Here is a 287787-nt window from a genome sequence, read left to right as displayed (position 1 = left end):
GAACCAAGACAGCCCTGGGCAAAGTCACAAACAACATCCTGTGTGACTGTAAAAATCAAAATACTGCGGATGCTGGAAATCTGAAATGAAATCAGAAAATGCTGGAAATACTCAGCAAGTCAGGCAGCATCTGTGGAGAAAGAAACAGAGTTAATGTTTCAGGTCGATGACCTTTCGTCAGAACTGGAAGAAGTTGAAGATTAAACCGTTTTTAAGCAAGTACAGAGCAAGGGAAGCGGGGGGAGGAAGGGGAGGGGAGGAAGAAACAAAAAGGAAGGTCTCTGATAGGGTGGGGGGCAGGAGTGATTAAACGACAAAAGGGAAGATGGTGCAAGGCAAGGAGGGTGGTAATTTGGACAAGTAAAGAAACAAAAGATGAGCTGTAAATGGCAACATCAGAACCATTACCTACTTGACAGCGTCCTCGACCTTGTCTGTCCCATTTCCTGCACTTCTGCTCTCACCCCTTCCCTTCCCTCCCAGAACCATGATAGGGTCCCCCTTGTCCTCACCTTCCACCCCACCAGTGGGGTGGAAGGTGAGGACAAGGGGGACCCTATCATTCAGTGTATCATCCTCCGCCATTTCCGCCACCTCCATCACGATCCCACCACCAAACACATCTTCCCCTCCCCTCCCCTTTCAGCATTCCGAAGGGACCACTCCCTCTGCGACACCCTGGTCCACTCTTCCATCACCCCCAACACCCGCTCTCCTCCCCAGGGCACCTTCCCATGCGAGCGCAGGAGATGCAATTCCTGCCCCTTTCACCTCCTCCCTTCCCACCGTCCAGCGCCCTAAACACTCCTTCCAGGTGAAGCAGCGGTTTACTTGTACTTCTTTCAATTTAGTATACTGTATCCGCTGCTCATGATGCGGTCTCCTCTACATTGGCGAGACCAAACGCAGATTGGGAGATCGCTTTGCTCAGTCTGCAAGCATGACCCTGACCTTCCGATCGCTTGCCATTTTAATTCCCACTCCCACTCTGACCCCTCAGTCCTCAGCCTCTTACACTGCTCCAATGAAGCTCGAGGAACAGCATCTTTCAGTTAGACAATTTACGACCTTCTGGACTCATCACTGATTTCAATCATTTCAGATCATAACCACTGCTTCCATTTTTTAGGACGGCAGGTGCTGGTAATGGTTCTGCTGTTGCCATTTACAGCTCCTCTCGACCCATCTTTTGTTTCTTTACTTGTCCCATTACCACCCTTCTTCCCTTGCAGCATCATCCCTTTTGTCATTTAATCACTCCTGTCCTCCACCCTATCAGAGACCTTCCCTTTTGTTCTTTCCTCCCCTCCCCTTGCTCTGTACTTGCTTAAAAATGGTTTAATCTTCAACTTCCTCCAGTTCTGACGAAAGGTCATCGACCTGAAACGTTAGCTCTGATTCTTCCTCCACAGATGCTCCCTGACTTGCTGAGTGTTTCCAGCATTTTCTGTTTTTATTCCTGTGTGTCTGTGACTGTGGTGCGTTATCCCTCCTTGTTGTCTTCAACTTCTCTGCAGGATTTGATACAATTGACTATGCCATCATCCTCCATCTCCTCTCTTCTACTAATCCTGAGCAGGGAATAATGACATACGTTCTCCAAATCAGTTAATTCTTTACCAAAATCACCAAAAAAACACTCAGCCTTTATCCCTGTGTGTTAAAAAGGGTTAATTAGATACGCAGACAAATCGATTCTATACTTTGTTAATTTGTACAGTCAATGACCAGGAGATGGCACTCCTGGTAAGTCAATTCAAATTGTGAGCAGACCAGTGAAATGAAACTACCAATAAAGGCAAATATAGTTTTAAAAAAACACATGTGAAACCCAACATTAAATTTCAATTTACTGTAAGACGACCCTAATGAAAGTAGCAGAGTAATACTAGAAAAATGGGTTATTGAGAATCTAGAGACTGAATTGCAATTTGCTTAAATGTAGTATTTCAGATGTAACAATGGATGTTGAAGGATGAGGTAAAGGTTATATATGATATATGAGTTATATGTGATCCCAAGTACAAGTGCACTTACATGCATAAAACCTGCTAGGGACCCCACACACACTGCAATGAGTGGATAATTGGCTAGCTTCAAGCAAGAGCAGAGATTAAATGTATTTTTTTCCCTACAGTGTAGTAGATATGTTTAATAGATTCCTATCAAAAGCGGCTAATGCAATGTAATTTAATTCCTCTGTAAAGGACGGTATTGGTTAACAACAGAATCAAAAGTTACAAAGATTAGTATAGATATGGGTGATCAAATAATCTTTGGAACACCAGGGGTCGATCCTCCTGTCACAGAAATCTGTGGAATGCAAGTAGTCAGCACTGAATAATGTAGACCACGCTGTAATACCCAATTCTACAGCAATTTTGCTAAGTGAACATCTTTCTTTGTTCTCCCCGTGCTATTTCAGGTGCTTAATTGCCTCCTATTTGCAGTTCACAGCTGATTATGAGGATGGCTCTTTTCATTTCGCCTCATGTGTGGGGGAATATTTTTAACCCCCAGACTAAACACAGCAAAATCAAATGTAAACCGTTGTTACTTCCAACTACTTTTAATAACCCACAGTTAGCACCGAATAGCACACCACCAGCAATTTCTAGGCTTATATTTTAAATAGCGCTCCTCGGTTGTCTACAGAGTGTTCTATTTATACTACAAGCTTAACATACAGAAATGAAGCCAATAATAAATACACTTTGAGTTATTTTCTGTGCTCCTCGAGATGAGACATTTTAGCACTGGAGAATGGAGCATTAACCCTAACACCCTCAACCCCCACCCCAGACCCTTGCATCAGGGGTGCCAAAAGCCAGCTCTGGAAAATGAGGTCAAGGAAAATCAAAGGGAGTGGGGGAAATTCATTTCACTGCAACATTCCTCCCACAACCCAACCCGACCACCACCAATAACAGGGTACAGGAGCTGTTGGCAGAATCTGGAAGCATGTCACTACTTGGCCTTTCAGTTAGAGGAGACCATGGGGAAACGTAATAGAGGAAATAAAATAAACATGTTTACCAAAATGTTCCCCTGAAACTGTTTGTTCCTGCTATCTGACTTGTTAACCTAAAGTGACAAGCATACGACTGTTCATTGTATTGATGAAAATGTTGATAACAGTCGGCTTCATTCATAAGAGAGGTGCTTAATAAATCAACCCTCACTGAAATAGAAACCCTCAAACAATTAGGAAATGGTTGGAAGTGGCAATATTGGTGATAACAATAAGTAAGGACGCCAATTATTTAAAAATACTGGAGGCGCATGAGACAACAAGTAAAAGGGAGAAAAAAAACTACAAATGCTGAAAATCTGAAACAAAAGAAAAAATGATGGAAATACAGAGCAGGTCTGTCAGCATCTGCAAAACGAAAAGACAAGGCTAACATTTCGGGTGTAAATCTTGAGTAGAATTTGTGTTATGACAAAATGGTAAAGAAAACCCAAATTGTTAACCTGTCTTTTACAGATGCTGACGGATCAACCAGGTATTACCAGGAGTTTCTGTTTTATGGCATAAGTGCACAGTCAAGCCTACTTAAATGAATAACTGATAAAATGTTTAAGAGAATAAAATCTCGATGCACTGTAGAATCATAGAATCATAGACGTTTACAACATGGAAACAGGCCCTTCGGCCCAATATGTCCATGTCGCCCAGTTTATACCACTAAGCTAGTCCCAATTGCCTGCATTTGGCCCATATCCCTCTATACCCATCTTACCCATGTAACTGTCCAAATACTTCTTAAAAGACAAAATTGTACCCGCCTCTACTACTGCCTCTGGCAGCTCGTTCCAGACACTCATCACCCTGTGAGTGAAAAAATTGCCCCTCTGGACCCTTTTGTATCTCTCCCCTCTCACCTTAAATCTATGCCCCCTCGTTATAGACTCCCCTACCTTTGGGAAAAGATTTTGACTATCTACCTTATCTATGCCCCTCATTATTTTACAGACTTCTATAAGATCACCCCTAAACCTCCTACTCTCCAGGGAAAAAAGTCTCAGTCTATCCAACCTCTCCCTATAAGTCGAACCATCACGTCCCGGTAGCATCCTAGTAAATCTTTTCTGCACTCTTTCTAGTTTAATAATATCCTTTCTATAATAGGGTGACCAGAACTGTACACAGTATTCCAAGTGTGGCCTTACTAATGTCTTGTACAACTTCAACAAGACATCCCAACTCCTGTATTCAATGTTCTGACCAATGAAACCAAGCATGCTGAATGCATTCTTCACCACCCTATCCACCTGTGACTCCACTTTCAAGGAGCTATGAACCTGTACTCCTAGATCTCTTTGTTCTATAACTCTCCCCAACGCCCTACCATTAACGGAGTAGGTCCTGGCCCGATTCGATCGACCAAAATGCATCACCTCACATTTATCTAAATTAAACTCCATCTGCCATTCATCGGCCCACTGACCCAATTTATCAACATCCCGTTGCAATCCTAGATAACCTTCTTCACTGTCCACAATGCCACCAATCTTGGTGTCATCTGCAAACTTACTAACCATGCCTCCTAAATTCTCATCCAAATCATTAATATAAATAACAAATAACAGCGGACCCAGCACCGATCCCTGAGGCACACCGCTGGTCACAGGCCTCCAGTTTGAAAAACCACCCTCTACAACCACCCTCTGTCTTCTGTCGTCAATCCAATTTTGTATCCAATTGGCTACCTCACCTTGGATCCCGTGAGATTTAACCTTATGTAACAACCTATCTTTTTCAACGATAGCTGTCCCTGTTAAATGAATAACTGTTAAAAAAATAAAATGTTTAAATGAACTCTGGATTTACTTATTTAAGTGTTGTACTGCCTTGCTAAAACCGATGTGTTAAGCCCTTTTTCACAATCAGCATCTTTTTACAAGTGCTTTTGTCTCAGTGTGAAAATTGCCTAACAACCATTTCAGTGATGTTTCCGAGTCTTTTTCACCTCATCAGGTGCTAGGGCTCAAGCACTTTTGGTAATCAATGTGACGAGCATTTTTGTTCAGGTGTGAAAACCGCCTCATCAGGTGCTAATGCTGAAGGTTTGTGATGCTTATAACTTCCTCGTGTTTTAGCGGCACACAAACCCTTTGGCAACAAACTGTGGCAGAAATTCTGGGGGGCATTTTAATGTAACTCGCCGGGCGGGTAACCCACAGGATCGGGTGGAACGTTGGTTTTACACCCCACTCAATATCTCTCTCCATTGACTTTAATGGAGAGTAAAATGGGGCGGGATATAAAACCAGCATTGCACCCAATCCCGTCAGTTTCCCAACAGGCGTGTTAGGTTAAAATTGCCCCCTCTGTCTATGTGAATAATAGAAATGCCGCCTCTAAACAAGATGGTTCTTTCTCTTGCTGATGAGGTGAAAGTAATTGCGATGCTGATTGGACCGAATGTTTCCCAGATTCCCAGAGTGAAATCGTTAAACAGTTTGGTGTATCACAGCCTTTTTTTTATAGATTTGTTATGCTGCACTATAATGTGTATATTGTAATGAAGCAAATGTCATAAGTACACTTTCAGTTATCCATAACTACCACGTGACCATTTTTACAGCACTGTAATTGCAATCCAATTTTGCATTCCATTGTTAGCTTCTTGCCAAAATTGATACAATAGTTAAAACTGATAAAAAGAAAATTATTATTCATTTGATAGTTTTCCTCTATAGCATCGAAAGGTGAGAACTGAAATGAGCAGCGGGGCAATAACCAAGATGGCCATTACTATACATCAATCGTTAAAAGGAAGCATTGGGGTAGAATTTCCACAGGCTTTCTCCCAGTCTCCTATTGTAACTTCAGTGGAAACCCCAGAAAATGACAAAACCGGTTGTTTCTGGCCATTAACACCGTTTCTCCAGAAGTTCCACTGATCTTCCTCTGGAGAACCTCTGCATAAATTCCGGGAGATTGTCTTTTTTCTTCATTCTTTGTGGTTTACTTCACAAAAGTCCAGCCATTTTTCCAGCTGAAACACTTTTCTTTCCATCTTAAGATGTAGAGGATTTGCATTTATATAGTGCCTTTCATGTCCTCAGGTTGTCCCAAAGTGCTTTACGGTCATTGAATTACTTTTGAAATGTAATCACTGATGCTATGTAGACAAACATGGCAGCCGATTTATGCACAGCAGAGTCCCACAGACAGCAATGAGTTAAATGATCCATTAATCTATTTTTGGTGGTGTTGGTTGAGGGATGAATATTGTCCAGGACGTCAGGAGGACTCCTGGAGTTAGATCACAGATCAGCCATGATCTCATTGAATGGCGGAACAGGCTCGAGGGGCTAAATGTCCTACTCCTGTTCCTATATTCCTATGTTCCTCGAAAAATGCCATGAGATAACTTACATCCATCTGAACAGGCAGATAGGGCCTCAGTTTAAAATCTTATCTGAAACACTGCACCTCCAACAGGGCAGCATTCCCTCAGCATCGCACTGGTGTCGGCCTAGATTACGTGCTCACTCCTGGAATAGGACTTGAACCTGGGATCTTCTAACTCAGAAGCAAGAGTACTAAAATTGAGCCACGGCTGACACACATTATAGCAGCATGTGGCTCTCGCAACAAAATGGAATTAATATTGGTGTTGCCTTTGTTTGCACAATCCTTCACATCAATTAAAGATGTATCATGACTGGTAAACGGATTTGATTGAACTTATTAAGGCAGAACAGTTGACTTTAAAAAAAGGAAAATTGGATGGGGTTTATAATGGTTGGCCGATCAGCAATCAACAGTTTTTCACCCGCACCTGAAGTAAAAATGACCCCCATCATATCTGCATCCTTCAATAAACCAATCATCATCATTTTTGAATTGGAAACATTTGTGAATTAAAGGCAACATTGAACAGGGCTGGCAGCTCTAATTAGCTTTGAGTAAGGTAAAAGACGGGGAACAAACTTCACACGTGATGTAACCATTGAAAGAAGGAACTTGCATTTATATAGCGCCTTTCACCACCCCAGGACGTCCCAAAGCGCTTTAGAGCCACTGGAGCACTTTTGAAGTGTAGTTACTGTTGTAATATAGGAAACACGGTAGCCAATTTGCACACAGCAATTCATTCAATTCAAGATAAGTTGTAACGTTACTTAAAATCTTACAGCTAGACAGGCTTTCAAAATCCATTGGAATGTTCAAAATCCTTGTTGTCGGCCCACTACTCCCTAGACTAGTGACCTATGGCCAGCTCCCAATTCTTTTGCCATGGCACATTATGGGTATTTATATGCACAAGAGAGTCATCATGCACTACAAAACACAATAAATTGCTGCAGAGACTTATCACAGGTTTCCTTGAAACAATATGTATTTTCCCTTCATTTGCTCAGAGGCACCAAAGTTAATTGTTATACCCATACTCCTGCCTTTGCTGGGCAGCCAACTCATCACAAACCAGGGATCAAACCTGAATGGAGCCTTCCAAGTCTGCATGGCTCAGCACCAGGTGGTACATTTAGCCGGTGATTTTGTCATCTGTGAAACAGAGTCTTCCTTACTCAAGGAATAAATTTGATGTGTTACAATTCCCCATTGAGAATTTTCTATTTATAATCACAGAATTGTAACATTCTAGGTGCTATAGATTTCCATTGAGTATTTTGTACATAAAATCACAGAAACATGGATTGGACCTTCTCAAGCAACGATTCTGACATATGTAGTGCAGTAGTCATAGTACTGGACTAGCAATCCAGAGGTCAATGGTTCCCACCATGGGAAGTTATAAAATTGACTTCAATAAATTTGGTAATTTGTGGGCTGGCACCAGAAAAATGACCGTAAAGAGCTGTTTGATTGTTGCAAAAATCCAGCTGGTTCATTAATTTCCTTCAGTAAAGGAAATCTAACCCCTCCCCCCTACCCCCTTCCCCGTACCCAGTACCCAGTCTGGCCTGCACATAACACCAATCCCACACTATGTAGATGACTGTTAATGCCCTTGGAAGTGGTATAGCAAGCTACTTAGTTGCAAAAAACAAATGCCCAAGAAGTTGGCCCTCCACCACCCTTTAAGGGCGACCAGGGATGGGCAGAAAATGTGGCTTTACCAGTGTTGCCCATATTCTGAGTACAAATAAAAGACAAGTTGCCTTTTACCAGATTTCAGAACTGAGTAAAACGGTGATGCTACTTAGAGCTTGGAGATTTTAAATGGATGCTCAATAAAGGCTGTTGATGACCAATCAGACATTCGGGCAGCAGAGCAGAATTGTCTGATCCAGAACATAATGCTGCTGCCTTCAGATTGGTGATTAATTAGTCACCATTTACTTCAGTTTTTTTCTCATGGATTGAATGGTCTGCTACTTGACCAGTCTGTCAACATTAATAACAGAATTATAGTGCTTGCCAACCTTGTTATGAAAACTATCAAAGATTATTTAAAAAGGGATACTAACAAGTTAAAGCCTTCATTAAAATAGCAGACATGGGAGTTTAATAGCAATACGTTCCCACATTTGTTACAGATACCACACCACGCAGTTTCAACCTTTCTTGTTGACTCCTTGATGGCTTAATAATAAACTCTGTGGCACAATGATGATCCATTTCAGCAGAGTACCTCACTCTTTTCCTATCATTAACACGTTTTTCATCTAAAGCTGAATTGTATTATCAAGACGTGATGCTTAAACAATTGATGAGATTAGTTGATTGGATATCTAAATTTAAACACAGAATCTCACACAAATACTCCCAACTGAAGTTGTTCCACTGTATGGACAATCTTAGCACAAGGGACACAATAATACCAAGGAGGCTGAAGGAGTCCAGAACCTTGGTTTGATTGTTGTCAATTCTAATGGAAAGTAAGATCATAGAAAGTCCATCAAGCTAATGTATTTTAATCTCTTGGCCCGACTAATAATTTATCCAAAAAGATATTACTTTTCTCATGACAGCTTCTTCAGAAATGAACAAATTAAGAATGTTTACCAACAACGCTGTCTTATTAATGCCATCCAAGGTTCAAAGTGCTCCTCCTGATGTGTACAAGTCATCGTCCAATCCATCATTGTGCAGAAAAGGTAAGGTGCAAGCCCAGAGCCTTGTTCTATATCTGTATTTTAAAAAGTCTGAACTGTTGTATCACATCTTGTAAGTGCAGAGATCACAGATCTGTTCAAGAGTGGCAGCTGAGTAGACACTCAAGTCACAAAGTATCTTTCACAAATCTTTGTCTGCCAAGAAAATCAAGGCAGTTTTTATCCATCTTCTATAAAGCCAGACAGAGAGATTTAAAAATATTTTTCCAGCATTTCTCATCTGCCTGTAAGTAAACAATCAGCTGCCTGAGTTGGGAAATGGCCAGAAACGTCAATAGTTTAAAGTGACTTGAATGTTATTCTCTTTACCTAAAATGGTTTAAACACCAACAAATGTGCTTCTAAGATTTCAAACAAGCTGAGCTATGGTCTTGAAAGGGTTCTTAGAATTCACCATAGAAAAATAACATGTTAAAATCACATTCCTGACTATACAGATTACACAGGACTCGGAGTACACGCGTACAGTTTTCAAACATCATCAGAACCTAACCTCAAAAATGAGGTGCAACAAACCATAGTTGAACCCAAATGCAATATCAGCTAATTTTTCTCCCAGAGGAGTTCCTCAGGGCAGCGTCCTAGGCCCAACCATCTTCAACTGCTTCATCAGTGACCCTCCCTCCATCATAAGGTCAGAAATGGGGATGTTCGCTGATGATTGCACAGTGTTCAGTTCCATTTGCAATCCCTCAGGTAATGAAGCAGTCCGAGCCCGCATGCAGCAAGACCTGGACAACATCCAGGCTTGGGCTGATAAGTGGCAAGTAACATTCATGCCAGACAAGTGCCAGGCAATGACCATCTCCAACAAGAGGGAGTCTAACCACCTCCCCTTGACATTCAACGGCATTACCATTGCCGAATCCCCCACCATCAATATCCTGGGGTCACCATTGACCAGAAACTTAACTGGACCAGCCACATAAATACTGTGGCTACAAGAGCAGGTCAGATCTGGATATTCTGCGGTGAGTGACTCACCTCCTGACTCCCCAAAATCTTTCCACCATCTACAAGGCACAAGTCAGGAGTGTGATGGAATACTCTCCACTTGCCTGGATGAGTGCAGTTCAAACAACACTCAAGACACCATCCAGGACAAAGCAGCCCGCTTGATTGGCACCCCATCCACCACCCTGAACATTCACTCCCTTCACCACCGGCGCACCATGGCTGCAGTGTGTACCATCTACAGGATGCATTGCAGCAACTCGCCAAGGCTTCTTCAACAGCACCTCCCAAACCCACGACATCTACCACCCTAGAAGGACAAGGGCAGCAGGCGCATGGGAACAACACCACCTGCACGTTCCCCTCCAAGTCACACACCATCTCGACTTGGAAATATATCGCCGTTCCTTCATCGTCGCTGGGTCAAAATCCTGGAACTCCCCACCTAACAGCACTGTGGGAGAACCTTCACCGCACAGACTGCAGCGGTTCAAGAAGGCGGCTCACCACCACCTTCTCAAGGGCAATTAGGGATGGGCAATAAATGCTGGCCTTGCCAGTGACACCCACATCCCATGAACGAATAAATTAAAAAAAAGAAGGCGTTGCTTGAATAAAAGAAAGGCTTGCATTTATACAGCACATTTCACGACCTCAGTACTTCCCAAAGCGCTTTACAGCCAATTAAGTACTTTTGAAGCATGGTCACTGTTGTAATATAGGAAATATGTAGTAAACACAACTTCCTTTCCGCTCCACCAGTTGTCACAACCAGAGCAACCATTCCATTAATCTGTACTTTGTTCCCCCCAACAACTTTTCAAAACTTCTATCACCATGCAAATGGGGGAGATAATAATAATGACGCTTCAACCGCTTTTAACCAATTGTGACTTTGAACTGTGACTATGACACCGTTTAGCCATGCTCACACTTTGTGGAGCCATATGGAGATCGGATCATCCTCACAACAAGGAAAGGAGAAGTAGGAAAAATAATTCCCTTGCTGATGTGCACTCTTCAATGGCTAGTTTCTGAGTGGGATTGGGTGAGGCCTGCTGAAGATGGTGTGTAGATTTTTAAGACCAAGAGAGGGAGAAAATACCTTAAAAGATAGAGGGCGCTAAATTGGGCCGAGTAGCACCCGTTGTTTCGGCGCTACACGGCGTCTCCGACATGCAAAATGGCGTCTTGGATGCGCACGCACATTTCCCGCTTGACACGCGCCAGACGCCATCTTGGTATAGGAGTTTGCGCAGGCGCAGATAACGAAAGCTGGAATCATGTAAAGTAGGGAGAAAATGGCTTCAATCAGTGTGCAATGCTGATTTAAAGTGATAGACACCATTTTGGGACTTAACGCTCAACTCAACGCACAGTCTTTACCCCAACCATCTGAACGTGCCTTAGAGTGCCTGGAGGATCCCCCACCGGCGCTATTTAAAGGGACCATGCAGGATTTACAGGTTAGTAGCTGGATTATTGCTTCTGGCTGCCGAGACATTTGTAACTCTTTTTGGAGGTCTCTTAGACTTCAATACTAGGACACGGGGCATAGCCTAACATTTAGAGCCAGAACGTGCAGGAGTGAAGTTAGGAAATGCTTCTACACGCAAAGGGTGGGAGACGTTTGGAACGCTCTTCTGCAGACGGCAGTTGATGCTAGCTCACTTGTGAATGTTAAATCTGAGATTGATAGATTTCTGTGAACCAAGGGTAGTAAGGGATATGAGGCTAAGATGGGTATATGGAGTTAGGTCACAGGTCCACCATGATCTCAATAAATGGTGGAACAGACTCGAGGGGCTAAATGCCATGGCCACTTGCTGCCTCTTGATATGCGCCACCTTCTCCTGCAAGAAAGCGGGACATGTGCCTGGGTGGTGTGCCTGTCATGGTTGGATAGCTGCCAGTGTGTGTGGCCTGTGAGTTGTGGGTGGGCGGCTTGAAACAGTGGTAATGTGTAAGGGCGGGAGGAAGCATCTGGTTGGAAGAGTTGAGTACTGATGGAAAGAGTTTATTGGTAAATGGGTGTTGGGGGTGGGTATAGTGCGTGGTGCAGTTGGTAGGAGACGCCACTTGACAATTGACCTCACTCACCTTGCCCACTCATGTCAAAGCATTGAACTGCTTCCTGCACTGCACCCAGGTTCATGATGCTGTGCACCTGGAATTGACTTCGTCCCCCGCTGCCTCCCGCCGTCTTTTGAGTATATGTCTGGAGGGCCTCATGCCACCCCTCCCCCCTCTGCGGATATAGGATGTCACTCCTTCTGTCCTCCTCTTGCACCCAAGGTCTCTAGTGTATCAGCAGAGAACCTTGGTGCATGCACTCTCACAGGCCTCGTACCAACTTAGATCGGCAGATTGGTGAAGTCTGGTGTGCAGATTGGAGAATGTGGGATTTAGTAGTGCGCAACCTTTATTCAATGCTTTAACATAACTCATCAGTGTGTAAACATAGGGATGGGATCTGCATCTGTGTTTTACGTGAGCGATGTCTGATCTCTGTTCAGACTCCGTGCGGACAGTAGACTGTTATTTTCAGCAAATAACGGGTACCTTTAAGAGATTTCTAAGAAGCATCCTCCCTTTAAGAGATTGAGCTCCCTCTGGTGGTGGAAAGTGAAAATTACATTGATTCCACGTGCAAGGCCTGGAATGGAACGCTGATTGCAGGGTCAAAACTTGCGTCCTGCCTGCGCAGGGTCCGTCGGGCGCGGGGTGGCGCGCTGCCACCGCCCAAAACGGACCCTTATCGAATTTTTCCCCCTGAGTATTATACCAGAAAACACGCAAAGAAGGAAATGCCATTCAGGCCATCAAAACCTTCCACAAAACACACAGGCCACAAATTTCAGTGGGGGTTCTGCCGGTCTCCTGTCACCCCTTACAAGGCATATGATGGCCGGGGACAGAGCCAGGGGCTCCCCAAACCAGGCCTCCCTGCTCTTCAGAGTTGAGCACCAGTTGGAGTGGTGACTGGTACGTCAAGTGCATGGAGGAGTACCGGCCTTGTATCCAGCTCCATGTGGGAGTTGCATAGTTCTATTTAAAAAAAAAAGAAAGGTCTTTTATATTGAAGAGGCAAGGTCCTGATAGACTGGTGAACTTATGCTCTTCAAGCTGTAATATTTCTTCTCCTGACTCACAATGTTTAAAGTATTTGTCTACATAATAACAGCCACTGCGCTTCAAAAATAACTCATCGTGAGAAATGCTGTGGTAGAACAAGGTGTTTGTAATGGCCATTCTGAGTGGCCAGTGAGTGAGTTCAGGAAAAGCTGACTCATGAGAATTACCTGAGTGGAGTATAGCCAGCTGGTGTGTGTGTGGCTTTTTGGAGAAATGATAACAATGCAGGAAAATGAAAGGGGAGAAGAACATAGGAAGACTGAGTGGGACGGGCGTGACACAAGCACCCACCTTTGGAAAGTACAGGAAGGGAGGGCATGATAAAAAGTGCAGGGAGGAAGGAAAAGGTAAAGGGGACAACAGGCTGAGGAGAAGTAACCAAGGAAATGCAGTAGTGAGCGCAGGGAGGTGTAACTAAGAAAGTGCAGGAGGGCGTACAGGAAATCAGCAACTGGGAGACAAAGCTAAGTGCAGTAGAGTAGGAACCAGGGAGAGAGGCCCAAAGGCTAAGTGCAGGAACTGAAGCACGAGCCTACATGTAACAGGAGTCAAAAGCCCAGACCTGAGAGGTTATCTGAGGCTGAAGGTTTTGGAGGCAGAGGTTGAGAGACAGATCGTTTAATTTTCTTTCACACTATCTGCCTCCCTGGGCCTGTCCATTCCGCACGGTCACCACCCTCTCTGTAAATTAATTAAATCTAAATCTAAACTTCCCTCTTCTAAACCTGAACCCATATGCCCAGTTCGAGAGCTTGTGACAATCTAAGACACATCGGGGTTCCATTTACTTATTCTTTAAAGGATCTTCAATGCTTGAATAGTATCTCCTGTGAGCCTTTCCTCCTCCAGAGTAATTAATCCCAGGTTCTTCAACCCCTCCTCAGAGCTCAGATGGTTAAACTAGGTTGCCCTTTCCCACACTGACTCTAATGCTTGGAATCCTTGTTGTCGTACGGTGATCAGAATCGTACACAGTACTTCAAGTGTGGCTGCACCAGAGCCTCATACAGACCCAACGTCACATCCTGGGATTTGTGCTCTTGGATTTGGTGAACTATCCACCAATACCCCCAGACCCCTCTCCTCCAGCTCAGGGCCATTTTATTTCTATTCCCTGTGTTTATTTCCCATCCCCAGTCTCATTACCTTGCATTTGGTACTTAAGGATATTAATAGCTGCAGGATAGGTAAGTGGCCCTGAAGGCTTTATGTCATATAAATATTTATTAAAGCCTTAAAACTGAAAGCATTTATTTTTGTTTAATCTCTGCAAATATTTCAAATTGTTATTCATTTAAAAGGAAATTTTGATGGTTCATTTTCTAAACCAACATAGGACAAAAATAATCAATACAAGAGGGAATGTCACCATTTTTTTGGAGGTTTTACAAGTCGGCTTAATTCCTTAATTTACCTGGGCCAAAATCTGCATCGGGCAGGGAACAATTCAAACTGCATCAGTAATCTGGAACCTGCAGTTCAAATCTCTGAGAACCATTTTAAACAAGGGGCATTTGTATTGTAAAAAATATTTTAAAATATCGTTTCTGACCACCTAATTTTCTTTTTACTGTTTCAATTGTGGGGAGGGTTCAGTTCCAATTGTCTTGTCTCCTCTCCTGAAATCCCTGACTCTTGTTGAGGTATCACTCCTCAAATACTTGCCGGCCTCTTATACTGTGCCCAAGTGACCATTCCTCATGTATGAGACGGGATAGTGAGTGTTAGCAGGCTCTTCCATCATGGGAGGCATCACAGCTGTCCTCATCCAAAGTACAAACACGCGTACTTTCCAGCAGGGCTCTCTAGATTGCAACCAGGAATGTGAACGGTGGCTGATTTCTCCCCAAACCCAATTCCGGTCCATCGCCCAGTGAAACATCTACAGGCACCTCGCTAGAGATCAGCTAACTCAGCACAGATTGTAGATTAAACCCTGCATCTTCAGAATCTGTGTGGTTTAGTTACACACTGCCTTTAATTGCTGAGCTATCGTGGAAGCCACCTCCTAATTTTTAGACACTCCCTTTGTCTCCCTGAAATGTCAGCCTAAATTATGTGTTGAAAGTCTGTAGCTTCAACCCATAACTTTTTGACTCCGAGGTGAGACATTTACCAACTGAGCCAAAGCTGACACTGGACTCATATCTAAAGAATGTCCCGTGGGTGATGTTCCAGAGCATTGCTAATGTCTGTAGAACCATATCTCAGCATGAATCACTGCCTTTAAGAAAGGAGGGGAGAAAAAGAGGGGGAGAAAATCTATACAAATAAGCACAATAAAGATAAGTGTAGTTTATGATCTTAATAGACACTTTGTCCACCTTGCTCTGTGTCTTGGATTATATAATGCAGATAAAGTAGATAGCTAGAGGTAGGTCACTTAATCCCAACAACTAACATTGTACAATTCCCCTTCAAAATGACTGATTTTGAATTTAATCTCTTGTTGTCAAAATATAACCAAATTGTTTTATTCAAGTTAAGTGAAATGGAAACACACATACAAACCCGATTAACTTCAGCCAGAGTTACCACGAATGGCGTGTCCTGCTGGCCTTAAGTACAGGCAAGGGACCTGAGGTAACTGATTCTATCTCAGTCTGTGGTGGACAGAATGGATTAATTAGAAGGGGATCTTTTCTGAATATGTTGAGTGCGTCATGCTTCTGATTCTCAATACACTGGGATAGAAAAAGTGCTTATCGTTGAGGGGAAAAAGCCAATATATTAGATCGGATTTTCTTTATTCTTACTCAACAAAATGTTAATCCTTCTTCTAGGCTCATCCTATGCAAGTGCTACCAGCAGTCCACATCACCAAATGCAACATTGCCCAATCTATCACTAAGTATAGACTGCCTCGGATCAAAACACTACAGCTGTTTTTGCAGAAATCACAAGTCTTTCCCAACACGAAAAGCAGTCAGAAACCCAGCCATCATGTCTCCCTGAGCTGACTTTCAGGAGCCCCACCTTGCCTGTGGTTGGACTGAAGGTTTATTAAATTGCAAGCAAAACAACCACTAAAGCAAACAAAACTACAAAAATATCAGGTAGGTTATTGAATTACAAACTCCCCATTTTCTTTTTCCACTTCATCATAATAACAAACCTTCAGTGCAACTGATAGCTCCTAAACAAGGGATTAGTTATCTGTTGCTTTCACCAAGTTGAGTCTGAAGGAGAATGTCTCAATCACAATTTGAAGCTTACATTATATAGTTAAAAATGTTGAACTATATCTTTCAGAAGTGATAGATTTTTATTGCTTGGAGAATTGCAGCTGGGAAAAGGGGGCTGAATGAATTCATTTATAACCCTATGACTTGGACTCCAAACATTTTGGGGCTTGCCAAATTTGATAAATAGATAAAGTAACTGGCTTACCTTAGGGTAAAAATTATTTTTTTCTAATTTGGACCAACTTGTGACAAGACCAGAAACAATCATCAGAAAAGTTTTGATAGAGTAAATAAGGATAAATTGTTTCCACTGGCAGGAGGATCGGTAACCAAAGGACGCAGATTTAAGATAATTGGCAAATGCACCAGAGGAGAGATGAGGAGAAATGTTTTTAACGCAGCGAGTTGTTATGATCTAGAATGCCTGAAGGGCTGGTGGAAGCAGATTCAATAGTAACTTTCAAAAGGTAATTGGAGAGATACTTGAAAAGGAAAAAAATTGCAGGGCTACGGGGAAAGAACGGGGAGTGGGACTAATTGGATAATTCTTTCAAAGAGCTGGCACAGGCATGATGGGCTGAATGGCCTCCTTCTGTGTTGTTTTGATTCTATGAACAGGATATATAATATTCTACTAATGTCATTGGAGTTGGAACAGAGCCATGACTTGTTGAGTTAGTTTTAAAAAAAAGTTCTAAGAACAGAAGATGCCTAAGGGAAAGCAAAATTACAAGATTAGATACTAAGGTGGAGTGCCAATGCTTGTCTTTTATTGTCCATGAAAAGTGGAGTTTGGCCATTAATATTAGAGAAGTTTCAAAACAAACTAAGTTAGAGCCCCAAGGTGGAAGGTATATCGTCTATCGTGACGTTATACGCATAGAATATATGACAGGATATTATTTTCTAGCATTGAACATGTAAAATTAGAAATATAAAACATACATCCAAAGACAAAATTAATATGAAAAATGGCCAATAAAGGTTGTTGTCCTTACCGTATCTGTGTTGGACACTTTTAGGCAGGCTAGAAGATATTGTGCTTCTCCGATGGCCTAGAAGTTTATCCAGTGAGTGAATGAGCCATACAGGGCAGGAAGTGCGCAGGTTTAAGGCCCAGGCCTATACTCAGTTAGCTAGTCTCTGCAGGGGCAGCAGTAGGAACACTATAATTGGCTGCAGTGCCCTTGGGAGGAGAAAATCAGGCAGGATTCCCACTTCTGATCATTATCTAATGATCCCTGCTGAAAGTGTGCACCCATGTGTGTGCGCGCATGTGTATTTGTGCGAGGAGATTAAATGAGGACAAGATTGGCCTCAGCTCCGATGTCCTCCGTGATTGAATACCCTGCCAACGCTCAGTGTGAAGGGTCTGACTTGTGTAAGGTACCTGAAGGCGACTGGCGCCTGTAGAACTACATTGAAGAAGCAGCCGCCAGTGTTGGAGGAGAGGGAATGTGGCTCAAGAAGTAGGCCTATGTCAGAGCAGTGGAGGGTACACTCAGAGTTAGAGAGATCATGTGTATTGGCTGCAGTGAAAGTAGGGAAGGGCATGGCGACGGACGGATTTTGAAGTTGATTCTCTGGAGCCTAGCAAGGACAGGAGGATGGCCTTATGAGACTTGGTCTGGGTAAAGACACAAGTAGCGGTATTCTGGAGGTCTTGTAGTTTATGACGTGTGAAGACAGGTACACCGGCAAGGAGAGCATTGAAGGAATCCAAAGGTGTGCATCGACGGCATGGGGGAGAGGTAAGGTTGGAGGCAAGCGATGTTTCAGAGAGTAAAGAAGTGGCCTTGGTGATTGACTGCACATGGGAGAAGAAGTTCAGCTGTGGATTGAGCAGTACACCAAGGTACCCTACCTCTGGGCTCAGCCGCAGGCCACACCATAGGTAAGTCTAGTCTAAATCAATGAAAGCTGGCCTGGGATTTACCTTTTCAGCCATTTTGCATACCACTTAAGAAATAAAAAATTAAAACCTGTATGCTGTAGCCATCCTGCTGAAATCTCCACTTCAATTGAGAATAACAGGTACTGGGGAATGAATGACAGGGCTACAAGGCGAGTTAATGGCTTCAGATGATATCATAAACCGCAAGAGTGAAGCATCAGAAATTGATGCTGTAATCTGAGACCTGAAATTAAATTACAGTCTCGAACTCAGTCCCTGCTGGGTTTTTTTTTTACAGTATAGACTGTTTCACATGTTTGTCACATTTTGAAGATCCTCTTGCTGGGTGCACTTTGTGTCTCCATGGCTAACGGATCACTTCATGACCTTGATGAGTGATGATGTTCATTAAAGGATATTAATGCCTCGCAATATTGACAGAAGAGTATTAAGAAGATTTATTGCATGAGAGCTCACCAGAGTGCAGCACACTCCATACAAGTTATACACCCTTAACGAAGCACTCTGGATAAGGCTCTGCAATGGTCTTAATATTCAATATTCATAGGGAAAAAAACTATCCCCTTCCCACTTCATTATCGAACTTAAAATGAGTCTACACATCTGGAATATCATGTATGGAGTAATAGCCACAAACTTCCCATTGATTATGGTTGTTAACATTGGTCGTGATACCACAATTAAATTAATTTCCACAATCTTGCATTGTCCTCTGCACTTTCCATTTGTCGACACAGACTGGTTGGACTGAATGACCTGTTTCGATGTTGTAACTTTTATGTCCTTAATAGAATAGTGCAACTCGACTAAAGACCCATTAAGACGATTATTAGGGGATCTATCTCATTTCATTAAAAGAGACCAATATCATTCCACTTTTTGAGAGTTAAAATGTGTTAACTAAGTTAAATTAGAAGTAGGATTTAATACCTCCATTGCGTTAATACTTGATCGCAAGTATCTCATAATTCTTTCTCCCAACTGTAACTTCAGCCATGGGTGTAGGAATATGCAAATTAAAAGCAATAAAATACAGATATCAATATTAATAAGAATTTAATAGTATTAGGTACATATTTGAATTTTTGTGATTTTTTTTTCTTCACAGAATAAATCCACATCCACTCAGGGATAACTTTAGTCATTGACTTTTTCAGAGGCGTTCCCTAATTTTGTTTCACACAGTGTTGGGTCAGGATTGAAACACATACCCAGTGTCAGCAGCAATCCGGGGCAGGATTGGACGTAAAGTAAAGCTCCCTCTATTCAGCTGCGAAAAAGGACTTCCAACAGCCAAACTTGGAAGAATGCCCCCTACTGTACAAATACACCTATTCTGTTTCCCACAACTGCCATCCTTGGGGAGAGAAAGAATGTGGGAAAGAGGGGAGAAAAGGAAGAAAGAAAAAAAGAGACCAAGGAGGAGAGAGCTAGAGACAACAGAGAAGAAAGAGTGGGAAGGGAAGGAAAGAGCAAGAGAAAGAAGAGAGCAATGGCAAGAGGGAGAGGGAGAAGGACACAGCAAGAGATAAAAGAATGCAAAACTAATAAAGGAGAAGAGGAGAGAGCTAGACAGTGGAGAAGAAAAGATGGAAAGAACCGGAGAGAGAAAGAGAAGGCAATATTAATTTGAAGGAGGAGGAAACAGCATGAGAGAGATGGAGAGAGCAAAAGGGAGAAAGAGAATTAAAAAAATGATAAGAGAAAGAGTGTAAAGGAACGAGCAATAACAAGAGTGAGAAGGAGACAGCAAGAGGGAGAAGGAGGAGAGAGCCAAAGCAAGAGGAGGAGAGCATGAGAGATGAATAGGAGAGCCAGAGAGGAGAGGAGGAGACAGAGTGGGGCGAAGAGAAAACAGCAAGAGGAGGAGAAGAAGGAGCCACCTTTCAGTCTGCATTTGATTCAAGCCTGGGTGCCAGAACATAAAGGATAATAACAACAACTTGCATTTATATAGCGTCTTTAACATAGGAAAATGTCCCAAGGCGCTTCACAAGAGCATTATCAGACAAAAATGGACACGGACCCAAAGAAGGAGATATTTGGAGGGGTGACTAAAAGCTTGGACAAAAAGGTAGATTTTAAGGAGGATTTTCAAAGAGGAGAGGTGGAAGGGCTTAGGCAGGGAACTCCAGAGCGTAGGGCCTGGGGGGCTGTAGGCTGCCAAAGGTGGGCGAAGGGAATGGGGATGCACAAGAGGCCAGAGTTGGAGGACTGCAGAGTTCTTTAGGTGGGGCTGTGTCTGGAGGAGGTTACAAAGATATGGAGGGAGGGGCATGGCCTTGAAGGGATTTAAACATGAGGACGAGAATTTTAAATCGGAGGTGCTGAGGGACTGGGAGCCAATATAGGTCAGCAAGGATCGGGATGATGGGTGAGCAGGACTTGGTGTGGGATAGGCAATGGGCAGCAGAGTTTTGCATGAGATGAACTTTATGGAGAAAAGGGAGGCCAGCCAGGAGAGCATTGGAATAGTCGAGTCTAGACGTAACAAAGGCATGGATGAGGGATTCAGCAGCAGATAGGCCGAGACAGGAGCCGAGGGGGATAATGTTAAGTGGGTGGAAGTAGGAGGGCTTTGTGATGAAGAAGATGTGGGGTCAGAAACTCAGTTCAGAGTCGAATAGGATGCCGAGGTTATGAACTGTCTTGTTCAACCTGAGACAGCAACCAGGAAGGGAGATGGAATCAGTGGCGAGGGTACAGAGTTTGGGGGGGTGGGGGTGCAAAGACGATGGCTTCAGTCTTCCCAATGTTTAACTGGAGGGTAGTGTTCAAACGCATTCAAACACCTCGTAACCCATCTCAATTTTTAAAATGTTATATGACACTATTAATAAATACATTTCAAAATATTAAAAGTCTGTCTTGTTTATCTTCTGAAACCCCAACTATGAAAAAGGGGCACCATCTTTATTATAAAGCAATTGGAAAGCTTCTTTCCAGTTGGAGGAGTTAGAGAACACCCAGAAGAGCTGTGTGTCACTTACATCATGATGAAACGATGATGCATTTTGATACAATTTTGTACCACGCATTTAGAAACCAAATTTTGTTAAATATTTTTTTTCATGAAAGTGCTACACCTTTAAAATCTAATCATCATTACTTATGTACTGAAAGAGTTCAGCAGAGAAACCCATAATCACTGTCAAGGATTCTTCCTATCTGAGTCCATTTAACGAGGTTTCAGATCCTCCACTAGCTATGAAGCAGTTTCCACCAGACCACGGACCAAATTGGTGTAAACCTTGTACCGAAAGAAAATCAGCATCGTCAGGCATAAGAAACCCCTTCGAAGCTGCAAATGGAGTACTCTGTACGCCAACGCAGAAGTCTCGGGTGTTTCACAGAAATCATGCTATAAAGATATCTCCCTGCACACAAATACTGTTTTATTTGGCAAGTCTGTACCAAAACCGTTGTACATGATCTGCACGAATTTGCGCTATGGAACAGAGACTGACTGCAATGCCTGAATGATCACTGATCTGGAAACGGGAGCCCAAATTTATTTTAATTGGAATGAATTATGCGATCATGTGCATTTATTAAATGGAAACATAAACGGTGCATGAAAAACAGCAGAAAAAGTTTGTTATAACGAGACACTGGTCGGAATAGAGTTTGTAATAACGAGGCTCCATCCTACAAAGGAAAAGGACAAGAGCAACTGTTGAAACTGAATTAAAGAAAGAGAGATATAATGCAAACTGGAAGCCGTTAATTGGGACAGAATCATTATCTTGTTGAGGTTGATTGACAGGCGATTTCCACACTAATAAAGAAGAAGCCATGTCAAGTCACTCAGAGGCAAAACTAATTAGTAGAGAAATAAAACAGAGATATGCCACTCACATTTTATCACCCTGAGGAAAGACAAGTGATAGAAGCAGCGTGTGTGACTGCCTCTCACCCAGATGTTTCCCTGGCTGTCACAGATGGTAACATTTGCCTTCATTAGGATTTGTCAATGTTTAAAGAGTTTGAATGAACCCCTTTCACCACGGGCGTTGTATGCCTGTTAACTCTGAATGTCTAAGTGCATCACTGAAGAAAAGTGGAAATAATTTGCGTCCATTCTGGAAAGTATAATAAAAAAGAGAAAATTTCTCTTTGAACCAACTATTTGCCAAACACATACTGTAGCCCTTTCACTGTAACCCTTGCTAATATATCACCACCTTACTATAACACCTGTTGTCTCATGGTTTCCCTCATTAGAAAAGAGAAGTGATATGTAAACCATCTGTAATAAGGGTACATTCAAAGCTATTGGTGTTGGTGCACAGTACGTTTCTGTTAGTTCTTCTATCCAAGCTGCACTCCTCAAATAAAAAATTGATATTTTATCCTGTACATGAATTCCTCTGAAAGCCCTCAGCTGTATCATGTCATGAATCTTCAACAACCAGTGTTAGCGAAGAAGTTCAGAGATCCTTTACCAGTCGGTCACCCAAAGCACCAAGGCAGCTATTTCATTCAGTCGGGCGTCTCAAGATCTGAACAAGGGAGTCAATGAATGCCTTCAGCATGGGAGAAGAGAACGTTTCTAAAAACTGAAATGAAAAAATTGCAATGTTGGTTTATCAATACTTCCTGTTAAAGTTATTCATCAGCAGAAGGGGACCCTCTTTAGACCTGGAACTCAGTCATGATGGAAGACGTCAGCAATGGGAATAGACAACATGTGACATGTCAGACAGAAATGAACAGCATGAGATTCATTAACATATGAACAGTGAAAGAAAGAAAGAACTTGCATTTATATAGCACCTTTCACAAGCTCAGGATGTCCCAAAGCGCTTTACAGCCAAAGAAATATTTTTGAAGTGCAGTCACTGTTGTAATATGGCATCCAATTTGCACACAGCAAGGTCCTACAATCAGCAATTGAATAAATGACCTGATCATCTGTTTTTTATGTGTTGGTTTGGAGATAAATGTTGGCCAGGACACCCGGGAGAACTTCCCTGCTCTTCTTCGAATAGTGCCATGGGATCTTTTATGTCCACGTGAGAGGGAAGACAGGGCCTCGGTTTAATGTCTCATCCGAAAGATGGCACCTCTGACAGTGCAGCACTCCCTCAGTACTGCACTGAAGTGTCAGCCTAGATTATGTGCTCAAGTCTCAGTGGGGGTTAAACCAGAGACACTGTGGTGAGATTTACTGATGCCCAGCTTGGTTTGAGCACCAAAAGTCTGTTTTTGTAAAAGTGTAACCTGTTACTTTTTTTTCCTGAGTTTTATGTGGAGTCATTACTAACTTTTCATCAGTAAAACAGAAAATATCAAGGGAGTGAAACTGGTCTTCGCAAATCAGCAGCCTGTTTTACATCGTGCCTAATTCTCTTTTGCACAACAGGCCGTTGTTTCGTCATGAACCCATTTCATGCTACAGGAGGAGACCAATTCCCCCACCCCCGCCAAAAGAACTCAAGTCATAATCCCAACACCCCGTCCCACCCCAATTCTGTCCCCTTTCTGGATTTGGCAAAAGATTGAAACCTTAGACAATTAAACAATTATGAGATGGTACTCGGCCCTAATATCCATGGAAAGAATACACTGAGTGCAGAAATTTGGATTCAGGGACATTTAATGCTTGACAACGTACTACACAATGTACAGAGACCATTACTTCCTCCCTGAGTATCCAGAGGGCATGCTTGTGAAATTGACGGAAAGTCCAGGGTGGTTAGCACTGTAGTATATTTAACAGGCTATCTGCTAAAACAGGCTATTGAATTGCATCTATTTAATTCACCAAGTGACACACAGTTGCACTATTTTGTTTCATACAATGCTAGTGGTGCAAACAGAGAAATAGGTTAGGCCAGTATGCTCAAACTTGAATGCAGGATTGCGCTGGTCAAAGGATTAAAATGCTGGTCTAGAATCATTTGAAGCCCTGCAGGAAGGCTGAGATGCTTCACACTCTCCAGGTGAAGTCCGTCTCCTTCAACACCGGAGACACCAGGTGCAGCTGTAAAATGCTTGTCCAAAGCTCTCTTGGAATCTGAATTATTCGGTCAATTGCTAAGGTTGAAGGAGGATGTTAATTGTTCACTTTACGAGAAAGGTACTCCATTTCAAGAACAAAAGACATTATTGTCTCCAAAAGGGGGTTGGTGCGGAACAGGTGAAGGTTCATCAATAAAAAGAAACCAAGTGGTTAAAAAGGCACACATTTTGAAGGCTCTTTATTAAGCAGAACATGATTTATTGGTTTTCCACTGCATGACTTCTTCCATGTTCTGTCCACAATCTAGTCACTCAATATGGTTTAACATTGATCTTTCCTCTGTTAAGGTACACATTGTACTAATGACATACACTGGTAGAACACTGATGTATAATAACTCCAGGGGGCGTGGGAGAGATAATTCTCTGACACTGTACTAGGACCTGTCGACCTTTACAGAACGGCAATGTCAGTTTGGATTCACGTATCAGCATCTCTGAAAACATGCTGATGGGGGTGCTGTTTTAGTTTTATCCTTGTCTGCAGCAAGCACCATAGTAATTGTTTGCTCAACGTAAACAGCTTATCTTAGAGATGGAGAACCTGAAAAGGCCAACATTTAGAGAAAGTACTTCAACAAGTCTAAACGGGACAAAATCAAATCAAATGTATCAGATTCTCCAATCTCTGTATTCTAGTGATATCATGCAAATAGCCTGAGAATAATCCGACTTAAAGTTCTACATGACATTATTCATCAAAGTGTTCCAAGGAGGGAAGCAAGCTGACAGAAGATTTCATCTGTTTGCTGCGGGGTAGATTTTATTTATTTACAAGCTGATTTTATTTATTTTTTCGCCTGAACATTGAGCATCAGCTGGACAGAATGGAAAATCAGACAGGGACCATTGCCCATTGGGAGCAGAGCCCGACTGATTTTCCTTCCATTTAAATGCTGTAACTAGCACGTGACTGGATTTTCCTCTCTGCGGTCCACCCAGGCAATGCTCACAGTCCGGGGGTAAAGACAAAAACTGTGTACCTGGGCAAATAGGAATTGTTGGACGAAAGAAAGACCAAACTCCATCTAGTTCGCCTTCTACCACCCTGGTAGTCGCATGATACGACGATAATAGAGTTGTTGATTAATCTTTGCAATCAATCTCTATAACAGTCTGGGGCTGTCTACAACAGCCCCAGATATGACCCAGTGGTGGAGAGCTTTGCAAACAATAGGTCCAAAATCACCTTTTCCTCCAAGCATGCTACACATACAACAACAACTACGACTACTATTACTACTACTTGCATTTATAATGGGCCTTTAATGTAGTAAAACATCCCAAGCGATTCACAAAAGCGATTATCAAACATGTCATGTCATGTCTCAAATTACTCATAACCCAAAATGTTATTTTGTACATTTGTACACAACGGAACATTAGGGAAGATTTCCCTCGTAATCCCATTAGGATTTTTGTAGATATAGCAAACACAGAAAATCTCCCCACTATGGTTATAATATTGGCAAAACATGGCGACCAGAGGAAATCCTCTCCCCATTGACTGGCCTGTAAGTTAAGGCACCGTATTTACAGCAGTTCTCAAACCGGGGCATTGAAACAGGGCATTTCTTCTCTTAGCCTCGGTTCACAGCACCGCCCGCATGGTACCACTGTAATAAAGCTCGAACGAAGGCTTGTGCTTATTTACATGGAACCTGACAAATGGGACAGTGCCTGATTTATATACCTGGATGACCCCTGTGTAAGAAATAGGCTGTCCCCACCGGACGGCGAACATCTGGTTTGTAAGGCTATCCAGATTTCATGGTTGTCAACTGGAATCATTCATCCTAATTCATACCCTGGAGCAAAAGTAACACAAAATAGTTTGGTTGCGTTGAAAACAAGAATTTCAAACACGAGGTAATTCTTGAGTTGGAGTCAAATGTCCAGCTCAAACTGCAGCGTTCCCTTTTTTTGTTTGCATGGTCAATGAGAATCTGGGCCAGGAAATTGGATCACACACGTGGCACGCACCTAATAAAGCCGGTAGCAGGACCATGGCAAATTGATCCGCTGGCCTCATTAGGATAGTATTGGCAAGCTGCGGGCACTGGTCGTGGGTAGGCAGCAAGATTGGGCAGCTGGGATGCCGAGAACCTAATGTAAACTGACAGATCTTTTATGTCCACCTGAGAGGGCAGACGGGGCTTCGGTTTAACATCTCATCTGAAAAGTGGCACCTCCGACAGTGCAGCACTCCCTCAGTACTGCATTGGAACATCAGCCTAAATTTTGTGCTCAAGTCTCTGGAGTGGGGCTCAAACCCACAACCTTCTGACTCAGAGGCAGGAAGTCCTACTGAGCTATGGCTAACATCTAAGGTAGGAAGGCGGAGGGGGTTTAAGAAGGACATTCCAGAGTGGAGTGAAGAGAGGGAATGAGGAAAAGGAAACCAGAGTTTGGAGACCATTGGGCCATTGGTACCTGCGTTACCCTCCCAAGCCCCAGAGAAATTCAGGGTCTTATTTTAAAATATTTCTGTGTTGACGTTCTATTTTTGGGAGGGGTATCTTCAAAGATCTCTGTTACTGATGCAGAGTGGCGAGGTATTGGACTGTTAAGCAGTCCGTCGTTGCCTGTGGCAGTTGGCTCACTCATTTTATGTTCACCGCTTATTAATAAATTGTGAGGCGTTTGAGCCCAATGACTTGCTTCAAATTTCCATTAAAACGCCTGCAAAAAATAAATAAATCTGAATTCTGGATATAGTACATTTTAAATTGCTGTTGATTTCAGGAATTCTTTTGGCAGCGGGGACTAATATCATGTCTCCATGCAATTTCATAGAATCAGACAGCGCAGAAGGAGGCCATTCGACCCATCGTGCCTGTGTTGGCTTTTTGAAAGAGCTGTCCAATTAGTCCCACCGCCCTGCTCTTTCCCCAAGGCCCTGCAAATTTTTCCTTTTCAAGTGTATTTCCAATTCCCTTTTGAAAGTTACTACTGAATCTGCTTCCACTAACTTTTCAGGCAGTGCATTCCAGATCATCACAACTCTCCGTAATAAAAATTCTCCTCCTCTCTCCCCTGGTTCTTTTGCCAATTATCTTAAATCTGTGTCCTCTGGTTACCGACCTTCTTTCCAGTGAAAACAGTTTCTCCCCATCTGCTCTATCAAAACCTCTCATAATTTTGGACACCTTTATTAAATCTCCCCTTAACCTTTCTGCTCTAAGGAGAACAATCCCAGCTTCTCCAGTCTCTCCACTAGAGAGTACTAGAATTTGGAATATTTATTTCGCAACTTCCTAATGGCTCAATAAGTGGCACTGAGTTGTACAGACCAGAAGGTCCCGAATTCAATCTCTGGACTGCACTAAGTTAGCTCAAGTGATAGCTTGGATGAGTTTAGTAGCCCCCTTACATCTGAGTCAGAAGGTTGTGAGGTCAAAGCCCAAATCAAGACTTGAACACACAGTCCAGGGTGACATTTCAGTGTAGTCCTGAGGGAGTGCTGCATTGTCACCCTCGCATGAGTTGTTTAACTGAGGAACTGCCTGTTCCTGGAGTGTGGGTGGATGTTAAAGATTCTGTGGCACTATTTGAAGAAGAACAGGGAGTTCTACTGCTGTTCTGGCCAACATTCTTCCTTCAACCAACATCGCTGTAACTGGTCATTCATCCCATTGCTGTTTGTGAGACCTTGCTGTGTGATTGTACTTCAAAGTAATTCATTGAATATGAAGTGCTTTGGGGCATTCCTGAGGGATGTGATAAGATGCTTTATAAATATACGTGTCTTTCTATCTTTCAGCCTTGCTAAGCTACAGAGAGAGAAATAATCAAGTATATGCTCATCAGTGTTGAGTGGAAAATGGATGGAATTGGACTTGCTCCCAATACTTAAATAATCCATCAACATTTACTGTCTAGGATAACATAGAAAGACTATTTACTTGGGCACTGGAGGGTTCCCAGGTCCTGTGGCATGGTCCTCCAGCAAGACCCCTCACTTTGGGAGGAAATTGCAAAACAAAATGTAAATTGAGACATTTTCTTTAGTAGCTGATCCAATGAAAGAAAGCTCCTGTATCCTGATTCCCAAGCATCTCATACACTATCAGGAATACACAGACAGACAAGCACACACAAGGTGAAATATAGCAATGAAAGTGTAAGGAAATGACAATTAAAGGCATCCTTTATACACAGTCAAGCCCAATGACATAAATTTTAGAATAAATTCTTGCAATTTTGTTTTTACAATTGTTAGAGGTTGCCGAAATTTTGTAACGTTGTGCTATATATTAAAAGTCAAATAAGGAGTTTCCCAATGGTTCAGTGAGTTTATCCAGTGAATAACTAGCAACCCTACTTGTGCAAGGTGGTTTAGAGAAATGATACACCTTCAGGAAGGAAGAGAGGGGAGGGAAGACAAATCAAATAGAGCTTGTCAATTTTCTAAAAGACCAAGAAACTATTAAACATAGCCAGCCGAGGGCTACACTTCAGTCCTGACGTACTGCAGTGAAGTATGGGTATAGTAGCATAGTGATTATGTTACTAGGCTAGCAATCCAGAGAATATGAATTCAAATCCCACTATGGCAGTTTGAGAATTTAAATTCACCTTTTTTTAAAAAAAATTCTGTTTCGGTAAAAGTGACCATGTTGAATTGTCATAAAAACCCAACTGGTTCACTCATGTCCTTTAGGGAAGGAACCCTGCCATCCTTATGTGGTCTGGCCTATATGTGACTCCAATCCCACGCCAACGTGATTGACTTTGAAATATATCAAAACAACTACTCAATTGTATCAAAACTGCTACAGCGGTTCAAGAAGGTGGCCCACCACCACCTTCACAGGGTGTCTGGGATGGGCAATAAATGTTGGCCTTGCTAATGATGTCCACATCCTGAGAATGATTTAATTAGTAGCCACCATCGTGTACATCCAGTTGAAACACGTAAAGATCTTAATAAGCCATTCTAGTCCTTCATCATTCCTGCTAATGTCCTTCTTTCTGAAAACACAGTTATTATTGCACAGGAAATGGTAACAGATTGCACATCTGGCCTCTTGGCTGGAGATGGTGTTTAGCACGAGGAGAACGGGTAAGGGAAGGGGAAGGGAAGAAATTATCTTAAAGAGGGAAAGTAACTCTCAAAAGAAAAAAAAAGCATCACATTTTGTAACAATATTGTTTGATACAGATTGGAGATCAATATGCTCTGGGATCTTTATGTATTGTCCAGCAACTAATGGGTTATCAACTTATAGTAATTGAGAACCACCAGTTTCAACCGGCTCTCTGGTATTCAGTGTAACAGCAGTACTGAGCTTGTTTTTTGAGAACTAGGATCCAGAATAAAGTGACATTGAAGCAGTAAGGAACCACTTGGCCTGGTGTATACAGATGAACCTCATTATAAATGGCACCTTGGTTCTCATCTGGGGATTCATAGTGCACATGATTTCTCAATAAAAATATACACAAACAAATCTAGCAAATCCCCGTACAAAAATAAAACCTCTATCACTCGCAAGAAAAAACTCCAGCCTTCTCATCACCGACTCCAGTGTCAGCTCATGTAGGTTTTGTCCAGCAGCACATCACTACCCTCTGAACTGTGCAGTTTGGAGGGAGAATAAAAGGGAAAATATTATTTTAGAAAGACCATGTAAAAATAACCGTCTAGATATATTACTCTGCAGGCATGTGCGTGTAATCGTAAACAAAAAGATGTTATAAGAAGAAATACATAGAAATGATTATTCACCTCTCATTTTTAACAAGATGTTTGATGTTCATAGAAGCTGAAGCAGTTTGTGATCGTGTTTTTTAAACTGTATAACTAGGTCTGTCCTCCCCTGGCCTGTAACACAGAACAACCATCCATGTAAACCCAGCACAGTGGAACAATGGGCACGCTCCTTGACAGAAGGACATTCAGAATCTGCTTAGATTAAGCCTCTGCTCCTCATTAATATGTGTAGTGTTAAACCAATTCTGGTATCTGGGACATCCACACAATTACTAAACGATGCCAATACATATTTTAGTGGAAAGATTACAGAAAGGCCAGAAAAAAAAAATTCTAAAGGGACGTTCCAATTCAAAGATGAATTTTACTCAAAATCTCAAACCTGTCAGTCAGGTCAGTACTTCTATTAGGGATTGTTACATTTAACACGCAGGTCTGCTTTCTTCTATGCTCATCGAACTCATACTACAATCAATTACACTTTTTTCTTTATCACAATGCAACTATTAAGCCCATTTTTCTACTGATAGATCCACAAATGAAACAGATTTTTTCTTTGCAATCTTTTACATGTTCCATAAGTAAATGTCACTGTACGAGACTTAAAGCAAATGCATCAAAAGCATTTTTGAGTCGATAGAACCGCTATTCTTCTTAATGAAATGGAAGCATATATTATCACCAATAGGTCAGAGGTCATCTTGCAAGATCTGGGCCAAGATACAGCATAACACTGAGAAGGTAATGGTGTCAGAACGCCTGCAGGCTAGAGCTGTCTGACTCTGAATGGAAGTAATTTGTTTTTTAAGCATGTGAGCACAACTTATGTTTAAAAAGATACCAATCCTTTTGTTTGATTTACAAACCAGTGCATGAAAACAATTATGGTTTTATTTTTAAAAAACAGATTTGGACGTCAAACATGCTTTACCCTTCAGGGAAAAACTGCATCGTCTCCAAAAAAAAAATTTTTTTTTGATTCAGTAATTAAAGGGACAAAATAAAATCTTTGCACTGTCATCATCTTTGAGTAATCTTTTCAAAGGTACTGGAAACTTGAGCCAAGGCTGAGGCAAGTGCCAAGAACAAGCTGTGTGGATCAAATAATTAAACACTGCCTTGGAGGCCCTTTTAACTTCTTTTACCTGAGCATTGTTGAGTATCAAAAGTAACCTAATTACAACCCAAAGCTTGTAACAAAAACAATTATATGTCTCTATTGTCAGACTCATGCAAAGATACTAACACCTAAATTTAAATACCGTTCGAGAAAGAAAGAACCTGATTTTATACAGCGCCCAAAAATGCTTCACAGCCAATAAAGTGCTTTGCAGTGTAGTCACTGTTGTTATGTAGGCACTATGTGCATAGCAAGGTCCCACAAACAGTAGTAAGATAAATGACCAGTCAATCTATTTTTTTTGGTGATGTTGGTTGAGGGATAAATGTTGACCAGGACACCAGGAAAATTCCCATGCTCTTTTACAAATAGCGCTATGGGATCTTTTACATCCACCTGAACAGGCAGAGGGGGCCTCGGTTTAACCTTTCATCCGAAAGACGTCCTCTCTGACAATGCCGCACTCCCTTAGTGCTGCACTGAAGTGTCAGCCTAGATTATGCGCTCAAATCTTGGAGTCTGGTTTGAACCCATGTCTTCTGACTCAGAACTGAGAATGCTACCACAGAGTTAAGCTACCATATAATACAAGGAAGGTCGGTTGCCATTGCAGTGGAATAGTTTGTCGATGGTTCAAAATGCTGTGCCACGCAGTGACAGGACACATGGCCAACTTAAGCCTCCTGTGAATCCTGGAGTCACATAGGTACCCTAACTCTAGAGAGGCTCAAAGTGCTGAACTGCACAAGTATATTGAATTCTCATTATTATCTCTATCTATATGTTTTCTTTCTGAATCTGAAGACAGATCACAATTTATTTATAATAATGTCAAGTACAATCTCAATGGACTGAAACTCTGAAATAAGCATTTTTTTGATATTTTATATCAAGTTTTAATGTGATAATTCAGCATGTTCAACTCATGTCCAATTTTTAACATTCAAACTGTTATTCTCTTCAAAAGTAACCCTTCATTTAATTGTCTTCACTGTCTCTACCATATGCAGCTGTAGTTGCTGCAACAAGAGATGGTGTGCAGCAGTTTTGGCTTTGCATTGATACTAAACTTTTGTTGTGAAATCCAGAGTTAAGGCCCGAAAGATCTGAACTGAAGCTGCATTTACACAATAACTGTAAGGTCGATATGAAGTGACAGTGCTTTGCAGCAACGCTATAGTGATCTTTGGGCCCCTCAGAGCTTGTTTGTCGCACGAGAAACAGGCGCTGTGCAATCGAATTTCTAGACCAATGTCACCTGATTCGAGTCATCTGTTCTTCTTGCATTCATGCAATGAATTATTTTTGCAGTTAAATGAGTGAATGAGGAAGAATCTTATTTGCCACACAATAAGCTTCATTGTATGCAAGGCTCAGCTGATTGAACAGTTGGATAAAATGGAGGAAGCATCAGGTTCAAGTTCAGTTAAAGTAAATAATCAGGTCAACTTGAAGTCGCTTCACAGATTGAAAAATAATTCAAAACTCCTTAATCTCCATCCTTTGCCTTTTCAGGTTGCGAGCCTGAGCTGAGACTGATTGAGATCATGATCCTTAGTCTGATCGTCTCCTACAGCTAAACTAGAATGAACATTTTTTTAAAAAAAGGAATTAAGATATTCCATCAGTACACAAACCGAGATTACGATTCACAATGGCTGATGACATTGATTTCTCTTGATCTGTAAGAGACATTCTGTTACTCTTTATAAACTAACCAGCAGCAGATTAGTGTTGGGATTGTCAATACAAGTGAATATTTTGTCACTGTTAATGACATTTCCCCATACAAAGCCTACCTATAGCATTACTGATGTAACACTATATTATATGACTGGAACTCTAATGCACAAAAATGAATGAGTGTGTTATGTTGCAGTTTTTAGAATATCAACTGGAAAAGAAGAACCAACAAATATTTTGTATGAAAATTAATAGGCTTTTTATCAAATATGCACACATTCGATAAAGATGAAAGAAACACAACGGACCCAAGGGGGGAATATTCCCTTCTCACGCTGTTCAGAAAATTCTACAGCTTTATCTTCTCACTGGCCTGGATTGATGCCTTGATATTTATACAGTACTTCCTTTTGTTCCAGTTTTCTGCCCTTTTCTTCCCTCCTCTCCTGAAGGCAATGATTCACACTGTGAATAATCATGTGGGTGCCAACATCCCCTGTGGTCTATCCTCCCAAGTGGTACTTATAATGGGTTAAGTAGAAGCCTGAAAATGTTGCCATCTTTAAGAATTTGCACCATTTTCCAGCACAGTAAAAGCCTCAATTTGAACTGAAGGTTATCAAGCTTCTTGTACCTATTATTTTTAATCACAGGCTGGATATCCACCCATGACATCAAATGTATGAACAGTAAAGGTAAGTAAAGTCAAGGCAACCTATGAATGTTGGCAAAACTTCTAAAACAAATCAAAACTAACTCACTCCAATTAATTTTTATTCTACTTGAGTTTTAATTCAAAATTCAAAAGCTTTCACATTAGAAGCAATGGCACATTTTGATATAAAGGCGCAGTTAATAACACACATGTAGCGTTCATCTTCTGATGTGTCTGAAAGTAGTGAACTACAAAAGCAATCACCTAATTTGTGTCTGTCTCTGCTCAGCCTATGAATTCAAATCTAAATGAAAATATAATGATATTAATTGTCAGCTCCGTGATTCAAGGAATAGAATTTTGTTAGGCAAGGGTATTGAGGGGTACGGAACCAATGTGGGTAGATGGAGATAAGATACAGATCAGTCATGATCTAAATGAATGGCAAAACAGGCTCGAGGGGCTGAATAGCCTACTCACGTTCCTATGTTCCTAAATATCAAAGCCCTGAAGGCAATGTAGGAAAGAGGCATGAGGCTAATCCCTAGTGTCAGGGAATCGAAGAAAGATTGGAGAAACAATGAGCTCTTCATCCTTGAAGAGAGCCAACTGACAGGTAAAGAGGTATATTAATTGGTATATAAAAGGTAAATCAGGTGTACCACTTCAGCTAATCCTTGACTGACATCTTAAATTTAGTGAGCTCTTCTTCATACAAAGAGTGATCAACACTTGGAATGGACTTCCAGGTACTGGAGTTAGAGGTAAAAGTCTTGGTGTTCTTTAAGAGGCAGTTTGATGTGGTGATAGGGACAATGTAGGTCTTTCTAGATGAATGAGCTAAGATAAGCCAAATAGCCTTACTCATTTGTATTTATCTTATGACTTTGTGCCGTGTAAATAGTTACATAGTTGAGGAGCTTGGACAAGATCATAATCTGTGGGCTTTTTAATCACATCTGTTCCCTGAGCTTTATATAATTGCTTTAATCTAAGAATGATCTGATAGTGATTTACTGCCATTCCTTTTATACATTAATATATAAAAATATATCAATATATATAAAAATATAAAAATAGAAATAGCAAGGGAAAGAAATCACTGGTGGGAGTAGTATATAGGGCCCCCTAACAGTAGCTACACTGTAGAGCAAAATATAAATCAGGAAATAAGGGGGGCTTGTAAAAAAGATAATGCAATAATCATGGGCGATTTTAACATGGACAAATCAAATTGGCAAAAATAGCCCTGAGGAGGAGTTCATAGAGTGTATGAGGGACTGTTTCTTAGACCAATACGTCGGGGAAGCAACCAGGGAACAGGTCATTTTGGATCCGATAATGGGTAATGAAGCAGGATTAACTAATGATCTCAAAGTAAAGGATCCCTTGGGAAGCAGTGATCATAACATGATAGAATTTCACATCTAGTTTGAAAGCAAGGATCTTGGGTCTGAAACTACTGTATTAAACTTAAATAAGGGCAATTATAAAGGAATGAGGGTGGAATTGGCTAAAGTGGACTGGGTAAACAGATTAGATGGTATGATAGGGGATAAGCAGTGGCAAACATTTAAAAAGATATTTTATGACTCGCAACACAAATATGTGAGGAGGAAAGACTCCACAAAAAGGGTGAACCAACCATGGCTAACTAGGGAAGTCAAGGATGGTATCAGATTAAAAGAAAAAGTATACAACATGACAAAGATTACTAGTAAGCCCGAAGGTTGGAAAAACTTTAAAAACCAACAAAGGATGACTAAAAGAATAATAAAGAGGGAGAAAATAAATTATCAGAGTAAACTAGCAAGAAATATAAAAACTGACAGTAAAAGCTTCTATGAGTATAGAAAAAGGAAGAGGGTAGCTAAACTAAACATTGGTCCCTTTGAGGATAAGACTGGGGAAATAGTAATGGAAAACAAGGAAATGGCAGAGGAATTGAACAGATATTTTGTATCTGTCTTCACAGTAGAAGACACTAATAACATACCAATAATAGTAGAAAATCAAGGGGCAAAGGGGAGGAAGGAACTAAAAACAATCACTATCACTAGAGAAAAAGTACGAGATAAACTAATGGGTCTAAAGGCTGACAAGTCCCCTGGACCTGATGGCTTGCAGCCGAGGGTTTTAAAGGAAGTGGCTACAGAGATAGTGGATGCATTGGTTGTAATCTTCCAGAATTCACTAGATTCTGGAAAAGTCCCAGCGGATTGGAAAACTGTAAACGTAACGCCCCTACTCAAGAAGGGAGTGAGACAGAAAGCAAGTAACTATGGACCAGTTAACCTAACATCTGTCATTAGGAAAATGCTAGAATCCATTATTAAGGAAGTAGTAGCAGGACATTTGGAGACTCATAATACAATCAAGGAGAGTCAACATGGTTTTATGAAGGGGAAATCATGTCTGACAAATTTATTAGAGTTCTTTGAGGAAGTAACAGGCAGGGTGGATAAAGGGGAACCAATGGATACAGTGTATTTGGATTTCCAAAAGGCATTCGATAAGGTGCCACATAAGAGATTACTGCGCAAGATAAGAGCTCATGGTGTTGGGGGTAATATACTGGCATGGATAGAGGATTGGCTAACTAACAGAAAACAAAGAATCGAGATAAAAGGGTCATTTTCAAAATGGCAATCTGTAACTAGTGGGGTGCAGCAGAGATCAGTGCTGGGGCCTCAACTATTTACAATATATATCAATGACTTGGATGAAGGAACAGAGTGTCTTGTGGCCAAATTTGCTGATGATACAAAAATAGGTGGAAAAGCAAGTTGTGATGAGGACACAAAGGGCTCGATTTTAGGGTCGGGTTACCTGCGGGTTTCCAGCGGGGGGGCCCCGAAAATCCCGATCTCCGATCACGTGACCGGATTCGGACGAAATCCCGGCCACTTCCGGGTACCGCGCTAACGTGCGGGGCTGCGCGCGAAAGCCCCGCTGGTGGGAATCCCGCAGGCAATTAAAGCCAGCGGGGTTCCACTTGAGAGCACTTAACTTGCTCGTTGTGGTCAGTTAATGAGCTGAAGCAGCTGTCAAAAGAGGAAGTGTGGGATTTTAGGTTCAAAGCAGTCAGTTTCCCACACTGGGGGAAACAGGACCCTTCAAACCAGGCGTGTTGCAGCCAGCAGCCTGTGGCAGGTGCCAAGGTGCGCTCCACGGGGGAGAGCCCTCACCCACGCAGGAGGCCACCGCGTCACATAGGGCAACCCCTGCCCCCCACCACCCCCCGGCCAAGCCAGAGGACAGACCGACACGAAACCGCAGCCCCAGTCCGAGGACCCACACACCTACCCTGCACAACCCCTCAGACCAACACCTGCCAGTTGGGTGGTGTGTGGACACCCTCGGAGGACGAAGAGCATGACCACCACCAGCAGCCTCGCAGTCCACGCCGTCCACCGCAGAGACGTGGATCCCCCCAACACAGTGTGGTTGCACGCCCACCTGCACAGCAGGAGGGAGGGCTACCGCAGAGAGAGACGCGTCGCAGAGGGCACTACCCTCGCCACAGGGTCCACAGACCGAGGCGCAGCTCCCCGGACCTCTCCGAGCAGCAGTGCACAGGGAGGCGCAGATTCGCTCGACATGTAGTCGTGGAGATCTGCAGCCTCTTTCATGCCGAGCTGCTCCTGGCTGGCCCCAGCACCAACTGCTTACCTGTCGCTGGCAAAGTCACCACTGCCCTCCACACCTTCTCCTCCGCATCCTTCCAGGGTGCAGCCGGCTACACCGCCGATGTCTCTCAGTCGTCTGCGCGGACGAGCCCTGCAAATACACCTGCACCTACTCTGCAGTAACACGATGGGTGGCATCAGTGGTGGGTCCTCATAGTGATACCCAGGAGCGGGCATTATTGGACACAATGGACAGGATTCGCGGAGACATGGCAGTGGTGGTGTCAATATAATGTGTGCTGTTTGTGGCTCTGAAATTCAATATGGGTAACACCCATGACAAACCCTCAGACACCCTTGTGCACCCCCTTCATGCTGACGAGACGTTTGCCTTACCCTGCCTACTGCACATATGTGATGCATGCCCTGTGGCTGCAGCACAGGTGGTGGCAGGTTGAGTGAGGCTGGCCGTGAGGGAGATGCACGAGAGGGTGAGTATGGGATGGAGCCATGAGATTGTATGAGGATTGGGTCGCGTGTTAGTGGCAGGATGAGTACTGGCGAGGTGAGTAGGTGGAGGTAAGATGAGGATGGGGTGTGAGTGGGCATGAAGGGTGATGTGACAGAATAGTGTTGGCGGTGCCGAAGGAGATTTGGGGTGGGGGCAGTGTTGTGGCAGACGGAGTGTAGGGGAAAGACTTCGTGTTCTCACTGTGGCTGACCTACTGCGGTCATTGCAGCGCCTCCTGCACTGTATGCAGGTGGGCGATATGTTGGTGGCGCAGGTGACCCCCTCTGCCACCTCGAGCCAGGCCTTCTTGGTGGCAGAGGCAGGCCGCTTCCTCCCACCCGCCGGGGGGAAGATCTGTGTCCTCCCCCTCCTCCTCACCCCATCTGATGATACCTGGGGTGAGGCATCATTAAACTGGGAGCAGCCTTCCCCCTGGGCTGCTCCATGCTGCAATTTGTCCCATTGGTTGCAGCATCTGTCAGTGGAGGACTGCCCCTTTAACTAGAGAGCCTCCAGCTGACAGATCGTACTGCGCATGCGCAGCCCGACCGACGCGCAGGCCAGCGCCGTGGACCCCGGAGGAGCAGGTAATTGGATCCTATTAGTGGATTGCCTGCTACGATCGCGTGGGCAACCCACTAATTTCGCCGTTCGCGTTTCCGACGCTCCCGGAGGACCACCCGCTGGGAACCCGCAGGCCTGCTAAATTCGAGCCCAAAGTGTCTGCAAAGGGATATTGACAGGTTAAGCGAATGGGCAAAAATTTGGCAGATGGAATATAGTGTGGGAAAATATGAAGTCATCCACTTTGGGAGGAAAAATAAAAAAGCAAAATATTATTGGAATGGAGAAATACTACAAAATGCTGTGATACAGAGGGATCTGGGTGTCCTCGTACATGAAACACAAAAAGTCAACATACAGGTGCAGCAGGTAATCCGGAAGGCAAACGGAATATTGGCCTTTATTTCTAGGGGGATGGAGTATAAAAGCAGGGAAGTCAGGCTACAACTGTACAAGGTGCTGGTGTGACCACACCTGGAGTACTGCGTACAGTTAGAGTCATAGAGTCATAGAGTTATACAGCACGGATAGAGGCCCTTCGGCCCATTGTGTCCGCGCCGGGTGCTCTTCTGGTTCTGGTGCTCTTATTTAAGGAAGGACATACTTGCATTGGAGGCAGATCAGAGAAGGTTCACTAGGTTGATTCTGGGTATGGAAGGGTTGTCTTATGAGGAAAGATGGAACAGGTTGGGTCTATACTCACTGGAGTTTAGAAGAACGAGAGGAGATTTTATTGAAACATACAAGATTCTGAGGGTACTCAATAGGGTAGATGCTGAGAGGATGTTACCCCTCATGGGGGAATCTAAAACTAGGGGGCATAGTCTCAGAATAAGGGGTCACCCGTTTAAGACAGAAAAGAGGAGGAATTTCTTCTCCCAGAGGGTCATGAATCTTTGGAATTCTTTACGCCAAAAAGCTGTGGAGGCTGAGTCATTGAATACATTCAAGGCTGAGTTGGACAAGGGAGTCAAAGGATATGGGGAAAGGGGGGGAAAGTGGAGTTGAGGTAAAAATCAGATCAGCCATAATCTAATTAAATGGCGGAGCAGGCTCAAGGGGTCGAATGGCCTACTCTTGCTCCTATCTCTTATGGTCTTATGGTCTTAAATGTGGTGATATTCCTCAATCCCCAGGAAAGAAGTTCAAATCTCATCCTCGACTGACTTGAACTTGTTTGCCTTTATGTATTGAGTTTCTTTAGCTCTTGTTCATACTCCATTTAGAGGATGGGCAACTCAAGGAACAGGTTTCTTTGCATTGGCTATCACAATACAGTGACTTAGAAGAGATTGGTCCCAAGTAAGTACAGGTTCATCACATGACTGACACGTTGTAGTAAGCTTTTTTCCTCAGGAAAGTTAGAATTATGGTATATAAGAACATAAGAACATAAGAAATAGGAGCAGGAGTAGGCCAATCGGCCCCTCGAGCCTGCTCCGCCATTCAATAAGATCATGGCTGATCTGATCCTAACCTCAAATCTAAATTCATGTCCAATTTCCTGCCCGCTCCCCGTAACCCCTAATTCCCTTTACTTCTAGGAAACTGTCTATTTCTGTTTTAAATTTATTTAATGATGTAGCTTCCACAGCTTCCTGGGGCAACAAATTCCACAGACCTACTACCCTCTGAGTGAAGAAGTTTCTCCTCATCTCAGTTTTGAAAGAGCAGCCCCTTATTCTAAGATTATGCCCCCTAGTTCTAGTTTCACCCATCCTTGGGAACATCCTTACCGCATCCACCCGATCAAGCCCCTTCACAATCTTATATGTTTCAATAAGATCGCCTCTCATTCTTCTGAACTCCAATGAGTAGAGTCCCAATCTACTCAACCTCTCCTCATATGTCCACCCCCTCATCCCCGGGATTAACCGAGTGAACCTTCTTTGTACTGCCTCGAGAGCAAGTATGTCTTTTCTTAAGTATGGAAAATACAGTGTGGAAAATATAAAACACATTAAAAGCCAGTCATAAATGTCAATAATATTACATAGTATTTACAGCACAGAAACAGGCCATTCGACCCAAAAGTCTATGCCGGCGTTTATGCTCCACACGAGCCTCCTTCCACCCTATTTCATCTCACGCTACCAACATAAACTTCTATTCCTTTCTCCCTCATATACTTATCTAGCTTTCCCTTCAATGCATCTATGCTATTTGCCTCAACTACTTCATGTGGTAACAAGTTCCACATTCTAACCACTCTATGAGTAAAGAAGTTTCTCCTGAATTCCTTATTGGATTCATTAGTGACCATCTTATATTTATGGCCCCTAGTTTTGGACTCTCCCACAAGTGGAAACATTTTCTCTACGTCTACCCTATCAAACCCCTTCATAATTTTAAAGACCTTTATCAGGTCACCCCTCGGCCTTCTCCTTTCTACAGAAAAGAACCACAGCTTGTTCAGTCTTTCCTGATAATTATAGTGTCTCAGTTCTGGTATCATTCTTGTAAATCTTTTTGGCACCTTCTCCAGTGCCTCTATATCATTTTGTAACATGGAGACAATGTATAACATGAAGTGCACATTTTCCTGTCATTTTGCATGTCTGCTATCAGATTTCTGATGATGAATTTTGATTATAGCATCTCACCTCTGATGTCACATGCCATCATTCTGTATTGTCAATGGACACCTTGCTGTCAGTGCACACACTTGCCATTTTTCACAATTATAGGCAAGTAATAAAGGCACCCCGACATCCCATAAAGCACCAGGAGGAAAGGGGTGAATTACTGTTATGTATGGCGACTCCTGCTGGTTTACAACCGCTTCTGTACACACTGACCTAAAAGCAGCTGGACATTGTGTATATATATTTATTATTCACCCCCTGGCTATCCATTACTCTGTCATCTTCATATTCTGATATTTGAATATGCACAAGAAAAAAACCTTGCGCATTTCCGTCCTGCATCAATTATTTAGAGTCCTTCATGTCTGCCTATCTGTGTAATCTGCTTATCATGACAATCAGTTCACACAGTGTGCCTCAGGAAAGTCATCAAACGACAGAGCCTATAGCGGAGAGGACTCATCACCCTTGTCTGTTTGGAAGTGACAAGAGAAATGGTTCACTGACCCCCACAGTGAAACCAGGAAATACAGGAGAGAGAATGGCAACCTCACGCCACAATTGGAGCCTGTAGGGAGAAGGGTTACCGACCTGTTGGTTTGGTGTGAGGCTCTAAGAATGTCGCCTAATTTGATGTATCTCACTTAAAAATAAACACAACTCCCTTGTGCTTAAATGAGTTTCCAGTCTGTCACACATTTTTAATCATGATTCCATCCTAGCATTTCTCCAGTGGGGGTTCTCCACATACTTTACTGAAATCTACAGGGGGGCAGGACCCTCTGAGCTCTCAGTTAAAGTGATCTTCACATTAATGGGGGACTGGGTTGAGCAGCTATACATTCTTCACCCAGCCTCAGTACTAACTTCTGCCAAATAAACAACAAGACATTTAAGACAGGCATCAAAAATTATTTATATACCACTGGTTAGAGAATTATTATAAAGCGAAGTAATTCAAATGGGACTAGAGTAGATAGCTATGAAACTAGCTGTCACCCTTGGCTCAGTGGTAGCGCTCGCACCTTTAAGCCAGAAGGTTGTGGGTTCAAGCCCCACAAGAGAGATTTTAAGCACATAACACTTCAGAGCAGTGCTGACGGAGTGCTCAGCTGTCAGAGGTGGTGCCTTTCACTTGAGACATTAAACCAAAGTCCCATCTGCTCTCTCAGGTGGATATAACAATCTCATGGAACTATTCAAAGTAGAGATGAGAAGTTCTCCTGGTGTCCTGGCCAACATTTACCCCCTCAAACCACATCACTAAAAACAGATTATCTGGTCATTTGTTCCATAGGTGTTTGTGGGATCTTGCTGCACAAATTGGCCGCCGTGTTTCCCTACATTACAATAATGACTACACTTCAGAAGTACTTGACTGGTTGTGAAGCACTTTGGGACATCCTGAGATTGTGAAAGGCGTTATATAAATTCAAGTTTGGTCGTTCTTCCTTTACAATGAGGCACAGGCAGCATGGAGAGAATGGCCTCCTTCTGTGCTGAAGTTTCTTTGATGCCAAAATTCCAATTTGAGGCCAGGGCAGAGAGCAATCATAGCCCCTGATGGGAGCTGGAATTTGGGGCAGAATCTGATTCCACCAGGATTCTGCCCCTTACAGGGTGCTACCTTAATTTCCAATGGAGGGGAAGTAAGCATTTGCCCTCCCCCCCCCAATGTCAAGGAGGAATGTCTGGCGAAGTTCCTAAGCTACCTCGGAATTCAGCTCAGTGCGGTCTTACAAAGCATCAACAGGACTCTCGCTAGCTGATAGCTGTCACATGTTCCATTGAGGCCCCTGAAAAGGCCCCAGAAGTTGAAAGGTATTCGATTCCCTCTGGGATCGATTATCTTTGCAAATTGAGCAAATTGTTCCTTTTAGAGCAAACAAAAAAGTTAGGTGCTGATAACCTTCAGCCTAGGAAGGGGCTCTGTGCCCACTCCGACATTCACTGGTGGATTGGGGCAGGTGCCTCTGAAGCTCCCTTAAAGGTGTGGGCGGCCCACCATAACTGAATAAACAACCATGTCCTTGGGATTTGGGACATTGTCTGCAGCCTTCCATTTTGGCAAATCCGCAGCCCATATGATTCCATGAAAAGATTAAAAGACAATGAACAAAAAGGTAAAACGAGATATTCCTCTGCTCTCACAAGTGGCATCAGAAGTGATACAAAAAAAAACTACTGCACTAAGCTGTTAAATAGCAGCAAATGCAGTGCTGCGAACGTAACCAGTGTAATGGATTGCAAGTTAACAGCCTTTTCCTACATAACTCCAATTACCGGCAGCCAGGCATCACTCAACATGGCTTCTGCAAAAGAAGGTCTTGTCTTACTAATTTGCTAGAATTTATTGAAGAATTTACTAGGTTAGTGGATGAGGGTATTCCACTGGACATTGTCCACTTGGATTTTTGAGAAAGCTTTTGATAACGTACCTCACAATAGGTTACTTTACAAGACAGAACCTTGTGGAAACAGTGAGAAGTTGCTATAATGGCTTAAGAATTGGCTGCATTCCCATAAGCTGAAAGTTGCTACTAATGCTTGTGGATTTGCTTGGAGGTTGGTTACCATTGGTGCCCCATCGGTTTTAGGGCCATTTCTTTTTACTATCTTCATAAATTACCTAGATATAGGTGTTGAGGGAATGGTCCACAAGTTTGCAGATGATACAACATTTTGTGCAAGTGTTAGGACTGTGGAGGAGAACAAATTTCTACAAGCAGATTTAGATGCACTGTGGGAATGGGCCAAACTCTGGCAAATGGCGTTTAACCTAGATAAATGCAGTGTCATGCATTTGGGCAGGACCCACACCAAGTATACTTACAGTTTACATGGAGCAAAACTGAAATAGGTTGAGAGAGAAAATAATCTTGGTGTTAATAGTTCATAATTCTCTAAATGTTCACGACCAATACTGAAAGCCATAGCCAAAGCAAATAGGGTATTAGGTTACTTTTACAAGACTACTCAATATAAAACAAAGCACACCATTATGGCCTGATACAAGACCTTGGTTAGTCTACATTTAGAATACTGCGTCCAATTTTGGTCTCCTCATATGGTGGGTGTATTGAAAGGACTTATGTTGAACGTGCTGAATTACGATATTATTTGCTCTTAAGTACACACACACACACACACACACACACGTAATCCGAAGTGTTCGGGGACTCAAGACTGGTGTCGGAATCAGGGAGAAAATCAATTCAGTGAGAGACAGTATAAACCGGGTCTGTGTGCCTGATACACACTCGAGTGCTCTCAGCTAATGTGAGGATAACTGCATCCTACGGCATTGAGGAGAAAATCGGTTGTTAACAATCTATTTTTGAATTCAGCTGGTGTAGCAGTGCCTCGATGTCTCTGGAACGGGAGAGAGAAAATCAGCAATAGTTTCCACTGCTGATTGTTATCCAATGACTCCTTCTGGAAAGCTTATGTGGGTGAATGTTGGATTATGATAGGATCAAATTTGGCTATGAAGTTTCCAAAGTCAAATAGCCTGCTGATACTCACTGTGTTGGCCTAGACATGAAGAAATGCAACTGTCCATGGAATTGTACCCCAATGGTAGTCACCACCTTCAGGAGAGATGGGGACAAAGGAAGAGGGGGCCAGGAACAGTCATTATCTACTCAGCTGAATTTTAAATTTAAGTTCATCCTCAGTTGGCCCACCATATTACTAAAATCATTCAGGGCAAAAGTGAATGTATCTTACCAGTGTTTGACTCCATCAAGGAGTTCATTGTTCACGTCTTACATCTGCCTCCATTCACTTTACTCCGTCAATCACATTTGGATCAATTGCCACAGACACGCAAACTGTGTTTTTTAAAGGTAACAATAAAAGGTACATCCCATCAACCTGGCTTCTGAACACTGAAATTGCAACCACATTGCACAAACAGTAGGGTGGATGGGACGAAATCGGTCTTCACCGATAGCGAATCATCAGCCCGTTCTACACTCCGCCCGATTGGAAAAGAAAATCGGGTGGGATGTAGACTGGGCTGCCAATTCGCTATCGCCCATTTTGCATTAATGGCCAAGACTATTTTCACCCACAATGTCTCTTTAAGAGCAAAACCTTATCTTACTGCACTGGAAAATAACGAAATGTAAACAACTTCCTTGCTATTGGACTATCGCCCAGCTCTCTTACCTCCCCTTCTGTTAAAGCTACATTTGGCATATTTTATTTATGACAGTTGCAGCCAACAAAGGGGATGGTGTCGCTTTACAGATGAAAACTATCTATTGTACTGCACAAGCGAGAATGCAATTCATTTCAAATTAATTCAGATTCGGTCCCATGTATCCCTGCCATAAGAAATCAGGTATTACTTTAATGCATGAGTGATCAGCTAATTTCCTCGGTACAGTCAGTTTATTGTGTAAGTGTCTAACTGGGCTCAGCGGAGGCTTCTACATACATCAGTGCAGCAAACTCGGCTTTTATTTCAGGTCTGCAACACTTAGATTTCCAAACACAATACGAGCCATTTTACACACAGTCTTACTTGATTAGAGAGTTGCAGTAAAATGATTAATTTGAACATATTTCCTTACTTTTTTTTGAATAAGTAAAAATTAAATGTAAACAGAATAACATTTAACTTAGAATATGTGCTTCGACGCTTCATTGGGCCAGATCTTGCTGGAGTGGGGCATCGTGGGGCGTCGTGGGGCATCTCGTGGCATACGCCGTTGGTTAGACATTTTCCTGCGCCCTTCAGCTTGAAAAAGTTCTGCGCTGTAACTTGCTGGAAATGCAAGCTGATAATGGCCGGCGAGGGCATCTGAGACCTTAGTGAACAGCAGGACCAACAGCCCATCTCCTTACCCAATGAGATTTAAGGACTGAGAAAGAAACAGAGGGACGATGGAGAAGGAGGGTGAATTAGAGTCACATCAGGTACAGAAAGATAAATGAAGAGAGGAAAAGAAAGATTGGATTAAGAGAGAGAGAGAAAAGAGACAGAAAGGAAAAGTAAAACTAAAAATTAAAAATTTGACATTTTAAAAATCTCTGAGAACAATTCACTACTGAGTGACGTAAATCGACCAACAAGGTCTGGAGATTTGCAACTCACGGCGAATCTCTTAATCCCCTGAACTTGCTGGCCGATTTGCACGTTAGTAACGGCATGCGTTGTTAACACACCATTATTTTTCCAGCACGATCCGGCCCATTGCAATCATGGGCGTTGCGGACATCATGAATCTTTGATTGTTAATCCAAACCAAAGACTGTGTTTCGGCTCATAACTCCCTTCAACTCAATGATGCATAAAGCTGGAAATGACATTGTGTGATATTATTGCACAAATACTTAATACGTTTGTATCAAATTCCTTTTTCTGTGATTTTAACAGAGGTGGTAGCTGGTTTAAAGTAGATAGTGGACGGAGGAATTTGATATGAAGGAGTAGATTTTCATCTTAATCACCTGGGCAGATCACCCGCCTGATTCTCATTCCATGGAAATCAGTGGAATCTGCCATATTACAGCCCGAGCAGTGAAGACCAGCATCTACCCTGAAGTCTTTAAGTGTTTGTATGATAATCTTGTACAGCATAATTCCCAGGCTATAGTGCTCGGATTATTTCTGTATTTATGAGTGGGTATAATGCCACAAAGTCTGAAGTTCACCAATCTCCGCTTGTGCCGACCACTGCTGATTGTTACGACACGTGACAGAATGAGAAGGTGCTGTGGTAATTCTAATGAAAGTCCATTTATATATTTGGAGTCAGGGGCTAACCTAATGCCTGAGCAAAGAAGGGTGAGGGTCTTTGAAGAAGAAAATTTCACTCCACTTCAAAGTCAATTTGGGCCATAACACCCCATTTGCACTACGCAAGTTTAGCATTGATGTGAAGCCAAAACTGCTTCTAGTGTAAATGCAACCAAATAAAGCTCTGTCTGCTCAACCTCAATAATATGCCTTAATCGCAATTTGAGAAGAACACCTCCAGTGTACCAATGCGACATTTTAAATTCCCAAGCCAGCCATCCCTGAGACCTCTGAGTTTAAGGCTGACCGTTTTAATAGAAATGAATGCTGTATTATGGTCAGTTTTAATTGAAATGAATGCTGTATTATGGTCAGTTTTGCGCTGTGGACTTTTTGCTCAGCAGAAGGCTGTAGAGCAGAGTGGTGATTTGGGTAAAAACAAGTAGAGTGTGTCAGGAAGGGCAGAGAGTTTAACAAAGATAATAGGGCATTAGTGACTGAGGTCACATCAGGGAAAAATAGTAAAAATTAAAGGTACTATATCTGAATGCACGAAGCATTCGTAACAAGATAGACGAATTAATGGCACAAATAGAGATAAATGGGTTTGATCTAGTAGCCAGTACTGAGACGTGGTTGCAGGGTGACCAAGGTTGGGAACTAAATATTCCAGGGTACTTGACTTTTAGAAAAGATAAGCAAAATGGAAAAGAAGTGGGGGAGGTAGCCTTGATAATAAAGGATGAGATAAAGGCAGTAGTGAGAAAAGATCTTAGCTCAGAAAATCAGGATGTAGAATCAGTATGGGTGGAGCTAAGAAATAACAAGGGGCAGAAAACACTGGTGGGAGTAGTTTAAAGGCCCCTTAACAGTATTTATAGTGTTGGACAGAGTATAAATCAGGAAATTAGAGGAGCATGTAACAGGGGTAAAGCAATAATCGTGGGGGACTTTAATCTTCATATTGACTGGGCAAACCAAATTGGCAAAAGTAGTTTGGAGGACGAGCTCATTGGACGCATTCGAGACAGTTTTCTAGAACAATATGTCAAGGAACCAACCAGGGAACTGCTTATTTTAAATCTAGTATTATGTAATGAGACAGGGTTAATTAGTAATCTTATAGTTAAGGATCATCTGGGGTAGAGTGAACATAATATGATAGAATTTCATATTAAGTTTGAGAATGACGTAGTTAAGTCCAAAACCAGGGCCTTAAATTTAAACAAAGCCAATTTCGTAGGTATGAGGGGCGAGTTGGGTAAGGTGGACTGGAAAATTAGATTAAAAGGTATGACGGTAGTTAAGCAATGGTGAACATTTAAAGGACTAATTCATAATTCTCAATGAATATACATTCCCTTGAGGAATAAAAACTCAATGGGAAAAGTGATCCAACCGTGGCTAACTAGAGAAGTTAAGGATAGTATTAGATTAAAAGAGGCTTACAATGTTGCCAAAAAGAGTGGTAAGCCTGATGGTTGGGAAGGTTTTAGAAATCAGCAAAGGATGACCAACAAATTGATAAAGAGGGAGAAAATTGAATATGAGAATAAACGAGCAAGAAATATAAAAACAGATTGTAAGAGCTTCCACAAGTGTGTAAAAAGGAAGAGATTATCGAAAATAAATGTGGGTTCCTTAGAGGCAGAGAGAGGAGAAATTATAATGGGAATAAGGAAATGGCAGAGACGTTAAACAAATATTTTGTCTTCATAGTAGAAGACACAAAAAACATATCGGAAATAGTCGGGAACCAAGGGTCTAATGAGAGTGAGGAACTTAAAGTAATTAAGATTAGTAAAAATAGTACTTGAGAAATTAATGGGACTAAAAGCCAACAAATTCCCTGTACCTGATGGCCTACATCCTAGGGTTTTAAAAGAGGTGGCTGCAGAGATAATGGATGCATTAGTTTTGATCTTCCAGAATTCCCTGGATTATAGAATGGTCCCCGTGGATTGGAAGGTAGCAAATGTAACCCTGCTATTCAAGAAAGGAGGGAGAGGGGAAAGAGGGAACTATAGGCCAGTTACAAGACCTGCCAAATAGTATGTTAGCCTTTATTGTAAGGGAGTTGGAGTATAAGAGTAAGAAGGTCTGGCTGTGATTATATAGGGCTCTGATGAGACCACACCTTGAGTACTGTGTACAGTTTTGGTCTTCTTAACTAAAGAAGGATATACTTGCCTTAGAAGAGGTGCAACAAAGGTTCACTAGATTGATTCCTGGGATTGGGGGGTTGTCCTATGAGGAGATTGAGTAGAATGGGCCTATATACTCTGGAGTTTAGAAGAATTAGAGGTGATCTCATTGAAGTGTTCAAAATTCTTAGAGGGCTTGACAGGGTAGATGCTGAGAGGCTGATTCTCCTGGCTGGAGAGTCTAGAACTAGGGGTCATAGTCTCAAGATGAGGGGTCGGCCATTTAGGACCGAAATGAGGAAAAATGTCGTCACTCAGAGGGTTGTGAATCTTTGGAATTTTCTACCCTAGAGGGCGGTGGATGCTCAGTGGATGAGTATATTCAAGATTGAGTTTGATAGATTTTTGGACATTAAGGGAATCAAGGGATATGGGGATAGGTCGGGAAAGTGGAGATGAGGTAGAAGATCAGCCATGATCTTATTGAATGGCAGAGCAGGCTTGAGGAACCGTATGGCCTACTCCTAATCCTATTTCTTATGTTTTTATGTTAGAATCTGGATCGAAATTTCTAAATTCAGTTCAGTTAGGAGTCCTGCAGCCATCATAATGAGGAGACTTTCATCCCATTGATCTGTGCAGGATTTAAACTCAAGTCCCAGAACTGAAAGGATTAATGTGCAACCAACTACATCACCTGACTTCTCCATGACCATCTATAAAATAGCGATGTATTTCTGTCCTGTCCTCCCTTCCTCTCCTGAAGATGCTGACTCTTGATGGGGTACGAACAGTGACTGCATTTCAAAAGCAATTCATTGGATGTGAAGTGCTTTGGGACAACCCGAGGCCATATTTATAAAGGACATATATATATAAACACAAGTTCTTTCTTCCCGATGGTATCTCAACCAACTAGGTATTCTGTATATATGAGTCTAGATGGCATGGAGAGCATCACAGACAAACCCAACCCAGAGTTTAATTTTTCTGAGCTATAGATGCGATACTTTGTTTGGACTCAGTGGAACTTTAATAGAATGGTAAGTGCCATGAGTGCTGTGTGTTCGTCCCAGTGTGAGGCCTTTGGTTCTGGTAAAGAGTCCCATCCTTTCTTTTTATCTCAGTTCTTTAGTGTATGGTAAGTGCAAAGAATGCTGTGGGGTTGTCACTCCATCAGGCCTTTAGGATAGGGACAAGTAGAAAGAATGGTATGAATTTACCCCCATTTTATTCTTTCAATTGGGGCCAGTACAAGAAACCCCTGTATTGTTTGTAACAAATTCCTTATTTTAATTTAAATGGGTTAACAGCCTTGTTAAAATAACAAAAAGAAGTTTCTGCTGAATATGTAGATCCCCCGATGTTGGGTCTGATGATGGTGGAAGCATGGAAAAGCAGATAGGGTCTGAATTGTACTTATTTCCTGTCACTTTTGGAGGAAGGAGGTAAATTATATACTTGAAACGGAGAAATTTGCATGGCTATGGGCAAAGAGCCGGGGAGTGGGACTAATTGGGTAGCCCTTTCAAAGAGCCAGCACAGACATAATGGGCTGAATGGCCTCCTTCTGTGCTGCATGATTCTATGAAATTTCAATATTGGTTAGATACCATCTATGAAGCAATTGATTTAGATAGATTGTGGCTAAAACGGCTGGATTTTTAAAAAATTGAGTAATGTCTTTTTGCACATTCTTTGTATACACACACACATAGACATGTCATCAACATATGCTTAAAACAGGGAGCTCTTTGCTTCAACATTTTTCTCCACTTCCCATTCTGTTCCATCTTCATTATCATGCTGTTGATTGCTTCTTTCTTTAAATGACCTAATTCAGCTCTGCAGTTTACTTTAGCCTCATAATTCTCCTCTCGATATGACATCCCTTATTAATCCTATTTACTTATATAAAGCTCTCCTTACCCTCTGCCTATAAACCATGTTCTCAGTGTAAATGTTTGAGGCAATGGAAACTTATCAGGAAGTTTATTAAAGGGGTACTGTCCTCACAAAAGTAAAGTGTTGGTTTGAATAATGTATGACTCAATTAGATTTTTTTTTAATTGAGAAAGGCTCATAATGCAGGACACAACCAAGTTTGAAAAAAGCATGGGAGAAGGAAAGGTAAATCAGGACGCAGTGAATAAGTAATGCCAAATTTGGGGTTTAAAAGCCTGTAGATTGTATGTAGGAAGGAAACACTGAGAAAGGTAAGGAGTTCCACAGTTTTGAGGCGTGGGAAATAATGAGTTCAAATAGAAGATCTTTTGATTTCAACACAGAACGGATACAATTAGGATGAAGAATGGGTAGCATGGCATTTGGAATCTTGAAGGGACAAGACAGGAAAGTCCAGATTACATTGAAACAAATCATTACATCGCTTGTGGGTGATACTATTATGATAAAAATAACCCAGCTCTTCAACCTCCTCAAGCAAAACAAGATTTGCCAAGTACCTTTAAATGAAGCTGATGAAAGGTTTGAATGTATCAGGCTTTCACTAAAACTTTTGAAGCCTAGGTTTGTAGCCAGAGCCACCAAGTTTGCACCCCTGTGAGGTTCGAATGAAACTGATGTAAACAGCCTGATTTGAATCCCACTTGTCTCTTGATAATGGGTATGGTGCATGCTATGAACTGTAGTCGATAATTGTTTAGTGCATGAAGTGATTCAGGAGCACAATGCAATGCAAACCACCAAGCGAGTCAATTTCATTTTGATTCAATGTGATCCAAATGGCATTCAATCACAAGGGTAAATTGGGTTATTACTGAATCAACTGGCTCTGCCTCCAATTTCTCTTCCAGACTCTCAAGCTTTCACATGACTTCAGTTACAGTATTTAATCCCCACTAGACCACAGGGAAATATAAATTCTTGGCTAACACTGACATTGCACAAGAATTGGCTTCAGTCTTGATCATCTTGGCACTTCACAGGAATGCAGATTGAAATATTTATTAGTGTCCTCTGAGCTGACTTTGCATTGGAAAGATTTGTAAAATAAGATGAAATCATTATATTCTGGAAATTGTAACTTTTGGCATTTTAGTGTAAAACTAAGAATTTTTTTCAAGACAGTATGGCAAAATGCATAATCTGGGTAAAAGAGTTTTTCTGGTGAAAATGGCCACTTGAAGGTATTTACTTAAAATTAACTATAATGGGGACAGGCACAGTGTGAAGTTGTTTAAGGGAACAGATAAAAAGAAAGAACTTGCATTTATATAGCGCCTTTCACGACCTCAGGATGCCCCAAAGCGCTTTAATAGTTAACTTTATAACAAGGATTGGTATAGAAAATAAATTGATTAGGATGCAATGGTATCACCCAAACTCTTTGGTTCAGTAGAAACTCTGGAGGCTTAAAGGCGCTTTTACTTAACATTGGAGCAAGTTCTGGGAGAGCAATCTTCATGTGCTGCATTCTCACTTTCACACTCACACTGACAAGGGGCGAAGAATGGGAGAAGACGTGCTGGGCTCTGTTGGTATTTCAGAGACTCACAGGGCAAACGCACTGGACCCACTCTCCACAATTACACTACTGAAACCAATGGCCCTTATCCCGGTGGCAAAATTGTAAACCCACATTTGTGATGCGATCCGTTTCTGGAACCTGGGATTGCTTACACTGTGGACAGAAGCTGACAGAGGAAGACCGTATGTCTGCAGTCGGCTGTAGTCATGCATTGTAAAAGCATTCCCCATTCTGAAAGTAGCAGATAATTAGTCTTCTCCCGTTCTTCGCCCCTTGTCAAGCCATAGTGGTGATTTGAACTCTCTCCACCCAGCAGAAAGTGGGCAGTACAGGAGTTAAAACCTTGGAGGTCCACTTGCTGCCCTCGTTCCATCTGGAGGCTATTTTACAATCGGGCAACTGAGAAGCCCATCTGACTCAAGCTGGAGCCTCATGAATTTCTGCTAATTGGTTCCTATTACATAGATAGGATCCCAAAGCCATTAGGACGGCTACTAGGCAGAGCCTGTGCTGTGGACATGCTGCTCAGTTGGACCAGAAGCAGAGGCCCTCCAAGGTAAGCAAAAAAGCTTATTTTGGGGGGGCCAGGAGGAGCAAGTGTGCTCATTCGGACCTCACAAAAATAGTTTGGGCCACTGTCACCACGGGCTGTCCCTCTACCACGTTCCCGAAACCCACCCAAATCCCCATCCCCCCCTTGCGGTTTGCTCGGTGGCCTCCGGGCTGCCTGATATTATGTTGGCGAGCATCCTCTGGACGCCCATTTAGGGTGGGCAGCTCGCTGGCTCCATTTAAATGAGGCCCGGCCGTTAAAATGGATTAAATCACTTGGTATTTTCAACTCAAGAACCCCAAGTTTGTGTAAAAAAAATGGTGTCAGCCTTGGCTCAGTTGATAGCACTCTTGCCTCTGAATTAGAAGGTTGTGGGTTTAAATCCCACTCCAGAGACTTGAGCATAAACTCTAGGCTGACATCTAGTACTGAGGGAGCACTGGACTGTTGATGTGATGTTAAACTGAGGCCCTGTCTGCCCTCTCGGGTGGGTGTGAAAGATCCCATGGCACTACCTTGAAGAAGAGCAGAGGAGTTCTCCCTGGTGTCCTAGCCAATATTTATCCCTCAACCAACACCTAATTAAACACCAGATTATCTGGTCATTATCACGTTGCTATTTGTGGGAGCTTGTTGTGTGCAATTTGGCTGCCGTGTTTCCTACATTACAACAGTGACTACACTTCAAAAAGTACTTCATTGGCTGTGGTTATGAAAGGCGCTATATAAATGTAAGTCTTTCTTTAAACGTTCACAGCACAAAATTGCCAATAATTCTACCCTGTTTGGATGGTAGCCTAACTTTCGTATGTTGTGGCTTTGACTTCAGTCGGACTGGTGTCACGCAACCAGATGCAACCCAAAAGTAAACTTGCTGGAGTTCGCTAAGGCTGGCACTGGGAAGGGCCCAGTACTTTAGGGTTGCTGTCAGCTGCATGAGACCAGTGTGTCAGAAGCAAGTGCCACCAGCATGGCCCTCACCCCAATATAAAAAAGACCAAAGGACTGACTGGTAAAGGAAATGGAAATTTTATGCTGGTGCTGTGCTCACTGAGCTCAGTGTTATTATTGCAGCAATCTTGAGAGAGTTTTGCTCTACATCCAACCCTGATACTAAAACTGCCCTGAAAGTGCCGTAAATTGACACTAAATGCAAAAAGTGGAAATTGCTTTCCGTTTCCACAAATTTCAGTGCTTGTAAAAAAAAATCAGTTACTTAGTGCATTACCTCATATTCAATAAGTGTATTAGAAAATATCGGCCTTGAAATTATACTGTGCGAATATTTGTTTACTCTTTTAATGAAGGCACTTACCTGTTTGGGTTAATACTTTGCTGAGATAGTGGACAAGGGCATTAAGTGTCCGAACTCTAATATCCGTGCAGTGTAACATCCAGGTTACAGTGTTGCCTGTACTTTCAAAGGCAGCCAATTGCAGCTGGCAACTCTTCAGTAGTCAGCAGTAATGAATAAATCTCAGCCACTTTTTGATCTCTGAGAGTTGCGAAAATCAGAACAACAAGCTAGCATTTCAAAGAAGAAACATAATAATAGAGTCCCATCTGTACTATGTCAAAGAACTGGGGATACCGAGTCAATTGAGAGACTCAGCTTGGTCTCATCCTTTGACTGATCTGCCTATCCTTAATGTCCCGGTACAGTACAGCCGGACATCTATTATAACATGAGATGCATGTGGTGGAAACATATGCCAAAAGCAGAAAAATCAAATCTGCAATAAATAGGTTAGTGACTGCCCCTTTTGTAAACTCTTCAATCTCTTGGCATTCTTTTATACTAATGCTGTTAAAGGCTACAATATTGGCTTTCACCCACAGGTCAGGTCATTCGGTTAAACTGAAAATGTTATGAATTCTAAAGGAGGAACCAGGTGGGAAACAGTTTACGACGTATGAGATTTTACTCTTAAAAAGTCATTTGTATTGGATTTTTAAAATCTGTGGCAAGAAAATATAAACAGCGAAATAAACTAAAGGGTTTCAGCTTCTTCTACAATCTAAACCAAGTAACATTGGGTTTCCAGGCTGCACCAATGAACAAGATAGATTTGAAGAATAAATAAACCTCAGGATTGGAGTCGCTGTGCATTTCTAACAGGGGAATTAACTATGTTTTTGCAACCATTGACCCTGTACATCAGGTGATTGGTACAGTCCCTCTCCAAAGGGCTGAGTATTCTCTGGGTAGCAGGGGGCTGTCAATCAAGGGTCCATCTGTTTGTTTAAAGTGGCCTCTCTGCGCCTTCTGTATATGAAGCGATATCTAACGCTGTCACTCACTGTGCTGATACCCGTGCCCAGCATCGCAAAGGAGCACGCTTGGGAATCTTGAGAATCGTTTCATTTCTTCCTCCTGAAATTCTTATCTAATGATTTCTGGGATGAAATGTTCCGCCCTTACAGTGAGATGTTTGCTGTTTAGCTGCAGAGGGCAGCTGGCTCCCGAACTGATCTGTGAGTCCTCAGGAGTTATGGCAAAAATCTTCACCCCTGCCCCATCTGTATGACATTTCATAAATGCCCACAGCTAGAGGGGCTTTATGTCTTATTGAGCATTGGATTCGGGAATCTGTGCAAGGGGGGAGATGAGGAGATTTTTTTTTATTCAGCGAGTTGTTACGATCTGGACGGCATTGCCTGAAAAGGTGGTGGAAGCAGATTCAATAGTAAGTTTCAAAAGAGAATTGGACCTGTAATAAAAAGGAAATATTTTCACGTCTATGGGGAAAGAGCAAGGGAGTGGGACTAATTGGTAGCTCTTTCAGACAGTGGGCACAGACACGATGGACCAAATGGCCTTCTAGTTGGGGGTCATGTCTTCTGTGCTGCTGGAAAACATGTTTTATTTTGTCTCTTCCCCAGATAATGTGACACATCTTAAAATTTTAGAGGAATTAGGAATCAAGGGAGAAGTAATGTGACAGATGTCACTTATCAGGTTCCTCCAAGATGTGTCGCAAATTGCTTCTTCCCCCCGTTTTCTCCTCTCCCCTCTTGAATGCAGTGAGTCTTGCTGGGGTAGAACTTCAAAGGTACTGTCAGCTTTACAGCAATTCAAGCAAGCGGTCTTCTTCATGTGTCAACCCAGACAGTGAGTTTTGGCAGGTTTTGAAACTGTGTGGTTGTGAGGGGCCATCGTAACCTAGGCTGACCCTACGCTTATCCAACATCCATGCACAATCCAGTTCTTAAAGACATAGTCCACAACACAAAACGTGCCTAAATTGCCAATCTCACTCATGAAGACTGCAGAAGGTTGATGTAGGGATTGGAAAAAAATATAGGGCTATGGGGACAAAACGAGGGATAGCTCTTTCAAGGAGCCCGTACAGGCATGATAGGCCGAACGGCCTCCTTCTATGATGCTATGATTCTTCACACAAAGGGTAGTGGAAATCTGGAACTCTCTCCCCAAAAAAGCTGATGAGGCTAGGTCAATTGAGAAATTCAAAATTGAAATTGATAGATTTTTGTTAGGCAAGGGTATTAAGGGTAATGGAACCAAAGCAGGTAGATAGAGTTAAGGTACAGCTTAGCCATGATCTAATTGAATGGCAGACCAGGCTCGAGGGGCTGAACGGCCCACTTATGTTCCCAGAAGTACAGCAGAGTGCTCATCTGAGACTGGGGTTAAGGCACATTAGGGCGAAAACTTACGATGTTAATACAAATAGTAGCCGAAGGAATTCTTGCCCCATTTTTGGAAAAGATTAGAGAGAAGTTTACTCTCCATCTAACCTATGCTGTAACTGACCTTAGGGGGCTTGATGCTGACACTGGATGTTCCAAAAGGGAAAGGATTCCATTCCCAGTGCTAGCATCTCAGATCTTGCTTTGCACAAACATTCATACAACAACAACTTGCATTTATATAGCACCTTTAATGTAGTAAAACATCCAAAGGCACATCACAGGAGCGTTATTAAACAAAATTTGACACAGAGCCCACATAAGGAGATATTAGGACAGGTGACCAAACGCTTGGTCAAAGAGGTAGATTTTAAGGAGCGTCTTAAAGAAGGAGAGGTAGAGAGGCGGAGAGGTTTAGGGAGGGAATTCCAGAGCTTAGGGCCTAGGCAGCTGAAGGCACGGCCGCCAATGGTGAAGCGATTAAAATCGGGGATGTGCAAGAGGTAAGAATGGGAGGAGCGCAGAGATCTCAGAGGGTTGTAGGGCTGGAGGAGGTTATAGAGATAGGGAGGGGTGAGGCCATGGAGGGATTTGAAAACAAGGATGAGAATTTTAAAATCAAGGCATTCCCGGACCGGGAGCCAAAAGGTAGAATGATAGCCACAGAATAACATTCTGGTACTTCTGCAGTGTTTATTTTATAATTGGGTGTACTTATATATTTGGTCAGGTGCTGATAACTCGCAAGTAAAAAAATTAGACTTAATGGCATACATTAGTTCAATCATAACCAAATAAAGTAACCAAAGTGTGCTCCTCAGCTTCATAAACACTGGGATCAAACGTTACGCCTTCTATTAGATGTTTGAATATTTATCCTCCAAACAAAAAGTGCAGGTGAAGGGATTTAATTAAAGCTGAGACTTCTTGTTTTATGACTGGAAGTGATACGCAGACCCTGGGGCCCAGATTTTTGGCAGAGTGCTGGGAGGGAAGTGCTTAACCACTTGAAATGTGGAAAATTTATTAAGGAACCCAGGCCGTTGATAGAGTGATGTTTTTTACCCTTAGGCTCCGGAGACCACAGCCCCTCTTTCTCAGTGCTAAAACGCATCACAGCACTGCATCTGCCAGCCTCGTAAACCTTGTCTTGTGTGGACACAGATAGGAAGAAGTGCAGAGCCTTGTCCTATTAATGATTTAATACCGTATTGTATCTGTAGACTGTACTACGTTTGAGCAACTGTAATCTCATTATCATCCTTCAGCAAAACATCCTCCAAAGAATCCTGTTCAAATACTATTGGATCCAATCACACCATTATGGACTGGGATGAATGGTAAATCCTTTGGGATTTTAGCCGCCTTAAAGGATTAGGCCTGTATTTATGTATCTGTGCTAAAGTGGTGCAAAGCAGTGTTGCTGGGTACAGTGAGATATAAAATCAATCAATGCTGCACTGCGTGCACTCTTTCATATGGGGGGGGGTGGTGGGGAGAGTAGCCGTGTCAGCAGAAATTCACAGCTGCCCCGCTTTACTGACATTTAGCACTTGTGTTACGAAAGCAAGCTCAATGGATGATGTGGTGAAGATTCCAGGGAGGTGGAAGAAGACTACACTCCCATCACCCCAGAATCAAACCAGCATGAGGCTCCCTCTTGTGCTCTAGAAGCACGTGTCTTCAGCATTATTCCAGGTTCAGTTTGTCCCCGTTTCATGGCCGGAGTGTCACTATCTCCACTGTCCAAAATGATTCATCCAAGTGCATATTTCAGGTATTTTTCTGTCGTGCAGTGCAGCTTCTTCCAGGGAAGGCAGCCCTAATCCAGGTGAAAGCATTATTTTTGATCACCAGTGTGCAGTTTATACAACAGTTAGATCAAATCAGGGAGAAGAATGGATGATGTAAAAACAACTGGGGGAACTCAGGGATGATTGCATACTCTGATGGGACAATATTATGGCTTCACGGACTCTAAAGGAACCCTTTACAAATCCAAGTAGAAACTCTTTACCAGCCTATGAAGGTCCCAGGTGAGATGCTCGTTTGGTGCTGAGTTAGTTGATCTCGGACTGGGCAGTAATAGAGGCGCTGCAGTTAGCTTGGGAAGGGAAAATCATCCAGGGTTCGTACTTCTGATCACTATCCAATTGGAAAAAATGTGTGTGGACATGAAGTGAGGACAGGATCGGGCTTGGCTACAATCTCTCCCCTACCCCTCTGCCTGCGTCAAGTAGTTTGCTAAAACTTATCATGCAGGCTCACACACAAAGAACGACAACTTGGGCAAGATATTTGAGGGAAGCCAGCATTCGGTGGTTGCACTCACCCAATGTCCAGTCAGATCTATGTTTCCAGAAGGGTAGCGATCAGGAACAAGAATTCTAACTGGTTTCGTCTTCCTAACTCAGGGATCATGAGGTCAATTGTGTTTTGTCCAAATAAGCACTCAAATTGGTGTGGTAATGACTAGCCACTTTTATTTCCAGACCTTCTAGAATATCTTCTCCAAAGATATAACATTCGGTATCATGAGGAGATCCTGGAGTGTAATTGCTACAACTTACTTGAAGGACCGAAAAAGGCCGCTCCCTGAGCATGTAGGAATCCACCTTTACCACTCCTCCAGGCCCAGGAATGTTAAAGAATTGAAGCTTCCAAGTCATCATGTTTTGGAGAAGGGTGAGGGTGGGAGGGAGAATTTGGGAGGGGAAGAATACGGCAAAGAGGACGGGAGAATGGGTGGTGAAGTAGGGAGGAGATTGGATGGGGAATGGGGAAGGGAGGATGGAGAGAACTTGAATTTTTTGTGTTTGAAAGCTTGAAAATTTTCTGTAAATGGTCTTGCAGTTTTGTGGACGGGGGTCTCACTTTTTATGTATATGGAGTGCGTGTTTTTTGTGTATTTTTCTGTAGGGGGTCTTGCTTTAGATCTATATTGGGTAGCACCTTTACTGACTGGACCATCGGGAAGAGGGGCTACCCCTGAATTTCAAACTTGGGTTTTATACAGTTACCTGCACTACATCCCCTATTATACTCTCGTGAAAAAAGGACACTATTCAAACATGGGCACAAAAATATGCCCCTCCGATGGTTTTTAAGCCAAGATTAAACGTTGGTCTGTGCCAATGAAGGGGTTAATGGTTGCCTTTTCTTTCAGGTTAGCAGTGAGAAACCAAATGACACCGTAATGTATTTACGATGCGGATTCCAGGTGCTTCCTCTCCTCAAGATTTATTAACTATAAATAAATAAAGAGGTGACATACAGATGTCCACCTTGAACCAACAGGCAACAAATCCTAAACGCGTAGAAAATAACCAGCGTCTTTTGTGTTATCTGATGGGAGGGCAGGGAATTATTTGCACTTTGTTAGGTTGCTCCCTCCCCACTCCGCCCCACCATAGAGCAATCATCAGCTGCCAGCCAACCCCACTGTGCTGCCAGTCGGTGAGACACATTTATATTAGGGGAGCAACTTCTCCCTGAGGCGGTTCCGCAATCCATTATTTTGGCTACCTTTCCCCTGAATTTATCCCACTTACATCATGGGGTGGTGTTCCGAGCTCCAGCAGCAACAAAGAAACAACTTTTGTGGAAAAGGCCCGTTGGCGAACCCCCTCCTCAACCAGCAAAGATGGCGGCTTGTGTAACCTGGTTACGTTTGACGTTTGCCACCAACGGCAGTTTCCCTCCGGCAGCACGAGGGAATTCCTATCTGGTGAGGTGGCACTCCGTGTCGCTGGACGCACTGGCAATGTTGTCGGGGTTAACTCGGGTGTCGTGCTGTGGCCCAGTGACAGCATTCTCGCCTCTGAGTTAGATAGGTCGTGGGTTCAAGTCCCATTCCAGAGACTTGAGCATGAAATCTAGGCTGATACTCCAGTGCAGTACTGAGGGAGTGCTACACTGTCGGAGATGCTGTCTTTCGGATGAGATGTTAAATCGAGGTCCTGTCTGCCCTCTTAGGTGGACATAAAAGATCCCATGGCACTATTTTGGAGAAGAGCAGGGAAATTGTCCCCTGGTGTCCTGGCCAATATTTATCCCCCAACCAACATCACTAAAAACAGATGATCTGGTCATTATCACATTGCTGTTTGTGGGACCTTGCTGTGCACTCATTGGCTGCCGTGTTTCCTACATTACAACAGTGACTACACTCCAAAAGTACTCCAAAAGGCGCTATATAAATGCAAGTTCTTTCTTCTTTCTTTCTATAAATGCAGTATAAGTGGTGTTTGAGAAAAGGCTGGGTGAATCCTGCTTTCAGATCCCTGCTTCCCTGCAGAAAAGTGACTAACCTCCAGCTGCTGGCCTGCCCAGAATGGAAACTTCCTACATTAGGAATTACTGGTAACAACCCTCGTCCCACCACACTATGCTGTCTGATTCCTTTTGAACAGTTTTGCTGATTAAACCCATGAAGATCTGGATCATCCTATATTTAAAATTCAGATTTTATTTTTATGAAACTCTAAAATTAGACCAGTGCTCTTCTCTTCCTGACCCTAATGCTATAAAATTACTGCATTTTTTTTTGCCCAGTCCAAATAACCTGTTATATACAAAATAATAGCGTGGCCTTCGAGGAGTTAAAAGCCCCTCCAGCAACAGCCTTTCCTCTTTCAATATGTGCTTGTTCCTCCCAGCTGATATGCTCCACTGGTATTGGCCAGCTCTGCAGAGGAGGCACTGGAGGCTGGATGTATATCACTCCTTCCTGTGCAGACAGCCTGCAATCAATTGGCTTTAACCTCAGCTCCTGGCCCAACGCCACGCTGTTCACCCTTCAGTTCGAGCCACTGAAGAGAGAGTGCAGCCCGGTTAAAAAAGAAAGCAGCTCATTGCACAAGAAAGAGAAAAAGGAAGCCCAAAGCTGGAGAAGTTGACACGCACGAAATAAAAGCTTGGTGGAGAAATTAAATTTAAACAAAGACAGAGACGAGAAGAGGAAAAATACTGAGGCTTTTAGCCTGTCAAAGAACTTGAAGCATTTCTGCACAGCATTTCAGGGTAAGTCTGTCACCATTATTTTTTAGTACTTGTTAAAAATTTTGGTTTTATTTCCATTGCAATGACTTTACAGCTTAGTTTTAAAATAACTTTAATGGGGTTTAGAATTTCTCTACAGCTCTGCTTACTTCATTCAAAAAAGATTTTTAAAACGCTGACAAGGTTCCTGGGTTTGTCCGATTGGATCCGATTCCCTCGTTTATAATCACCACAATTTCGCTCCTTTGATCTGGCGCTTTAGTTAAATCGTTCCAGTTGTGGATATTTCTATAACTGTTCCATGGCAACAATTACCAGAAACAGATTGTGGTCTTAGATCTGTCGTCAGCTTTTGGTTAAAGAACTACCAGTGGAAGCGTGTTACACGTAGTTCAGAACTGACAAAAGAAAAGTTGCTTCTAAACAGATTGCGTATAACAGGATATTGGTACTGATGCTGTACCATACAATGGTTGGGAAAAGGTGCCAATGCTTGCTGCCCTCCGCATAGGGAGGTCTTGATCTAAGTCTTGCTATTCGTGGCAGTCAGGTAGTGGAGATCAGGCACTTTCCCATGGGGACGAAGGGGGCAATTAGAGGTTGTGTAACCCCCCCTCCCCCATTCTGATGTGGTCCTCTGTGCCCCCAGTACAGAGTAGGTTTGGAAGACACCTGCGAACAAGTCATTTGCACCCCCCTTTCAGCCAGGGAATGTTACGTGCCAAACCCAAGGAGGACTTAGGATAAGACAGGGGAGGAAATATAAAACAACATACTTACTGGGAAAAAGAAGGCCAAGTGCAACTATGTGAGGAGCAAATCTGGGAGTTAATAATATTCGATATGTCGGAATATGTCCAGGATATTGATCCTGTGAGGTTTACAGATGGTGAGTTTACTGTGGAGCAGTTAAAAAATTCTGTACTTAACTGTTACTCCACAGCGTTTGTACATCATAATGAAAGTATGCAGGATGTTGAGTTATTAAATAATGTAAGGGGCTTTTCACTCTTCATGTTTACAAGTTCATGGTTTATCTGGAGTATAGCCTCAAAAGTCTGGAAATATATCGAGAACAATTCAAAAGTATTGTCACCTGTAAAAATTCCAATCTAATTGTGCAGCATTACACATGTCAGAGCTGAGATTCTTTCCCCTTAACTCTGGGATGAGGCTGAGAAAATCAACAAGTTTTCCTTGACTTAGATTTCGGAGTTTCAATCCATACATACAACCATTTATCCATATTATTAAACGTTTCAGGTCTGGAATGTATGTCTGTGTGTCTCCAGTATTGTAGCGAGCTTCTATTATCATAATGCTTTACCACAATAAGTTATATTCTAATATGTTTTGTTACAGATTGTAATAAATATTTTTACACACTAAAAATGGGGCAGAGTGGATGGAACTTTGCATCTACATCTATGATGTCTCTGATGTGGGAGGGTTTTGATAGTAAAGAGGGAATTTTACTGTACAATCTAACTAATACTATACCTAACCTCAGAACACTTAACAGGGAAGGATACTAAGAGCTTTAGCCTGCCTGTGTTAGTCTGATCTGGGGGTGCTTGATGCTGTCACGGGGTTGCAAGGTGTTGGGAAAGATTCCTCACCACTGGCAATACTCACCTTAGTGACTGCAAAATTCAAATTTTGAATAATCTCTGATAAAAGACTCATCTGTACACAGATTCGGTTTAATTCCCTCTGTTTTTATTCCTTCGGTTTGTACATTTCCTTGTGAGTGCAGGCTGCTGGTCTCACGATATTAGGAAGGTACAAGTTTCTCAAACACACAGCTGGTAGAAGGTATCACGTTATTTCTTGCAGTGGGCTGTTCGCTGCCTTGGTATTATAAAACCTTCTGATGTACCACGACCTCATTCACTGTTTATAGTTCTTTGGCTAACAAAGAAATTCTGTAAACACCCTTTGCTGTTCATGCTTTGTGTGCGATTTCCACAGAGTAACAGAAATTTCCAAATGGATTCACTTTAGTGTCTATTTTCTCCTCTTCTTCTTTCTGTCAGTTTTCTCTCCTCCTCACCTGGAGGCGATGGCTCTTGCTGGGGAGGAGCCTCAAGGGTACAAGTCTCCCTCCTGTTCTTCACCTCAAGCGCCAGTTCATCATATGTAAGTGTTGATGGCAAGTCTTGGCAGGCAACATGGCTGTTACCTGACACCCACACTTGGCACACTGTAATGGTGGGTGGGGTGGAGTAGGGGGGGGGGGGTCACTGGATAGCGATTGGAAACAGGAATCCCAGCACTTTTTCCCCCTCCATAACTCAAGATGTGCTGAGGCCAATTCTGGCACCCCTGAGATCAGCTATCACAGCACAGATGAAGAGTTGAACCTGGAGCCTTCTGCTCTGTACGACTCACTGTCTCAACCACCTGATCCATCAGGGCAGTTGCTTCCGTAATAAAGTAATTTTCTTTCTAAGTCAAGTGCAGCCGTATTAATGTTCTGATGTGTGCTGTTCGTCATTCTGTCGTAGGTATAATGAATGTTCCAGTTTTTTACATTGGAATAGAACTAGTTAAAGGCGATGGACGGCTGAGTGACTTAATCAGCTCAATAACCTATATTCCAGTATAAAACATCATGGAACATTGAGTATTAGAATAGATACAGTGGGGGGCGAAAATCGACTTAGGCAGCTCAAAATGGGCAATAGCGAATCACAGCCTGTTTTACACTCCGCTCGATATTCGTTTCCATTGGATGTCAGGCTGAGTAAAAAACTGGCTGCCGATTTGCTATCGTCCACGTTGTGTACCACTCAAGATGGATTTCACCCCCTTTGAAGATTCTCGGGCAGCTCATGGGGCAAATGAACACAACGTTCAAAGATGAGGAAAGGCCATTTGGCTCATCAAAGTCCATCTCTCTAGTGCTCTAAATCTCCCAGCCCAGCATCCAACTCTATTTCAAACACCCTGAATGTCTTTCACTCCACTACCTTGCCTTGCGCCACATTAAGCAGCCTGAACCAAACTGGTCAGGAAAGCCCCCAGTTCAATCCCTGGTCTGTGATGAACTAGCCAATCTCAGCAAGGAGAGGCACTGCAATTGGCCTCGATCTTTCTGGCTAGGGAGGGGAAAAATAAAGTGACATGTGTTTCCCGATCCCAATCCCGATCGCTCTCCACCAACCCCAGCTGGAGGGTGAGCACGTGTGGACATTGGGTGGGGATAGGTCCAGGCTCAGCTATGCCCCACCGTTGAATAGCCTGCAGACGCTCGGTTGTCTAGGTTCATGCACAAAGAACAGCACTTGGGCGTGGGAGAGAAGAAAAGGGGTGAAAAGTAGAGCTTCAGTGATGTGGCAGTTGAGCTTGTTCATGGACCAGGGTTTTACCAGCACTATTGCCCCTTACCCGCCTAATAATACTGTAGAATGGATCCCCATAAACTTGCCTACATTTCAGCTGAAAGTATTTTGATTCACGTGAGGGGCCAGAGAATGGAAATGTCTCCCTGCGTGGCAGTATCCTGTTTTACATTGCCTGCATGTGTCGGATTGGCCAGCATGAGATCAACACGCCCGAATGGAAATTTATTCTGCTGCAGGTCTGTCCATCGCCTGACACACATGAACTATCGCTTTTGTGAATGTTTCACAGTTTGTAATTGTTGGCCAGGAGTTCCGAAGGAGATTTAGAAAGTAATGGATAAAATTAGTCACACATTTCCAAAATGAAAGCCAAAGGTAATATTATGCTTCCTGTCACCTCCCTGGCTGCTTTCATGTGGTCTGTATTTTTATTACTTTGAGTCGGGCTGAATCAGAGCCAAGACCCATGTGGTTTTTTTTTATTGCAGGAATATACTTAAAGTAACAATATGGGGCATCAAAAATCAAAAGGGCTCTGCTGCGATATGTTGCTTTTGCTTCATTTCAAAAACGATGTAAAAGGATTTTGTATATAGAGGGAACCATAACTCTGCAAGAGGATTATTAATATCCGAAAGATTGGGGTGGATTTGCATTGTGACTGCTCTGATTCTACTAATCCAACGCCCAGACCTTATTGGAACACCTTAGGCCATCTTAAACCCTTACCATAATAACACTGCCTCTTCACTCTCCTCTTGGGACATTATAGGCCCTTTAATGAGATTCCTTTTTATGTCTATTTAAGGCAGTATTCCCAAACCATCAGGAAATGAATCTACACATATATTAAAGTGCGCTACGAATATCGCTATTGGCATTAGTGCCTGTATACAGGGGAAGCTCCAGCCTTGAAATGCAAAGAAAGCTTTACATGTCTAGCTGAATGACAGTGCTCCTCTCTTGTTCCCCTCCTAAGCTGCAGATGCACTCTCCATCCTCTCTGCACTCTCCATCCTCTCTGCACTCTCACTGCGTTCAAATCAAGATTCGGCACACTGTCTATTGTAGTCTATTCTAATTCTTTTCCAGGATGTTAAATCTGTGGAACTCTTCAATTCCCCCAGTCTTTCCTTTCTCCTATAATCTACCAGCTTTTAAAATACAAGCTTAATTCCTGATTCACGCCTGACTTTCCATGCTTGAGTGAGAGGATAGGCTCCCCCTACGTGCCCAGCTAGGAGTAGCAGGTGGTGGTGGTGGTGGTGGTGGGGAGATGAACCTGCAGCTCCAGGGGCAGGGAAGTGTCTGCCCCCAACAGTTGAAGGGTAACCAAATCCTGCCACCACTCCCCTGGCTGGGAGTAAAACTTGGCCTGGGGAGATTGACCTCATGAACCTGTGTTGACAATCAATTTAAGAGGGTTCCAGCCAATAACTGGGCCAAGTATCTAGTCTACAGCAGTATTGCAGGACTATCGCTTGTCATCTGCCCAGCACTGCCGGGCAGCCCTGGTACTAGGCTGTGGTCACTTTGGCCGTGAATGGGTTCAGTCGGTGGACTTTCATTGTTGTCCTCACAATGTGCTGCAACCATGTCTACCAGTCTTCGAATTGAGGCATCCTTCACCCTCAGATAATTGACTCTATGGATGATAGAGAGAGTCTGACCACCACACAGAGCCTCTCTCACTATAATCCATTCTATGTGCAGGTTTCTCAGTTAGAATCCATCTATTCCTGATTTACCTCATCTTCTTTTCTACTCTCCGGCCTCGGTGATCACCTGCATTATGAGCCTTGGCCTTTCACCCAGGTTAAAAAAAGTAACTCAAGTAGATTGTTTTGTGTCCAGTTTAATGTTTTTCATCTTTCATTACCTTATATTCCAGCCAAAAACCTCCAAGTGTCCTCTCTCATCGTCCTTGCCGCTATAAGGTGACACATATGGGGCATGGACTTCCCACAATCATCATTGCCAATGTCACGCCAGTAGATGCACGCTATCACTAATGGTGTACACATGCTGAGACTTCCCACTTCCATGAGCCGCCCTCTGTAAAACCCAAGAAAGCATCAAGTAAAAGTGAGGGGAATGGGGGTGGAGAATATTATTTCTGCATCTCATTGAAGTGAACATGAAGGACAAGCACAGTAATGGTAATTTCCCCACCTATATGGAAACCAATGCTTTGGAATCTGGGAGGAGGCACTACCACCACAATGGGAGCAGGCAAGTAGCAGGAGTCATTTTGGCAGGAAGAAGAAGATTCCTTCAAGGTACCTGCAGATAAAATATGTGCACCCCTACATTTTATGAGAATCTAACAATTAATAGTGAGAAAAATGTGGTAGACTGGACCCAGGAGTTATAGAAGATCATCATAATCAAAACTCATAAAGTACAACAGACTGTACCGTCAGGTATTACATAGTATCACATAATATTTACAGCACCAAAACAGGCCATTTGGCCCAACAGGTCTATGCCGGTGCTTATGCTCCAAACGAGCCTCCTCCCACCTTACTTCATCGCACCCTATCAACATATCCTTCTAAGGACATGTGCCAGAGCGCACTGGTGCTGTTGGGTCATGGAGTAGAAGGATACATTCTGGCTCCTGATTCTACAACCATTTACTTCCTAATCTCAGCCTGGCTTTGGAGGAGGGGAAAATCAGAATATTACTTAATCAACAATGGTAATATTTGCATTTGTCATGTCAAAGTGAATCAAAACATTTCACATGAAATGAAAATCGAGAGAGATGTATGATGGCCGGCTGAATCTATATTGGCTGTTTTACACTATTGCTCAAAGTCAAAATTATCCCTAATGAATTACCTTTGAAGTACAGTGACTGTTGTTATGTAGGCAAATGCAGCAGCCACTCTGTGCCAGCAATATCCCATGAGATAAATAAGCAGGTTGTCTGTTTTCAGTGATATTAATTGAGGGAGAAATGTTGGTATAGACACTAAGAGAACGCCACACTCTTCTTCAAATGGTGATATGGGATCTTTAACATCCCCCTGAACTCAGTTTAACATCTCATCCAAAAGACAGTGCCTCAGACAACATGGCATGCTGTCAGTACTGAAGTGCCAGCCTAGATTAAGTGCTCAAAACCTGATATAGGTTACGAACACCCAAGCTGCTGTCCAAGAAGAGGCGAGTTATCGTCTAAGCCAAGCTGACACACTGTTGCTCAGATGCACCTCCTAGTATCTCAGTACACAGTGGCAAACAAAGAGACTTGGGGGGGTATTCTTGGCACAAGAATTCCTTGGGAATGAGAAAAACCATTAACAAAATGGGGGACAAATAAAAGTAACCTAGCACTATTCCTCCCACATGTAAACCCCAAACCATTGAGGTATCTGCTGCACAATCAGTACGAATTTATATCGTCAAATTACACTATTACAAATATACGTGCTTTGCATACAGGTTCAAACCAGATGCATTAGAGCCTGATGTTTTCATCTATAATTGCATCAGTGCAGAGAATAGGGGAATGTATTTGGGGTCAATGAGGGCTCTCATTCTATAATCTCACCAGTTTACTTTCAGTGGAGCATCGTGGTTGTTTACATTGACTATTTTGTGACGCACAAATCTCATTGTTCGAAGTTCGATAGCAGTTTCATTTCAGATACCAATTCTGGGCTCTGTTAGCAGCAGCAAGCATTGAAATCCTGATGAGAGTAATTTAAGTTCAGAGCGAGTGTGTTGTTGGAAAAGAGGAATTGACGGTATCGACTGTACTGCACTGGAATCCGACCCGTGCTATCCTGGGTCACAAAGAAAAACATTGCTCTTGGTTAAACAATCCTGTTTGTTTTTCAGTATGAGACTGCAGTTGGTCAATATTAGTGAGCACACTCGTGCTGAAACACATGCAGTTAACTGCTGGCTGAAATATGAGACTGTTAAACACCTTCACTCAATACCTTTCCTTGTGATGAACTGTAAAATAATCAACAGGGAAATTTTCTTTTATCTTCGTATTACTTTAGATCATAAACATTTTACACTTCCTGAAATGACCTTGTTCCATTTCCAATTCGGCCTGTCAATTTCAGTTCAGTATCACTACATCAAAACCAACCAGCCAACCAACCAGTCAACCAGCATTCGTGCTTCAGCACACCAGCAGGTTTAACACTTTGGCAGCAAGACTACAGTTATCATAGAATGATACAGCATAGAAGGAGGCCATTCGGCCCATTGAGAGGCCAATGTGAAAGCCCATTAGTGCAGGACACCACCAAGAGCAAAAGAGATGAGGTAAAGCAGGCAGTAATAATTAGGTGACAAAGGTTCAAGACAGTAATTAGAAGAATGAGACAAAGGGGGAGAGGGAAGCCAGTAAAAATATATGGGCCTGGCAACCATCCAAGGACACTGGAACATTTTTGTGGCCCTTAGCAGTGTCTATTGGTGTTTTGCATTGCAGGAGAGCAATGTCAAACTGATCTCTATCTGCTGCTCTTCCTTATTTAGATGTACAGATGACCAGGTCGTCATTTTCTCAATTGTCTTCCAACAAATCTACAGGAGAACGGAAGCAAAAAAACAAAAGATTAGTTTTGCAATCTTGGAATTGCTCCCAAGATTTAAATGCATAGGGAGGGGTGGGAGGGGGGAATTGGATGCAGTGAGCTGGAAAATTGAAATTGACATTGAGCTGGCCCATTCATCACAACGTCCATCTCAGGTGCTATTTTGTGTCGCAACACAAGCACAATGACATAATGAACTGGCTCGGTGCATTTAGTCAGCGGGAGGTCCGGATCGTTGTTCCTTGACGAGTAAGTCTCTGCTGCTGGAGCGTGGCGTGCTATCGACTGGTGGTGATTCAAGAAAAACTATCATTGTTAATCTGTCTCCACTAATTCTGCAAATGATGCAATCTTAGATCCATCTAGTTTTGAAGCTCGATGATTTTGGCCAGCGTTGATAGTCAGGCAAAACCAAGACTTTAGTACTTCTTAAAGGTTTATATTGCAGCAATTCAGCACAGACATTGTAGTCAAGCAGAACGCAGCAAATGGTGGCAGCAAATTGATCTGGTCGTCAAGTGCAAAACAGTAATTCAACTATCCATCTATCTGTTTTTTAACTGTGTCCCAATCTTGGAAATTTTAGTTCCCCCTGATTCTATCAGATATCCCGCTTTCCCTTCCACAGATGGTCACATGTATGGGGACCACTGTAAACTGCTCCATTGAACATCCATTTTTTAAGAACCAAGCCTAACCCCATTTCCAAAGGATGCCCAATGGAGCAGTTTACAGTGGACATTAATAATGGTCTGCAAATGGTATCCAAATTCTTTACTGTCAGAATGAATCCAAATCAATTGTGATTGTGTGAAAATGGCCCCAGATTGACTCTCCATTCATTATCTGCAGGATAGCAACCTCTCTCCTGCTCCGCACCCCCCCAGGGAAAACCCAACTAAAACCAAGAACTTATTCTGTGTGAACATCATGGAAGTAAATCTACCTTCAACTGCACCATCAGACAGCACCTTGGTACATTATTTTAGTACACCAACAGACTGGCTCTGTTGAACTTTGTTTTTAACTGTTTTCCTTTTGGTGAAACTACACTACCGCATTCCTTAGAGTTAACTAAGGTTATTTGGTAGCCCCTCCAATAGTTTAGTTAGTAAATGCGCTGCTCAGTTTGGAACTGAATCACAGGAGCAGGAAAGTCCAAGATACAATATCTGGTCTTGCTGATCTCAGCTGGGGGCGAGTGAAGAGACAAGCATTGTAATTGGCCTCAGCACTCCTGGGCCAAGAAGGGGAAAACCAACTAGGGTTCCACCCCCCCGCCACTGTCCAGTAACCCCTGTTGGAAAACATGCATGCATCGAGACATTGGGTGAGGACAAGACCAGTCTTGGCTGTGATGCCCTACAGTTAAATAACCTGCTAGCACTCACTGTCTAGGCTTACACATTAAGAATGACAAGGTACCTAAGGTTGGTCGGTCCCATTGGGTATTAGAGTCAGCATCTTCAGGAAATAAATGCAGGAAAAAAAGACAAAAACTGTGTATTTGCTGAAAAATGGCTTCATCTGAGAAGCTGCACCTTAGTTTTGCCTTACTGAACATGATGGGATTCTGCTGGTGATTTGAATTAGCTGTAAATGATTACAGCTGTAGATCATTAAACTATTATGGTCCATTAATCATGATATTAATCTTCCTTGCCATAAAACTCTGTTACCTATCTGATTTTCACTAGTGTACACAGGGGAACTCTTCCTGGTACAATCAAGAAGCAGGTGGCTGCCAAACCCCAACCAGAGACACCCAATAAAATGCAGTGGAATGCAGGAGGACAAAAGCCACATAGAGATATACACACCCTATCCTTCAGTAAACACACATCGTAACAGCAGAACTGACATTTACGCTCATTAAAGTTGACACTTGAAGTTGCCACTCATTTGAGGGCAGCCTTCTGAAGAACAGGAGACTTTCAGGAATTTGGCGCTTTAACTCTGGCAGGAGGCCATTGGAACTCCTGGGAAAATAGCAGAGGGAGGGAAATACATTTTTGTTGCAGCATCTGTTAAAAGGCCACTGCAGCTTACAGGGCCCAGAAGATCAGAAATTTGTGTGAGAAAGTGAGAGCACAAGAAGAGGATTAAAATGACAGAAGAAGGAGCAACAACAGGGATGTCTGTAGTGTTTGAAGTTTTGCTGGAGGTAAAAGTGACAGAGATAAGGAAAAGAGACAAGTCCTTTAGCATCCGAGACAGGAGGTCCCAGAAAAGGGTAATGCAGGCAGTATGGAGGGAGATGGCTCAGACAGTGAGTGCCACCTCAACTGCCCCATGACCATCAATAAAGTGCCAGAAACATTTTAATTACCTTATGAGGCTGGCTAAGATAGCTGAAGGCACAAGTACCCTCGCTGATCCTGAAATAACGCTGGAAGTATGACTCACCTCCACACCATCCGCATCAGTAAATGAAGAGATGAATGAGTCAGTTAATATGAACATAAGACCTCATGAACCACAATCTCTCTCCCACCATTCTACAGGTCCCTATCCCGCATCCTGGATGTTTGAACAAAAAGTGAAGAGATTGCTGTGCAGACTGCACCTGAAAGCATGATCACAATGGAATATCTGCAAACACACGGGTTAAATTCAATTTTGAATTCATTGCTAGCCTTTCTATATCTTTATTTTCTTTGCAAAGGAAAAAGTCGCCCACAATCAGCAGCAACGAATTGCCATGGGAGGAGGACTGACAACCAGCAGACCCTTAGGTAGGCATGAAGACAGAGCTCTGCAACTCCTGAAGGGACACACACACACACAGGGGAGACGATAGGAGACGGAGAAGTTGGAGGAGAGCTATCAGCTTCGGGTTGGTAATGGAATGAATTATCACTGTACAATAATTGGTTACAGACTTCACACATTCTGAATATTGGAAAAGTGTCCTGTCAATGCTCAGTCACTTCTTCTGAATCACAAGTAAGTGGACATCCTTCTAAAATGAATGTCCTTTGTATCCCTCACAGGTGCTGGATGTTTAGAGAAAGAAGGAACTGACGAGTAGCCTGGCATTTCCACACCACCCATTCCTGCACCAGATCCACCAACTCCATCATGGCACCTTATTCATTCAAGCACCTGCCCAGATACTTGGACACATTAAATACAGAGCACCAGTGAGCAAGAGTAACTGGGAGTAGATGATCAGGGACTAACCATCTCTCCCCAAGGTTAGGAGAAATTCTTGCCCTAGGCCGAGGAGCCCATGGATCCAGATTGCAGAGGCCCAGCCTTCAAAAGGACTATGATTCAGAAGCAAATATCTCATGTGCGGGCAGTGGAGATAGTCTCCTCTCATGTGTTGCAGATCATGGATTAGTTGGAGGAGCTCACAACCAGCATCTGCAACACAATGTGGGAAGTATGTCAGGGCATACAGAATACCTTGGTGAAAGTGGCGGTCCGGGAGATTTCTGCAGCAACAAAACAACAGAAGGAGGTTCTAAGGGCTATCATTGCTTCCAAAGTGGCAGCTACAACTCAAGCATCATAGCTCAGGGCTTTCATGACTTAATTGGAACTATTTGGTTTGTTCTCACACAGACCATTAGCCCAACTGAGCTGTGCCTAGCACAAGAAGGGGAGCAAGGAGTGATTGTAGATGTCACCACATCACTGCAGCTCCTCCAATGCCAGCACAGGAGGGAGCTTCTGGCCCGGGCCTGATATGCATTGACATGTCTCTGTCCATGAATTGTCTCTGCTCCACTCCGCCCTATGACTCCATTGCCCCTCTTTGCTCCACTCTGTTCTATGGCCTGCCTGTGCTCTACCTGCTCCCCCACCCTCCTTGTGTTCTGCTGCCTGTGCCCCACTCACAGCCGGTCTGTGCTCACCCTGCCTATACTCCGCTTGCTTCTCAGCCGTGCACCTGCCAAACATCCCCATCCCTGACAGGCTTTGGCCCTTACCTGCCAATAGCTCCTTGGCCTGTCTTCACTTGCCTCTTCCAGGCTTCCCTTCCTCAGTCTGCAAGCACTGCCACAGGAACTATTAGTGTATAATAAAGCTTTTGAAGTTCTATTGGAAATAAAGATAAACAGGTATCTTGCACCAGCTGTTTCAGTAAAATAAGTGAATAAATACAAGTTTTTGTTGTATCTAGTCAGGTAGATGAGGAAGAGAACTAGTGACATGCCTTGAAGACCTGACTCATTGAGATAAAAAGCAAAACTGCAAATTTTAGAAATCTGAAGTAAAAACTGGAAATGCACAACAAATATATCAGTGTTTGATAGAGAAAAATAGGTTAACATTTTAGGTGTGACCTTATATCAGAATTCACCCAGTCCCATCCAGTTTGCAAGAGTTCCTATTTACAGTTCAGATTAAGTTTAAATTATTTTACCGCTGAAACAGTTGTTCTGAATTCATTTTCTTCCTCATCTCTAAAGCTTCCAAACACACAGAACCTGAACTGGTCAAGTGTAAGCAGTGATTTCTGTAACACACAAGGGTTAACATGGCTTCATAGAGGAGGATAGGTTATATTTTGGATTGTCCTCCAGAAAACATTGTGTTCAGAGAAATATTCCTTTCATGGATCAGTTGTTTCAATATAATTCCAATTCAGATTAATCAAAACTCATCAATCCACTGGACTCAATTCAGATCCAGTCCGCTTAAAGGAGAAAATAAGAAAAATCTAATTCCAGTAGTAACTATGCGATTGACAGTTTTATCCTTTTGCTTGGTTGGATTGATGCACATATATTACAATAAAGATCAGTTTCAATTCCAGGTCTAATGGTCTCACGCCTTTCACAAAGCCTTAATCCATTCGCACAAACGCACTTGTGTAAAAATCTAAACTGTAGTAAACCATTTGGCCCTTCTTAGCACATTCATCAAGAATTAAAAAAACTTGATTTCCCCCATCATCTAACTGTATCTGGAATGAGTCGAAGGTTTTTTTCCTCTGCTACCCTAGCAGGAAAACCATTTCAAGTCTTGATCTCTCTTAGGGCAGAATTTCTTCACACAAACATCTGTCCTAAATGTTCCTTTCACCAGTTTTAACCCATGTCCCTTTGTTCTAGTAATCTTTTAAAACTTTGAAGTAATGCTCAGGTTTAACCTTAGCTATGCCTTTTAATACCTTGTCTACTTTTATGAGATCCCCTCTTTTTCGAGCTTAAAAACAGTTTCTCTCGGCTTTTCTCGTAACTCAATCCTTTGATGCTAGGGATCAGCTTTGTGGTTCTTCTGTGCACCACCTTCATGGCTTGAAAGTTCCTCTTCTAACCAAAACTGAACCCGGTACTCAAGCTCTGGACTACCCAGAGCGTTAGTGTCACATCTACAGATTTATCAGATTCTCTTGCAGTACAATTAAGCATTTGTTTGCTTTGTTTATTATTGCTCCACAGTGATTTGCCATGTTAAGTTCTGAATCTATTATCCCTTTCGGCTTCATCTTTAACTATTATACACCATGCTACATTACAACAGTGACTACACTTCAAAAGTACTTCATTGGCTGTAAAGCAATTTGGGATGTCCTGAGGTCATGAAAGGCGCTATATAAATGCAAGTCTTTCTTTCTTACTTGTAACATCCATGTTTCCTGTAGTGTGTAGTTACACATATAAAGTATTACCCAAAGTCAGGATTAGTATGAAGTGTGGGGAAAGTAGTTTGGCTGGGAGTTAAGAAGAAAAGTGCTGTGTGATCACTGTAGTGGCAGCTGGACTTACTTGGGCTCCTCATTATGGAAAACTGTTCACTGAGGAACATCTGCAAAAGTGCTCAGGAAAGAACCATGCCATGGGAGGAAGTCTCACAAAGGTCGGCCGACATCCAGAGTATGCAGCAGAGGGAACAGACTGAAAGGGAGCAGATCTAAGGCTGAATTTGATCCTTATCTTGACGTTGTACCCCTCACCTCCCTCCCCACACCCATTTCTAAAAACCAGGACATAGAATTAGGCAAGGATTTCAACATTCAAAACTCAGGAAATTCTGCACATTGGTCATGATGTCCAATTTGTTCTTCTAGTGTCTTTGCCCCAGTAACCTGTCCCTTCCTGATGAGATAAATGCAGTGAAAGATTTGCCAGACAGCATCGCTTCTGCTCAAAAGATTCCCAACCGAGATCTGTAAATTTAGACAGCAATTACAGTTATTTGTTCTCCTGTGTGCTCATGTTCTACATCACAGCTTCTTCACTATGGAATTAGAACAATGTGGAGAAGTCTGTTTACAGAAAACCGACACCAGCAATATAAACTCAGCCAGAGGTAGTCGAGACTTCCTTCAGACTGATGAGTTTTAAATACACTCATGTCACTTTATGCTTTTATATCCTGGTTTACAAAGCAGCAAATCTCATGGAACTCAGTTCTCGTTCAACTTGTTTTTCATTTTTCAGCTGTTTTTATTGATGGAATTAACTAGCTGAAGCCAATAAAATAGATTGCTCACATACCCCCATACAGCCAGGTATAATTTATGCAACCACACACAAATTTCCATTTTGCCCCAAGACTATTTTTGCAGCTTTGACGGCCTTGATTGTTTAGAAGATATTAACCTTAAATAGCAGAAATGCAGGACATTATGAAACTACTCCGTGCCAAATATGCCTTGTTTATATTAAGCAAATTCACCAACAATGGGCAACATTTGCATCTGTGCATGCACAATTGCTGAAAAGTTGATATCGTGACTTTCTGATTCTGGCTGCAGACTACACTCTCAGCCCACCCATGCAGGCCAGTGATTTGCCAATAATTTCATGTACAGAGCTTCTTCTGCCATTGGGGAATGTTTTTTATTCATTCTAGGGATATGGGTGCCGCTAGCAAGGCCAGCATTTATTCCCCATCCCTAGTTGCCCCTGAGAAGGTGGTGATGAACCTTCTTCTTGAACAGCTGCAGTCCATCCGGTGAAGGTACCCCCATGTGGTGATGATGGGGGAGAAGTTGGAGGGAGTGAACATTTGGCTGCCATTGCATCACTGCTAAGCCCACCACTTGCTCACCCAGGTACACGTCCAACATCAACAACTTGCATTTATATAGCACCTTTAACGTAGAAAAATATCCCAAGGCACTTCACGGGAGCATTAATCAACCAAAATTTGTCACTGAGCCACATAAGGAGATATTAGGACAGGTGAAAGAGGTGGGTTTTAAGGAGTGTCTTAAAGGAGGGTGGAGAGGTTTAGGGAGGGAATTCTGGAGCTTAGGGCCCAGGCAGCTGAAGTCACAGCCACCAATGGTGGAGCGATTAAAATCAGGGATGCGCAGGAGGCAAGAATTGGAGAAAAGCAGGAATCTCGGAGGGTTGTAGGGCTGGAGGAGGTTACAGAGATAGGGAGAGGCGAGGCCATGGAGGGATTTGAAAACAAGGATGAGGATTTTAAAATTGAGACATTGTCGAACCGGACCCCAATGTAGGTCAGCGAACACAGGGGTGATGGGTGAATGGAACTTGGTGCAAGTTAAGACATGGGCAGAAGAATTTTGGATGAGCTCAAATTTATAGAGGGTGGAAGATGGGAGGCTGGCAAGGAGAGCAATGGAATAGTCAAGTCTAGAGGTAACAGAAGTTTCTGCTAGGTAATCAGGACCGGAAACCTTGGCTGATTTTTTTTTTCTCTCCATAACCATGGGGCATGACATCAACTGTAGCATCCTTACTGCTGCCCAACCTGTTGGCAGCTAACTTACCACAGACCGGAGATTGAACCTGGCACCTCCCCAGTCCGTGTGTCTCATCTACTAACCGGATAAAACTGCTGAACCATCATGGGAATCTTTTTGTGTTCTTTTCAACACAAACTCAAAAAAAGAGCATTTTCACCAATGAGGATTCTGATTATGATTCAGTAGATCGACCAACTTCTCTCTTGCCTCGGGCCCTGTGTTATTTTGCAGACTATTTTACACTCTGGGAAACCCGTGCTGGGTGTGAGACAGTTTTTTTTTCCCGATTTGCTGCATTCTGTAATTAAAAGTCTCAGATCTTGCAAAATAGAAACTCCCTGGGGCCAATCTTTGGGAGGGTCCAATATGGTGATAATCAGGGAGTCTGCCACAGTTGTTGTGACAAGAATTTTTAAACAAGAGTTTAAGATGGGACCCAACATTAGGCCCTGTCAACAGAGGACCTCACAGGCTCTTAGCACATATTGGAAATTTAATCTAATAGTCAATAAAATTACACACACGGCACACCCGAGTTTCTGACATGAGCTACCAGTAAACTAGGCTCCCCGCCTGCAGTGTAAAGTTAGAAAATCACCTCATTGTGGAAATGATTTAAAGTGGCAGCACTCTATATGAATATTAAAAAAATGTTTTCGCCCATTGTAAAGAAAGAAAGTACTTGCATTTATATAGCGCCTTTCACGACCTCAGGACATCCCAAATTGCTTTACAGCCAATTAAATACTTTTGAAATGTAGTCACTATTGTAATGTAGGAAACCAGGTGGCCAATTTGTGCAGAGCAAGGTCCCACAAACAGCAATGTGATAATGACCAGATAATCTGTTTTTAGTGATGTTGATTGAGGGATAAATATTGGCCAGAACACACCGTTCTTCTTCGAAGTATTGCCATGGGATCTTTTACATCCACCTGAGAGGGAAAATCTTACCACCACCCATTATTATATAGTCAAGTTTCAGTCCTGGTGGGGTCACTGACACCACTTCACACTTGGGTTAAGAAAGGGAAATCGGCCTGGTCCTGATGACCACACAGCAGTACTACTGGACGTACACGTGTGTGGATGCTGGACGACAAAGAATCTGGTGTCCTCTACAGTCAGGTAGTCCTCTGACAATCACTGGCTCACATGTGAATAAAGGGGACTTGGGCAAGGTTCTGGAAGGCAGGCGCTGCCAACTGTGCTCTTCCCCAGTGAGAAAATCAACACCTTCAGGGAAGGGAGAAAATTGGAGTGAAAAAAAAAACATAAGAAGGCACGAAATAGACAAGACCATTCAGCTAACCCAGTTCACAAATTGAAGTTAATCTCAGCAAGCGACATTTGCACAGGGGTGTGTGGAAATGAGCAGCTAACATCATAAACACAATGGAGCCTTTCTCTGATCACTCTTTCTAGTGAAATTGTTGACATGACCTTTTAGAAACAGCAAACATGGAAGGGTACATTTAATGAGACTCTACTCCCAGTATGGAGTCTTGCTTGACTGGAATGCTTCTTGGCCCAAGAGATACCTAACAAAAATGAGAAAACAGATAGCATGTGTTGGGTTTAAAGCTGAGGCAGACTGACTGTATATTGTTAGCATTCCCATAAATAACAACCATCTTTTTCAATAAAGGAGCAATGTGCCCACCTCTACTTTCATTGTAATGAACAACCTGCATAAGAAAAGATAAACTGTTATAATCAGTCATCCAGACAACTAGTAGTGAACAGAACTGTGCATCAGCACTGTAGTAGAAGCAGCTTTTGTTCAGTTCCTGGCCAGTTCATTTTCCTTGCTGATCTATCTCAATAGCATAGTTCATAACAGACGATGAGTATGCGTTGGAAATTAGGTCTCTGGGCATATTATTTAATGTGATTTTTCAAATACATTGAGTTTCCTTTAGATCAAAATCTGGATGACAACCAAGCTCCAGTCACCACTAGGAACTAAAGTTAACTGGCTTTACTGTGGGCTTGTTTATTATATTCCGATGCTTATGTATGGGTAAATATGTGTGCAAGTGAGGTCAGAGTTCAGGAGAGAATAAAACAAATAATCTGTGACAAAGATTTGCTGCTGATACAGTGTACATTCTCTCCCTGCAGGGAAACACTCCACTTAACTAAACCCGAATGTAGACACAGGCTAGCAAACACCAAGGTTTAGGGACCACAATCGTGTGAAAGTGTGCAGCTGGAGTTGAACCTGTGAAAAACCGTACAACTTACCAGCACAGAGCACTGGTGAGCGTCCCATTGTTTGTCCAGCTAAGACCAGCCGACACACTAGGGCTACTGGTATTGATGTACTGCAGGTGGGAACAAGCACTGTATTCCAAGGCAAGAGTGTGCCAACTGTTAATTGTATGATTTATATCAATTAGTGTTAATTGTATTCATGTGGTGGGTATCAATTGGAGACTCTCTTGTATCCTTTTTATAGGAGAGCTTAGCTAGGGTGTGGGTGTGTAAGGGGAATCTCTGTGAATAAAGATTGGAAGCAACTAAATACCAGGCTCTAGTATTCTATCCTTCCCTTCACCACGTGGCTATCCAATTTTAACAACAACCTTGCTGTGGCATTGTGCCATTTGTCAGTACAATTTAAAATAAAATATTGGATAGCAGAACAAATTGGAGAGGGTAGCCACTTACCTATTACAGTGCTCTGAGCGGCCAACCCCACTGACCGACATGGGTATAGATGCAGAGCAGGGATCCGGCAGCCACATTTACATCTCATTTACAAGCTGCTTTAGCTCTATTCTGTGCTCTGTCCAAGACATTGATGGGAATAAGTTTTTTTTTCATCTCCTTTCCCGGCACCTAAACGTGCAGGAAAAATTCTAATCAAACGTCAATCTCTAAGACTAGTTTATAAATCAAAAGTACTGTAGAAATAAATTTCAATTTAACGGGTCACTTTAAATGAACATGTTCCCTTCTGTTGCTCATTGTACCTCCAGCTAACGCGTCTGCGATTGCAGACACTGAGGTTGACTTATGGGGTCCTATGGTATGAATTCTGTCAGCAGTGATGGCCTAGTCAGGAAACGGCTTTCATACAGCTGTTGCCGGGCTTCAATAATGATATGGGCCAGTGTATGACCATAAATCATACAGTGCTTTGAGGCATGTCTAGAAATCAGCATTTACACTGACAAGCTTCCTGAATTTTACCAGAAGTGTCCATATAAAGTTGATTGATGGTCGATAAACTGCAGTGTGTGAACTGTCTCTTTAACTCAATAACCAAGCAAAGGGGAAAAGTAATTGATGTAACATTCCTTTATTTTAATTTCCACTTTGCATTACTTTCTCCATATATTCTTGATTTTAATTCAGATCTGCTTCTTTAAGTGAAAATAAATGTTACCTATTCCAAAGGGAGAATAACACATCGATTGTTCCTGTTATGGAAGAATTAAAATAAGATGTTTCAGTTGATCTTCCAGTGAGGAATTAATTCTTTGTCTTCATTTACTGATCAGTGCAAATGGTACACCCAGACTTAGATAGTGTTTCTACCAGATAACAGACCCATATTGTCTAGTATTGGGTACTAGACATTCGGTGTGTTATTATTGGTTCTGTGCTGTTCTGCAATTGAGTACTAAGTCCATCGTATCTCGGTACTAGACACTGAGCTTGTAGTGCTTCACTATTGGGCACTAAGCCTGTGCTATGTTTCTACTGGTATTGCACTGGGAGCTTGACCTGTATCTTTGGGCTATCTGAACACGGATCACTCCTGTGTTGCTATCACGTTTCTGGCCTGTACTGCTGCAGTGTCAGAGAGGAGTTGTGATGGGCTTCTAAAGATCCAATACAATAAGAGCAGTGTTTTAAAATCCTTCTCTCACACCTCTCCTCTCTTTAGGGCATTGCCTCCTTGCTCTGGTACAATTCCACAGGCACCCTTTGCTACTTCATCCAAATGGCACATCCATGTGTGAACTTTGACACTTGAGTGTTGACAGGCTCTTCAATTGCAATGGGAATTTCGCTCAAGCAAATTCTTGTTTTCACCCAACATCCATACGTAGCCAGTTCCAGCAGGGGGCACTGGATAGTGCTTGCATTGGTTACCTTAGTCAGTTCTTTCCTCTGAGTCCAACTGTCGTACTGCTACCACTGACCTAGCTGGGATCAGCTATCTCAGCACAAACTAGGAATCGAACTAGCGTCCTTTCTCGTCTTTACAGCAAAGCTGCTCACTTGATTCCATCTGGGAGGGGGAAGGGAGCTAAACCCCTTAGGTCTAAATTAAAAGTTCTTCATGGACAATTACCTTGGAAACTGTGGCTCTGAAGCAGATGTGCACATCCTTATCAAGTCGGAGATTAGAGCTCAGCAATGTTTTAGTGTCCTTGTTCAGTGTACTGGTGCCATGCCAGTACTGGTGGGCAAATCGATTGATAAATGTGCCATAACAACAGAAATTGTTGAAAGTACACTGCAGATGATCCTTCACCTGTTCTGATGAAGGGTTACATTCCTAAAACGCCATAACCTGTCTATTCACTATAGAGTTACTGAATGACTTGCTATGCTATGTTCAGATTTCCAGATTCTCCCCCCCTCCCCTTTTTTTAATGACAAACTGGCATGAAAACAGACTGGTTGATCTATTAATATGATACTTTTTGAATAAAAACCAAAAGAAATGCCCCCAAAAAAAGGAACAAGAAACAAAGAGAAATCAATGTAAACCACTTGGAGTGGAGCTGTGGCTATTATGGAATATGCCGCAGACACTGGGTTCAGTCTAACTCTTTGTTGGTTTTGGATCCCATGCAGAAGGCACTACAACTGCATATTTCAGATGATTAAAGATACAATATCCCCTTTTGTCTGCCTGTTTAAAAGGAGCTGTCAGAAAGTGCTGAGTGCGAGACTTTCACATATTGCGGTGCTGGTCAGATCAGGACTTTACAACACCTCACTTGAAAGCTGTTGCTCAGAGATCAGACCAAGCTCGAAGACCCAGTAATATGAAAGGCCAAGCTTGCTGCATGCAAAAAAAAAAGATTTTTTTATTAAAGGGGCCACATGTGTCATCTTGCAGCAGAATCCCACAAATAAAAGCAGGACCAAATTGAAGGTGGTTTGCAACGTTGAAATCAGCTTCTTTCAGGCTTTATTTTCAAACAGGTATAATAGATCAAATTGCACCGTACACTGCACTTCACTGCTGAATGCACATGTTTACTCACTTTTTTGACAGCTGCATTGCCCCATCACATCACCGGTCTCAGATGCCCCAACGTATTTTCTTTAAGAAAATATGTTAAAATAGATGTGTGTTGTAATGAAAGAAAAGAAAGATTTGCATTTATATAGCACCTTCCATGACTTCAGAAGGTCCCAAAGCACCCCACAGCCAATTAAGTACTTTTGAAGTATAGGCACTGTTGTAATGTAGGAAACGCGGCAGCCAATTTGCGCACAGTAAGCTCCCACAAACAGCAATGTGATAATGACCAGATTATCTGTTTTTAGTGATATTGGTTGAGGGATAAATATTGGCCAGGACACCAGGGAGAACTCCTTTGACGATCTTCAAAATAGTACTGTGGGATCTTTCACGTCCACCTGAGAGGGCAGACGGGACTTCGGTTTAACGTCTCATCCAAAAGACGGCATCTCCGACAGTGCAACGCTCCCTCAATACTGCACTGGGAATGTCAGCCTGGATTACATGCTCAAGTCTCTAGAGTGGGACATGAATCCACAACCTTCTGACTCAAGAGTCCTTCCACTGAGCCACAGCTAAGTGCTGCATTTACTTTTCCGTGCTGCCGGTGGTGAATGAAGTGGCCACCAGCTGCCTGGGTTGGCGTTTCAAGAGGCGTTTTTCTATTTCTCTGAGCTGCCAGAGGCACAATGCCACCAGCCACCATTTTGTTTCTGGCTGTGAATGGGTTGAGCACTCAGCTTGGTTTGTCACAGTGCTGGTTGTACAGATCTTCCCAGCCAGACTGTGACCGGAATGCTGTGCACGTACACTGTTGTTTCTTGTGTTGCTGTTAAAGCTGAAATAATGCATCCCATAGGGGGCAATCCACCACGCCGACAGTCTAAACAAACAGAGTCACTTCTGTGTCAAACAGCATAACATAAACAAAACATTTCCAAAGTTTACACCACTTTTTTAAATTTCAAAATATACTTTATTTCATAGAATTTTAAGGTACTGTAAATATCACAATTTCAAACCAATACACTTCAAACCAATACATTACAGATCGTACAAAATGCGGTCTCAATATTACGATTCAATCATCGTATATTCCTTATGATTCATGGTCTACAATACAATACAAGGTGGGGTGGCTTTATACTGTGGTCTTTCCCCATAGAGCCTTTGTATAGGTCGCACCTCGCTTCAGTACATCCCGTAGCACGTACTCCTGGACCTTGGAGTGTGCTGGTCAGCAACACTCGGTCATGGACAGCTCCTTCAGCTGGAAGACCAGCAGGTTTCAAGCGGACCAAAGGACCTCCTTCACCGAGTTGATGGTTTTCCAGCCGCAGGTGATATCTGTCTCGGTGTGGGTCCCGGGGAATAGCCCGTAGAGCACAGCGTCCTGTGTTACTGAACTGTTGGGGATGAACTGGGACAGATACCAACGTATCTCTCTCCACACCCTCTGTGCGAAGGGGCAGCCCATCAGGAGGTGGACAACAGCCTCCTTCCCCATCCAGGCTACGTCCTGGTGCCTGTTTGTCAGCTGGGGGGATGAGATGTTTTGCCATCTGCTGCAGCATAAACTCCCCATGGCAAATACCTTGGCCTGAAGAGTGGAGTATTCCAGGCTGTCCCATTAAGTTCGGCCTGACTTAAAAGCTCCTCGTTATGGCAACACCACCTTCAAAATGCCACAGGGTTATCACAGGCACATAAAAATAATGGGTGATGATGGAACTAACCTCTGAAAAATTCATTGTTCAAGGTCAGAAATACCTTGATGTTTAAAACAAGCTGGCATTATGTAAAAAAAAGTTTGAGGAACGTTTGATTTTGAATATTTAAGATTAAAAACAATTTTCACAGAGTTGCTCACTTCTTTGATGAAAACGATTCACTTTGAAGCCCTTGGAAGTTTGGAATGGAAGTTTTTGAAGGTTCCATTTTTAATCTCCTTATTGCATAAAACTACCCACAATCAACAAAGTCATAACTTAGAGCATTTCTCTTTCACTTATCTTTGCTTGATTTTGATTTTTCTTTTTCTTTTCATCTTAAAATCAAAGATCCAACAACTCTTCTTTCTAAACGTTAACAGTCTGCCTGCAGGGCTAACAGAGGTCAGAGGAACGGTGTGGGAGAGGACACTAGCCAGCTGCTAATAAATACAGTGTTTAACATCATGCCTTAAACAGAATCAGATGGTTCAGTGAAGTCCATTGGCTGTATTCCAGGAAGAAAAACCCAGTGGAGGTATTCCAGTTCATTTTTAGTCTGGTTTACTGTTATTCACACAGCAACAGGTCAAAGAGCCCAATGGTATAGTGAAAAGATCAAGTGTAATATTGCAAGGAAATCGGAGTGAAATGAATGCAATCTTATAAGCTGCCTTTTGTTGTTTGATCATTATAAAACAAAAGGTGGAGTATTGAAACTCGACTGGTTACGTGCTTCATTGCAGCTGTTCGTGAGGAGAGCTCAGTCACACAGGAGATTTAATGAGAGACACGTGTGCAAATAACAGAGAGAGAGTGTGCTGGCACTCTATTGAACTGTGCTTGAGTGGAAGGACACAGATTCAGACCTGCGATGATCCACTCTGTGAGGGTCGAATCACCGGGTTGCTGGAGTGGGAGTGGGTCGCCCAAGACTACCAACTAGTGATCAGTGAGTAAAAGAAAATTGGAAAGCAAATCTAGTACTCCATCTAATGGCCAATCGAAGACAGGCACAGGCATGGCAACAATTCACCTGCCTAGCCACTCAGCAGGGGAATAGTGAATGTTACATGACGTGTGTTACCTCAGTAGGAGACACCAAGACAGAGTTTGAAAAATGGGACCAAAAAGAAAAGCTCACTCCTCCCTATCTCTGTGATCTCCTCCGAGAACTCAGCATTCCTCCAGTTCTGGCCTTTTGTGCATCCCCCACTTCCTTCGCCCCACATTGGCGTCTGTGCCATCAGCCGTCTAGGCCCTAAAGCTCTGGAATTCCCTCCCTAAATCTCTCCGCCCTCTTCTCCTTAAAACTTACCTCTTTGACCAAGTCACCCGTCCTAATATCTCCTCCTTTGGCTCAGGGTTAATTTTTGTCTGATCACGCTCCTGTGAAGTGCCTCGGGACGTTTTACTATAATAAAAGGTGCTGTATAAATGGGAGTAGTTGTTGTCGAAGGCTGAGATTTTAACCTACATCGCTAAACAAGAGCCCAGTACTCCCCTGCTGGAGACAGCCATTTTGTAATGATGTACCTCTTCATTCCACCGAGTGCAGCAATAATCCTTTACTATATTTACCTCTACACCACGTTACGTTACAACAATTGCCACTGTGTTGTCGTTACGCGCAGTGATAGTCAGTAGTTGGTAAGAGAAGTTGTGAACTGAATTCATTAATGTGAAAGCAATAAAGTAGGCCTGAGTGTGTGGTTGGGTTGTACTGTTATACAACTCACAGGTGACCCAATATTTACACACATTCCAAGATCACAAAGGTCAATAGATTTTACAGATTAATGAGTTGCCTAATAACAAAAGGTAAATATCTGCCATAATAATCAGTGAACAAATCAAGAGCTGTATATGCTATGCCTCCTCTGCAAGGTGTCAGAACTACTGTAGCAATGAAAGCCGGACAATGGTGAAAGGGTGTCTGTTGTGTGGGAGCTTTTATACGATGGTTTATAGAGCCTGAAAGGTTTAAACATCAGGCTTCAGTTGTGTTGAGTAAATTAGAAAGTGGGAAGTTCTAATTTTTGTATCATAAACTTACCAGCTCTGTTGGGTGGGTGTGGGATATTTGAAACAGTCTGGTAAAGCATGGTGCCAATATTTACAACACCTTCCTATCAGATGTAAACTGATGATATTTAACATGCACTGAGCATAGTCAATCCAGACTTATGTTGCCCACAGGGGTGACAGGACAATGTTTCGGAGTGAGAAACCTGGTCAATTTTTCTCCTCCCTCACACAAAGGCACTGAGCCCGATTATAGCTCTCCACCTGAGATCAACTAACAGCATAGACTATGTATTGAACCTTGGGCCTTCTTGGTCTGTGTGGTGGAGCGATTCATCAGATAAACTGGTTTCTTCTCTGAGGAATTTATATGGGCGAACATGCAGCCAATACTCTGTGATATTGTGTCACTGAACCAACATATCGCACACTAGACCTACCTACAGAACGAGGGTAACTTTTTTCAAATGTGACTATACATTTGAAAATAATAAACATGTAATAACTTTGGATCTCCTTTCATTACATTTATCTGGAGTGACTCCAGCATGGCTTGGTCAAGGTTCTACTGAACGAAAGGCCTGAGATCTTCATCATTCACATTGCAGCAAACCGCAGACTGCAAAAAATCCCAGTGTGCAGACACACTCAATGAACGGCAAAATGTCACAACTCGAAAGGCAGGCTCACCCAATGGGACTGACCGCAAGTCTTCTCCTGTCCCAAGCCTGTACCTGTGTACTCTGCGGCCCACATTCACTCCACACTAATGCTGTAATCCAAACATTCAGTTTGCAGCAAATCTGCAGCCACTACACAAGCTGGCAAGCTATTCCAACAGTCAACGAGAACCGGGGGAAAGAAAAACCTCCTGACATCTAACCTAGTTTGATGCTTGCACAACTTGTACACATGTCCCCTTGCCCTCCATAACTTATCTAATTCAAATAATGTGTCCACATGTACACAGTCTAGTCCTTTCATCATTTTAAATGCTAACAATCAAATGTCCCCGAAGTCTACGTTTTTCAAGAGTAAGACCACTCAGCTCCATGAGCCTATTGTGATGGCCAAGGATTTTGAAACCAAATATTAACCTAGTGCCTAGTGCCTCCATGTGAGGGGACCAGAACTGGACACAGTATTCTGGATTGGGCCTAACCAATATCTTATACTCATGCACAATAACACCCAGGTCTCTTTCCCTCTTATCAGACTTTAATTCAGAGCCCAACATGGTGTACACATGCCTGGCATTTGCCCTACCTATGCATTACACTACATTTGTCTACAGGTTGTCAGCCATGGCTCAGTTGGTAGCACTCTTGCCTCTGAGGTAGAAGGTTGTGGGTTCAAGTTCCACTCCAGAGACTTGAGCATATAATCCAGGCTGACACTCCAGTGCAGTACTGTGTAAGTGCTGCACTGTTGGAGGTGCCATCTTTCGGATGAGACGTTAAACTGAGGCCCCGTCTGGCCTATCAGCCAGACATAAAAGATCCCATGGCACTATTTCAATGAAGAGCAGTGGAGTGCTGACCAATATTTATCCCTCAACCAATATCACTAAAACAGATTATCTGATCATTCATATCATTGCTGTTTGTGAGACCTTGCTGTGTGCAAATTGGCTGCCGCATTTCTTGCATTACATCAGTGACTACACTTCAAAACTACTCCATTGACTGTAAAGCGTTTTGGGACATCCTGAGGTAATGAAATATAAATGCAAATCTTTTTTACCATTAAATACCATCTGCCAGATTCCCCTGTTGCATCTAGACCAGACTGTAATTCACCAAGCACTTCACTGCATTATTGAAGTTAAAGCTGCAGTGTAAGAATGTAAATGGGGCTCTCCAGGAAGGCAGCACCTGTCCACAGAACTGTGTGCACCAATGCAGGTTGTGCAGTGTAAGGACGAGAACTTTACCTCCCAATTCTGGTGCAGTGCTGAAACCTAGAGCAGAGTCAGGTGCCCTAAATTTGCACATTGGACACGTTAATGGGGCTTTAGAACTTTACAATCAAACACCACAAAGAGAATGCGAATAATTCTTCAGTTAACACTGTGTCAGAACAATTAGGCGTTCATTAATGACAATTAGCAGATGTATTATTGAAACCTTGCAATTCTATCAGCTTATAGAACAACCATTAAGACACATTAACAGCCATTGTTCCTCAGCTGCCATAGTGTGATAGTTGTATCAGAGACCCTGAGAAACTTAGGTCTTCTGAGACCATAACGAAATTCAACCATCTGTCCTTCCTGGCTACACAGATCTGATATTTCTCATTTTTTCTCCCCTCGTTAGCTTGGTCCATTTCACATACCGTTCCCCAACCAAAGTAAGTGACCGAGGCTCAGGTCTCTCTGTCACTGTGACTCAGTAACTGGTCAAGGAAAGTGTATAAGGAAGAACATTGTGGGTCGACCCAGATCGTTCCCATGGAAAATCATGCCTCACTCCCATTTACTGCCAGTCCGAGATCAGGAAGTCAGTGTGTGGGGAATCTCAGGGGTGAACCACTGCTGTCAATTTACACAGCTATATTGCCTTTCTTGTGCAGAAGGACATCACAGAGCATTGACAGAGGGGGAGGGGGGAGGGGGAGTGGGCGATGAGCAGGAGGGAAAGAGGAAAGAAGTCAGAAGATGGAACCAAAAGTATGGTCTAGAAAAATCGGTTTTTGGAAAACGTTAGAAAACTTGGAGAAAGATGTCCAGGCCAAGAGATTTAGAGAGGAAGTTCTGGAGAGCACATACTAGTACACAGATGCACCGCTCCCCAGCACCTGGTATTGGAACTGAACAGTCATTATAAAAACAAGTGTTTTTGCTGACAGAAAGTTATTCCAATCTAAGCTAAAAATAACAAGCCATTCCCAGGACCAAGAGGCATAACTTTTCATGAAAAATTGAATCCAATTGCAATCTATTTTATTTTTCCATGAAAAATTCTCTAGTGTGAAAAGGTCTCTTATTGAACCATAAATCTCTCAAAGACTTCCAGTACAGGAAGGGAAGTCTTGGGAGATTTCATCCAGTGACCTGCCTGTTATTACCTTGATTAGCTGATTGCTTCTTAAAGGTTGGATACATCATTCACCTCGATTTAATTAAATACGCTCCTATTAATATCACATGGATGCCGTGACGTTTGTGTACATGAAGGTCAGTGGTGTATTTTCCAATCAACTACATAATTAGTTCAGTCCCTTATCAAAAGTGACCGACCGGGCCATTGGTACCAAATGAATGATCGTGTATCCCTCTATACTGGCAAACCCTATCAACTGTTAACCACAAGGTACTGCACTGGCTGTGTCAAAATATTTATTTATTGGTATGTCTGTTCAGTTATTTTCAGAATCGTTAAATGCACAATTTAAATTTCATTTTTGTTACATAACGCATTGCTGCAAGTAAGCACAGTCTTCCAATGTTCTATTTAATTTGTGTAAAAGCTCCTACTAATCTCAGAGCATGTTCAATTATTCAAATTAATGGTATATGCTTTGTTGCAGGAAACATATTTTAAGAATTACAGCACAACAAGGCTTTAAATAAACGCACTGTAATGAAGTCAGCTCCCCAAGTGATTAAATGTAGAACCGTTTCATTGCACGCGATCAATGTTGTGTGGGGGTAGAGGTTGCGTATTTGAATGCTACATTTTAAATTGCAGATCAGCTCTGTTTCTTGGCACATTCCCTGTAATCGAGCATTTTCAAGGTAACATTTTGGCAGATCAGACGTCTCCACAAATAGATCAAAAAATAACGTGTTCTACAGAGTTAATGAATCAATGTAAAAGAATCCCTCGGGTTTAGTGTCCCAGGCACATCAATTGCAGGCCTATAAACCTTTTCATGTACTTCCAGCATGTTATTGGCATCTCTGATGGCAAAAGTAGTTTGGAGGATGAGTTCATGGAACAATACGTCGTGTAACTAACCAGGGAACATGCTATTTTAGATCTTGTCTTGTGAAATGAGACAGGGTTAATTAGTAATCTCATAGTAAGGGATCCTCTGGGGCAGAGTGATCATAGTATGATAGAATTTCACACTGAGTTCGAGAGTGATGTATTTAAGTCCGAAACTAAAGTCTTAAACTTAAACAAAGCCAGTTACATAGGTATGAGGGGCAAGTTGGTTAAGTTTGATTAGGAAATTAGATTAAAAGATATGACAGTAGATAAGCAATGGTGAACATTTAAAGAAATATTTCATAATTCTCAACGAATATATATTCCATTAAGGGCTGTGGATGCTGAGTCGTTGAGTATATTTTGGACTCTAAGGGAATCAAGGGATATGGGGATCAGGCGGGAAAGTGGAGTTGAGGTCGAAGATCAGCCATGATCTTATTGAATGGCGGAGCAGGCTCGAGGGGCTGAATGGCCTACTCCTGCTCCTATTTCTTATGTTCTTACTTTCTGCTATGTTAGCCCTAGGTCCAGTTTTTGCCAACATGTGAAAAGTTAAACATGGAAAGGAAAGATTGACTTTTCCTTTAGCAAATCTTTGTCTACCGTGAACACAGCTCCTTGTCTGGAGAACCTATTTGTTTTTCACTCCAAACTTTACAACTGATCCTTTTTATTTTTGTTTAAATTGGTATTTAATATTACATTTATGTATTACATACAGAGGTAATAGATGCCAGGGAGTGATTATCCAGCCTGTAACCAAATTGGGGGGAGGGGTGGTTTGGCATGTCTGTAAGGGAACAAATTTGGGACTGATAGCAGGAAGTCTTTCTTCACATTGGGATAGATCTCGACTTTGTGCAATATTGTAAGACAGGTAATAATGTATCGGCAGCCTGTTTTATATCTCTCCCAATTTCCATTCCCATTAACTTCAAATAGAATTAAAAATTGGGAGAGATGTAAAATGGGCTACCGATTCGTTATCACCCGTTTTACGCTATCACACAAAGTCAAAATTACCCCATTGAGTGATCAACACATGGAATGGACATCCAGGTAAGATAGTGCAGATAAATCCCTTGGAATCATTTAAAAAATAGTTGGATATTGTGATGGAAGGAGAACTGTAATTTTTTTTTTCTGGATGGATGAGCTGGGATGAGCCAAATGACCTTCTTCATCTGTATCATCTTGTGAATGATGCCAGAAACTAGGAATGAAAGCTAAGTTCAACCATTTTCTGAATGTTCTGTGAATCTTGAGATTAGATCAGTCTTGAAACCATTCCCTTCTGACTATTATAATTCAGAAATAAAGTGGGCATTTTAAAGTGACCCTTGCCTGGTTCCACTCTTACCTATCCAGTCATAGCCAGAGAATCCCCTGCAATGGTTTCTCCTCCTGCCCCCACATCGTTATCCTTGGACCCCTACTGTTTTTCATCTACATGTTGTCCCTTGGGAACATCATCCAAAGACACATCAGGTTCCACATGTACACTGACGATACCTAGCTCTACCTCACAGCCACTTCTCTCGACCCCTCCGCTGCCTCTGTGTTGTTAGACTGCTTGTCTGACATCCAGTCCTGGATGAGCCAAAATTTCCTCCAATTAAACATTGGGAAGACCGAAGCCATTGCCATTGGCCCCCACCACAAACTCCATTACCTAGCCATTGATTCTACAGAAAAAATTCTACAGAATCAGAGCTTTTTTAATGCAATAATTTTTGTTGACATTTTTTGTTTTAACTCCACTGGGTTTCTTTGGTAAATGCCATTGAGTAGTCACAGAGTGTTAAAACATTTGCACCATCTTCACTACTTGTCTAGAGACATCTATAATACATTGGAATGGAACGTAAAGTCTAAAGGAGTTCCTTTTGTTCACAGTGCTACCCATTGACCTTCCCTCTCCTTTAAATTGTACTCACGGCATACAATTTTACATAAGAAAGGTCAGTGTTGTGAAAAGAGCATGCAGCTCATGGAAACTCACCTTTCTCGTATAGGAGTGTCCAAACCTTTAGTCTTTGTGACCACTTTGGTGCATACCATGGAGCCTCAAGCCGCAATAAAGATTAAATCCATGTTCCTGTAGATTTGCATATATCTCAAGCTGCAGATAGGAACAGATCTTGGTGTTCTGATTTTGGATTTATCCATGAATGAGGCAACAGCGCAAAGAAAGAAAGAAAGTCTTGCATTCATATAGTGCCTTTCACAACCTCAGGACGTCCCAAAGCGCTTTACAGCCAATGAAAGAAACAGCCCTCTATAAAACTCCAGGCCCATAGAATTCAAACAGGACAGAACAGCAAATAAGAAATATGAGCACAAGTAGAACTGTGTTACCTAGGGTTCTTGGGCCTATTTATAAAACACATGGGCCATAGTTTGGATCCCCCTCCTCTAGCACATTAACTCTGCCATCACAGTATTTTGGATGCCTCAGTGCTGTTGTCTTACTTTGTGGATCATTAGAAATATTTATCATTCTTTGGGAAAAAAAAGATTTTTTGCTATATTTTCTATGCACACTGTGCACAAACTAATTACAGGATTGGGAGCTTCCTCTGTTCTAGACCATTCCACGGCATCCTATAAAGTACCTGGTGATACATGATATACTGCTATTCGGTAGCATTATTTAACGTCACTGGCGAGGACCTGAAAAATAATCCACCACAAAGAATTAATGATGAATAACTTCAAGTGTCTTAAAAAAATTACCAGTGAGCATCTCCAATGGCTCAGCGAGTTTATCCAGTGAGTATCTGAGCCATTCAAACTAAGAAGATCTCAGGAGGTTCAATCTGCGGTCTGTGCTGAGTTAGCTAATGTCAGTCTGGGCGATGGTCTATGTGATACAATTGGTCTCAATACCTCTAGAGGGGACAATTAGTCAGGGTTCCCACTGCTGATCCCTGCTGGAAGTACACGTGTGCGGTTGATGGATGAGGACTGATACTGAGGCAAACATGTTCCAGATTTAATCACTGCTCAGTGCTTAGTTAGCCAATCTCAGCTGGGGCAGCACTAAGGTTACCAACTCTGGTTGGATGTATTCCTGGGGGTTTTGTCACCTCCAACTGCCCCGCCCACTCCAACAGCCTTTTTTTTTCCCACTTCCAATATTTTTGTAACTAATAAACAAAAGTGTTCAATGAAAAAAAAACACTCCATTTTTTTTAATGCCTCTTTGATTCTTCTCCTAGGCTGCTCGCAGCAGTGTCCAGCAGATTAATCTTTAATTCCTGGAGACTCCTGGACAATCCTAGCTCTACCTCACCGCCACTTCTCTCGACCCCTCCGCTGCCTCTGTGGCAGCCCTAGACAGCAGTGAAGGGAGGGAGAAAGGGTTACATTTGGTCTCAATAACACTGGACAAGGGAATGAGGGCAGAAGGGAACAAAATCACTTTCTGTTTTCGCTTCTGATCCTTAGCCAGTGATCCCTGATGTAAAGTACATGTGTGGATGTCAGGTGAGGACAGGATCAAGCTTGGCGGTGATGGCCCCCATGGAAACATTCACCATCAAGGCTCACACGCTATGAATGGCCACTTTGGCCATGGGTATCCTGGTGCCAGTTGAACAGTATGTAGGAGACAAGAGGAGGAAATTGGAGGGGGAAAAAAAATGAATGTGCTGCTAATGAGTACATTCTGCTGTTCCCAATTTCCTGTTTCTAGCAGAGTAGCAACATCAAAACATGTTTCTCAAACCAATTGCAGGCTTGGCCCTCTTTCAAATCTAGCACGGATTCTTTTCAGTTCCTGACTGCGGAACTCATTGAAGCACGTGATGGAGGAATGTTCCACCCTATGGAAGAGGAAGCCAGCAGTACCAGTCCACTGCACTGCAATCATCCCCTTCCCCCACTCTCCCATCTTCAGATCACCGAGCCACATTGACAGAAGTCTGGAGCCTGCACCTCCCTGCCCTTCCTCACACACAGGGGAGACTGCAGACTGCGCAAAAGTCTTGCAAGGGAATAATGACTTAGACTTTTTTTTAAAATCCTGTAAACTCATTTGCAAACCCTCTAGGGTTTTGAAATAAATTCAATATGATTCCATTTTTCAAAGTTCATATCCTGCATAATCTTTGGTCAGGGTGGAATAAATAATTCTTAAGATACATATCGTAGAAACTAAACAGGAACCACTTCCCGTTGTACCCCGGGGCAGAGGCATAACCCTGTACAAAGAGTGGAGGAAGCACATCAGGGGCAATTGCAACATTTAGAGTGGCGGAGCAGAAAAATCAGTCCAGAAAAATTTGGAGGAAGGTGGAACATGTCCCTCTTATTCCCTTAGTGGCTGTGTTGATGCCCCAGGATTTTATTTTTACAGCCGAGAGCTCCATAATACTGGAACCCATTTTATTTGTGACACAAGGGATGGTTTAATACAGTTGAATGAAATGGACTTGGACTTATATATATTTCCACTGCACTTTCGCCTAACCACCTGTGAGTAGGGTTAACACCTTCTGCGTGATCCAAAACAAAACCAAGGGACAAGATAGAAGCAGGACAAGGCAGTGAGATCATGGCTTGAGTTGTTTTTGAAAATTGATTGAAAACCTCAATTATGAATTGCCCGCTTATCATAAGATGAAAAGGAGAAATAAAAAATGTTTTTAGAAACTGAACTTTAGAGGAGTACTATTGTGAGCTCTGCTCCCGGTGTGAAGCCTCGCAAGACAGGAGTGCAGGTCAGAGATAGAGCTCCAACATTACAGGGCTAAATAACAAGGCTCCACGCTGGGAGAGGAGCTTTGCAAAATTACCCCTTTGGTGTCCAGATAACATTCTCGAAACTTCCAGGTACCTTACTCAAAAACCCAACTGTATTCTCCAAAACCATACGGGTGGCAATCTACCTACAGATCTACTGGAATCCCAGAACTGCATAGGTCAGGATCTTGCTAGCTGCAATTTTTGATTTAAGTGATAATACTCATGGCAGTTAAGAAAGAACTTGCATTTATATTGTGCCTTTCACGTCCTCAGGACATCCCAAAGCGCTTTACGGCCAATTAATTACTTTTGAGATGTAGTCACCGTTATAATGGCGGAACCACGGCAGCCAATTTGCGCACAGCAAGGTCCCACATCAGCAATGTGATAATGACCAGATTATCTGTTTTTAGTGTTGTTGGTTGAGGGATAACTATTGGCCAGGGCACCAGGGAAGAAGTCCCCTGCTCTTCTTCGAAATAGTGCCATGGGATCATTTACGTCCACCTGAGAGGGCAGATGGGGCCTCGGTTTAACGTCTCATTCGAATGACGGCACCTCCGACAGTGCAGCGTTCCCTCAGTACTGCACTGGAGTGTCAGCCTAGATTTCGTGCTCTAGTCTCTGGAGTCGGACATGAACCCCACAACCTTCTGACTCAGAGGTGAGAGTGTTACCATTCAGCTACCGCTGACATTTAACAGCAACATTAGTACATCATCCGATTATCAGCCAGATGAGGCCCATGGGCTACCAAGTATAACAATTACAATGATATTAGCGGTACATTCTGCATCACATTAATGGGCTTTATACTGATCTCCACCCACCCTTCCATAGATATGCTGCATGAAATTTGAGAAATGGTAATAAATGGGAGGAATTATAATGTACACTGTGAAACAGTATTGCTACTACAATTGAGTTACTAACGTTATTTATCAGTAGCACTAAAACGTCAAGCTTTAGCAAAACCAAATTAAGTGTTTGGGATATAATCAATAAGTGTTTACTGTACAAACTGAGCACAAACAGCATACTTGTTGGAGCACAGGGAAGAGGGCGCATCACCTTGACACTTCCTGCCTCCATAAACTTCAACTCATCCAAAACTCTGCTGCCCCTATCCTAACTCACACCAAGTACCGTTCACCCATCACCCCTGCGCTCGCTGACCTACATTGGCTCCCAGTCCATCAATACCTCGATTTTAAAATTCTCATCCTCATGTTCACATCCCTCGATGGCCTCGTCTCTTCCCTACCTCTGTAGCCTCCTCCAGCCCGACAACCCTCCGAGATCGCTGCATTCCTCCAACTCTGGCCTCTTGTCCATCCCCCACTTCCTTCACCCCACCATTGGCGGCCATGCCTTCGGCCGTCTAAGCTCTAAGATCTGGAATTCCCTCCCTAAACCTCTCAGTTTCTCCTCCTTTAAGAGGCTCCTTAATAGCTACCTGTTTGACCAAGTTTTTTGTCACCTGTTCTAATGTTTCCTCCTTTGACATGCTGTCAATTTTTGTCTCATTACGCTCCTGTGAAGCGCCTTGGGACATTTTACTATGTTAAAAGCGTGATATAAATGCAAGTTATTGCCACTGACTTACCAATTTGGCTCGTGTCAGTGCTGTAGTATTAAGAGGGAAGACATTCCCCAGAAGGAGAAAGGAAGGGGGAAGAGAACTGTTGGGAGAGTCAACCTCAAGGCACTTTCATAAACCGTCTGAACGCTGACTGAGGGGAACATTAGCAGAGGACAGGGACAGAGCACAGGTGGCCTGTCCACCCTCTCAGCTACAGTTGGCACACGACAAACAGACACCAGACGAGAACCAAAGGAAGAATGTGGACGACATTTACCTTCAAATTGAGATTGGGAATTTGAGCATGCTGCAGTGCCTTGAGAATATTATAGATTTTACAAAAATACCTTAAATAATTTCATATTTCTTTATAATTTCAGTCACTTTATGGCACTTTTCTTAGTAATTTCCGTGTCTCCCTTGCGTTTTTAGATGGAGCCTAAAAGCCCAATTTGCCACTTCTCTGCTTTCAGACAAAAATGAATCATCGAGGGTCGGGCTTGTTACTGCATGTCAGAGATGTCAGAATTGATTTTTGTTTCAATTTTATGAACTGCTTTTCACACTTGTTTTTCCATAAATGTCCCATCACCCAGAGGGCTCCTATTCAAAAAAAATTAATTATTTATAACAACGAAAAGATATATTTGCCACAAGGTGGAAATATAATGTGATTGACCTTATTAAGAAATATCACAGCAAGATTTTTGACAGTATTATAATGGTTTTGGGGAGGACAAAAAAAAAGTATCACATAGAATCATCGAATGATACAGCACAGAAGGAGGCCATTCAGCCCATTGTGCCTGTGCCCTTTCCCCACAGCCCTTCAAATTTATCCAATTTCCCGTTGAAAGTTATTATTGTATCTGCTTCCACCATCCTTTCAGGCAGTGCATTCCAGATCATAACAACTCACTGCGTAAAAAAAAAATTCTCCTCATCTCGCCTCTGGTTCTTTTGCCAATTACCTTAATTCACGATTGAGAAAACAAAGCACAGGCTGTCAGCGACAGGTTAAAATACACCGCAACGGGCCAAAGTGAAGCTGAAACTGCTTCTGGAATCATGTCCGCCATGTCAACATTTCAGGTCGACGACCTTTCATCAGAACTGGGAGATGTTACAGATGAACAGCTTATAAAGGAGCAGCAGAGCAGGGAGAAAATAAAGAAGAACGGCCTATGATTAAGTGGAGGACAGGAGGTGACTAAATTACAAAAGTGATAATGGTGTAAGGCAAACAGGAGGCACGTGAACTCGATGCTGCCTAAGTGTTTCCAGCCTTTTCTGTTTTAATTTCAGATTTCCAACATCTGCGGTATTTTGCTTTTCTGCATTATGCAATACCTTATCATGTCTCTCAGAACATCTCAAAGTGCTTCACCATGAATTATTCTTTGAAGTGAACTGTAGTTGTGTAGGCAAATGCAGCAACCAATTTGTACTCAGCAAGATCCCACAAAAAGAGATGAATTAACCATTAATCTGTTTTTGGAGGCATTGATTGAGGTTGGCCAGAATGACAGGAGAATTTTTTGCTTTTCTTTGAATAATGGCATGGGACCTTTAACATCCACCTGAACTAAAAACAAGCAGATAGCATCTCAGTTTAACACCTTATGAGGTCTTTTGTGCGCTAGTTGTTTTATTATACACGGTAACAGTAGGTGAATAAATATGCATGGAGCGATTTTAGGAAGCAGCTTTTCCATCAACTGACTGGGTCTTCCAGGGAGGAAATTACCTCACACAAGCCAGTAAGATTAAAGAGATTTTCCGATCAAGACACAGTCACATTCCCACACTGTCTCTATACTGTTGCCTTCCTTCACCTCTCTTCTCTTCTTTTCCTTCCCTCCCCCCACCTTGCAGACAAGTGACACTGGGTGAAGATATGTGTCGGCCTGATGTCGCTCTCGAGGCCGTACTGTGCAAACAGCACGGTCATGAAAGTACCGCTGTGCGAATGTATTGTGTAGTAATGAAGCACACGGGGCTCTACGATCAACACATAGAATCATAGAGCACAGAAGGAGGCCATTCAGCCCATCGTGCCTGTGCCGGCTCTTTGAAAGAGCTATCCAATTAGTCCCATTACCCTGCTCTTTCCCCTAGCCCTCTAAATTTTTTCCTTTCAAAGTATTTATCCAATTCCCTTTTGAAAGTTACTATTGAATCTGCTTCCACCGCCCTTTCAGGCAGCGCATTCCAAATCATAACAACTCACCGCGTAAAAAAATCTCCTCATTTCCCCTCTGGTTCTTTTGCCACATGCCTATGCTGGGTTAGTTGATCTAAACCAGACAGCAGAGGGGCATTACAATTAACCTCAGCGTCATTGTACTGCTTGGTGTGATGGGGGGGTGATAGGGGGGAGGAGGGGAAATGAGTGATGGTTCCTGCTCCTGATCTGTAACTAGTCGCCCCTGCTGGAAACTGAGTTTATGGTGTCAGGTGAGGGCAGAATTGGGTTTGGCCGTTATGTCTTCCATGGTTAAATATCTCACACACACACACACACCTTAGGTTCACAGGCAAAGAATTTGTCATTTGGCTATGTTTCTGGAGGGCTGCCAATATCTGCGTGTCCATACGCCCTCTGCACAAGGTACCAACCTTAGGAGGTGAAGGAAGAAAAGATAAGGGGGGGGGGGGGAAAAGAAAAACAAAGTGCAGCTGTAGCTAGAGGGGTGAGACTTTACGTGTCAGTTTGACGAAGGGACGCGGTTTACATTCAGAGTTCCGCTTCAGAGCCAAATCTGCATTGCAATCGCTTGGGAAAGTGATTCAAATCAAGCTTTTTTCGATTCGAAACAGCTGTAAATGCAAAACAAACTGCAGGCAAAATAAACAAGGCTCAAAAGGGAACGCTTCGTGCTATCCGCCTGCGCTTTTTCAAACCGACCCTTGTAAATGACTGCAAAAAGGTTAAGACTCTGAGAATACAAACTGATAAAGCCCCTGTGCTCCCAAGAGGTTGGAAGCGAATTCATACTGATGGAAATCTGTGGTCTCTACACTCAGGGCCGAAATGAGCTCTAGTCAAACCTCCCGAGAGATCACGGATTATAGATTGTCTGGAGCATCGATGTACAGGATACCTCACACATGCTTTTTTTATTAAAAGATTGACCTTTACAGCGTCAGTCGATTCTGCTCCTCAGAGCTGAATAGAATGTACACAATAGCAGAATTCAGTACATTTCTTTCTCTTTTCAAAAAAAAAATAAAGCATATTCATCACAATCAGATCTAGATTCTATTGTTATGGAGAATAAACTATTATTCCAGTGCTTCAGCACCTCGAAGGAATCGTCGCACTGTCAGAAGCATCTTAAAGACACTGAAATGTCGGCCTGGATTATTGCTCCGGGATTAATGACCTCTTCCTACTGCAGCCCTTTGATTTTTCCCAGAGCTTCAACAGAACTCACACCAGGCCTCAGTTGCTGGGAGTTTGGTTGGGCCTAACAAAGGCATAATGGGCGGTGCAGTCCAGGAACTGCCCAGGTATGCCCCTTTTACATGGGGAGGTGGGGGAGAGGAGTGCAGGCAGAAGACTCACCCAGTCCCCTTCCCAATCGGAATTTCCTGGGATTCTTGCATGAGGCACAATCCTGGTGGAACCAGGTCTTGTGCCCGCTCTCTGCAACCCACAGAATTCGGGGACCGTATCAAATATAAAAATATCTATGAACTTTAGTTCCATCTCAAGCAGTGGGCTCCATACCTAGGAGACAACTGATGGGAGCCCAGCCTGTGACCTCTGCGCCATTATAAACAGTGCATTGAAACCAAATGCAGAGGTGGTTAAAAAAAAATATTGAACTCTTACTCTGCTGCTGTTACCATTGTCCCATTTAGGGCAAAGTTTCTTTTTAACAACAGGGAGGGGGAAAGAGGCTCCAGTGGAAAAAAAAACAGGCTCCACCGAGCTATTTAACTGATCCCTTCTGAGCCGGGTGTGAGTGAAGGCCTTTGCTACTATTACCCCGCACAGGATCAACCCAGTAATTGGGGAAATTACTACAGCAAAAAAGAACAGGTTTTAAAATCTTTTCCAAAACAACTGCAAGTGCCACTGCTATTTACACACACACGCAGCTGTTTTAAGCCATTTGAGCACTTAATGTAGGCTGACGCCTCAGTGAAGTACTGACAAAGAATTGTTGGAGTTGCCATCTCTGGGTTAAACTGGGGCCCAGTCTGCCCGCTTGAGAGGGTAAAACAGATCCCAGGGCACTATTTGAAGAGAAGGGTGTCCTCCCAGTGCCGTGACCAGTAATCCTCCCACATAGCATCACCTAAACAGAATGCCTTGTTTGCCTACAGTGACTACACTTCAAGAATGACCCATTGGTTGGAAAGCACTGAGGATGTGATAAAAATCATAGTACACAGGAGGCCATTCGGCCCATCGTGCCTGTGTTGGCTCTTTGAAAGAGCAATCCAACTAGTCCCACTCCTCTGCTGTTTCCCCATAGCCCAGCAAATGTTTGCTTTTCAATTATATATCAAGTTCCCTTTTGAAAGTTATTATTGAATCTGCTTCAAATTCTCCTCATCTCCTCTGGTTCTTTTGCCAATTACCTTAAATCTGTGTCCTTTGGTTACCGACCCTCCTGCCAGTGGAAACAGTTTCTCCTTATTTACTCTATCAAAACCCTTCATAATTTTGAACACCTCTATTAAATCTCCCCTTTAACCTCCTCTGCTCTAAGAAAAACAATCCCAGCTTCTCGTGTCTCTCCTAGAATGGACTCCAACCTGCCAATATAAAGGTGCTTTAAAACTTCATTTTAATGTTGCTGGGAGATGGTACAGCAATCTTCCTCTGTTTTGTTGCTGCTTTGTTCTGATTTCTGTGATTTGGGGACGCGGGCCTAGGAACACATCTTTACTTGGGTATACGCGGGCATTTGCAAACACTGAGGAATTCAGAGTCATGGGAAATTGTTACTGCACAGGTCCGCACAGCAGTGATCCCAAAGTACAAACAACACCATTAGAGGGGCTCTCTTTGTTAAACAGTGGGAACCCTTATATTTCCACCTCATGAGATACTTCAGCCATCCTATTATATAAAGCCTTTAACAAACGTCTCATCCTTTTTGAGATTTCAAATGCAACGGACCAGACATGCTTCGCAGCAGCGGGAGTTCCTGGTGTGACTGCAGATTCATAGTTCCACATTTTTGAAGAGCCCCTAAATCTCAGCTCGTTTACATTTGAGCGTGGCGATAATATAATAACACGTTAAAGTATTAACTTAAAATGTTTTGTAATCAAAATATAGGTAAGTATGTTTAAAAAAAGTAGAATTAATTACCGCTCACCTATGTTCCCTGCAGACATTTCTTAGAAAACAGGATGAGTTAAGTAGCAGCATGTTGTTTTATTTTGGGTTTCGACTAGGAGGTGAATGATGGATAAGAGATAATATGCAATTTCTTTTGTCACGATTAGAAAATATGGAAATAATACATGCTTTAAGCAGAACGGAAACCACGAAAATATGAATGAATCTGCACTTGAAGCAAATGTCTCTTTCAGTCAGAGGTTTCACAGAAGACTTATTGTTGCTGGTCCCTGCTTGTTGCTGACACAATCCAGCAAAAAGAATGTGGAATTAATTGGTATTTGAGTGAAGTTCCCTTTAATTGAACAATCTTATCGACGTGGCACCTATTAATAGCTTCTACTGCCCCGTTTGCAGAAGGGAAGTTAGCAGGACTGTGCTGCTGTTAGATAACTGCTTTATTCTGGAATGCATCCAGAAGGGATAAATCTCAAAGTGTTAATTCTCCTCATACGCATACATATACAAATGTACATACACACAAACATATACATACACACATACAGAAACATACAGCAAAGAAGGAACTTGTAATTATAAAGCACCTTTCATAGGACATCCCAAAGCGCTTCACTGCCAATGAAGTACTTTTGAAGTGTAGTCACTGTAGGCAAATGCAGCAGCCAATTTGGGCACAGCAAGGTCCCACAAAGAGCAATGAGATGAATGACACATGTATTTTAGTGGTGTTGATATATATGTTCAAATACATACCTACACAAATAAACATACACATATAGTTTATGCTGTAGAGTTATATCAGGACTAGAAGATACCTTTCCAACTACTTGCAGCTTTCCTCGTGATAGGCCAGTGTAAATACTTGCTGCAAATTCATTTTATGGCCAAGTCCTATGGTTGCTTGGTGATGCTTAAACTGGTTGGTATTCCAATGGTGTCCAACAACCCTTCATTTTTAACAATTTTTTTTATAGCTGCTGTTCTCTTGCTTCTGAAGAGGAAGTAGATGACAAGTAACCAGGTAACCAATTCAATGGATGATGCCATCACTGATTGTCAATTCACCATATCATCTAGCCATGGGTTTGCATTTGATTAGGAACAGTGCATGTGACAGTGGCTGCTCCGACAGCACTGCAGACAGCCCAAAGGGCTTGAGCTATGGTATATTAGTGTCGTTACAGCCTATAATCTAGAATCTGAACTAACCCCATTATGAGATGTAGTGTTCTGTCACCATTGTACTCTACATTATTTGTGAATTAGCTGAATCATTTGTGCAGCAGTACAAACAAGGACCATGCAGTTATCCTGCCAATCAATCAGGGAAGGTGGGAGAGAATCACGTACACACTTTCAATTATATCTTTAGTCCCCCTGGACCTGGCCCTGGGTTTCCTCCAAACAGTGCATCCCACTGAGGTGACAGCAGGCAGAACTCGCTCAACTGATCCATGTGGGTCGAAGCAATATGGACAATAGTCCAGCCCAACAAAATAATCTACTCACTGAAGTTTGAACCAAGAGAAATTCTTCAAAATCTGGCCCCCCCATTTCCGTTCAAGTACCAATGACTAGGTGGTACTTTGACAACGTTCCCTTGTAGCCAAGGCACCACACAAAGGGAGGGGGCTAGATTACTAAGCCACCTGCTTGTAGAAGTTCACAAAATTATAGTAGTACTGCCAAAAAAATCCAATGATTGGCAGTGTCATTGAAAAAGACAACCACAGCAGTATACTCTACTTGTAAACCTGTACAGCTGAGCAGAACCAGTTGGATTGTTCCCTAGCCTCTACCTAAGGCTGACTCCCCACCTCTCTGTACTACTGTGAACCATGCTCTTTGCACACTATGTCAACAGTGTGTAACTGAATGACTGCTGTAACTGGGAATAATTGCAATAGAAAAATCTGCATGTGCTAATACAAGAATGTGTGAATTTATGAGGATAAAATACCAAGAGGAATAAACAAATCCACTGAATGGATTATCAATGGCTGATTGAGTTACAGATCCAGGAAGCTCTGTGTGTGAAGTAATTTCTTGAGCTGCAGTTTCTTTCTAGCTGAGCAACAGGTTGGGAAACATTTAGAACAGGCTGAGCCTAATCTGATGCTCAGCTCTCTTCAAAGATGGTCTGAACACTTCAAAAGTTGGCCTTAAGGTGGCTTCAACCCAGAACCAGGTGATTTGTCAAATCTGAGTCTGATTCAAATCTAGAGTAACTCCAGATCCATGTTTACACAGCACTGAGTCTGACTTTACTGAAAGAGTCAGACATATTGTGCAGGACGCCAATACACGCAGTGTTAAAGGTAACAGCATATCAGATGAGAATGATAATAGGAGCTATATAGAATCTGTACAGGACATATAGACCCTTTGTGTAGGGAACCTGGCTATTTATATAGTTTGCACCTATCTGAGACATTAGACAAATGAGGACTGGCTCTTCTCTCACCAACATTACTCGTCCTGCTCTCAAATATCAAGTCAAAGTAGAAAAAAGGGCTGTCTACAGTTACACAGATCAAACAGAGTCACGTCAAGTCCACACAGCCTGAGTGAAATATTCAGTCAGTGTATCATTTCAATTTCGAACAGTGCTACAGGTGACATACTGTATTAGTGTATACGACAGGTGGGCTAGTAAGATGAAGACAAAATGTGTGAGTAATGTGTAAGCCTTCACAGTTCAGCCCGAAGCTAGCTTTCGTATAGGATGCACGTCTGTCAGCTGTGGATCTACCATAGAGGGGCAGTTACATTCTCGGCCTGTCAAAATGATCAAAGCTTTCTAAATGTGTTTAATCAGTAGCGATGATGTGTTGCAGGAATCAGCTGTTAATTCTACAGTTCTGTAAAAATGACTTTCAGTTCCAGCCGAGTGTTATTAACAAGAACCATCGTGGTTTCTCTAATGGCTGAGCTGGTTACAACAGCAAGTTAGCTTACATAGAAACCAGCATCCTCATTCTGTGTGAGTCACCTGATCGCAGCTGGGGTGGCAGAAGAGCACAAAAAACTCACCTGGTACTCCCGCATTAAAAAGAAGAAACTCATACGGATTCTTGCATTAAAATAATGCAAAATTAATAAATAGCAAACATGTGAGTGAAAGCAACATTATGTGTTTTTTTACCTCTGGGACAAGTGGTTAAAGAAAAGGCTTCTCTCTTTGTTGGCTCTAAAGGCACTAAATATTAGCTTGGCTTCACTTTACTAGCCTACCTGCCACATACATTAATACAATATGCCACCTGTAGCACGGTTCAGAATGTATTGAATTGATTCGCTAATTGAGTCAGAAGGCCATTCTAGGCAAAAGAACCAGAGGCAAGTTGAGGAGACCTTTCTTTCTGCTATGGTCTGGAATGCATTGTCTGTAAGGGCGGTGGAAGCAGATTCAATAGTAACTTTCAAAAGGAAATTGAATAAATACTTGGAAGGGGGAAATTTGAAGGGCCATGGGGAAAGAGCAGGGGAGTGGGATTAATTGGATAGCCCTTTCAAAGAGCTGGCACAGGCACGATAGGCTGAATGGCCTCCATCTGTGCTGTATGATTCTAAGAGGACATATGTTCAATCTGCTGAAGGAAGCCACTGAGCGAAGAGCAATGCAATTACACAGGGGGCAGAGAAAAGGGGTGAGTCATCTCTGGCTCATGGATTCATGCTTCCCGACAGCCGGCTCAGAACAGCATGGGAGAGGGTTTAGGAACAGGTCACGCTGGCCACTCTCCAGGATATGTACGACCCAAGAGACCGGAGGGGAGGGTCAGCATGGCAGATTGAAGACAAAGTGTTTTCTGTTGTTTTTCGTTAGATGATATTGCCAAGTGATTAAAGGAACTGTCGACTTTTTATCTGGTGATGATCCAGATCTAAGCTCAAAAAATGTCATGTCAAACTGGGGACATTTCATCAGGAACTAACTTCATCAATGTTGATACTGGCCCAAATCAGGAAATCTTAACAAGCAGCCTTCGTCTAACTATGTTAATAAAACTAGTTGATCTCCTGTGGTGTTGCATACCGGGTGGATAAAGGGGAACCAGTGGACGTAGTGTATTTAGACTTCCAGAAGGCATTCGACAAGGTGCCACATAAAAGATTATTGCTCAAGATAAAGAATCACTGGATTGGGGGTAATATTCTGGCATGGGTGGAGGATTGGTTATCGAACAGGAAGCAGAGAGTTGGGATAAATGGTTCATTCTCGGACTGGCAACCAGTAGCCAGTGGTGTTCCGCAGGGGTTGGTGCTGAGTCCCCAGCTCTTTACAATCTATATTAACAATTTGGAGGAGGGGACCGAGTGTAACGTATCAAAGTTTGCAGATGATACAAAGATGGGAGGGAAAGTGGAGAGTGAGGAGGACATAAAAAACCTACGGGGGATATAGACAGGCTGGGTGAATGGGCGGAGATTTGGCAGATGCAATACAATATTGGAAAATGTGAGGTTATGCACTTTGACAGGAAAAATCAGAGAGCAAGTTATTATCTTAAAGGCGAGAAACTGGAAAGTACTGCAGTACAAAGGGATCTGGGGGTCCTAGTGCAAGAAGATCAAAAAGTTAGTATGCAGGTGCACCAGGTGATCAAGAAGGCCAACGGAATGTTGGCTTTTATTGCTCGGGGGATAGAATATAAAAACAGGGAGGTATTGCTGCAGTTATATAAGGTATTGGCGAGACCGTACCTGGAATACTGCATACAGTTTTGGTCTCCATACTTAAGAAAAGACATACTTGCTCTCGAGGCAGTACAAAAAAGGTTCACTCGGTTAATCCCGGGGATGAGGGGGCGGACATATGAGGAGAGGTTGAGTAGATTGGGACTCTACTCGTTGGAGTTCAGAAGAATGAGAGGCGATCTTATTGAAACATATAAGATTGTGAAGCGGCTTGATCGGGTGGATGCGGTAAGGATGTTCTCAAGGATGGGTGAAACTAGAACTAGGGGGCATAATCTTAGAATAAGGGGCTGCTCTTTCAAAACTGAGATGAGGAGAAACTTCTTCACTCAGAGGGTAGTAGGTCTGTGGAATTTGCTGCCCCAGGAAGCTGTGGAAGCTACATCATTAAATAAATTTAAAACAGAAATCGACAGTTTCCTAGAAGTAAAGGGAATTAGGGGTTACGGGGAGCGGGCAGGAAATTGGACATGAATTTAGATTTAAGATTAGGACCAGATCAGCCATGATCTTATTGAATGGCCGAGCAGGCTCGAGGGGCCGATTGGCCTACTCCTGCTCCTATTTCTTATGTTCTTATACAAGGAGTGAAGACCAAGTCTAGCTTTCAGGTGAAGTAGGGTTAGAGGGTGGAGGATAATAAGAACAGGGTGCACAGCTATAACTGAATCCCCATTTTAAAGTCATACGTTCTGCCTTTATTTTTATGTGTCCATCATAAATTCCAATGTTCATGTTTATAATGAAAACTGCCTATGTAAACTTGTCAATCTATAATTACACCCTCCCAGTGGTGGTGGCAGTGCAATGCCTCCCTCTGGGGGAGGGAAGGTATGATTACCTACATTGACTCCTGGTCCGGGAACGCCTCGATTTTAAAATTCTTATTCTTGTTTTCAAATCCCTCTATAGCCTTGCCTTTCCCTATCTCGGTAACCTCCGCCAGCCCTACAACCCTCCGAGATCTCTGCGCTCCTCCAATTCTTGCCGCTTGCACATCCCTGATTTTAATCGCTCCACCGTTGACAGCTGTGCCTTTAGCTGCCTAGGTCCTAAGCTTTGGAATTCCCTCCCTAAACCTCTCCACTTCTCTCTCCTCCTTTAAGATGCTCCTTAAAACCTGCCTCTTTGACCAAGCTTTTGGTCCCTCGTCCTAATATCTCTTTTATGCGGCACGGTGTCAAATTTTGTTTGATAATCGCTCCTGTGAAGCGCCTTGGACGTTTTACTACGTTAAAGGTGCTATATAAATGCAAATTGTTGTTGTTACAACTCTCTGCTGAGTTAGCTGACCTCAGGTGGGGGGGGGGGGGGGGTGTAATTGAGATTGGCTTAGTGTCCCTGGACTAGGGAGGGGAACATTAACTAGGCTGCAGCCGTTGATTGCTATCCAATCACCCCTGTTTGGGTGTAGATGCCAAATGATGACGCGATTTGGTTCACCTTTGATGCCACCCGGCGTAAACAGGTCCTGCCCCAGGATCCACCTCGACTCGCCACTACCATGGTGCCCACCCCCACCACCCCCCCAGGTGCCCTGAAAAACACTGTGGATTTTCAGAGCCACAAAACCCCTGATCAAAACATTACCCAACAGCCTTTTTAATTTTAAACATACAGAAGTTTAATTTTACCTGGTAGTGCACTGATGAACATCTTTGTGTAAAATTCCTTTGTGTCACCGTCATTCACCCATTTACTTTAAACAAGTTAATGTCTATATTAAAATTGTGCATTAAAGGAATTTTACATAAAGGTGTTAACCGGTGAGCGATTAGAGAAAATGAGCCCCCAAAGTACATTCAATTTGATACCAATTTAATGGAAAGTATAGGTTTATTGGTTATTTTTTAAAATTCCTGAATGATTAAAGCTCTGTTGTATAGAGATGTAGAAGATGAGTATAATCCCGATTCCAGCTCAGTAAATCCCATGTCCGACCGGGGATCTGTAGATCAGGATCTAAACCTGAAAATCCTGATCAAATAATCTCGAATTGGTTACTTGATCTAAATAATATAATTCCCAATCAAACAATAACATTAAAAAAGCTTCAGTTTCATCCACCCTGATACATTCCTTTAACTGGAATAATTCCAGATTTCTTTAAGCAGCATCATTCAGCCTTTGGGATGGAAAACGGGTTTGAAACTTGTTTTTGTGCATTATTAAACTCAACCCATGGTTAGAGGTGATCCAAATGTAACAAGTCACTTACCTCATGCTTTTCTTGCACGCACAGGAACACATAACACTTGAAGTTGTAAATCAGGTAGGAATTAAATACCTCCTAAGCGACATAAATTTAACCATACAATATAATCAGCAACTTCATAATCTACAAACAATCAGGTTATAAACAGAATGAACGTCACATTGCTATTAACTCATATCTAGTTTGTAAATAGTGCATTTTTTCCCTTATGACTCTGTGAATCACTTTGGGACTATATGAAGGCGAGTTATTGTTGTTATTGGTTAAACTTGTAAACTGGTATGTATTTTTCCTCCAGTTGTTTTGTTCTCCTCATGTCACAACCAAGAGGACAAGTTAACAGGCACTCTGCTCCCAGGCCTATACTGATGGATCTCTTCAACTGGCTACTAGGAGGTATCCACAAGATCAATGAGTTAAATTTTCCTCCACTTTTGAAAAGTGCCACAGCACCACTCAGTCTTAACCTCTGTTGACCCAGCTGAGATTGGGAATTCATTGTGTGGGAACACTAGGATCCAAATCCATCTCCTGCCATTCCATGACACAGCACATTAGTGCAATAACATTCTGAGGTATTAGAATACCCAATGACCATTTAAGATAAATTACTATTTTTTTGAAGGATTTTTTTATCCTCATTTACCATGGTCCCTCATTATAATCACAGGAGATGCACACCCTCAATACTCTGGATGAACAAGTGACCTACAGATGTGGCCATATGGTCAGCGAGGAGGGCGGGGTAGAAGTGTGGCCCAAATTGGAATCCTTGCCAATATTCGCTCCCATTGGCATCTTGCCCTCTGGTTGGGGAGATCCCTGATAACCTAAGATTTTCAATTCACAGTCTGGATGAAGTCAGAGTGAGATTGGAATCCAGGTCACTCAGTCTGTGACTTAGGCATTACCCCCCAAAGTAAGTTACTTCTGATTCTATCAGAAGACAGTGAAGGAAATAACAACAACTTGCATTTATATAGCGCCTTTAAAAATAGTAAAACATCCCGAGGCGCTTCACAGGAGCGTTATCAAACAAAATTTGGCACCGAGCCACATAAGGAGATACTAGGACAGGTGACCAAAAGCTCGGTCAAAGAGGTAAGTTTTAAGGAGCGTCTTAGAGGAGGAGGAGGGGGAAGAAAGCGAGAGAGATTTAGGGAGGGAATTCCAGAGCTTATGGCCGCTGAAAATTAAAAACTTTTTTGTGTGTGACATCATAACAAATGTTAATTGTATCATGTGATTTATATCAATTAGTGTTAATTGTATTCAGGTGGTGTGTGTTAATTAGGGACTCCCTTGTATCCTTTTAATGAGAGCTTATCTAGGGTGTGGTGCGTGTGCGTGTGTGTGTGTGTGTGTAAGTGTAAGTAAGGGAATCTCTGTGAATAAAGGCTTAAAAGCAACTGAAGTCCAGGCTCTAGTATTTTATCCTTCATCACTTGGCTATCCAATTTGTAACAACAAAATTAGAAAGAATATCAGAGGTGTAGCAGAGAGTCTGTTAGACAAGGCCCTTTGAATGATATCAAACTTTAAGAGTCTGACCACAATCTCAGTACACTCAATAAATGGAAATTGCTGGGTCTCTTAGCACAAGTATAAACAAAATTGCCTATCGTTGCCAATAGTTCTGTTGCTTTGAGAGGAATCCTCTTTGATTATATATGTTGAGCTAGTCTGTTGGCTTTTAAATCATTTGACACAAACATAAATTATTACAAGATTATGACACTAGAGCAGAACTCTTATAAGGTAAACAGATAGGGAAAAAAATAGTTTTTTTGAACCAATTACTTTTTTCCTGGATTAAAGTGCTCTTGTGGGCCTTCCTATTGGAATAAAACATAGCTAACAGCTCCTCCCACCCAGTGGCCTTGTGGGTAAAGACATCACATGATATAATACTAATCCAACCAGACCCAAAGGTTCCAGATGTAATTCTATCTGTTCACAGCTGGTACTGCACTTCAGGAGAGAGGAAGGGTGATCCAGTTGGTTTCAGCACTGCTGGAGGAGTGGGGGATAAAACAGTAAGGGAAAGGTTCCACACCTGGTTGCTATCTGATGACCTCTGTCAGAAAAGTTCATGTGTGGACATCAGGGCCAGCTGTGATGGCCTCTGAAGGTCAAATAAACTGCTACTACTAGCTTTCGGGGCCAATGCATAAAGAATAGGCATTTTGGTAAGGTAATAGAGAGCTTCCAATGGAACCAGAAAGGGTCGCTGCCTTCAGGAGAGAAAATTAAGCAAAACAACGTGCACACTTAGGGTCATGTTAATGGGACAATAGTTTCTTGTTTTGTCATCTACAGAGATCCCTCAGGGATCTCCAGTGCCTGCTCCCGCTTTGCTGTTTCCTGTCTTCAAAATTTATTTTTCAGCACGTTTAGGAAAGAAAGGGAGAAAGCTGAGGAAAAATAGTATTTTATAAAACATGGCTGACAGTGAGTTAGAAGGCTGCAATTCAACTGAGCAGTTCTGATGACACCAGCAGAACCGTATGTTCTAATTACTGCCATAAATCTGCCAGCTGTTCTCTTTATAATTTATTCTGAAGAGCTGTTTTTTTTAAACAATGTTCATTTTCCACATTTCCTGTTGTGTTGTGAGGTGAGATGTTAAACCGAGGCTCCGTCTGCCCTCACAGGTGGATGTAAAAGATCCCTCGGCATGATTCAAGGAAGAGCAGGGGAGTTCTCCCCAATGTCCAGGCCAATATTTATCCCTCAACCAATATCGCTAAAAAAAATTATCTGGTCACCGTTACATTGCTGTTTGTGGGAGCTTGCTGTGTGCAAACTGACTGCTGTGTTTCCTACATTACAACAGTGACTACACTTCAAAAGTACTTAATTGGCTGTAAAGCACCTTGGGACATGCTTAGGTTGTGAAAAGCGCTATATAAATGCAAGTTTTTGCCTTCTTTCTTTTATAAACTCATGCAATGCTTTCTACTGCTGCTTTCCTTTGACAAAAATGTCACTCAATAATCACGGTCTGCTAATGAAAGAAACTACATTTTGAAAAATTGGTAAAAGAGATAACTTTGTAGCAGCCAGAGCAGCAAGAGATAGAATAAATCATAGAGTTTTACTGCACAGAAGGAGGCCATTCAGTCAATCGCGCCTGCGCTGGCTCTCCAAGAGCTATCTACCCGTTCCTCTGTCCATTCCCGATACTCCTTTAATTTTCTTCTTTCTCAAATATTTATCTAGGTCCCTTTTAAAGATTAGTATGGTATCTGCTTCCACCACTGTTTCTGGTAAGACGTTCCAGGGGTGAGCCTCAACTTTGGTGGGGGCACAAAACAGGCAATGGAAAGGAAAATCAGGCGAGGTGTATACTGTGCAGCCCATCCACTATCACCCATTCTGCACCCCCTGATGAAGTTGAATTTCACCCCATCTATGTCCTAATAACCCTCTGATTGAAATAAAATTCTCCTAACCTTACCCAAGAAGAAGGAGTGAAGTCTGAAAATCTGTTTTGTACAGAGCCACGCACCGTTACAGATAGACACAACAGTTTGTTAGCCATTGTCTCTGTGTTCAGATTGGGGTGCCGGGATACAGACGGGGAATTACGCGACAAAACCTATCATTAGACGTAGAGATATATACATACTTGCCAACACCCCATTAGAATTTTCACTTCTGTATTATTAGGGAAAGGGGATTGTAAGGGTATTAAGCCTTATCTTTGCAAACCCAGTTACGCTCATTAATCCCCAGAAATGTATCACTTTGCACTGGCAAAGGTCACCAGAAGTTAAGATGACTTTTGGCTGTTAAGGTTGAATTGCAAGCTATCATTGCTTTGACAAGATCAACTCACAGTCAAATGGAATTAAACAGTGAGTTTATTCAATAAGCAGCTGAACTGTAGAGACCAAGAAAGTCTGGTGTTCCACTCCCCGATCTGTAGTGAGTTACAAATTTCTGTCTTAATGGTGGTAGAGGCAGTTGGCCTCAGCACCTTGGGTCGTCAAAAAGAAAATCACTCAGGTTTCCTGCTTCTGATAGTGATCCTGTAGCCCGTACTGGAAGTGTGTATGTTGATATTGGGGTGGTGACGTGATTGGATTCGCCTGTGGTTGAATAGCCAGGTGACATTCATTGGTGAAGCGTACATGTGAAGGATGGCAAGATATTAAAGGGGGCCATTAATACCTGTGGAATTGTACTCAGTGGAGGAGAGGGGAAAATTGGAAGAGAAAATTAGCAAGGAAAAAAAAAGTTAAACGCTCATATAGAAAGTCATTAGTCTGTTTACGGTGTTATTTGTCAAAGCAAACTGCAGTGTGGAATTCTGTGGTGATGGGAAAAGTAACACAGAATTGTTTTCACCAAGGACATTCAAGTCAAAACTTGAACCCAGCTCGGCTTTACAATTTCTTCTCATTCTAAGAAAGAACAAAAGAATTTGCATTTATCTTATCTCAGAAAGATCTCAAAACACTTCCACGTATTTTGAAGTGCAGTCACTATTGGTATGTAGGAAAACATGGCAGCCATTTTGTGCACAGCACTGTCCCAACAAACAGCAATGAGACGAATGACCAATTAACCTGTTCTCGATGGTGTTGGTTGAAGGGGAACGGGGAGAAACTCCTTCTTTCCTTCAAAGAGTGCCACAGGGTCTTTCATTTTCACCTGAACCACTGGAAAGGGCAGATGGCGTCCCAGGCTAATATCTAGATTTATTTTAAGAAAGAATAACAGAATTAAGCAAAAAGAAAGTCCGGGTGAAGTGGTAGTCCTTGATGAAAGGGATAATTAATTTTCAGCTGCAGCTTTGAGCGACTAAGAAAAATGCAGCTACACCCATATAGACTCAGATGTGGAATATGAATTAATATTGGTCTGGGGAAGAGTACAAGGGGGTTCCACCTCCAGACCTCCCAGAAGTGAAGCATTGAAAGACTGGCTGGCAAAACAAACACAAACATAAAACATTTTTTTTAAAAGAGACAAAAATTAATGGTTAGAGCATGGAATGAGAATAAGTGCAAAGGACTGAGTGGAAAGTAAATTAAAGGTATACCATTAGAAAAAATTCACTCCGTTCCAAAATATATATTGCATAGGCTAAGGCATTCAAGGCTTAGTTTTCTGAGTTCCCGAATATTTTTCTGTGGAGGGCACTTTTTTCTATTTGGCTCCCTTTAACCCATCTCTGCCACCCTGGTCATGTAGAAGCTCTCAAAAAGGAACTCAGTCTCCCCAATGGCAGTGGGTAAGAGGTGGAAGGATTTGCCAAAACAATGTGTAATTTTGCCTTTGGCCTTCGTTACCTTGGAAAGGGTTAGCTTTGGGAGAGCTGGAGGCACAATACTGGGCTCAGGGCCTTTGGGGCGAGGAAGTCTGGACACTGCCCGGACCTTAAAGGCAGTAGCAATGTTAATGAGGCCGGTAAAAGGGACAGCTGGAGGCACTTAGATCTTTGCAAGTAATAACACAGGAATATTATTAGGACAGCTTCTAATGAAGAGCTTAAAAGTAATTAATGCTCCCCACAAGCTGTGATTTGCATGCAGGTAGTCTTTGTTTTTATTTAACAGAGTGAATATTGACACCATTGTGTCAGCCAATGAGTTGGAGGCGGGGGTGGGATTGGGGTTTTAATTGACATTCCGAATGTCTTAATTCTCCGAATTCATGACCGAAACTACAGCAAAACAGAATCTTCCGATTACAACAGGCTTATTTCTCCAGCAAAATGCAGTGAGTGGAGGATAGTTACATAATACAAATTATGTGCATAAGATCAATCCCAGTCACATACAGCAGTGCGGCCGGTCTCCAGGCGTGATTGATGGGGGAATTACCCAATCATCTCCATTCTGGCCGGGACTTGTGGTGTCACTATAGGCAGCCTTTATTTAAAAGGTTCTGTCCCCTGTGAATGAGGGCATGCTTCTGTGTCATGGCTGGGATGGGCAACAGCACTCCAAGCGGAGTCTGAGTGCTCCTGCAGTATACTTTTGAGGGAGCTGGTAAAAGGGCAGCACCATGATGCCAAGCAGTGGATGGAGGAACAGGGATGGTATGAGGAACGATTGTGTTGGTGAAAATAGAAGTGTGCTGGTTTGACAGTGTGGCTTCTCTTTCTATTCAAGATGGCGTGGGGCGGGTATACTGTTGGGGGAGGGGAACTTCTACACCGTGCTATAAACATTAATTTATGTCTCTCTAAGAAATATTTTGTTAGGAGAAGCCCGGGTGAATAACTTCATCAGCTGTCAAATAGGCTTCTGGTCATTTCCCCTCATTACCTCGAAAGAAACCATATCTCAAAAGTGGGGGAATCTACAATACTATACCGGCCTCGAGCGGTAAGAAAAAAAAGTTAACAGTATTATGTAACAAGTCTTAAAGCAGCAAATCCATTATTTTATTCAAAAAGCCAAAAAATAAAGACCTTGCTTAACAATAACAATCTGTCCCTTAAGACTAATTAGCAGCTCAGGAAACAGTCGTGCATGGTGTTTCTGACAACAGTATGCCCTCAAACCGCACCTGGCACTATTACAGGAAATCTGTGGGCACGGCTCTCTGCCATTCATTGCCATGAAATGTCCATTGACGTACCCTGTTCAGATCAGTCAGGTGCAGCCACCTGTAGAAGCCATACAAGAAATTCGGGGGCAGTGCTACTCAGAGGCAGAATGGGAGCAAAAGATTAACCCCCAAATTTCCTTTGCATAGTGAGCATTTATCGGGCGTTAAACCCAAGAAAATCTTCTCTTTTATCATTACAAGGACAATTTCATAGGTCAACGGCAGTTGTAGAACAGACCAGGACATAGACTAGAGTGTTGAGAGGCATTAACACGCAGATGCAGACGTAGGCAGGATAGTTGGCTTAGGCTGGGGCCAAAGAACTAGAGGACACAGGTTTAAAATTAACAAGGCCCAAACAAATTAGAAGAGAGGTCCAGCAAAAGTAGTTAAGGCAGCCAGAGAATTGATTAACTCTTTCAAAAATGAGCCAAATAAACATCTGGTTGGGAAGTGGACTAGAATTTATAAAGAAATGAAAGACTTGCATTTATATAGCGCCTTTCATGACCTCAGGACATTCCAAAGCGCTTTACAGCCAATGAAGTACTTTTTGAAGTGTAGTCACTGTTGTAATGTAGGAAATGCAGCAGCCAATTTGTGCACAGCAAGCTCCCACAAACAGCAATGTGATAATGACCAGATAATCTGTTTTAGCGATGTTGGTTGAGCGATAAATATTGGCCAAGACACTGGGGGGAGAATTTGCCTGCTCTTCTTCGAAATAGTGCCATGGGATCTTTTACATCCACATGAGATGGTTCAACGTCTGCATCCGAAAGACAGCACCTCCAACAGTGCAACGCTCCCTCAGTACTGCACTAAAGTGTGTACGTGCTGAAGTCCTTGGAGTGGGCCTTGAACCCACAAACTTCATGACTCAGAGGTGAGTGTGATACCAACTGAGCCACAGCTGACACTCTAAATAGGGTGTAGTTATCTATTGGGATATATACAAGTGCAAACTGAGATGAGCAAATATTCTATGGGGAATGACAATTGCAATACTACTGGAGTAGGCGTCATGTTTGTCTAGGGTAGGCATCAATTTCAAATATGCTACTGTACATAGGCAAGGAGATCTATCAATACGAGTTGTGTTATAGCATGTACATATTCACATAGGAACACAGTCTCAGAGCTGGAATGGCTTTCCAGGGACTTTTCTGGTCTATATGGTTCAGTACCACACAACCATTAAACTACCACAAGTGCTGTTCAATTCCTCATTTTATATTAAGTGCCAATGCCAGGACCAGTGTCCCTGAGTCTGGCTCCAGTAAGACCAGCTCAGTTTACATTAGAGATTCTCTCAGGGGCAGTCCTTCTGCTGATCTCCATTCTGCCTTCACAAATGACCATACTATCCACTAAAGATGCTCTTGCATCAGTATGTCCCTACAAAGGGAATAGCGCAAGTACTTATTGATTGGGGAGGGAAGGAGAATGGACACACAGCTAACACGGAGGTTGCCAACTCTTCCCCGGTTTGTCCTGGATCCCCAGGAATTATAGATTAATCTCCCTGCTGTGAGTAATCCAGGAGAAAAATCATAGGGGTTTAAAAAAAGTGGGAGGAGAAAACTAGCTGTTTGACTGACAGTCAAGAATCATCCAATCGGGTGACGAAGCATCTGTTCGCTTTCCTATTGGCGCGAGAAGGCAGAGTGCCATGAGGATGGACGTGTCGGCCGATTAATGGCGGGAGCGCTGGGGGTGGTTGGATGTGAGAGGTCATGTGATGAAACCTCTCGGAATACATCCAACCCGAGTTTATACTGTCCTGCCTCCAAACTGATCTCGGCACAAAGCAAACCCCTTAAATGAGGTTACTTTACCCTGGGACTAAATCGATGATTAGAATTTGCACAGCTAATTTATTATAGTTTTTATTTTTAAATTAGCACTGACACAAAATTCATTTGTTCATGCATGTGGGAGCTTAAACAAGAGAGAGAGACTACACACTGGGACTGTAAATCTTGACCAAATCATAACCAGTGTATTTAAGGCTGAGCTTATGACTCATTCATGGAATGTGACAAGATACTGTTACACAGAGTAAAACGACAGCAGCAGCACAAAGCAGATCGGATTCTACTCTTCAGATCTGCAGTGCCCACTACTTTGCAAACCTAAATATGGATTAGTTCCAGCAAAAGCTTTACATTCTGACAGCCTTTGTGTCGAATCCCTTAAGCCTACTCATAATAACATTCTGTACATGAACTGAAAAGTACTTTGCAATATTCCCTGATTACAGCAAACATGATGCTTAAAAGCCATTGAATTCTCGACAGCTAATGAAAGTACAACAAAGCTCTCCGATTGGTCTTTGCTTCCCAATGCAATTAATTCACTGCTTACATTAGAGAGAGGAAGGTGCCAGTTCAGGGCCCTCAAGTACAAACAGCCTTTATTGCAGTCCGTTGACAAAGAACATTATGAAGTTTTGATAGTAGGTTGATAAAGTGAGCTCTCTAGTTAACGATTGCAGTGGGAGAAGAGTTATTAGCATATAAAATAACCTAGCTAAGGGCAAGCAAGTCAGTTCCTGTACTTCTTGTACAGTGGGTGGTTCTATCTCCTCAGTGCTAAACACACCACAAAGCAGTCAGTCTCCACACGCAAAGAACTGGAATGGAAGGCAAGAGATAAGTGGGTATTGCCTTACCACAGTTGCTGTGCTTTGAATGCCAAAAGGCATTCCTGCCACACTCTGTGAACGGGGAGGATAAGAGCATTTCACTACTAAAGAATTCTGCAGCTCGAGAAAACAAGGTGGGAAGAAGGTAAATTTCAAGTGTTGCTTGAAGTCTATTTCATACTTTCTTGTGTCGAACCTTGTATAAAATCAGAAAGGTAAGGATTGCTTTCGCTGCTCAGAATCTAGTGACGTTCGAATGTAGGTGAACAGCTCATTGATTATTAGAAGTACCAGCCAGAGAGTTTCAAACGCGTACTTCAAATCAGAAGGGTTTCAATGGGGTCAGAAGCTGCAAGAGTGAAGTTCAACTGGTTTATGGATTTTAACAGACACCAACCCCCCTCCCCTCCCAGATTGAATTGAAACCTTCAACCCTCCTCTATTTTATGCAAGTAGACTTTTCGCAAGCTTTAAGAGTGAAATGTGCTAAAGACAGTCGTTAAACTGAAGCTACTCAGGCTAGGAGGTAGGCGATTAAAACCGATTGTGACGACAGACTCCAAGGTATACATCACACCCGGAGTCCTGCAGTGTTACAGCATGTTTTTGGTTTATAGACTGTTCATACTCCACGGTTATACAGTCTCTGTTCACCTGGCTGGGCTGTGTTTACTGCCAAAATCTACATTCACAATATTAACCTTTAAACTTCAGGTGAAAAGCTGTGCTTGTTTTAGCAAAGTTGTTATTTTAGTAAAGTTGTTATTTTAGTGCATTATGCTTAGATTTTCTTTACGATGTTTAAAAGGGGCCATTGTTACATTATGTTTCTGGATTGACTAAATTCACAGAACAGCCATGAACTAAGTCTTTGAATGGACGGTCTAGAAATTTCCTAGCCTCCAAAATCTTTTTTAAAAAATAAAATAAAAGTCCAATGTTTTGGTTTATTTTTAAATTCAGTAAAACTTTCAACGAATGTTCATCATTGGCAAAGCAAACCTCAGAATTCCAGCCCAGAGCCCACCCTGATCTGCTCCTATTGTATGCCCAGACCTGGTTTTGGACTTGGCAAGGGATAGAAACTCTGCTACAATAGCCTCCTTTAAAGGTCAACCATGACGGACACCACAGTAGGTTCTTGTTGCATCTGTTGGCCATCCAGATTTTTCGTCTTGGAGTATTTGTTTTCCAATATTATCCCTCTGCTTTTCTCCGCCTTCAAAAGCTTCCTGAAAACCCACCCCACCTTCAATAAGCTTCTCAAACTCTTTGTCCAGTTCCTGTACAGTGTCTGAATTCACCACCCCCCAACCCCAATCCCTTCGTGTGAAGTACCTTAAGAGACTTTGCATTGTTGAAGCTGTTGCAAAAGAAAGAACAAACTTGCATTTATATAACGCCTTTCACATCCTCAAGACATCTCGAGGTATTTTACAGTCCCTCAAACAGCAATGAGATAGACCAGTTAATTTGTGCTTTTTGGAGATGTTGATTGAGGGATAAAAGTTGGCCAGGACACTCGGAGATCTTCCCTGCTCCTCTTCGAAAAGTGCCATGGGACCTTTTGCATGCAGACAGAGCCTTGGTTTAACATCTCATCCGAAAAGTTGCACCTCAGTACTGCGGCCTAAATTACACGCTCAAGTCCTGCAGTGAGTCAGAGGTGAAACTGCTACCACTGAACCAAATGTGCGCCCCCAATATACAAGCTCCAATTTTGCAATTACTAAAGGTACTCACTGTGCGTTCATTTTCACTATTTTACTATTGTAAATATAAATAGGACAGGTGACAGATTTATCTGGTTTACTAATGTTCACTCTTTAATAAGTACTTCAAGAAACAGGTTAGAGTGAAGCAGCACAAGGCATTACTGCTCTAATGCGCTCTGTCACAGGGAGGCAAGACTCAGGCTCGTGCCTGGGATTCCCAACATGGTTAAGATGTCACTCTGAGGCACAGCTGTTTGTGGAAGTGCCAAACAGAGACAGAATTCCCATCCCCTTGAGGGAAGCCATCCCCATTCTGAACCAGGTGAGTTAGCTTACGTCATTCACACCTATTTTCCACCAACCAGTTTAGCGTAGACTGTGGTGATCACATTCCTCCTCTACAGGGGGTGGTGCCAAGGTTTTCTAGACAAGGAAAAGGTCATTGAGAAATACTACAGGAAGATCAGAATTTTCTTTCATTTTTCCTCTTTTCTCTCTTTCCCTGCTTTTTGGGACATCTTCTCCTCAAAGGAGGTATTGTGAAAATGTTTAAAATATCTTAATGCCATCAAACCTGAAAGGTTAACTATTTTTTTTTGAGAGGGTTGGGGGAAATCTAGGTTTCCACTGGCTCAGTAAGTAAATGCGCTTCGTGGTGTGGTACTGGGCCATACAGATCAGGAGGGCCCCAGCTATGATCTGTGTTGGGTTTAGCTGATGTAAGTCAAGGCACTACAATGGACTTCGGATAGGGAACTCGGAGAGGAAAAGTTGCTTCTGATTGCTTTCCAGTCATCCCGATGGAAAGCAAATGTGTGCGTAAATCTGGTGATTCCTTCTGATTGAAGATCCTGCCAACACTAATGGCTCAGGATCACATTTGAAGACGGGGCGGGGTGTTGGAACCGGTGGAATTGCACCCTAGCAAGAGTCATCATTATCAGGAGAGGAAGGGAGAAAATTGAGGACAAAAAAGGTGATAAGCAAGCATATGCCAGAATTATTCTGAAGTCAACAATATTATTCCGGGCAACAGTTTCAAACATAACTAAGGGACCAGTCAAAATGGTCAACACACATAGCCCCAAATTATTTACTGTGCAAATGCGTCAGTTGGTGTGCTACTGTACTGAATCATATAGACTAGGAAGCTAACCAGGTTTAATTCTCAGTTGGCACTGAGTTAGCTCATCTTAGAAATCAGATGCTATACTGGCCTCAATCCCAGGTGAGAACAGGATCAGGCTCAACTATAATACCCATTACCCCTCTCCGTAGACCCCCCCGCCCCACAGTCGAACAGCCTGCCTTCACTCGCTGGCTAGACTCACGCATGAGGAATGAACACTTGGACAAGGTACCAGAGGGCAGCCGATGGAATTATTAAATTGCTCCGGTCCGGCCTTGAATGCTTACTCTGCTGTAATGTGTACAGACAAAGGACGTCCTATCCCTTTAACAAGAGAATAATTAATATAAAGTTCTTCACTGAATTTATGGGGAGAAATTACATAGAGTATACCATAAATTTCACAGGACTCAGATTGTAAATGCACCTTTGAAATGGACATAAAAAAACAAGTTTTTGCAATGACTCTAGGTAAATCCTAAAGTGGAACTGGCCCTCGCACACATGCCAAAGGGTCAATCCCCAGTCTGTGGTGAGTCAGCTGACCTCAGCATCATACCCATATGGATGTTGGGTCACTGTGCTGCCCTCCCTCCCCCCCACCCCATTGTTGATTGACCTGTCTTGACTGACACATGAAGCATGCAAGGCACCAGAGGGCTGCTGTGGAACCATGGGGAGATTTTCTGCTTTGGTGCTTCCAGCCCTGAAATGCCCTTGTCGAGAGTGCTTCCCGTGAGATCAGGCACTCCCAAACTGGGGTATTCTGTCCATTAAATGGCCAGTCTGAGTTAGGACCTTCAGGAGAGGAAGCAGGGAAGGAAGTTGGAGGGAAAAATTACCTTTTTGATTGACAATAATTGTGAGCTACATTAACATCCCATTTGTTTTGTTCTATCCATTTGTTATTTTTTAGATACTTTCATTAAAACAGTGAACCCTGATATCATCAGGAAGGAGGGGACCTTACTTGCTTGAACGAGTCACTGGCAGGGAATTAATGGCAGTAGAGATAGTCATTCACCTAAAGGTACTTCAGCATCGACTGTGTATGTTAGTTTAGCTTCCTTGCTCTAGCAAACTCAGTAACTTTTCAGCCCATCAGCCAGCACTGTTTAAATAAAAAATAATAAGTAAGTTGACAGAACCAACCAAAGGATATTAGATTTACTTATAACTCTTTGTGGCAGTTTGATTTTTAAAACTGGTCCCGATGATGAGACCATCGCTGTAATTTAAAACTCGCAGGGTTAATTATTTTCCATTCTATATATTCTGTTCTGCACTTTGTCGAAACCCCAATTATGCACATCAGTGAGTGTGGACTGAATACCCCAGCAGCTGTCAGATACTGACCTCAGTGGAATGATGGTGCCTGTTAAAGCTTTCATTTTTTTGTCTGTTTTCCAGAGTGTCATGTAAACACTTTGTAATCAGAAACTATACGTTTACACAACTCTCTCAAAGTAACAGACCTCTCTACTTTATCCCCAAACTGGTCTGTGTTCCTATACCAGTCTTTATAGGGCCTTTAACATTGATGGTCTTCTTATTTTGGGTTCAGGGAGTCCAGCAGCCATGGGCTGGCTCCTGACATATATGATGTTAAAATCTGTCTTCTGTAGGCAAACGTAAAACTCATCTGTTACCAGATTTAACAGCATAAACACCAGGAGCTGGCTCACAAACATCAGGCTCCCGGAACCTGAAGGAATATCAAAATGGTTTATATGTTCTGCTATTGGACCCATACTGGAAAACTGAATGGTCAGTGGTGAAGGTTCACTCTGAGGCCTTGGGGTCTAATTCTAATCAACACACAGCTGCCTTCAATGGGAATAAGATGATAGCTGGGTGCAATTGGGATCAGGCCAAAGATCTAATTTGTTCTAATTCCCACAGCACTTCGTAGATCTATAATGATAATGGTTCTGTTACTGGACTGGGGAAGGAGGGGGAAAGTAAAAAAGAAAAGGTTACTGAGAAATTTAAATGGAAGTATTGGTATACCTCTTTCTATTTTGCAACCTATCAAGCGCACTGTGATAAGAAAAGGCTGAGCTATTCTTTCATAAGTTAACATGACAGATAAAGATTTCCTCTGTCAGAAAATGACTATTATAAATCATTAACAGGCAACAGGAAGAAATATTATAAATTGCAGATTTCATTCCTGAATGGACACATGCAGCATATCCATTTATTTAAAGCACCAGGCTCCCCTAATAGTAATAGGTAACAGCAGTGTTCAGCGTGGGTACTGAGCCATACAGATCAGGAAGGTCGAAGGTTCCATCCCTAGATGTGACTTTAGAGCTGCTACAATCAGAGGGAAAAAAAAATCCACTAACGATTCTGCTCTCAGTCACTAAGTGACTGACTGAAATAATGAGTGTGCATGTGTCTGCGCATGCGTGTCTGCATGTGCATGTGTCTATGTGTCTGCATGTGTGCATATCTGCATGTGTGCGTGTACAGTGGGGCCGCTGTGAATAGCTTGCTGACACGCAATGTCAAAGCACACACGTGAAGAATGGCCACTTAAGGTGGGGTACTGAAATGTTGCTGGCAGCCATGGAATCTCACCTTAACGTGATCGAGCACCTTCAGGAGTGGAGCGAGCAGGGAGAGAAAATTAGGGGGGGGGGGGGGGGGAGGGCAGGATGTGTGGAGGGATTTTCTTTTAAAAAGCAGCACGGTATCTGACGATACCAAAGGTATCATTCAGTCTGTGCACTCTTTTGGTGATGTTTCCCCCCCTCCCAGATGCAAATATTTTATAATGAAAACACCAAAGCCTACATGTTCCTCTGTTTGCTAATTTCAGCAATAAAGTAGCAGTGACGGTAAAACTATGAACACCACTTTATACCCACATCTAGTGGAGCATTCTAAATTGCTGCTATCATCCTGTTCAAGTCTCAATGAACCAAAGTCAATAAAGGTGCTGTCAGCCCATGACTTAGCCCCGTGCCCCTTCCCCAGACATACATCTTGGCTAATTACTACTTGTTTCATGGGGCCTATGTGATGTCACTGTGATTGACAGGCAACCTTTAACTTGCTGAATATACGATCATCCAGTATCTATTTCTCTTTAAATATACAAACTGACATGTTTGGTGAAAAGGCTTTAAAAAAAAATCATCTGTGGTAAACTGCAGTTCAGGGTACGGTAGCATAGTGGTTATGTTACTGGACTAGTAATCCGGAGTCATGAGTTCAAATCCTGCCACGGCAGCTGGGGAATTTAAATTCAATTAACTAAATAAAATCTGGAATTAAAATACTAGTATCAGTAATGGTGGTCATGAAACTACCGGATTGTCGTAAAAACCCATCTGGTTCACTAATGTCCTTTAGGGAACGAAACCTGCCGCCCTTACCCAGTCTGGCCTATATGTGACGCCAGACCCACAGCAATGTGGTTGATTCTTAATTGTCCTCTGAAATGGCCTAGCAAGCCACTCAGTTGTAAAATCTCGCTCAAAAAAGTCACAGCACTGTGGGAGAGCCTTCACTGCACGGACTGCAGCGGTTCAAGAAGGCGGCTCACCACCACCTTCTCAAGGGCAATTAGGGATGGGCAATAAATGCCGGCCTCGCCAGCCACGCCCACATCCCATGAATGAATAAAAAAAAGTATGTTTCACCGTTGCAAATAACAGGCCTTGTTTTGAGTTCTTCCAACCTGGACCTTTTATTGACCTGTTTTTCTACAATGAGTGCAGTTTCCTTGTCACACAGCTGAAAGCTTTATTGCCATAGTCATGGAATGTGTGTTGCTGTGAACGTTTTAAACCAACTTTTGTGGATGATGATTTTGCCTGCAGTGATCGTTTAAACGTTCAGTAGTTTTGGAGACATCGTCCCCTTTTAATTAACTTCTAAAGGCTCCTTGTGCAGTCATTGTTCTTGACGTCTGTGTTTCTGTGACTATGTGTCAGGATTGTTGGGAGTAGTTTTTGTAGCATGTTTATCATGCACGGGTAGTTTTTCACTCTAACCCGGCAGGAGAAAAAAAATCCAGTGATAGTGCTCGGAGAAGAAAACAATGCCGTATTTGGTTCTTTGGCCACCTGGGACAAACACCTGACAATATCCTATTCAACGGGTCACAGTGGTAGCACTGAGAAGCACTCACAAAATCACAAGATAAATACAGATGAAGGACATCTTAATTCTTCCATCTAGAAAAACCTTCGGTCCCCTGTCGCAGCATCCGACTATCTCTTAAATATTTCCACGGCTTGTGCCTGCACCAGAAGTCCACACCAAGCACTAAATCATTTCTTGGATGAAGAGCTTCCTGACATCAACCCTAAATTTGCCTGTTTGAACCTGTTCCACCTTGTCCTACTTTCACAGCATACGTCGAAGTGGTGCTTCAAATATATGATCCCCCTCAGTGGTTTCCTTTCAAAGATGAGCAGTCAAAGTTTCTCCGCTCTCCAGTCTTTCCTCATATTCAGTTATGAGGCTGCTCCACTGTTCAGTGCTAGCACTGGGAGAGAAGAATGGGTCTGGTTGCTGTGCGTAGCGACGCCATAAATGCAATCATGAAAATTTCCTCTAGTCAGTATTTCTATCAAAATCATAATGCATTTACAATTATCTGTATGTCAAAACTATCGGTGTTGGCGCCAGAATGTGAAGGAGTGGCAGAGTTGCGCCATATAATGGTAAGACACAATTCCATGCACTAACTTAGCCGTTCTGTTAGGAAAATGGCACCAAGTGGAGCCCGAGTGTTTCCCCATAATGAAGCAGAGAAAATTGGAGGGAAAATCACCCAAATCACTCCTCCCTCACTTCGTCTGGCTTTACAGCAGCGATGCAACAGCTCTAGTAGAAAGTAATCTGACAGCTTGTGACCTGCATCTATGATTTTTTTTTCTTTCCTTTCCTCCTCTGAAGGCTTGGACTCCCTCAATGAGGATATGGTTCTCCATCCGGTACCTTGTCCAAGTGCCATTATTTATATGTGAGACTTTACAGTGAATATTGGAAAGCTGGTCAAACACTTGGAGGGGACGGGGTGGGGGGTGGGGGAGGAAGAAGAGGGTTATCACAACTAGGCCAGATCCTGTCGCCACCCAGCATCCGTGTGCACACAAACACATTTGAGTTAAGTAGTCTTCTCCTAGCTCAAAAAAAATGCCTTTTTGTAACATGCCCCATGCTTATGCTTTGTATGAAACACAATGTTGTCAAAAAAGACTTTACTGTAATAAATCTGTTTTTCTTTGTATCTCATATTTTGAACTTTATCTAGAAACTATATATAGTATATCTGATTTACTCTTTCATCTGCTTTCAGGTTGATATCCTACAGAACAAAGACCCTGAAGATGTCTGTGCTAGACACCAGGTCTTCAGAGAATAAGAAGGTTGCCAGCAAGATGACATTTGACTTCCAACAAAATGCACCATCAGACAACGACTCTGGCTGTGCTCTGGAAGAGTATGCATGGGTTCCCCCGGGACTCAAACCCGAGCAGGTCAGTAGAACTTACGTACAAGTTACCTAAGGAAATAAGTTCCATCTACTCCTGTTAATTCAAAATCGATTTTTGCTCCAAGAAAATTGAAATGATCTAGTAGTTTAGAACAAGGCAATTTTAATGAAACAGCACAGATGGCGTTTTTTTGTCCAATTTCAACAGATATTTCAAATGAATCGACTTTGAATTAAGAAGAGTAGACTGTAGATACAAAAAACAACCACAGATTTAGGAGTCTGTAGTCATGGCTAGTTACTAGAGATTTATTTGGTTTGCTTTTTGCGTGTTTCCTCATTAATTTTCCTCTTTAAAGTGTGATTATACAGAGTACTCTACGGAGTAATTATTAACTCCCCATTAGAAAAATCATAGTGATAAGTGACAAGTAACATTCACGCCATACAAGTGCCAGGCAATGACCATTTCCAACAAGAGAGAGTCCAACCATCTCCCCTTGACATCCAACAGCACTACCATCGTCAAATCCTCCATCATCAATATCCTGGGGGTTTCCATTGACCAGAAACTCAACTGGACCAGCCACATAAATGCTGTTGCTGCTAGAGCAGGTCAGAGGTTGGGTATTCTGCGGCGGTGACTCACCTCTTGACTCCCCAAAGCCTCTTCACCACCTGGAAGGCACAAGTCAGGAGTGTGATGGAATACTCTCCACTTGCCTGGATGGGGACAGCTGCAACGACAATCAAGAAACTTGACACCATCCAGGACAAAGCAGTCCGCTTGATTGGCAGCCCATCCACCACATTAAACATCCACTCCATCACCAACGCACAGCAGCTGCAGTGTGTACTACGTATAGGATGCACTACAGCAACTCGCCAAGGCTTCTTCGACAGCACCCCCCAAAACCTGCGACCTCATGGGAATACCACCACCTCCAAGGTCCCCTCCAAGTCACACATCATCTCGACTCAGACATATATCACCATTCCTTACAGCATTGTGGGAGTACCTTCACCACATGGCTGCAGTAATTCAAGAACAAGGCTCATCTCCACCTTCTCAAGGGCAACGAGGTGGACAATAAATGCTGGCCTTGCCAGTGACACCCACATCCCGAGTGTACATTTTTTAAAAATGCACTGCCTAGTGTGTTGCTGATCAACACAGACTGAGGTTTCAGGTTTGATCCCTAATCTATGCCGCATTAGCTAATCTCAGCAAAGGCATTATAGCCAGGCAGAACTTGTGTTAAATGGAGAATTCCACTGCTTCAAAATAAACACAAGCGGGATCCTTGCCCCAACATATTGACCCAAACTGGATCCTGACCCCATTAATCTTCTCCAACTCCAGCACCACACACTCCCCCAAGCCCAACCCTGGCCCAACACGCTGCCCAAACCCAACTTTAACCCTGGCCCATCACACTGCCCAACCTTAACCCTGACCCAACACACTGCCCAACCTTAACCCTGACCCAACACACTGCCCAACCCTGACCCAGGTCCAACACACTGCCCAACCCCGACCCTGGTCCAACACACTGCCCAACCCCGACCCTGGTCCAACACACTGCCCAACCTTAACCCTGACCCAACACACTGCCCAACCTTAACCCTGACCCAACACACTGCCCAACCCTGACCCAGGTCCAACACACTGCCCAACCCCGACCCTGGTCCAACACACTGCCCAACCCCGACCCTGGTCCAACACACTGCCCAACCCCGACCCTGGTCCAACACACTGCCCAACCCCGACCCTGGTCCAACACACTGCCCAACCTTAACCCTGGTCCAACACACTGCCCAACCCCGACCCTGGCCCAACACACTGCCCAACCTTAACCCTGGTCCAACACACTGCCCAACCCCGACCCTGGCCCAACACACTGCCCAACCCCGACCCTGGCCCAACACACTGCCCAACCCCGACCCTGACCCAACACACTGCCCAACCCCGACCCTGGCCCAACACACTGCCCAACCCCGACCCTGGCCCAACACACTGCCCAACCCCGACCCTGGCCCAATACACTGCCCAACCCCGACCCTGGTCCAACACACTGCCCAACCCCGACCCTGGCCCAACACACTGCCCAACCCCGACCCTGGTCCAACACACTGCCCAACCCCGACCCTGGTCCAACACACTGCCCAACTCCAGACCCAGCTCCCATTGATCTTCCCAAATTTAGGTGGCTTTAGATGACAGATTCCAAGCCGCTCATCCTTAGAAACTTTGAAATTAGTATGTGACAGAAAAGAAGAAAAGCCCTGTTATTACAAACTTCACTTCATCGTCACTGGGTCAGCTCACTACCTAACAACGTTATGGAAGCACCATCAGTACACGGACTGCAGCAGTTCAAGAAGGCAGCCCACCACCATCTTCTCAGGGCAACTAAGGATGGGCAATAAATGTCGGCCTTGCCAGCAATGCCCACATCCCAAGAATGAGTAAAGCAAAATAGGAAGCTCTTAATTACATTGTAGCATGAAGCAGTTAGAGTCAAATCACTGTACTACTCTGAACTTTACTGAACAACTCACACCAGTTTAATTACACCCTCAGTACTGAAACAGCTCTGGATGTCATTTTATAATAACCTTGATACACTCCTCGACTGTGTGTTGCTGGAAGTAATCCTGTATCTTTATTCTGATCCAGATACAGGATTGGTTATGTGGATTTTCACTTTGTGCACACTATAATAAATTGCACAATGGTGCACGTAGTGTAACTACATTGTTCAATGGTGCATTATAGGTCAACCGCAGAGGCTCCATTTAACTTTAAATAATGTTATGACTGGAATAATATTGCACTCTGGGCAGCTGGAATCTATTACAGAACCTGGACGCCAGATGTAAAACCAAATATTGTTTTTTTCCTAACTCTTCTCGTCTCCTGTCATTGATGATCTCCCACGCCCCCTTTTTTTAATACATTTTCTATCTCAAGGAGTAATGGTGATGGCTTTAAACACACAGGTGCACCAATATTTCCGCTGTCTACCAGAAGAAAACATCCCATATGTCAACAGCATTGGAGAGAAGTTCCGTATTAAACAGCTCCTATACCAGCTCCCACCCCATGATAATGATGTAAGTACGATTCAGTCATAAACTGCTCGGAATTTATCCTCTAAGGGATTAATCACGTATGTAGATGGGTGTATAAGAATGTATCATAAACTTATTTGTTCCCCTTCAAGGTCCACATCTAATTTAGATTACAGCATTTACCAATGCAACTTTTTTTTTTGCCATTCCTCATCCAAAAGTATCTTGTCATCCTGAGAATATATCCAAGGTCAGGAAATCACTGTGTGAAGAATCTGTGCCCACTACTGCCTGGCATTGAGCACTGTAGCACTAACAAGGTGCAAAATGTCATTCTTGACTCAGTGGCAGCACTCTCTTGCCTCTGAGTTAGAGGTCACGGGTTCAAGCCCCACTCCAGTGACTTGAGTGTATAATCCAGGCTAATACTTCAGTACAGTACTGAGGGAATGCTGCATTGTCGGAGATGCCATCTTTTGGATGAAACATTCATCCGAGGCTCCGTCTGCCTTCTGGGTGGACATAAAAGATCCCATGGTATTATTCAAAAAAGAGCAGGGGTGTTTTCCCCAGTGTCCTGGCCAATATTTATCCCTCAACTAACATCACTAAAAAACACGTTATCTGGTCATTTCTCATTGTGGGAGCTTGCTGTGTGCAAATTGACTGTCGCATTTCCTACAGTACAACAGTGACTACACGTCAAAAATACTTTATTGGCAGTAAAGCACTTTGGGACGTCCTGAGGATGTGAAAGGCGCTGTATATTTGGCCATCTTAACCCATCCATCCAGACACACCCTACAGTCTTCCCATCTCAATATCCAGCTTTCTTAAATGATGCCAGAGCTTTTGCTTCCACTACTCCAGCCAAATAACCGTTCCACATGTTGATCACTCTTTGTGTGAACAACTTCCTGACATCAGTCCTAAATTTACCTTTTATTAGTTTAAACCTGTGCCTCCTTGTCCTACTGTCACAGTTTAATTTGAAGTAATGCTCCAGATCAACTTTTTCTATACCATTCACTCTCCTGCATATCTCGAAGATCACCTCTCCTTCATCTTGGTTTAAAACCACAACCAAGTTTAAATTAAACCAATAATTTAATGTATAAATATGTCAAAATGTTTAATGAGCCTTTCTTCCACTTGTGTGGCCGATTAAATTAGCTTATGACTTTGAAATAAAACAGTAAATTCTGGAAATATACAGCAGGACCTCCAGCCTCAAAGAGAAAAAACACAGTTTTTGGACAGAAAGCTTTCATCAGATTCCCTCAGAGTTTTTTCTTTCCAGGTGCTGTCAGAGCTGCTGTGTGTTTCCAGCATTCACAGTTTTTCTTTCTTACTGTTACCCACAACTTTGTGCTTCTAAGTTGTGCAGTTGGTCTCATTTGTGGAAGAAGAAATGTTTTAGATCCAAACTTCCTCACACCAATAAACAAAGCATATTCATCTTTCTCCACATTTAACAACCCATTAATGAAACAGTGGGAATCTGCAGTTTTGAAACCAGATTACCATTTTGCTAATGGGTCTTCAACTATGCTTATTACAGCAATTTCTCGCACACTTAAATTGGTTTGTACAATGTAGTAGGCAGTTAAATCCTTTGTAAATGTACAAAGAACAATTATCAATCTATTTCAGTAAAGTATTCCATTCACGGAGGCTCTGTTAAGAACTATATTGGTAGAAAATATCCATAAACCATTTACTGGAAAGAAACGATTCCTCACCAAAATGAAAATAATATTTTTTTCATTGTTAAAAGGGACTGGGTGATACAATAGATAAGTACACTTCTCTGTCGAGCTGGGGCCCATTTTTGACTCCAGCACATACCAAGACAATGATGAGTCCCTTCTCTCGGATACCAAGAAGGGCCCTAAGTGAAATTTGTTTGGGTAATTTTAACCAAGTTCCAAGTGGGCGCGGGCTGCCTACAGTTCAGCATTATTTCACAGAGAGAAGCCATAGGTAAACCTGCATGGGTTGTACAAAATCTAGAAATACCTCATGACTTGGAATGGGTTTTAAACAGGATCAGAGCAAGAACATTGAGACCAGGCCATGACAATGCATTTCCTTTTATGCTTTCCACTCCTTTTCTATCCTCTGTGTGTTCTTTACCACTTTTTCTCTCTGGTCTTGTTCTTTCGGGTGGGAGGTGGTGGATGGCATGGCATGGCATGGCAGGTGACAGCACTGAGGAACGCAGACCAAATTTTCAGGTGGTAGAAGCTGCAGGCCAATGGATCATGGGTTCCTTCTGGGCCCCATTCACAAGCTTCAACTCATTCAAAATGGCACAGCCCATGTTCTCACCAGCACTAAGTACTACACTTGAATCCCATTACTTTATCCACTCCAACTCTATTGGCTCCCTGTACCCAGTTGGTCTATTTTTCTCAGTGCTGCACCTGTCTTACACCTCTGATTGCACTCTACTCTTCTCTCCTCTCATCCACTCCGCTTCACTCCACCATCACAACCTCTTACTCAGCCACTATGCTGCTACTCTCTGGAATTCGCTGTCCAGTTCCCTCTGCCTGCTTTCAAAAACACACTCAAAATTCTCCCCTTCAACCCTGCCATTGGTTCCCTATTCCTAGTCTCTTCATTCCCCTCCCATTCCTCCTTATTGTAAAGTGCTCCTAAATATCTCCCTGCATGGGAAGAGCCCTATAGAAATGCAAGTGCCTGTTGTCACGGGACACATGGCATAAATTAGCGATTGCTGATTGTTAACTTCCTGATTCAAGCTGAGACTGCAATATTTTCCTCATTATTTTAATTGCACAGCATTTGTTCACGGATGGTTATCTAATTTTATTTAAAAGCATTGCCCATAGTTAGCTAGATGATACACTTGTATAAGGACAAGACTATTATACCATGTCATGTGCAGCATATTATTCTGCTGCTAACACGTAGACTGTCCCTTTAAGGCCACAAAATCTAACGGCTGTAAATAGGTACATTCTGAAGTCAATTTGGTTATCTGTCCGAATATCTCATGTGGCTCGGTGACAAATTTTGTTTGATAATCGCTCCTGTGAAACATCTTGGGACATTTTACTACAATAAAGACGCTATATAAATGCAAGTTGTTGTTATTAGAGGTTAACTGCTGTTGTTGATTGAAGTTTGCACATTGCCAGGTGTTGCGAATTCCTGGCTCCAGCTCAGAAGAAACCAGCATTAAGTGGCTACATGAAGAGACTATTACCTCTTTTTATAAAGCTTTGCACTTTGAAATGTAATGGATGCATGCTTTGTGCGAAACCTATAAATGTGTGATAATGGGTTGGTGGATGGAAAATCTGCAGTGATCTTCTGGAAGTACGCACGTATGGAACTTGGGCTTGGGTATAATTCTGCCCCCCGCCCCAATCCACAGTCGAAATAGCCTGCTGACAATCCCTGTGAAGGCTCACACATGATAATAGCCATTTGGGCATGGTGCTGGAGAACACATTGGGCTTGATTTTCGCACCCCCGAGCGGGTGCGTTCGTGGCAGGGGGGCTCCGAAAATCGGGGATTCGCGGGGCGGGTCCGGAGCCCAGCTCCAACCCGCCCACTTCCGGGTTCCCCAGTGATGCACTTACATGCGCGCGCAGCCCCCACATGCGGGACTTCCGCCGGCAATTAAAGCCGGCGGGATGCCACTTGAAGTAATTAACCAGGTACTTCAGGTCATTTACAGACCTGATTAACCTGATATTTTAGGAGAGGTGGGATTTTTAAGTCAACTGGGACTGTTTCCCATACTGGGGGAAACGCTCCCAGTTGAAATGGACGTGTTGCAGCCATCAGCCTGTGGCAGCTGCAAAGGTCCATTTGACAGGTGGGGGGGGGGGGGGGGAAGACCCTCACTCATTGCAGGAGGCCACTCTGTCACCTTGGACAAAGTTTGGCCTCCACCACCTTCCTCCTAACAATAAAATTCACCAACTTGCACACTTACCCCGGTGTCCAGACACATTTACCTACCTTGCGGACCCCCTCAGATGTACATCTTCCGGATAGGGGCCGCCGTAGCTGCAATCATGACCTCCTCGGAGGACGAACTGCATCACCGGCCACGCCGTCCACCTCTGACACGTGGAGCTCCACAACACAGTGCTTTGACACATCCACCTGCACAGCAGGAGGGAGGGCAACCGCAGAGAGAGATGCGTCGGAGAGGGTACTAGCCTCGCCACAGGGTCCACAGACCGAGGCTCAGCTTCCTGGACCTCTCTGAGCAGCAGTGCACACGGAGGCTCAGAGTCACTCGATATGTAGTCGTGGACATCTGCAGCCTCCTTCATGCCGAGCTGCTCCTGGCTGGCCTGAGCACCATCTTCTTACCTGTCTCTGTCAAAGTCACCAATGCCCTCAACAACTTCTCCTCCGCATCCTTCCAGGGTGCCACCGGGGACATCGCCGATGTTTCTCAGTCGTCTGCACAAAAGAGCCCTGCAAATACACCTACACCCACTCTGCAGTGACACAATGGGTGGCATCAGGTGTGGGTCTTCATGGTAATCCTCAGGAAAGCGCATTATTGCACAAACCAGACAAGATTTGCAAAGACGTGGCAGTCGTGGTAACAATATATGTAATGTGAGTTGATCAGAAATCAAATATCAGTAAAAACCATGACAAATCCTCAAACACCCTTGTGCATCCCCTTCATGCTCACGACACGTTTGCCTTACGCTTCCTATTACACATATGTGATGCATGCCCTGTGGCTGCAGCACAGGTAGTGGCAGGTTGGGTGAGGCTAACCGTGAAAGAGATGCATGAGAGGGTGAGTATGAGATAGAGCCATGAGACTGTATGAGGATTGGGTTGAGTGGTAGTGGCGGGATGAGTACTGGCGAGGTGAGTAAGTGCAGGTAAGATGAGGATGAGCTTTGAGTGGGTGTGAGGAGTGATGTGATAGCGTAGAGTTGGCAGTGCAGAAGGAGATGTGGGGTGGGGGCAGTGATGTGGCAGACAGAGTGTAGGGGGAATGAGTAAGTGTACTCACTTCGGCTGACCTACTTAGGTCATTGAAGCACCTCCTGCACTGTATGCAGGTGCGTGATATATTGGTGGTGCAGGTGACCTCCTCTGCCACCTCGAGCCAGGCCTTCGTGTTGGCAGTGGCAGGCCACTTCCTCCCATGCGCCGGGGAGAAGATCTCTGTCCCCCTCCTCCTCACCCCATCCAGTAGGACCTGGAGTGAGGCATCATTAAACCTGGGAGCAGCCTTCCCCCTGGGCTACTCCATGCTGCAATTTTGGCTCCTTTCTGCAGCATCAGTCAGTGGAGGACTGCCCTTTTAAATAGGGCTCCTCCAGCTAACAGCCTATGCTGCGCATGCGCAGTCCGCCCGCTGCGCAGCTTTCCAGTGAAAAATCCGGAAGCCAAGGTAAGTGGTTTCAATTAGGCTGCGATCGCGTGCAGAGCACCCCGAATTCACTGAGCACGTTACCCATGCGCCCAGTCGACCCCCCGCTGCCAACCCGCCTCCCTCCTAGAATCGAGCCCTATATCTCTACATACCATGCTCTTTCCAGTAGTTGTCAGTAAATAGTGATCAAGGGTGGAAAGTAAACCATGGTTGATTTTGCTCCTCCCTATTTCTGTAACCCCCTCCAGCCCTACAATCTTCTCAGAATTCTGCATTCCTCCAACTCTGCCCTCTTGTCCATCCGCCACATCCTTCGTCCCACCATTGGTGGCCGTGCTTTCAGCCACCTAGGCCCTATGCTCCGAAATTCCCTCCCTAAACCTCTCCATATTTCCACCTCTCTCTTGCCCTTTAAGACCCTGCTCTTTGACTCCCACCTGTATTAATATCTCCTTATGTCGCTCAGTGTCAATTTTCCATCTGATTGTGCTCCTGTGAAGTGCCTTGAGACGTTTTACTATCTGCAAGTTGTTGTCGTCGTTGTTGTTGTTGATTTTCCCGGTCCCCAAACATGGATGCATCGGGCAATTGCAGGAGCCCACCTACTGAAATCAGCTAAACCAGCACAGACCACTGACAATCCTCAGACCTTACTCTTCTCAGTACCGCCCCATAATTTTAAAGAAATGTAACATTTATATAAAGCCTTATCACATCCGCGGGATGTCTCAAAGCACTTCACAACCAATAGATTAATTTTGAAGTCACCATTATTATGTACACAGCAAGATCTTACAAACAGCAAAATGAGATGAATGACCCATTAATCTGTTTTTGATGGTATTGGCTGATTGAGGAATGTCACGGTAGAGCTGTCTGTTCTTCTTCAAATAGTACCATGGGATCATTAACATCCATATTATCCACTGGGACAAGCAGGAAAACATTGGTTTAACGTCTTAGCCAAAAGATACAACCTCCAACAAAGCAGAAGTCCCCAAAGCATCAGCCTAGATCCTGTTATCAACTGAGCCAAACTGACTTTACCCACAGGGACATCAGGAGAGCCCCTAAAATATTTCTTAAAAGGCTAGATTTTTCAAGCAGTATGTCAAAGATTTAATTACTTTGCAGCAAAGTTACTTAGCAAACAATCACTTTCTCTCAAGAGGGTTGGAATGCAAAGGGGGGAAAGTGATGCTTCAGTTGTATAGAGCCTTGGTCAGACCCCACCTGGAGCACTGTGTTCAGTTCTGGGCACCGCACCTCAGGAATGATACATTGGCCTTGGAGGGGGTACAGCACAGATTCACCAGAATTATACCAGGCCTTAAAGAGTTAAATTATGAAGACAGGTTGCATAAACGGGTTGTATTCCCTTGAGTTTAGTCATGTTTAAAATGATAAAGGGATTCAGTAGAGAAGATACAGAGAAACTATTCCCTCTCTTGTGGAATGCAGAACAATGGGACAGAATCTTAAAATTAGAGCTAGGCCCTTCAGGAAGCACTTTTTCACACAAAGGTTAGTGGAAATGTGAAATTCTCTCCCCCCAAAACACTGTGGATGCTGGGTCAATAGAACTTCTCAAGGCTGTGATTTTTATTAGGTAAAGGTATCAAGAGATAAATGGGGTTGAGGTACAGATCAGCCATGCTCTAACTGAATGGCGGAATAGTTCCTATGTCCCTTTAAGGTCAACCATCGCAATCAACATTAACACCCTCTTAGCTCTGTCTCAAACTAGTGCCTAAAATCTATAACTGCTTGTCAACATATATTATGAACAGTAACTGTCCAGAATTTAAGCATAAACTGTAATTCAATTGCATGGCTTTATGATCACCAGAATTCCTCCATTAGATTCACTTCACTTTGTAACTCGGCCATTGTTTTTCACTATACATTGTGCAGTTTAAAAGTACTACACTAACTGGGGGTTCATTTTAAGGCCCTACCGTCCTTGCTGAAGTTTCAGTTGCACCCTGCGATTCCCAGAATACATAAAGCAATGAAGCGGACTATCTAACTGTTTTTTCCTGAAGGAGAAGTACTGCCAATCACTGAGTGAAGAGGAGAAGAGGGAGTTGCGTCTGTTCAGCGGCCAGAGGAAGAGGGAAGCCCTGGGACGAGGAATTGTTCAAGTGTTTCCTTTAACTGCCACTGGAGCACTTTGTGAAAAGGTAAGCCAAAAGTAAAGGGGATCAAGTCATGCAAGTGGACTTGAAACAGGCAGTATTAATTGCATATTGAGTAAAAGACAGAAGAGGGTTTGTTTACAAATGGCACAGTGCAGGCAGTTTCTCCCTAACCCACACTATCAGTGGACTAGCTTGATTTCAAAACAGTGTAATCCTTGTGTTCAGATCTAACAGGCAGCTTTAGCCTATTTGCTATGACCTCCTGCATCTACTAATGCTTTAAAGCAGCCTAGTTAGTCATCCCTTTACCGAGTAGGATATGTTCTAATTCCTGTCTCCAGCTTAATTGTTCCTGTTCGCTAAGCTTCAGAGCATTGCCCTTATTGATGAATTTATTCCCTACCTTCCGCCTTTACTGCTCCTGTAGCTTCAATTCAGGTGCAGAGAAATGTGCACACTCAACGGGCAGAACTGAAGGGAAGTCGTGTAACAGGGGCCGTTATTACAAGCCAGAGGCTACTGCTTTGACCAGGGAAAGAGATAAAAGAAAAGAAGCTGTCTAAAAACTAATGGATTTAGTTTTTAATCCCTTTATATTATGTTTGCTGTGAGTTTCTCCAATTGTAAGATATGTATTTGCATCCCTCCTGCCCTACTAACAGTATCAACCAATCGAATTGACCCCAACTACCCTGGGCTTGCCAACCTTCGGGACCCTGTGGTGCCTGGGTGGGCCTTTCGTCAGAGGTGGGGGAGACTAGTCTAGTGATGTAACTGAGCATGCTCAGAAGCATACCTTAAAGCAACTTAGTTAGAATGGATTTAAACTGGTGTCCCATTACAAATTGTATATGTAAACATACTGACGTAATATATTGTTTCAAAATAAACTAATAAAAGCATAGAATATATTTGATGTACTGGACTTTGTATCGAAATCATGTTGCTCTAACGGCAAAGGCAGCACTAAAAATAAGGAAGTGAACTTCCGCGGTAGTCAGAGTAAGAAGGGGAGAAAAGACCCCAAAGCGTAAGAGTACCCTTAACAGCACTGGCAGAAACCTACACAAGGCCTTGATGTCATAGTGTATATCCGCACCACTGTTTATACTTATCTACCTGTGTTAAGACTGACAGATGATGCCCTGGTTAGTGTGTGCAGCTACATTAAAGAATGTCTCCTCCAGAGAGTTGGATTGGGGGAGAGGGAGAGGGTGGGCCTGGGGCAGCAGTTGCAGGTACAACCATGGCACAGCCATAGGTGGTTTGACGCTGGAGTTCATTTGGAGTAAACAGAATTCGAAACAAGAGGGTCAGACTGATTCTGAATTTGACTGCACAGATGTAATAAGCAAGAGCCAGCCAGTGCGGCAGCTGCTCTGCACCTCCAATGCTCAATTCACAAGATTAATCAAAATGACGAAGGCCTTTCTGTCCAATTTAGCTCACCTAGCTAAAACAAAAATTCTACTTTCCCCCATCCCCAACAGCATCTAATTGTCTCTTAAATGATTGCAGGGTTTTTGCCTCACTCCCATACCAGGAAGTCCATTCCATGTCTTCATCCTTTGTGTGAAGAATTTCTTGATGTTAGACCTAAAGTTGCCTTTTCCCAATTTGAACCTATGTCCCCTTATCCGACTGTCATGGTCTAACTTTAAGCAACATTCCCAATTTACAACTTATATACCTCCATGAGATCCCCTCTCAGTCATCTCCAGTTTTTCCACATTATTCAGTCCTCTGACAATTTAGATCAGTCCTTCGGATTCAAAACTGTGTAAATGTCGTAGATCAAGGTGTGTAGAGAAAGGTAAAGCTATCTAGGGAGTGGAGGAATGTTGTGGAGCAGCTCTATTTTGATGATTTAGATTCACAAATGGCAGCCTATAAAATGAACATGAAATGGCAGCCTATATTTTGTAGGTTAGGTGCACGTTGGGTCCAGTCCAGAAGCTGGCCGCAAAATTGATGAACAGAAATTGCCTTCCTGTCCCTGTAGGCAAAGAAACAATAATAGTGTAAAAGGGGCCTCATGGAAGATCTATTCCCAACCATCTTTTCATGCATTTTCAGTGTGGTGGGAAGATAAACGGAGGCGATGTTGCCGTCTTTGCTCAGAGAGCTGGGAACCGCACGTGTTGGCATCCTTACTGCTTTGGATGCATCACCTGTCAGGAACTACTGGTGGACCTCATTTACTTTTACCAGGATGGCAACATATACTGCGGTCGACACCACGCTGACCTCTTTAAACCACGCTGTGCGTCATGTGACCAGGTGAGTGCGCTTCAATAGTCTCTTCTATTTTATTTGCTGTTCCTAAGCCCCACTCTTGAGTCTTAGTGTTACCAAGGATTTGCTCACCTTGCCTGTAGCCAGTTGTTGCTTGCCCCCTTCACTCGAGAGCAGTTGTCTACACACACTGCTGAATTAGCTTCTGAATACCGAGCATGGTACAAGCGCAAACAACAAGTCATTTTAGTATTACCTGCACCACCCAAGTTCACAAAGCATTTCATCTGGTGTCCCATTCAGTGTGACAGTACTTGATCCTCTTGTGCCACTTCATACCAAGACTTTAGAATTACAGTTTCAGCATGAAGTGTGTAAAAAGTCAGATAGCCAGGTGATAAAGGAAAGAATATTTGAGCCTAGTCTTCAGTTGCTTCCGAGCCTTTAATTTCAGAGATTCTCCTTACACATGGTTCACCTCCTAGATAAGCTCCCTCCTATAAATGGATACAAGGAGGTCCACAATTGATACCCACCACCTGAATACAATTAACACTAATTGATATAAATCACATGGATACAATTAACAAAGAGTGTCATTTCTTCCCCATTAGTTTTCTCTCCTCTCTTCTCCCAAAGTCATTTTCCCACAAGTTATCCAGGAGTTCCACAGATTTGTTGGTTCTAGGAAAGAGTCAGTTAGGGTAAGATACGGTGCACGAGTCCTGATTTCAACAGTGTGTATTAAAGCTCAGGAGGAACAGGAGAGGGGTGCTCAAAGGGGCACTGACCATACTCATAGATCAAAAAAGCCAAGTTTGCGATAGGGAGGATACCGACAACATGGCAGAGAAAAGATACTTATCAGACAAGAAGCATTTTCTCAGAGCCTGTCTAGCAGTGGAGGAAAGTACTAGAATCTCCCCAGATGTAGGAGTAGACAAGTCTTGAATGGATTTTGTTTTTGGAGAAAGTTAAGGGTTGTTGAAGGGAAGAAATGTTTAACATGAAAGCTTCTTGGTGACAGCTATAAAAATAGAACAGTAGGAGTTCCATTTAGAGCAAGAGGACACAGTGAGGCCAAGAATGTGAATAGATGAAGGACTAAGAGTAATGCCAAAGAGGTGATAGCTGTTGGTTTAATTTGAAAGAGGCATGAGGAAACTGTGTCCTTGAAGAATTTTTTAAAAACAGGATTTTCACCGCTCCAAAGGAGATCATCAAGATTTAATGATTCAGCCACTGCATTGAGAGGAATGAAGTATGCTCTGAGGGTTTACAATCCGAAGGAAGTTAAAGACCGATTTTAACTCTGGGCGGGAATCAGGGATTGGTGGGGGGGGCCCAAGTGGGCGGTGAACTGTCCAGACCCCTGCAGTGTGAAACGGGGGAGATTTTAACTCCAAGGCCTCATTTACACGCCCCGACACCGACTCCCACCTGAAGCAGGTGGGAACGATGTCACCGCCAGCGGGTGGGAGTCAAAATTGGTGGAGGCGGCGGGGTGGGGGGTGAGACTGCTGTCCCGGGGATACAGAAACGGTCCCTAGCAAGGTAAGTACAGTTTGGGGGAGGGAGCTAGTAAGTGCGAGATCAGGGGAGGGTGGGAAGTCCAGAGCAGCAGAGGCCCAACGTATCCTTGCACAAGGAACCTTTAAAATGTTTTAAAAGTCACTTACATGGGCCTCTTATAGCCAGCGTCCTGGCTGCCACGAGCTTTCACTGGTGAGTTTTAACACTGTGTGGGCCTTAGTTGGGCCCACGGTTAAAATGGCGTGCATGTTCTAATGATGTCAGCAGGGCGTGACCCCGCCATTTAAATTAGGCCCCAGCTCCTCTGGGGCAGGTGGCCTTCCTGCGCCTGAATTCAGGTAAGGAAAAATGATGGATGGCCGGAACGTGGCATGAACCCCACCGCCATCTTATTCCCCCACCTGCACCATTCACGTCGTGGGGGGCGGGGGGGAAGGAGGGTTAAAATTGGTCCTTCAGTGAATGTATAAGAGTGTCATTACTGTGTGATAATAACAATGGTTGTTTTTCTTTGACATTTTAGTTGATCTTTGCTGAAGAGTGCACAGAGGCAGAAGGCAGATATTGGCATATGGACCACTTCAGCTGCACTGAATGTGAAACAATTCTTGGAGGACAGAAATACATCATGAAGGAAGGGCAGCCATATTGCTGCGGCTGCTTTGAGACACTTTACGCAGAGTACTGTGAAACCTGCAGAGAGATAATTAGTGAGTATATATATAAAAAAAATAAAAATCTAAAATGGGCAAGAGAGATGATTAGTGAATATAAAATAAGAAAATTCCCAATTGTCTTAGCTCAAGAGCTAGACTGGAATTTTAATGCATTGTTGAGGTAAAGTCTCATTCTCCAATTGAAACTTTAATTTTTCTCTGCATATCTGCCTCTTTTTGGTAGAGGGGATATTTTTGTTTGAATTGCGAGTGCTAATGCCATAATTATGGAACTGGCTTGGATCTATTACTGAGATCAACAATATTTATGTCCATTTATATTGATGATGTGGAGATGCCGGTGATGGACTGGAGTTGACAAATGTAAGGAATCTTACAACACCAGGTTATAGTCCAACTGTTTTATTTGAAAATCACAAGCTTTCGGAGGCTTTCTCCTTCGTCATTTCAAGATCATCAAAATAAACTCGATATAAGACAGGGTTCTCAATGAGGTCATTCTAGGGCAGTATTCAAACAAATACTTTAAAAACAAGCCACGGTCTTTTGTAATTAGTTGTCACCGCTTGTCGATGGTTATGTCATTTTCCCACTTTTTTTTTCCAGTTTGCATGTTCTCAACCTTGAGTTCTGAAAATCTTTAAATTTCTTGTTAAAGCCACACATTCAATATTGTGCCATTAAATCAACAGGTATCGACTATGGACAAATAACATTCAGTGGTCAGCACTGGCATGCAACCAGCTCTTGCTTTTGTTGTGCTCAATGCAAGAAGCCTCTCTTAGGCTGTACTTTCACCTCCAGACATGGTCAAGTCTTCTGCTCTGTAACGTGCAGCCACATGGAAGAACCAGTTGGCTCAGATTCCTCAGACTCTGCTTTTCAGTCAGCACAGTCCCAAGATTCGAGTTGTATTTTCAGTCTTGGAGAAGACCCCAAGGCCTTCAACGTTTCAAGCAGCTCATCGCCCCAAATCCTGCATCACAGCCAAACCACGGAAACACTGCCTGTGGACAGCACAGACTGCATTCTTCAACACATGGACATTCTCAGTATCAAAGACCAAATACCTGGCAGCAAAGATGATCTTGTGTTAGAACTCAAGAAGCAATGCAAGAGTTCAGTTAAACTTCAGCAGCAGCAGACAGAGTACGAGCTGGTGAAAATAGACACTGAGCCTCAAAATGGGGTAAGGAGACCAGAGGAGTGGCTATCAGAGAATGACCATCTCATGAAAGAAAAAGGCCTTAAGGTTGAAATCTTGACCTATAATCAAGAATCAGACAAAAGAAATGACCATTCAGATACATTATGTAATTTTAACTGGCTAAAAGGTGGACTTGAAAATGCCATGAAAGTCATTGATCACAATTCCCCAAATAGTAATGGGCATGAGATCTGGCCTGTTGAAGACCAAAGGATGGAGAAAACAGAGGCTACAGAATCTTTAGCCCTTGATCAAAGCCTGGCTTTCAAGCACCAGCTGGACATGTACTGCATTCAACAGGGAGGCCAAGGGGATGGATCAGATAGTTCCACTAAATCCTTTTGGAGCAAACGGAATCAATGGTTGGATGTTCAAGCTGGTTCAGAAAATCCTGCACAGGATCAGCAACCAATTAGGTTGGAAAATTCACCACAGAGATTGAGAGACAAGACGAGAGAACAGAAAATTGGAAGAAGCCAACAAGATTCCTTGGCAACTGTCCCGACTGCAGGTAATAAAATTAACACAGGAGTGATAACAAAACTCATGCTAAGAATGACTTCCACTCTCTCCGTTCATCTCCGCCTCCCAGATAGTCCAGTAGCTAAATGCACTGGTGAGTGGGGAAAGAACCATAATGATCAGGAAAATCAGAAGCTCAATCCCCAGTCTGTGCTATGTTAGCTGACCGGAGCTAGGACACTGGTAGAGGTGCTATAATTTTCCACAGCAGCCCTGGGCTTAGGAGGGAAACTCAGCCCTGGTTCCTCCTGATCGTTATCTGGTGATCACCAAGTACAGATAGCTTTAGGCCTGGTTGTGATGCTGCCATACTTCAGCCATTGCCTTCCATTGCTTCATACTTTGAGGCTAATGAATGAGGATTAAACATAGTGGCCCCACAATTCCCCAGGGCCTGAGGCATACTGGGGAGGGGGTAAATTGAGCGCGAGGCCCAGGGTAGGTGGAAAAAGTGGGCGGGACCCAGAAGCACCAGATTTCCGCCCAGAAGTGTCGCCGCAATGATTGTCCTTTGGAGCCTAGGGTGGGCAGAGCTTCCGTCCACCCCAAATATGACCCCTGATGTCACAAGGAGGTGTGGCTGGCAGGACAGCTTCCCCTGCCCGGTTTCCTGTGGTTTCTACCTCCTTTATGCCCGCAATCTGTACACCCAGGAAGAACCTGGCATCTAGATTGATAGAGATGGAAGTGATGCCCACCTGGGTCCTGGCCGGTTACACCTTTGAAAAATGCAAGAATATTCAGGGGACCAATTGGCACCTTTTTTAAAAAAAAACTTTTGACCCTGGCTACTTCAACGGGGTCAGGAGCAGAGGTTAGCAGCAGAGCAAGATTCCCACTCTGATGCACAGTGATGCTGACGATTTTCGGGGCCAATATGTTATTGCTTAATCCTCATCAACATATTTTCCACATACACTCCAGTCTAAGCTATCCAACTATGGGAGATGTCCAACAGGCAGAACTTGTGCCTGAACCCAGCTGACTTTCTAGCCCCAGAATTATTTGCATGCTGGAGGTGGGCCAAATTGGAGCCAGAAACTTACTACAGTAAGCCTTGGGGGCCTACGCAGGGGGAGGAGATGACAGCCAATTTTTCTGTCCAAATTTTTGAGGCTGGGGCTTGTGCATGACTTTACCCTAAAAGCAATTACACATGTCCCTCTTTGCCACAATGCTATATCTTTCTTCATTCTTTATACCCATTCTAATCCACATTGATATATATTTCATATTTTCATGACATAAATTTTTTCTCTCTAAACCCTATTAAATAGATAATTATGAATGGTTTATGATCAGTAACTTGATCTATCCTCACCTATTGCTCAAACCTGGTATCTGATTAATGATTTAAGTACATCTCGTCCGAGACCGTATCAGCTCCCCTTGGAAGGAAAGGCTCTCATTTAACACTATCAGGTGCAACCATTGCTCACTGAGTTCATTAATCCACCTTTAATTTGATCAAACCTCAATTTTGAAGAGTAACATATCAATGAAAGAGCAGAATAATGATGATATGATGAAGGATGAGGAGAAATGGCACTAGTCATCTCAAGCACAGCAATTCGTAAATTGCAAACCAGAATAGACCACCTCCCCTTTTGTGGACCCAAAGTATATTAGCTCCTCGCTTCTAAAAGACAAGATGACAAATAATATAAGATCACAGTGATGTGAAAAACCATCTTCTGATAAAGCCCATGAGGATGTGTGGCAATTACTGTCATAAGGAGCTATTTTACATAATATTATTAATGATTGACTTTGGAACCAAAGTCTAGAAATTACTGTTTCAGATGAGATGTTAAACCGAGGCCCCATCTGCCCTCTCATGTGGACATAATAGATCCATGGCACTATTTGAAGAAGAGCAGGGGGAGTTCTCATGATGTCCTGGCCAATATTTATGCCCCAACCAAAATCACTAGAACAGATTTGCTGGGAATTTCCTCAGAGGTTCTCCCAATCGGCCACCATAACTTAGGTGTAAGATTGGTGGAAATCCCGTTCAAACAGTTTATCCGGGGATTCCGTCAATCTTCCACCAAAGTTATGGGAGCCGATTGGGAGAAACTCCAAGGAAATTTCTGATGATTATCTGGTTATTGATCTCATTGCTGTTTGTGGGACCTTGCTGTGCACAAATTGGCTGCCGCGTTGCCCTACATTACAACGGTAATTACACATCAAAAAGTACTTCATTGGCCGCGAAGGGCGCTATATAAATGCAACTTCTTTCTTACAGTATACCCATTCCTAAAATTGCCATTACACCACTGCTTAATTTCAGTAACAAATGACAAATCGCTCACATAAAGACTTTTGTCACATGACAACTACTATGGCACTAAACACACTAACAGCCATTTTTCTTAAAACTGTTAGGGTATCCAAATTTTTTCCATATTGTCGACAAATCCAACATCAAGCTAATTCACAAGTGCAGTGGAATATGGTTATACTGAACACCGTTTGTAGCGATCAGATGCTTATAATGATCAAAATTTGCTTTCCGAAAGCACACCTCATCTGATACCATGCCATGGCCTTTGTTTATAGTGATTGTGTGACAGTTCCCTACTGTTGAAAGACGATTGTCTCAGTTGTACTATTGTTAATCTTGCATTATCTAACATATGAATTAGTAATGACATTGCTAATGAGCTCCTAATTGTCCTTAACTGGTTAACTGGAAATGGATCCTAATGACTCAAAGTTGCTTTTATATTGTTCTTTTCATTTGGACTCAGAGAAACTGGCACCAGGGAGCCAGCGCCCAGCATTTATGCTGTTAGTGTACTTCCACTTTCCGTAGCCTGCCTTTACCTGGGTCTAAGGCTCTGACATGGGGCCACAGAAAACTCCTCGATGCTGAACTCCTGAAATCTGAATTAAAACATAAAAGCAGCTAATGTCTGCACTGCTGCTTGGTGCTGACCAGCACTGTAAACAGCTCCACTCTGAATCGGTCAAGAGCAATGAGTGGAACAAAAGAAGAAAAACAACAACATTCTAAGCAGCCCCTGGCAAAGGAGAGGCTGAGCAACTATTCAGTCAGCCGTTTGAAGTGCCACTGAGTGCTCCTCAAACAATGGAGTACAAATCGTGAATCATGGGATCAGCTGTACATATTGGGGCTAGCCAGCTTCCGGGCTACTGACCAGTCATTGTGATCATTTGGGCTCCTGGCCAAATCAATCTATAACTGCAACAGGATTCCACTGTGTCTGGATGTTAGCTTCAGTTCAGAGTCCATATATACAGTAGTTAAGTTTTCAGATTTTTTTTTGGAGCTAGCTTTCTTTTTCTTTTGAAACCATTAACACCGCTTTATTCAAGATGCAAATAGTAAGTAAATACAGCAATGTCACCCCAGACAGTGAGTTTTTAACATTAATGAGGAGTTTAGCTAAAGTCAGTGCAGAGTTAGCAATAAAGTACTGATGGCAGCATCAAAGGTGCAGCAAAACTGGTTACAACTTGCAAAAAGATTGTATACGCTAGGATTCCTATTTTAAAACAGTTTCCTTATTTCTTACTATAGATCCCTGTCCCCATTCCCTTACCCTGTTCCAAGGCTGTCAGCATCACTGATCTGTAACTGCACAGTGACAGCCCAAATTTACTTACTTTCCATCTATGCCTCTCCCTCAACTTCAGAATGGTCAAATGGTGCACCAATGCATTGTCTCTCCCTCGATGATGTGTAGGCTGAAATGGAAGGGTATTTAATATATAAAGTTATTAAGTTTTTGTACAATCTAATAAAGTTTCATTTCTTCCCCAAGGGGCTTCAAATGAAGACAAATACAAGCTGCAAAAACCATTAAGACCTTCCGGCCAAGAATACAACCACGAAGCAGAAAAGGGATTTGAAGTACAGAGCAACTTGAAGTCCTTTTCACATTTAAGAAGCACCGAGTCCCTCCATTCCTTGAACTCCAAGCAACCAGAGGGGATGTCACAACAATCAAGATGGAAGCCAGAGTCCGTCTCTCCAGTGAGGACTGCGGCCCAAATTAGACCCCAGCAAATCACGTTTTCTGACACCACAGTTTCAAAACCAAAGGAACGAACCAGGTGTCATCAGACACCAATGAGTGAGCAAACTCGAAGGAAAGTGTACAGGCATAAAGGTAACTACCGGAACCATCGCCATCAGTCCAGAAGAGTTCAGAGATCCTGTTCTGATGAGGCTCTCCACACGATCACTGAGCGATCTTTGGAGAACACTAATAACACGACTTTCTTGGAACATTATAACCAGTTAATACAGACAACCATATGTCAGAAACCCCAAGCAAAGCTGCCACATCGACAACAAGCCTTTTATAGGGCAGGGGACAGTGGTCTTCAGAATACCACTTTGAATAACTTTCTCGGCCTGTACTGTGAAGACGATGATGGCTGCTGCTCCACATGTTCCTCCTCTTCCTCAGACTCAGAGGAAGAGGGCTATTTTCTAGGACAACCAATCCCACAACCAAAAACAAGCAATGGCTGCCACTTCAGTAGAGAGCCTCGTCAACCTAATGTCGCACCTGACGTCGTGCTGGCGCAAAGAGGTAAATCACAGAGAAAGAAAGCGCACAAGAACAAGAATTGTACCATTTCCTAGGCAGCCTAACATAATCCAACTCACAGTTAGGCTGTGTATTTAAATCTGTACTGAACATATGTGAAAATATTCTAAAATGGAAGATAGATTTGAAGAGATGGTTTCTCCCGATGGCTCTGAGTTTTTATTTTGATGACAATTCTTTTCCCTCCTTGCTCAGGTGTGGTTCCATTGCTGGGCTATGTTTCCGTTGCCAACAGTTGCCCTCTGGTACCTTGTTCAAACGATTGGTGTCCAAGTGTGAGTCTGGACAATGACTTTTGAGACTATTCAGTCACAATGGGGACATGACACCAGATTATCCACACATGCAAACTTTCCAACATTAGTCATAGTGTACAGGAATGAGAACCCTGGCTGATTTACCCTACCCTCGCCAAATAAGGTCAACCGTAGTGGTCCTACTGCCATCCCAGCTGAGGTTTGCTAAATCATCACAGCCCAGGAATTGAATCTGGGACCTTCCGGCCTGTATGCTGACCTCACCAACTGAGCCATTGGTTCTTAAGTCACATTAACAAGAAGTGTTTTCTTTGATTTAACTATACAACCATTTTCAATCAACTGTACAAGTTACCAATGCTTTCTCCATTTACATAAACACCATTAAAATCAGTCACGGTCACATTCCTTATTGCTATGTAATCACCCTTGCTAAAATTTTTTGGTTATTTGTAGTGTCCTTAGCAATCCCAACAACTCGCCAGCATTCCGTGTCAAGGTGAAGTACCAGAGGGCTACTGGTCCCCAAGGAGCTGACACTCTTAACATGGCTGACTACCTTTAGGAGAGTAAAAAAATGGAAGGCCAATACCCAAATGATACAAAAGCAAAATACTGCAGATGCTGGAAATAAAAGCAGAAAATGCTGCAGTATCTGTGGAGGGAGAAACAGAGTTAACGTTTCAGGTCGATGAAAGGTCATCAATCTGAAATGTTAACTCTGTTGCTCTCGCCACAGATGCTGCTTGACTTGCTGGGTGTTTCCAGCAGTTTCTGTTTCTATTTTACCCAAATGATGCACTTCTTCCAGTAAACTGACATTCCTGAAACTGCAACTTTCAAAACCCATAAAGCTTTTAGTCTAAGAGCTCAATTGCAAAATGGACATTAAGACTTATCCCTTTGATGACATCACTGAAAGAATGGGTACAGTCTCCACAGGATCCAAGCCACATGAACTCACACCAGATGCAACAGATTTCAGGCCAAGACCTCAACAGGCTAATAAACTATCCATTACAGGAGCAGTAACTACCTAAAGTTACTATGACTGAAACCTCTGTAAATACAAATACCATACTTTACAGATTTACTTATAAAAATCATTTTATATATACGTGTTCTAAATAACACATTACCGTGCATATTTAATACTGGTATAATTACTGTGGATGTTATTTATGCTTATTAGGTGCATGTGTAAACTGAATAGAATCTGTGCTTTAATATTTGAAATGTCAATAAATTGCTTATTTACAGAAGGAAACGTAAGGATTTGTTGTGAACTGATGTAAGAATGACACAATAAAATGGTCAAAGGATTGCTCTAAAAGAGAGGGCTGGTTGTTTGGGCTCTTTGTGGATTTCAAGTTACTTTTCTTCCTCTTCCCCCAAAATCTCCACGTATGTAAGTTCCAGGGGCAAAAGTTCCTTGGAGATGTGCATGAATCTGGGAGGGAGAGAATGTCACCTGCACAAGATACTAGGGCAGTTGTGGAACCAAACATCGAATGAGGCTTCAGGGGTGGGAGTATAAAGAGAAAAGGGCAAAAATTGATTGGGGGGGGTATACAGAGGGTAGAAAGACAAAATAACGGGACAATGGAGATCCAAATGGTTTGAGACAACACACCCATTATAAACCACTGCACAAAGTTAAACCGTAAATCAGTATATGTGGGGGTGGTGAATTTTCAGTCTCATTGTGGTGCCAAAGCTGTGCATTTTTGGACCAGTTGAGAACAATTACAGTCTCCACAGTTTTGGAACCCAGTTATTATTGTGCAAAGGATTTTTTGAAGAAAATATTCCGTGGTTGGAGTCGGAAACACATCCATTCGCAATTGATGAATAATGAACCATAAACTGAGGGAGGGCCAAACAGATGGCCTGTGGTTCACTGGAACAAAGGCAAGGGAAAAGGGCGGGGGGGGGGGGGGGGGGGAGAACGCAGACAGGGGTAACAAACTCAAAAACCATCTTACAATTATAGTTCAATAATTATCTAACAGGCATGACATTTTCAAAAACATAGCTTTATTCTTTATAACAATGGCAGGTGATGAATTTTTTTTTAAAAATTATTTTATATCAAACTACACACCAGAGGATGCGAATATAGAGCAAAAATCAAAAAGACACATAGAAAAATTTCTTGAACTTTTGTCTCCACTCGCCCAACTGCCCCAGGCATTCTGGCTGGTTGCTTGGACCCTAATTGTGGGCCTGTACCCTCTGCAGGCCCCTGTTAACAGTTCTGCAGAGTGCTTCAGTTTTCCATTACTTGCTGTAACAAATGTAAGGAATCTTACAACACCAGGTTATAGTCCAACTGTTCTATTTGAAAATCACAAGCTTTCGGAGGCTTTCTCCTTCGTCAGGTGAGTGTGGGATTCCCATACTCACCTGACGAAGGAGAAAGCCTCCGAAAGCTTGTGATTTTCAAATAAAACAGTTGGACTATAACCTGGTGTTGTAAGATTCCTTACATTTGTCAACCCCAGTCCATCACCGGCATCTCCACATCATTGCTGTAACAAAACACACATTAGCTTCACAAACATTTTTTTTTAAAGTGAAAAAACGAAGAGTCTTTCCTAAAAAGAAACACAACTCAGGGTGTCACCCATTACAATAAAATGTCTATTTTTTATTATACATTAAATGATAGCTGAGGAGATCTAGCTCCTGTCTTTTTTATGGTCTGCCAGTCAACTTTCCGATAGTCCAGTTAAATGGCTGTATTTAAAATGTACAAAATATATCTGAACCATATGGAGCAGGAAGCTCCCATGTTTGATCCCTGGTCAGTACAGTTACATCTCAGCTGGGGCTGCAGTAAGTGTGCTACAATTGGCCTTTGCATCCCTGCGTTAGGGACAGAAAGAAAAATATTTGCAGCTGCAGCTCTGGGCTTCCATTTGCTGGAAACGTGCGCTGACATTGGGCGAGGGCAGGATCGGGCTTAGCTAGGATGCTCTCTACAGTGGAATAGCCTGCCAATGCTCACTGTTAAGGCTAACACATACGTAATGGCTATTTGGGGGTGGGGGGGGGGGGGGGGGGGAGGGAAGAAAGTGAGGTACCAGAGGGTGACTGGCACTGTCAAACTGTACAGCCAATACCTTTAGGACGGAAGGGAAGAGAACTTGGCAGAGAAAATTGCCAAAAGAAATACAAACAAATTTAAAATGTACCCATGCCAAAATTTGGATGTAATCGCTCAGTTACGAGTCTTTTCAGTAATACTCAGTTTGGTTTCTTCACTGCATTTACAGCATCGTATTTTGCAATACTTTTCTTCAGATCTTCAAGACAGCGCTCGCCGATCTGATGCAGGCTTTTCCTCAGAGCTGACTGTACCTGTTTCTCTATGGTCGGTTCTTGGTTGACCAATTGCTTTGCTACCATGGCAAAGATCTCACAGTCCAATCTGTAGGTCTACAGCATAAAAATTGAAAATCAAGTGTTAGGCACAAATACCAGAACTGTATTGGGCCTGTTGGTTAATGCTGGTTAAGTGGTTATTTACAAAGCACAATGCTCAAGAAAGCCCTAATCTGTGCCAGGTTCGCTGATCGCAGCAGGGGCAGCAATAGGAGGGGTACAACTGACCACATAAAACCCTGGGTGAGGGAAGGGAAAATCGACCCCGCGCTCCTGACAGTGACACCAGTGGAAGTGCATATGTATGGATGCTAACAGCAAATTCCAATTTTGTTAGAATTTTCAGCAAGTAGCAAAAATTGCATCCAGACTCATTTCTTAGTGCCCATCATTCAGATGACGTTCACACATACAAGTACAGTACGGTGCAACTTGATGCACCTTCCCAACTGAAGATTATTATATTAGAGGGTGGAATATTGCAATCAAACCTCATCATTACAAATACATGGAGACCATACTAGTTGGCAGTAAAGGTTTGAGGCCATTTACTGACGCACATCCAGCAGCAGCTCAAGCTCCATCATAGCCAGCAAAGCTCAATAAGAGATACGTAGTAACAAGGCTTGATTACATCATAACATAATAACTGAAGTTTTTTTTTATTTGCTCATGGGATGTGGGCGTCGCTGGCGAGGCCGGCATTTATTGCCCATCCCTAATTGCCCTTGAGAAGGTAGTGGTGAGCCGCCTTCTTGAACCACTGCAGTCCATGTGGTGAAATTCCTGGTATAACAACTCTCCCGCCCAAAAAAATTACTCATCCTTTCAAACCAACCCTAGTGTAAGAGAATTAAGCTACGAGGAAAGACTGGAGAAACTTGGGCCCTTTAACCTGGAAAGGAGGCAATTGCAAAAGAACTGTGTAGAGGTCGACATGATAGTACACGGTACAGAAAGTGTCAATCTGGAATGCTACTTCAACTTAAACGGGGAGAAAGGGACAAGGATTCAAACGGGAAAAAGACAAACTTAGGACTAATGCCATGAAATTACTCTTCACAACAACAACTTGCATTCAGATAGCGCCATTAATGTAGTAAAACGTCCCAAGACACTTTACAGGAACGTTTATCAAACATAATTCAGCACCGAGCCACATAAGGAGATATTAGGACAGGTGACCAAAAGCTTGGTCAAAGAGGTAGATCTTAAGGAGCGTCATAAAGGAGGAGAGGGGTAGAGAGGAGGAAAGGTTTAGGGAACGAATTCCAGAGCTTAGGGCCTATGCAGCTGAAGGCACGGTGGAGCAAGAATTGGAGGAGCACAGAGATCTCGGAGGGTTGTAGGGCTGGAGGAGGTTACAGAGATAGGGAGGGGTGAGGCCATGGAGGGATTTGAAAACAAGGATGAGAATTTTTAAGAAGTCGCTCCTGGACCGGGAGCCAGTGTAGGTCAGCGAGCACAGGAGTGATGGGAGAACGGGCCTTGGGGTGCGAGTTAGGATATAGGCAGCAGAGTTTTGGACGAGCTCAAGTTTACGGAGGGTGGAAGATGGAGGGGCAGGCCAAGAGAGCTTTGAAATAGTCGAGTCTAGAGGTAACAAAGGCATGGACGAGGGTTTCAGCAGCAGATGAGCTGAGGCAGGGGCAGGGATGGGCAATGTTATGAAGGCGGAAGTAGGCGGTCACACAGAGAACTTCTGTTTAGGGTAGCATAGTGAGACCTTGGAGTGATTTAAGACAACTGGACGCTGCGATGGAAGGACACGACGTTTTCAAGATGGATGAGCCCTCCTCAGTAATTCTGTGGGTTGGGTGAAGGCGATGACAGTGGAGGTCCGCACGGTACAATGCAAGGATCGATCAAATGGCTTTTTCCCATTCCATGTTTTAAGTTCTTGTACAGCTAGGTGGGAAATATCACAGCAATGCTACAAGCCGGTTTTTATAATTTATATTTTTGAGAGAAATATTTGTACTGGAGAGGTGTTCCTACATTGAGCCCTCTCAGATCAGGCACTGCACAAGTTAGACGTAAAATTAATTTGCCTCTACTCCATCCCACCAATGTGTCACAACCGTAACCTGAGAAGAGCATCCCCTGCTACACCCTGTGAAACTTCCATTTCAGACAGCAGCCATCTACACGAGTCGACCAGTTTGTGGGTTGTTTCATTCTGTGGACCTGTGCTCAGCAGGAACCAGTTTGAAACTGCTCAAAGAGTTCTTACCACCATGAGGAAGAAGAGTCTTTCATCTGGACTGGACACAAACCCAGCTCTGAGGTGAAGACAGTGAGGTCAGCGGGCTTTTTGACTATGGAGGCATTGCAGCCAAACCTTACCCGATGTCCACACACACCTAACATTATTCATTTATTCATCCTGGCTGGGTGTCTTCATTGGCAAAATGATATTTCCATGGTTCCAAGAGCATATCACATTTCCAGATGGCATTTCATTATTAAAGGGGGTTAAACACAATAGAAAATTATTTGTACCTTCATCAGTTTGTCCCTTTTTGCCAGAATTAATGCAGAACGAGGGTCTTTAAGTGTCTCTTTCTTTGGTCTGTCCTTTATGGAAGTGGTATTTAATCTAGAGGGCTCCCTTGCAAGAATATCCTTGCCAGCCTGCGAATTAAACATATTACATTTTGCTACTCCATACTCTTATAATGCACAATAATGGCAAATAATCAGCTAGACCGATCTTTTAATATGAAGCTTTGATGTAACAGATGGAGAATCAGTGGAGGAAACTGCACTGTGGTGATCAATATTAAATCAACATGATGTCAACTGGCCATCAGAACATCTACTCTTGCTCCCAGCAACAAGCACAGAGAGGGCTAGAGAGAGCGAAAGAGAGAAACAGAAAGAGTAAAAGTGAGAGCAAAAGCGAGCGAGTAGGAAAAGAAACAGTCAGAGAGAGGGGCAGGGAAGGGGAGAAAGAGAGGGGCAGGGAAGGGGAGAAAGAGAAACAGAGGGGAGAAAGAGATAGTGAGAAAGAAAGGAGATCACACAGATGGGAGCATGAGGCAGTGCTAATCTGTTTCTACTGCCAACAATCAGGAGTGTCTGAAGACAGTACCTGTGCAATATGTTCAGCACCGTGCACAGTCCCTGTGGTCCACTGCTCTCCCTTGGCATCCTAAGGTGTGGATCATTTTATTCACATCTGAAGAATGAAACACTGCTGGGAATTCAAGCCCAAGATGCATCGGCAATACAGACCCAGACCTGGCCAATAATTTCTACACAATCTGGTGATTCAATTGTGTGCCAGGTGTATCCAAAGATAAAAAGGTCTGAGCCAACTAAGAGCATGAGAGCAAATTCAGCGAGGCTTCCGGAGTGCAGCCTTGGTGAACAGGAGCATGAATCAGAGATCAAGCTATAACACTTTAGCCCCAATTCTGCGACCTGCGCTCCCTGGCTGACGTTGCCCGAGTTACAAATTGTTACTGTTTACCCTCAAGGGATAACCCTCAGCAATGCTCTACGCTTATATTAAGCCAAGCCTGAAAACTTGGTAAGCACAAGTACCATTTTAAATTTGCATGGTCAGTTGAATCCCACTTCCCATATTATTCACTTTTTGTATGGAACGGCCTATTTAACAAAAGGTAATGCTGCTTTTGCTAATGTGTTTGCAATAAAGAGCCCTCCCTGCCTATTAAGTAACTGAGGATATTCAGTCTAAAGGAATGCATAAAGAGCTCTCCTGATGCCTCAGTTGGTAAACCTAGTTTGCAATTGAGCCATGCGGATAGAAAGGTTTCAGATTAGATTGCCAGTCCACGCGCTGTGGGCTGATCCCAGCCACAGTGGCAGTTGGACAGTACACTTGACACCTCAGTACCACAGTAGAGAAGAAGAAAAATTAAGTAGGGTTCCCCCTTCTATAACCCTATCCAGTAACCCTGCCGGAAAAGGCACGCGAGATCAGATAATAGGATTAGGCCCAGCTGTAGTGCATCCTACAGTCAAATAACCTGATAATGTTGGCTCACACTTGGAGAGGGCACCCAGTCCACGTGGAACCACACCTAATAGGAAGGGGAGGGGTGGAGGGAGGAGTGAGGGGAGGGGTGGAGGGAGGAGTGAGGGGAGGGGTGGAGGTAGGAGTGAGGGGAGGGGTGGAGGGAGGAGTGAGGGGAGGGGTGAGGGGAGGGGTGGAGGGAGGAGTGAGGGGAGGGGTGGAGGGAGGAGTGAGTGCCTGTGGAACCACACCTAACAGGAATCTATAGCTTAGGAGGGGGAGGGAGTGAGGGGGGAGGGAGGGAGTGAGGGGGGAGGGAGGGAGTGAGGGGGGAGGGAGGGAGTGAGGGGGGAGGGAGGGAGTGAGGGGGGAGGGAGGGAGTGAGGGGGGAGGGAGGGAGTGAGGGGGTGGGAGGGAGTGAGGGGGGAGGGAGGGAGTGAGGGGGGAGGGAGGGAGTGAGGGGGAGGCGAAACAAGACCAGGTAAGAAAACTGAAGAAAAAATACCTTTCTAAAAAGGCCATGTCCATATTCTAGTTTACATGCTATACATTTCCAATAAACTACAATTAATTTACAGAACTCAGGATCCGTTCTGGATTACCTACCGTACTAACTTTGCAGTCAGTTGATGGGGCACCGTGAGATTTAAGGTCTCTACTAGGGCAGTGACTGGCTTCTTTGGTGTTTCCACTGTTCCTATGAGAATATTTCTTCTGGGAGGGGAAAAAGGAGACAGCAAATCAGATCCACTACCCAGACACAGTTCACAAAGGGTGAGTTTCCCACCCGATCTTCACCCCTCTTCATTTGAAGGTAGTGACTCATTCCAGGCTTGGCTCCAAAGTAGCTGGTAGCCTCGTTGCACCTCTCCCAATTGGCCATACTTCATGTGTGATCCTGGACAACGTGATGGTATGCTATTTAACCACAGGATGCATCACATCAAAGTCTGATCCTATTCTTATATGATGTTAACAGGTGGCACTTTCCAGCAGGGATCACTGCATAGCAATCGGGCGCAAAGGACATGCTTGATGTTTCCCCCTCGCTAGCTCAGGGACACCGAGACCAACTACGGCATCCCCCACCTCTAAACTCATGGTTGAGATCAGCTAACTGAGCATGGATCAGAAGAAAGAGAAATTGCATTTATATAGCGCTTTTCATGGCTTCAGGGCATCCCAAAGTGCTTTACAGCCAATGATGTACTTTTTGTAGTGTAGTGACTGTTGTAATGTAGGAAATACAGCAGCCAATTTGCGCACAGCAAGGTCCCACAAACAGCGATGTGATAATGACCAGATAATCTGTTTTTTTTAATGATGTTGGTACAGTGATAAATATTTACCAGGACACAGGGGAACAGCTCCCCTGCTCTTCTGTGACATAGTGCCATAGGATCTTTTACGTCCACTTGGCGGGGCCTTGGTTTAACCCCTCATCCAAAAGACGGTACCTCCGACAGTGCAGCACTCCCTCAGTACTGCACCGTAGTGCCAGCCTAGATTGTGTGCTCAAGTCTCTGGAGCGGAGCTCGAACCCACAACCTTCCGACTCAGAGGAGAGAATGCTACCAACTGAGCCATGGCTGACACCTATCCGATCTAAACTGGGACATTCCTGGGCCCCATGGCTCAGTAGCATATCATTGGATGCATTTACCCATCAGGCCATCGCGAGAACTACTGGGCCTTTATATTTAATGAAGTAAATAGTGAAATAACCTGAACTTTAGAAGACGGCTTTGAAAATATATTAAATCTTCACCTCTAAAGATTGTAAAATCTACTAACAATAGACCACAAATTGGAAACTGGCCTCGTAAAGTGAAAATTGAGTTCAAACAATTAAAGGTTTCTCAGATTCATTCTCTGAATTCATTCTCTGACCCCTCATTATTTATTAGCTCTCCCAGTGGTTAAATAAATCCTTCCTTGAAATGGTAGAATTGTAGATTATATAAAATCAATAACTGTAAAAGGACACGTATTCCATTAGTTTTTGCAATTAATGTCATTGCTCCAATGTGATAATTCACTTTACTAAAATATATAGAATAATGGATACTCTGGAGGGAATGTCAAAGGTGCAAAACAATGGAGGGAAAGCTGGTCATAAACCAGGACACTGCAACTTGAGTGGTTTATGAACATCAGGAGAAAGCATGGATTGAATTACAACCATTCAACTCCCTTTACAACACATTTTGTAACATATGCAGCACTGACGGACTTTGAAATGAAAAACAGATGCATTAACACAATGTACCAACCATTCCACTGAGAAGACCAAGTGCTGGGAGGCGACTCTCCAGGACAAGCAGAAAGAAAGACTTGCATTTATACAGCACCTTTCATGGCCTCAGGATGTCCCAAAGCGCTTTACAGTCAATTAGTTACTTTTGAAGTGTCGTTGTTGTTGTTGTAATATGGAAAACGCAGCAGCTAATTTGTGCACAGCAAGGTCTCACAAACAGCAATGAAATAAATGATCATATCATGTTTTTTTTAAGGTGTTGGTTGAGGGATAAATATTGGCCAGGACAGCGGAGAGAACTCCCTTGCTCTTCTGCAAATAATACCGTGGGATCTTTGGGTCCATTTGAAAGGGCAGACAGAGCCTCGATTTAACGTCTCATCGGAATGACGGCACCTCCGACAGTGCAGCACTCCCTCAGTACTGCACTGGAGTGTCAGCCTAGATTATGTGCTCAAGTCTCTGGAATGGGGCTTGAACCCACGACCTTCTGACTCAGAGGTGAGAGTGCAACCAACTGAGCCAAGGAAGATAAACAGAAGCACTACCACAATGAGGTTCAAAATGAACGACAGGTGACTGATATCGAACCAAAAAATAAAAAGTACTGTTCACAAAGGATACTTTTTAGGTAGCATTGATTTTTTTTTAAGAAGATTATTGAATTTATCTACAATCTCACAATTAATCTGCTATCTACTTTGAAAAGGAAGGAAGATAGGGAGAGGGAGAGAACACAGTTGAAAAATTAGACAGAAAATATTGAAAATGCATAACTGGTCAATCGGCATCTAAAGAGAAGGAAACAAAAAAATTGCATTTTTTCTTTTAGTGCCAGGAGGGCCTTTTAAATGATCCATTCTGTCTTCAGATCCCTCATCACAGGATCTATCACATCAAGTGTCCTATTTCCATTTATTATAAATATCACCCTTTACAAAGCGCCAAGACCGAGGGGCGGGAGATAGAACCGGGGAGCAAAACAATTAGGTAGGGAATAAAAAGGGGAGGAGCATAAGTTTTTTTTTCTGGTCACCCTATTATAGAAAGGATATTATTAAACTAGAAAGAGTGCAGAAAAGATTTACTAGGATGCTACCGGGACTTGATGGTTCGACTTATAGGGAGAGGTTGGATAGACTGAGACTTTTTTCCCTGGAGAGTAGGAGGTTAAGGGGTGATCTTATAGAAGTCTATAAAATAATGAGGGGCATAGATAAGGTAGATAGTCAAAATCTTTTCCCAAAGGTAGGGGAGTCTATAACGAGGGGGCATAGATTTACGGTGAAAGGGGAGAGATACAAAAGGGTCCAGAGGGGCAATTTTTTCACTCAAAGGGTGGTGGGTGTCTGGAACGAGCTGCCAGAGGCAGTAGTAGAGGCGGGTACAATTTTGTCTTTTAAAAAGCATTTGGACAGCTACATGGGTAAGATGGGTATAGAGGGATATGGGCCAAGTGCAGGCAACTGGGACTAGCTTAGTGGTATAAACTGGGCGACATGGACATGTTGGGCCGAAGGGCCTGTTTCCATGTTGTAAACTTCTATGATTCTATAACATTCTAGTTGCTCTAAATGTGCCTGAGGAGAGAGAGGGGAGAATGGCAGCTGAGGCCTAGAGATAGGATATAAACAGTTATACAAAACTCTGGTTAGACCCCATTTAGAGTATTGCATTCAGTTCTAGGCACCGCACCTCAGGAAGGATATATTGGCCGTGGAGAAGGTGCAGCGCAGATTCACCAGAATGATACCGGCGCTAAAAGGGTTAAATTATGAGGCAAGGTTGCATAGACTAGGCTTGTATTTCCTTGAGTATACAAGATTAAGGGGTAATGTAATTGCAGTGTTTAAGATGATTAAGGAGTTGATGGGGTAGATAGAAAGTATTTCCTCTGGTGGGAGAGTCCAGAACAAGGGGACGTACCCCTAAAATTAGAGGTAGGCCGTTCAGTGGTGATGTCAGGAAGCATTTCTTCACACAAAGGGTAGTGGAAATCTGTTCAGACTAGGTCAATTGAAAATTTCAAAACTGAGATTGATAGATTTTTGTTAAGCGAAAGGTATTAGGGTTATGGAACCAAGGTGGGTAGATGGAGTTAAGATACAGATCAGCCATGATCTAATTGAATAGCAGAACACACTCGAGGGGCTGAATGGCCTACTCATGTTCGTATATTCCTCTGTCTTGTTTCACTGCCTGAGACCTGGAAACATGTCAGTCTTGATTAGGAGATTTAATATCTTTTAAAAAATTTTTTACAGCAATATCTTCTTTCTTTCAAATACACTACAGTGTATTTCTCAGAATAATGTGGTGATTCCCCTAATATGATTACATCACGGTATCTACCTAGAACTTTTACGATCCAGAGTGTGTTTTAAGTGCAAATCCTTTGAACCCAGATCAGAAGCCAGTCACCCGATGAACACTCAATTGGGCTCCAGGTGTCCTGGAACCAAAACTCAGAGAAATGCTTTTTTTAAAAAAACTTCCCAGACTAATTTCTATTAAACATTTCAAACTAAACAGTGGGCACACACACAATACAGACAGAACGACGGTGGAGAGAAGGATAAAAAAAAATTAACATCCAAGTCACATTCGCAACTCATGCCCCCCCCCACCCTCCATACACTGAGAGACTATAAAGAAGTTCCAGGAACTCTGTAGGGCCATTAGATTTCTGTCTGTTTGGGATCAGGTATTACCATCTGCTGCGGGTTAATGTCTCAAGAATTGTGTGCTCAATATGTTCCTATCCTTTTTGACTTGCTGGCTCATTATTTCTGTTGCTGTATACCATGAAAAAATATTCTGAAATGCTAGCAGTTTCCCCTTGATAACTGATAATGTCTTTCAAAAATTAGGGGAGGAGGTCTCTGTAAGTGTGTCAATACTTGGAGTGGGTCCCTGATGGTGTGTCAATACTTGGAGGGGGTCCCCTGTATTTGGAGTGGGTCCCTGATGGTGTGTCAATACTTGGAGGGGGTCCCCTGTATTTGGAGTGGGTCCCTGATGGTGTGTCAATACTTGGAGGGGGTCCCCTGTACTTGGAGTGGGTCCCTGATGGTGTGTCAATACTTGGAGGGGGTCCCCTGTACTTGGAGTGGGTCCCTGATGGTGTGTCAATACTTGGAGGGGGTCCCCTGTATTTGGAGTGGGTCCCCTGTATTTGGAGTGGGTCCCTGATGGTGTGTCAATACTTGGAGGGGGTCCCCTGTATTTGGAGTGGGTCCCTGATGGTGTGTCAATACTTGGAGCGGGTCCCCTGTACTTGGAGTGGGTCCCTGATGGTGTGTCAATACTTGGAGGGCGTCCTGTACTTGGAGTGGGTCCCTGATGGTGTGTCAATACTTGGAGGGGGTCCCCTGTACTTGGAGTGGGTCCCTGATGGTGTGTCAATACTTGGAGGGCGTCCTGTACTTGGAGTGGGTCCCTGATGGTGTGTCAATACTTGGAGGGGGTCCCCTGTACTTGGAGTGGGTCCCTGATGGTGTGTCAATACTTGGAGGGCGTCCTGTACTTGGAGTGGGTTCCTGATGGTGTGTCAATACTTGGAGGGGGTCCCCTGTACTTGGAGTGGGTCCCTGATGGTGTGTCAATACTTGGAGGGCGTCCTGTACTTGGAGTGGGTCCCTGATGGTGTGTCAATACTTGGAGGGGGTCCCCTGTACTTGGAGTGGGTCCCTGATGGTGTGTCAATACTTGGAGGGCGTCCTGTACTTGGAGTGGGTCCCTGATGGTGTGTCAATACTTGGAGGGCGTCCTGTACTTGGAGTGGGTTCCTGATGGTGTGTCAATACTTGGAGGGCGTCCTGTACTTGGAGTGGGTTCCTGATGGTGTGTCAATACTTGGAGTGGGTCCCTGATGGTGTGTCAATACTTGGAGGGCGTCCTGTACTTGGAGTGGGTTCCTGATGGTGTGTCAATACTTGGAGGGCGTCCTGTACTTGGAGTGGGTTCCTGATGGTGTGTCAATACTTGGAGTGGGTCCCTGATGGTGTGTCAATACTTGGAGGGCGTCCTGTACTTGGAGTGGGTTCCTGATGGTGTGTCAATACTTGGAGGGCGTCCTGTACTTGGAGTGGGTCCCTGATGGTGTGTCAATACTTGGAGGGGGTCCCCTGTACTTGGAGTGGGTTCCTGATGGTGTGTCAATACTTGGAGGGCGTCCTGTACTTGGAGTGGGTTCCTGATGGTGTGTCAATACTTGGAGGGGGATTCCTGCACAGAAAAGTTTGAAAACCACTGTCCCATACTGACTGTACTTAACCCCCCCTACTCAACTCCCTTTACTAACATCTATACCTGAAGCAAATTCCCCTCCCCCCGAAGAGTATATTTGATCTACATTAAATAAAAAGCACAGATAATTGGCAGATTATCTTTTACATTTTTAATGTATGGTACAAACAGAATGCAAGTTGAAGGCTAAATGGGGGTTTCCTGTGAGTGAAGCCGACCATAAATCACTCACAGTTGCAAGAGTTGCAAACACGTGACAAAGATGAGAAGAAACCCTCAGGCCCATCAATACTCACTCTACTCGTCAGCTGGTGCAATTCCATGCAGCACCTTTCTCAAACGCTAGTAATGCTAACTCCTGGAGAATTGGATTACAATATAAAATGGATAATGTCCACCCAAATTCATTACCCACCTAACGGTGATAGCCTGCACAAGCAAACATGTTACAGTGAAATCCAGTCAGCAGCTAACAGGTAGACTGTCACACCATCTATAACATCAGAATTCACAGTAAGTGCTAAAGATGTTGGGACACTCAGAATAACTATCTTAATGAAGCTGCTCAGAAAAATATTTTACCATTGCTGTCAACACAGAGAGGCACAACAACGACAACTTGCATTTATATAGCAGCCTTTAACGTAGTAAAACATCCGAAGGCACTTCACAGGAGCGATTTTCAACCAAAATTTGATACCAAGCCACATAAGGAGATATTAGGACAGGTGCTAGACAGGTGTAAAAGAGGTAGGTTTTAAGGAGCGTCTTAAAAGAGGAGAGAGAGGTAGAGCGGCGAAGAGGTTTAGGGAGGGAATTCCAGAGCTTAGGGCCTAGGCAGCTAAAGGCACGGCTGCCAATGGTGAAGCGATTAAAATCGGGGATGCGCAAGGGGCAAGAATTAAATCGTGATTATGAACAGATTGTGCACAGTGATTTGTGCTAAGAGCACTTCCATTTTCCAGAGGAACTCCTACTCAACTTTTCTTCACTTGGAGCAACCAAATGCACCTTAATTTCTTTACTTTGTTCAGAAGGAATCTACTTAATAGTTGTTACTAAAAGCTTTAAGTGAGAAAAAAAGTAGGATTAACACTGGAGCGTAAATATCTGAAACACTTTAGTAGGATCGTTGTTTACAACATCAAAAGAAACGTAATTGCAACCGGATCCTAAGGCTTGCTTCAGTCAGTTGTTTGCTCTACAGACAATCAATAGTCTGGAACTCACAAAAGCTGGTTTGCATACACTTACAGTACTTGCATTGTCTCTAGAAGGAGCATCATTCAGCTGCAATCGCTCTCCTTTAAACTTGACAATTGTGTTCTCCTTTGTTTTAGTTATCTTGTGAGAATACTGCTCTGGTGTTTCTCTGAATATATCATCCTGAAAAAAAACACATCAATCTCAATACTGAGCAATAACCAACATTTTTTTTTGATTTACCCTAGGACGGGCAAGGAAAGGATGGGGGTCAGTGAATCAGGAAAGTTCAACCCTTTCCCCATTCATCCACCTCCAAAGAGGTCCTTCGAGAACTTACATGAATTTTGCATGGAACAGCAAGATAAAGTACGGAACAAGGAAGGGCCATTAAGTCCTTTTGAAACACAGCCCTTCCAACAGGAAAACGTATACAAGCTGGATGTCAAGGATTCTACCCAGTTTTCAAGGAGGGAAACAATACAAAAAAATTAAGTGCTAATTTCAGATACAATCTTGTAATAGTAATCCTTTTAAAATACTGATAAACTACTGAAATATATATATTAAAAACTACTGCACTATATATTTATGTGGAATGATGTATTCGAAAGTAAATCTGTATAAATGAAGATAATTTAATTACTGCTAAAGCAAAAAAATGCATTACAAATATCCATCTTCATTAATGGAGACTGAAGGGAGTGGGCTGAATACAATCATTAGTAAATAATCAAATGAGATTCAGAGTAAATGGTGGAATTTTCTGTTCAATAGAAGTCAGACACATTTCTGTAATTCTGGAGTGTTTATCGCACTTCAGTGAAACTGTACAGATTTTAGGGTTGTGTAAAGTTACTTTTAATGTTCAAAGTAAAAAAAAGACAACATCCCGCTCCAAATTAAATTGAGTTCCAGAAGTGATGAATATCACTGGAATAAACTTACATCGCTGATCTCATCATCTATAGTGGTAACTCTAAACGCTGCCTCCTCTCTCTGATGATCAAGGTTTTGCATGTCTGCTCCTGTGCTCCCTTGAATCGTCTTTCCAGAGATTGTGGAGATCATTTTCTAAAAATTATAAAAGAGTTACATAGAGTCTATGGCACAGAAACAGGTCATTCAGCCCAACTGGTCTGTGCCGGCGTTCATGCTCCACACAAGTAAAAAGACCGGGTGGTGCAGTGGATTAGAACCTTGTCCTTTCATCTCTGAGTTGAGGAAAGTTTCTTCTCAGTCAGCAGTAAGGGTCCTAAGTCTAAGAGTGGTCAGTCTCGGCTCACTTCCTATTGGGCACGGGTCCACAAACAAAACAGACCATAGTACGGCACTAAAGGGTAGTGTCACTCAGAGACTACTGGGATGTCTGAGGTGAGAAATGGAAATGGTGCAGTGAGTGAATGTTGTTCTAAAGCTGGGTTAAAGACAGGAAGCTTTATTGCCCATCTGGTCTGTGCTATACCTAGAACATAGGAACAGGAGAAGGCCATTCAACCCCTCGAGCCTGTTCCGCCATTCAGTTAGATCATGGTTGATCTGTATCTTAACTCCATCTACCCACCTTGGTTCCGTAACCCTTAATATCTTTTGCCTAACAAAATTCTATCAATCTCAGTTTTGAAATTTTCAATTAACCCCTGATCTCAACAGCTTTTTGGGAGAGTGTTCCAGATTTCTACTACCCTTTGTGTGAAGAAGTGCTTCCTGACATCACCCCTGAATGGCCTAGCTCTAATTTTAAGGTTATGCCCCCTTGCTCTGCACTCACACCAGAGGAAATAGCTTGTCTCTATCTACCCTATCAACTCCTTTAATCATCTTAAACACTTTAATCCGATCACTTCCTAATCTTCAATATTCAAGGGAATACAAGCCTAGTCTATGCAACCTGTCCTCATAATTTAACCCCTTTAGTCCCGGTATCATTCTGGTGACTGCGCTGCATCCCCTCCAAAGCCAACATATCCTTCCTGAGGTGTGGTGCCCAGAATTGAATGCAGTACTCCAGATGGGGTCTAACCAGAGCTCTGTACAGCTGTAACATAACTTCCACCCCACTCGAGATAAAGGCCAACATTCCATTAGCTACATTAATTATTTTTTGTACCTGTCCACTAGCTTTCAGTGATTTCTTTACTTGGACCCCATAATCTCTCTGCTCATCCATAGTTCCGAGGTTCTCGCCATGTAGAAAATACTCTGATCTATCTTATCCAAAGTGGATGACTTCACACTTTCCCACATTGAATTCCATCTGTCACAGTTTTGCTTACTCACTTAATCTATCAATGTCCCTTTGCAACTTTCTGCTCCCATCTACACTATTTACTGTGCCACCTACCTTAAATGTCGTTAGCAAAGATATACAGCTTTCTCTTCCTTCATCCATGACATTTATAAAAGCTGCGCCCACAGTACAGATCTCTAGGGAACAGCACTAGTCACATTGTCAATTTCAGTACATACCCATTACCCCTACTCTCTGTCTCCTTCCTCCTAACCAATTCCATATCCAAGTCAAAAGGTTGCCTCCAATTCCATGCGTTCTCATTTTTGTTAACAGTCTCTTATATGGAACCTTGTCGAGTGCCTTCTGAAAGTCCATATAAATAACTTCTGCAGACACTCCCTTATCTACCATGTTAGTTACCTCCTCAAAAAAATTCAACTAGGTTCATTAGACATGCCTTATCCTTTACAAATCCATGCTGGCTCTCTCAGATCAGCTCATATTTGTTCAAATGCTCAATCACTCAGTCCCTAATAACAGATTTTAGTAACTTCCCCACAACTGATGTTAGACTAATAGGCCTATAATTTCCTAGTTTATCTCTCATCCTTCTTAAATAGTGGAGTGACATTGGCAATTTTTCAATCCATGGGGACAATTCCTGAATCGAGTGTGTTTTGGAAGAGCATGACTAACGTATCAACAATTTCCTCACCTACTTTGTTTAATATTCTGGGGTGGAAACCATCGGGCCCTGGAGATTAGTCTATCTTTAACCTCATTAGTTTCTCCATCACTATTTTTATACTTATATTGAATCTAGTTATTTCTCCCCTTGATTTCTTTGTATCTCTGGAATTTTATCCTCATCCTCTACAAAGTAGCTATTTAGTAAGTCTGCCATTTCCTGATTTCCAATTGTTTCACCTTCGTCTGTCATTAAGGGGCCCACATTACTCATAGCCACCCTCTTTCTCTTAATATATTTGTAAAAACCCTTAGTGTTGTCACGCGGAGTATTTTTGTTCGCTAGTTTCCTCCCCTACCCTCCTCTTCTGAAGTCATTGATTCTTTGCTGAAGTACCTCACCAAAGTGGTCATTATTCATCCGCAGGATACATCCAAGGATGTGCCCTTCCCCCTCAATACCCAGAGCCCACTGATGCCCGCTTTCCAGCAAGGGGGTCACTGTGAGGCAATCAGGATCCTGAACCTTAGCTGATTTTCCCCTTCCAAATCCAGGGCTGACCTGAGTCCAATTTTAGTGCCTCACGGGGTTACCCAGGTTGGTCCTGTTAACTCAGGAGTGCGATTAGGAGCGGCCGATTATCTCCTCCGAAACTTAGGGGTTTCTGAAGTTAACTGCGATCCTCGCTGCCACCACTGTGGATGGGTTCAGCTATTGCAGCACAGGCTGGAGATTGAACATGGGACCCTCCTCATTGTGTGTAGGTAGTGCAGTTAACCACCGAGCTATTGGGGAACTGGAAACAACTCCTTTAAATGTTTCTGTGCTGCTTCTCCCAGATGAACACATCTACATTAAGGCAAAATGGGTTCAATCTATCAAAGCTCCTCGCTGAAGAACACTATGTGGAGGTGGTAGGAGACGGCGGAGTGGGACGCTAATGATTAGCTGTGAAATTGTACATACAGAAGAACACAATTTGTTTTCTGTTCACAGGCATGCAGAAAGCAGCAGCTGTTGAGTCAGACAGAGCACCAGGGGCTCCCTCAGAGAAGGGATGCTTTACTAGGCTATCAATCGACTTTATAGAGTGATGGTCTGGAACCTGAGATAGCATCATATCTGTATCAATTTTAAAAAAACAAATGTAAATTGAAAAGATAAATAATCAAACTGAGCTTCCGTGGAGCCAGCCATGCAGGGGATTGCGTAGGACCCAACACTCCCTTGATTCGGACATTCCCACCTCTTGCTATAGAATAATGGAACACTTCAGCCTAGATTTCCTGACTGCCCATAGTAGAGGCCTAAATTAGTGGGGCCCGCAAGTTCTGTTCCATTGGAACTCCATTCGCTTCACACCATGACTTAATTTCCTATGGTGCTGATACCCATTCCTGGAAACACACACTTCATGTAAATATTCATGAGGTTGGGGGAAGGGGGAATTCCCCGCATAATATTCAGGCGTGCAGAACATCATTTCTAATGAGTTCCTATTTGCAATGGGTGCCCGGGTGTTGCCAGGGTATCAGCTATGACAGTAACCAATTTAAAATGGCACAAGTAACCACATTATGCGTCAGCCTTGGCTCAGTGGTAACAGTCTTGTCTCGGAGTCAGTAGGTTCTGGGTTCAAGTCCCACTCCAGAGACTTCAGCACATAATCTAGGCTGATACTCCAGTGCAGTACTGAGGGAGGGCTCACTGTCTTTTGGATGAGGCGTTAAATCGAAACCCCAACTGCCCTCTCAGGTGGACGGAAAAGATTCCATGGCACTATTCGAAAAAGAGCAGGGGAGTTCTCCCAGTGTCAACACCACCAAAAACAGATTATCTGGTCATTTATTTCATTGCTGTGCGAAAATTGGCTGCCGTATTTTCCCTACATTAAAACAGTGACTACACTTCAAAAGTACTTCAATGGCTGTAAAGCGTTTTGGAACGTCCTGAGTTTGTGAAAGGCACTATATAAATGCAAGTTCTTTCTTCATTCTTTCTATTAAACCTGCAATATTTCAGTCACTTTTGACCATTTTGTTAGTTTGTTTTCTGTCGCTTTGTTTCTTCAAGCACATAGATTCTCACGAGCCTTTGTGTCAATTGTCTAATTTTGTTCACACCCAGCACCATTACTGGCACCGGTGGGGTTTTCCACCGTAAATCCCCCACTACCCGAGATAAGGAGAAGATAAGGACCCACGGAGCAATGCAAAACAAATCAGGTTACATGAAGGGTGCTCTGTGCCCACCTGGCGGAACCCTCACATGTGCGTCTGCAAATAGAGGTGGCCAGACTTTGCCTTGACAGTGTTCCCACTTGTGGGGGAGTCCAAAACTAGATGTCAAAAATACAAGATAGTCACTAATAAATCCAACAGGGAATTCAGGAGAAACTTCTTTACCCAAAGAGTGACTAGAATGTGGAACGCACTACCACAAGGAGTAGTTGATGCAAATAGCATCGATGAGCACACAAGGGAGAAACGAATAGAAGGATATGCTGATGGGGTTAGATGAAGAGGGGTGGGAGGAGGCTCATGTTGTGCATAAACGCCGACATTGACCAGATGGGCCAAATGGCCTGTTCCTGTGCCGTAGACTCGATGTAACAATCAGTACAAACAACGACCCCTCTTCCTGAAGGAAGCTGAGGCAGTAGACCTCATGGTATCACTAAGATATCTGAATAGCTGACTAACAGTAACATTAGATATGGCGGTCTGCACCTCTGGGGTCTACCCACCTTTCTCCATCACATTCCTAGGCCAAAGTAGCCTTCTCCTCTTTGCCAGATTTCCAATGCTTCCTTCCCTTTCTGCTGTAACCATTTACACCTCCTCTGGACCCATCTTTTGTTTCTATACTTGCCCCATTATCATTCCCTAATGCCTTGCATCATCATCCCTTTTGTCATTTAATTATTCCTTCCCACCACCCTATCGATCCCCTTTGCTCTTCCCTGCCCCCCCCCTCTTTCCCCGGCTCTGAACTTGCTTAAAAGCTGTTAAATCTCGAACATCTACCAGTTCTGATGAAAGGTCATCGACCTGAAACGTTAACTCTGTTTCCCTCTCCACAGATGGTGCCTGACCAGCTGAGCGTTTTCCAGAATTTTCTGTTTCTTTTTCTGATTTCCAGCATCTGCAGTGTTTCGCTTTTTGCCGTGGTAACGTTGATGCTTTCCTGGCGGATAATTCTTTGGAGAGGTTTGGAAGACCACCCTCTCTGCAAGGACCACCTCCACTTTAACAGTCGTCAAACAAGGGGTCAGGTATTGGATTGCTCTGGAACCCGCTTGCTGGCTCAAACCTGCACACTGGCTTTCCTTTCCTTCCCTTCATTTTTTTGCCAGACACCGCTAAGCCCTCTCCCCCATCCAGCTTTAGCAAACGCCAGCTCATTTGCAGAGGGGCCTTCAGAGGCTGGCAGAACTTTTGTCCACCTCTGCTGACAATCCCTTGTTAATTGCCTTATTGCGGCTAAATTTCAATTACAACAATTTTCTGTTTCCATGAGAAGTGTACTCCGTGCGACATCTGAATCTGATCCAGGAGCTACACAAATGAGCTGACCTTGGAAAGTAGAACCACTGACCTATTCCTAGGCCTCCGCCCCTCTTTAACTGAAAGTTGCACAAGGATGGCCCAAATGGCTGTGAGCCCCTTCCTATTTTTTATTTTCCGTGAGAGAAAACATCAGACCTCCACTATGTACCTCCGTGACACACGGCTGAGATCAAGTAGTCGACACACGAAGGAATTTCAGGTGCTAACCAAGGCCCACCATTCCATGGGACAGTGGGCATATTGCTGCTCTAAGGTGCTGCCTGTCCTCGGTGCTTTCAGGTTAATCTGACATAAAGTACAGTTCAGACACTTGAAAGGGCTGGATTTCTCAGGCAGTACTTACATGGTCTCCAGACAAAACCTCAGGCAACATGTCTCCATTGGCCAGAAGAGCTGCTAGAGTCACAATATTCTTTGAGGGGTCAAAAGGACAAATAAAACATATTTTCATAAAACAGGGGCTAAGGAATATTTTATGTAGTTTATGTTGCAACATTCCTTTCTTTCCACTATGCATCTCCCATTGTCAAATTCAAACATTGCAAGAGTAGTGTAACTGTGGACTGGTTATAATGGATTAAATACAATCAAAATATCCCGTGGTCAATTGGAGGCATAGAATTGATTAATGACATGCGGGAAGCTGTGACTGCCCTCTGCTGCCCATCTCGATAATTTACATTAACTGGGTGCCCGCAGGTGAGAGGAGAATTCTCCAGTTTAATTTGAAGTAAGCAGGTTAATAGCTGTGTTAAAGTAGAGTAGGCAAGAATTTAAACATTCGCTGGTTCTCCAAAAATAGCACACAGAAGAAAATACACCCATTTGTAGGAACACTTAAACCTTCTTTCAGAATAGCTCAACAAAAAGCCAATCATGTCACAGAATTTCACTATGCGTTAAGAGGCCGTGTGGCCCATTGTGCCTGCTCTCTGAAAGGGCTACCTACCTAATCTAATTTCCCCGTCCTTTACATACATCCTTTTAATTTATTTTTGGAATTATTCAAATATTTATCCACTTCCCTTTGAAAGGTATTATGGATTCTGAATCGATCACTGTTCCTGGTAGGGCATTCTATGTCCGAACAGCCCACTGCATTAAATAAACATCTCCCCTAACCTCATTAATAAAGGAAAGGGGTCAATGACCTTCCCAATGTCTACAGCTGTAAAATGCTTTAACTGTGGAAAAAAAAAGTTAGATACAAGCGCTCTCTTTATATGAGCAATGATCAGAAAGCGAGCATTTTTACTGCTCACTGACTGGCTCGATCAGAAGGTTTTTTTATACTGGTTGAGGCTGAAGTGGTCTCTGAAATCGCGATGCAAGCAGCCAAGTGACCCGGTAGTTATAGTGAGATGATGTCGGGCGACCTTTTGAAGAGACTCTCAGCATTGTCCCATACTCAAACTCAACTGATCAGTGAACTCAGCAACTCTCCGGGGACAAGCCTAGTTGGTTGTCAGCTGGGCAATTAGACTGCATAATGCATAATAGTGCTGTATTCCAGCTCGGGACGGGGTGCAGAGGGAAGACAGTGGGGAGAAGGAATAAAAGTGTCCATTGGGAAACCTATCTCATCCACAAAGAATGGTTCCTACCAACGAACACAGAGTAATACTAGCATCGATTCAGTGTCAGTAGGCTATCTGACCATGTGAGGGGGCATCGCAACCAAGCTCAATCCTGGACTCACCTGACACCCACCCACCCACTCGCAGGCACACACACACACACACACACACGCTCGCAGACGCGCGCGCACACGCTCGCACGCCAATGGTCACTGGATAGGAATCAGGTATAAAAGCCCTCGCTGATTTTAACTGTCCCTTGCCCATTTGTAACATTTGAATCACTATCGCGCCTGAGAACTTAGCACTGTCTGGGGATCGAGCCTGTGACCTTCCTGCTTTATATGGCTCAGTAAATCACAAGCTTACCAACTCAGTCATCGGGGAAGCAGAGAACAATTTTCTAAAAGGAACAAAGCATCACCTTGTCGACAGAAAACACGCTGATAGTGCAAAAGAAATGGGATCCTAGCAGAGTGACTTTGTTCTAAACTTGCTACAAGCTAGGTTTGTCTGTTGATTAGGTTGAATTGGCACACACTTACAGTAAGGAGGTCATTCCCACAGAAACCGCTGCTAGGTTCCTCTACGTTCTCAGACATGACATCCGTTGGGATTTCAGTTTTTTGCATCTCTTGGGCCGATTCCTTTGGAATTTCAGGTTTCGCAGCCTAAGACAAAGCGCGGATAGATTAATGCTCATCCTTAGTGGGATTAGAGTCTGAAGTCTCAGTGACATTTTTATTTGATAATAAAGGGGGCTGTGAACAACCTTTGCTATTCCAGTTTATTCCCCAAAAAACGATGAGAAGTATTTTTTTCCTCATCAGTTGCAATATTTTTAATTTCAGATTGGTGAAATCCTCAGAAAATAATTGAGCTACAGCTCCCCCTGGTATCTGACCTGGTTCAGGCAGTTGGTAACTGAGTCATAAGAAAAACGCAGCTTTGAGCCAGCCCCCCTGATCTGTGCAGACTCAGCTGGGGTGGCACTAAGGGCTGTACAGTTGGCCTCTGCATCCACTCCTGGGTTAGGGAAGTGGAAATCAGGCAAGAGTTCCTGCTCCTGGTCGTCATCCAGCGACCCTTACTGGAAATGAGCATATGTGAATGTCTTAAAATCACAGAGCACAGAAGGAGACCATTCAGCCCATTGTGCCTGTGCCAGCTCTTTGAAAGAGCTATCCAATTAGTCCCACTCCCCCGCTCTTTCCCCATGGCCCTGCAAATATTTCCTTTTCAAATATGTATCCAATTCCCTTTTGAAAGTTACAAGTGAATCTGCTTTCACCTCCCTTTCAGGCAGTGCATTCCAAATCATAACAACTCGATAAAATTCTCATCTTCCCTCTGATCTTTTGCCAATTACCTTAAATCTGTCTCCTCTGGTTACTGACCCTCTTGCCAGTGGTAAATTTCGCCTTTATTACTCCATCAAAACCCCTCATAATTTTGAACGCCTCTATTAAATCTCCCCTTTAACCTTCTCTGCTCTAAGGAGAACAATCCCAGCTTCTCTAGTCTCTCCACATTTTTTTTATTCATTCATGGGATGTGGGCATCGGTGGCAAGGCCAGCATTGCCCATCCCTAACTGCCCTTGAGAAGGTGGTGGTGAGCCGCCTTCTTGAATCGCTCCGGTACATGTGGTGAAGGTTCTCCCACAGTGCTGTTAGGAAGGGAGTTCCAGGATTTTGACCCAGCGATGATGAAGGAACGACGATATATTTCCAAGTCAAGATGGTGTGTGACTTGGAGGGAAACGTGCAAGTGGTGTTGTTCCCATGTGCCTGCTGCTCTTGTCCTTCTAAGTGGTAGAGGTCGTGGGTTTGGGAAGGGCTGTCGAAGAAGCCTTGGCGAGTTGCTGCAGTACATCTTGTAGATGGTACACACTGCAGCCACGGTGCGCCGGTGGTGAAGGGAGTGAATGTTTAGGGTAGTGGATGGGGTGCCAATCAAGCGGGCTGCTTTGTCCTGGATGGTGTCCAGCTTCTTGAGTGTTGTTGGAGCTGCACTCATCCAGGCAAGTGGAGAGTATTCCATCACACTCCTAACTTGTGCCTTGTAGATAGTGGAAAAGCTTTGGGGAGTCAGATAAGTCACTCGCCACAGAATACCCAGCCTCTGACTTGCTCTTGTAGCCACAGTATTTATGTGGCTGGTCCAGTTAGGTTTCTGGTCAATGGTGACTCCCAGGATGTTGTTGATGGGGGATTTGGTGATGGTAATGCCATTGAATGTCATGGGGAGGTGGTTAGACACTCTCTTGTTGGAGATGGTCATTGCCTGGCACTTGTCTGGTGTGAATGTTACTTGCCACTTATCAGCCCAAGCCTGGATGCTGTCCAGAACTTGCTAACATAACTGAAGTCTCTCATCCCTGGTACCATGTCAGGTGAAGATAGAATCGGGCTTGGCTATGGTGCACCCCATGGTCAAATAGCTTGCCAATTCTCATTATCTGGACTCCCATGTGAGTAATGGCCATTTGGATGATGTACGTGAGGGATATCATGGTCTGTCCCACACTACCCTAGGTAAGGAAGTCAAAGCCTTCAGCGAGGGAGGGGGAAAAATTGGGGACTTTTTTTTTTAAAAGTCCATTAAACTTGAAATGAATCAGAACAAAGTTTGTTAACAGAATGGCATTGAATAGTGTGTCAGAAATTCCTATTGAAACCAGAAGACTAGGTGATGCAGGAACTAGTGCTAAAAGCCTGGACACTAGTGGCTGGATTAATGATTTATGAGTCACTAACGGTTCCACGGTGTTTGAGGTGCAGCATGTACTGTTGTTAAAAAGTCTGGATGGTGTCATCAACTCGTTTTTAAATATTTTTAGATACTGCACTCATTCAACTAAAATTACAGTCCACAGCTGGCAGACTGTATACGGATTTTTTTTTTAACCTTTTACATGTTTTTTTTATAGAATCATTTTTTATTAAATGATGCAGGTTTTTGAGCATTTCAGATAAAGAGAGACACTGATAAGGCAGAGAAAGCCAGCCTTGTGTGAAGCAAATAGTACAGACTAGTTGGTCTCTCATTGCAATGCTCACAGGTTAAAATTGAAAAACATTTTCTGGAATTGAGGTAGACTTTAGCAACCGATCCCTCCGGCACTTTTCTAATGAAGTCTCCATAAATCAAAAGAATTACACGACACTGCTTGTAAATCTAGTCCCAGGCTTTTTGCAGGCCTAAGCCCCTCTCAGACTTCTCTATGGCTGCTTGTTAGTGAAACTGTTGGGTACAAATTGCATTTTCAGATGTTTATAGTTTAACTTGGGTCAACCTTTTAAATTTTTAAGAATGAGTTCAGTTTACTTCATTTATCTGTAGAGTTGGGACACGCCTACAATCTTTATTCCCACCCCCCAGAACCTGATTGGTACTTGCTAGCCAATCAGGCGGAAGAAAGAGGGACCAATCAGGTTTCAGATTTATGGATTAATGTATTAAGCAATGAGAAAGGGGACAACTGAGAATTAACCAACAGCTTGCATTTATAATCGCACCATTAACATAATAAAACATCCCATGGGGCTTCATGATGGCAAAAATCGGACCCAGAGCAATGATGGGAAGGGGTAGGGGAGTTGACTGAAGGAATGGTCAAAGCAGTAGGATTTGAGGTGGTTTTTGAAAGGCAGCAAGGTGGTGGGGTGGTAGGAGGGGGTTGAAGTTTAAGAAGAGCGTTCCAGACTGTGCAGCCAAGATGGCTAACGGCTCTGTGACTGAAGATGGCACATGGCAAAGACGGGGCAGGGGGGAATGCAAAGGAGGTCAGGGTTGAAAGGATGGATGGCATGTGGTTGGATTTAATCCTAGAGGCTCTACTGAAGTAAGGACAGGGGGAGGCCATGGAGGAACTTCTGGAGAAGGACAGGATTTTGCATTTGATATATTGGGGCATGGGGAGGGGGGGGGGGAGGGGAATAGAGATCAGTAAAGACCGGTGGGGGGAGGGGAGAATGGGACTTTTGGACAGGCTAAAACTTGGAAGGCAGGAGAGGGGAGTCTGGAGGTAACAAAGGCACGGAGAAGGGTTTCAGTGACAGGGGGGTGAAGTAGGGGCAAAGGTGATCAACATTAGAGATGGAAATAGGTGGACTTGGTGGTGGTTAGAACTTAAGAACATAAGAAATAGGAGACGGCCATCTGCCCCCTCGAGCCTGCTCCGCCATTCAATAAGATCATGGCTGATCTACCTCAACGCCATTTTCCTGCACCATCCCCATATCCCTTGATGCCTTTAATATCTAGAAATCTATCGATCTCTGTTTTGAATGTACTCAATGACTGAGCCTCCACAGCCCTCTGGGGTAGAGAATTCCAAAGATGGGCTTTTAAGCTGAGCTCAGTGAAAACAAGACACCAAAGTTGCTCACCATCAGGTCAGCATGAGCAAGCAGCCCAGGTAGGGATGGAATCATGGGCTACGGTGCGGAGGCGTTGACAAGAGCAGAGTAGAATGGATTCAGGCTTGGCAGCATTGAGTTGGAGAATATGCTTGCTCGTTTATGACGATGTCGGGCAAACAGTCACACAACACAGTGGTGGTCATGGAGTCAAGGGTGGTGACAGAGTTGGAGACTATCAGGTCTGGCCTACGTGTGACTCCAAACCCATGCTACATGGCTGAGTTTTAACATATGTAAGGAGTCTTACAACACCAGGTTATAGTCCAACAGTTTTATTTGAAAATCACAAGCTTTCGGAGGCTTTCTCCTTTGTCAGGTGAGCACCTGACGAAGGAGAAAGCCTCCAAAAGCTTGTGATTTTCAAATAAAACTGTTGGACTATAACCTGGTGCTGTAAGATTCCTTACATTTGTCCACCCCAATCCATCACCGGCATCTCCACATCAGAGTTTTAACATACTCATGGCAACTAGGGATGGGCAATAAATACTGCCTTAACAGCGTCGCCACATCCCAAAAACAAGACACGTCGACATAATGCACTACACTGCGCACTTTCTTGCCAGTTTTCTCCATCTGAAAATATTCACTCCTTCAAGGGTACAGCACCGTGGGTGGGCACTACCCAGTAATTTGCCAAAATGGCTATTATTTATTTGTGAATAGTCAATATTCACCACAGGGCAGTCACCGCCAAGCCCAACGCAGTCCGTACCAGACGACGACACATGCCCACTGTCGTGTCGGCTAGTCGGGTGAGGTAACGGAGGACATTCTACGATAATGGTACTGTAGCTCATCAGAGATACGGCAGGAGAGAAAGGCAAGAGGTAGAAATTGGTAACAAAGAGCAAAACAAGAGCGAGAATATTACTTAACAAAATGGGGTCTAGCAACAGTATCAGTTCAAAACCTTAAACGACTGCCAACCTGCACTGTTTTTTTCCTTTTTACCGGTGGCTCGGAGGACCTAGACTCATTCGATTTAGTCTTCATGACTGGTGGTTCCCTCAAAGACTCTGTCCTCGGTACAATAATGTTTCCTGAAGTTCTACTAATTCCATCAATCTGTAAAAAGAACAAACATGAGGGGGGGGGGGGGGGGGGGGGGAGGGGTCAGGGTATGTCATCATCTTGGAGATTTAAATTTTTCAAAATAGGAAATCTTCAGGATTTCTTCCCCGCCCCGCCTGCCTATGACAGTCCTAACGAATGAAATACTCTCGCCTTTACACCCCTGGTAACAAGCACAGATGTAAGGGACTAGGTGAGGCACTGAGTGTAGCAGACTTTTCCATTCATTTCCAGGGTTTGGAGGTTTGAATCCACCCAAGACTGATAGCCAACAAAGACCCATCCTATGAGGACACGAATTGAAATGGATATGAGCAGTATCAACCCAGGTTCTAGGGTAGGATGTGTTTACTTAAAGGGTGGCAAATATTTGGAATAATCTGCCAGGCAAAGTAATAGACATCAGGGCCGTGCAAAATGGAGTTGGATCCTTGGCTGGGAGAGTTAGGGTACTAGAGGGAGGAGCTTCAATGGGACGAATGGCCTTTTTTCATCCAAAATTGTTCTAATGTAAATCTACAGCATAAAGTTGCACCTCATTCAATACCCATTACCAGTTGCATTTAATTTATACAGTTTTCTCCCCATCTGAGCATGGTAAAGATCAGAGTCGAGCCTGTTCCTGTCCTCAATTGGTGTTCACACATGGGAGACTGTCCACACTGGGTCAACTGTGATGCCAACCCCAGATGAATAGCCCGCTGAGCCTGATTATTCATATGTTATAGTCACTTGACTAAGGCACTGGTAGGTGACTAGGGCCAACAGCACCATACCCCAGGGATGGGTCAGTGCCTTCATGAAAAGGGGAGGAAGCAGGGGCAAAGGATACAGTTAATATACAAGATATTAATGCTTTATGAAGGTCACATTCATATGCCCACTTTTCAAAAGTTAGAAATAAAACTAATATTTAATATGCTTCAAGAAAAAAGTTAATTTTGGTTCCAAGCCTAGTAATTCCCATTGGCCATTGTCAGCGATGAACATTTAAATGTTCTGATATTTTAGCTGAGGAATTAACCCATTTAAAATAAACAGGTTATATTACCGTGTTAAAGTAACATATAGAGGAATATCATATGAACCTATTAATCATTCATCCACCAATTTGGCCAACTGGGATTTACAGGCATGTACTTTTTAAATAATTAAAATTTTCTAGATTCAATTATTAAATAACGTGCCCTGATAGCAGATAAGGGATTCGAACCTAAGCTGCCTCGGGCTCTTGTGGGTTTTAAAAAAAATTAGATCCAGCCTGAGGTTGCCGGCAAATGGAATCCCCAACAGTGGCGTGGATCTCATTAGCAAGCAGGACGATTCTTCACCCGCTACAGCCATCACCCCTCAGCTGGGCAGCTCACGTGCAAGAAAGGCCTGACGTTGGGACTCCACTCCCACTGGTGGGAATTCAACTTGTTCTTTTGTTTAATATACTGAAGGTATGCGGACATCCCAATGAATGACATGCAAAGTCTCCTCCTCTGAATCATACCGACCGATTGGCCTCAGTGCCTTCAGATTGGGGTGGGGGAGGGGGGGGGGGGAAGAGGAGGATGAGTCGGGGTTTCTGCTCCTGATCACTGCTCAGTGACTCTTGCAGAAAGTATGTGTTTGGGGGTGCAGGTGAGGACAGGATCGGGCTGGCTGTGATGCCTGCCGGCAATCACTGTCGTGGCTTGTGTATGAATACCAGCCAGGTGGGTAAGGCACTGCTGCCATTTCAACTGCACACTGGTGAGCAAGTTAATAGCCTCAGTAGAGGACAGAGAATTAGAGATAAAAGTACCGACAGTACATTTGACCTCAGTGGTTCAGAGGTTATAGAATCAGAACAGCACAGGAGGCCATTCGGCCCATCGTGCCTGTGCCAGCTCTTTAGAAGAACTATCCATTTAGTCCCATTCCCCTGCAAATCTTTCACCTTCAAGGTTGCAAGCAATTTTGTTGATAAGCGTTCTTGCATAGGTCAGACCCAGCTGCTCCAATCTCTCAGCAGAGTAGCACAGGAATGGATAAGTTAGCCAGCTTATAACAGACAACTGGAAACGGTGAAGGAAAGCACAGCCAATGCTGGAAATATGAAATAATAACTGAAAACACGCAGGTCAGTCAACATGTAAGAGGGAGAGATGGGTAACCTTTTGGGTGTGCTCTTTCACCAATGGTTTTATTTTAGGAAACATTGCAATTGTGGACATTTTGCTAAATGAATAAAATATTTTTTAAACATTTCATAATTAGTATTTATTATTCAAATTGTACTGAAACTGGTTACTTCGGGAGCATTAAAACAAAAGTAGACTACCGCGGATGCTGGAAATCTGAAATAAAAACAGAAAATGCTGGAAACACTCAGCAGGTCAGGCAGCATCTGTGGAGAGAAAAACAGAGTTAACATTTCAGGTCAATGACCTTTCATCAGATGAAAAGTCATCTGCCTGAAACGTTAACTCTGTCTCACTCTCCACAGATGCTGCCTGACCTGCTGAGTATTTCCAGCATTTTCTGTTTTTATTACTTCAGGAACGTAATGGCAGCATTAGGCTGGGTGTGACTATAAATGTTATGTTTTGTGGCACATATTTTTTTTAATTTTTTTTTAAAAAAGTGTTCTTGAAGGTAAAGCATGTAGTGCTGGGGAATTAAACTCTTCCCATTGCAGGCATTCACTGTCAGCAGCAAGCACTCCCAGACCAGGCGGAGTAAAGCTCTCTCCCTTTTCACCCCATCAATGTGCCTCAGTCAAGACCACAGAAGAGGTGAGACATCGTTTCCATTTCCCACACTGAGGCCTCTCTAAGAGCGTACGCAATTTATGCCAAATTAGGGACAATTTTGTGCCCACTAGAAACTGGACTGATTACCCCAAACAGAGGAGATTTTCATTCCATCAGTCTGGGCTGGATTTGTACACTGGTCCCAGGCCAGTGGTTAACCCACTGTATCAGCTAGTTCCCAGATCTGTACATCTTAATGTGATATTTTATAATCATGTAAATTAAATGAACAGACAGCATTTGTGGAAGCCACTGTTTATTATTTAGCAAAGTAGCATCATGACTGTAATGTTCCCATACTTTGGCTAATGTTTGTGGGAATATACAAAAAAAAACATGGCTGCTCGAATCCACAGGGTTTAATTTCTTCAGGTTGCACACTGCTTGAATGTACTTGCAGAAATCACCTTTCCGAGCTACTATAATGTAACTGTTCACCTGTTTAAAACAAATGGGTTAATGACTCCATTAAAAAGCACACAAAGGAATTTCACGGACAGTCAGTGGTGTGCCCCCAGACAAAATTAACCCCTCGCCCAACAATGAACAGCTAAAACTCAGATTATTTAAATCCTTCAATATTTGATTCAAACCTCCAGATGGCATTTGTGGGTTCCAAGAGTCAAGACTGCCATCCAATGGCAAAGCCCCGGTATCGCAGCAATACAACGCAGAAACGATTATGTTCGTCTGAGTTCCCATTTTCAGTTTAGTAGGTAAATGTACAACACTGTGATACTGTGCCACACTTCAGTTATGTGGAGAGACTAGAGAAACTGAGATTGTTCTCCTTCGAGCAAAGAAAGTTAAGGGGAGATTTTATAGAGGTGTTCAAAATTGTGATGGGTTATGATAAGAGTAAGTAAGGAGAAACTGTTTCCACTGGAAGGAGGGTCAGTAACCAGAGGACACAGATTTAAGATAATTGGCAAAAGAACCAGAGGGGAGAGGAGGAGAAATTTTTTCACGCAGCGAATCATCATCATCTGGGATGCACTGCCTGAAAGGGTGGTGGAAGCAGATTCAGTAGTAACTTTGAATTGGATATATACCTGAAAAGGAAAAATTTGCAGGGCTATAGGGAAAGAGCAGGGTAGTGGGACTAACTGAATAGCTCTTTCAGAGAGCAGGCACAGACACAATGGGCCAAATGGCCTTCCTCCGTGCTGTAAGGTTCTAAGATTCAAACGGCCCACAAAGGTCACAGTTTCAATTCCTGGTGCGTGCTGAGTTAGCTGACCTCAGCCAGGGTAGCAGTAAAAGCTCCACAACACTAAGAATAAGAAAATAGACCAAAATGTGGTGTCCTCAAACAGCCCAATACTTACCTACTGTCTATATTCACATATGAAGAACGGCGACAAAGGGGAAGTACTGGAGGGAACCCTACATCCTGGGTTAAAAATGGACTTTAGCAGGAGTCAACATCTGTATGGCTTAGTGCTGCACTGAGCTGGGTCTTTAACCACCAGGTGCAAATACAAGTATATTAATATAGTTAATGAAAGAAAGGCTTGCATTTATATTGCGTCCTTCACAATCTCAGGACATCCCAAAGCGCTTTACAGCCAATTAAGTACTTTTGAGGTAAAGTGACTGTTGTGATATAGGAAATGCAGCAGCCAAGTTGCCCACAGCAATGAGAGAATGACCAGATAATCTGTTTCGGTGATGTTGGTTGAGGGATAAATGTTGGCCAGGACACCGGGGAAAGCTCCCCTGCTCTTCTTTGAAATAATGCCATGGGATCTTTTACGTCTACCTAAGGAGGCAAACGGGGCCTCATTTGAACGTCTCATCCAAAAGGCGGCACCTCCAACAGTGCAGCACTCCTTCAGTACTGCACTGGAGCATCAGCTTCGATTTTCTGCTCAAGTCTCTGGAGCGGGAACCCACAATCTTCTGACTCAGAGGCGAGTGTACTACCAACTAAGCCATGGTTGACCATACATTAAAGAGTCAGAATAGATATACTTTTGTCTTTCTTTATACAATGCATTGGCAATTGTCAAACCCTTCGCCAACACCCAAAACTACTTATTCTGTCATCAAAAACAAAGCATTTTCATTAAAGATATGGTGTATTTTTCATCTTACCCTTGGTGTAATTCGGACAGGAATTTGTGCAGTAGAATTTGTTCCCTGAGCGTTCTTTTCAGTCTTTGACGGAGTCTTTTTCACACGGACTTCTGGTTTTACTTCCTGGAGAGAGGAAATAAATAAAACATGAAACGCAAAGAGACATCTATATAGCGTCCTTCACAGGTCAGTCAGCATGTGAAACTTTGGGTGGGACACTTCATTCTGACCCCCTCCTCTCCTGTTTGCATTGACTTATCTTGTAGTAAAGCTGCATTGGTGTCACTTCCCTCTGGTACTGTCCCATGGATGTTGGCAGGCCATTCCAATGGTGGGGGGAGGATGAGGGGAGGGAGGCTTCACAGCCAGGGCCAATTCTGTCCTTACCTCAAGCCGACACAATCCGGCATGAGGGCAGTCAGGAGTGGGGCTTCTGTCTGTGTTTTACCCTCCCTAGCACAGAGGCTAAGAGGCCAATGTAATGACCCCTCAACTCACTATCTTTGCTTTGAAGTTACTACAGTAGGCTCCTTTGATAACTCAGCGTGTTTATCAGTGAACAGCTAAACTATATAGCCCGAAAGTGCTAGGTCTAGGAACATAGGAACGGGAGTAGGCCATTTAGCCCCTCGAGCCTGTTCCACCATTCAATGAAATCATGGCTGATCTGTGACCTAACTCCATATACCCGCCTTATCCCTTAATACCTTTGATCAACGAAAATCTATCAATCTCAGATTTAAAATTAACAATTGAGCTAGCATCAATTGCCATTTGCAGAGAGTTCCAAACTTCTACCATCCTTTGCATGTAGAAGTGTTTCCTAACTTCACTCCTGGCTCTAATTTTTAGGCTATGTCCCCTAGTCCTAGACTTCCCAACCAGGTCCAATCCCCAGTTTGTGCTAAGTTCACCTGGACAGCTATTTGGGGACTACAATTGACCTCAACACCCCTGGATTAAGGAAGGGAAAATCGTGCAGGATTCTCTGTCCTGATCGCCTTCCAGCTGTGACTGCTGGGAGTGAGTGTATGTGAACATTGCACAAGGACAGGATGGGGCTGGGGCCTGATGCTCTTCCCTTGGTCAAGTACCCTGCTGACACGTGTTGAACACTGCGCTCCTCCAATTCTGGGCATCTTGTGCATTTCCGGTTTCCTTCGCTCCACCATTGGCGGCCGTGCCTTCAACTGCCTAGGCGCTAAGCTCTGGAATTCCCTTCCTAAAATTCTCTGCCTATGTCTCCTCCTTTAAGCCGCTCCTTAAAACCTACATCTTTGACCAAGCTTTTGGTCACCTGTCCTAATATCTCCTCTTGTGGCTCGGGTGTCAAATTTTGTTTGATAATGCTTTTGTGATGCGCCTTAGCACGTTTTACTACGTTAAAGGCGCTATATAAATGCAAGATGTTGTCGTTACCTTCTCCATAATTCATGTGTATCAGAAGGTGCCTGCCACCTGTACTCCAGCAAAGGGAGAACCGGGAATAAAAAACGGTGGATTAAAAAATAAAGAATACTTTGCTGCGGAGAAGATCAAGATCAACCACAAATGGTTGTTATTCTTACAGCTCTAACCTCCAGTTTCAGAGCTCCTGCCAAGCCACAGCTCTAGGGAAGAGGAGCAGAGGACAACAGTCTGAATATACAAAGCTACACTGTGCTACAAATGCTGGAAAAAAATAACCGACCCAGAAAAAAATAACAGGCAGTTAAACAGAGTAATGATGTATAAGCCAAAGGCTGAGACAAGGATCCCTTCTTGTCCTCTCTCCTATCTGTAGGCAGTGCCTCCTTCACAAGCAAACCTCTGAAACATCACCCTGATGGTTTTTTTTTATTCGTTCCTGGGACATGAGCGTCGCTGGCGAGGCCAGCATTTATTGCCCATCCCTAATTGCCCTCGAGAAGGTGGTGGTGAGCTGCCTTCTTGAACCCCTGCAGGCCGTGTGGTGTTAGGAAGGGAGTTCCAGGGTTTTGACCTAGCGACGATGAAGGAATGGCGATATATTTCCAAGACAGGATGGTGTGTGATTTGGAGGGGAACGTGCAGGTGGTGTTGTTCCCATGTGCCTGCTGCCCTTGTCCTTCTAGGTGGTAGAGGTCGTGGGTTTGGGAGGTGATGTCGAAGAAGCCTTGGCGAGTTGCTGCAGTGCATCCTGTGGATGGTACACACTGCAGCCACTGTGCGCCGGTGATGAAGGGAGTGAATGTTTAGGGTGGTGGATGGGGTGCCAATCAAGCGGGCTGCTTTGTCCTGGATGGTGTCGAGCTTCTTGAGTGTTGTTGGAGCTGCACTCATCCAGGCAAACGGAGAGTATTCCATCACACATTTACAGAGGAACCTTTTAGTTGAATAATACCAATCGCCACAGTACTAGAAACAGGTTTCCTTACCTTCTTAGACAGCGATGAACATGGCAGTGAAGGAGAATCTTTTGGGGCCGCATCAGGAACAAGCAACTTAGAAGTGTCTGAAACCAGAATATTATTTGCACCAATCATGCTTTCAGTTAAAATATCAAACAAGCATGCCATCTCCATAGACGTTTATTTATACCGAGCCTTTCATCCCATAGCATCTTACAAGGGGTGTGATGGACACTGAGTAGAAAGTAGGAGGGGGGATAGGGTGGATGACTAAGAGGTAAGTTTTGAGGAGGGTTTGCGAGAAGGGAAAAAGATAGTGAGGCAGAGAGGTTAGAAAATGGATTCCAGAGTGCACAGCCTCCGCCACTAATGGTGCAGCAGAGGGAGGGGGGATTCACAGTAGACCAGAGTGGGAAGAAAGCGTGCAGAAGACTACTGAGGTAGGGTGGAACAGGGGTGTGAGGATGAAGACAAGGATTTTGAAGTTAATATGCTAGGCGACAGGAGTCAGTAGAAATTGGCAAGTAAAAAGGGGAATAAAGTGCAGTTTTGAGTGGGATTGGAAGCGGGCCATTTTCATCAACAATGGAGTAGCTACAGATGTGCAAGATATGCACAGTTGCTCAGTTACATTTGCAACATTGTCATTTTGCCCAGGACCATGTTCACTGTCAAGGTAAGGTCTATGGAGGACAGCAAAGGCGAAAGGACATTACTGCCCTCTATGGGTGGTTGGAAGCTCAGCCTCCCTAATGCCAGAACCAAAATGGCAGACCCGACACAAATGTGTCACTGGCATTTTGCCATCAGTGGCACCTAGCAACATCCTGGGAGAAAGATTTTCATGTCTCTGATGGCACTTGATGTTGGAAGCAACCCTAGGTAAATGGAGCTTCAGTAATAATACAATTGGGTAGCACATTACTGTAGTATATACAGTTTTAACCCAACCACATGTTGCATTAATGCTAGAGACTTCTTGACTGCCACCGCTGTGCAATCTGGCCCATTTACACTGTAGAGTAGATTCCACTGCCGTACATGTCAGCCATCAGCGCTTTAAGCCGACAATCATTGTTTCAGCTTGTCAGCATCCTACAAGAAAAAGTCAACATTTTTCACTGGCGTTCGAGAGGGTCTGTTTAAACCAATCAGATCATTTGGACAGTGAGACTGGTGCCTATCAGAACCAGGCAGGTTGAAGGGCAGGACTGGAACCAATCAGATGTTACGTTCTGCCATTTTTTTTTGTTGCGCACAAACTTGAAACAGAATTTTTTTTAAAATGAACTATTGGTTTCGGAGTCCCGGTTCCTGCAGTAAAGCAATGGAATGTTTTGTATCCCGGCAGCTATTGTTATGACAAGCCAGTGTCCCACTGCACTCTCAGTCTAATTCCTTCTCTTCATGTGTTTATATTCAGAACTGTTATTGAGCTATCAGCTTGTTTGGAGCTCTGTCAACTTTTTTTTGAAGTTGTTGGTCAACTTTTGTTAGTTTTCTAAGTTGCCATCTATAAACTGCATTATCAATATTACAATTGGCTGCAAGTTTGCACATGCTCAGTTGTTTGGAACCCATCTATGATTCACTTATATGTAGGTCTATTCTACTTATCATTCCCCTTTTGTTTCTTCGACTTTTATTCCACATCTTAAAAAGGTTTTTTTTCTTGATTTGGTCAACTGCTTGTCCAACATGCACTGAAAAGCCACCACCATGCTGAGAAATACACACAAGTAGTTTCCATTTTCCCCGATGTGGAATGCGCACTCTCCCCCCCGCCTAGGGACACACCTCACTTACTTACAGGATTCAGGCACAGGTTGGCAAGAGCCAAGGTTTAGGGACGCCCAAGTGTGTGCAAGGGTACTGCAGGTGCAGCTTACAGTACAGAGCATCGGTAAGTTGCAAATAAAAAGTGCTCATACTCAAAATCAAACTAAAAACAGAAAATGCTGGATTATACAGAGAGCGGGAACATAGGAACAAAAATAGGCCATTCAGCCCCTCAAGCGTGCTCCACCGTTCAACTAGATCATGGCTGATGTGTACCTCAACTGATTTAGCTGCCTTTGTTCCACATACCTTGATACCGATGCCTAACAACAGCACCTTCATTAGCAACTGGAAAATCAAACAGGTTAACGTTTTGTGTATAACCCTTTGTCAGAGCAACAGGTCTGACGAAGGGTTAAACCCAAAACATTAACCTGTCTTTTCTCTTTCCGGTTGCTGAGGGACCGTCTGTGTTTCTCATGAATTTTCTGTGTTTGCTCGTGTTAAGCTTCCTATCTGTCAGTCACTGGTTTGCGATCGGGAGCCGAGTGGAAAAATGTTAATACATGTTGAGCACATTTTAAAAGATTAAAAGCAAAAACATTGCCTATTGCAACATAATCAACCAAACTTCCTCTTTTGTCGACTTTATACCTGACTAAAATGATATAAACTTGTCCTAAGAATGTAGCCATTTAAGTAACTTTATCTCTGGGGGATTCCTCACATCTTCATTGAATTAGAGAAGGCGGCAGGACCTATAAATCTGTCAAGGACTTAGTTCCCCAATATTGACTGAGCACTAGGCCACAGAGAAGGATCAGAGCCCTCCTCCCTTCCCGCCCCTTTTATCTGATTTGTACTATCTCACAAATCATTGTGTCTAGGTTTCAAGTACCACCATGCCTTACACACCATCATTATGTAATGAGATATGCCCCTGACACAACTGCTGTGAGGTCTGAAAGAAACAAAGGAGATGACTTGTCCACTGTTTCCTTTGCTCTTTATGGGGAAAGCCGGTCCATAGAGGAACACACTGTGTGAGTAATTATGGAACTAAACCAGGAATACAAGTGCATCCCAAAATTCTCCATCAATTCACACAGCACTCATCCTTGCCTGTGGTCCTCTCTTCGAAACAAGTGTTGTCATTCTGTCTGTTGTATGCAGAAGTTAAATGCAAAGCTAACCACTGCTTGCTGATTTAGGACTGATTTGAAGTTTACATTAGGCCAGGGGTGCAGAAACTATAGCCCATGGGCTACACGCTGCCCCAATCCCTGGCAATCAGGCTCTCATAGCCTAGCCAACACAGTCCTATTTGCAGTTAAGATTTCTTATTCGCTGGCATGTCCTTTTTTATTATTGTGCACCTTGAGGCTCAAAAAAAGGGATATTCTTCACTTTGTTACCTCACTGATGAATAAATCCTATATTAGAATACCAAGATCACTTAGGATTAGTAACTGAGACGTATGCAAATTAACAGGCTTTGAACTTGTTACGTGGACAGAGGCTCCATTAAATGCACAGCGCAGCCCTTGAAATTTGGCCATTTCAGGAGACATTTACCCTCATTCGAGTTGTCTTCAACTGCAGTTGAATTTTATCCTCTCAAATCATTGATTCCTCTACAGGATACAGTTCCACTGGCTCTGGTATTTCACCCAATGACTCTTATTCATGTGTGAGCCCTAACAGTGAATCAGCAAACTCTTCAACTTTGGGAGGTATCACAGATAGGCCCGACCCTCTCCACGCACGCACACACACTCAGCGGGTGTTGCTGAATAACAATCAAGAGTGGAGACCCTGGCTAATGACCCCTTCCCTGACCCCACGAACCCAAACGTTAACACGCCTACCACTCTCCCAGCTGAGATCAACATAGACCAGGGATCAGACCCTCCTGGTTTGAATGGCTCAGCTGCTCACTGGACAAACACAGAGCCACCCAGGAAACAGTGCAGTTAGAGCTGACAGTACAATCGCACGTCCTGCAATCTGACACAATGTATAGTCATGTTGATCTCAACAGTTGAAAAATATAAAAAGGCGTTTGGTTGAAATAACTTGCATTTATATAGCGCCTTTCAAAACCTCAGGAAGTTCCAAAGCGCTTTACAGTCATCGAAGTACTTTTTGAAGTGTAGTCGCTGTTGTAATGTAGGAAATGCGGCAGCCAATTTGCGCACAGCAAGCTCCCACAAACAGCAATGTGATAATGACCAGATAATCTATTTTAGTGATGTTAGTTGAGGATATATATCGGCCAGGACATCAGCTCTTCTTCGAAATAGTGCTATGGAATCTTTTATATACACCCAATAGGGCAGACAGGGCCTCGGATTAACGTCTCATCCAAAAGACAGCACCTCCGACAGTGCAGTGCTCACTCAGTACTGCACTGAAGGGTCAGCCTAGATTTGATGCTCAAGTCTCTGAAGCCGGGCTTGAACCCATGACCTTCTGACTTGGAGGCAAGAGTGCTACCAACTGAACCATGGCTGACACCACTGAAAGACAACTGTTCTATGAACAGGAGTAGGCCATTTAGCCCCTCAAGCCTATTCTGCCATTCAATGAGATCTTGGCTCACCTGTGACCTAACTCCATATACCCGCCTTCAGTGTGTTGAAATAACAACTGAAAACGATCACTGAACTCAGCCAGATGTAAAAAGTACCTAGAAATTGTCCCTCACCCCGCTCAGAGTTCCGGGAAGGTAAAGGTTTAACTGTGGCAGTTTCTCGGCTCTTGTGTGAAGAATCATTGCAGGATTTGACAGGTTTCTCAGGAGAGCGTTTCTGGTCGTCATGGATTGTGTGCTCTTTGTTCTCCCTGTGACCAAGACATAAAAAGAAAGAACCAGTAAACAAACTGCAGCCAGCGAAACATCTGCTATCTCGTGCCTCAGCATTGCTCAACTTAGACCCTGCTCCTAATCAGCCACCAGGAGGAGCTTGCAAGCAGTTTAAACTGACTCTCCAGGGAAGCACTCAATCCCACTGAGGTCCCTGTCCCCCAGCCCCACACAATCAGAATTATGGGCATGAACTCATAACCCATCAATCAATCCACAACACAGTACATTTACATGTCAATAAAGTGCCCCATCACATGACCACACCACAGTCAGTCACTGCAGCTTGAATCCACTCAACACATAGAATCATACAACATGAGAGGCTATTTGGCCAATCATGCCTGTGCCGGCTCTTTGAAAGAACTATCCAATTGCCCTGCAATCTTTCCCTTTAAAGTATTTATCCAATTCCCTTTTGAAAGTTACTGTTGCATCTGCTTCGACAGCCCTTTCAGACAGTGCATTCCAGATCATAACAACTCGCAGCGTAAAAAAAATTCTCCTCATCTCCCCTCTGGTTCTTTTGCCAATCACCTTAAATCCGTGTCCACTGGTTGCCGACCCTCCTGTCAGTGGAAGCAGTTTTTGCCTATTTACTCTATCAAAACCCTTCTGATTTTTTTTTTAAAATAAAGATCTTTGTAATCTTTTTGAAAACTGCACACAAGAGGCCCCCCATTGTGTTTATCCATACAGAACAGCTAACTCCACCCGGACTGGGGATCGAGCCTGGTTCGCCAAGTTTCCCAGTCCTGACTGTAATGCAGCGACCCCTGCTCGAAGTCAGCTGGTGTGGCGGTTGGGTGAGACTATGGTCTGATGGGCTGCGATTCTCCTCCAAAGTCAAGTAGCCTGTGGCTCCGACATGAAAAATGGTCATTTGGCTGAGGTGCAGCGCGCCTCAGTAAGGACTCAACGGGAGGAGGCTTGTGTGGAGCATAAACGCCGACAGAGACCTGTTGGGCCGAATGGCCTGTTGCTGTGCTGTGAAATTCTATGCTTTCAGGAGAGGACAGGAGGGCAGGGAATTGGCTGGGGAAAAAAAATTACATATATATAAAAAAAATCTAAAAACTAAAATTACAGCAATGGTATTTGTTGAAAGTCAATAGTACTGAATAAAGTAAGTAGCTCAGTAAATAAAATACAAGCTTTAATCCAATTCTTCTGTTGCGATATTAAATGGAATTCCCTTTTTAACTTTTACACATCAGCATTCCTTGGTTTGCTATTTGTATTTTTAAAAATCTAATCCTATAGCAAGTGTCACAGTTTTGGGAGAGCTACACCCTGAGTAGTAGGCCCTGAATTCTCCTCCATGGTTCCTCACACAGTGAGGTGTTAAACTTTGTTGTACCATCAGGGTGGGGCATCAAGCAGAGGGTCCGCATTTCCTCACAGGGAAAGCAGAAGGCAAATTATCACTAATCTGCTGAATCTCAAGACAGTTTTACAAAACACAAGCCTTCACTGATAAATGTTACATACCTTTGGTGAACTTTGCTTCTTCCAGCCTTCACTGGATCATTACCAGAACAGCTATCTTTCTGTCAGTGTAAAATAAGTTAAATGTATAATTACACTTTTTGAAGGATTGAAATATTATAATCCTCTTGAGTACAGTCTGTCTCAGGTATATACATGCAAATTTTACAGTCCTTAGACAATTACAAAATCTACAGTTTCACCAATGTTGCTCTAACTTCCAAGGAAGGCTATTTATCTTCCCTCCTTTCTAGGAGGGCAACTTGCCTCCCCATTAACAGCAGAACCAAGACCAGCAACAATTCCTCAATGGGTCAGAGAGATTCTCAAGTGAGTAGCTGAGACACATACCCAAGCAAATTACAGCAATGGTGTTTGCCGAACGTTAATAGTACTGAATAAAGTAAGTAGCTCAGTAAATAAAACACAATTCTTTTGTTTCGATATTAAATGGATTTCCCTTTTAACTTTTGCGCATCAGTGCTCCTTGGTTTGCTCTTTGTATTTTTTGATTCCTCACAGTGAGGTGTTAAACTTAGTCGTGCCATCAGGGTGGGGCATCGAGCCGAGGCTCCCCACTTCCTCCCAGGGAATGCGGAAGGCAAATTAGCGCTGACCTGCTGAAAACTGGTCCGTGCAGAGTGATCGAACTGCTCCCACGGGCCTCAGACCTGGGTTAAGATGGGCAAGATTCACCAAATTATCACTATGTGGTGAACTCTGTGGGAAGTACACGTATGGATGGCAGGGACTGGGATGCGATGCTCCCCACAGTCAAATAGCTCGCCACCTTATTCACAGTCAAGCATCACAATGGCCACTTGGGCCAGGTATCAGTACTCCGAGGAGTCAATGTCTTCAGAGAGGTGGGGAAAGGAGAAAATTGGTGAGGAGAAAAAAGACTGCCAACACTTCATCAGCAGGGTTGCGTACACAACCTAGAGCCCTACCATTTTGATGTGCAAAGTGGCTCCATCGCTCTGTAATACTGTTCCACCCACTCATTCCGACATTCCTTTATTTCAACTCTTCTTTTTATTCGTTCATGGGATGAGGGCATCGCTGGCAAGGCCGGCATTTGTTGCCCATCCCTAACTGCCCTTGAGAAGGTGGTGGTGAGCCGCCTTCTTGAACCGCTGCAGTCACCCTTATTACTCACCCTTTCATTTTGGTTGCGATGCATCACTAGCCGGGCGCTCTTTTGATGGACTTCACCTCCCTGTTCCTTGGAGCTTTCATCGCTGCTGGGTTTATGCTGAGGAATGTGCTTTGTCTGTTGTCTCTTATTGTGAGCCCTAGGAAGGCTTTGACTGCGCGGAGACTGACCGTGTGCTTCGGGCTCACTTTGAAGACATCTTTTGTAGACTAACTCCATCTCCTTGCGATAGGACTACGCAGGAGAGAACAAAAAAAAACACACCACCACATTTGCTGCAGTACTTCCGTCATTGGTGTATGGATACACACACACCGCCTCAAAACATCCAGTATCAATTCCGTTCACCAATTACATTTCCATTCCACCAATGTTACATTGACAGCGCAGCAAGTTGGGTAATCCAACAATTACTGCGCAGTACTGACACTTTGGAGCTTAGAGGGTTACATTATAAGGACAGGTTGCATAAACTTGGCTTGTATTCCCTTAAGTGTGGAAGAGTGAGGGGTGATCTGATCAAGATGTATAAAATGTTAAAGGGATTCAATAGGGTAAATGCAGAGTAACTATTTCCCCTGGTGGGGGAATCAACAACGAGGAAACATAATCTTAAAATTAGAGCTAAGCCTTTTATGAGGTTAAATCAGGATGCATTTTTTCACACAAAGGGCAGTAGAAATCTGGAATTCTCTCCCCCCAAAAGGCTGTGGATGCTGGGGCAATTGAGGCTTTCGAGACGGAGATTGATAGATTTTTGTTAGGTAAGGGTATTGAGGGACATGGAGCAAAAGCGGGTAAATGGAGTCGAGGTACAAATCAGCCATGATCTAACTGAATGGCGGAGCAGGCGGGGGGCTGAATGGCCTACTCCTGTTCCGATGTTCCACTGATAGTGTTAGATAGGTCTTTAAATTAGATACCATTTTGGTTCGGAGCGCTCAACACCTGAATCCTTTTTGACAGGCTTTATTGTACGTCACAAATTCTACAGTGAAACAGACAACAGTGAAGTCCTGAAAACAAACTTCAATCGACCAAAAGAACAGGTCATCCATTGTCAGTCTGAAAGACGTGAATGTCTGCTAACCTGTGCTAATTCTATCTCGCTAGGGTGTGCACTCGGAAAGCTGCTCAAAATCGCTCCTTTTTAAACTCTCAGGTCCTGGGTGCATGTGACCACTGCCAAATCAATCGTTACACGATTACCCCAAAAAGAGTTAAACACAAGCCCCATACAAGTCGACATACGCCTATCTATAACTCAGCTAATGGAGATGTCCATCCTTTGTACTGGTGGGTCCAAGTTACCATTCACATAAGATATTCTTTTTTGCATTTGGTCACCGTTATCCTTGGGAACCCATCGGCACGCACTTTGATTTCTAATCTTGTATCTCTCCAGTACCAGGCTGCCCTCATTGCATATCGCTCACATTCCAGTACTGAACGATGCATCAACAGTTCTATGTTCCAATGCTGGTTTCATATTCTAACTCTATGCTTCATTAGCATGTTAACTCTACATATTCTTCAATACTGAGCCTGGGCCCAGTAAACTAGCACGGTATAGATGCTTTTAGTCTGAAGCTCATTTAATTCGGATTCCAGAACACTGGCCACGAGCCGATTACCTGCACTGCACCATTAAATCAAGATACCGTTTCAAACAATTTCTCCTCCCGTCCTGAATGCGTTGACTCCTCGATGGGCTACTGTTCCACAGATATGAAACATCAAACAGTACCGCGCCCTAGTGGGTATTCCTTATGAGTCTGGACAGTGAATGGCTGATTCCATAGTCCAGTGCTCCTGGCTCGGAGCAGTGCTCACAGGGAGCAGTGATGCAGGAATCGTGAGCCCACAGCCCCAGATTTTCTATTCATTTAAACGGATGGAATATCAGGCAATCTGCGAGCCCGCGATTTCCTCCGCCAGCGTTCGCGGTGAGTGCTGCCCCCTGCCAGGAGCACCGGGCCACGGAATCACCCCTCGATTGTCAGCAGGCTATTTGATCACGGGGGGCATCACATCTGACCATGGCCTCACCTGACATCCACACACACGCACTGCAGCCAGGCGCTACTGGATAGTGATGAGTGGGAACCATGGCTCATTCCTTCTCTCCCTTAACTGAGATCAGCTAATGACATAAATCGGGGACTGATCTAATAATTTGTGGTCTGCATGACTCAGCTACTCACTGGCTTAACCAGGTGAGCCATGGGAGTGCCATGTCAAAAGTAAGGCTTCTCATACTTAGCCGAAACCTCTGAAAAGCACCCCACTGCACTAGTGAGACATTTTTTAGTTCCCACACTGGCCTCTGAATGGGTTTGCCAATTTAATGCCATTTTGGGGTATTTTTGTGCTGTGGTTCCATGGCCACAAAAAGCTGAATTAAGAACGTCCAAAATTGTTTTGCATAAGGCCCTTACAGCCAGCAAACAAAGCAGACTTTCACTCCATCAGTCTGCGCTGGAACCCAGCACGGGTCCCAGGGGTTGAGAAACCATTCGTTAAGCCCCAGTTTCAGCTCTTTTCAGAGCTAACCCAGGCCGCACACAGTCAGCCACGACCAGGGTGTTGTGTTCAGCCCTAACCTTCTGGCATTCTGACTAAAATCTATCTGTGTTTCACCAAATACCAGATTTACCCTCTTCCATGCAGGCACATGCGGCCGTGCCCATCTTTTGTATAACACTGAATAAAGTGGGTTGGCACGACTGCACATGCGGTCACCAGCAGCGGTATAGAGCAGCCCTGTAGAAGCAGCTGTTTTTCAACAGGAATGGCAATCTGCCACAGCATCTGGTTCAGCTAACACCTCAATTATTCAGCAAATACAACCCAAAATTGTACATGTACTTCAACCTTTGATTTTCCAGCAATGATTCAATTCACTCAGTTATGCTTAGTTGGTTTATTTACAAAGCATAAGATTAAATTATATCTTTAAAAGATTTATCCCAGCCCAATATTGCCCTCAATAATCTTGGGAGATTCAAATCCTGGCCACAAGATCCTAATAAATGTAAGAACACTGGGCTTGTTATCCTGATAAATATATGCTGTGGAACCAGATGAATCCTTAAACCCCACCCTGACTTAACTCCTCACTAAGAAACTGTCTGGGGTTTAATCACCCAGTTTAGGTCTAGGCTCGCCAAACTGTCTTACACCACTCAGATCGGACTGAATTGCAGTTTACCTTACCAACCTTCAAATACAACACCCACAAGCTACTGAGTGAATGAATTAACCCCTTCTTGCCAAATCATCAGAGAATTAATAACGTTGCAGAATGGGCATGTAATTGGCAAATGAATTTCAATATAGATAAGTGTGAGGTGGTACATCTTGGTAGGAAGGATTAAGGAGGCCACATACTGCTTGGATAATAAGAGTCTAAACAGGGTAGAGAAGCAAAGGGACCTATGGGCAGATACACAAATCACGAAGTAGCGACGCAGGTTAATAAGGCCATTAAAAAAGGCAACAAAGCACTGGGATTCATTTCTAGAGGAATAGAATTGAAAAGCAGAGAAGTTATGTTAAAATTGTATCGAACCTTGGTTAGACCACACTGTGCAGAGTTCTGGTCTCCGTATTATAAAAAGGATATAGGATGCACTGAAGATGCAAAAAAAGATTCACAAGGATGATACCAGAACTGAGTGGATATATTTATCAAGAAAGGCTGAGGGCTCTTTACACATTAGTAACAGTGTGTGCATTAAACTCGCCCTTATTTTCCCAGTAAATTCTGGGCCAATGTAACACATGTGTTCGTTCCTCTAGGACGAATCACACAACGTGCTGGCTGCAGCATTACACAGATCATTAAATGGTGCAATCAGGGGTGTGCAATTTGAAATCTGTAAGCTTGTATAGCCCAGCCTCCCAGACAGAAACCAAGTTAGTTCCTCTTTAACTTCAGTTTAATTCCTGCCAACGTTGTCCGCCCAGGAGGTTTTGTGTCACAGTAGATGTCACATCAGTGCAAAGTTCTGCAATTAATGATTTTAGATTTCTAATTTTAACAGCAGAGGCCATCCCACAAAGATCACAGCATTCTGTGCTCCTTGGTAACGGGCTGTGCAAGACCCATTATAAGGCAGACCACGTTCCTTCAAAGGAGTTCATTACTTGTCTGGCATGCTGCCCAGTTTTTAAGATCCCCAAAACCTGGCAAGGAACAGTAAAGATTATGGGTACTTACTGCTCGTTCCGCAGGGTATGGACACTGTCTGTAATTCTTCAGATACATATTACATGAATCAGGCCAGGTAATGTGATGAGAGGCTAAAAAAACAAAGACACAGAAGAAACAGTTAGGAAAAAAATGTCACAGTAATCCACTGTCAAACCTCAGACATTTCTGGATATTTTTACTAACAGCGTGCCACTAATTGAGTGCATTTTCATAAACAAACTCACATCTTCATACTACTCCCAACGCTGAAACGAGTGTTACATTTTGTAATATGTGCTCAACTACAGAAGTAAGCCACACTGCAGAAACAGCTGGGCAACTTTTGTTTAAGAAAACTTTACTCGACACCACGTGGCTGGATTCCCTAGCCTACCTGTACATTTACACCCAACCCACTTCCCATTCTCTCCTGAATGTAGAATGTTACGCCAGCAAGACTTAGTACAAAGTCAGTAACCCTCTAGCACTGAAAAGGGATCGAACCTGGGATCTTCCCGAATCCTAACTTGCACCAAGTCCCGTTCACCTCTGTGGTCACTGACCTACACTGGCTCCTGGTCCAGCAATGCCTCAAATTTAAAATTCTCATCCTGGTGTTCAAATCCCTACATGGCCTCACCCCTCCCTATCTCTGTAACCTCTTCCAGCCCTACAACGCTCTGAGAATTCTGCGTTCCTAATATTCCGGCCTTGTGCGCATCCCTGAATTCCTTCGCCCCAGCACTGGGGGCCATGCCTTCAGCTGCCTAGGCCCTAAGCTCTGGAATTCCCTTCCTAAATCTCTCTGCCTCCCTATCCTTCTTTAAGACACTCCTTAAAATACTCCTTGACTAAGTTTTGGTCACTTGTCCTAATATCTCCTTATGTGGCTCACTGTTATATTTTATCTGATAATCGCTCCTGTGAACAACCTTGGGACATTTTACTACGTTAAAGGCACTATATAAATGCAAGTTGTTGTTGTTCCCGATTTGTATGGCTCAGCTACTCATTGTACACTCACTGTACAAACTCACTGGGCCACTGGGAAGACTTCCAGCATTGTGTTTCTATTTCAGATTTTCATGTTTTTTTTCTAAAATCATAATCACGTAGGAATGATTAGTTTTAAAATCTTGATGCTCAATACCCAGTTAAATAGGTAACACAAATCAGAATTTACTGCGTCAAGGCTCAGCTTTTATTTATAATGCTGTATAAATGCTCTGGACTGCCTTACATAAAAGCAGCTCAAATATCGTTAAGAAAATATTCGGCCACAACATGAGTGAAGTACAGCAATGGTCGAACAACATTTTTACGCTCAACTCACAGATGGAGTAGCATGGATTCTAGCAGAAGTCTGGTCTGTGCTGACCTCGATTGACCACTGACATTTCCACAGGAAGTGTTTTCTTCAGTGGAACAATCATTGCTGTAAGCAACCACAATCTACGGTGGATGGGAAACTTTTCAATTGCTGTAGACCGTTCTCACCTAAAATTTGGCTTGATTGCTGTTTACCCATGCTTACATGCTCCAGTTAGCATAAGCAGTCAGTCAGCATGGGCAAGGAAGCGTGGATTTCTTCGGCCTTGGTTTGGGAGCTCAGAGGTTCAGAGCTCTGTTGACTAGAGATTCTGTGTGCCTTTTGGCTTTTCTCTAATATCAAGATTCTGATTGTTTTAATATTGAAAACGAATTATCTCCCATTCTGATTTGATTTTTTTTGTACCACTGGAAAATTATTTCTGAAAATCAACAAGACATCAGTGCTAATGAAGGGTCTCGCTGTTCGCCAAGCACTTCCAGCAGGTTTAATTACTACTCTTGGAGAAGCTACGCAGGATTTATACCCAGAGCTGCATGATGTAGAAATTAGGCTCACAGCCAACCCTTCATAAAAACAACTCCATTGAGATGTACGGGGCCCAGGGAGGAGTCAGTAGGATTGTGTGCAGCCCTGATGAGATTATCATTGAAATTAACTCACTTGGTACACATCGAGGACTTGACCCCACACACTTTGCATCAGTGCCCTCCCCTCCCGGATAGCGTGTGGTGATTTTACAATCCTCGCCCCTTCGGGACTATCCCAGATCAGGAGTACTTCTCAAGCGTTCACTCTCAACCTAAGGTCGAGGTAGCCAAATCCTAAAGACAATGAATGGGTCTGAAGGTCTGGTCTATCTCTCCCCAAGGGAAAGGGGTCAGCCGAGGATATTACCGTTCTCCAGATAGAGTTTTTAGCAAGTTCCAGCCAATTGTAATGTCCCGGATATTGAGAGGCTCCGGGGGTTTCTCCTCAGTAATGTACCTCTTCATCAAAAGAGTGTACGGAGATGGGGTTCACGAGTTAGTGATACAGAAGAACATGCTAGACAATATAAAAACTATACAGAGGTTTATTGATGAAACAATTTGCAATCTACAGCTGGTGAGACCGGTCAATCGCAACATTAACAGCTTCTTAAAAAGGTAAAAATTAGAATTCTTAGAAATATTTAGACAGGATATCCATCAATAATCAAGGTAGCTTTTACCTTAAATCCCCGAGTAGTAGAAGACTGTAGAGTCACCTTACTCTGATAGTCGAGAGACGCTTCAGCCCTTCTAAGCAAACCTAAAAAAACTTGAGCTGAGCTCTCAGAATTTATACCATTCTTTTCTGATTACTTCATCTTGGCTGTGAGCATTCTTGTTGATATTCTTACTTATTAATATTAAATCAAAACTAGTTACATTTTAGCTGACCGCTGTTTTTCTTCCGCCGATGTTCATTGTAAAGAGTTATTTCAAGTATTGATTAAGCTTGAGCCAGCTGCTGTTTTCAGCTTTTTGCTTATGTGCCCCATTGTGTAGGGTTAGCATGGAATGCTCTAAGGTAGGCTCTCTTGACCATATCTGCTGTCTTCATCATGTGCTTATTTATGTCCCATTGTGCCGGGTTTATCAACTACTGTCAAAGGTATGTCCCCCTTGATGAAATCAATCACCCATGATTTAGCTGACTGGTGTTTTCAGCATTTTGCATGCTGCAAAGCATTTTCAAATGATTATTTAAAAATGTTAATAGTTTCTTGTAAAAGGTCTTCAAATGATTATTAAAAGTAGCCATGATGTGGAGATGCCGGTGATGGACTGGGGTGGACAAATGTAAGGAGTCGCACAACACCAGGTTATAGTCCAACAGCTTTATTTGAAATCACAAGCTTTCAGAGCTTTGCTCCTTCGTCACCTGACTCACCCGACGAAGGAGCAAAGCTCCAAAAGGTTGTGATTTCAAATAAAGCTGTTGGACTATAACCTGGTGTTGTACGACTCCTTACATTATTAAAAGGAGGTACCCGTTGTCCACAAATTCCTTCACAAACACAGCTGGTTAAAGGCAGCAAGCAGCTGAATCACACAGACCAGGAAGGCCCTAAGTTTTGTTAACTCCAGCGTTAGAAGTCTTAAGGTTCTAGACCCCAGATAATCACGTTCACAGTTCAAAATTTAATTACTTTTATTAACGGCTACTATACAGAATAGTGCTACAAAGTTAATCAAAAAGTTAAAAAAGGTTATAGTGACCACTCCAGTAATAGATATGGACTTCACTGCGCAGTTACCTCTTGAGTCTGTTCTAACATACTGGTGGGTTTGTACGCCTTTACATTGGTCCTTGCACAATCATGGTTGATTTAGTCATTGGCTCCTTTTAACATTGATTTAAATTATATTTACCAACTTCCTCTTTGATAGCAAGCTTACCAGGTAGGGCCCATAACCACACATCCTCTTTTCTATACGATCAAGAGAACGCTTGCTATCAGACTACACAACAAGAACTTGCATTTATATAGCACCTTTAAAGTAGTAAAACGTCCCAAGGCATTCACAGGAGCGATTTTCAAACAAAATTTGACAATAAGCCACATAAGGAGATATTAGAATAGCTGACCAAAAGCCTGATCAAAGAGATGGATTTTAAGGAGCGTCTTAAAAGGAGAGGGGGTCGAGAGGCGGAGAGGTTTAGGGAGGGAATTCCAGAGCTTAGGGCCTAGGCAGCTGAAGGCACAGCCACCAATTGTGGAGTGATTAAAATCAGGGATGTGCAAGAGGCAAGAATTGGAGGAACGCAGAGATCTCGGAGGGTTGTAGGTCTGGAGGAGGTTACAGAGAGGGAGGGGTGAGGCCATGGAGGGATTTGAAAACAAGGATGAGAATTTTAAAATCAAGACGTTCCCAGACCGGAAGCCAATGTAGATCAATAAGCACAGGGGCGATGGAAGAATGGGACTTGGTGCGAGTTACGATACAGGCAGCAGAGTTTTGGATGAGTTTAAGTTTATAAATGGTGGAAAATGGGAGGCCGGCCAGGAACGCGTTGGAATAGTCAAGTCTAGAGGTAACAAAGGCCTGGATGAGGGTTTCTGCAGCAGGTGAGCTGAGGCAGGGGCGGAGACGGGCTATGTTACGGAGGTGGAAGCGGATATGTGGTTGGAAGCTCATCTCAGGGTCAAATAGGATGCCACAGTTGCGAACGGTCTAGCTCAGCATCAGACAGTGGCCAGGGAGAGGGATGGGGTCGTCGGTGGTTAAGGAACGGAGTTTGCGGCGGGGATCAAAGACAATGGCTTCGGTCTTCCCAATATTTAGTTGGAGGAAATTTTTGCTCATCTAGTACCGGATGTTGGACAAGCAGTGTGACAAATCAGAGACAGTGGAGAGATCGAGGAAGGAGGTAGTGAGGTAGAGCTGGGTGTTGTCAGTGGAACCTGACGTCATATTTTCGGATGACGTCGCCAAGGGGCAGCATGTAGACGAGAAATAGAAGGGGGCCAAGAATAGATCCTTGGAGGACTCCAGAGATAACGATGCGGGAGCGGGAAGAGAAGCCATTGCAGGTGATTCTCTGGCTACGACTGGATAGATAAGAATGGAACCAGGCAAGCGCAGTCCCACCCAGCTGGACAACGGAGCAAAGGCATTGGAGGAGGATGGTGTGGTCAACAATGTCAAAGACTGCAGACAGGTTGGGAGAGGAGGATGAGGAGGGATAGTTAGTCACATAGGATATCATTTGTGACTTTGATAAGGGCCATGTCAGTACTGTGGCAGGGGCGGAAACCTGATCGGAGGGATTCAAACATGGAGTTGCAGGAAAGATGGGCACGGATTTGGGAGGCAACAACACGGTCAAGACTTGAGAGGAAAGGGAGGTTGGAGATGGGGCAGTAGGTTGCAAGGACAGCAGGATCAAGGGTGGCTTTTTTGAGGAGAGGGCTGATGATGGCAGATTTGAAGGGGAGAGGGGCAGTACCTGAGGAGAAGGAACCGTTAACAATATCATCTAACATGAGGGCCAGAAAGGGATGTGGGGTGGTCAGCAGTACTGTGGGAATAGGGTCGAGGAAGCAGGAGATGGGTATCATGGTCAAGATGAGCTCGGAGAGGTCAGGAGGGGAGATAGGAGAGAAACTGGAGAAAGATGCAAGTTCAGGGCTAGGTCAGGGGGAAACCGTAGGGAATGTTTGGCTATGGGAAAGGAGGGACGCGGCAGAGGCAGCTGAACGGATGGTCTCAATGTTAGTGACAAAGTAGTCCATAAGCTCCTTGCACTTGTTGTTGGAGGTGAGGGTGGAGGAGGCAGGGGAGAGGGGTTTAAGAAGTCGGTTTATAGTGGAGAGAAGCTGGGGGTTATCTTTGCAGCCCAGATTGATCCTGGAATAGTGAGCAGTTTGGGCACAAGAGAACAACCAAACATTGCTCAAGAGATGCGCTACTTAAAAGTACACATTGAGACAATGCATAGTGTTATTTAAAAGACATGCAACCAGACATCACACTAGGCCAGGTTGACCCTGGGGAGAGCTGACTGTCTGGCATTTATTAACCTGACAGGAACATCTGTTAATTCTCACTCACAAGCAAAAAGCATAATGGCAAGAAACATCTTATTCATTCAGCGGAATCTTGTCTGCCGGAGGTCTAGTTTGCTCCCCAATCAGTGTGTCAGCTTGACTCCGGTGGTAGCACTCTCTAGATCAGAGATTGTAGGTTCAAGCACCATACTAGGGATAGGAGCTCACAAACTAAGCCCATTCACCAGTGCAGTACCGAGGGAGTGCTGCACTGTTGGGAGGCGCCATGCTTCAAAAGAGGCGTTAAACTTAAAACCACCCACGTCAGGTTATTTGAGTGGACGTTAAACGATCCCTCGACACTTTCAATTGGTCACTGCACTTCAAAAAGCTGTTCACTGTTTGTGAAGCACTTTTAAGAAGTTTGACAAGATCAAGACTTTAGGTAAGGGTAAGATCAGTTTTGGCTGTGATGTGACACTCCTTGGCAAGGTCCATACACTAGAAATGGCCACTTGAACGAGGTACCGAAGGATGCCTGATGCCTATGGAACCGTACCCCAGCAAGGAGTCAATGGGGAGCGGTGAAAAATCAGTGGAGGAAAAAAACTGCACTGCACTGCTTAAAAAAACCTCTATGTTAGGTCAATACAACTGTCTTAATCGTCACAAGGATAGTAATAAAACAACTTTCACCTCCCCTTCTGTCATGAAGGTGTCTATTCTTGATGGGGATGGTTCCATGGGCACCAGCACCCCTCTGATACCTTGTACAAGTGGCCACCTTCAAACGATAGCCTAAAGAGAGTGTTTTAGAAGCCCGTTCAACCAAGCCGAGCCTGATTCTGTCCTTACCCGGCATCTCCACACAACCAAACACACACTTTCCGCCTGGGATTAATAAGCAGCCATCACGATCAGGAATCCTGGTGGATTTTTCCCTTCACGAGCATGAAGCTCAATGGTCATGTTCCAACTGCTGCCTTGGTTGACACCAGCACAAACCATGGATTGAATCTCAGGGCTACCGCGTGGCTAAGAACTACACCAGATGATGCAATTATCAAATAGGCTGAGGTGTCCCAACCTTTTGCCTTCACAAGGTCAGCACAGAGCCCTGCAGACCACACATGAGTGATTACAATATAACCCATGGCCACCACTGCTAAATTAAAAACTATGAGGCAATCTTACCAATCAGGACACCAGTGATTATCGCTGTCCCAAGAGCCACACCAACCGAGGTTTCCTTCTTCTGTGGAGTATTCTCCGTACCTCAGCCTCCTAGGTGTAGATCCTCTCCCTTTATACTAGGGACATCAAACACGATCTCTGCGCTCCTCCAATTCTTGCCTCTTACGCATCCACGATTTTAATTGTTCCACCATTCGCGGCCATGCCAGCAGCCTAGACCCTAAGCTCTGGAATTCCCTCCCTAAACCTCTCCGCCTCTCTCTCCTCCTTTAAGATGTTCCTTAAAACCTACCTCTTTGACCAAGCTTTTGATCACCTGTCCTAATATTTCTTTATGTAGCCCGGTGTCAAATTCTGTCTGATAACGCTCCTGTGAAGCACCTTGGGACGTTTTACTACATTAAAAGCGCTATATAACTACAAGTTGTTGTTGTATGACCCGCGTAACACTTTCATCCGGTTCAAGGACTTCCAAACCTGCTGGCTGTCCATGCCCGCGGGTGGAATTTTGAATTTGGGTGGGAAGCTCCAATTATCTGAACTTTATCATTCCGCGTTGAAAGGCTTTTAAATTTGGTGTGGGGATTCTCAATTTCTCATTCACCTGTAGCACGTGGTCACTGGTAGTTGGGCTTCTCCTCATTGTTGCTACGTAGGCTGATCGCCAACTAGGTGAGCGTGTCTTAGATTGCTTGTTTTAAAGATCTGGGAGGTTTTTTAAAAAAAAAAGAAATAGAAAGTTCTAGAATTCTTTTTTGTAGGGGGTGGGGTGGGGGGAGAAATACTGCTATAAAAGCTACTAATCTATTGGTCTTGCAGCTTTGGATTTATAATTTGTGAAAACCTTTCTAAAACTCCCCTTTAAATGAGTACGAAAGGCAGATTGTTTCTTGGCAGTAACTTCAATAGAAACCACTGTGATTGCCAGGTGCAAAAAGGGAACCAACTCTTGTCATTCCCCCTGGTTGCACCCCACTCCCTCAAGGAGTGGCTGTCCGCCAACGAGGGCTTCTCGAGTTCCGGTCATTGGGAGAAGGAACTGTTGGTCCCAGCATCGTGCTGGAGACTCCAAGAACCACTTTCTTTATAAATGCCACATTTTATCAACTTTTTTCTTCATTATTTTGCCGGTCTCCAGTTCTGTGCAAAATTCTAAGTAAAAGGTTTGCTGAGCCATTGAAAGCTATGATCGGTCATCTTTATATTGTTCGGATTGTCACTCACAGGGAGGGCGCAGTCACTGCTTATTGGGCAGCTGTAATTTTTTGTTTATTTAGCACCTTTCACAACCTCAGGATATCCTGGGGCACTTTGCAGGCAATAACGTACTTTTGAAGTGTAATCACTTGCACTGTACAAAATAAAATCTACATGTAAGTACCAATATGGTTCATATTTATCTATTTTAATCATTTTTGCTGAATGCACCAAATGCCAGGATATCGGATCAGGCCCATCATGTAAAAGGAGTGCGACACCCCTGTTTTATATAACAACTAGCATTTATATAGTGGCTTTAACATAGTAAAACTAAGGCACTTCACACGGGTGTAATCAGACAAAAGCTGACACCGAGCCAGGTAAGGAGATATTAGGTCAGGACTTGGTCAAAGAGGTATATTTTAAAGAGCGTCTTAAAGGAGGAGAGAGAGGTAGAGAGACGGAGAGGTTTAGGGAGGGAATTCCAGAGCTTAGGGCCACCAATGGTGGAGCGATTAAAATCGGGGATGCGCAAGAAGCAAGAATTGGAGGAGCGCAGAGGTCTCGAAGGGTTGTAGGGCCGGAGGAGGTTACAGATTTAGGGAGGGGCGAGGTCATGGAGGTATTTGAAAATAAGAATGAGAATTTTTAAAATCGAGGCTTTGCCGGACCGGGAGCCAATGTAGGTCAGTGAGCACCCTTCCTTATCACTGCTAGGTGAAAGCCAGCATGTTTTACCAGCCGCAGTCTCTCTTTGTTTTCACATTCGACTAAACAGAGAGAATTTTGTCCAAACGTCTCTCCTTTCCTGAGTTTAACACCCTCGTGACCTAACAGCCCCCAACCTAATCCTATATTGCTCCTGTACCGGCCTGTCTCATCTCGGCCACCCATTTCACATTCCAATGTTAGAGTTAATCAATTAAGGTAAAGCTATGTGCCCCACTACGTCAAATCAAATCAACAGCCCTGCTGTTTTCCCAACTTCATCACTCTTAACCACAAGGACACTTGTATATTGTTCTGCCTATCTACTCATTCGAAGACCATTTGTTTAAACATTTCTTGACACACAATTAAGCACTGATTAGTTACTTTAAGACAATGCGGATTAAGAATATCACATTTGGCAAATAAAAGGTAACATTTACCCTTATATAAAACAAAGCAGATGCTCTCAAATCAGTCAAGTCAACCACAGGATTTCTGCATGCTGCCGTGATTATACTCTCCACATCTACTTTCCATCTCACTCAGCCTACCAGCTTGATTCTTGCTGCAGGTAGCTGATCTCTCAGGCTGCGCATGAAAGCCGGCAGTGCTGCTATCTAGTTATAATCCAAATTCATCAAAATCTGTTGTAATTTACAATATTTACTCTCTTTTTTTTTGGGGGGTTGTATATTCAGTGGCCTTTTAGATGACACCTTTCTGTCTGCTCACTGTGATTGCCTTGGCAACGGGCAGTAATCACCAGGCATTGTTATGTGATCTTAAAATGCGAAGGATTCGAAATTGTCATTTCCACACCGCCTGAGGAAGGGGAAAGCCCCCGAAAGCTTGTGGGATTAAAAATAAAATCGTTGGACAATAACTTGGTGTTGTAAAATTGTTTACAATTGTTAACCCCAGTCCATCACCGGCATCTCCACATCATACAATATTTACAGTTGCCTAGACTGGAGATTAAAATCAGTCAGTCCCGCTGTTTATTTGGTTTCGATATGACTCAGGGAGAGAAAGAGAGGAAGTCACTTGCTTTAATTTCTTAATAACTATTCAGTAGTTTCATTACAAGCTTGCAAGTGACCTTCCACTCGCTTTCTTCAGAGATCGCCTGGGACCAATGCCCGAATGATTTGTCAACCTCTCTTATCCTGGTGAACCACACCTCTCGATTTCTTCTTAAATTCTCCTAATTTCCCCCTACATTTATAACAAGTTGTTAACATCACTGATAGCATAGCTTTCCTAACTTAAACAATTCTTTTTTCAGACTACTGCTTACACATCTCTGTGTTACTTCCTGATTCTGTTTTTTTTTAAGATCAAGACAATAACTCAACATGATCAGCAAATGACCTGAACACTGTAACTTTCCATCCTATACATTCACATTTTTTTTTACCATGACTGACTGTTTCACATTTCAATTACAATAGCTCCTACATAGAATAAGCTTCCAGGTCCAGTCATTTCAACAAGTTATGAGTTAATACCCAACTGTGCGCTTATTACAATGTTGGTACACACGGAGACTCCCTGACAACAGGGGAAGAGGTCCCATCAAAAATGAGAGTGTCACGTTTGCACCTGTGACTTTTAAGCAATATAAACAGCAAATATGGGACATCGCGGGCCAGCACAATTATACAAGCCTTACATAAAGAAGGCGTTAGAAATGTGCATTGTCTGCATGGAGTAAAGAAACCAGCCAATATCCACATACTCTCCCCTATAGCAATCCACAGCACAAGAGAATATCCCAATGTTTAATCAGCTTATTTTCCTTCCCCTCCAACCTGCAAAAGAAGCACTCTATACTATAAACATTTACAAAAGGGTGACCCCACAAACAGCATGAAAAATGGAGGGGATCTTTTTGCTCGTGCTTAACAAACAAAAATCAACTATTTCTCCTCTGCTATCTCACCAACGAAGTCTCATTCCCAGACTTTCTGCATTGTATTTTGAACTGAGTCCAAGCATGGAAGAAAGGGTAATGATAGGTTTGTGGGAGTCTGTTGGGAAATGAGGTACAGTCCCAAGAGAGGTTCGCTCACATTTGACGCTTTTACAGAGTGGCTGAGCACTGAAAGAAATGTTTAATTTGGAAACATTAACCTATTTTGTTTCTCTGGTCAGTTCCTAATAGGGTTGAAGGTAGAGGGGCGGGAGGGGGCTGGTGTGGAGCATAAACACAGGTATAGACCGGTTGGGATGAATGGCCTGTTTCTGTGCTGTAAATTCAATGTAATTCTATGTGACTAATCTGCTGTGTATTTCCAGTATTTTCTCTCTGCATTTCAGATTTCCAGTTGCCCCTAACCCCCCATTTACTCTTTACTTTATTTCAGTACCCTTTTTCAAGCTTGGTGGTGTCCATGCCCCTTCCCCGGTTCTCAATAATCAAAAAAAAACAAGGCTCCTTTAACGACCAAAGACAAACAAAGCAGTGTAAATGAACTGAACTTTCAAGGAGGTTTTCAGAGAGCTGTCTCACAGGCCAGCAGTTTTGTGACACAGAATAGCCATTACAAACTACTAGGTGCGTCAATCCTCCTATAAGTGCTTCAGAAATCTGTTGCAAATGCATTAAAAACAAATATTTCACAGGTGCTAATCCTGTGAGAGCCGATATAAAAGCCTCAGCAGAACAAATTGCGAAGTAGATTGAATTAAATCTCATTGAAGTATTTTCTCAGATACTCCAGATAAAGAATTTAACAATAGTCCTATTTGCATCTCATTTAAAGAAACAACTTTACACCTGAAGTTAAAGAGCGGGGGATGGGGGTGCTTCTTAAAGCAGACACGTTATAGTTATGATGTGGAGATGCCGGTGATGGACTGGGGTTGACAATTGTAAACAATTTTACAACACCAAGTTATAGTCCAGCAATTTTATTTTAAATTCACAAGCTTTCGGAGGCTTCCCCCTTCGTCAGGTGAACGATGTGAAAAGTTAAGCACGTTATAGTTAAGCACTGGTGACTTAAGGCTGCATTCAACTACAACTGTAGCATCAGTGGTTTCACTTTGCAAGAACACTGTAGTTACAGTGTAAATTCATCCTGAGTCATTGAGACTCCCTGAAGAAGGCAGTCTCACTCTGCTTCATTTCAGAATCACTTTGGGCCTTAATAACTGATTTACACTACACAAGGTTAGCATCGGTATGAAGCTGGGACTACTTTGCAATACTCTAAACTTGAACGTGAATGCACTGTAAACTACCTCGCTTTCTTGCCATTAGAGGCATCAAACCCCTCCTTAAGTGCTTCACCGGGCAAAACCGCACCTTAAGACAGATCTACCATCCTGACTCCAGCCAGAAGCCAGCTGACCTTTCAACTTGCCCATATAAGTCAGCACCCAGCACTGCAGTTTCCAGATTACTGGCCTGGACAGACGTCCCTTAATATCAGGGAATATTCTAGCCAAACTAGTAAAATCAGAAAGGAGACTTGCGCTAACTGTGAATGTGAGAGGTTCACACATACAAAGTAGAATTAAAGCTGCAATCCCTTCCTCAGAGAACAACCTGCTTTTCTGTAGCACCTCCAAAGTATTAAACATTGCAAAGGGCTTTGTTGGTGAGGGAGCCAATGCTGGCCACACACAAGCACCCGACGCACCAACAATAAGTTTATTTGTTCAAATCATCTCCCATCCGTAAGATACGTGATGTAGCCCAGCTGTTCAATCATCATACCCGATTCCCAATTAGCTCGAACCCAAGAACAGAGGGAGTCACTGAATTTGATTAATCTTCTAATAGTTATTCAATTACACAATTCGTTGCCCTAGCTAACTTTGCTGGCATTCGCTTACATTACATAATATAGACTCATGCTCACATATAATTACGTCCACAGAGACCAGAATGTTGTCTTATTCCGGAGACCGTCACCTTCAGGCTTGCCACTGGCTTCTCTAGTCCGACAACAGCAATTTCATCTGACTTCTTAGGGCTTTTATAAAGCTACTTGATCATGGCCAGTCCCACTGGCTTATTTATTGTTCCCAGACCATAAATTCAGACATCTGGTGGCTGTTATTCTTTCTTTATCTTGTTTCTTTATCATGTTTTTCAACCATCCTCAAGGTCCCTTTGCTTGCTACTTGTCAGCAATGTTCTGTTACAATCTCTTTGGAACGGTTACAATTGCTACTCACATCTTTCTTTTGCAGGCACATATATTTTAATTGGCATAGGTATTTGACTTTTTCCCCATACAGTTCAATTTTTACAGAAACGTAATTTTAGATAGCATAACTTTAGGTAATTTTAGATAGCATAACTTTAGGTAATTTTAGATAGCACAGCATAGCGGGAACAGGATAAGTACTCGAAAGGAAAACACTTGCAGCGCTATGGGGATAGGGCAGGGGAATGGGACTAGCTGGATTGCTCTTGCGTAGAGCCGGCGCGGACTTGATGGGCCGAATGGCCGCCTTCTGCGCTGTAACCTTTCTATGAGTCTATGATAACACAATGATTTGTAATAAATAAACACACAAAAATAAATTATACCTTGCATTTACACAGCATCTTTCATCCCAATGCACTGACAGCCAATGAAGTACTTTTTGAAGTGTAGCCACTGTTGTAATGTAGGAAGCACGGCTGCCAATTTGCGCACAGCAAGGTCCCACAAACAGCAATGAGATAATGACCAGATAATCTGTTCTCAGTGATGTTGGTTGAGGGATAAATGTCGGCCAGGTAGTCCCCAGCTTTGTAAGAAAGAATGAGCTTGCATTTACATTGTGCTTTTCACAACCTCAGAATGTCCCAAAGGACTTCACAGCCAAGAAGTACTTCTTGAAGTGTAATCGCTATTGTAATATAGGGAAACACTACAGCCAATTTGCACACAGCAAGTTCCTATAAACTTTAGATAAATTACCAGATAATCTGTTTTAGTGATGCTAGTTGAGAGATAAATGTTGACCAGGGCATGAAGATAACTCCCCTACTCTTCTTCAAAATACATCCACCTGAGGGGCCCCCAGTTTAACGCCTCATCTGAAAGACAGTGCAGCACTCCCTCAATACTGCCCTGGAGTGTTAGCCTAGATTTTGTGCTTATGTCTCTGTAGTGGAACTCAAACCCTCAACATTCTGACTCGGAGGCGAGAGTGTTGCCACTGAGCCACGGCTCACGTCATAAACATAGACAGAGTATACAACACCTCGACTTCTTGTTACAATAGCAGGTCCGTCATCTGCCTTCACTCGTTCTCCTGTTATACTGTGGTTGTTTACATTCTCATTGAAAACTCTTATCTTCATTAAAACTCTGCTGCAAACATCCTAACCTGGACCAATTCCCGTTCAACCTTCATACATGTGGTCACTGACCTACATTTGCTCCCAGTCCACCATGCCTCAATTTAAAAATTCTCATCCTCGTTTTCAAATCCCTCCGTGGCCTCGCCCCTCTCTATCTCTGTAACCTCCTCCAGCACTACAACCCTACGTTCCTTCTTACACATCGCCGACTCCCTTCGCCCCATCATTAGCGGCCATGACTTCACCTAGGTCCCAAGCTCTGGAAAGCTCACAAGAGTGTGATGGAATACTCTCCACTTGCCTGGATGAGTGCAGCTCCAACAACACTCAAGAAGCTCAACACCATCAAGAACAAAGCAGCCCACTTGATTGGCACCCCATCCACCATCTTAAACATTCAGTCCCTCCACCACCAGCGCACGATGGCTGCAGTGTGTACCATCTACAAGATGCACTGCAGCAACTCGCAAAAGCTTCTTCGGCAGTACCTCCCAAACCCGTGACCTCTACCACCTAGGAGGACAAGGGCAGCAGGCGATTGGGAACACTACCACCTGCACATTCCCCTCCAAGTCACACACCATCCTGACTTGGAAATATATTGCCGTTCCTTCATCTTCGCTGGGTCAAAATCCTGGAACTCCCTACATAACAGCACTGTGGGAGAACCTTCACCACATGGACTGCAGCATTTCAAGGCGGCTCACCACCACCTTCTCAAGGGCAATTAGGCATGGGCAATAAATGCTTGGCCTTGCCAGCAACGCCCACATCCCATGAATGAATAAAAAAAAATTCCCTCCCTAAACCTCTCCATCTCTCTCCTCCTTTAAGGCACTCCTTAAAACCTATCTCTTTGACGAAGCTTTTGATCACCTGTCCTAATGTCTCCTTCTTTGGCTCGGTGTCAATTTATTTATCTGATTACGCTCCTGTGAAGCGTCTTGGGATGTTTTCCTACGCTCAAGGCACTGAATGGATGGTGGAAGCAGATTCAATCGTAATTTTCAAAGGGAACTGGATATATACTTGAAAAGGAAAAATTTGCTGGACTATGAGGAAAGAGCAGGGGAATGGGTCTAATTGGATAGCTCTTTCAAAGAAGAAAGACTTGCATTATTATAGTGCCTTTCACAACCTCAGGACATCCCAAAGCGCTTTAGAGCCAATGAAGTACAAAGAGCCAGCACAGGCATGATGGGCTGAATGGCCTCCTTCTGTGCAGTGAGATTCTATACTCCATACCTAATACTGTGCTCAAATAGTTGACCCAACCGTAAGGAGAAGGTATTTTTATGCTGCAGCGCTGCCATCGACTCCCGACACATGGGTCCAGGTCCAGTCGGCATTCATCCAATCGCAGTGGGGATCAAGTTTTTCCTGCGTCTCCAAATCGACCAGGAGCTCCCTGATTGGCGCTGTGCATAAATGAGGCCAACGTATGGGTCGGTATCAGATGTCCAGTTGGCACTGCCTGTTGCTTATGCACAGCGCGTAAAAACTCATAGCGACGGAAGAACATGTGCACCGAGTCGTGGATTTGCATTTCTGGAGTTGGCCTACACGGGGGCCGGCTCCGCTTTATTGTGTAAACATGGGAGAGAGTTACATTGAATCTTCAGCACAAAAACAGGCCTTTCCGCTCAACTGGTCCATGCCAGCGTTTATGCTCCACACGAGCCTCCAACCACCCCTCTTCATCTAGCCCCATCAGCAAATCTTTTTATTCCTTTCTCCCTCATGTGCTTATCCAGCTTCCCCTTAAATGCATCTATGCTATTTGCCTCAACTACTCCTTGTAGTAGCACGTTCCACATTCTTCCCACTCTTTGGGTAAAGAAGTTTCTCTTGAATTCCCTATTGGATTCATTAGTGACTATTTTATATTTATGACCTCTAGTTTTGGACTCCCCCACAAGTGGAAACATTTTCTCTACGTCTACCCTATCAAACCCTTTCATTATTCTAAAGATCTCTATCAGGTCACCACTCAGCCTTCTCTCTTCTAGAGAAAAGAGACCCGGCCTGTTCAGCCTTTCCTGATAGCTATAATCTACCAGCCTGGTATCATCCTTGTGAATCCTTTTTCACCTTCTCCAATGCCTTGATATCCTTTTTATAATATGGAGACCAGAATTGTGCACAGTATTCCGAGAGAGGTGCTCATAGGTTGTTCTCCCAAGGCCTTGAGCCTAAAAACACTGCGATGAGTGACTCACCTGCTGGCCCACCAGAGCTTCTCCACAATCTACAGAGCTCCAAGTCAGAAACACCCGTCTGATGGGTGCAGCCACAACAATACTCATGACTCTCAACACCATCCAGGACAGAGCAATCTGTTTGTGTGGCATCCCTGCCACTAGACTCAGTGTGCACCACTCCACCAGTAGCACACTGTGGCTGCAGTATCATTATCCAGAGGCTGTACTGCAGCAACTCATCAAACTTACTTTGGAATCACCTCACAGCCCGACATCTACCACTGACTAGGACGAGCAGCAACATCACAGGAACACCATCACCTCCAAGTGACACATCATCCCGGCTTGGACGTATATCTCCCTCCGTTCCTTCATCATCAGAGTCAAAATCCGTGAATTCTCTACCTAACAGCATTACAAGTGGAGCACCACCGCAAGGATATCGGCCATTCAAGAAGGTGGCCCACCAACACCTTCTCAGGGCAACTAGGGAATGCAGTGTTACCACATCCTGAGAACAAATAAAAGGTCACGGCAAAACAGCCAACAGTCATCCACTTATCATTGCACAGACTAGCCTAGTAGCAGTATATCAAATATTGTATTGGTGCTTAAGGGGGTTTAATAATTATGCCATAAAAATGTCAGAACATTTTTCCCATATTTTTGTTTTAAACACACCAATTTTCTTTCTCCTGGCTTTTTCTTGATGCTATGGCTATCGGTGTTACAGTATCACATGGCCATTATGCATGTGTGAGCCAGACAGAGAGTCCACAGTCTTTTGAGCTCAGCTCAGTAGTAGCCCTCGACTTGAGTCAGAAAGTTGTGGATTCAAATCCCCAGTCTAGGACTTTAGCATATAATACTGCAGTATTGAGAAAATACAGCAGAATCAGGAGTGCTGTATTTCTAATGACATGTTAAACCGAGGTTCTGTCTGCCCACTAAAGCATGTGTGAAAGATCCCATCGCACTAGTTTTCCCAGAGTATATCCCACCAGCAAAACAGATTAACTGGTCATTTACCTCTTCGCTGTTTGTGGGATCTTGCTGTGTGCAAATTAATGCTGCATTTGCCTGCCAACAGTGGCTGAATTTCAGAAGCAATTTATTGGGACACCCTGAGGACCTGAAAGGCACTATATAAATGCCAGATCTTCCTATTTGACCAAGCAAAGTCAGTTGTAGCACTGCTGCCAGCTATCCCACCTGAGATTAGCACTGGTTCAGTATTAGGACCAAAGTGTGAATAACACCCACTTGACCAGGTATTAAAGTGCGACTCCCCTCCCCCCCCCCCTCAGGGGCCTGCAAGGAGTTAATGACTTCAAGAGGGGGAGGGGGGGGAACACATTGGGATTTAAAAGAATAAATGTGCAACATGCTTTTTAAAACAAAAAATTCCAAATGCATCTAATTATATTTTAAAATAAAATCACAGCGTTCTCCATCTCAAGAATTTTTCTCCATATATTTCACTTAAAAATACCAAAGTTTGCCCACTATCTCCAGCACTCCCTCACCTTTCTGTTCACAGCGATCCTCCCTCTTGATTGTAAATTGAAAATGTCGAGAGACCCGAGTCACCTGATGACCAACTCAGAAACCCCGCCCACCCCTTAAAGAGACTATCACCAGCAACCAAACCAAGGCCTCCACCTGTCAGACTCTGCTCACCTTCTGGGATCTACTTTCAACAGGTTACAGCACAGAAACAGGCCATTCGGCCCAACTGGTCTATGCTGGCGTTTATGCTCCACAGGAGCCTCCTCCCTCCCTATTTCTTCTATCCCTATCAGCAAATCCTTATATTCCTTTCTCCCTCATGTGTTTATCTAGCTTCGCCTTAAGTGCATCAACTATTTGCCTCAACTATTCCTTGTGGTAGCGCGTTCCACATTCTTACCACTCTTTTTGCATCTGGTTTTATTTCATTTAAAATGAATATATTTTCTAATATATATTGGAAATGTGTGTGTGCATTCGGCTCTTAACTAAAAGGTTGGTGGTTTGTGCCCGCCCAGGGGCGCTGCAGTTTTCGGCACAGCCACGATGGGCCGAATGGCCTCCTTCTGTGCTGCATCATGCTATGATTCTGTAATAATAACCAAACCAAAATACCGCTGATGCTGGCAGTTCTGATGTGTGAAAGGTCATCGACCTGAAACGTTAACTCTGTTTCTCTCTCCACAGACGCTGCCTGACCTGCTGAGTGTTTTCCAGCATTTTCTGTTTTTATTTTATATTCTAATGATGGTAGTTTTTTTCAAAATGTATGACGGCATCTCTTTTCCCTCTGATTCCCTCCCCCTCATTCCTTGTCTGCTAAAGTGTGATTCAACAGTCACCAGATGTTGTCTGATAGCTTGCCCAACTGGGCATTCTTCACATTTAAGCAGGGGGCAATGATTGTTGGTGGCATATTTCACCCAGGAGTTTGAGCACATCTGACCAAGAACCTTCATTGATTTTTCCCATCCACAGCCTGTTTTCACTCCTGTTTCCCCGTCCCCTTCCATTTTTCTATCTCTTCCGTCTCATGTTGGCGTATGGTTCCACAGGTGCTGCAGTCTTCCAGTATATGGGAACGGGTCATGTATGAGCCTGGTTAGCAAGTATGATGGGCTATTCAACCATAGAGAGCATCACATTTAACCCAATCTTGCTTTCATCCAACGTCCATGCGTGCGTTTTCCAGCTGGGGTTACTGGATATCAATCAGGAATGGGAACAAAACAATTTAGAATCATAGAATGGTTACAGCACAGAAGGAGGCTATTTGGCCCGTAGAGACCATACCGGCTCTCTGCAGGAGCAATCCAGCTAGTCCCACTCCCCAGCCCTTTCCCCGTAGCCCTGCAAATTTTTTCCCTTCAAGTACTTATCCAATTCCCTATTGAAAGCCACGATTGAATCTGCCTCCACCACCCTTTCATAACCACTCGCTGCGTAAAAAATTTTTCCTCATGTCGCCTTTGGTTCTTTTGCCAATCACCTTGAATCTGTGTCCTCTGGTTCTTGACCCTTCTGCCAATGGTTAGAGTTTCTATCTATTCTGTCCAGACCCCTCATGATTTTGCACACCTCCATCAAATCTCTCTCAACCTTCTCTGCTCTAAGGAGAACAACCCCAGCTTCACCAGTCTATCCACGTAACTGAAGCCCCTCATCCCTGGAACCATTCTAGTAAATCTTTCCTGCACCCTCTCTAATGCCTTCACATCCTTCCTACATTGCGGTGTCCAGAATTGAACACAATACTCCGGTTATGGCCAAATCAGTGTTTTATAAAGGTTCATCAAAACCTCCTTGCTTTTGTACTCTATGCCTCTATTTATAAAGCCCAGGATCCCGTATGCTTTTTCAACCGCTTTTTCAACCTGCCCCACCACCTTCAATGACCTGTGCACATATACCCCCAGGTCTCTGTTCCTTTAGTATATATTGTCTCTCCTCGATCTTCCTACCAAAATGTATCACTTTGCACTTCTCTGCATTAAATTTTAACTGCCATGTGTCCACCCGTTCCACCAGCCTGAATATGTCCTCTTGAAGTCTATCACTATCCTCCTCACTGTTCACTACACTTCCAGGTTTTGTGTCATCTGCAAATTTAGAAATTGTGCCCTGTATTCCCAAGTCCAAGTCATTAATATATATCAAGAAAAGCAGTGGTCCTAGTACCGACTCCTGGGGAACACACTGTATACCTTCCTCCAGTCCGAAAATCAACCATTCACCACTACTCTCTGCTTCCTGTCACTTAGCCAATTTCATATCCATGCTGCCACTGCCACTGCCCCTTTTATTCCATGGGCTTCAAATTTGCTGACAAGCTTATTATGTGGCACTTTATCAAACGCCTTTTGGAAGTCCATATACACATCAACCGCATTGCCCTCATCAACCCTCTGTTACCTCATCAAAAAACTTAATCAAGTTAGTTAAACACGATTTGCCTTTAACAAATCCGTGCTGGCTTTCCTTAATTAATCCACACTTGTCCAAGTGACTGTTAATTTTGTCCCGGATTATCGTTTCTAAAAGCTTCCCACCACCGAGGTTAAACTGACTGGCCTGTAGTTGCTGGGTTTATCCTTACACCCTTTTTTGAACAAGGGTATAACATGTGCAATTCTCCAATCCTCTGGCACCACCCCCGTATCTAAGGATGATTGAACGATTATGGCCAGTGCATCCGCAATTTCCACCCTTACTTCCCTCGGCAACCTAGGATGCATCCCATCCGGACCTGGTGACTTATCTACTTTAAGTACAGCCAGCCTTTCTAGTACCACCTCTTTATCAATTTTTAGCCCATCCAGTATCTCAACTACCTCCTCTCTTACTGTGACTCTGGCAGCATCTTCTTCCTTGGTAAAGACAGATGCAAAGTACTCATTTAGTCTCTCGGCCATGCCCTCTGCCTCCATGAGTAGGTCTCCTTTTTGGTCCCTAATCGGCCCCAGAAACAGATCCAGCAATGCCTTCTTCCTCGTGGGACCAGAAACGTACTGATCAAGAAAGTTCTCCTGAACATAGTTCAGAAATTCTTCCCCTTCTCTGCCCTTTAGACTATCACTATCCCAGTCTATATTAGGATAATTGAAGTCCCCCATTATCACTACTCTATGGTTCTTGCACCTCTCTGTAATTTCCCTGCAAATTTGTTCCTCTATATCCTTCCCACTAGTTGGTGGCCAATAGAATACACCCAGTGGTGTAATGGCACCTGTATTGTTCCTTAACTCTAACCAAATAGATTCTGCCCTTGACCCTTCCCGGACATCCTCTCTCACCGCACATTAGGAAAGATGTGAAGGCCTTAGAGAGGGTGCAGAAGAGATTTATTGGATTTATTCCAGAGATGAGGGACTTTAGTTACGTGGATAGACTAGAGAAGCTGGGGTTGTTCTCCTTGGAACAGAGAAAATTGAGAGGAAATTTGATTGAGGTATTCAAAATCATGAAGGGTCTAGACAGAGTAGATAGAGAGAAACTGCTCCCATTGGCGGAAGGGTCAAGAAGCAGAGGGCATAGATTTAAGGTGATTGGCAAAAGAATCAAAGGTGATATGAGGAAAAACTTTTTCACACAGCGAGTGGTTATGATCTGGAATGCACTGCCAGAGGGTGTGTTGGAGGCAGATTCAATCATGGCTTTCAAAAGGGAACTGGATTAGTACTTGAAAAGAAAAATTTTGCAGAACTACGAGGTTAGGGCGGGGAAGTAGGACCAGCTGGATTGCTCTTGCATACAGCCGGCACGGACTCGGTGGGCCGAATGGCCTCTTTCCGTGCTGTAACCTTTCTATGATTTTATTCTATTCTGTGATCTGCAGCACTGCAATATTTTCCTTTATCAATACTGCCACCCACCCTCCTTTCATTCCTTCTCTATCTTTCCTGAACACCTTGTATCCCGGAATATTTAGTACCCAATCCTGCCCTTTTTTGAGCCAGGTCTCCGTTATCGTCACAACATCATAGTCTCATGTGGCTATTTGTGCCTGCAGCTCACCAACCTTATTTACCACGCTTCGTGCATTTACACACATGCACTGTAAACCTATTTTAGACCTTCTTGTATTCTCTCTTAGTCTGATCCTATCCAATACTATTTCTTACTCTAGTGCTAGCTGTCTCTCCCAATCCTTTGTGCACTTTGATTGTCCTTTCCAATGCTACATCCAGGTGCCCATCCCCCTGCCAAATTAGTTTAAACCCTCCCCCACAGCACTACTGAACCTCCCCGCGAGGACATTGGTCCCAGCTCTGTTGAGGTGCAACCCGTCCGGCCTGTACAGGTCACACCTCCACCAGAGCTGGTCTCAATGCCCCAGGAATTTAAAGCCCTCCCTCCAGCCACGCATTCGTCTGCTCTATCCTTCTATTTCTATAATCACTAGTGCGTGGCACCAGGAGTAATCTGGAGATTACCATCTTTGGGGTCCTGCTTATTAATGTCTTTCTTAGCTCTCTAAAGGACCTCATTCCTCTTTCTACCTATGTCATTGGTAGCGATGTGGACCACGACCTCTGGCTGTTCACCCTCCCCCTTCAGAATATCCTGCAGTACAGTACAAAGTACATGTTAATAGTACATAAGGAAGCCATTCAGCCTATCATATCTGCGCGAGCAATTAAATTTGTCATACCCAATGGGCATGATTTTAGCATGGAGCTGGGAACTGAGCGGGTGGGTGGATTATCGCGTGGGAAACCCGCAAGTCAAGTGAGCGCGCTGGAAGCTGCGATCGCAACTCAATTGAAGGCAATTGATTTTACTTCCAGGTTTCCCATGTGACAGCCAGCCAGATTGACGAGCTGGCTACCTGTTGGGAAGGAAGCCGGGGAGCTGACGCCTGGAAAGTCTGAGATCGTGGGGGGGGGGAAGCCATCTAGGTTGGCGGGGGGGGGTTCTTGGCGTGAACATTGGTTTATTGTTTTTTTTCTTACATTTGTCGTGGTTATTTTTTCCAGGATTCAAGTTCACAACTTGATATTTGAACTCAAGACCAACGGATTGCTAGTCTAGGACCACAACCCCCTATTCTGCCATATTCTTATCGAAAAATCGAGAGGGTGGCGGGAAGTGTAATAAAATGAGGTGCTGGACAGCGACTGAATAACACTGTTTTTAGTGAGTTCTCAGTTTGTGACTTATTTGGATGATAATAATTTGTGCACAATCTCGAACAGAAAACCTGCTGTTTAACTGTGCCTTTGATTTGGATTTGGAGGAAAAAGAGTTGCCTTATCTCTAAGTTTCAGTTGGGGAAAAATTACAAGGAAGCAAAACGAGAATTTAGTGATGTAATTTCCGACCCCCCAAAAAAAGCTAAGTGCCCACGACGTTTAGATTGGATCCAGAATTCTGCTTTGCTCAGATAAGCAGTATTGAAAAAGAAACTACAGTGGATCTTCCGTTATCTGCACTCCAGTTATCTGCCTGCCCAATTATCGACTAGAATTCTCATGGACAAACGTGAAATGTTAGGTTATTGTGCAGCCTGCTCATATCTCATTAGTTATTTGTACTCTGTGTCTGTTTATTTGTTAAATAAAAAGTATAATATTTTTTACTTTGTATTGTCTACATCTCTCCCCATCTCTAGGGTATTGCTATGCAAGATAAAAATTTGTGGTGATTTCCATTATCCAGGCTGGTCTGCATTGAGGCTGCACGGGGAGGAGGGCATGAAGAGCTGGCTCCAGATTCAGGCCAGGATTAAGGAACATATACCTGGGTGAGCAGGAGAGAAGCAATTTGATGATCAGTGCAATATAAGCAATATTCATATTTTGAACTTCCTAACAGCACCAGCACTAGCATTAAAAGATGAAAAGCATAACAGATGTCCCTGGCAGTTATTTTCTGCTGCATATGGGAAATGTGGTGGATTCAATCAAAGGGCCTGTCAACCACGGCTGAGAGAAGACTCAGCTGAGGAAAAAGGACCTTTAGGGCCTTTAGGAACTCTGGTGTGGAAAGTAGATTTAATCGAGCAGATACGACAAGAGGACAAAATTTAGAGAGAGGGATGACGTATTTATTGAAAGTTTTTCTTGAGATGTGTCAATCACAGGTCTGAAGAGCCAAATCAACTTCTGCATCAATCTCGCCCTCATTTCACTGGCGAGATTGAGAAGCCGTGGGAAACCCATTCAGGTAAGGTAAAATTAGTTTCAGGTTCAGAATCCACAAAAAATTACCTACCTTAAGTATTGCAAGTAGGTAAATTGCCCCTTTAGTGATCTGCCTGCTGGCATTAACAGGGGACACGATTTCCAGGAATCGGCTGCGTGCACGGATTCAAACGCGCCCGGGTTAAACCCGGAAGAGGAGTGGAGAGCAGTGGAGCTGGGTTGCAGTCTCGCTGATGAAATCTACAATTTTGACCACCCACCTGCCCCCAGCCCACCCATTCTTGGGGGTTAAGATTACCCCCAATGTGTCTTTTGCAAGTCTGTACCGGCTGTCGTTAATTAACCCAAAAGCAAAATACTGCCGATGCTGGAAATCTGAAATAAAAACAGAAAATGTTGGAAACACTCAGCAGGTCAGCCAGCGACCTGAAATGTTAACTCTGTTTTTCTCTCCGCAGATGCTGCCTTAATTAACTCACATGTTTCTAAATGAAGATTAATTTCACCCTGTATAATAACCTGTGGAAACTTATCCACTATTGATGTTAGGCTGACTGGTCCATAGTTACCCACTTTTTCCTTTTCTCCCCTCTTGACAAGAATTTGAAAGATTCTGGTCAGAGCCTCTGCTATTTCCTCTCTGACTTTCCTGAGTATTCTAGGAAGCTTGCCATCAGGGCTCAGAGCATTTTTCACGGAGTTGCACCATTTTTATCAGTACTACTTCCTTATCTATAGTTATCGCACCTAATTGCATCACCTTTTCCTCTTGTACCCTTTCATTACCACCATCACTCTCATCTGTGGATACTGAGGCAAAGTACTTACTCAGTACCGTTATCATTTCTTCATCCACCACGAGAAGATTGTTTTTTCATCTGTAATCAGCCCTATCCATCCTTAAACTACTCTTTTACTTTTAGTATGTTTGGAAATCCTTCACTCTATATCCTTTGATGTAATCTTTCATCATAGATCTTTCCTTGTAACCTCTCCTTGCCTTTCTAATCTCCTTTTTTGCTTCCCTTGTACATTTTCTATGCTCCGATTGATTTTCTTTTGTAGGGCCAGTACCTATTTCATCTAATTGAAATTTGCTTGTTAGTCATATTTTTATCTTTGTTCCCTTTTCTTTTGAATTTTTATATGAACCTAATTGTGTAATGGTCGGTGCCACTTAGATGTTCCCTTACCCTTATATAATCTACATGCCCCATTTCATTTCCTAGAACTAAATCCAGCATTTACCTGTTAAACTAGAAACATACAATCTAGAAAGCAGTCCTGGACACATTAAAGATACCTTTCGCTGCGTTTTCACTTACATTACTTTTACCCCAGTTTATATTTGGGTAACCATTATTTCTGAATTTTTAAAAAAAATGTATCTCTTCCCCTATCACATTTACACTCTTCGGTGATCTATAATAAACATCCAATAGAATAACAGTTCTCTTCCTATTCCTTAAGTCTAACCAAATAGATTCAGGATTTACACCATCCCCCGATGTTTAAGTGTCTTTAAAGAGGTCACTTGAAGAATCTTTGGCCTGTTTTTTCTCAGGTTGCTTAATGTTTAACCAAACTAACTGGGCAAGAATATGACTTTTAATTATTTCCCCAAAGCTTAGATTTTTATAAGCGCAGCCCTCAAACTTAAATACTTCAAGAATGAAATTACCACCAGTTTTTTTTCAAATCAGTCAAAATCAACAATCCTCCTCCATGAGTCCAGAGTATTCAATTGAAACTATATGAAGACAGCAGTGAAATACAAAGTCAAATTATCTGTTTAAATTCTCTGCCAATACACTTCTGGTGTCTGGGAATGTCAGCAGGGCTGCGTACTCTGGCTGATAGAATGAGCTTCAATAATTCAAATGCACATTGTTATCTGACTGCCGAGGCGGGGGAAGAGAGCGCGACCTTGTCCAATTCTCAGTGCTTTGTAGTCGTCACTCTGCAATCCAGATACTCTTTACAATATTCACAGGCAACACAACTCCATCTGCTCTCAGTTTACTACCAATGTTAATAAGGAACAGTGTTTTACTGCAGTAGCAAGCTGAGCCCCAGAGAAACATTGTACACACGTCCTCATATTTTGCTCCTCTCATGATCTGAACTGTGCCACACAGGAAGGGAAAGTGAGGAGGAGGGGATCCTCAGGAGGCTGCAGTTGCAATCCTCTTGACACTTAGCCCGACAGCAGCACAGGTATTGAGCGTCCTAGGATAAATTTATCTGCCCCTTCTCTCAGCTGCAGAACAGCACACATCATGAAAGGACCAGTGAGGGAGAAAACCCCAAGGCTGCTGACACTTTGTTGCAGGGTGGATATCCTCAATCAATTTTTTAAAGGAACAACCCTGCTGTGATGAAGAGTCACACCTGAATTGTTAACTTATTTGGTTTATTAACTTAACTGGTTTGAAGTCTGCACATAAAAATGGATGGAATTATTGAATGTGATCCTTAAAATCCTGGAATTATACATCATAAGAACAGATTTTAATGTACTGCAATTGGTCTTTATAAGTCAGTGGCACACTTTCTTTTCCTGCGTTTTTGTCAATGTTTCAGATTACCAGCATTCACATTTCTTTCTTTCTCTATTAAAATACTCAACAGTCCAACATGCCATTTGTACCCAATAGGTTCTCACTAAGAAGCCCCTCTGTGGATGAGTGGTTGGAATTTCTCCTGTTAATAATTTTAATCAAAAAGGTTGGGTACATAACAACTGTGAGGACTCCAAGATGAAACAGTCTGTCAACACGCACTGCTCAGGCTCCCCAATGAAGAATGGCCACTTGATAAAATATGGAAGGAAACCAAAAGTTAAAGTGAACTCGAATACCATTTAAAACCTGCGATGTACAATTTCTTTTTCTGGCTCTTGGGCGTTGAAAGTTTGCTACTCATGAACTATTTCATCTTGCTAGGTGGAAATACAAATAAAAGTCTTGATAAAAGGTTCACATTCACTCTTTTCTATACATTCCCTGCATGTTCTTGGTTTTCATGTTTTTTTTCTTTTCATCAGAAACCACACAATAATTAGTCATTCAGCTCAAAATCCATTCCGTTGTGAAGCTGCAGCAGTCACTTTTATATAGGATATGGGTCGAAAAATAAACTTTAAGTAAAAGGGATTTAATTAGAAGGTCTGAAATTCAACCTCAAATTATGCAACAGAAATGTGCTTTTCTGAACCCCTTTATACTTTCTGGTTGGAGCACCTTTAACTGTTGTATAGACCTTAACCACTCGGCAGAAATCAGAACAATGGATGAAATGATTCAGAAACAAAAATATAGATATTTTAAAAAGCCTGTGTGGCCTCCGACATTCACCGGAACTAATATCAGAAACCGGGTTTCCCGTCTGTGGGACTGTTATGGCTGTGACACAGTTGCTGTGTCTTTTGTGCGCCGATGCACCGGTCCCCCCTTTTGCGGCGTGCGGCGAGAACATGGCGGCTCCTAAGAAGAGCGAGTGTGGCCCTCGCCGGGGGTTCATGGAGATGATTAAAGCGGCCTTTGCCCTGGCCACCGACAGGACCGACTTCAGGAGGTGAGGGTTAATGAAATTGCGGATGTTCAGACCCATCGTCCGCCTCCAGCTTGCGACGGATCAATTACATTTTATGAGATAAAAACGGCTCCCAACCTCCTCCGAGACCCAAATACTCCCTCCCCGAGAGCCAACCCCCACCCTCGACGGGTAGAACGTACCCACCTGGCCTAAGGGCCTGGTGTCAGGAGGATATTCGGCTGCGGTGGGCATCACCCCCCCCAATAGTAATTTTTTTTTGTACACTTCGGATTAATGGATCAACAAAACCTTCATGTGCTTTGCAAATTTAGTTTGTTCCTCCCTAGAAATTGAATGTAAATTGATTACGATTAATATTTTTCCTCTTTTTTTTCCAAATAGGAACTTAATTGTCAACCTTGGGCTGTTTGCTGCAGGAGTTTATATTGCCCGGAACCTATCAGACATTGATTTGATGGCACCTCAGCCTGTCCAGTAAACATGATCTAGGTAAGTCCTCCAGCAGTATTTTATATTTTGTTGAGTGTCTTCTATACTGTGTCAGAGTAGCCATTATTCATGACTAAACCCTTGGCGGTGAGCATCAATGGCCATGGATAGTATAGCATAGTATGCTAATCCTCTTCAGCTGCCATCTCGACATGCTGCTTTCTAGCATGGTGTCACTGGATTCGAATCAGGTGTGGGAGTTTCTGCAGATACTTTCTTGATCACCATTCAACAATAACTGATGTCTGATATTTCACATCAATAATGTCTGAATTTCAGGGGACTCGCATCACTTGGGTTCTTGATTTGAATTTCAGGATTCAAACGTGTGTGTACGGGAGTTGTATTCACCCTGAAAGTTAATCATTAGTATTGCCCCCAGATCTAAGGCAGTGTCCACATTACTCTGCTTACACTGTGGAGTTGGGTGTTTGTCAACACTTATGTTTTTTAAATAACTCATTTAACTCTAAGACAGTTTAGTTGCAAGCACTTATCAGCACGTAAGTGCATTGCAGCATCACTGATCATCAGTGTCTGATGGGAGCGGGAAGAGAAGCCTCCCCAGGAACTAAGTTGGTAAATGCAGCACCTGCTGTCGGTATTCAGCAACAGGTGGGTCCTAGCTTTGGTGTTTGAGTTAATTGACCTAAGCCAGGGCACTACTATGTAGGGAAGTGGAAAGTCTGCTGCCATCCCTGATCCTGAACGTTATCAGGAAACTCCTGATGGAAAATGAACAAACATTAATGTTAACATTAACTGGGTTTAACAGTGATGCCCCCCCAGTTTCTTTAGTTTCCTGACTCGTTGCTAAATGCACTGGTATCCAGTGATCTGTGCTGGAAAGTGAGCATGTCTGGACGCTGGCTGAGGTTCAGTTTTGATGCCCTTCTGTTCAAATAGCTGGTCAATATTCACTGTCAAGGCTGACACACAAGAAAAGGCCACTAGGATACAGTAACAGGTCTGCCATTACTAATGGGGCTTTAGTCCAGCGGAAGTCAGTGCTGAACTAGTGAGCCAGAAGAGGGGAAACAGAATTGGATACTAATCATTCTCTGACCAGTTGAAGTTACAAAATGAATATTTATGATTTTCCACAGGGCAACATTGCTTATAATTCATCCTGACATCTTGTGTGCTTTCCACTTGCAGATATTGGGAATCTAGTAATAGCTGGAAGTCCACCATTACCAAGGCTGTGCCGTACCTACACCATGATCAAATCGCTGCTACAGTCGTATCTGAATACTGGTCTTACAGAATTAACTGATGGCTGAATCAGCAATTACTTAAAAATGTATAATGTTCTTTGTTGACGTTCAAAGCCTATTACAATAAACTTGTAACAAATGCCTGCATCTTGAGATATGTTGAGTGACTTTCGTACTTACATTAAAAAGGTCAAATAATCAATCATAAACAACTTGTTTGAAATTTGAGCTCTACAAATAAGAAATCTGTGGTCTGCCTGTACCGCTGATCTTCCTTAAAATAGGTGCTGATAGTGTCACGTTGGAAGATAGGGGCGGCAAGATATCTGGGAAAAATTAGGTTTCCCACTTTTGATCACCATCCAGTGAACAATGCTGGTATTGTGCGTGTGGACACGTAGGTGAAGATAGGATCATGCTTGCCTGTCCTGGTTTGATCTCTAGTGGATACAGAGTTAGCTGATCTTTATTGGCGTGACAGTAGGACATTACAATAGTATCTTTGAGCTTGGAAGTGAAATTTAAAACAGGAAATGCTCCTAAATGCTATCCAGTGATCACTGCACAAAGCATATATGTGTGTGGAAGTCAGAGGACAACAGGATGGGGTCAGTTCTGATTCCCTCCTGTGCTCGCTTGTCTAAGCCATCGAGAGGGAAGAGAAGCACCCGATTTCTGATCTAGTCCGTTGTGTATCCAACCTCTTTAAAATAGGTTTTAATTTTTAATTTATTTTAGCTGTAGTGGTTTTCTAGTTAAGGACTAGCAATTAAATTATACAATGTTTTCAAACTAGGCCACGGTATTGGTTAATTTTACTGTGTTTTAATGGTTCCATGCGTTAAAGAGAAGAGCTCCAAATCTAATTGCTTGATAATTATAATTGTGGATAAAATATAAAGCTAGAAATAGGTTTCTGCTAATATCAAAAGAATAGCCATTTGGGTGCTGTACTGGAAAGCTAGTGGCATACTGTGAAACCATAACCCAATGTAAGTTGCTGCTGTTGAGATAAGGGGAGACAATTATAATAAAATAATTTTTTTAAAGAGACAGTCATTGGATTACTGTTAAATTCTAAAGTTGTACTCTTTATTTTTCTTTATTAGGAACTTTAACTTACAAAACAATAGATGTAGAAAGACAAAAGCTTAGAAAAATCATTTCTATTTTAAAAAAAAATCAAATCACAGGATATGAAATTTCAGATTGGTTGACATAGCAAGACAGTACAGGAATGGACCCTGATTCAATGTGCCGTACTCTTAATACCAAACCACATTTGCTAACACATGAACAAAGTGCCCTAATCTAACATTTAAAACCTGCTACTGAACATCCAACATAACAATACAATTTGCGAGCGGCTCCAGCCACACTCCTTGCTACCACATGCCTTCAATGAGCTCATGGCACTAGCTATAAAAATTTAAAACAAAAAACAAAAAAAATCATGCATGTGCTTAAAACAATAAAAACCAAATCAATGGACCATTCTCCAGCCCCATTTACACAGGCATTTTATAACAAATAACATTTTGTAAATTGTCAGCTAAAATGAGGATTGAAATACAGAATCTTCTTTTCAAAATAAAAGCATTTATTTGTGATGTCACCCTAACCTTTTGTTAACTTTGACCCTTCCCTGCCCTAACTCATTTTCTTTATGCATTTGATAAAAACTTAAATTTGATAATTTACTGTCATTTAATATTGCAGGGCAGTTTTCAATTACATAAAAAAGCACTCCTGTGCAGTCCTATACTTGCTGCACACCTCCACGATTGTAACTTCATGTTTACAAAGTCAGAAGCTCTCAAATCTCAAGAAAAAGTTGATAACCAACACCCTTCAGATCTCAGGAATGGAAGTGGGGGAAATAGATACTTTGCATGTGTGTCAGTGGGGAAAAAAATTAATAGCCTGACCAGTTTTACCATTATTCCACCATTATTCCAGGAAAGTAGAGACAGTTTAAAAAAAAGTTATGGCAGACACCACTTTCACAATAGATGCATTTGTTTCTATTCACCTCATTAAGTAATGAAAGTCTTTTGCAGCTTTCAATATAATAAAATCCACTAATATGCAAATCTAGACAAACTGCCAACTTGTTCCTTACAGTACTAGTGTGATTCCTATCTTTGAAGTCTAGATATAAGCCAATGCTTTTTAGTCTTGACCTGCTGCATGCAGCAAGAATACTCTGCATTCTCTCCATGATATATACTAGTTATGATAAGTTAGGATGACAAATATGGAAAGCCGATTTCTTACTCAGCAGACTCAGAACAAACTGAAACCTAATCGTGTATCTTTGCTGTTGAAATTTTCATTCAATACTCAAGAGGTAACTTCACAAGAGCATCCTCCCCCCACCCCCCATCTCAGAAGGCATGCACGCTTGCCTGTGTAACTGGGGCTTTCCATGTGCAGGGCAGTAAACGTTAGGAGGGAATTTGACCACTACCTCCTTTCGGACCTGGTAACAATAGGCCTGAGTAAATTTTGTTTTTATAAAAACAAAAACATAAAAGAAACCGGACTTTTTAAAAAAAAAACAATCTTCATGAATATATTACATTATGAAGTTCACAAAAATGTACACTAGTATATATGTTTTTTTAAAATCTGCTGGTAAGAACAGTTCGTATTCACAGACACAAAGTGTGAACGAGCAGTCAGCACCACCACAGTATTGTGTTGTTTGAATCCAGAAGATGACAGTTCTTGAAATCAAGAAGCAAGGTGACACTAGGGTTTTCACTATAAAGACTGTATCTTTTCCAGTCTAATATCTGCTCACCTCAGCTGCCATACTTAAGAGTGCAAGTGCATGAAAGTAATGTAGACAGTCCTAGAAGAGAAATTACAACATACAACAACATATAAAAGCTTTAGTTACAATTTCCTTTGTACCAATTATTTTAGTGTTTATGACAATGGAAACAGCATTTAAATAAAACATATATTCAAAAATATGAAACCATCTACAAGCAGGCTGCAATATTCTTAAAAAAAAATAAACTGGAAAAAAAAAGACATTTTCGGATGGTAAAGTTAGCTTCTCCTATACGCTGAGCTGGATGCAGCTTTTCAAACAAATAAAACTGAAAACTTCTTTTATATAAAGTGGGCACTGTGAAATGGAAATGTGTTTTGCAGATGTGTCGATTTAATGTGCAATTGTTATCAAAATAGAACACGTTGCTGCTATGGAGAGATTTGCAATCCAACCAGTGGATTTAATCAGTGAATAGCAGTGCACAATGTTGATTATATAGATTTGGCAAACACCACAGATTAACCATAAAACAAATGAAGGACCAGAAGCTGCTGTCTTTCTAGCAATGATCTGGGCCAGGGAAGAAGACAAATTCACAAGAAAATTTTTAAAAGGGAAGGGAAAGAATGTAAATTTCCAATGCAAGTACTTGCAGATGAGTAGAGATGTTTGAACTGAATGTGCAGCTATCAAGGACTGTATTCAGATAGACTAGTCCCAAGTAGGAGTTTTAGGTTTCTCATGAGAACTAATACAGAAGACAATTCCCTTAACAGGGAGTAATATCAACTAGTCGTTCATGAACACTTATGGAGGAACACTGGAGCAAGCTGGGAGTAGGTCCATCTGTGTATTCTCCATCAGAGGTAGGTGCATGTCATTAGAAACAGGGATTTTAGTAGAGGGGGAGGAGGGAAGAGGTAAAGTTTCAAATAAAATTAAACAAAAAATCCTAAATCGCTCAGTCATCAGATTATATTTTTAAATTTGTGCAGCAATTCAGCTTCATTATGCTTTATAAACGTGACGGGATTTATAAAGCACACTGCTGACATCTTGTGACAGAAAATAAAAATTACAACTTTTGTGTCAATAAAGTGGACTGGTTCTCCAGCTTGCTATTTTGGATATTCCTGTTTATTTGAATTTGACTTTGTTTTCGCTGGGCTTCAACACTTTACCAAAACATGTCCTAAAATCTTATCTCTCAAGATTAAGGATCACAACAGTCTTGCTGTTCCCTTATATGCTGCCCTGTCATACAGACAACAGAAGAAAAGCCAGGAATGAAAAAAGGCCATTCGGTCCATCAAAGCTCAATTCCTCTAGTACATTAACTCTGCTATCATGGGATCCAATTGTATTTTGAATAGCCCCAATGTTTTTGTCTCTAGATTCCAGAAATCTAACCATTCTTCTATGCCTGATCGAAATAGATGCTGAGAGGTTGTTTCCCGTAGCTGGAGAGCCACGTTTCCCACAGTCCCATCCTGAGACTATGCCCCCTAGAAATAGAGGGCATAGTCTCAGGATAAGGAATCGGCCATTTAAGACTGAGATGAGGAGCAATTTCTTCACGCAGAGGGTTGCAAATCTTTGGAATTCTCTACCCCCAGAGGGCTGTGGATGCTGAGTCGTTGAATATGTTCAAGGCTGAGACTGATAGATTTTTAGACTCTAGGGGAATTAAGGGATATGGGGATCGGGCAGGAAAGTGGAGTCGGAGGTCGAAGATCAGCCATGATCTTATTGAATGGCAGAGCAGGCTCGGGGGGCCGTGTGTTCTTATGTCTACTCCTGATAATTCGAAGATTTTTTTTGTTCTTAAAAAAAAATCAGAATTATGCAATAATTTGAATTAAACAACATATATAACACCATAAAGTGAGATTCAAAGCTAAATTTTTTTGAATGATCAGAACTTGAATTAGCAACCTTTAATTAAAAGCAGACGGTACATCTTTTCAATAGTCCTGATTTTAAACCCTCCCCCGCCCCCCCCCCAAAATGGGAACGGTGTGGGCGGGGTTTAGGATGGCAGGAGTGGGGTGTTCACGTGCACGTTCCTACCCTCCCCATATTAATTTGCCTGAATTCAGGGGTGGGGAGGCCGTCCGCCCCAGAGGAGTGGGAGCCTAATTTAAATGGCAAAGTTGTGTCTCAATTGTGACAGGCAGCATCCTGGCCACGGGAGAACCAGATAAGTTTTTAAAAAAACTTTTAAAAAGGTCTCTCGTACGCCAGGAAGTGCAGGGGTGCTCCTTCAGGCTCCACAGGGATACCATGGGCTTCTAAGGAGGGACAGTAAGTAGTGCAGATGGGAGCAGGAAGTTGTAAAGGGACATAGACAGATTGAGTGGACAAAACTGTGGCAGATGGAGTTCGATGTGGGCCAATGTGAGGTCATCCACATCAGACTAGAGAGATAAATCGGAGTATTTTATAAATGGTGAGAAACTAGGAATTGTAGAAGAGCAAAGAGATTTGGGAGTTCAAGTATACAGATCTTTAAAAGCTAGTAGACAGATACAAAAAGCAATCAAAAATAGGAGGAGGAAGTTCTGCTTCAGTTGCACAGAGCCTTAGTCAGACACCATCTGGAGTACTGCATTGAGTTTTGGGCACCACACCTCAAGAAGGCTATACTGGCCTTGGAGGGGGTGTAGTGCATATTCACCAGAATGATAGCAGGGTTTAGAGGGTTAAATGATGACGACAGGTTGCATAAACTTGGCTCGTATTCCCTTGAGTGTGGTAGATTGAGGGGTGATTTGATCGAGGTATTTAAAATATTAAAAGGATTCAATAGGATACGGAGAAACTATTTCCTCTGGTGGGGGATCAAGAACAACTTGCATTTATATAGCGCCTTCAGCCTAGTAAAATGCCCCAAGGTATTTCACAGGAGCGTTATCAGTCAAAATTTGACACCCAGCCACATAAGGAGATATAAGGACAGGTGAAGAGGTAGGTTTTAAGGAGGGTCTTCAAGGAGGAGAGGAAGGTAGAGAGGTTTAGGGAGGAATTCCAGAGCTTAGGGCCTAGACAGCTGAAGGCACGGCTGCCAATGGTGGGGGCGAAGGAAATCATGGATGCACAAGAGGCCAGAATTGCAGGAATGCAGAGTTCCTGGAGGGTTGTAGGACTGGAGGAGGTTACAGAGATAGGGAGGGTCGAGGTAATGGAGGGATTAAAGGGTACATCACAAAATTAGAGCTAGGCCATTCAGGTCTGAAATCAGGAAGCACTTTTTCCACACAAATGGTAGTAGAAATCTGGAACTTTGTCCCCCAAAAGGCTGTGGATGTTTGGACAATTAGAGCTTTCACGACTGAGATAGATTGAATTTTTGTTGGGAAAGGGTATCAAGGGATATGGAGCATAGGCAGATGATTAATCTGCACCTCAACTTTATTTAAGAATGGCAGAGCAGGCTAGAGGGGCCGAATGGTCTACTCCTGTTCTGATGTTCTCCTGTCCCGGGCTCCCCCACAATCGTGGACTTTACCGATTTCCTCAGCTCCATTTCTGACGTACCTTGCTGAGGGCCCCTAGCAGCAGCCTGATCCCCACCCCACACCATGAAATTTCCACTCCAGCCCGCCACCGGTAATGTCATTCCTGCTGGCTTCGGGCGGCAGCCAGTTTTGGTGCATGCTAATGAGGCCAGGGAGTTAAAATCTCCCATGCTTCACACTCCAGGGGGTCAGACAGATCAACGCCCACTTTGGCCCCCGATTCCCACCCCGAGTTAAAATCTGGGCTAATATTTCTCCTTTACCTTTTCTGGACCCAGTTTCCTGATTTACATTGAAGTAATGACCTGTATTTGATCCTTTAACTTTGTTTTCAAGGGCTTATTAAAATTAAATTTTTAAAAATGTAAATACATCTCAATTTAGGTAGATGGCAAAATTATACATTACTGGTGGACAGGGGCTGTATACAAAAACGTTACTTTAGACACAATTCTTGGACTGCCCACAAGCTCTATAAAATGAATGCCATGATTATACTGAGATCTGGTACTATAATCTGGTGATAATGTATTGAATCTACCCAGGCAGCTTTGAGCAGTTATACTGGGAGATCTTACTGGGGCAACTTTCATCCATGCAATTTCCCCCATCCAGAGTAATTTGCTGAATTGAAGCAGGGCAACAATTGAGCAAGGTAGCTCCACTAAGTATGGGGAGGAGCTGCAACTGGGTGGGTTCAACATCAAGCCTACTGGCGGGCTATATTGGTACATGTCTAAATCAGTGGTCACATGTAACTACTCCTGGGTCCAGTTTACACCACTGCCAATTCACAATAATTCAATCAGGCCATGATATGCTGCTTTTTAAAGATTGGTGCTCATTTATAAAAAAAATGTCTGATCATCCCTCTAAGTTGTTTCCCTTTGTCTCCTGAAGGCATTGGCTTACAGTTGTAGGGGCAATGGCTGCCCTCCAGTACCTCACCCAACTGACTAAAGGATTATCCTTTTAAACTCTCACTGTCTGCCAGGCAAAGTGGTTGTGCTACATCCCATGAATCCTAAAGGAAACATCTTTCTGGGCTGAGCTGATTCATGGTAGGATGATATCAATCTTTCCCATGGTTGAAATGCTTAGTTCCTGCTTGCTTTCATCTGATCAGTTTACTAAATTTTAAGATAGGAGGCATCAGTGTCGATAACTGTTATGGAATTAAGTATTAGCAAGTTATGAGCAGATTCAAATTGCCATTTTAAGGGATGAGTCCTTTTCCACCCCCATCACATAACACAAAAGCAAGCCGATATCTAGTCAAAAATAATTGATTAATGATGGGTTTAACCTGTTGTAAGGTGAATTAAGAATTCATTTGACCCTGGCTTTTACAGTTTAAAAAAAATTCAGCTTATATGTTAAAAGCTAATAAAACTGCGGGGTAGTTACATACCACTGGTGAACAAGACTATAACACAGATGAGATAATCTAGGTCAATAACAAGGATTATCAACTTGCCCATTTTAGAATGGAAACATTTTCAGTAAACTCCACTCCAAATTTTTTAATGTAGTTTCTCGGTTTCTGAAACTAAGAAAATGCAGACATCTGAATTTTACAGAAAAAAATTGGAATCTCTCTTCTAAAAATGACAAGTTGGCATTTTTGCAAAAACTAGTTTGATAATACATGTCAAATAAATAATTTTCAAAAATGGGATATTTTCAATAGACTTCTCAACACACTCCTGCCCTGCCCCTTTCAGTTTATTCTCGAGAAATTTGGCTTGTATCATTGTAGTCCGTCAACAGAAGGAAGCAGGCATGCCTTCCTCTTTCTAGAGCATTTTGAACTTAACACGGTTTAAGATAAACAAAATGGAAAGATCTCCTTTTTACTGTCGGGAGTGAAATTGTAAACCCAATTATAAATAACCTATGTTTAAGGTTTTGTTACAAATAGTGAGCAGGAATATTCTTCCCTAAAGCTCCCATGTGGAAAACCATTATTTAGAGTACTTGCTTCCAAAATTATTCTACCATAAGGACAGTATTTTGCTATTCAATAGTTTGGATTAAAAAAAAATCAGTACCTTGACCAAGCAGTCATTATTCACATGTGCACATCAGTAGTGAGTGTTGGCAGATTACTTGACCATGGGAAACATCTCAGCCAAGGCAACCCTATCCTCATCTGATATACACACTTCCAGCATATATAATTGGATAGCAATCAAGAGAGGGAAACCTGGCTGATTTCCCCTCCTCAAGTCAGGAGCAATGAGGCCAATTGTAGTGCCCCAGTTAACTCAACACAGACCAGCAATCAAACCTGCGATCTTCCTGGTTTATATGGCTGAGCTACTCATTGAATAAACTTATTGAGCCACTGAAGATCTAAAAGTCTAACAATTGTGAAGCTGTTCCACAACAGCAAAAATAAATTTGTCTCCCTTGTCATTGAAACAAATTGCAATACAAGAAACAGAACTGAATGCAAACAAAGCAGCATGAAACCAGAGACAAAGGACAGATTGTCTTGCTAATAAATGATAATAAAATTATCTGAGAGGAATCTTAGATGGGACATTTAGGCCAACACTGCACTGGAGAGGGAACCAGATGAGATTTTTAGGCCAGAAATGTACTGCAGAGGAGTCACGGGCAGGATATTTAGGCCAAGATTGTACTGTAGACAGAATCACCAGCAGGATGTTTAGGCCAGGAATGTACTGGAGAGGGAATCATGAGCAGATTGGTGAGGGTAGCCCTGTGCTGGAGATGGTATCCTGTATGGGTGTTTAGGGCAGCACACTTATTGAGGGGCTGAAAATTGGTACTGTTTTAATACACCCTCCTGTTCACTACTAAAAATAAATGGCGAAGTGGATTTAAAATATCAGAGTGATGTTACGAGCATGCAAAAGGTGTTTGGTTTTTCATATTCATTTTCATTTTTTATTTCATATGGTGAACTGAGGCACACATAAGCTTTTGGTTGATTGACCCTTTCTGCAATCTTCTTCACCTACTTTGCATAAAAGATTTTGCCCAAAATATATTTTTAAAAAAATCATCAGCACTATCTCAAGCTCAGTGTCAGGTAACAAAATAAAACCAGATAAGTTTTTTGAGCTGCATTTTGAATAAGCTGCTTTCTGGAACTCTGTTTCGGGACTGTTCTCTCAAACAACTGGAGAGGACACTGGACTCAAATAACACAAAACCGTCTGATCATGCAATTTCTGAAAGCCTGGTGGGATAAAAGGAAAAGCAACCTTCAACCAAACACGAGCTGTACCTGTACCTGTTATGTAATATATCAGGACTCGTTTACAGAAACCCATATAGCTCTTATGCATCCAAATGAGTTTTAGATGCATGCTACAAAGTTATGACTAGTAAGCAGGTACCAACAGAGCAAAAGTGGGGCCAGCTCATTTTCCATTGACTTTATATTGATTCATGAAAACTGATTTTCAGCATAAACTCAATCACAGATGAGTCGACAGTTACTGTGCGCAATTTGTTACACAAAAATGCTCAGAATCGTGCAGCCTACTGAGCACTGCAGTAGCATTTCTGCACCATAATTAAAACATTCAAACCAATTTTATTGAGTTTATGCAAAGTATATTAGTAAGTTTGTTGCTTTGATATGGTTCAAATTGTGCTTTTTGATATTCCCAAGAGGATGAAAAAGTTCTGTGTGGTTTACAAAGTGCTAACGTATTGGCAGTTCTCTATTATTAAACGGTATGCACAGAGGATCTGCGGTTTCTGCATCAGTGGAAAGCAGAACGAAACGTACAGTGTCTCGGTGCTGTAGCGGATTGATGTATACTGCTGCTCGGTGCTGTAGCAGTTAGTCACCATACTAAGCATGCAATATCTTATCACTAAGTTTTCAAGTACCATTGTTTGTGTCACCTTGTAGTAAGTACAAAAAAGAAGGCGTAGCCAGCGTTAAATTACCACAAACTGGCTGTGTGAACCAGAAACTAGATAGTGAGTGCAAACAAAAAATATCAACTAGTTTTACAATTGGATTGGGGGTGGGGTGGGGCGGAAGAGAGGGAATTGAAAGAATTTACAATAGCGCCCTGAATACTAAACATAAGGGAGGAATAAGAAAGAAAAGGTGGGAAACGAGTTTGAGCCTCAGTCTCAACAAACTTTGAACTCCCCTCTCCTTATTTGAGGACTTTTGCCAGTTCACAGTCAAGCTGCCGGATGGAGAATTGCAAAATACAGCAGAGCACTCAAGTCGCCCAAGGAAAGGGAAAGGCTAACCAGAAGAAAACCATTTAACAGGCAGAGGGTGGTCTCCAGCCTCTAGTGATGCATGGTATTAGAATGGCAACTGAGTATTGAAGATATTTTGTTTAAAAAAAGGTTTGAGAGCTGGATTTTGAATATTTTAAAACATCCCACTTATAAAATTAATGACAAATTCAAAAAGATTTAAGAACTCAATGGCACCATACTTAAATTAGCTGTAGTCAGTTCCTATAAGATGTACAGAGACAAGAAGTAAAAACCAAGTCATAAAACCAGTTAACTAGCCCACAAGTGTCAAAATCTATGTGAAGCAGCATTTTGATAGCAGTTGGTATCTCTATCTGGTTTATTAATCCAAACTTGACCACAACGACAAAGGCATGTTATTTGCCTCTTCCCCACTCCTCATCCTGAAGGAGGTGACTCATGCTGCAGTACGGTTCCACAAGTACTAGGCATCCTGCATTACGTGATCCTGCCTGACCCGCGCACACAATTTCCTGCAAGTGTCACAGGGCAGTGACTGGGGGCAACACTAGCTGATTTTCCCCTCCCTCCCCCCAGCCCAAAGGCTCCCCTACCACTACATTGGCTAAGATTAGTTAACTCAGTGCAGATCCAGGAACAAACAATAGGAACTTCCTGGCCCATACTGTTCAGTTCCACTTTGGGCAGTGTGCTTACCAGGGCAGCACTACTATGAAAACTTTGAGAACATTCAAACCTTTTACCTGCAAAGTCAGGCAGCAGAATGTCGCATTTACTGTTTTGTTCTGAATGATCTCCTCTGCATTCCTACCAAATTCTCAAAAGTAAACCAAAATATATTGAACACAAGAGGCCTCAAAATTTACAGAAACAAAACTAGTACATTCTATAGTACGCACACAAGATCAGATTTAATAAAATGATTTAATCTCCCACATTTATTTGAAATTGTTGCAAAAGTCTTAATTTACATTTCCAAAGCTGCCATGTTACTGTTGCATGATCAGCTACATATACACTGCCCACCGACCAGAAGTTTTCTGAAAACACTAACAAATCCTACCCTCATACAAAATCCAGCAGACAAAGCTCAAGTAAGGAACTGTTTGCAGCAGAAGTGCATGAAATCACATCGGCTACATTCACTCCCAACATTCTTGTGTTCTGAATCCATCAGACACTCAACGGAGGGATTTACATTATCGTAAAAGGAACATCCTGCTGGGTTGCATGCAGCCGCTGTAGTTATTCTTAGTGATGAGACTGGTGTTGTGACAGTAATTCTTCACAGCACGAGCCCTTTCACTTAAATAAAGTAAAAAAAAAATCATAAATGGGAGCAAAAGGACAAGGATTTCTCTTGTGGTTTCTTCATTGTTCTGCAACATTGGCAGCAAATCATAACTGGTATTATGGAGCCTGAACTAATTAGTGAACGTTCAGTGTGAGTGCAAAACAGCCCTGGGTCATGCAGAATTAGTGAATCAGTTCAAGCCTAGCTTGGTATAGCACCACAGGGAGTAAATGTAACTGCATCCAGTACACAATGAAAACAGGTCAAACATGTGTACCTGTGTCAGTCAGTGAATCGAGTGGCAAACAAAGGCACCTTCTGGGAGTTAAAGGATGAAAGTGACAATTAGAAATGGTTGCATCTCCAGATCAGCCAATAATATGAATGATGACAAACAGAATGCGCTGCAATGGATATACTACCTGGAAAAACCGTTGCAACAAGAACGTTGATACTGCATACGTCCACATCATCTGACCGTTGACAGTTGGACACTTTGAACAAACCATTTTAATTGACAAGTACGGAATTAAACCCTACCATAATATGCATAGGAAAGCTATATATGCTTCGGTAAACGAGCCCCAGGGCATTTTCTGTAGCCCACATGAGAACACAACAGTGCTTAATCAGCCCCAACGTGGTCCCCACTGGCTGATGCTGGGTGGTTTCAGCAAATTCCAATAATGGTTTATATAACCCGTCCTAGGGGAAGGTCAGTCTCCTGTTCTTTTCTGTGTTTCTGGTTGGCACAGGAGGTTCAGAATGCATTTCTGTGACAAACCCCACTTTGTTCTGCACGGTTCTTTGAGTGTAAAAGAGAATGTAGGCCTGGGTCTTGCACACCTCCTCCACACTGCACACATTTAGCTTAGAGTCATTACAGTGGACCCAAAATTCTAAAGAGGAGAAAAAGGATACAGTAGATTGTAAAATACAGTATTTACCTTCTTTTCAATATATTCATTAGTCAAATGAAGCACGTGTCAATGAAATTACTGTACAATCAGGTGTGTAATTTGCATTCACTCCTCCCCCGAAGGTGCCGATTCTTCCTTAGACAACTTCACCCAAGGTGCCATTCTTCATTGTGTGCCTAGACAGTGTCAGTAGGCTATTGTCTATTTGTGGGGGGGGGGGGGGGGGGGGGGGAAGGGGGGAGGGGGTTGCGTAGGGGAGAGGAAGGAAAACAAGCTCAATCCTGTACTCACCCAGTGGCCATGCACGTGCACTTTCCAGTAGGAATCAATGGTTAACAATCGGGAACGGGAACCCTGGCTGATTCTCCCACTCCCCTGTCTGAGAAATGGAGGCCCACTGTAATGCTCCTACCACCACCCTGGCTGAATTCAGCAAACTCTTCACAGGCTAGGGTTTGGATCGGAGACCTTCCTTGTCTGTTTGGCTTAGTTCCATACTACTCAGTACATTTACCTAAACAAGTCCCATTTACACCGTATTATATTTTTTGTGAAAGTGACCTAAAGTCATGGGATTTTTTAAAATAGTAGAGGTGGAACAGGAAATTGATGTAGATTGGATTTTGAGATTGTTTTTCACTTTTCACAATTTAAAACCTTTGCTCCCCTCTTGGTTTAAAAATTTAAAGTAAACTCTCCTCACTATCATAGTCATGCGCCTCCAATTATCCTTCTTAAAATACAAGAGGGCAACAAATAGGGCAAACTTGCTCTACAAAATTGCAATAATCATGTTGCCTCCGGCTGAATTAGAAAAGAAGCAAGCTTGCTTGAGGATGGAATGGAAAGTTAGCACTTTCCCCTAATTGTTGAGCAAATAGCATCTCAGCGAGCAACACCCACAGCTTCACTGCACACATGGGCAACAGATCGGAGGGTCAATTGGCACTTGCACAATCAAAGAAATGATTGAAAATACCACACTGATAAATTCTAATGTTAATCTAATAAATCCTTTCGCAACTATGCTAATTTGGAACAGATGGAATTGACCCATGGTCAATTTTTCCACCCCAAAAATTGACACAATTTGGTTCAGCATTATCTGAAGGTTACAATAGTGAAACCCATTTATAGGAACATCCTATTTATAAGAATATATCACTCCCAATATTCTTCCTGCCTTCTCTATACCCCCCTCCTCTCTGAAGATTAATACACACTATAAAATAATGTCCTAGTGTGACATTGCTGGTCCACAGAGACCTGAGCCATGACTGACGTCTATATGAAGATTAAAGTCCTATAAGGAAAGATTGAGGAGAATGGGCCTATAGTCTCTGGAGTTTAGAAGAATGTGAGGTGATCTCATTGAAACATATAAGATTCCAAGAGGGCTTGACAGGGTAGATGCTGAGAGGATGTTTCCCCTGGCTGGAGAGTCTAGAACTAGGGGACATTTTCTCAGCATAAGGGGTCGGACATTCAGTACTGAGATGAGAAGGAATTTCTTCACTCAGAGGGTCTAGGAATAATTGGAATTCCATACCCCAGAGGGCTGTGGATGCTCAGTCTTTGAGTACATTCAAGGCTGAGATCGATTGATTTTTGGACTCTAGGGGAATCAAGGGATATGGGGATCGGGCGGGAAAGTGGGGCAGAGGTCGAAGATCAGCCATGATCTTATTGAATGGCGGAGCAGGCTTGAGAGGCCATACGGCCTACTCCTGCTCTTATTTCTTATGTTCTAACCACAAATCCCTTCACAGCACTGCCTTCCCTTCTTGGGCAAAGAGGCTTCCTAACCAGTGAAGGAGGAGTCTGAGGAGGGGCTTTAGAGATGATGGTTCTTCACCCCAATGGTTCTATTGGCAAATGCACCACATGATACAACAGAGCCATACAGACCACAAAGGTGGCAGGTTTGATGCCAAGTCAGTCCGGAGTTAGCTGATCTCACTGACACAGCACTGTTGTACGACTAACTTCAATGACCGTAGGCTCGTGAGGAACAAGAGAACAGTTTAAACTGGCCAGTGCTCTTGTTCCCAATCTTTGTCCAACAATGTCTGCTGTGTGTGAACATGGAGAAGACTGTGCTCACTCCATGGTTTGAAAGACCACTACCTAGGCTGGCAAGATAGTTCAACCATACACAGTATGAGTTATTGGGAAGCAGCATTAAAGAAGAGAGGAATTACTATATACAAGGCTGTCTTTTCCCCAACTTTTGCTGATTGCCAACAACTCTCTGGTACCTCAATCAAGTGGCCATTCGTCTCATGTGAACCAAGACAATGAGGATTGGCAGGCTATTTGATCTTGGAAGGCATCACAGCGAGGCAAGACTCTGCCCTCGTAAGCACACCTTTGAGCAGTGGTTACGGGATTGCAATCAGAAGCGAGATGCCTAGCCGAGTGTTACCTTCTCTAGCCGAGGGGCACTGACACCCACTGTAGCAACTGAACCTGCTGAGATCAGCTAATTCAGCACAAATTGAGAAATGAACTTGGATTCTTTAAGTCTGCATGGCTCAACATGCCGGGAAGGGCGTTTACCCACTATACCTCCAAAGCAGCTATAGCTGTGTGCCCTTATGATCCTTTCTTAGTTACAGTAAACTGACCTCCTTCTGTGTTGTAGCAGTATGCGGTGTAGTGTCCTGAGCCAAATCCTTTCCCATGATGCATCACCACAGCTGAGAGGTCATATATGAAGCTCTCTTTGCCAAGAGCGGAGGAAGAGTCCCTGCAGCAGTAAGGCTCCATGTTTAATACCTGGTCAAAATTGACGTGCACCCCTATCTTCTCACGATGGTTGCGCCCAGACCACCTAAAAACACAGTAGCTGCATCAAGAGGGAAATAAGGAACACGAGTACAGTACATCAATGCCCTGTAAAAAATCCTCACATTCTATACAAGATAACTGGATAAAGTCAATGTATTATTACTTTTGTTTACAAAAAAGTTAATAATCAGCTAACCATACAGACCAGGAAGGCGGACGGTTCAATCCCTGGTGTGTGCCGAGTTAGTTGATCTCAGCCACAGCAGAGGCAGAGGCAGTAGAAGTGACCTCAACACCCCAGGTAGGAAAAGGAGCAAAAAAAAATCAAATGAAATCAGCCAGGGTAACTCCTCCCCATCACTATTCAGTGGCCCTGGTAGAAAGTGTGGATGTCAGGTGAGGACAGGTTAAGCCTCATCTGTTTTTTTAAATTCGTTCATGGGATGTGGGCGTCACTGGCCATGCCAGCATTTATTGCCCATCCCTAATTGCCCTTGAGAAGGTGGTGGTGAGCCGCCTTCTTGAACCGCTGCAGTCGGTGTGGTGAAGGTTCTCCCACAGTGCTATCTGTGATGCATTCCATAGCAGAATAGCTTGGTGATGCTCAGTGTTCAGGGTCACACTCACTCTCAAGGGTCACACACAAATAATAGATGCTTGGGCAAGGAACTGGAGAGTGACCAACACCCATATATTAGTACCAGAAAAAGGTCAACACTTTCAGGTGAGGAGGAAAAAAAACAGGAGAGGAAAAATACAAAGGGCCACGCATTTGTGGTATGAAATTGACCACAGTACCGATTTATTTAACAGGGTAAAGGTTAAGTAACAGGACAAAAGCATCAATCGGCACAGATAGACAAGGGAGCACAGTGGACAAAAGGTGTCATGATGTCACTCTGCAGAGAACCAATCAATGGATTAAGGTGTAAAACATCAGTTACTGTCAGCGGTGTAATGGAGCTCCAATGCAGTGTGTCACGGAGTAGTACGGCAAAACTCTACATGTGTAATTCCCATACAGCAGGTTCCTGACCAAAATATGGGGAGGCACTAAAACGAAGCAAGTTGCGTCACTACAGAAAAGTGTGTGTACAATTGGGCGGGGGAGGTTGGGAGGTCAGGAATCAAAGGCAAGTTAACTGGTCCTAGACTATTCTCCTATGTACCTGTAGTGACCAGTGATGACAGTGGCAGAGGTCTGGGAGCAATTTCCCTCCTGGGAGAGGAATGGCACATGGTATGGATAAACCAATGAGGGGAGGGACTAAATTATGAATCCTCTCCAATGCACAAGACACTTTAATAGGGAAGTGAAAGACAATGGGGAGGGGTGGGGGAGACAGGAAAGGATGTTGTGAGGATAAATTTTCTACTAGGCTATGACTGTACAATATTGCAAAAAATAGACTATTTGTGTAATCTGCATTTGCTGTCACTTGTAGCGTCATGCCTAGTGTAATCAATAAATAAAATAAATTTTTACTGCTTTAGTGCTCGAGCAACAATAGGGTACTGCCACAAAGAGCTCATCTTTCTTCTACACAGTGCAAGAGCTTCCGCCTGCTTTACACCGATATCACTCTTGAAGGATGGCACACCATTTCCCATAAACATGGAGCATTTTACAACTTGCTTTGCCCTATAGCAACTGCAGTTCAGCGTTAGTATATTGTTGTACTACAATAAAACATTAAATGCAAAGACTTATTTTGAAGGGTTCCCCAATGACTCGCAAGTTTATGCAATGATCACTTGAGAGGAATAAGAGAAACCATTTAATTCAGTGCTTGTAATGACAACAAAAATCAAAATCAAACCACAGACGGAATTTGCAACATGTGCAGAAACTAGACTGGAACCAGAGTATACACATTGATGGTTCAATAATCTGTCTCCACTTTTGGGCAGATTCTGCTGGATCAACAAATCAAAGTGAAGTTCTTTTTGTGGAAAATTAAGAGTGCTGGAGTGACAAATGTACAACTAACAAATTGGAATTCATGGATTACATAACTGTTAATAGGTATTAATGCGATCCTTTGAAGCTGCAGCAAATTCATCCTACCTGAATCGTTTAAGGTGCAGACGGAGGACCTGAGGTAGTCTGTATATCATTAGCTGTTTTTGAGCTTCTGTCAGGACGAGAGGCTTCGGTGAGGATTTCCGTCGTTTACCTGATAAGTAATTACATAGAATTTACAGCACAGAAACAAGCCATTCGACCGGTGATTATGCTCCACACAAGCTTCCTCCCACTCTATTTAATTAAAATTAGCATCATTCAGACTTTCAGTTAAAAAGATTAACTACTCAGCCCATTTCATATCAGGAGCTAAAAGACTACAAGAGCAGGTCAGAAGCTGGGTATTCTGCGGCGAGTGACTCACCTCCTGACTCCCCAAAGCCTTTCCACCATCTACAAGACACAAGTCAGGAGTGTGATGGCATACTCTCCACTTGCTGGATGAGTGCAGCTCCAACAACACTCAAGAAGCTCGACACCATCCAGGATAAAGCAGCCCGCTTGATTGGCACCCCGTCCACCACCCTAAACATTCACTCCCTTCACCACTGGCTCACCGTGGCTGCAGTGTGTACCATCCGCAGGATGCACTGCAGCAACTCACCAAGGTTTCTTCAACAGCACCTACCAAACCCGCGACCTCTACCACCTAGAAGGACGAGGGCAGCCGGCACATGGGAACAACATCACTTGCACGTTCCCTTCCAAGTCACACACCATCCCGACTTGGAAATATATCACCGTTCCTTCATCGTCACTGGGTCAAAATCCTGGAACTCCCTACCTAACAGCACTGTGGGAGAACCTTCACCACACGGACTGCAGCGGTTCAAGTAGGCGGTTCACCACCACCTTCTCAAGGGCAATTAGGGGTGGGCCTTGCCAGCGACGTCCACATCCCATGAACGAATGAAAAAAAAAGGCTACCATCACAGGGTTCAGGGCAAGTGAGAGTTTGCTCCAGTATACACCTTTGTCCTATTTATGGAAATGCTTGGGAACTGAAGTTTCCTCCACACAAAGGAGGGGCAGGTTGGTTGGTAGAAGTCTAGGCCAGACGGACTGTGCTAAGTGCCCTGATTTTCCCTTCACTGCAAAGGATCAAAAGGCATTTTGATCCAACAGCAATTGAGAGCAATGCAATGAAACAACTACAAATACTCGTTTAAACACAGAAACAAAAGTATATATCTGTTCTCTTAGGTTCCCATCAAGTAACTACAGCTTGGGATCCCCCAATGCCTCAGTTTGTTGAGGCAGTGAATAACTGAACCAGATGGGCCAGAAAAGTTCCAGGTATCATCCCTGGTCTTTATGGAGTTTGCCTTCTCAGTATGGGCACTACAAATAGCCTCAGGACCACTGGTCAGGGAGGACAAAAACTCAGCCAAAGTTCCTGCTCCTGGTTACCATCTAGCAATCACTGTTGTTCGTGCAAATATATGGCCACGACAGGATTGGGCTTAAACAGCCTGCCAACCCTCACTGTCTAGGCATGGACAGAATAACACTGTTCCACAAGTGCCAGAGCCCTCTAGTACCTCAACAATGTGGGAGACTAGACTAAGAGTTTCAATAGGCTGTCCAACTGAGAGGAAGACTCGCTTAAAAAGATACCACTTACTGTTGCACTGGTCGCAGGCGTAAATCCTCCCCTCCAAAGCCTCGGTTTCTGTAAACTTTGCCAGCATTTCCGTCAGAGTGCATTCTTTATACTGGATAGCACCCTTCTGAAGACAATGATAACGCTCTGGAAATTCCAGTGAAAGATCCCAAAATGGTTCTACGGTGTTGGATTTGTAGTTGCACGTTAGGCATGTAACCTGTAGAAAGGGACAATAAAAACAAATAATAACTAGACTTCTAAAAGTGGCTAACCCAACGAGATGACGGAAATTTACAAACACAGAACGAGGCCATTCAGCCCAACTGCACTAATTCTTTGTTACAGCAATCCAAAATTAACCCCACTATCCCGTTCTCTCTTAGCCGACTCTTTTTCTCTGCTTCAAATATTTATCCAATTTTTCCCTAAAAGATGAAATGGCCTCTGCCTCAGGTGGTGCCTGTGGCAAAGGATTCTATGCTCAACAGTCCTCAAGAGTAAATAAATTTCTACTATACTCTCTCCTCACTTTCTTAGTGACCGTTTTAAATTGATAACCACTTGTGAGTGACTCCCGAACTAGAGGAAATAGTCTTTCCCTACTCACCCTATCAAAATCCTTCAGAATTTTAAAAACCTCTATTAAATCTCCTCTTAACCTTCTACGCTTCAATGGAAATAGTCCCAGTATCTCGGTATCATAACTTTAGTTTCCTATCCTGAACATCAGCTTGGTGAGCCTATGGTTTTAATATTCTTTCTATAATGGGTGCTCAAAACTGAACACAATACATTGTGGCCTAACCATTGCTTTGCACAATTTTATCAATACTTTTTGCCCCCATTTATAAAACCCAAAATGCTGTAGCCTTTTTTAAAAAATGGCTTTATCTACCTGTACTCAGATTTTCAGGGAGTTATGTCCCAACACACTTCACAAAGAAAGGGGGACGGGGAATGAAGACAACAGACAACCCAGAAGGAGTTATGTAAGGACTTGCACAACACCAGGTTATAGTCCAACAGTTTTATTTTAAATAAAAAATTATAATAATTTTTTAATAATATTTTAAAATAAAACTGTTGGACTATAACCTGGTGTTGTGCAAGTCCTTACATTTGTCCACCCCAGTCCATCACCAGCATCTCCACATCACAGAAGGAGTTAGGATAAGAGTTAGGGCAGGTGATTAAAGGTTGATCAAAGAGGTTTTGAGGTGGAGTGCTGTAACAAGGCGAGTGGATTTAGAAAGCATGCCAGCTCTGATGGCTGAAAACTTGGTTACTGCTGGTACAGAGGATTGTAAACAATTTTACAACACCAAGTTATAGTCCAGCAATTTTATTTTAAAATGCGCACTGGTCTCTGGAACAGAGACCAGTGCGCATTTTAAAATCTTCACCCTCCCCCTCCTCTGGTACAGAGGAGGGGGAGGGTGAAGATGCACATAAGGCCTCAGTCAACTGATCGGAGGGCGCAAGCTATGTGGGATTGCAGAAGTTTGGAGTGGTAGGGTGCAGTGAGACCATAAAGAGATTTATAAACAAAAGCAATGAGAGTTCAGTGTAATTAAGGGATAGGGATTTAGTGCAGGACTTGACACTTAAACAGGATGCAGGTGTCGACATTTACTGGAATAAGTGTAACTCGTCACTAGGCATAATAAATGTGCTAAATGTGCCCAAGGACATCCAGATATACATGGATGATTTGCCCCAATGTGTGTAGTTCCTCAACAGTTTTTGGCTGATACGGGCACTTATTCAGTGTACATATTATATCGATTTTATCATTGGTTGCATTTTGTGACAATTAAACCATAGGAGTATTTACTTTGTGTAAATATATGTAAACCACAGAGAAATGCAAAAACTTTGCCAAATTTATTTTGGCCCCTTTGTGTTTTCCATTACTGTTACATGTACTTAGCCAAACTGACTACATTTACAATATAACTGTAGCATCAGTGTTAAGTGCTGCCCTGAAGGAAGGAGTCTTATGCCACTTTGCTCCAGCGTCAACTAGGGCCCTGACTCCAGATTTATTTTATTTTAGTGCTAGTATGAGGCAAACGATGTTACAGTTTATAGTGTAAATGCACAGCCAGATATGAGCGCTCAGTAATCGGAGGACAAGGCAATTAAGGATGTTACTATGGAAAGTGTTATTTCTTATTGAGACAGTTGCTCACCATTTACCAATGTAACTTTATAATTAATTCTCTACCTAGTAATAACTTAACCTGTCTGTAGATAACCTCTCTTAAGTTCAAGATATCCAGATGATTGATTGACTGCCTAATTTGACATTCAAATCTAACCTTCCAAAAAATGCCCAGAATTTTGTGTGTCTACAGCTAATTTCATTTTTTTCCAGTGCATCTTTTTCCTTCCCTTCATGCCATTCCTCAGTTGAGGGGGCTGTTTGCAGGCATCCTCATGGAAGGTTTCCACCAACGATAACTCATGTAAACTTGCTAGGGGATGAGCAAGAGTAGCCACATGTGACTTGCCCGCCAGTACAACTTCCCCATTCTGAATAGTGCAACCGAGACTAATAAACTAACACAAGCCCACATCTTACTATTCTGAGGCACAAGTCCAAATGCAGGATATATGTTTACAAATGATATGCATTCACTAACAGCGCACATTAACAAATAGATTTAAAATAAATTGTGCAACATTTTTAAGTGTCCAAATTAGTACATCCCTTTTTTCAGCTTAACAAAAAAAAAATCTATCAATTCAGGCAACTCATTGTTACCGACGCCTTCCCATTTCTGTTCCTGAAGGGGCTGACTCATGCTCAGGTCGTTAACCCAAGTATCCATTATTGTGAGCTTCGATCATGGGTGCGATCAGGCCAATTTCATGTCAAACCACCATGGAGCGTGGTAACAGGATGCTATCTAGCCTCTCAATGCCCATGGCCACACACTTTCCAGCAGTGGCATTGCATAGCAATCAAGAGCTGGAATCCTGGGTGATTTTTCCCAGAGACATTGTGGCCAACAGTACCACTTCTATTGCTCCACTGGCTGAGATCAACTAACTCTGCACGAGGGATAAAATCTGGGACCTTTCTGGTCAATATGGCTCAGTAACACATACTCACTCACTCAGTCACCTAGGCAAAGAATGTGTGCTGAGAATTTTTATGCCAGCGCTACTGAATTCCTAAAAGTATCAACACAAGTGAGGCTAATGTCAAAAGGTGAACCTTGCGCTGATTTAATAGAACTGGCTATCATGTCTAAACTACTTGATCAGTAACAAAACACCTGTATTGTGCTTGACTGCAAGTGCACGGAGTCCTGGTTTGATTGATCAGCTTAACTGCACTCTCCCAGTCACAGTGCCAATAGTATACCAACAAATACTATATAATGACTACACCCCTTTCCACAGGAATGGCCAAGCAAGCTCACACATTAATCTTTCCTCTCAATTAGGAAACAACTCACTTTCCTTTATATTAAAAAACCTCGCTATTTTCTCTCTGCCTCACCTGAATATGCTGGAATACAGTTCTACACACGCTGTTCACCCTCCAGTACCTCACCCAACCGGCCATTCTTCACGTGAGATAAGACAGTTGGAGTTGGCGGGTTATTCTAGCACTGAAACAGGGATTTCGTAGCCGGGCTCAATCTTATCCTTACCCAGTTCTGCCACCTTGCAAACAATGGATAGTGATGACGAGCAGGAACCATGGTCGATTTTCCCCCTCCTCAAGCAGAGAGAGAGAGAGACACAGTAAGGCCAATTGCATCCTCTCTAATTCTATCTAAGCTGCTGGCTATCTGAGCATAGACTAGGAACCTGTAAGGCTGAGTTACATGCTGCCTTTACCAACTGAGCCATTGGTGAAGTTACATTTCACTGACTGGGTATGAGGAAAACACTAATTCACGTTTGGCTACTGCAAACAATTATTCTGATATACTGCAGCACCAGGCCACCTTGTCTAGGGACGGGGGAAGTAATCCAATCTCATCAGGTTTCTTTCAAAATTGCATTAAATTTTCCCCAGACAATCACACCATATTTAAAAATGAGGAGGAAAACATAGTTGTTGGAAGATAAATTACTTAAAAAGTTGTTTTGTGGGAAAAATATGGACAGTTAAGAGACACTGAAAAACAAAGGGCAGTGTGTACTATTACTACAACACAAAGAATAAGGCTGTGCACAGCTGATCAGCAATAATAAATCAGTTATGTTACAGGTTTTAAAAGGAATTGAGGAGCAGGGAAACTTAAGGGTTCAGATACAGCCTATAGTTATGAGAAGAAACTAGAAAAACTGCGGCTCTTTTCACCAAAACAAAGAAGGTTAAGAAGAGATCTAATACAGCGGTTCAAAATTATATGGGGCTTTGATAAGGTAAATTAGGAAAAACTATTTCCATTGTTTGTTAAGTCAGTAACTAGATGGCATAAATTTTTGATTACCGAAAAGAACTAAAAGGAGGTTAGGAGATTTTTTTAAAATTCAGTGTTGGGTGCATAAAATGCTGAATCCCTCATCCATGCCTTTGTTACCTCTGGACTCAACTATTCTGATGCTCTCCTGGCCGGCCTCTCATCTTTCACCCTCCGTAAACTTGAGCTCACCCAAAATTCTGCCGCCCGTATCCTAACTCACACCAAGTCCCGTTCACCCATCATCGCTGCGTTTGCTGATCTGCAATGGCTCCCGGTCCGGCAACAGCTCAGTTTTAAGAATTTTCATCTTCATTTTTAAATCCCTTCATGGCCTTGCCCCTCCCTATCTCCGTAACCTCCTCCAGCCCTAAAACCCTCAGATCTCTGCACTCCTCCAATTCTGGCCTCAATGCACATCCCCGATTTTCATCGATCCACCATTGGCGGCCATGTTTTCAGCTAGCCAGGCCCTAAGCTCTGAAATTCCCTCCCTAGACCTCTCCGCCTCTCTCCTCCTTTCAGACGCACCATAAAATCTACCTCCACCTGTCCAATATCTCCTATGTGGCTTGGTGCCAAATTTTGTTTCACAACGCTCCTGTGAAGCACCTTGGGTCGTTTTACCACGTTAAAGGCGCTATATAAATGCAAGTTGTTGTTGTTGTTGATGCAGATTTTGGCTAGTTTACTTTAGATTTATAACATTCATTTAACTTTAATTTTTCATTTCCCAATGTATCCACCATTTCCATGGTGCCGAAGGAAAGCAGATCTGATACTACATTTCTGCCATTGTTGTTCTTGAGGTGGCCACTAGGAGGTATGCGAGAGTTGCTTAGGGCAATGTGCTCACTAAATAAATCCACTCAGTGTTCCTCTTTGATGATTTTAGATCATGGGTTTTCAAAGTGGGGTCTGCGAGGTCATCAGATTTCTGACCGTCTAGGGCGGACCTATCACATGGTAAGAGCACAATACCATAAAAAATTCAGCATTCTTTTTTCCCTGAATCTGCTGACTTAGTAATATGTTATTTGTTGATGTTATTTTTGCTGCTTTATACAAATAAAGAATGTTTTCTGCAATGATTACACTAATTTCCTTTGGGTAGCTAAAACTGAACTTGGAACAGGGGATCCTTGGGAGTGTGTCAATATTTGCTGGAGGAGCAAATGCAGAAAAGTTTGGAAAAGTACTGGTTCAGATGAGAATTGGAACTTTTGCACACGGGAAATCACGGCCATGAACATGCACTCTACCACTCCGTGACACAGTTTCATTTAAATTTTCAGATCCAATACTGATCATATTTTCACACAACTTATGCCAACATACTTCAACAAAAAAAAATGTACGCTAGTCTCTCTTTACTCCACTGACCCTTGTCTTGTTGCATTACAACAGACAGCATCTGCAGCCCAGATGGAACCTGCTCCCAGGCCTCCGCCAATGCTACTGACTCAGCTTCTAGGAAGTGCAAAAGGAGCCGAGGGAGGGCCCTCAATCCAAGTTTCCCTATCTGTGGAGAATGTCTGGCTTTCTGCTCCCAACTGCTGTTGTGACCTTCTGTTGGAAATGCATGTGAAGATATGTAAAGATTGGATTAGGATCAGCTCTGCTGTTCCCAGAGTCAAATAACCACCAGCAGTCAATATTCTGGCTGACACATGAAGAATGGCCCACAACCAGTACCTTGCCCACCTTGTAGAATACAGTCTAGCAGAAGCCATCACCTTAAGCATCAGCACAGGGACAAAAGTAAGGATGGGGGTGAATCACTCAGCCTGCTGACGCTGCATAAATGACTCCTGCTCTCACTTTTTGGGCTTACATGCTTATATGTTTTGTCTCTTTTCAAGTTTTGATAAAATCCTAAATTAAAGTGCAAATATATTAGGATCTTGATTATAGTTGTAATTTGTATTCTATTACTTTTCACAACTTAAATAGTTTGCTGCCTATAATTTAAGTTGAAAATTGCTTGGAAATTCATTCTAGCAGATAAAGATTAGCAAATATGTGCAATCTTTACAGATACGGTGGAATTCCACTGTATGTATTGCAGATTCAAATAGGCAAGAACAAATAAGCTAGCCTGCAACTGCACTCAAGTAACTTTCAAACCCTGAAAACTGCTGAGTCCTGGACTATTATACCCTCAATGTAAACCAGTGAAGCAACAACAACTTGCATTTATATAGCACCTTTAACATAGTAAAATGTCCCAAAGCGCCTCGGAGGAGTGTTATCAAACAAAATGTGACACCGAGCCACATAACAAGATATTAGGACAGGAGAGGTAGGTTTTAAGGAGCGTCTTAAAGGAGAGAGAGGTAAAGAGGCCGAGAGGTTCAGGGAGGAAATTCCGGAGCAATTAAAATTGGGGATGCGCAAGAGGCAAGAATTGGAGGAGTGCAGGGATATCGGAGGGTTATAGGGCTGGAGGAAGTTACAGAGATAGGGAGGGGCAAGGCCATGGAGGAATTTGAAAACAAGGATGAGAATTTTAAAATTGAGGCATTCCTGAACCAGGAGCTAATGTAGATAAGCGAACACAGGGGTGATGGATGAATGTGATGTGGTGTGAGTTAGGATATCGGCAGCAGAATTTTGGATGAGCGGAAGATGGGAGGCCAGCCAGGAGAGCACTGGCATAATCAAGTCTGGAGGTAACAAAGGCATGAGCGGCTGCAGAACATTCTGAAGGACAAGAGCAGCAGGTACATGGGAACAACACCACCTGCACGTTCCCCTCCAAGTCACACACCATCCCGACTTGGAAATATATCGCCGTTCCTTCTGGGTCGAAATCCTGGAACTCCCTTCCTAACAGCACTGTGGGGGAACCTTCACCAGACAGACTGCAGCGGTTCAAGGCGGCGGCTCACCACCACCTTCTCAAGGGCAATTAGGGATGGGCAATAAATGCCGGCCTCGCTAGCGACGCCCACATCCCATGAACGAATAAAAAAAAAACAGCCAGAGGTCGTGGTCCATATTGGTACCAATGACATAGATAGAAAGAGGGATGAGGTCCTGCAGGCAGATTTTAGGGAGCTAGGAAAGAGATTAATAAGCAGGACCTCAATGGTAGTAACTCCGGATTACTCCCGGTGCCATGTGCTAGTGAGTACAGAAATAGAAGGATAGTGCAGATGAATGTGTGGCTGGAGAGATGGTACAGGAGGGAGGGCTTTAGATTCCCGAGGCATTGGGACCAGTTCTGGGAGAGGTGGGAATTTTACAAGCCAGATGGGTTGCACCTTTACAGGGCTGGGACCAATTTCATGGTGGGGAGCTTTGCTAGTGCTGTTGGGGAGGATTTAAACTAGCCTGGCAGGGGGAAGGGAACCTGAGCGTAGATTCAGAAGGGATAAAAGCAAAGCTGAAAATGGAAGGCAGAAAATTAGTAAGTGAGTTTGGAAGGCCGAGGAAACAAAGGCTAGAAAATAGACAACAAAGGAGTTTGGCAGTGCTTAATGGCAACACTTCAATGCAAGGAGACTAGTGAATAAGGCAGATGAGCTGAGGGCACAAATAGACATGTGGAAGTATGATATCATAGCTATTACTGAAACATGGCTTAAAAGGGCAGGAATGGCAGCTCAACATTCCTGGTTACAGGGTTTTCAGACGAGATAGAGAGGGGGATAAAAGAGATGGGGGGGGGGGGGTCGCAATATTGGTTATAGAAACAATTACAGCTGTGAGGAGGGATGATGTTAGAAGGATCATCAAGTGAGGCCATATGGGTTGAACTGAAGAATAAAAAAGGGGCAATCACACTGGTGGGAGTGTACTATAGACCCCCAACAGTCAGAGGGAGGTAGAAGAGCAAATATGTAGGCAAATTTCTGAGAAGTGCAAAAACAATAGGGCAGTAATAGTAGGGGATTTCAACCACCCTAATATGAACTGGGATAGAATCAGTGTAAAAGATTTAGAAGGCATAGAATTCTTAAAATGCATTCAGGAGAACTTTTTTAGCCAGTACGTAGCAAGCCCAACAAGAGAGGGGGCAGTTCTGGACTTAATTTTAGGGAATGAAGCTGGGCAGGTGGAAGGGGTATTAGTGGGAGAGCATTTTGGTGGTAGTGATCATAATTCAGTTAGATTTAGCATTGTTATGGAAAAGGACAAAGATAGACCAGGAGCAAAAGTTCTCAACTGGAGAAAGGCCAATTTTACTAAGCTGAGATGTGATTTAGCAAAAGTAGACTGGAAACAGATACTTGAAGGTAAATCAGTGTCAGAGCAGTGGGAGGCATTCAAGGAGGAGATAGTGAGGGTTCAGAGCAAATATGTTCCCACAAAGAAAAAAGGGTGGGACTCCCAAATCTGGATGTCAAGGAGCATACAGGGTAGGATAAGGCAAAAAAAGGGAAGCTTATGTCAGATACCAAGAGTTCAATACTGCAGAAAGCCTAGAGGAGTATAGAAAGTGCAGGGGTGAAATTAAGAAGGAAATTAGGAAAGCAAAGAGAGGGCATTGAAAAATATTGGCAAGTAAAATCCAAAGATGTTTTATAAATACATAAGGAGCAAGAGGATAACTAAGGAAAGAGTCGGGCCTATTAGAGACCAGTGTGGAGGCGGAAGACGTGGGTATGGTTTTTAATGAATACTTTGCATCTGTCTTCACAAAAGAGGGGGACGTGCAGACATTGTAGTTGAGGAGGAGGAGTGTGAAATATTGGATAGGGTAAACACAGAGAGGAAGTATTAAGCGGTTTAGCATCTTTGAATATGGATGAATCGCCAGGCCCGGATGAAATGTATCCCAGGCTGTTAAGAGAAGCAAGGGAGGAAATAGCGGGGGCTCCGACCATTATTTTCCAATCCTCACTGGATACAGGTGTGGTGCCGGAGGACAACTAACATTGTATAAAAAGGGAGTGAGGGATAGATCGAGTAATTACAGGCGAGTCTAACCTCAGTGGTGGGCAAATTATTTTAGAAAGGCACTGATTTATCAAGGACAGTCAGCGTAAATTTGTTAAGGGAAGGTCATGTCTGACTAACTTGATTGAATTTTTTGAGGAGGTAACAAGGTGGGTAATGGGTTTGATGTAGTCTACATGGATTTTAGCAAGGCTTTTGACAAGGTCCTACATGGCAGACTAGTCAGAAAAGTAAAAGCCCATGGGATCCAAGGGAAAGTGGCAAGTTGGATCCAAAACTGGCTCAGTGGCAGGAAGCAAAGGGTAATGGTCGACGGGTGTTTTTGCGACTGGAAGGTTGATTCCAGTGGGGTTCCGCATGGCTCAGTACTAGGTCCCTTGCTTTTTCTGGTACATATCAATGATTTAGACTTAAATGTAGGGGGCATGATTAAGAAATTTGCAGATGATACAAAAATTGGCCATGTGGTTGATAGTTAGGAAGAAAGCTGTAGACTGCAGGAAGATATCAATGGACTGGTCAGGTGGGCAGAAAAGTGGCAAATGGAATTCAATCCGAAGAAGTGTAAGGTAATGCATTTGAGGGCAAACAAGGCAAAGGAATACACAATAAATGGTAGGATACTGAGAAGTGTAGAGGAACAGAGGGACCTTGGAATACATGTCCACAGATCCCTGAAGGTAGCAGGACAAGTAGATAAGGCGGCTAAGTGGGCATACGGGATACTTTCCTTTATAGAATATAAGAGCAGGGAGGTTATGCTAGAACTATATAAAACACTAGTTAGGCGACAGCTAGAGTACTGCGTACAATTCTGGTCACCACATTACAGAAAAGATGTGATTGCACTAGAGAGGGTACAGAGGAGATTTAGGAGGATGTTGCCAGGACTGGAGAATTTTAGGTACAAGGAAAAATTGGATAGACTGGGGTTGTTTTCTTTGGAACAGAGGAGGCTGAGGGGAGATTTAATTGAGGTGTATAAAATTATGAGGGGCCTAGATAGAGTGGACAGGAAAGACCTATTTCCCTTAGCAGAAAGATCAATAGCCAGGGGGCATAGATTTAAAATAATTGGTAGAAGGGTTAGAGGGGAGTTGAGGAGAACATTTTCTACCCAAAGGGTGGTGGAGGTCTGGAACTCAATGCCTGAAAGGGTGGCAGAAGCGGGAACCCTCACCGCATTTAAAAAGTACTTGGATATGCACTTGAAGTGCCTTATAAGGTTACAGACCAAGACCTGGAAAGTGGGATAGTTCTTTTTTGGCCAGCACAGACAAAATGGGCCAAATGGCCTCCTTCTGTGCCGTAAATTTCTATGATTCTATGGATGAGTGTTTCAGCAGCAGATGAGAACCAGGAAACTCCATTATATTGCAGAACATCTTCCAGCAGAAGCAATTCCACAATATGAAGGCTCCCTATGTTCCAGGTTCATGCTGCTTTACTGTAGCAACACTGATGACACTGGCAGCAATGTTTGAACAGTGCTTGTGCAGGAACGGTGTGTGGTGCAGCTGCTCAAAAGTCAGGAACGTAATGTTACGATTCCTGAATGGCCTACTCTTGTTCCTATGTCTTGCCCCTGGAGACGTGAATGAAACCACCAGCTGAGGTGGAGTTTTAAGTCTCTGGACTCATAGATGCTGTCTTATTCACAGTACAGGGCAGCTTCTGGAAGCTGTTAATATAAATACGGTATGAAAAGCCCAAAGTGCATGATGACTTGACCTGAATCACCAAATTTACATATGTTCAGATTTAATACTGCCGGGGTTTCACTTTGCTCATTGCCCTTCTGTCTGCTGCAATGTAAATGTTCCGATCTAAAGGTATTCCAGCTTATACCGTGGGAATTTAGAACAGCAGATGGATGGAACCATTATAAAATAAGCACAAAATAAAAGCAATCTGATCACAAATGTGCCGTTTTTATATAAATGGAATCAATATCTGTTCTGAAATAGAATGATACGTCTAAAACATGCCTGTATACTTCACACAGAACCTTCTCTGTTTTGTAAATACTTCAACCCTATTTATATTACAGAATCACTTTCAGTGGAAGCAGTTCTGCAATTTGATGCAGCTGCCCCATGTTGTAAATTTACCCACTTTGGTGGCTGGCAACATGCACGGTTGCTCAAAGACCTGGAACTTAACTTGACGTGGATCCTCCTGGTGTTCTACAAATAGAATATGGACAGAGTTGTCCTGGGACACAAGCACTGAAAAACTTGAGGCTTACGATGAACTCCTAACAAATTATTGGTTCAACCAATTTGTGGAATATCAATCATATCCGACTGATCATTACTCAGCCTCTATCTATGTATATCTACTTCAGTGACATCATGAATTGGGGGGGGGGGGGGGGGACACGGAAATAGATGATGACCCAAAGGATTTTTTAAAAAATCCGCCCAGGGTTCCACTCCAGATCACCAACCAGTGAGCAGTGGTGGAAAGTAGACATGTGGATGTTGGGTGAGAACAGGATTGGGCTCAATTCTGATGCTTTCCAGAGTGAAATAGTTTGCCAATGCTTATTATCAAGACTCGTATGTTAGGAATGGCTACTTGAGCAAGGTAACAGAGCGCTACAGGCATTCAGGGATGAGATGTCAAACCAAGGCCCCATCTGCCCGCTCAAGTGGATGCATTAGATCCCAAAGCACTATTTTGAAGAGCAGGGGAGTTCTTCCTGGTGTCCTGGCCAATATTCATCCCTCAACCAATATCACTAAAAACAGATTAATCTATTAATCTGGTCATTATCACATTGCTGTTTGTGGGACCTTGCTGAGTGCAAATTGGCTGCCGCGATTCCTATATTGCAACAGTGACTACACTTCAAAAGTGTTTAGTTGGCTGTAAAGTGCTTTGTGAAAGGTGTTATATAAATGCAAATCTTTCTTTCTTTCAGGGAACTGTACTCCAGCAGCAATCAGCACCTTCAGGAGAGCAGCAAGAAGACTATAATTAAAAAAATTAAAACCCAAGGTTACAAATAGCTCGATTGGACTCTTACTGGTATTGCCGAACAACTAATCACTAAGTAACAAACATGGAAATGAAAAAGGGATCAAGTTTTCAGTTACAAAACAACCTTTTCGGTTTTCATTAAAAAGTGAAGGATGGCAATGCCAAAAGGACATAGCTTTAACTTTTATATTTAGCGCAGGGATCTTCAGTGCTACATCTCATGCATGTGATAACTGATCGAAGAGTGCTGTCACTGGGTACAAAGTGGAAAGTATTCCATTCGGCAGCATTGTCATCCTTCATCTTGACAAGATCAGATCACGAATGAAGAATTAAATTAAAATAAGACTGCACACACTGTCATTTTCGTTTACCTGACTGAGCAGCTGCCCATGAAAGATGGTGTTCACCACCTTGAGAACCTGCTTGGTGAGCTTCCTTTGAGAAAAAGGAATGAGGATCCTGTGCTTTGTGCCTTCTGATTCCAGCTCCTGCTGCACTTTGTCCAGTAATTCACAAAGAAATTCCTGAGCGTCTTGCTGACCATATCCCCTGAATGCTGGGATCAGGCTCCATACAGAGTGCAACATAGCAAAGGGGGATACTAAAGCCCATTTCCCAGACCACATTACTCGAAAAAGCGTGTGAAGTTCATGGCAAAGAGAGATGTGCTTCGAGCTAGGCTCCTTGGGTTGAATAAGTTCCAGGTTCCTGGCCATTGAGGCACCTCCATTCAAACCAGCTGGCATGCTGTATCTCCCTGAAGTTCCCACATGATCATTTCTTCCTGCTATGTAAGTTGCAGGACCAATCCCTAGCGTGACCTTGTTAGACAATCTTGTTTTCCCATTTGTGGTCCTTGCCAATAGTTCTTCAGTCTCACAGAGATCAAGGGTTAAGAAACACTCTCTGAACTTCTGCAAGTGACTCAGTACTTGCAGGATGGAGTTCATGTAGCAGGTATTACCAAGGTTTCGGAGACCCGTAACACCAGGAGTTACCACTGGTTTACGCCTGGCAGCATAATAGCGCTTCATTTTGTTCCTTTGTCGTTTTGAGGTAGGGGCAGTTTGTAGCACCTTTTTTCCAGTTGGTTTTCTGCACTTTCTCGAGATATGTTCCTCCTTCTGAATTTGAAATAAAATTCTTGCACTTTTCCTTGGCGGAGTGTTGGCAAGCTCTTCCATGAACTTGCGCTTTAGCTCCTGTCGGCGCTTCCTCGCTTCTTCCTTTCTTCTTTCCATTTCCTCCTCTAGCCTCTTTTCTTCCAATCTACGTTTACCGCTAGTTGTCTGTTCAAACCAAATGCGCATTGCCTTAGTTAGCAAAGACTGGCGCCTGTGCCAAAGAGCGGTGAACATCTGCTCTGTACTATGAGTCTGCCCTCTTTTGCTCTTCTGAAACGAACAAGGAGATTCCCCGCAAGCCATTGACCGCAACGCCCTGCCATTGCGTGCAGTCGGGCTGTACTTTTGGTTCTTTATTGCACTTAAAGTGCTTCTCAACAGTTTTAAATCCCCCGTAGCATTGTCATTCAACACGTAGTCATCACAAAGATAACAAAAGACATAAAGTTCATTGACCTCCATGGCCAAAGGATGCCTAGTTTCCTCAAAGTGTTTGAGTGCATGCTCCTCAATGTAGCGGCCACAAGCCACATGGGAGCATTTAAGACAGGCCCAAACAGACTCAGTGGTGTTGCAGTCTATGCAATGCCACTTCTGGGGATTCAATATGGAGTGATTTTGGGCGAGTCGCAACCGCCCTACATGCTTACACCTATCCATGGCTTTAAAAGCTCTCAGAAATATTCTGGTTGTAGTATCCTTGACCTGCTGTACTGCTTTAACCTGTAGGAGGAAAACAAAAAAAAAACTTCAGCTTTTGAAACTTTATAACAAGCTGTAAAGCATCAAATCAGAGAAGATTCTCACTGAAATAAGGTCCAAGCTTTTGTAAATGCCCCGCTTCTAATGTGTTACCCCTGCAAAACACACCACTATTCTTTGAAGTGAAGAACAAAACACACCTCATTGTCTTTGCACGCCTTGTAGCCACCAGCTCAGGAGTAGCGCATCAAGAGGCCTTTACTGCCCTCTAATTCAGTTAATAAAGGGTTACAGGCTTGTGACAAATGATCTAGACATCCTCAGAGGCTGACACTATCAATTCTGAATCAAGACATCTAGTGTGATGTTGGTTAACCTCCAAAGAAGGTGCAGTACTCGAAAATAAGGTATGCAACAAAAGACAGGTTTAATATTTTTCTTATAGTAGCAAATAGAACCTAAATCTACAGGAGAAAAAAAATAGGATAAAGTAGCTGCCGTTTGCTACATTATGCAAAGAATGATTTAGGGGAACCAGGTTAGCTTACTGGCTTTTTTTCCCCCCCACAACTAAGGTTTTCATCCAACCCAAGATATTGTGAAAGAGTCACCACAATATATAGTTATATTCAGAGTAAGAATTTAAAAAAATGATAGCAAGGACGCTTGACTGGAGAAAAAATTATCGCGAGATTAAAAACGGACTTTGCCTAGATTAAATGGAAGGAAAAACTGGCACATAGAACCATAGATTAGAAATGGGAAATATTTAAACGGGGAAGGAAAAAGTAAAAATCATGCATATTCCAGTAAGGAGAAGAAAGGGAGCTTGTCAAAGAATGGGTAAATAGGGAAATTAGGGAGACTTTAAAAGCAGAAAAAACATGTAGCAATTACAGGGCAGATAAATATAAATATAGGAAAATTACAAAAAGGGAAATTAGAAAGATTAAAAGTAGCATGAGTGAAAATTAGCAAAAAAACCCAATAAAATGGCATATTCCTAGTGAGATGATAGTCAAGGTTTTGGTACAGTCGTGAAAAGATGCAGTGAAGCTGAAGGGAATTGCAGAAATACAAAATGTGCTTTTCCTCAATTTTCATAGATGAGGTGGATATTTGGTTCTATGGTGTTTCTACAATCCTAAAAAATTTAGTGTCTGTGCCGGCTCATTGCTAGTTCAATCCAAAATTAATTCCACTTCTTTGCAATCGCCCCAGAGTCTTGTATCTTTCTCTATTTCAAATATTTATCCAGTTTTCCTTTAAAAGATACAATGGTCTCTGACTCAACCACTCCCTGTGAAAAAGCATTCCATGCTCAAACAACCCTCTGAGTAAAGAAATTTCTCCTAACCTCTCTTTGCAATCGTTTAGTGACCATTCCCTGTTCACCCTATTAAAACGCTTCATAATTTTTAAAAACATCTACTAAATATCCTCTTCACAATCCTCTGCTCTAGTAAAAACAGTCCCAGTACCTCATGTCTCCCCTCATGACTAAAGCAATTCATCCCTGGCATCATCCTGACAAATCTATGCTGTACAGCCTCCATGATTTCCATGTCCTTTCTATAATGAGGCACCCAAAACTGCGCACAGTAATCTAACAGTGGCCTCATCAATGCCTTTGTACTGTGGAGCCAATAAGAAAGGTTATTATTTAGCCAACAGGGAAGTTCATTATTCAAAGAGCTGGTACAAAAGAAGTTACTCAAACTTAAGTTAGACAAATCACAGGGACCTGTTTGTTTACATTTGAAGATTGTGATGAAAGCTAGGGAATAATGAGCAGAGGCTCTGACTATAATTTTCCCAAATTCTGTGGAAGGAAAAATTGTGCCAGAGGATTGGACCGTGGCAGACATGACATTCTTCACAAAAGGAAACGGGGTAAGCCAGAAAATTATAGGTTGGACTAGAGTCTATAATACAGGATGAAATTACTAAACACTTCAGGAAACCTAAATTAACATGGATTTCTAAAGAGTAAGTCATACTTGACTATCCTTACAGGATTTTTCAAAGAAATAATAGATGTTGACAAAGGAAATGTAGCGGATTGGTTTATATGGATTTTCAAAAGCATTTAATAAGAGACTTATGACAATGATAATGGCACATGGACTTACAGGAGATGTAGCCTCTGTTTGCTATGAGGGCATATTTGAAATGCTTTTGGACAGCTGTTAAGCGAGCACAGCATAAAAACTTCCCCGACTGGCACCAAGATTGAATTGCACTTAAAAGGCCTGAAAAGATGGCCAATGTGGGAAATGTCACACTGAATAATACAGTAAGGGGATAGTCTAAGGCTGATGTTCAGACCAAGTAGATAAAGCGAGCTTTACTCAGCACCTAACCATGCCATACCTGACTTAGAGTGCTTGATCACAATATTGGCTGCTTCAAATGCGCCATTTCTCATTCGTCACCTTAGTGAGCACAGCAAAGAGGCATCGTTTGGTGAAGCATTAGACATACAGACCAGAGGATCCTAGATTCGATTTCTAGTCTGTGCAGTTAGCACCTGGCCCACTGCAATTGGGCTCAGCGCCACTGGGCTACAGAGTGGAAAACTCAGCCAAGATGCCCACTTCTGATTCCTATATCGTGACCACTGCTGGAAAGTGCCTAAGTGGACAGAAACAGACTGGTCTGTGCAGTTCACCGCAATTGGACAGTATGCTGACAACAACTGTCTAGGTTCACAAGTGAAGAATGGTCACTTGACAAAGGTGTTAGGGGATGGCTGGCAGTGTGGAACAAGAGTCAGTGACTTCAGGAGGAAGAACAAAAGAAAATTAGAAAATAAGAACACGGGTTAGTAGGTACAACCCTCGGGTAAAGGCCAAGAAACAAAATCAATCTTCCATTAGCTACACTAGAATTTAAGATCAGCAAATCGTGTTCCTAATCTTTGGAAGTGCCATCCCTGATCACATTATCGAACATAGCAAAGACAAAATAAGGAAAGGTTTAACGCTCAAGTTCTTGGCTGAAAAAAAAGCAGACATAAAGTATCAGTACTTACTTAGACATTCTCAAATCTTCTTCCAACAACAGAGAGGTCACAGTCTGGTAAAATACCATTTCAGTAAGCAATGGTCACAGCACTGTACCTCCACGATACGTTGCTAGGAACTGTCAGGATACCATATTACAGGCAGACAACCTTACAGCTCTGAAACATAAAAAATAAGATACCTTTTAGTACAAAGTACCATGGAGATTGTGTCCATGAAGCTAAGACATTTATCATGTTCAAAGTATTTTATTCAGTAAATGAGTCTGGCAATGGATCAAGACATTTTAAGAGAGCAAAGCCTTCCGGGGCAAAACAGAATGTTAATATTTAGACAATGCTCTTTCTGTAAGCATCACTAACTAGCATCATTGGCATTCTGTTTGTTACTTTCCTTTCTATCCTGAGAGGTATCTGCACAGCAGTGGAGGATTGTCTTTTTATCATTTCAATATGCAGATACCCCAAGACTACCCACCAACATGGCTGTCAAAATTCATTTGGTTGAATTTTGATGTAAAACATCAGAACTGCAAAAACTGTAAACATCTAAATGAAACAAATGATCTAATTTTCTAATGATATGCCAGCCCTGAGGGCTTAATTGCACCAAGTGGTCAGCTGCTACAGGCCAGCATATTTCACTAAAACCAAATGAATGTACTGATTTAAGACAGTTGTGACTATGAGCTGGAATTACAGCACAGGGTTCTCGATGCTACTTTATGACATTATTTAAAATGTCATAATACCATTTATGAGTTAGAGAATAGAAAATCTAAACAGGACATTCCCATTAATGCATGGGTTAACATCCTCATTTATTTGTTCACTCAGTGTTGTATTATGTACATTGCATCTGCCATGCCTCGTCTTCCTTGAATGCCTGATAAATATACAGTTAACCCTTGCTATAATGTGCAATGGAGGTGAGGTTGAGGAGGGCAGAGGAAGCAAGCCATGCATTACAGTAGATTGACATTCCCTTTCATCCCAGTGAACAGCATGGTGGAAACAGTAGGGAAATATTTCTAAATACACTGGGGCAGGAGGAAAAGAATGAAGACAGTGGCCAGAGGAAGCTTTTCAAGGCACAACAAGGGAGAAGGGACGCAGCAGGTTAGCTGGGGGGTGGGGAGGCTATGGAGAGGAGCAGGGGACAGGAGGGAGAAGCGTTTTCAAGCCATGCCTCGGATTGTGTAGCGACAGAGAACCTTTCAGCATTCTTTTTATTTAAACAAGGCTTTTGAAGAGGATAAAAGGTGTAATAATGACTAAAAAACCACAATTAAAATATTCCCCCCCCTACTCCTCGCATCCTCCAAAACAGAGACTGCAGAGGCTAGGGATGGACAGTTGTTCAAATCATGCATTCAGAGTTAGGCCTCTGCCATTGATCAATGACAGACAGAGATGAATGGAAGTTCCAATTGGCTGATTTGATCAACATGCACAAAGGAGGCACATTGAGAAAGTGTGAGGGGGCTTTAACAGAATTAACATGAATCACAGACACGTCATTTGTTGCAGGATTTTTTTTGGAAGCGTTTAAACCACAATCATAAGCATGCTACAAAAAAAATTAGATTGAAGACTCTTCAAATAAAAAAAACTAAACTCCACAAATTGCTGCAGGAATCATTAAATAAAGAGAATCAGGGCAGGAATTTAATGGGTGTTCTCTGGGAAAAAAATCTTGCATCATGACAGCTCTACTGCTGCAAAACCTTAACACTAACTCTCTGGAATAATTGGTTTCAAAAACTGCACTTCATATTCATCAATGCTCTTAAATTGCAGTGCACTCCTCAAGTGCAAATGGAATTTAACATTTTTTTTTTACAAAAACCTGTTTGAGGAATATACCATGCAAGGGGAGTGTATATAATATTTTAAAACCCTGATTTGGAAGAGTGCATTCTATCTTTCCACTAACACATAAGCATATAGCAGTTCAATTATATCTTTACACTGGCATAGCTCTAACACTAAGTGTTAAACTGACCCATCTCACCAAAGTACACTATTCCAAAAGGATTCAGGACTGTCAAGTTGTCACAGGTAAACGTCAACGCTAGTGGAATCTAGATATACACATACTCTGATCAAACCTAAAATTCGAACCGAGCATTTTCATTTACTCCAGTCTGGGACAGTATAATCATATCTATCTTTTCTCATTCACTGGCACATTTTCATTCTCTATCTCTCTCTCTTATTCTCAGCATGCAACCTCTGCTACCTTGTTTTACACAAGGTCCCATGTTATCTCCTTATAACTACCTTGCTGAGATTTCTCAATGTCTTTCAAAAAAAAAATGACAATTAAATCTAAATTAGAACTCTGTGACTAACAGGTTACTAATCATTAATGGATCATGTTTATATAAATTATCCCTCCAATTTCTTTCCTCCAGAAGGCACTGGCTCTTCCTGTGTAGTTCCACAAGAACCAGCAGTGCTGTGGTATATTGTCCAAGTACAAGCGAGTGTCAATATGCTATTTGTCCGTGGAAGAAAGCTAAGCTCTTGCTGGTTTTTCTCCTTTCTAGCCCAGGGACAGGGAGTTACATTGCAGCATTCTGCCTAAATCAGCTAATACAAAAACACTTGAATCTGAGCCATGCAGGCCAGAAGGTCCCACATTTGATTTCCAACCGCCTGGTGCATTCATCCACTAAATCAATCAGGGAGTCTGCAATTTTTTTTCCACACTCCTTCTTTCTACCAAGTTTCACTCCTCCCTGAAAGCACCATCTCCTTCCCAGGGTACCACAGGAACCAAACCCCCTCTAGTACCTTATTGTGGAGATGCCGGTGATGGACTGGGGTGGACAAATGTAAGGAATCTTACAACACCAGGTTATAGGTGTTGTAAGATTCCTTACATCTAGTACCTTATTCTATATATTCTGTGCATAGAGAGGAACTATAGAGTATTGGCTCATGGAGTGTGTTTGGGGGGGGGGGGGGCAGAGGGTAAGTCCCACCCTGTCTCATTGGACAAGAACAAGCACACACTTCCAGCAGGGATGACTCGATAGGGGTTAGAATTAGGAACCCTGCTGAACTTTTCCTCCTTGATTCAGGATCTCTGCGCATGAGAACTCAGCAGAGTGTAGGGATTGAACATAGAACCTTCCTGATCTGTATGGTTCAGCTATTCTTGGGCACACAGTTGTTATATATGTAAAGATCTAGAATAAATCTGACTGGGGCTTCTGCTGGCTCCCAGATTTGTAAGAAAGAACTTGCATTTACATTGTGCTTTTCAAGACTTCAGAATGTCCCAAAGGACTTCACAGCCAAGAAGTACTTTTGAAGTGTAATCACTATTGTAATGTAGGGAAACACTGCAGCTAATTTGCACACAGCAAGGTCCCACAAACATGATATAAATGACCAGATAATCTGTTTTTGTAATGTTGGTTGAGGGGCAAATGTTGACCAGGACAAAGGGGGAATTCCCCTGCTTTTCTAATAATGCCAAAAGATCTTTCACATCCAACGAAGGGCAGACGATACTTTGGCATAATGCCACAACCAAAAGACTGCACAGTACCCTCACATCAATGCACCGAAGTGTCAGCCTAGATTACGTGCCAATTCTTGGAGTGGGGCTTGAACCCACGACCTTCTGACTCAAAGGAGAGAATATTACAACTCAGCCAAGGCTGTCACATAGTAGTCTAGAACTTCTGGTATTTTAACCGAGGGTTGGTGCGGGCGGCTCTATACAGCTGCTTTAAATTTTTTATTTTAGATTCCAGAAGGCTAGCATCAGAGAGACAATTCCCGATGTTTATTAAATCCAGCTGTCTTATCCCAGCGACACTCAAACATATGAAGTATTGAGCTACAACTGCTCAATAGGAACAATTTGCCACTGGAATAATGCAGCCAGATTTTTGTAGACACCAGAAGCTGGATCTTGGATGCCGGTCTCCTGGAATCCAAATTTAAACAGCACCAATATGAAGGCAGCTCACAAGATTCAAGTCATTCAAAGCTGAATTACATAGCTCCAAAAGAGTATGTATACTCTCCCGAACAAGGCAGATTCCCAGCAATATTTAGTGGACCTCCAAAGGTTTTGGATGAAAACATTTCCTTTTAAATTAAATTTAGTATTTAAGAAAAACAAACATTTTGCCCACTTTTCAGGCACTAACCTCCGTATTCCCATTGTTCTTCATAAACAGGCCACCTGCTACAGTTAATGCCACTCTGTAACCGGCTGCTGGTAGGTGGCATGCAAGTGAGATCAGGAACCTCAATGGAAAGAACTATGAGCACCAAGATACAACACCACATCTTATATTTAAATTGCGCCTTTAATGTAGAAAAGCATCCCAATGCTCTTCAAAGGGATAAGATCAAAATGGATGCCAGGCTAAGGAAAGCTAGATTAGGAGGGGGAGGGGTGCAAAAGCTTAATCAAATGGAGTGAGTTTTAAGAAGGATCTTAAAGAAAGAGGGAGATGAAGAGAGAGAGATTTAAGGAGGGAATTCCAGATCGTGGGACCTGAGTAGCTGAAGGTGCAGCCACCAATTTTGGGCTGCTTTGTAGGGCTGGTGAAGGTTACAGCGATAGGGAGCAGCGAGGTCATGGAGGGACTTAAACACAAGGGTGAGAATTTTAAATATGTAGCATTGGGCGACTGGGAGCCAAAGTAGGTTAGTAAGGTCAGGGATGATGGGTGAGCGGGACAGGATCCAGGTAGCAGAGTTTTGGATAAGCTAAAATTTACTGGAAGGTGGAAGCTGGGAGGCCAGGCAGGCAAGCATTGGAACAGTCAAGTCTGGCAGTGACAAAGGCTTGGACAAGGGATTCAGCACCAGACAGGCTGAGGTAGAAGCAGAGACAGGCGACATCACGGAGCTGGAAGTAGGCAGTCTTTGTAATAGAGGATATGCGGTTGGAAGCTCAGTTTGGGGTCAAATAGGATGCGGAGGCTGCGAACAGTACACCCCATTATTCAATGGTCCTGTACCACTAGGCTGCCCGTCTTCCTCAATTTTTTTGTAAGTTTAGGATCATCAGGAAAAGGTGAAAAACTGTAAATATTTTCTCAATGGGTAAATGCGCCACGTGGTACGATACTGCACCAGGCAAGGGTGGTTCCAGGAACAATCCCTCTCTGCGTTCGGTTAGTCATTTGCAACTAGACAGACAGTGGAGAACTATTAGACTCAGTTCCTGTTGGCTAAGGAGGCAAAACAATAGGGAGAAAAATGAAGATTCCCAATCCGGATCTCTATATAGTGACTCCTACTGGAAAATGCTCATGTGTAGATCATGTATAGACAATTCATGACAGGATTTGGCTCAGTTGTGATGTGCTCCATGGTTAAATAGTCCCATAACACTCACATGGAGAATGACCACTTGGGCAAAGTACTGCAAGGTTGACAATACCCACAGGACCAGCGCTACAGTTGGTGTAATTATTTTCGGGAGGGGTATAAAGTGAGGAGATTTGGGGGAGGTGCAATTCTGGCAGCTACAGAATTACCCTATTTGCACTGGTATGATGACTGTGCAAGTATAAAGTTGGTAGCATCCCAAGTGGCAGAAGAGATAGACATGAAGTAAGCACGAGAACATCCTCCCTCTCCATCCTGGGTTCACCTACTGAGTGTAAAAGCTCAACTGGTGTGAAACCAGCATTAGTATCTCAGCAGCCTAGTTATTACCATGGTAACACAGATACTGTATTTGCAACAACAAAAGCTCCTTTCTCTCTCCTGTTCGAGGGTCATACATGCATTCTAAACACCACTCAGAGGTACCCCGCTGCGTTTGTAGTTTAAACAGGATAAACTCTGATCTCATCATAATCAGCATCTGCAGCAGAAGAACCAATCTTCCACGCAGTAAACAGTAGATATCGAGAATCTACTGGACATAAACTCCAGCGTCAAAATGGCTTACCAGTTACAATTCAGGTTTAAAAAAATAATCCTCATCGTTATCGAGCCAAAAAGCTTTGAATGTCCCCTAGAACAGGGAAAGATTTCAAGTAATCATCACAACAGAAGAACCCAGCTGGGGTTCCTGTGCCTGATTACTACTCAGGGACCAGTGCTGAAAATGCACATGTAGATGTTGGGTGAAGACAAGGTCAGGCTTTGTTATGAAGGCGCTTACATTCACGTACTATATCCTTCTGCCTCTTCTAAGACTTAGTGTGAATGCATCACATGGCGTGGTACTAGGCCACGTAGACCAGAAGGATCCAGGTTTCATCCCCAATCTATGCTGAATTAGCTGATCCCAGTTAGACAGCAGTTGGCATGTTACAATTGGCCTCAGTTGCCCTGAGTTTGGGAAAGGCAAAAATATAAATAAAATCACCAAGGGTTTCCGTTCTTTACCGCTATCCAGCGACCCCTAATGGAAAGTATGTTGGGCATGTTAGGTAAAGAAGGAATCAGACTCAGTTGCAATGCCCTACACAGTCAAATAGCTTGTTGATATTCACTATTAGGCTCGTACATAATGACCACTTGGGAGAAGTATTTCGGACAACCAGCGCCCGTGGAATTATAACCTTAGGGCGAGTCAATGCCACCAGTAAGAAAATCGGGGAATTTAAAAAGGCACCATTATCTATAGAAGTTCAGCTAGATATTAATTCAGTGTTCAAACTGGCAATCGGAAATCAGAGTGAGCACTCACTGCTCAGACACACCCATAAAGAGTGGCCACTTGAGTGAAATACTAGAGGACTATGGCTGGTTGTGGAACTATACCCTGTGTTAAGTGCACATCTTAGGAGAGGAAGGGTAAGCATACAAAATTGGAAAGGAAAGAAATGGGCTTTTTTCAGAAAACTAGACTCTCCTGTGAAAAGCAGATACAATTCTCAATGTAGGAATGACAGAGTTTTCTTAATATTGTATTTGTAATATTGTATGAACAAAATGAAGCTCACTGTTATAATAACCAGAGATAGACAAAGCCAGGAAAATTGGCAAGACATAATTAGCGATCTAATCCAGTTTTTATTTTCTCCTCTCAATCTGCCGCTTGTTAAAATGGCCACAAATTCTGCTGACATGCTCAGGCTGATATAAGATACGACCACAACAGCACTGAATTGCCCAATACAAGACCCAGTACAGACTGGATATTCAACCCAGGTTGCATCTTATTTGCGCTTTATATATTACAGAACTACTTCATGGAATAGTCCTGGTGCAGTGGGGCAAATTTCTCATCCCACAATACCCACTGGAACAACAATCAATCCCTATGCCAAGCTAATGCTTGCGCAGTTGTTTGAATTTCACAATTCATAGCTTCAATTCTGGCCCCTGGTCCTTCCCCAGAGTGTAAACAGACCAGCAACTGGGAAGCTACAGATCTAGCCTGCAGAGAGGGGGGGGGGGGGGGGGGGGAGGTGAGGAAAAGAGAGAAAGGGCACTCACCTGTAGCCAGAGGGGAAAAAAATAGCAGGGCCTCACTAGAGACAGCAAAAACCACCTCTTTTATTAAGTTATAGTTTTGATAGCCTGCTAAAAGTCACTGTTCTGGCTCACAGACGAAGACTGAGAAAAAAGGGAAACACTAGGTCTACCTCTGCTCCAAGCAATCATTGTATGTAAACAATTTTACAACACCAAGTTATAGTCCAGCAATTTTATTTTAAATTCACAAGCTTTCGGAGGCTTCCTCCTTCCTCAGGTGAACGAAAAACGTTCACCTGAGGAAGGAGGAAGCCTCCGAAAGCTTGTGAATTTAAAATAAAATTGCTGGACTATAACTTGGTGTTGTAAAATTGTTTACAATTGTCAACCCCAGTCCATCACCGGCATCTCCACATCATTGTATGTAGGTACAGCACAGGAGACGGGCATTGGGCTCATCCCAGGTCGTAGGGAGTGCTATCCAATTCGTCCCTTTCCACTGCTCATTCCCCATAGCCCTGTAATTTCCACCCCCCTCAAGTATTTATCTAATTCCCTTTTGAAAGTTACTATTGATTGTATTTAAAACCCATTGCTAATTCTGTATCACATATTCCAAAATAGAGAACTTAAATGAAGAATTTGCCTAAAAATGATACATCTTTGAATTTTTTTTAAAATGTCATTCTAAACAGAGGATAAATCATTACAAGAAACAAGTTATGAGAAAGCCCAGTGAAGATTTAAACGGGCCTGTGTTATACCAGTCCAAAACAGAGGATGTTCCCGATGGCTGGGGAATCCATAACCAGGGGTCATAGTCTCAGGATACGGGGTATGCCATTTAGAATCAAGATGAGGAGAAATTTCTTCACTCAGAGGGTGGTGAACCTGTGGAATTCTCTACCACAGAAGGCAGTGGAGGCCAAGTCATTAAATATATTCAAGAAGGAGATAGATATATTTCTTAATGCTAAAGGGATCAAGGGATATGGGGAAAAAGCGGGAACAGGGTACTGAGTTAGACGATCAGCCATGATAGTTTTGAATGGCGGAGCAGGCCCGAAGGGCCTACTCTTGTTCCTATTTTCTATGATTCTATGATTTCGTTAGGAAAAACCCTAGCAGAAATTATTTGATCACGAACAGAAATATACAGCAAGTACACTTTTTCAGGTTATTCAGACTTTGGGGAGAGAAACACTCTCTAGCTCTACACAATCTTCTATTTTGTAACATTCAGCACTTACTGCTTCTCAATGGAAAATATACAATGACGTCATCCATTCACAAAGTAACACCACAGTGTACTGCCCAAGACCTCTGCTTATTCTGCAAAACCACAAGTTCCATGCACGTAAACACCTCTCTAGAATACAGCCAGTAGCAAGTCTTACTACAGTTTACGCATCACCAAGCAAAATTGTGCAATCTGATAGCCGATCCGTGAATGGCAACAATCTGTGGAATCTGGCACTGACCCATTTGACTGGCACGTGCTCCTGAATAGAATTAAATCCCTAGCTTTAGACTGTGCCCTCACTGGGGGACATTTTGCCATGCCTCAGCCAGATTATGACAGCACTCTGCTTTCTCTAAACACCCGAGTGGAGTAGGCGAGGAAGATAACTAGCCGAACCAGTTTCTCAGAAGCACAGTTCCTGCCCATTGATCACACAGCAGCCACAGGGAAATGTGAAGCCCAGAACCTTCCACTCTCCCAATGGAAGCATTCCATCTCTTTAAAATAATAATCTGATTCCCAGTGTGGAGTTAATTAATCTGAGCCAAGGCAGCAACTAGTGCACCACAATTAATGTAAGGCCACTGGAGTCAGGGAGGAGAAATTATCATCCAGGTCTCTTGATCACAATCGTTAATTGACTGAATCTTGTTGGGTAGTATACACATCAGGTGTAAACAGTTTTGGGGTTGGCTGTAATGTCTCCCTCCTGAAATTCACCATCAAGGCTCACACATGGAGAATGGCCAGTTGGGTGATTTAATGGCTGCTAACCCCTGGAACCAAACTCCAACATGAGTCAGCACTTCCAGGAAGAGTGTGAAGAAAGGTGGGGGGGAAAAGGACAAAAGATTTTTTAAAAAATGATAATTTAGGCAATTTGGAAAGGATGCATGTGGTGATGCTGGGAAATTCTGTGGGAAATTTTCAAAACTACACTCAAAAATAGAGCATTTATACCAGAAATCCTTGTTTATACTATGGTCGTAAATTCCCACATGTCTGGCTTGCAGCCACTGTAAGGAAGAATTGCATGTAGAAACATTCTCAAGAAAACAAGCCCAATTTTCACCAGCAGTAAAAGAAATACATGTCCTGGAGTGCCATTTCAGCCAGGGTTTGTAACACAAGATTCACACAAGGGTTAACACAAAGCAGATGAGAATCACCAGCTGATTTTAGCTGTAAATGGGGGGGAAAAAGTCAGCGTATAGGTGGAGCAGGTAATCTAACACCACGTGGGGTACAAAATGACTGAGGGCCCAGGGGAAGAGAACAGCATTCAGTTAAGGCCATGAAGCTGATCCTTACTGAACTGAAACTATGAACAGCAGTTAATGTTCTCAGACAGCCTGTAACTTCCGACTCAACACATTACTCATGTCTCCCTCTCTAGAACTTGCTATCTAAATATGTCTTAATGTACTTGACTAAACCTAGGGTTGGGCAGGGTCTAGAGCATTGCGTTTCTCCCAGAGATGGGTTATATGCAGTTAAAATAAATTGTTTCCTCGAAAAAAAACTAGCAAAGCTAGAAACATGGCATTTTGGCAACCACATTTTTAAAAAAAATTATATGCCTCCCAAATAAACCGAATTTTCAAAACATACACTGCATCAATGTAGACAAGCTTTAGATCAAAACGTTTTTTCAAAGCAAACATTTATAGGTGCAGAACACCCAATCTAATAAAGATGCAGCTCCTGTGTAAAACCACTTATGACATTAGACATGCAACGCAGCTAGAGGGAAGATGTGAATACTGATCAACGGTAGAGCTTGCATGGAAGATGGATTATCTACTAAATCTCCACACTAATCAGAATTAAGAGGCAGCATTTTATCAGGGTAGACTGACCTAGTGTTGGAACGTCATATCAAGAAATGTGGATACAGCTGAATTTTTGAAACATTAATATATATTTTTATTTCCATATACTGTTCAGGTTGAGTTTATCCTCAACAGTATTTATACTGTAGTTGTATATTATAGGATAATATATGAACAGTAGAGCCCACTGACCCAAAAAAGGCTGATTTCACAATTATAGTTAACACAGATGTAAAACAAAGCTGACTTTGTCAATCCTCCATTACACACAAAATTACTAAACAGGTAGAACACTCCACAGCTTGTTCCTTCACAATAATCTAGTGTATACCCAAAGAAAATTAGGGTCATCAGAAGGACGGGAACTTCCAAAAGTTCACGCAACTAAAAATACAGTAACAAGAGAGACCAACACTCGCATTGTGGCAGGGGGAAAACAAACATATCCACACTGTATTTTCTTTCTGAAACTTGATACTGGGCTGTACATTCCATGGAGGTAGCTGGCTCCTTTCTGGAGGTCCAGGCACCAGCACACTTTCACTTTGGTAATAATGCTTTTGAAAAGTAAAAGAAAGACAGACTTGCATTTATATAGCGCCTTTCAGGATGTCCCAAGGTGCTTTACAGCCAATGAAATTCTAAGAAGTATCAAGATAGGTAAGAGTGAAGTGCCAGTAATGTAACTAGGCAATAAATCAGTTCCAAATATTAGTACCAAAGACTAATATCTCAGCTTTTTATAGCAGGAAATCCCATTATGCCAAGAAGGCTAAATGATTGACGATTGGAAGCAGGAACCACGTAGGTGTACATTCAGTGATACTTGCTGGAAATGTGCGGGTGGTTTTTGTGATGCCCCCCTCCTGATATGCACAGTCAAGGCTCACAACTGAAGGATGGTTTGTCTGCTGATCGAGGTTCTGGAGGGCCCCTGGAACACATTGAACTGCACTGCAAGCCCTCAGGAGGAGAAAAAAAAAACTGGATGTATTTGAACCAGAAAGAAAGAGAGGGGCATAGGATCATAGAATTAACAGCACAGAAACAGGCCAGTCAGCCCAACTGGTCAATGCCGGTGTTTATGCTCCACACGAGCCAATTGCCAGATCACATCTAGCCAACATTATGAAAATAAAATACAAACATAAACAGCAGTGCTGCAAGATAAAAATCAAGCATAAAAGGAAAGATATAAATAACTGGATGCGTTAATCCAGACAGATGGATTACAGAGGGACATGTTGCAAGAGCTAAGTGGTGCACAGTAAACTTTATAACATCAGCCAGTGCAATACATCCCCCCCCATGGCGCAGTGGATAAATGACCACATGATGTGGTATTGTGGTCATACAAAGGCCCCAGTTTGATCCCTGGTCTGTGCTGATATGGCTGATTTCAACTGGTGCAATTAATGGGGGAATTTAATTCAGTAATTTTTGAATTACTGCCCTCAGGGGAATGGGCTGAATATTAGCTAGGATTGCCACTCCTGGACAGTGCCCACGTGGAAACCAGTTGCAGGAAGGATCAAACTGCCAACACTCCCTTATCTAAGGCTGGGTTCATATATTAGGAACGGACATTGGACAAGAATATGCAGGGCTGTCAGCATCTATGAACCATATGCCAACATGATTCTCTGCCTTTAAAATAAAAAGTAGAGAAAAATATGTTCACCAGTGGTCACATTCATTCTGTTTTAATTTTAACATGCCGAATGCCAAAACGTGTCCAATTCCTCAGTTTATAAACTTTATCTGAACCCCGCAATACAATTTATATTGTATTACTATCAAAAGTCAGAAATATGTAAACAGTTTTTGAATGTCTGAAAATATATAAACATGTCCTAAATCAGTGACAGTTTTTAAAGTAGTTTCACAATAAGTACTGTATGAAGTTTCCCTAACTTTTGCCAGATATAATTTTGAAGATTCATGCGACCATGGAGAGGGAGGGGGCAAAGGACAAGAGGGAGGGGGCAAAGGACGAGTAGATCCGAAGTCTTTCGAGCATTACTTCAAATAGTGAAAGTAACACCTTTTTCCTCGACAATTTTCTCCCCTCCCCCAAGCGCTGACTAATTGAGGTATGGTTCCATGGAGGCTGGTCACCCTCCTGTAACTTGCACAAGTGACAAGGCAGATACTCAATAGTAGGTGTCAACAGAGTGGGGGAGGGAAATCGGAGCCGAGCCCAAACCTATCCTCAGTCGTTGCCCACACATACACTTCCAAGCAAGGCTCTCTGGATAGCGATTGGGAGTGGGAAGCATGGGCAATTTGCCTCCTCCCTAAACTTGAGGGGGGGGGGCGGGGAGGAAGGAAGAGTGGGTGGATTGAGGCCAATTTTGGCAGCACTACTGCCACCTTGGTTGACAGCAGTTGTGCAAAAATCATTTACGTGTTTCTGCTAAAAAAGTGTCCATTTTGTTAAAATTTATATGTTTGAATGCTAGTTGACAGTTTAACTGTTACAGAATTTCCTAGCATTTAACTGCAGGTTATGTCTTGATAACCTACAATGCAGAGGTCACAATCCTAATGGCTGTAATCAGGTAACAATAATATGGAGCACACCCACAGTTTGTGTGGGGCACAGAATAACCTCTGCCCCTAAAAGAAACAAACAAATTCAGAACAGATATCTGAAGTTTTTGAAAAGATAAAAATCGAGTGTAGACCCTTTGTTGATTGGCTTGCTGTGGTTTTCTGGCATATTCAGTTTTTATTTCAGATTTTCAGCTTTTGCAGTTTTTTCCCCTTTGATCTCAATAGGTACCTGGAAGTGATTTCAAGGTTAAAATCTAATCTTAGCGACTCACGTGACTGTTGTAAACCATTCGATCTTTGCTTTGAGATTTCAGATATCAACTGAGTGCTTCAGTTAGGTGACTGCCTTGTAATAAATTTGACCTCATCCAAATCTCTGCTGCCCGTATCCTAACTCGCACCAAGTTCCGTTCACCCGTCACCCCTGTGCTCGCTGACCTTCATTAGTTCCCGTTCCGGCAACACCTTGATTTTAAAATTCTCATCCTTGTTTTACAAGTTCCTCCATTGCCTCGCCCCTCCCTGTCTCTCTAACCTCCTCCAGCCCTACAACCATCCAAGATCTCTGTGTTCCTCCAATTCTTGCCTCTTGCGCATCTCTAATTTTCATCACTCCACCATTGGCGGCCGTGCCTTTAGCTGCTTAGGCCTTAAGCTCTGGAATTCCCTCCCTAAACCTCTCCACCTCTCTCTCTCCTCTTTTTAGACGCTCCTTAAAATCTACCTCTTTGACCAAGCTTTTGATTACCTGTTCTAATATCTCATGTGGCTCGTTGTCAAATTTTGCTTGATAATGCTCCTGTGAAGCGCCCTGGGACATTTTACTACGTTAAAGCCGCTATATAAATGCAAGTTGTTGTTGTTGTAGTAATCATTTCCAGATATCCATCAGGCTCCTTAAAAAAAAGTTAGTTCAAAAATAATTATTTTGTCAAACATTTGAGTGTCCTAAAGACTTCCTGATTTTGCTCCATAGCATTAATGCTGATCATTGCCAGAGTAAATACACTGATCAATTTTGTTTGAAAAAGATACAAACAAAACACATTTTAAACATTTTCTGCTGACACATTAAAGTCCATTGATAAGTATACAGTAGCAATGATTCCATCCATGGTTACATATTAAGGACATTTCCTCATGTTGTACCCCAAACAATAAGAATAATCCCACTTCATTTACAGTACAGAGCTGCTTTTGCAAGTGGCTTTGTACACTCATGGTTTTGGGCTCTTGCTCCATCTATACAGCAAGGTGGTTTCAACAAAAGGAAGGAATCTTACAACACCTCAGATCATTTGACGAAGGAGATAATCTCCGAAAGCTTGTGATTTTAAAATAAATTTGTTGGACTATAACCTGGTGTTGTAAGATTCCTTACATTTGTCCACCCCAGTCCATCACCGGCATCTCCACATCATCAACAAAAGGAATTGTAAACAATTTTACAACACCAAGTTATAGTCCAGCAATTTTATTTTAAATTCACAAGCTTTTGGAGGCTTCCTCCTTCGTCAGGTGAACGATGTGAAAAAAAAAACCTGACGAAGGAGGAAGCCTCCGAAAGCTTGTGAATTTAAAATAAAATTGCTGGACTATAACTTGGTGTTGTAAAATTGTTTACAATTGTCAACCCCAGTCCATCACCGGCATCTCCACATCATCAACAAAAGGAATTGTAAACAATTTTACAACACCAAGTTATAGTCCAGCAATTTTATTTTAAATTCACAAGCTTTCGGAGGCTTCCTCCTTCCTCAGGTGAACGATGTGAAAAAAAAATCCTGACGAAGGAGGAAGCCTCCGAAAGCTTGTGAATTTAAAATAAAATTGCTGGACTATAACTTGGTGTTGTAAAATTGTTTACAATTGTCAACCCCAGTCCATCACCGGCATCTCCACATCATCAACAAAAGGAGGTAGAGAAGCACGGTCATACTGCTTAAAAAACACAGCCAGCACCAACCTCGAGTATGGGTCAGACAGAAAAGATACTGAGCCCATTGCGTATTTCCACGTACCACAAAAAAAGTGGTTCTCATTTAAATCTTTTTTTTAAATTGCATGTACTGTGGAAAAATGTAAACCAAATCGTGTGCTGATTAAGTTATATCTTTTTAAAAACAACATAACTTTGACTAGTGTGTTCCACGTCAGAGCTTTCCTGGGAAGAAGTTCTACAGAACAGGGAGTTCAATTCATGTGCAGGATTTTCCTTTACTCATTCCTCAAGCACTAAATCTCCTGATAAGAAAAAGCTGTTCTGGTTATAAACAAGTGTGGTTGTTTTTTTTCCTTCCCCCCCCAGCTGCAGCACACCCCCCGAGTGATCTAAGGTGACCTTGCACCCTTTTGTCCTGTGGACTGCCCCATTAATCAGCCATTTAACGATGGATAGTCACACAACAAAAGCCTCAGAATGTGTTAATAGCCTATTCATGAAAGGTGAGAATAAGCTGACGTGCCATCTTACTTCAATAGCACATATGGTTACGGCTGCAGGATTTTCCTAATGTGTCGTCTGTCAGCTACCCAAACAGCTCAAAAATAATAATTAGTGCATTGGATTTTGAATGCTAGACAATTTAAAGCAGCTCTTTTTTTGAATGTGTAAGTAAGTACTATATAACACTCCCTCAGGAAGGCAGCATCATCCGAAACTATTTCTAATAGTAGGTTTAGCACACTCCTAATCCTGCAAGTTTCTGCTGACTCCATTCTGTCTCTTGGGCCGACAGAGAGCCAGAAACGATAGTGAGCCCATCACGTCACTCACTAAACCGCTCACTGCCACTGTTTCCTCAGCCTGCTCAGATTCAAAATGGCAACTCTAGACAGGGTAATGCAATTATTTCATTTACGTTTTAAAATATTTTACATTCCATTGATGATTAAGTCACATCAATTCTTTAAGTAAAAAAGGATACTGAAAAACATGTATGCGCGTCAAGTTTAAGATGAGTCAAACAATAGGATAACAAAAATCACTTGCAAGATAAAGTGACAGTGTCTGGGTGATTCCAGTTTGCTCAGACAGATATTTGTAAACAATTTTACAACACCAAGTTATAGTCCAGCAATTTTATTTTAAATTCACAAGCTTTCGGAGGCTTCCTCCTTCGTCAGGTGAACGATGTGAAAGAGGAAAAACGATGACGAAGGAGGAAGCCTCCGAAAGCTTGTGAATTTAAAATAAAATTGCTGGACTATAATTTGGTGTTGTAAAATTGTTTACAATTGTCAACCCCAGTCCATCACCGGCATCTCCACATCAGACAGATATTAGCATTGCTGACCTCTGAAAAGCTGCAGCTAAAAAAGGAATGTTTTGTTCCACAATGTCTACACATCAATATGCTGCAGACGCAGGGAATGCCAGAAAAGAAGGCATTTTACCCCTAATTGCATCACACAGCAGTCTTGGGGCTTCACAGATTGTCGCAGACTAAAAGTTATTATTTTAAAAAGTAGTTTACTACTTCTCTTATAGGAAAGTGTCTGTCATCAGTCTGTCCTGGACGCAACAGTACTAGGGTCAGATGTGCAAACTTAGAGCAATTTCACAATAGGAGGAATTGTTGCCCATGGTTTTGCCTCAGGAAAAGCAAACGGCATAATAAGGGCTGATAGGGAGCTCCCTTGTGACGGATCAGATGGTGCATTTCTCCGCTTATTTGCCATTCTTCATATTACAAAACGTAGGCACAGATAGATTGGAACCACATAAATCAGAGACAACTGAAGACAATCAAGATGGTTAGTAATTTAAAAGGAGGCACTGGCATCAAAATTTCAAACACAGCAGGATCGGGGATCACCTCAGGATCAATTTCCTCAGGAAAACCCCCAATTATCTTCTGAAGTTACAACTGAGCTGATCTCTGCTATTGTAGCGTAACCCACATTTACACTGGAGATTTTGCACTGGCATAAGTTTTCAAGACTCCAATGTAAACCCTTAGATTAACCTACACCAGTGTAAAACTAGCACAGAAACTGATGTCTTTGAAGCCAGATTCCCTACCCCAAAGAGAGCACCAGCTGCTTCAATGTCTTATTGATTAAAAAAAAACTTTTCTCTATTTTCTTTCCACTCTTGCAGGGATTTAAACACTGCTGCCGTTTTAAGCTAGCATTACTAGTCTACTTTGTGCTGCGGTGCAAACAGGGTGTATCAGTTTATTCTGGGCGACACCTTAAGAAATTTAAAAAGGGAGCAGCTGTTGATTCCAGTATAAACAGGGCACCGTGTGAAAAGAAATGTACTTGTACTTAAGCCAGTTACATTTTTTTTTAAAACTCATCCTGGAAGAGGACAATGGCCAACTTCAGCAATTCAACGGTAGAGGTAAAAACAAAGACCATGAATGCTGGAAATCTGAAATAATAATAGACAATTTGTAGGGTTACGGGAATAGGGCGGGGGAGTGGGACTGGCTGGATTGCTCTTGCATACAGCCTGCACGGTCTCGATGGCTGAATGGCCTCCTTCAGTGCTGTAATCTTTCTATGATTCTATGTGGGGAATGGAAAGCATATGAGAGAGAGAGAGAGAGAGAATAGCACAGTTTCAGATGGGTCCCTTTGGCTAGTATCTCCAGCATTTTCTATTTTCAATTTTATTAATTCAGTCTCTGAGACAACACATCGTACTTTCAGAATGTGCGGTTTCTCTGAGATGTGCTCCTCTTTCTGCACACCTGAAGCAAGCAACCAAAAAGAATTCTTGGTTTTAAAAGTGCACTCCTGGGTACATCTGTACAATGGCTTTATCCTCAAGTATTTGCCTGAAAAACACACCCCTATCTACAAGTTTCTTTTCCTCACCTTCCATCCCTCTCGCCCTGCTAGTCTACTTAAATCAGGAAACAGCAGGGGGGGAGGGGGCGGGGGCAGGGGGCAGGCAAAGGGGAGTCAAGGCTAATCGAGTGAAATGTCGCATTTTAGCTCCTAGCTCAGTATTGCGGTAAAGAGGCAGACCTCAATTAGAAGGACAAGCATCGTGCGATTTTTTTAATTTGCTTTTCTTTTACAAACAAAGAAAAAGATATTTCATGATAAGGTTATACCCTGACATCCCTTCAAATCTGCAATTAACAGGCATGTCGAATTCTCATTTACATCCAGCGACAATCACCATTTTTGTGAAAAACACTTCTTCCTTTTTTTTGTGGATCTCGCTGTGTAAGAAAATAACTCGAGATCTATTCATGCCACGAGTAAGCTAATTAAGTTGTTGCTGATTGCTTGAATTACCTCAGAAATTATACTGTACACCCTCTTTCCATTTCCCTTCTCGTATGTTCTCCTTCCCTAAAAGGCACAGAACTCGCTGGGGTGCAGTTCCACAGGCACACAGAACCCACTGGTATTTCATCCCAGTCATCATTCTTCATATGCAATTTGGACATTGAGTGCCACAAAGCTATTCAACCATGGGTGACATCACAGCCAAATCAACCCTTTGTCTGCACATAGATACTTTCCAACAGCAGTCACTAGATAGTGGAGGGGGAACATTGGATAATCCCCCACCCCCCACTCCCAGCCTAGGAAAGCTGAGGCCAATTATAACACCCCCACTACAATCCTGTGCCAGTACATCAGGGCACTGTGCCAAAGTTCTACTGACTCAATGTACTGATGTGTCACAAGATTAAAAGATTTGTAAAGTAAATTTGAAAAAAAACATTAACAGTTTGGCTCCCCCCGAGTTTACCAAAGAAGCCATACTGACCAGGAAGGTTCCAATCTGATCCTCAGACTCTACTGATTTAGTTGATCTCAAATGGAACTCCACAACAAGCCTTGTTGTCTCTGGTTTTGGAGGTTGAAGGGGAGCACCCCACTTCCCCCCCTCACGATTCCCACTCCTGACCATTATCCAACATCCCCTGTTGGAAGTGAGAATATGTGGCTATGAGCCAATCCCTTCCCCCATCTCTCTCTCTCAGTTAAACAGCCAACTGACACTGACCATCAAACTTCACACAAGTAACGGCCACTTGCACAAGTTACCAAAACCGGGGGACCAATACGCATGGGAACAATCCCAAGAAACGATTCAATGCCTTCAGCAGGAGGGAAAGAGAGGAGAAAAGAAATTCAGGACAAATGTTAGAAATTCTGTTGCCTATTTGTAAATTGATTTTACAGATCCAGGACCACCCTAGAGTTCAAGAACTATAGCAAAATCCTCTCCACCTCCCCTCTGACACCGGATGCAAAGAGAACATAGACTTTGTCTCCAAGGCTGCAGCAATCCTCTTACCTATATGTGCCATCCACTGGGATCACCACAGCTCACAAAATCCTCACCAGTTAACTTTTTCCTTTCCTCAGATAACATCACCCATTGTGAAAACTAAAAATGCCCACCCTTGATCGCCCTCAATCTACTGCCCTATCTCCAACCTCCTTATATAGCAGCTTGGCCTGGCTATAGCACGCTCGCCTCTGAGTCAGGAGATCGTGGGCTCAAGACCCACTCCAGGAACATAATCTAGACTGACATTTCAGTGCAATACTGAGGGAGTGTTGCATTGTTAGAGGTGTCGTCTTTCAGATGAGGTGTTAAACGAAGGTTCCCTCTGACTGCTCAGGTGGATGTAAAAGATCCCATAGCACTGTCCAGGCCAACATTTATCCTCAATCAATACCTCCAAAAAACAGACTAAGTAGCCATTTATCTCATTGCTGGCTGTGAGATCTTGTGTGCAAACTGGCTGCCACATTTGCCTACAATAGAACACTTTAAAAGCAATTCACCAGCTATGAAGCACTTTGGGACATCTTGAGGTCGTGAACGGTACTATATAAACGCATGTGCATTCTTCCTCTTTTTTTTAAGATCCTCGAATGCAAAATCACCAACTAACTCCATGTTTATTTCTCCCACCAATCCACGTTTGAGTATCAAGATATCAATGATGTCCTGTGACTGCTAGTATGGAGCATTATTCTTCATTTACTTCTCCGCTGCCTTCAACACAATTGACCATTCCTTCCTCCTTCATATCCCTTCTGTGATGAATCTCTATGGCACTGCCCTTCCTAACCTGATTCCTACCCATCCCAATGCAATCAGTTCATCTCTTCCAGTGGTTCCTCCTTCTATGTCCATACAGTTACCTCCGGCATGGCCCATGGCTCCATCTTGGACACCCATCTACTTCTTACCAACACGTTGCCCCTCGGCAACATCATCTCCAAACTTAAGGTCAGCTTCCATACGTACATGGACGACAACCAACTCAATGTGCCTGCCTTGATTCCATGACCACTATGACCATGACAGTTGTCTGTCTGGCATCGAGTATTTGATGAACCAGAATGGTCACCAACTCTAACATCAGCGAGTTCAAAGTTGTCTTGTTTGTGTTAAGAAAATTCACACCTCAGCCACTGATTCTGCCTCCATCCCAGATGCCCGCTCAGACCAAACTTGCAAACCATTTGAGTGGAGCGTCAAACACTACATCTGGTCCATCGCCAAGATCACTTACTTCCCACCTCCAGAACATAGTCAGCCTCAACCACTCTGTTCCTGAAACATTCATTCCACACCTTCATCATGTCAAAACTTGATTTCTCCAGTACTCTCCTTGCCAGCCTTCTCAACTCTGCCCTAAACCAATTCATCCACAATTCTGCAGCACATTTTCTTCCCATACATCGATCACCACCAACCTCCACTGGTTCAATGCCCCCCCCACCCCAGCACATTCAAAATGTCCATTTTCATGTTCAAACCCTCCATGACCTCACTCCAAAATGCAACCTGTGCCTTCCCTATGTTCCAATTTGTACCTCCACCCTTCTGACCATAATTTTCTGTTTATTCCATTTCCCAATACCACCTTTGTATTCTTCAAAATCCTCCTCAAAATTTACTTCCGACAATCCTTTCAATTTCCTCTGGTCCATCTTCTTGTTTAGTGTCCAATGCTGTCCTGTAAAGTGTCTTATGATGTCGAGTTATATGAAAGACATTGTATTGAAGTAAACAGTTGTCATCTGCATATTCTTCTCCCTACCAACTGCACCAGTAAAATGCATTAATATCATGCTGCTCTTTGCCAATGTATATAAATGGAATCCATCGATCTTCTTAGAGGTGAAAGTCACTGCCAAATCAGTTAGAAATGAACAATTTATTACTGGATACATGGTTTATAGCAATATCATTTGCTTTTACACCTCTTGGCAATTCTGCTCCAAAACAGCCCCGTGGATAAATGTGTTATCCAATGTGCGTGAACAATATGTGATATCCTAGGCTGGAATTACAGATCTATGCTGGGTCAGCTGCTCTCAGTCGAGGTGGAACGCAGACAGTTACAACGGGGCTAGCTATTATAGCATCCTTGAGTTGAAGGTGCTGAGGCCAACTGCAGTATTCCTAGCCCAGGGGCATTGTAATCACTGTCCAATGACCCCAGCTGGGAAGTGTCAGACGTTCAGCTGCAATGGCTCCGAAAGATCAATTGGCCTGCGAACAGTCTCTGTCTCAACTCACAGTTGAAGAATGGCCACTTGGGTGAGGTATTAGAGCACTGCTGGCACCTGGAGAATTGAATCTCAGCACGACTCATCCTTCAGACGAAACGGGAAAAGAGACACGAGAACATCCAAAACTTCTGAGTTTTGAGCTTCAGAACATGGGACTGTTCTATCACCACAATTTCTCTGGCTCATTTTGCACAACATTCACTAAATTGACACATAAGCTGCACACGCACAGTTACTCAATAAGATTCACATTTTAACAATGCATTGAGAGTTGAACTGAAAAGTGGTACAATGTGCAATTCATCGACTATTCCTACCAGGAATAGGAGCATCAGAAAACTCCAGCTATCCATCCTACTGTTATAGAAGAACTTTTTCCTAGAGGCTGCACTATTACAACATCAAAACAAAAGCAACATGCTACAATTATAGAAAAGCCTACCAGCACACTTATGTTCCAGGGATATATATTTGGGAACCAACGTCTTGCTGCAATTTAAGATTCAGAAAGGAAGAGGCACCAGTAATTCAAATGCAACTTTAAACATAAAATACATTACTACTGTCAATCCATGGACTGTATAGTACAAAATCATACAGGCCAGAGGACCTCAGATTTGGAGATTTGATCCCTGGTCTTTTCTGAGTTAGCTGATCTAAGCTGGGTGCTACAAATGGGCCTGACACCCGGATTGGGAGCGGAAAGTCTTTCAGGGTTCGCCAGCTCTGATTGTTATCCGGTGAGCCTTGTTGAAAGTATGCGTTTGTCGGGGGTGGGGGGGGGGAAAAAGAGAAAAGAGAGAGAAATTGGGTTTAGCAACGATGCCTATTGTTTGGTGATATTCGCTATCTAGGTTGACATATGAAGAATGAAGAAGGTACCAGAGGATTACCAGCAACTACGGAATGAACTATCCGCTAGAAACATAGAAAACAGGAGCAGAAGTAGGCCATTCGAGCCTGCTCTGCCATTCAATATGATCATAGCTGATCCTCTCTCCCCATAGCCCTTGATGCCTTTTGTGATTAGAAATCTATCTAGCTCCTTCTTAAATATATTCAGTGACTTGTGCTCCACAGCCTTCTGTGGTAGAGAATTCCACAGGTTCACCACCCTCTGAGTGAAGAAATTTCTCCTCATCTCAGTCCTAAATGTCCTATCCCGTATCCTGAGTCTGTGACCCCTCGTTCTGGACCCCCCAGACAAGGGAAACATCCTCCCTGCATCCAGTCTGTCTAGCCCTGTCAGAATTTTATATGTTTCAATGAGACGCTAGCATGTATCTGGAGGGGGGGGGAATGAGAGAGAAAGAAGAGGGGGAAAAAAAATCAGCTGAGATGTTTCACAGCAACCCTGTGCCACACCATCTTGCTGTTCTAACATGTCAGGTCAGAGTGGTTGGACGAGGGACAGTGTTCTTTCCCCAATCTCAGCTGGACAGTCAATGAGGTTAGGAGTTTACCTAAAGGGAGGGGAAAAAGTGCTACTTCAAAAAAAGATTTGCATTTATATAGTGCCTTTAATGTAGAAAAAAACCCAAAACACTTTACAGAGGCATAGTAAGACAAAAATGGACATAAAAGGAGGAGACATTTGTACATTTACAACAGTAACTACACTTCAAAAGTACTTTATTGGCATAAAGCACTTTGGGTCATCCTGAGATCATGGAAGGTGCTATATAAATGCAAGTTATTTCTTTATTAGGAGGGGTAACCAAAAGTTTAGTTAGAGGTGGGTTTAAGGAGGGTCTTAAATGAGAGATTTAGGATGGGAATTCTAGAGTGTGGGGCCTAGATAGCTGAAGGCATGGCCGCCAACGGTAGCGTGAAGGGAAGGGGATGCACAAAAAGACAAAGTTAGAGGAACAGAGAGCTTGCAAAGTGGGGTTGTAGAGCTGGAGGAAGTTACAGAGATAGGGCAGTAAGACCTCAGAAGGATTTAAACACAAGGAGGAGAATTTTAAAGTGGAGATGTTGGGGGACCAGGAGGTGAGCAGGACCTAATATATATCCTTAATCATCTCAAATGGCTTCACACACAATTAATTAATTACCTTGATGTGCAGGGACTAATGTAGGCAAACACGTCAGCCACTTTTCACAGCAAAATTATGAATGACCAGTTAATCGGTTTTTGGTGTCACTGGTTGAGGGAGAAATATTGGCCAGACCACTGGAAGAATTCTTCTCTTCTTTGAAGAGTGGCATGGGATCTTTAACATCCACCTGAAACACTAGAACAGATGAGGTCTCAGTTTAGCGTCTCATCTGAAGGACAGTGCCTGATATTGTAGCAGTATTGCACTGAGGAGTCAGCTTATATTATGCACTCAATTCATAGAGCAGACTAAAACCACAAACTTCTGACTCAGAGGCGAGAGTGTTACCAACTGAGCCAAGCTTTCACATGCCTCCTATCAGCCTGAAATTGGCAATAGAAACAGGACTGGCATTAGACTGCTAAAGATCTTTGAAAGGTTTTTGTTCCCTTCTTCAGCCAAATTTTCTCCCTTCACTGCTATCCAGTTGGAGCTATTGGCTTCTTGCTGGTGTAGGTTTCCACGGGCATCAGGAGCATTCCAGAACCTCACACAAGTGGCCATTCTTTCCATATGAACCTTGACATTGAGCATTTGCAGGCTATTTGACTGGTGGAATGGAGAAGAGGGAAGACAATCACAACAACTTGCATTTATAAAGTGCTGTTAACATAGTAAAATGTCCCAAGGCGCTTCACAGGAGCGTTATGAAATAAAATTTGACACAGTCAAGCTCACTCCTGTCCGCACTTAACATCTGCATGCAAGCACTTCCAAAAGGCATCGCTGGATAATGATCATTGGGTGATTTTTCATTCCCTAACCAAAGGAAGACCAATTGTTGTACCCCTACCACTATGACTGCCCTAGCTAAGTTCAGCTACCTCACCACTGATCAAACCTGGGATCTACCTGGTCCGTTGAGATCAGTTACTCACTGAGCTATTTGAGGTGCTTATTGAAATGTTTTGTTAGGATTCTATGTTAAATATACAAGAGTTTATTGGAAGTGTTAACATATGTAACATTCTGATGCACATTAACTGGTGCAGACAAAGAAAATAAATTCAAGGGAGCAAATTTTTTGTCATGGGATTTAATTTTTTAAAATCAGTTGCATGGGAAGTTATAGAACAACTAGTCTTCTCAAGAATCAGTAGCAACTTCAAAGGAAGTGCATAAGACTTACAGATTATCTTTATATGGACAAAAAAGGCAGCAACAGATAGCACGAACTGAGAGCTTTTCGATAACATTGTGGAGGAAAAAGAATGCAGAAACTGGAGGGGATATGAAGGATTGCATTGCAAAATATCACAGTCCAATCAGATTAGATTTTTTTTAATACTTTGCAATGAATACACAAATACACCCACATCATAAGGTAAACTTGCTTATAGACACAGGCCATTCAGAAATTCCACAACATCACACCTTTCATGAGGAGATGGTGATCTGCAGTCTGTGCACAGTTCTTTTACTGTCTGTATCTACACATCGGAATTACTTAAGGGTTATTTGCAGAATTTGCACTTTTGATGGAATGCACCAGCTGTTTATAAACACCACTGTCATGAAGATAACCTGGCAAATTGTAGAGTAATGCCGTTTAAAACAATATATGGGGTCCACTTATGTCACATCTGACCTCCAAACATGACAAATTGCTTTCACCAGGACTACACACTCCCTCCCTAAAAAGTCAAAATCTTCCAGATCCACACTTTCATAACATAAAAATCTACAGCTGTCAACAATACATGTAAACAATCACTGCATAAATCAAACTTCCATTGCTCAGAGACAATGCAGTGGAGATACTGTGGGATATAATTCACGATTTTTACATATCATGTACTCTTTCGTACACTGCACTGCAGAACCTACTAATGATCCGATACTACTACAACAAGACATACACTCAAGTTTACAAAAAAAAACATATTCACTCCTGAACTGTCCATTCTGAATTGCTGTGTTGGACTTGACACAAATAAGAACGAACCACAGCCGGGACTAACGAATGCATTTTACAAATTCACCTTCTAATTACGCTTTATGGCAAAAAAAAAACTAACCATGAAACACGGCGGAGAAGCCACAATGTCTCTTATCTGAGAGAGCGAACACTTTATCTAATCCATTTTAGTTGGGATTCGGCCCACCACCCCGAGAGAGAGAGAGAAAGAAAAAGAGCTTCTGCTTACATTCATGACACAAACAGAAGGGGCTCGGTGCACCATAAATCAGGACTTTCTACTGGACAAAGTTAAAGTCACAGAAATATATGCGCACTTATTTATATCAAGAGGATTAATGACGTCCCGCGGCATCATAATCACAGACATGTCATCAAACTGTTTAAAAATTTAATCATGTGGCAACCACGAGAGAGGGAGAAATAAAAGATAAATCACACCCTTGGACTGATGGGTTGAGGAGGAGGAGGAGGAGGAGGGAGGAAAAGGAGTTAGAATCTTAAAAAAAAAATCTTTGTAAAGACTTGTGGAGAGAAAGAAAATCCCACGAGAGAGGGAGAGAGAGAAAAGGATTTTCCCAACGTGCTGGGATGTTCTAAACACTTGTTATGGAGATAAAAGGTTTGGATCAGACACACACCACACACACACACACACAAAAAAAATGTTGTACGAAAATCTCTTGTTTTAAAGTTCACACAATTTTATATAATGTGACTGGAAGAAGAAAAAAGTACCGAGAGGGGAGGAGGAGGAGGAGGAGGGACCGAGGCTGGCGAACGCAGGGGTTTTTTTTTCGCCCCCTCCTCCTTCTCTCTTTCTCCCCCCCCCCCTTCCCTTCCCATTATTTTTTTTCTCTCTCTCCTTTAAAACAATCATTATAAATAATTAAATTTTTAAAAAAAGGTGAAGGGGACATTTTCTTTTTTTAAAAAAAAACTGTTATTGTTGTTGTGGAGATCTCGAGTCAAACACATTGATCGCGGCCTGCGCCACCTTTTATATTATTATTATTATATTTGTTTGAGGGGGATTTTTTTTTTGTGTGTGTGTTGTGTTGTGTTGTGAAGAGAAGAATTTTTTTTTAAAAAAACAAAACAACTCACCGCGAAAATGCCGGCGGCCGTCGTCGACCTCCTTCCTTCCCCGAGACGAAATAACAAGTGTGAAAGGAGAGAGAAAGCGCCGCCTGGGCAGAGCTGGGACCATCGGCGCGTTTTTTTTTAACCTCCAAAATAAGATTTGAAAATCCTCATAAAGAACAATAGAGCGCTTGGACAGGAAGTCACTGGGTGGCGCCATTGCTGCTGTGACGCCGCGGGGTCAGGGTTCACTGCTGAGCTGCTGCAAGAGGGGAGGGGAGGCGTGGGGGTGGGAGAAGAGGAGTTGTTGGTTCCACGTGGCCCAGGGCAACTCCTTTAGAATAACACAACACGCACATACAGCAACATGCATTTTAATAAAAACACACACAGAGCAACATGCATTTTCTTAATAAAAACACAGACAGAGCAATATGCATTTTAATAAAAACACAGACAGAGCAACATGCATTTTAATAAAAACACACAGAGCAACATG

At 42.9% G+C, this 287787-nt stretch overlaps 3 protein-coding genes across 5 annotated transcripts; 1 reads left to right on the top strand and 2 right to left on the bottom strand.

The window, feature by feature from the left end:
- The first annotated feature begins 61127 nt into the window (after positions 1-61127).
- LOC137344534 (prickle-like protein 1) lies at positions 61128-148885 on the top strand. Of its 2 annotated transcripts, XM_068007579.1 has the most exons (9): positions 61128-61381; positions 102466-102512; positions 125786-125966; positions 128927-129040; positions 136437-136574; positions 138609-138812; positions 140824-141010; positions 141670-142695; positions 146501-148885. In XM_068007579.1, the coding sequence occupies exons 3-9, from the start codon at positions 125817-125819 to the stop codon at positions 147328-147330; spliced, it is 2649 nt and encodes an 882-aa protein (XP_067863680.1). In that variant the 5' UTR covers positions 61128-61381; positions 102466-102512; positions 125786-125816; the 3' UTR covers positions 147331-148885. The 2 variants fall into 2 exon arrangements, with proteins under 2 accessions (XP_067863680.1, XP_067863681.1); XM_068007580.1 differs by lacking the exon at positions 102466-102512.
- Positions 148886-150027: 1142 nt separating this feature from the next.
- Positions 150028-212919, bottom strand: LOC137344533 (hepatoma-derived growth factor-related protein 2-like). Its single transcript, XM_068007578.1, has 15 exons — positions 212904-212919; positions 194942-195024; positions 190723-190953; positions 189567-189625; positions 187917-188053; positions 183458-183534; positions 181080-181184; positions 176056-176193; positions 171245-171370; positions 169466-169534; positions 163581-163706; positions 162684-162815; positions 155531-155638; positions 153442-153573; positions 150028-150993 (listed from the first exon to the last, which is right to left on the bottom strand). Exons 2-15 carry the CDS (start codon positions 194987-194989, stop codon positions 150802-150804), a joined length of 1680 nt encoding a protein of 559 aa, XP_067863679.1. The 5' UTR covers positions 194990-195024; positions 212904-212919; the 3' UTR covers positions 150028-150801.
- A 12444-nt stretch (positions 212920-225363) lies between these two features.
- Positions 225364-287466, bottom strand: usp49 (ubiquitin specific peptidase 49). Of its 2 annotated transcripts, none has more exons than XM_068007575.1 (7): positions 287313-287466; positions 260640-260789; positions 256151-257626; positions 243478-243676; positions 241896-242004; positions 239665-239885; positions 225364-237016 (listed from the first exon to the last, which is right to left on the bottom strand). In XM_068007575.1, the coding sequence occupies exons 3-7, from the start codon at positions 257561-257563 to the stop codon at positions 236823-236825; spliced, it is 2136 nt and encodes a 711-aa protein (XP_067863676.1). In that variant the 5' UTR covers positions 257564-257626; positions 260640-260789; positions 287313-287466; the 3' UTR covers positions 225364-236822. The 2 variants fall into 2 exon arrangements, with proteins under 2 accessions (XP_067863676.1, XP_067863678.1); XM_068007577.1 differs by having other exon boundaries at positions 239665-239870.
- Positions 287467-287787: the final 321 nt, after the last annotated feature.

This window comes from Heptranchias perlo, chromosome 27, assembly GCF_035084215.1.
Source record: "Heptranchias perlo isolate sHepPer1 chromosome 27, sHepPer1.hap1, whole genome shotgun sequence".
Lineage (NCBI taxonomy): Eukaryota > Metazoa > Chordata > Chondrichthyes > Hexanchiformes > Hexanchidae > Heptranchias > Heptranchias perlo.
Note: the sequence above shows the minus strand (reverse complement) of the source record. Positions and strands in the feature narration are given on the sequence as shown.

Bases quoted from the DNA above. Each gene is read 5' to 3' on its own strand.
- LOC137344534 (XM_068007580.1), top strand. From the start codon at position 125,817: ATGTCTGTGCTAGACACCAGGTCTTCAGAGAATAAGAAGGTTGCCAGC. The intron at 125,967-128,926 runs GTCAGTAGAACT...TTAAACACACAG, and splicing joins CGGGACTCAAACCCGAGCAG to GTGCACCAATATTTCCGCTG. The intron at 142,696-146,500 runs GTAATAAAATTA...TTCTTCCCCAAG, and splicing joins GGCAACTGTCCCGACTGCAG to GGGCTTCAAATGAAGACAAA.
- LOC137344533 (XM_068007578.1), bottom strand. From the start codon at position 194,989: ATGTATCTGAAGAATTACAGACAGTGTCCATACCCTGCGGAACGAGCA. The intron at 188,054-189,566 runs GTATGTAACATT...TCTTGGTCACAG, and splicing joins AGAAGCAAAGTTCACCAAAG to GGAGAACAAAGAGCACACAA. The intron at 163,707-169,465 runs GTAAGTACTGCC...TATAATTTTTAG, and splicing joins AGGTTTTGTCTGGAGACCAT to AAAATGATCTCCACAATCTC.
- usp49 (XM_068007575.1), bottom strand. From the start codon at position 257,563: ATGGATAGGTGTAAGCATGTAGGGCGGTTGCGACTCGCCCAAAATCAC. The intron at 243,677-256,150 runs GTAAACGAAAAT...CCCTTTCTACAG, and splicing joins ATGGGCAGCTGCTCAGTCAG to GTTACATGCCTAACGTGCAA. The intron at 242,005-243,477 runs GTAAGTGGTATC...ATTACTTATCAG, and splicing joins CGCCTGCGACCAGTGCAACA to GTAAACGACGGAAATCCTCA.